This window comes from Somniosus microcephalus, chromosome 23 (genome assembly GCF_052327205.1).
Source record: "Somniosus microcephalus isolate GS21.2 chromosome 23, FLI_Smic_1.0, whole genome shotgun sequence".
In the NCBI taxonomy this organism is placed as follows: domain Eukaryota; kingdom Metazoa; phylum Chordata; class Chondrichthyes; order Squaliformes; family Somniosidae; genus Somniosus; species Somniosus microcephalus.
In genome coordinates, this window is record NC_141009.1 from 8,382,541 (window position 1) to 8,622,059 (window position 239,519).

General features: G+C 45.4%; 4 protein-coding genes and 1 long non-coding RNA gene across 6 annotated transcripts in view; 2 read left to right on the forward strand and 3 right to left on the reverse strand.

Moving 5' to 3' along the window:
* The window catches only part of pip5kl1 (phosphatidylinositol-4-phosphate 5-kinase-like 1), a 170,258-nt gene extending 164,575 nt beyond the window's left edge, over nt 1-5,683 (reverse strand). The window contains exon 1 of the mRNA XM_085965341.1: nt 5,139-5,683. Within this exon, the coding sequence (XP_085821467.1) occupies nt 5,139-5,150 (12 nt within the window). The 5' untranslated portion in view covers nt 5,151-5,683. The remainder of the gene's footprint in view (nt 1-5,138) is intronic.
* A 16,901-nt stretch (nt 5,684-22,584) lies between these two features.
* Nucleotides 22,585-41,386, reverse strand: dpm2 (dolichyl-phosphate mannosyltransferase subunit 2, regulatory). Its single transcript, XM_085965343.1, has 4 exons — nt 41,331-41,386; nt 35,608-35,697; nt 28,997-29,099; nt 22,585-22,785 (listed from the first exon to the last, which is right to left on the reverse strand). Exons 2-4 carry the CDS (start codon nt 35,668-35,670, stop codon nt 22,727-22,729), a joined length of 225 nt encoding a protein of 74 aa, XP_085821469.1. The 5' UTR covers nt 35,671-35,697; nt 41,331-41,386; the 3' UTR covers nt 22,585-22,726.
* Nucleotides 41,387-48,703: 7,317 nt separating this feature from the next.
* On the forward strand, nt 48,704-52,319 carry LOC147101626 (uncharacterized). The gene is made up of 3 exons (XM_085965342.1): nt 48,704-49,405; nt 50,094-50,309; nt 51,564-52,319. Exons 1-3 carry the CDS (start codon nt 48,985-48,987, stop codon nt 51,698-51,700), a joined length of 774 nt encoding a protein of 257 aa, XP_085821468.1. The 5' UTR covers nt 48,704-48,984; the 3' UTR covers nt 51,701-52,319.
* Nucleotides 52,320-54,000: 1,681 nt separating this feature from the next.
* Nucleotides 54,001-180,771, reverse strand: LOC147101627 (early estrogen-induced gene 1 protein-like). 2 transcript variants are annotated; one of them, XM_085965344.1, is made up of 12 exons: nt 180,197-180,771; nt 103,670-103,790; nt 101,823-101,852; nt 94,233-94,349; nt 93,122-93,168; nt 79,649-79,797; nt 77,276-77,380; nt 73,341-73,608; nt 71,230-71,351; nt 63,175-63,244; nt 61,390-61,651; nt 54,001-54,701 (listed from the first exon to the last, which is right to left on the reverse strand). In XM_085965344.1, the coding sequence occupies exons 1-11, from the start codon at nt 180,340-180,342 to the stop codon at nt 61,606-61,608; spliced, it is 1,221 nt and encodes a 406-aa protein (XP_085821470.1). In that variant the 5' UTR covers nt 180,343-180,771; the 3' UTR covers nt 54,001-54,701; nt 61,390-61,605. The 2 variants fall into 2 exon arrangements, with proteins under 2 accessions (XP_085821470.1, XP_085821471.1); XM_085965345.1 differs by having other exon boundaries at nt 73,419-73,608; nt 180,197-180,768.
* Nucleotides 180,772-183,576: 2,805 nt separating this feature from the next.
* LOC147101628 (uncharacterized) lies at nt 183,577-194,957 on the forward strand. The gene is made up of 2 exons (XR_015073325.1): nt 183,577-184,996; nt 194,739-194,957. It is a non-coding gene; the product is annotated as an uncharacterized LOC147101628 (long non-coding RNA).
* Nucleotides 194,958-239,519: the final 44,562 nt, after the last annotated feature.

Consider the following 239,519-nt stretch of genomic DNA (forward strand, 5'->3'; position numbering starts at 1 on the left):
ACAATGCATGCAGGGCAGAACTAGGCCAATATCCATTAATAATCACTATCCAAAAAAGAGCCACCAAATTTTGGAAACACCTAAAAATGAGCAACCCCCACTGCTATCATTACGAAGCCCTGAAATGCCAAGAGAGGACCATAAAGAAGAATACCCTCAGTCAACTAGTCCTGGGACTCAGTGAAGTAACTACTAACACTACTAACAATAACCAGCCCCAGGACAGTGACAGCGTAACACAAAGAATTCGACCCAACACAATCGTCACTAATCAAAAGGAAAAATATCTGTCATATTGGGCAGAAACAACAAAAACCCAAAACAAACTCAATTGCTACTTGGCCTTAAACAGACAATACAACATGGCTGATTACCTGACCATGGTAAAGGATAGCAAACTGAGAAAAACCTTGACAATGTACAGACTTAGTGAACATAGCCTGGCGATTGAAAAAGGTAGACACAGGCAGACCCAGCTACCAAGAGAGGACAGGATATGCTCTCACTGCAGTCAGGGAGTGATGGAGACAGAGATGCACTTCCTCACAGCTTGTAGAAAATATCAGGGCATAAGGGAGAATTTCTACCCAAAATTCACAAAAATATGCCCGGAGTTCAGAAATTTGAATGACGACCAAAAACTCCCATACCTACTACGGGAAGAGAGAAATTGTGTAACCTTAGCGGCACACTATGTTACAGCTTGCCATAAACAGAGGGACAACCACTAAATATAAGAAGAGTATATACAAATTATATGAATGTATATTTATACACTCAGGGATATATCTGTTTATACACTGTATGGATAGATCTGTATTTATGTGTTCAACCATGAATGTTTTTCGATGCTTTGGCAACATAAGATGTACCTTGTCATGCCAATAAAGCGATTTGAATTGAATTGAATTGAATTGATTCCCCAGGGGCCGGCACCCAGTTTCCACGTGCACAGTTCTGGTCTCCATATTACCAAATGGATATCGAGGCACTGGAAGAAGGTGCAAAGAAGAATTCACAAGGCTGATACCAGAACTGAGAGGTTAACTACAAGCAAAGACTAAACAGGCTGGGGCTCTTTACTCTGGAGAAGAGAAGGCTGAGGGGTGACCCAATAGAGGTCTTTAAGATCATGAAAGAGTTTGATAGGGTAGACGTAGAGAAGATGTTCCCACTTGGCTTTTAAAAGGGAATTGGATAAGTTCCTGAAGGAAAACAATTTGCAGGGCTACGGGGAAAGGACGGGAGAGTGGGGTGAGCTGAAGTACTCTTGGAGAGAGCCGGCACGGGCTCGAGGGGCTGAATGGCCTCCTTCTGTGCTGTAACCATTCTATGATTCTAGGATTGTGGGGGAGACTAAAACTAGGGCCCATAAGTAGTTACTATTAAATTCAATCGGGTATTCAGGAGACACTTCTTTACCCAAAGAGTGGTGAGAATGTGGAACTCGCTACCACAGGAAGTGGTTGAGGCAAATAGCATAGATAAACTTCTTCTTCTTCTTAGGCAGTCCCTCGGAACAGAGGATGACTTGCTTCCACATTAAAAATGACCGATGAGTCCAATGCGGGACCTACAGTCTCTGTCACAGGTGGGGCAGACGGTGGTTGAAGGGGCGGGTGGGTGGGGTGCTTGGGTTGACGTGCGCTCCTTCCGCTTTTTGTGCTTGGCTTCCGCTTGCTCCCAGCGAAGAGACTCGAGGTGTTCGGCGCCTTCTCGGATGCTTCTCCTCCACTTTGTGCGGCCTTGGGCCAGGGATTCCCAGGTGTCGATGGGGATGTTACACTTTTTCAAGGAGGCTTTGAGGGTGTCCTTGAAGTGTTTCCTCTGCCCACCTGAGGCTCTCTTGCCGTGCCGGAGCTCCGAGTAGAGCACTTGTTTTGGGAGTCTCGTATCGGGCATGCGGACAATGTGACCCGTCCATCAGAGCTGATTGAGCGTGGTCAGAGCTTCGATGCTGGGAATGTTAGCCTGAGCATTTAATACATTTAAGGGGAAGCTAGATAAGCACATGAGGGAGAAAGGAATAGAAGGATATGCTGATAGGGTGAGTTGAAGAGGGGTGGGAAGAGGCTCGTGTGGAGCATAAACACCGGCACGGACCTGTTGGGCCGAATGGCCTCTTTCTGTGCTGTACATTCTATGTAATTCCCCACAAAGGTACAGTTCAGTCACTCACAGTGCAAGGGACTGCAGACACAAACCCACGCCCTATCACTCCATTGCACATCCATATGCCCTTCTGTAGACTGACATATTTTATCTTTGAACATATTTTGACTCCCTTTTTTTGACCCTTCTTTCCTTCTCCAGCCAACAAGGGAAGGATGGATTTCTCTCTACCCACCATTATTGCCACATTGGGATCCCGTGAGATTCTGTGAGTTTTTTTGTGGATGGGAATGGATTTTTCTTCTTCCGAGTTTGTTCATTTACCAACCTGGCCAGGAAGTGTCCAACTTGAACATCAGTCGAGGCTGAGATTCAATCATGGCCATCAAGCTCTACTACTCAAGCCTCTGCTCATTGAAAACCTCTTGTTGTGATCTGGAATGCGCTGCCTGAAAGGGCGGTGGAAGCAGATTCAATAATAACTTTTAAAAGGGAATCTGATAAATACTTGAAGGGGGAAAGTTTGCAGGGCTACGGGGAAAGAGCGGGGAAGTGGGACTAATTGGAGAGCTCTTTCAAAGAGCCGGCGCAGGCACGATGGGCCGAATGGCCTCCTTCTGTGTGGTATGATTCTACGATTCTATGAACTTCCAATACAGAGCACAGTTCCTTCTGGTGCATGCACGAGTGACAGAGATCGGAGTTTATAGAGTGACGTAAACATTCTCTCCCTTTCCTCTGTTTGATGATGGCCTATTAGTTGAAGGGGGGAGGTCACTGCTACATTCTGTACATTTTTCAGCTTTTCTGGGCTTAGTGTGTTAAACAATCGCAGTACTGAAGTCCAATGATAGTATACACGACCTTACATGAACGGTCTTCCTGATGCAGGTGGGAATGGGGTGGAGATTGGGGCCAAGTTACTGCAAGGTGGGGGTTGAAGCCAACATCGAGAATACATACAGGCATTGTGCTTGAGCATGCCCTGGGAATACCTGTTCAATTTGGACAGAACGGGGCAATACAAGAAATCTCTTACTAGGAACCTTTGCGTTTTCTATGGGAACGACTGTTCTGTATCCACTGAATTGGGGGGGGAAGGTCCTCCCTTCTCCCCCCACCTCCCCCCCCACCCCCTCAATTTTCACCCCTTTTCTCCTGCACACATTGCTCTTTCTGGGGTACAGACGCTGATAGACCTCCAATATCTCACCCGAGTGGTTGTGACTGAGCCTGGACAACGAGCGTCAGCAGGCTAGTTGACCACAGACCCTGACCCAGTCCCACCCAGTGTCCACACACTCTGCACCTTCCAGGGCCAATCGCTGGATAGTGATCAAGAGCCCAGAGGCAATGAAGCCAAGTTTACAACAACAACTTGCATTTCTATAGTGCCCTTTAACCTAGGAATACGTTCCAAGGCCCTCCACAGGAGCATTATCAAACAGAAATTGACACCGAGCCATGCAAGGAGATATTAGGACAGGTGACCAAAAGCTTGGTCAAAGAGGTAGATTTTAAGCAGTATCTTAAAGGAGGAGGGAGAGGTAGAGAGGCAGAGAGCTTTAGGGAGAGAATTCCAGAGCTTAGGGCCAAGGCAACAGAAGGCACGGCCGCCAATGGTGGAGCGATTAAAATCGGGGATGCGCAGGAGGCCAGAATTGAAGGAGCGCAGAGATCTCGGAGGGTTGTAGGGCTGGAGGAGGTTACAGAGATAGGGAGGGATTTGAAAACAAGGATGAGAACTTTAAAACTCAGTGGGCTCAGATTCTCCTTCTGTTATCTGCGGCAGGGCTTTGAGATGAGGATGTTTGCACGACCCGTATTTGCACTGTTCCGGCACATGTTGGGGATGAGCGAGAAGGATTACCAGCAGAATTTTTAAATCGGGGTGTGGCCGGACCGGGAGCCAATGTAGGTCAGCGAGCACAGGCATTGGGGGGGTGGGGGGTGATGGGCGAACGGGACTTGGTGCGAGTTAGGACACGGGGGCAGCAGAGTTTTGGATGAGCTCACGTTTACCAGCTCAAATACTGCTGCCGCTGATTTCCGCTATCTCAGTGCACACAGGTGATCTAACCTGAGACCGCCCTGGTCTATATAGTTCAGTGGCACTTATCCACTCAGCCTTTGACGGGAGCTCAGCGAATGGATTGCAAAAAGAACCGCATAGCTCAACTCTTTAAATTATTTTATTTTTGAAAAATCCCTTCCCCCCCCTCCTTATAGTTCCTTACAGCAACCTCGGGAATTCAGGAGAAACTTCTTTACCCAGAGAGCGGTGAGAATGTGGAACTCGCTACCACAGGGAGTGGTTGAGGTGAATAGAATAGATGCATTTAAGGGGAAGCTGGATAAACACATGAGGGAGAAAGGAATAGAAGGATATGGTGATGGGGTGAGAGGAAGAGGGGTGGGAGGAGGCTGGTGTGGAGCATAAACACCAGCACGGACCTGATGGGCCGAATGGCCAGTTTCTGTGCTGTAAATTCGATGTAATTATACTAACATCCTACCTTAAATTCTGCACAAATTAAAATTTCAGAAGCTATAGGGTCATCAAAGTACCAGCAGAGACATCTTTTAATCAACAGCATTAACTCCCAATGTCACTGTTTGCCCCTGTGGACGCTGCTGTCGCTGATTGATGGATTACTGCTGAAATTTAGTCTATATTTTTTTGAACACAAAAAAGTTTTTTTTGCGGTTTTAACTGCGCATTGCAGCTTTGGCAATGGGAGACTGTTTCGATCGCCCGCAAATACAATTCCCAACATCTGCAAAGCGAGAGTTGGAGCAAAAAAAAATCCAGGAATCAATCGATCAGTTTCCTGGAATCTGCAAGTCAACAGATTCCTGCCCCGCCGCTCTCAAGTGAAAGGTGTGTGTAAGTTTTGGGGTTACAAAAATCCCATTCATTCTTATTGAATACTGAAAAATAAAGTTTTTAAAAATGAGATAAAGCACAGCAGTAATCCCTTCGAGCATGCCGAGATATTGGACAGATTGCCCTAGCTGTTACTCACCTCCTCGGCCATAATGCAAGGACGTTGACAGCAAGCACTCTGACTTCCCTGTGCTCTGATCGGATCTACCCAGCTATTGCTTTTTTTTGGGGGGGGGGGGGGAGGTTCCCTGGGGCTAGGTCGAGCTGATCACCACATTCACTCACTCACTCTCTCTCTCTCTGGCATCCTCCTCCTCGCTAGGCAGTCCCTCCCGAGGTTTGGATGTCCTCAACACACACAGAGCCTCCCCCCGGACAGACTGGGCGCTCAATGCAGCTCCAGGACACGGCGGAACCTCACAAACCCCAGCAAGTCCATCACTGGCTCGCCTGCTAGAGAGAGAGAGAGATAGAGATAGAGAGCCTGTGGGCTCAACCTTCCTGGCCAGGGAGGGGGTGGCCAGATTTCACAGCCTGCTTTGGATGCAGATGTCCACACAACCTCTAATTAAACCCTTCAAATGATGACCCTCCCCTTTTTCCCTCAATTACAAAACCTTTTCATATTATAAAAAAAATAACCATTGCTGCCACTTTCCAACAATGGGCTGGTGCAAAGCGGGGGCAGTGTTTTCAGACTGTACCAGAATTTTTTTTTAAAAAAGCTCCAAATCAGCAGGATTAATATTGACAGCATTGCAGCTGACTCCGGATCCGCCCCAGAATCACACACTGGCTCATAAACAATCAGTTGCCAGGTAACTTCAAACACCTCCTTCTTTCAGTGCTGCAGGTGTCTTTTAACAAAAACACCCGGCAGAAAAATACCCTTACAGCACAACAATTGACGCCAAAAGTGGCAGGTGTGCTTCTGACTGCAGGGTTTGGAAATCCTTTCTGCCAGTTCCTTGTTCCGCTCTGCAGCTGAGACTGTGAGACAGGGTTGGGGGGCAGTACATCTTGTGAAACAGGGTCAATAGAAAGAAAGAACTCGCATTTATATAGCGCTTTTCACAACCTCAGGGCGTCCCAAAGCGCTTTTACAGAATCATGCAATGACACAGCACGGAGGGAGGACGTTCGGCCCATCTCGCACCAAGTCCCGTTCACCCATCACCTCTGTGCTCGCTGACCTACATTGGCTCCTGGTTAAGCAGCGCCTCGATTTCAAAATTCTCATCCTTGTTTTCAAATCCCTCCGCGGCCTCGTCCCCTCCCTGCCTCTGTAATCTCCTTCAGCCCCACATCCCCCCCGAGATATCTGCGCTCCTCTAATTCTCAGCTCTTGAGCATCTCTGATTTTAATCGTTCAGCAATCGGTGACCAGGCCTTCTGTTGCCTGGGCCCCAAGCTCTGGAATTCCCTGCCCAAATCTTCATTTAGAAAGACACAGATTAATCAAGGATAGTCAGCACGGATTTGTTAAGGGAAGGTCGTGTTTGACAAACTTGATTGAATTTTTTGAAGAGGTAACAAGGAGGGTAGATGAGCGTTTGATGTAATGTATATGGACTTTGGCAAGGCTTTTGATAAGGTTCCACATGGCAGACTGGTCACAAAGTTAAAAGCCCATGGGATCCAGGGCAAAGTGTCAAGTTGGATTCAAAACTGGCTCGGAGACAGGAAGCAGAGGGTAATGGTTGATGGGTGTTTTTGTGACTGGAAGGCTGTTTCCAGTGGGGTTCCACAGGGCTCAGTACTAGGTCCCTTGCTTTTTGTGGTATATATCAATGATCTAAACTTGAATATAGGGGGTATGATTAAGAAATTTGCAGATGATACTAAAATCGGCTGTGTGGTTGATACTGAAGAAGGAAGCTGTAGACTGCAGGAAGATATCAATAAATTGGTCAGGTGGGCAGAACAGTGGCAAATGGAATTCAATCCGGAGAAGTGTGAGGTAATGCATTTGGGAAGGGCTAACAAGGAAAGGGAATACACATTAAATGGTAGGACACTGAGTAGTGTAGAGGAACAAAGGGACCTTGGAGTGCATGTCCACAGATCCCTGAAAGTAGCAGGCCAGGTAGATAAGGTGGTTAAGAAGGCATACGGAATGCTTGCCTTTATTAGCCGTGGCACAGAATACAAGAGCAGGGGGGGTTATGCTTCAACTGTATAAAACACTAGTTAGGCCTCAGCTAGAGTACTGCGTGCAGTTCTGGTCACCACATTACAGGAAAGATGTGATTGCACTAGAGAGGGTACAGAGGAGATTTACAAGGATGTTGCTGGGAGTAGAGAATCTTAGCTATGAGGAAAGACTGGATAGGCTGGGTCTTTTTTCCTTGGAACAGAGGAGGCTGAGGGGAGACCTTATTGAGGTATATAAAATTATGAGGGGCATAGATAAAGTGGATAGAAAGGACCTATTTTCCTTAGCAGAGGGGTCAAAAATCAGGGGGCACAGATTTAAAGTAATTGGTGGAAGGTTTAGAGGGGATTTGAGGGGAAATTTCTTCACCCAGAGGGTGGTGGGGGTCTGGAACTCACTGCCTGAAAGGGTGGTAGAGGCAGGAACCCTAACCACATTTAAAAAGTACTTGGATGTGCACTTGGGATGCTGTAACCTGCAGGGCTACGGACCAAGAGCTGGGAAGTGGGATCAGGCTGGATAGCTCTTTGTTGGCCGGCGCGGACACGATGGGCCGAAATGGCCTCCTTCCGTGCTGTAACTTTCTATGATTCTATGATTCTAAACCTCTCCGCCTCTCTACTTCTCTTTCCTCCTTTAAGATGCTCTTTAAAACCTACCTCTTTGACCAAGCTTTTGGTCACCTGCCCTAATTTCTCCTTATGTGGCTCGGTGTCTTATAATACTCCTGTGAAGCACCTTGGGACGTTTTATTAAGTTAAAGGCGCTATATAAATACCAGTTGTTGTTGTTGTTGTATCATGCCAGGGTCACTCCCCCCCTGCCCTTTCCCCAGAGCCCTGTAAATTTTTTCCCTTCAGGTATTTATCCAATTCCCTTTTGAAAGTTATTATTGAATCTGCTTCCACCGCCCTTTCAGGCAGCGCGTTCCAGATCACAACAACTCGCTGCGTAAAAACAATCCTCATCTCCCCCCTGGTTCTTTTGCACATTACCTTAAATCTGTGTCCTCTGGTTACTGATTCCAGTGGAAACAGTTTCTCCTTATTTACTCTATCAAAACCCTTCATGATTTTGAACGCCTCTAGTAAATCTCCCCTTAACCTTCTCTGCTCTAAGGAGAACAATCCCAGCTTCTGCAGTCTCTCCACATCACTGAAGTTCATTTACTGGGGTCTGTTCTGATGAAAGGTCATCAACCTGAAACGTTAACTCTGTTTCTCTCTCCACAGATGCTGCCTGGCCTGCCGAGTGTTTCCAGCATTTTCTGGTTTTATTTCAGATTTCCAGCATCCGCAGTATTTTGCTTTTGTTGAAGTGCAGTCACTGATTTAATGTAGGAAATACAGCAGCCAATTTGCACACAGCAAGCTCCCACAAACAGCAATGACCAGATAATCTGCTTTTAGGTGTTGGTTGAGGGATAAATATTGGCATGGACACTGGGGAGAACTCCCCTGCTCTTCTTCGAAATAGTGCCATGAGATCTTTTACACCCACCTGAGAAAGCAGTCGAGGCCTTGGTTTAACGTCTCATCTGAAAGACGGCACCTCCGACAGTGCGGCACTCCCTCAGCACTGCACTGGAGTGTCAGCCTGGATTTTTGTGCTCAAGTCTCTGAAGTGGGACTTGAACCCACAAACCTTCTGATTCAGAGGCGAGGGTGCCGCCCACTGAGCCACGGCTGACACTGAGCATTACTAAATCGTCGTGATTTCCTGAAGAAAAGATGATCATGGTGACGTACAAAGCAGAGATAACCCGGCCGCCCGGGAGGTGGGATTTCAACATGGCCGCCCGCCCTCACAATATTAGAGCAAAAAATCGGTTAATCAACTTCTTAAAAAAAAAATAACACCGTCGGTAAAAAACATTTACACAAGTACCTCACGCAGGTGAGCATCTGCAGGCTATTCAACTTCAATCACCAGCACAAAACAGGGAGTAAAACTAGAGGTTGCCAATTCTGGTTGGGCCTATTCCTGGAGGTCCCCTCACGTGGCCTCCCGCCCCACCTGGTCAAACAGCCTTTTGTTCACATCTCCGATATTTTTTATAACTAATAAACGGAAGGTTATCAACAAAAAAAAACCCACACACATTATTGTTCTTTATGCCTCGATGATTTTACTCCCGGGTGTCGCCAGCGGCCAGCGTCCTGGGGAATCAATCTTCAATTCCAGGAGACTCCAGGGCAGTCCTGGAGGGGTTGGTGACCACAAGTAAAACAAGTCCATCTTCCCTTCTAAACATTCAGCAGCAATTAAACTGGATTCAGCTCCGCTGCTCCCACACAAAGACACCGAAAGTTGTCAGGAAAAAAAAAATCTACTCAGTCTAAAAGCCCTGAGCTTCCTGACTTGAGGGAGTTAGCGCTGTGAGTCACATCGGCGGAGGGAATGTTGTCAGTGGCTGTAACTCAACCTGCTCTAACTCTCCTGCTCTGATGCAAAGTGGAATTTGGAAACCCAACCAGACGTCGCCTGGTTTCCCGGCACTGTCGATGGCAATTAGTTGGGAGGTCAGGTACGAAACCCAAAATTGAGAATCTTACAGCACAGGAGGAGGCCATTGGGCCCATCATGCCTCTGTCGGCTCTTTGAAAGAGCTATCCAATTATTCCTTTCAAGTATTTCTCCGATTCCCTTTCGAAAGTTACTATTGAATCTGCTTCCAGCGCCCTTTCAGGCAGCGCATTCCAGCTCTCGCTGCGTAAACAAAAAAATCCCCCTCATCTCCCCTCTGGTTCTTTTGTCAATTACCTTAAATCTGTGTCCTCTGGTATCCGACCCTCCAGCCACTGGAAACAGTTTCCATTGTCCCAAGGTTACTGCAAAACATTCAAACTCTGGTTTCTAAACTACAGCCAAACATTAAGCGGAAAGCTTGCTGCTCTTGTTACCCATCCAGCCCCCAACGCAAAGCTCCATGTTATAAAATCGTCCGACAGTCGCAATGCAAACCTTGCCCTTGCAGACCATTCTCATCACCTTTTTTCATACCTATTTCCAGACCGTACTCTGTTAACCTCTCTCACTAACGATCGCAGGCAAGAAACCTTAGTCACGTCCAGTGGAGAGCATAAAGCTGGCAGCATTAAGGCAGAGTGTTCTTTTTTTCTCTTGTCTCTTCAGAATCTGTCTTATATTTTACCTGTGGCGTGTTAAGACATTCAAATCCACCCGCATGTAAATCTGAATAATCAAATACGCTGTTCAAGCAAACGTGGAAGAAATGCGTGGAGTGCTCCTGGTTTAGTCGCAGCTGGCTTAACTCATCTGCTTGTCAGCAATCTTATTTTAACAATTTCCATTGCTACAAATCTTACAATCTGCTATATGTTTGTATTGGTTAAATGGAGAGATAAAGAAGGAGATACTTTTCAAACCCCATTGCTCTCCTGGCCGACCTCCCAGCCTGCAAACTCTGTAAACGTCAGTTCTTCAGTTATCCTGTCCCGCGTCAAGTCCCACTCACCCATCCATCACCCCTGTGCTCGCCGATCTACATTGGCTCCCGCTCCTTCCCCCCACCACCCCCCCCGCAACGCCGCCAATTTAAAATGATCATCCTCGTGTTTAAATCCCTTCATGGTCTCCCCCCCTTCCTATCTCGGTAACCATCTCGAGCTCCGCAGCCACTCCATAAACTTTCCGCTCCTCCGACTCCTCGCACCCCGCCCTCACTTTGCCCCGCCAATGGCGGCCGTGCCTTCACTGCCCTTGGCTCCACGCTCTGGAATTCTCTCCCTGAGCCTCTCCTCCTCTCTCACTGTCTCTCCACCATTAAGACCCTCAGAAAACCCGCCTCCACCCAGCTTAATACCACCTTCTTTGGCTCGGCATCCATTTTTCTCCGATATTTGCATCTGTATGAAGCTCCGTGGGAAGTTTTTCTACATTACAGGCGCTATACAAAGGTTAGTCGTTGTTGTTGCTGTTATTAATTGGAACAGCTGCAGGTGGCTTCATAGAAAAGCCACCATTGCCCCCGCTTCCATCTGCAGACCACATCCAAATGAACACTAGTTGACTTCCCGTAGCAGTGCTTGTGGTGTATGTAACCGTTCCACCTTTAAGAGAACTATTTTAAGAGTTGCACTACTTTATCTTGGCTGCTGTATACTGTAATACCGGTGGTGACCACACCGGTATATAAGTGCTGTGTAATGATTTATTGGGCAGTTCCGCCCTGACCTTCGACTAGTAAAGACCTGTTAAAGTTTACTCTTGTGGTCTGTGTAATAATTCTCATTATAACACACAGACTTAACAGTGCTCCCAGATAAAATTAAAATGTACGTTTATTATACGCACTGCACTACACATAGTTATGCATTCCCTGCTATTCCATTGTTCACTTGCCTGTACTATGTTGAACTCATCCCTCCCCATTTATATTCTATTTCTGGACCCGAGTTTTGATGGGAATTTCAGACCTGCCAACCATCCACTTTTGAGGCTGGCAGCAGTGTTTTGGGGGCCAGTCCCACAGGTCCACATTCATCGATGAAGCTCCTTCCACCCTCAGTACTGCCTCTATCGGAGCCGATCTGCTGCTGATTCAAGTGATTGCATACTCTGGGCAGGGAGGTCAGGTGAGATCAGGACTTCCCACCCATAGTTTTTATTTGTTCATAGGATGTGGGCATTGCTGGCAAGACCCGGCATTTATTGCCCATCCCTAATTGCCCTTGAGAAGGTGGCGGTGAGCCACCTTCTTGAACCGCTGCAGTCCGTGTGGTGAAGGTACTCCTACAGTGCTGTTAGGTAGGGAGTTCCAGGATTTTGACCCAGCGACGATGAAGGAGCGGTGATATATTTCCAAGTCAGGATTATGTATGACTTAGAGGTGTACTTGGAGGTGGTGGTGTTCCCATGTGCCTGCTGCCCTTGTCCTTCTAGGTGGTAGAGGTCGCAGGCTTGGGAGGTGCTGCCGAAGAAGCCTTGGCGAGTTGCTGCAGTGCATCTTGTAGACGGTACACACTGCAGCCACGGTGCACTGGTGGTGGGGGGAGTGAATGTTTAAGGTGGTGGATGGAAAGTATGCTGTGGAAATCACTTATTAGCAGCAGGGCTCAGGTAGGAGGTCTAGAGCCACACTGAGGGGATGGGGAAGAAGGGAAGAAGGGAGTTTTGGGTGTGTGGGGGGGGGGCGGGGGGCGGAGGGCGGTGGCGGGGGAAAGAGGAGCGAAGCCAGGAGCAGTGCTTCAAGGTGGGGGAAGGGATGAGAGCGCCAATGTTAACTGGGGTGAGTGGGGGATGAAGAATACCAGCTTAGAGGAGGGTGAAGAGGTGAAAAGTGTTCACATACATAATGATGGTGATGGCACTTCAACACTAATCTATTGGCTGTAAAGTGCTTTGGGACGTACTGAGGGCGTGAAAGGTACTATATAAATGCAAGTTCTTTCTTTGCTGCCCATACTTCTGACTAGAATGATCTCATGCTCATTTCTTTGAATTCTCTATTTGTTATTAGGCAATGAAAAAAATAATTAAAACTTTTCTATAAAAATATAAAGAAAAATAACTTGTTCGTTTTCAATAGAACTCAGCAAACATCCCTTTCTTTTTAAGATGAAAATATATCCAATGTCCATAGCAAAATACTGCAGATGTTGGAAATCCGAAATAACAACAGAAAATGCTGCAAAAACTCAGCAGGTCAGGCAACATCCGTGGAGAGAAATTTCATTTTTTCTTGTAATTTTTCCACTCCTTTCCCCCCCCCTTCCTTTTGTTTCTCTCTCACACCTGGCAGTTATCTCTTGCCCTGCCAGTACACTTTACACCTAATCTCAGCCTATTACCATCTCGTCTAGCTTCTAATCTCTTTTACTTCTTTTGTTTCTTTTATTCTTTTGTCCGATCGCAACCCTGCCTTCGATCTAGTTTCTTTTCTTTCCAGTTTTGAAGAAGGGTTCGACCCGAAACATCAACTCAAATTTCTCTCCACGGATGTTGCCTGACCTGCTGAGTTTTTCCAGCATTTTCTGTTGTTATATCCAATGTCCATGTTCAATGTCGATTCCAAAGGACTGGACATGAATTAAATAAAGTGTCCAAAATCATATATTTGTGTGTCGTCACTGGGGTGGGGTAGGTCTGTGTCAGTTTGTTTTAGTTTTCACGTTGCATGTATGGAATTTTTAGTAAACTGGGAAAAAAGCAGGAAAGATCAGTTGAAAGTACATAGAATTACATAGAATATACAGCACAGAAACAGGCCATTCGGTCCAACTAGTCTGGGCTGGTCTTTATACTCCACATGAATCTCTTCCCATTCCCTCTACCTTATCTCAACCTTTCAGCATATCTTTCTATTCCCTTTTATCTCATGTACTCGTCAAATTTCCCTTTGAAAGCATCTAAGCTATTTGCGTCAACCACCTCCTTTGATAGTGAGTTCCACATTCTAACCTCTCTTGAGCACAAAAATTTAGACTGACGCTCCCAGTGCAGTGCTGAGGGAGTGCCGCACTGTCAGAGGCACCGTCTTTCGGATGAGACGTTAAACCAAGGCCTCGTCTGCTCTCTCAGGTGGACGTAAAAGATCCTGCAGCACTATTTCGAAGAAGAGCAGGGGAGTTCTCCCCAGTGTCCTGGGGCCAATATTTATCCCTCAACCAACATCACTAAAAAACAGTTTATCTGGTCATTATCACATTGCAGTTTGTGGGAGCTTGCTGTGCACAAATTGGCTGCCACATTTCCTACATTACAACAGTGACACTTTAAATAGTACTTCATTGGCTGTAAAGTGCTTTGGGACGTCCTGAGGTTGTGAAAGGCGCTACAGAAATACAAGTCTTTCTTTTTATCTCATTGCTTCTTGCGCCCAAATGGTAACTGGAGACCAATCACAGTCAAGATTTTGTTTTTGTCACAATTTTCCTAAGGACCAATCACAGCACTCGACATCCCCAGGAGCGGCAGTTAGTTACCAGGGAAACAACGGCACGGTTACCAGGGACTAACGGGTCCTTCCTGTACAAAGTGAACTCGGAATCCCTGCTGTGGCCTTGGCTGGGACTGGACCAGAGCACCGTGAAGCAATCCAACCAATCACATGAATATTTTTTAAAAGGTGAGAAGCTAGTAAATGTTGGTGTTCAGAGGGATTTGGGGGCCCTTGTACACAAATCACGGAAAGTTAACATGCAGGTACAGCAAAGCAATTAGGAAAGCAAATGGCCTGTTGGCCTTTATTGCAAGTGGGTTGGAGTATAAGAGTAAGGAAGTCTTGCTGCAATTATACAGGGCTTTGGTGAGACCACACCTGGAGTACGGTGTGCACAGATCTCCTATATATCAGGCGCATAGAAATGACAGGCCATTTAAAATGGAAAATAGCACCTATACACCACCTTTAACACAGAAAGTAACGGAGTGCTTTATGGTCCCAGGTGGGGAGGGGTGTGTGGAACTTGGGACACCAAGCTCGATGGATGAAACGTTATGGTGGTAATCAAAGCTCTGGTTGATAAGAGTAATAGCACAAACAGGCGGAGGTTACCAGCAGAAACTAAAGTCACATCCACTGTCATTCTGATCAGATTAGGAGTTCCGTCAATAACATCTTACAATACAAAACTAGTCTTGAACAGAAACATTTAATCCTTCATGACTGATATGGCTTAGCCAGAATTTATCTTTTGAATATCTATCCTTTTTTTTGGTGTTACGTTGAAGGCAAGAATATTTCTCATCACCTCTCACTGCTCTTTGCCAGAGAACCTGTATCCAAACCTCTCATCGAGTGCAAGACCACCTCCCCACTTGCTTTGGCGCCATCTGATGTGGAATATCTTCCTCCCTCTTTGCTCGGTCCAATTCTCATTGTAGTGGTAATAAGAACATAAGAATTAGGAGCAGGAGTCGGCCATTCGGCCCCTCGAGCCTGCTCCGCCATTCAATAAGATCACGGCTGGTCTTCTACCTCAACTCCTTTTTCCCGCCAATCGCCATATCCCTTGATTCCCCTGGAGTTCAAAAATCTATCAACCTCAGCCTTGAATATACCCAATGACTCAGCATCCACGGCCCTCTGGGGTAGAGAATTCCAAAGATTCCCAACCCTCTGAGTGAAGAAATTCCTCCTCATCTCAGTCTTAAATGGCCGACCCATTTATTGATATTGATCCTCTTAGCGTCAACCATGACAGAAAGTTTGGCTTCTTTACCTCATTCTCCTTCTCATCACTAGTCTCCCAGTTGCTCCGTGTGAGCAGGAGTCTGTTTTCACCGAATGCAAAAGAAAATCTCTTTGCCTCTCCCAAGGCACACAGTGTGATAATCTCCTTAGTCCCAGTGAGGGAACCTCATTCCTTGGTACATCACTCTTAAGATCGAAGTCTCCTTCCTTCTCAACACCAATAAGCGTGCGAGAATATATCCTCTCCTGATCATTTTGAGCTGTTCAGTGTGTTCCACAAAGTGAAGCTGTAATAGTATCAGCATTACTATTAAATATTCATACCTCATAGAAGGTTGCTAGGAGATGACACAAGTACTTTGAAGATGGTATTCCATTTAAGTATTCCATTTATAGCCCTATATATTTCAGAACTGACAATTTAAGAAATATTACATTGTCTATCTCGAGTCTCTTCTGAAATTGTCAGCACTTTCACCGCAACAACATTCAAAAGGGGAAAATCAAATCATTGGTAATACGAGTCATTTTTCCTTTGAATTTCTCTCCTCTCGTTGAGAGGCACTCCCCCCTTCATTGCCAGCAGCTCCTCCAGGCGGCCATTCCCACAGGATCCTAGGCTATTCGACCTCGGGGTATGTGGCAGAGCCGAGATTGAACTCAACAATCACACGTGTGCGCTTTCCTGCAAGGATCACCAGATATCAGTCCGAAACAAGGTCTCTGGCCCAGGGCAGGTGTGGTGTCATTGGGCGAAAATCAGCAAACACAGCACCGAGAAAGGGTGATTTTGATTTAATGGTTTATATGAGCGATTGATTGCTTCTAAAACTAGACATAGGTAGATAAAAACATAAGAACATAAGAAATAGGAGCAGGAGTCAGCCATTTGGCCCCTCGAGCCTGCTCCGCCATTCAATAAGATCATGGCGGATCTTCGACCTCAACTCCACTTTCCTGCACTATCCCCATATCCCTTGATTCCCTTAATATCCAAAAATCTATCGATCTCTGTCTTGAATATACTCAATGACTGAGCCTCCACAGCCCTCTGGGATAGAGAATTCCAGAGATTCACCACCCTCTGAGTGAAGAAATTTCTCCTCATCTCAGTCCTAAATGGCCGACCCCTTATTCTGAGACTGTGACCCCTGGTTCTAGACTCCCCAGCCAGGGGAAACATCCTCCCTGCATCTACCCTGTCAAGCCCTGTAAGAATTTTATATGTTTCAATGAGATCACCTCTCATTCTTCTAAACTCCACAGAATATAGGCCTAGTCTACTCAATCTCTCCTCATTGGACAATCCCCCCATCCCAGGAATCAGTCTGGTGAACCTTCGTTGCACTCCCTCTATGGCAAGTATATCCTCCCTTAGGTAAGGAGACCAAAACTGTACACAATACTCCAGGTGTGGTCTCAGCAGGGCCCTATATAATTGCAGTAAGACGTCTTTACTCTTATACTCAAAGATGGGAAGGGGAGGATTTTCTGTCTGCACTTCCTCAATTTGCAGCTTTTTCCAGCATCTCTGGATAGCAATTATAAAAGAATATTGACTGGTTTGAATCAATTTGCAATGTAAACATTGCAACTCCCAAACCCGCGACCTCCACCACTTAGAAGGACTTGGGCAGCAGGCGCATGGCAACACCACCACCTCCAAGTTCCCCTCCAAGTCACACACCATCCTGACTTGGAAGTATATCGGCCGTTCCTTTATGGTCGCTGGGTCAAAATCCTGGAACTCCCTCCCTAACCACACTGTGGGGAGCACCCTCACCGCACGGACTGCAGCGGTTCAAGAATAAGGCCCACCAGCACCTTCTCAAGGGCAACGAGTGATGGGCCATAAATGCCGGGGCTTGCCAGCGACGCCTGAGAATTATTTTTTTTTTTAAAACACAGAGCTGGGGACTACCTATGATTCCCAGGTGAGTCTAATATGTAGCATCATCTTTTGGCTTTGGGTGCGTGTGGTAAACAAGCTGGCGGTAAACCAGGATCAGTGTGCAACAGGAGAAGCCTTGAGATTTATTTATTGCAGAATTGAAACCCTTTGTGCAAATCATACAAAATACACCAAATCTCGATCCAGTCCAAGATTAGTGACAACAGAAACGCAGTTTATGTGCTAATGCCAGAATTCCCATTATTCGGCAAATATATTTGGTGGAAAAATTATGGTGTTTATGATAGTGTTTCACACTTGAAGAGAGACAGGGATGGAACAATCACCTGGAAAAATAAGGGCAAAAGAAACTTCAAAAACAAAAGATTTTCCTTTACTATATTGCAAGGTGCCAATCCGTTTCAGGATCTTCAAAACCAGAATTAGAGCTGCAAGAATAAAGTGACTTCAGTAGAACAACCAGAGCTGAGGAAAATAGTCACTCTAACAAGCTGAAGATATTACACAGTATTTACAGCACAGAAACAGGCCATTCGACCCAACTGGTCCGTGCCGGTGTTTATGCTCCACACCAGCCTCCGTCCACGCCTCTTCATCTCGTCAACATATCCTTCTACTCCTTTCTCTCTCATGTACTTATCTAAATTCCCCTTAAATGCATCTATACTATTCGCCACAACCACTCCCTGTGGCAGCGAGTTCCACATTCTAAGCACTCTCTGGGTAAAGAAGTTTCTCCTGAATTCCTTATTGGATTTATTAGTGACTATCTTATATTTATGGCCCCTAGTTCTGGTCTCCCCCACAAGTGGAAACATCTTTTCTACGTCTACCCTATCGAACCCTTTCATAATCCTAAAGACTTCTATCAGGTCACCCCTCAGCCTTCTTTTTTCTAGAGAAAAGAGCCCCAGCCTGTTCAGTCTTTCCTGATAGTTATAACCTCTCAGTTCTGGTATCCTTGTAAATCGTTTTTGCACCTTTTCTAGTGCCTCTGTGTCCTTTACGTGCACGGTACTCCAAGTGTGGTCCAACCAAGGTTCGATACAAGTTAACATAACGTAAAATATAAGTTTTATGCAGTCTAGAACAATTTTTCCAGTAGTCACATGCCCCGTCCATGTCAATTAGCACATCATCCAGGAACTGTATAACACAAACAATCACTCTCAGATGGAACAACAGAACTCGGGCTATAATTAACTCTAAAGTTCCTAATTATAAATTTCTACGACATCCTCTGATCCCAACCAGACCACCTGCAGCGTGCTATAACTGAAGTAAATAAAACAGCTTCAACCACAACAGGTACGAACACTTTCCACAATTACGGTAAACATGTAGCAGTTTGCGAAAATACTCTCACATTCAGTTTCCAGAGAGAAAATAGATATAAACTTAAAAATAAACAAATGTTTAAAAAAGCTCGTGCAGGGAGCAGCCGAGCCACATAAACCAAGGAATCCCCAGTCTGGGCTGAGTTAACTTATCGCACCCAAGCTGGCAGCAGCAGTGCTGCATTTGGCCTCAGCACCAATTTGGGAAGGGGGTGGGTGGTTTTGGTAGAAAAATAAAATGAACCAGCATTTCAGTATCATCCACTTTGGACCTAAAAGGGATAGAACAGGGGACTTTCTAAATGGTGAAAGGCTAGAAACAGTGGAGGTCCAAAGAGACTTGGGGGTCCAGGTACATGGATCATTAAAATGTCATGAACAGGTACAGAAAATAATCAAAAAGGCTAATGGAATGCTGGCCTTTATATCTAGAGGACTAGAATATAAGGGGGTAGAAGTTATGCTGCAGCTGCACAAAGCCCTGGTTAGACCACACCTGGAGCACTGGGAGCAGTTCTGGGCACCACACCTTAGGAAGGATATATTGGCCTTGGAGGGAGTGTAGCGTAGGTTTACCAGAATGATACCCGGGCTCCAGGGGTTAAATTATGAAGAGAGATTACACAAACTAGGTTTGTATTCCCTAAAATTTAGAAGATTAAGGGGTGATTTGGTCAGTTTTCAAGATATTAAGGGGAACTGATAGGGTAGATAGAGAGAAACTATTTCCGCTGGTTGGGGATTCTAGGACTAGGGGGCAGAGTCTAAAAATTAGAGCCAGACCTTTCAGGAGTGAAGAAACACTTCTACACACAAAGGGTGGTAGAAGTTTGGAACGCTCTTCCGCAAATGATGCTGGATCAATTGTTGATTTTAAATCGGAGATTGATGGATTTCAGTTAACCAAAGGTATGAAGGGATACGGGGCAAAGGCGGGTGTATGAAGTTAGGTCACAGATCTGACATGATCTCATTGAATGGCGGAACAGGCTCGAGGGGCTGAATGGCCTCCTCCTGTTCCTATGTTCCCACTCTGGACTGCTAGCCAACTGCCTCTGCTGGGAATGGTCTTGTTGCGGGTGGATCTAAGAGGAGAGAGTCCGGTTCCATTGCAATGCACCCCTTGAATGAATAACCAGCTCACAGTTAAAGCTGGGAAATTAAAGGACACTTGCTCCGGCGAGGTATTGGAGCAACTCCCAGCCAAGAGTCCACCTTTTTAGAAGAGGGGAAAAGGGCAAGGCGGAAAAAATGTGTTGAGAATTTTAAAGGACGACATTTTGGGCTGCAGGAGCCGTTTAATCAAAATCCACTCACTTCTACTGACATGGTCCTAAGAAGATGGGTACTATCAGCATGCAGACATGGAAAAACTCAAGATTTCCTTTAGTTCAATAAAAATGTTCCATTTTGATCCAAATAAACAAAAATAAACTAATAGTGGAGGCAGAGGAAAAGAAATAGTAACAAAAAACCAGTTTCTGAACAGAATATTTTCCAGTTAAAATTTGGGCGTTTCAGTCAGTCTTCATAAAGTGATCCAGAGTCAAGAAATTCTCATTTTCTAATAGACAGAACATTCTCTTCCCTCACGTTGTCAGCCAGGGTTTAGTGGGTAGCACTCTAACCCGAGTCAGAAGGTTGACACTTGAGCACAAAACTCTAGGCTGACACTCCAGTGCAGTACTGAGGGAGCACCGCGCTGTTGGAGGGGCAGTGCTGAGGGAGCGCCGCGCTGTCGGAGGGGCAGTGCTGAGGGAGCGCCGCGCTGTCAGAGGGGCAGTGCTGAGGGAGCGCCACGCTGTCGGAGGGGCAGTGCTGAGGGAGCGCCGCGCTGTCGGAGGAGCAGTGCTGAGGGAGCGCCGCGCTGTCGGAGGGGCAGTGCTGAGGGAGCGCCGCGCTGTCGGAGGGGCAGTGCTGAGGGAGCGCCGCGCTGTCGGAGGGGCAGTGCTGAGGGAGCGCCGCGCTGTCGGAGGGGCAGTGCTGAGGGAGCACCGCACTGTCGGAGGGGCAGTACTAAGGGAGTGCTGCACCATCGGAGGTGCCATCTTTCAGATGAGACGTTAAACCGAGGCCCCGTCTACCCTCTCAGGTGGGCGTAAAAGATCCCATGGCACTATTTCAAGAAGAGCAGGGGAGTTTCTCCCTGGTGTCCTGGCCAATATTTATCCCTCAATCAACATCACAAAAACAGATGACAGTATCTGCTCATTATCACATTGCTGTTTGTGGGAGCTTGCTGTGTGCAATTGACTGCTGCGTTTCCTACATTACAACACTTCCAAAGTACTTCATTGGCTGTAAAGCGCTTTGCGACGTCCTGAGGTGCTGAAGGGCGCTATAGAAATGCAAGTCTTTTTTTAATGCTTTTATTGCTTGTGTTTAATAGGCATGTCAAGCACATAAATCTATTTACTTTTACAATGAGGGCTCCTCCTACACACAGTCAAACAGAATTTTTTAATATCTTAACAGGGATCCCTTTGTGTATGTTTCTATTATGTCAATTCGTGACAGGAAATGTGCTATACAATAAAAAAATTACACAAAATAATTCCCAGCATAGCTCGCCCACAATTCAAGTTGTTTTAAAAATACTGCAGCATTATACTGAGGGCCCAGTTACACACTCACTTTTCCATCAAGAGGCAATTTCCACCTTGCAGTGATGTAAGGATGACTTGTGTAACTGCAGTCAGGTCCTGATCGCACTTCAGGGAGAGATACACCAACCAGGACAAAGCAGTCCACTTGATCAGCAGCCCATCTGCCACCTTCAACATCCACTCCCTCCACCACCGGCGCACCGTGGCTGCAGTGCGCACTATCCAAGGGATGCACTGCAGCAACTCGCCAAGGCTTCTTGGACAGCACCTCTCAAACCCGCGACCTCCACCGCCTAGAAATACAAGGGCAGCGAGTGCTGGGAATGGGAACACCTTCACCTCCAAGTCAAACACACACCATCGTGATTTGGAAATGTATCAGTCGTTCCTTCATGGTCACAGCGTCAAAATCCTGGGACTCCCTCCCGCACAGCACTGTGGGAGCACCTTCGCCACACGCACTGCAGCGGTTCAAGGTGGTGGCTCACCACCACCTTCGCAAGGGGCAATTAGGGATGGGCAATAAATGCTGGCCTTGCCACATCCTGAAATTAAAAAATTTTTTTTTTTTTTAAAAAGCTCACCATTGTGTGAAAGAAAACCCAAGGGCAATGAGATGCTGGGTTTAATCAGAGCTTAAGTGTCCCACTTGGATCTTCTGGATTCTTTATAACCAGAGTCTTTTTAATACCGAGAGAACTGGACACTCCAAATAATGCTCTCAAAACATTTAAAACTTTGCCAGCCAGGAATGCAAATCTGCTCATGTGCGAGTGAAGGCACCACCCCACCCCCCGCCGGTTTAGGGTGAATTTTCCAGCCTGCGTCCTACCTCAGCTGCTGTTGGTTGTATCTGGCACTTGGCCCCTAGCGGCCTCAACACCTACTGTGTGTCACAACTGCAACATTATTCTCCAAAGTACTTTTCTAAAGATATGAGAAGTTGCCGTGTTTCTTGTACTGCAGGTTTGATTGTGGTAAATGTTCAAGGACTTAAGTTTCGCATCATGTTTAAAAGGATAATAGATTAGAAATTCTGACAAGTGATCTTCGGAATTGGTGAATGCAGTGCTCGTGTTAAACTCTTGCCCCAATGCTCTCTGAAGTTCCACCATAGTTGGGGTAGCTCAACTCCTCTTAAGATTTTTGTTAGCCTCTGCAATGTATGACAGTATTTCAGTTTCTCCTAATAAACAGGTATGTTGCACAAGTCCTAATTTTACTCAAACATTTTAGGAGGATTTTTTTTTGTATGCATGTGTTCTGACTGAGCACAGTGTTCAATTTTCACAGTGGAACGACAGGATTTATAGACTAACACAAGGGGGCACTGTGTCCCAATGGTGGAATCCTGTTACAGACAGGAATGAGGTAATAATATAATGCAGCAGACGGTCAAATAAAAAACAACAATGTGTGACGGCATCTCACAGCTCTCGGCAAAGCAGAAAAGTTTATTTTGTTAATCTGCTGTCTGTATTTTAATCCTCTGTTGAATCCACGTTCTGACCTGGACAAGTCGACATTGGGGTAATCAGCAGGTCTCGTTTCAATCCTGTTTAATCGGTTTTCTTTGCAGGTTTTCTGTTTTTCCACATCACCACGGCAATAAACGTTCCTGGGACGAGAAGAGAACAGGAAACCGTCAACACAAACCTGCCCTTATTATATAGAATGCACAGCACAGAAACAGGCCATTCGGCCCAACTGGTCCGTGCTCCACACGAGCCTCCTGCGCCCCCCCCCCCCCCACTTCATCTCATCCTATCAGCATATCCTTCCATTCCCTCATGTACTTATCTAGCTCCCCCTTAAAGGCACCTGTGCTATTCACATCAGCTACTCCTTGTGGTAGTGAGTTCCACATTCTCACAACTCTCTGGGTAGAGTATGAGAGTAAGCTTGCAGGGAACATAAAAACTGACTGTAAAAGCTTTTATGGATATGTGAAGAGAAAAAGATTGGTGAGGTCAAGCGTAGGTCCCTTGCAGTCAGAATCAGGGGAATTTATAATGGGGAACAAAGAAATGGCAGACCAATTAAATACCTACTTTGGTTCTGTCTTCACAAAGGAAGACACAAATAACCTCCCAGAGATGTCGGGGAACATAGGGTCTAATGAGAGGGAGGAACTGAAAGAAATCAGTATTTGTAGGGAAATGGTGTTAGGGAAATTGACGGGATTGAAGGCCGATAAATCCCCAGGGCCTGATAATCTACATCCTAGGGTACTTAAGGAAGTGGCCCTAGAAATAGTAGATGCATTGCTGGTCATCTTCCAAAATTCAATAGACTCTGGAACAGTTCCCATGGATTGGAGGGTAGCTAATGTTACCCCACTATTCAAAAAAGGTGGTAGAGAGAAAACGGGGAATTATAGACCGGTAAGCCTGACATCGGTAGTAGGGAAAATGCTAGAGTCCATTATAAAAGATGTAATAGCAGAGCACTTGGAAAACAGTGACAGGATCGGACAAAGTGGACATGGATTTACAAAAGGTAAATCGTGCTTAACTAATCTACTGGAATTTTTTGAGGATGTAACTGGTAGAATAGATAAGGGAGAACCAGTGGATGTGGTGTATTTGGACTTTCAGAAGGCTTTCGATAAGGTCCCGCATAAGAGATTAGCGTGTAAAGTTAAGGCACATGGGATTGGGGGCAAGGTACTGACTTGGATAAAGAACTGGTTGACAGACAGGAAGCAAAGAGTTGGAATAAACGGCTCTTTTTCCGAGTGGCGGGCAGTGACTAGTGGGGTACCGCAGGGATCGGTCCTGGGACCCCAGCTATTCATTATATATTATATATATATATATATATATATATATATAATATATAGATATATATATGATAGATATATATATATATCTATATCATATATATATATCTATATGATATAGATATATATATTATAGATATATATATAGATAATATATATATAGATATAATATATATATATAGATAATATAGTATATCTATCTGTCTGTCTGTCTGGTCTCGATGCGTTTGGAAGTTACAGAGCGTACCGATGCGCGCGTCGCCTCAAAAGAAAGCTTGCGATTCCGGACCGGTCATAGGCGTATTTACGTTTCGGCCGGACAAAAACCGTGCCCGCGGTATCCGAAAAACGTTCAGCCTTCCGCTCATTAGCGACTGTGTGACGTCGAGGTCGACCAATCGGACGGCGGGTTCCTTCCTACAGTTGAGTGTCGAGTGACTCGACGATTGACCAATCCTACGCTTCGGTGACCTGACCGGTCGACCAATCGGTGCGTGTGTGGGCGGGCCTTATCCTTCTGAACCGAGGTGAGTGGCCGCCATCTTGATTTTTCACAATTTTTTCCCCCACACATTCTGTGTGTTAGGGAACTAAGGTAAATATTTTAATGATGTGTTAGGGAATTAAATAACAATTTAATAGGGGGGGGGGGGGGGAGGAGAGCCTCGGGAAATCGCGGGGGGGGGGGGGGAGGGGGAGAGCCTCGGGAAATCGCGGGGGGTGGGGGGGGGGAGAGCCTCGGGAAATCGCTGGGTGGGGTGGGGGTGGAGAGAGCCTCGGGAAATCGCAGTGGGGGGGGTGTGGAGAGAGCCTCGGGAAATCGCGGGGGGGGGGGGGGTGGAGAGCTGATGAGTTTTAAAAAAAGAGGCCACCAGTTGCGCGGCCGCCTTGACGACGGCACGCATTCGCACGGCCCCCGTTACCCCGGCAATGGGGCACGCCGGCGGTCTTGAAACCACGCATGCGCACGGCCCGCCACCCCGTCACGCCAGTTGCGCAGCCGCCTTGACGCCGGCACGCATGCGCACGGCCCCCGTGACGCCAGCACACAGCCTCGGGAGATCGCGGGGGGGGGGGGGCGAGCCTCGGGAAATCGCGCGGGGGGGGGGGGGGGGGGGGAGAGAGCCTCGGGAAATCGCGGGGGGGGGCGCCTCGGGAAATTGCGGGGGGGGGGGGAGCCTCGGGAAATCGCGGGGGGGGGGGGTTGGTGGGGAGAGCCTCGGGAAATCGCGGGGGGGGGGGGGGGCGAGACTCGTGAAATCGCGGGGGGCTCGCGCCGCCCGCACTGACCGCGCATGCGCCGCCCGCGAGAGCCCGCTCCCGGCGCCAGCCGCCGCTCAGCATTCCCGCTATCGCAACGGCACCGGACCTCAGGCGCTAGGCAGGGGGAGGGGCCGGAGAGAGGGACAGAGGGGAGCGGGGGAGTGGAGGGAGGGAGGGGGGAGGGAGACAGGGGAGGGAGACAGGGGAGGGAGACAGGGGAGGGAGACAGGGGAGGGAGACAGGGGAGGGAGACAGGGGAGGGAGACAGGGGAGGGAGACAGGGGAGGGAGACAGGGGAGGGAGACAGGGGAGGGAGACAGGGGAGAGGAGGGGAGGGGAGGGAGAGGAGGAGAGGGGAGGGAGAGGAGGAGAGGGGAGGGAGGGATAGGACAGGGAGAGGACATGACAGGGAGAGGGGGGACACACAGGGGCAGGGAGACCAAGCGCCCCAAAATTGCCCTCGCAACGCGGGGCTCCCCAGCTAGTATATATATATATAGATAGATATAGAGATATATATAGATAGATAGATATAGATAGATAGATAGATATATAGAATGATAAATATATAGATATAATGATATATATGGTATATCATATATACACACATATATAAATGATCTAGACGAGGGAACTAGATGTAATATCTCCAAGTTTGCAGACGACACAAAGCTGGGTGGGCGTGTGTGCTGTGAGGAGGATGCCGAGAAACTCCAGTATGATTTGGACAGGTTGGGTGATTGGGCAGAAGCATGGCAGATGCTGTATAATGTGGATAAATGCGAGGTTATCCACTTTGATGGCAAAAACAGGAAGGCAGATTATTATCTGAACGGCAATAGATTGGGAGAAGGGGAAGTGCAACGAGACCTGGGTGTCCTTGTGCACCAGTTGCTGAAGGTAAGCATGCAGGTGCAGCAGGCGGTTAAGAAGGCAAATGGTATGTTGGCCTTCGTAGCGAGAGGGTTCGAGTACAGGAACAAGGATGTCTTGCTGCAGTTGTACAGGGCCTTGGTGAGACCACACCTTGAGTATTGTGTGCAGTTATGGTCGCCTTATCTGCGGAAGGATGTTCTTGCCAAGGAGGGAGTGCAGCGAAGATTCACCAGACTGATACTTGGAATGGCAGGAATGATGTATGAGGAGAGATTGGGTCGATTGGGCTTATACTCGCTGGAGTTTAGAAGAATGAGAGGGGATCTCATTGAAACTTATAAAATTCTAACAGGACTAGAAAGACTAGATGCAGGAAGGATGTTCCCGATGGCCGGGGAGTCCAGAACCAGGGGTCACATAAGGGGTAAGCCATTTAGGACAGAGATGAGGAGGAATTTCTTCACCCAGAGAGTGGTGAACCTGTGGAATTCTCTACCACAGAAGGCAATGGAGGCCAATTCATTAAATATATTCAAGAAGGAGTTAGATATATTTCTTAAGGCTAAAGGGATCAAGGGATGTGGGGAGAAAGCAGGGACAGGGTACTGAATTTGGATGATCAGCCATGATCTCATTGAATGGCGGAGCAGGCTCGAGGGGACGAATGGCCTACTCCTGCTCCGATCTTCTATGTTTCTATGTTAAATCATAGAATTTTACGGCACAGAAGGAGGCCATTTGGCCCATCATGTCTGTGCCGGCCGAAAAAGAGCGATGCAGCCTAATCCCACTTTCCAGCTCTTGGTCCATAGCCCTGTAGGTTACGGCACTTCAAGCGCATATCCAAGTACTTTTTAAATGTGATGAGGGTTTCTGCCTCTACCACCCTTTCAGGCAGTGAGTTCCAGACCCCCACCACCCTCTGGGTGAAGAAAGTTCTCAACTCCCCTCTAATCCTTCGACCAAGTACTTTAAATCTATGCCCCCTGGCTATTGACCTCTCTGCTAAGGGAATTAGGTCCTTCCTATCCACTCTATCCAGGCCCCTCATAATTTTATACTTTTTCTTAGGCAGTCCCTCGGAACCGAGGATGACTTGCTTCCACATTAAAAATGAGTTCTCAGGTGACTGATGAGTCCAATGCGGGACCGACAGTCTCTGTCACAGGTGGGGCAGACGGTGGTTGAAGGGGCGGGTGTGTGGGGTGCTTGGGTTGACGTGCGCTCCTTGCGCTTGGCTTCCGCTCGCTCCCGGTGAAGAGACTCGAGGTGTTCGGCGCCTTCCCGGATGCTTCTCCTCCACTTTGTGCGGTCTTGGGCCAGGGATTCCCAGGTGTCGGTGGGGATGTTACACTTTTTGAAGGAGGCTTTGAGGGTGTCCTTGAAACGTTTCTTAATTTTATACACCTCAATTAAGTCTCCCCTCAGCCGCCTCTGTTCTGGTAAAGACGTTTCTCCTGAATTCCCTACTGGATTTATTAGTGACTCTCTTATATTGATGGCCCCTAGCTCAGGTCTCCCCCACAAGTAGAAACATCTTCTCTACGTCTACCCCATCAAACCCCTTCATAATTTTGAAGACCTCGATCAGGTCACCCCTCAACCTTTTCCAGAGTAAAGAGCCCCAGCCTGTTCAATCTCAGTTCCCTCACAGCGATTGACTCTATTTTAATTCCTTCTATGGCTCTCGCGTTTTCCTGCCAGCTACAAACATCACCTTCTCCAACAGCAAGTGAACTCAAACTCTACTCTCACCAGTTTCTAACAGACACTGAAAGAAAGGACTTGCATTTATATAGCATCTTGCACATCCTCAGGATGTCCCAAAGTACTTAAGCCCCAATGAAGTGTAGTCACTGTTGTAATGTATGAAACGCGGCAGCCAATTTGCGCACAGCAAGGTCCCACAAACAGCAATGAGATACATGGTAATCTGTTTTAGTGATGTTGGTTGAGGGATAAATATTGGCCCAGGACACCGGGGAGAACTCCCCTGCTCTTCTTCAAATAGCGGCCACGAGATCTTTTACGTCGACCTGAGGGGGCAGACGGGGGCCTCGGTTTAACGTCTCATCCGAAACATGGTACTCCCTCAGCAATGCTCTGCGTGGCCCATTCAAACTTACGTGCATGCATGGTTTTTTGCATTGTGAAGCTGGCTCGCCGGCTGCGCGGGATCTCGAGACCGCTGTGCGGCCGCGCGGCTAAAGGGAACGTTGTCCCTCAGTACGGCACTGGTTTGTCATGATTGTCTTACAAAAGAAGACGGGGCAAAAATTTTTTTTTTTTTTAGGGTTGTGGTGTTGGGAGAGATCGCAAGCCTTTAAAATAAGAAAAAAATAAGTCCCAGCACGCCTCATAGCTCTGGGCTCAAGAACAGCATTAGCAGAGACCTTGGAGAAGGCGAGCTATCGGCCCTCTTAGTCAGAGGAAGGTGTGAGGCACTGGGGGGGGGGGGGGGTGGGGGAGGCAGGGAGGAAAGACACAAAGAAAACTGAAAGTGGAGATGAGAGAAATTTAAAAAGACAACACCGATCGTGTTTTAGAATCATCAGCGATACAATGGCCGGTCGATGGACTTCTCTAACTCTCAACAACAATAAAAATCCTCTGAATCCTGAGACAATGCAACTGGGAATCGAGAGGACAGACAGATCAAGATGAAATGCACCTTGCTCCTTTTTGCCAATCAGCGTTAATCTGAAGGTCTGTCCTATAACGTTATATAGTAGGTAACTGGGACCGAAAGTAAAACAAAAACCTGGACAGTAGTGTCCTCCCCTCCCACAGAGACCACCTCCCATCAATCAGCCGACTAAAGGGGTCGGGGAGCAGTATCTGACCGGCAGAAAGTGCGCCGAGTGTTTCGATTACTGGGCACCAAAGAGAGAAAAATCTGTGCACTCACCCACTAGTAAAACCAAGAGCAGGCCAGCGACAGCGGGCAGGATCACGGCGTACTCCCGGGGCAGGAAATAGTTGTGAAGAATATGACTACTGTCCACAAATGGCTGCAATCACAAGAATTGCTTTGGTCAGCAGATTTACTCACCATATTCAAGGCAGAATAAAGAGTGAAAAAGCCACTTTACTCTATCAGGAGGCCGCGAGATGGGAGAGGAGAAAAAAAGTACAGCAAACTTAAAAATGATTCTCAGGTCAGGGGGCTGCTAAACCTCAATGTCTGATACTGGGACTGTTTTCTGGTGATTAATATACAAGTAAATGGCCAACTAGGCTGCGATTTCTGCAACACACAGGCTGAAATGGGCACAGAAAATTGTATCTCACTGCAGCCAAAAGTGATTGTTGGAAGCATAAAGCACTAGCGTTACAGGCTTGCTTTAGGTGACAATATGGCCGGACAGACATTTTTGCTCCAGTTGTTTTTGTCATGTATAGAATCATGGAACACAGGTGGCGGCCATTCGGCCCATCATGCCTGTGCCGGCTCTTTGAAAGAGCTCTCCAATTAGTCCCACTCCCCCTTCTCTTTCCCCGCAGCCCGACAAATGTTTCCGTTTCAACTATAAATCCAATCCCCGGTTGAAGAAAGTTACTATTGAATCTGCTTCCACCGCCCTTTCAGGCAGCGCATTCTAGATCACAACAGCTCGCCGCGTAAAAACTATTCTCCTCATCTCCTCCCCCTGGCTTTTTTTTGCTGTGGAGATGCCGGTGTTGGACTGGGGTGGACAAATGTAAGAAGTCACACAACACCAGGTTATAGTCCAACAGCTTTATTTGAAATCACAAGCTTTCGGAGCGCCGCTCCTTCGTCGGGTGAAGTGGAGAGATGCATATAGACACAGCTTATATAGTCAGAGAATAATGCCAGATGATTACGTTGCGTTGTGTGTCTCGAGACACACGACAACACAAAATCGTCGAGCAGAAACTGATAGCCAAGTTCCGCACTCATGAGGACGGCCTCAACCGGGATCTTGGGTTCATGTCACGCTACATGTAACCCCACCTGACGTAGGGTCATCCAGACTCGAGTCGTCGTTGGCTTGTTCTCTCTACACAGATGCGGCCGGACCTGCTGTGATTTCCAGCAAAAAAATGTTTTTTGTCTTTTTTTTGTTTTTCATACAGACCCCAGCATCTGCAACATTTGACCCCTTGTGACCCCACCTCATTGTTCTTTGATGTAATGTTTTCCTGACTGACCTGTTTGGACACCATTCACACCTTTGATTGCTGTGATTATCTCTCTGCCGAGGTGTGATAAATGGCAGTTAGAAAGATTACCTGTAATCATCTGGCAGTTTTCTCTGACTATATAAGCTGTGTCTATATGCATCTCTTCACTTCACCTGACGAAGGAGCAGCGCTCCGAAAGCTTGTGATTTCAAATAAAGCTGTTGGACTATAACCTGGTGTTGGGTGACTTCTTACATTTGGCTTTTTTTTAACCAATTATTCTAAATCTGTGTCCTCTGGTTACCGACCCTCCTGCCAGTGAAAACAGTTTACTATTTTAATATTGTTTTAACTATTTTAATATAAAATGTTTAATTTTAAATTACAGGAAACTTTCGTTTAACCAGAGGTTAAATGTCCGGAAAGCTCTATCTACCGGCAAAATTCAGGAGCCGTTTCCTGTAAGTTTTTTTTACTTCTCGTTGCTTTTTTTCCCCCAGTTGTGGCTCCCAAGCGTCTAGCTGAAGCTGTTGCTTAGCTACAGAGACGCTTTTAAGCTGCGGCCGACTGTTTTGAAGCTGTTGCTAAGCAACAGGGTTTGTTGTTTCATACAGAGCGGAGAAGCTCCGTATGTTTTAACATTAGCGCTGGTTTATACGGCAGTTTTGATGGGACGGCACCAACTCGGTCCCGTCAGTGCCAGATACCAGAAAGTTTCCTGTATATAGATTACGTTGAGGCTCTTGGGAGAGGGGTATCAGCTTGAATGTGGCATTTAAATAAATGCTTACATTCGAACAAGAAACATTCTGAATAATTGAATGTACAAGGCAGTGATTGATGTTAGAAAAAGCACAGACTTGACAAGCTATTTGGGCCCATGTAGTGCATCCTGCAACAGACATCTATCACAGCATTTAACTGCCTAGCGAATGACTCCAGAGATTTTACCTCCATTATCCTACCCAGACGATATTCCAGGTACTAACCACTCTTTGGAGTACAGCAAAGATTTTTTTTTTAATCAATGCTGTTTGCTAAACTCCAGGTTTTCATCACTTTTTAAGATGTTAGCCACGGCTCAGTGGGTAGCACCTTCTCGAGGGCAATTAGGGGATGGGCAATAAATGCTGGCCAGGCCAGCGATGCCCACATCCCATGAACAAATAATTAAAAAAAAAAGCCAGGCTCTCCTCCGAGTCAGAAGGCTGTGCGTTCAAGTCCCCACTTCAGGGACTTGAGCGCAAAAATCTAGGCTGACACTCCAATGCAGTGCCGAGGGAGTGCTGCACTGTCGGAGGTGCCGTCTTTTGGAGGAGACCTAACAAAGGGGGGAACAATGGAAAATATATAGGAACAGGAGTAGGCCATTCAGCCCCTCGAGCCTGTTCCGCCATTCAATTAGACCATGGCTGATCTGCCTCTCATCTACCCGCCCTGGCTCTGGGACTCTTAACATCCTAACAAAAATAAAATAGCTTGCCCTCTCAGGTGGATCTTATAAGGTTCCCGTGGCACTCGTTGAATAAGACCAGGGGAATTCTGTGTCCTAGCTAATATTTATCCTTCAATTATTTTTAAAAAAACACAGATTATCGGGTAATTTCTCTCATTGCTTTTTGTGGGAGCTTGCTGTGCGCAAATTGGCTGCCGTGTTCCCCTACATTACAACAGTGACTACATTTCAGAAGTAGCTGAGAAACACGTGGGAATGACCTGAGGTTATGAAAAAAGGGTGTAAAAATGCAAGTTCTGTCTTTCTGCCTTGTGTGAAGAACAGTAATGTAACTAGAGAGAGTCAGGTTAAAAATCTGGACATAAAAAAGCTGGCATCAGTGAAAGTGAGGCTGTGGGATTGTCGTAAAAACCCAACCGGTTCACTAATGTCCTTTAGGGAAGGAAATCTGCCATCCTTACCCGGTCTGGGCCTATATGTGACTCCAGGTCAGAGGCTAGGTATTCTGCGGCGTGTGTCTCACCTCCTGACTTCCCAAAGGCTTACATTTGCTAGAGTTTAGAAGAATAAGAGGGGATCTCATTGAAACTTATAAAATTCTAACAGGACTAGAGTGTGCTGTGAGGAGGATGCCGAGAAACTCCAGTATGATTTGGACAGGTTGGGTGATTGGGCAGAAGCATGGCAAATGCAATATAATGTGGATAAATGCGAGGTTATCCACTTTGGTGTCAAAAACAGGAAGGCAGATTATTATCTGAATGGCAATAGATTGGGAGAAGGGGAAGTGCAACGAGACCTGGGTGTCCGTGTGCACCAGTCACTGAAGGTAAGCATGCAGGTGCAGCAGGCAGTTAAGGCAGCAAATGGTATGTTGGCCTTCATAGCAAGAGGGTTCGAGTACAGGAACAAGGATGTCTTGCTGCAGTTGTACAGGGCCTTGGTGAGACCACATCTTGAGTATTGTGTGCAGTTTTGGTCGCCTTATCTGAGGAAGGATGTTCTTGCCATGGAGGGAGTGCAGCGAAGATTCACCAGGCTGATACCTGGGATGGCAGGAATGACGTATGAGGAGAGATTGGGTCGATTGGGCTGATACACGCTGGAGTTTAGAAGAATGAGAGGGGATCTCATTGAAACTTATAAAATTCTAACAGGACTAGACAGACTAGATGCAGGAAGGATGTTCCCGATGGCGGGGGAGTCCAGAACCAGGGGTCACAGTCTAAGGATAAGGGGTAAGCCATTTAATAGAGATGAGGAGGAATTTCTTCACCCAGAGAGCGGTGAACCTGTGGAATTCTCTACCACAGAAGGCAGTGGAGGCCAATTCATTAAATATATTCAAGAAGGAGTTGGATATATTTCTTAAAGCTAAAGGGATCAAGTGATATGGGGAGAAAGCAGGGACAGGGTACTGAATTTGGATGATCAGCCATGATCTCATTAAAGGCGGAACAGGCTCGAGGGGCCGAATGGCCTACTCCTGCTCCTATCTTCTGTTTCTATGTAAAGCCTTTCACCATCTATAAGGCACAAGTCAGGAGTGTGATGGAATACTCTCCACTTGCCTGGATGAGTGCAGCTCCAACACCACTCAAGAAGCTCGACACCAGCCAGGATAAAGCAGCCGCTTGATTGGCACTCCATCCACCACCTTAAACATTCACTCCCTCCACCACCGGCGTACCGTGGCTGCAGTGTGTACCATCTACAAGATGCACTGCAGCAACTCGCCAAGGCTTCTTTGGCAGCACCTCCCAAACCCGCGACCTCTTCCACCTTGAAAGACAAGGGCAGCAGATGCATGGGAACACCACCACCTCCAAGTTCCCCTCCAAGTCACACACCATCCTGACTTAGAAGTATATCGCCGATCCTTCATCATCGTTGGGTCAAAATCATGGAACTCCCTCCCTAACAGCACTGTGGGAGCACCTAAAACAAGCACTCTACTCGGAGCTCCGGCACGGCAAGAGAGCCCCAGGTGGGCAGAGGAAACGCTTCAAGGACACCCTCAAAGCCTCCTTGAAAACGTGCAACATCCCCACCGACACCTGAGAATCCCTGGCCCAAGACCGCACAAAGTGGAGGAGAAGCATCCGGGAAGGCACCAAACACCTCGCGTCTCTTCGCCGGGAGCAAGTGGAAGCCAAGCGCAAGCAGCACACGTCAATCCAAGCACCCCACCCACCCGCCCCTTCAACCACCGTCTGCCTACCTGTGACAGAGACTGTAGGTCCCGCATTGGACTCATCAGTCACCTGAGAACTCATTTTTAATGTGGAAGCAAGTCATCCTCGGTTCCGAGGGACTGCCTAAGAAGGGAGCACCTTCACCACACGGACTGCTGCGGTTGAAGGCGGCCGCTCACCACCACCTTCTCGAGGGGCAATTAGGGATGGGCAATAAATGTTGGCCTGGCCAGCGACGCCCACATCCCACAAACGAATAATAAAAAAAATAAAAGTCCCACTCCTAACTGCCCTCTGAAGTGACCTAGTTTCTTAGTCATGGTAACTATGAATGGGCAATGAATGCCAGCCTTGCCAGCGACGCCCACACCCAGAGAATGAATATTTAAAAAGTCCCGGATCTGGCTCACATTTCAAAATGTTTACGGCTACAGAGTGGACCTCACTGAAATGTATAAAATTCTTACAGGGCTCTACAGGGCAGATGCTGAGGGGTTGTTTCCCCCTGGCTGGAGTGTCTAGAACTAGGGGGGCACAGTCTCAGGATAAGGGGTCGGCCATTTAGGACTGAGATGAGGAGGAATTTCTTCACTCGGAGGGTGGTGAATCTTTGGAATTCTCTACCCCAGAGGGCTGTGGAGACTCAGTCATTGAGTATATTCAAGGCTGAGATCGACAGATTTTTGGACTCTCGGGGAATGAAGGGATATGGGGATCGGGCGGGAAAGTGGAGTTGAGGTGGAAGATCAGCCATGATCTTATTGAATGGCGGAGCAGGCTCGAGGGGCCGAATGGATGTCTGAAAATGGGGAAATTTAAGACAATTCTGGAAATTAATCCAAATGCTCAGCATCTTCCTGATTGATGAGAAGTATTTAAATCCCCATGATCTAAATCTTATATACAGGCTGAGCGTCCCAAATCCGGAGTTCCGGAATCCGGGACAATTGGTGGCAGGGGTCCGGAATCCGTAAAATGTTCCGGAATCCGGACACCCCGAGGGAGGCTTACCAAAAACCGGAACCTGGGCCCGGGCATTTCCGGACTCAGCACGTGTTTCTGATGTTCCGAAGTCCGGAAATATCGCAACCCGGGGTCGGGCGTTTCAGGACATCAGAAACACATTCCGAAGTCCGGAAAAACCCGAAAACCGGCTCGGCCTGGGTCCCGAGGTTGCCGGATTCAGGACGTTCAAATCAAATCAAATCAAAATCAACCTTTATTGTCATTGTTAGTGCACAAGTGCAGTACAACGAAATGTAGGCTTGCGGCTCCCGAGAGTGTACATTTAGATTAAGACATTTAAACATTCAACATACATTTGGCTTGTAACACATTAACATAAACATAACCATAATAAAGTGCATTGGCAGATGTGCAGGCTTTAGAGTTTATTTGTGGAGTTCAGTAGGATGACAGCCCTGGGAAAGAAGCTGTTCCTAAATCTGGTCGTACGGGTGCGAATGCATCTGTAGCGTCTCCCAGATGGCAGGAGGGCGAACAGACTGTGGTTGGGGTGGGTAGGGTCTTTGATGATGGACCGTGACCTCCGTAAACAGCGTTTCTGGTATATGTGCTCTATGGTTGGTAGCCGGGTGCCGGTAATGCGTTGGGCAGTTTTGACTACCTGCTGCAGGGCTTTCCGGTCATAGTAGCTGCAGTTACAGCTACCTGTAGTTGTATTTAATACAGTTCGATCCCATCTTTAAAATCAGTACTCACCAGCACGATGACCCAAATAGTGTAGTATGTGAAAAGTGACAAGCTGAACGCCACGAGGCCCATCCCAACCACTTGGTCTACTCCTGTAGCCTGAGAGAAAAAAAAAGAGATGTTTAGCAAACAACATTGAAACACACGCGTCTGCCATCTCTGGTGCACTGGGTAGCAGTCAAACCATACATCTCCACAGACCGGACAAAACTTCAACCCCGTTACAGAGCTCCACGTAACTCCTGAGCAAAGTCACCGACTGCTCCAATACCGCCAACAACAACCTGCATTTATACAGCGCCTTCAAGGTAGTAAAAATATCCCAAGACACTTCACAGGAGTGCTAACAATACCACGCTACCCAAGGTATTCAAGCACAGGCCACAGGCAAAACTCAAACTTTAACGGGTGGGCTCACTCATGGGTGTGACATAGAATCAACGGCTTCAAATTTAATTTACAATTTGGGATTTTTTTTTGTGTGAGGCGAGGGATATTGGCGAATGGACATTTGCCACATTTTGCATTGAGCGTTCCTAGGTCCCGACTGGGTGCGGACAAAAGCTCTCCTACACTGTACTATCCCATTAATGTAAGCTCTAAAGGGTAGCCCATATTACACCAGTGTGATATTTAGACTTCCCTCAGCAGACACTCTGTAGGTTCAGAGATTTCTAATTCAGTTGCAGATTTATGTGCAATTTGTACTGTATGCACACCATTAATCACTGGATAGCGACTGATTTGAATGACTTTAGGAGGGTTAGGTTGTTTTTGATTGATGATAGTCTGGCATTTTTCTCCACTGCCTGGATTTTTGCAGCAATGACAACAACTTGTATTTATATAGCACCTTTAACATAATAAAACGTCCCAAGGTGCTTCACAGGAGCGTAATCAAACAACATTTGACACCGAGCCACGAGATATTAGGACAGGTGACCAAAAGCTTGGTCAACGAAGTAGGTTTTAAGAAGCGTCTTAAAAGGAGGAAAGAGAGGTTTAAGAAGGGAATTCCAGAGCTTATGATCTCGGCAGCTGAAGGCAGGTCCACCAATGGTTGAGCGGTTATAATCGGGGATGCTCAAGAGACCAGAATTAGAGGAACACAGAGATCTTGGAGGGTTGTAGGGCTGGAGGAGGTTACAGAGATAGGAAATAACCCAACTCCAATTGAGAGAGTTGACATCTTGCTCCTAGGGCCTTTATCAAAGTTGTCCTGAAGCTTACATAAGAAATAGGAGCAGGAGTCAGCCATACAGCCCTCGAGCCTGCTCCGCCATTCAATAAGATCACGGCTGATCTTCGACCTCAACTCCACTTTACCGCCCGATCCCCATATTCCTTGATTCCCCTGGAGTCCAAAAATCCATCGATCTCGGTCTTGATTATACTCAACGACTGAGCCTCCACAGCCCTCTGGGGTAGAGAATTCCAAAGATTCACAACCCACTGAGTGAAGAAATTCCTCCTCATCTCAGTCCTAAATGTCCGACCGCTTACCCTGAGACAATGCCCTCTCGTTCTAGACTCTCCAGCCAGGGGAAACAGCCTCTCAGCATCTACCCTGCCAAGCCATCTCACTGAAACGTATAAAATTCTTAATACCTCTGTAGCCCGTAAACATTTTGAAATGGGAGCCATTTGGAATGAGAGGCTTCAGTTGTCAACAGTGACTAGAGAAACTGGGGCTCATTTCATATAGAATAGAGACCAGATAGAGGTGTTCAAAATTATGAAAGAATTTGAGCCGGTAAATCCATCTCCACTGTTCAGTGAGTCGGCAACTAGAGGGGATCAATTTATGATCACCAAACGAATGGAGAGGGTAGGAGAATTTTTTATACAGACTTGCATTTCGACAGCACCTTTCACCTCAGGACGTGCCAAAGTGCTTCACAGCCAATGAGGTATTTTTGAAGTGAGGTCACTGTCGTAATGTGGGAAACATTTGTTTGATAACGTTCCCGTGAAGCACCTTGGGGTGTTTTACTTCGATAAAGACGCTGAATAAATGCAAGTTGATGATGTTGTTAAAACAGGGCAGCAAATACGTACAAAAGGTAAATCGTGCTCGACTAATCTACTGGAATTTTTTGAGGATGTAACTGGTAGAATAGATAAGGGAGAACCAGTGGATGTGGTGTATTTGGACTTTCAGAAGGCTTTCGATAAGGTCCCGCATAAGAGATTAGCGTGTAAAATTAAGGCACATGGGATTGGGAGCAAGGTACTGACTTGGATAGAGAACTGGTTGGCAGACAGAAAGCAAAGAGTTGGAATAAACGGGTCTTTTTCCGAGTGGCAGGCAGTGACTAGTGGGGTACCGCAGGGATCGGTCCTGGGACCCCAGCTATTCACAATATATATTAATGATCTAGACGAGGGAACTAGATGTAATATCTCCAAATTTGCAGATGACACAAAGCCGGGTGGGAGTGTGTGCTGTGCGGAGGGTGCCGAGAAACTCCAGTATGATTTGGACAGGTTGGGTGATTGGGCAGAAGCATGGCAGATGCAATATAACACAGATAAATGCGAGGTTATCCACTTTAGTGTCAAAAACAGGAAGGCAGATTATTGTCTAAATGGCAATAGATTGGGAGAAGGGGAAGTGCAACGAGACCTGGGTGTCCTTGTGCACCAGTCGCTGAAGGTAAGCATGCAGGTGCAGCAGGCGGCAAATGGTATGTTGGCCTTCGTAGCGAGAGGATTCGAGTACAAGAACAAGGATGTCTTGCTGCAGTTGTACAGGGCCTTGGTGAGGCCACATCTTGAGTATTGTGTGCAGTTTTGGTCGCCTTATCTGAGGAAGGATGTTCTTGCCATGGAGGGAGTGCAGCGAAGATTCACCAGGCTGATACCTGGGATGGCAGGAATGACGTATGAGGAGAGATTGGGTCGATTGGGCTTATACTCGCTGGAGTTTAGAAGAATGAGAGGGGATCTCATTGAAATTTATAAAATTCTAACAGGACTAGACAGACTAGATGCTGGAAGGATGTTCCCGATGGTCGGGGAGTCCAGAACCAGGGGTCACAGTCTAAAGATAAGGGGTCACAGTCTAAAGATAAGGGGTAAGCCATTTAGGACAGAGATGAGGAGGAATTTCTTCACCCAGAGAGTGGTGAAGCTGTGGAATTCTCTACCACAGAAGGCAGTAGAGGCCAATTCATTAAATATATTCAAGAAGGAGTTAGATATATTTCTTAATGCTAAAGGGATCAAGGGATATGGGGAGAAAGCAGGGACAGGGTACTGAGTTTGGATGATCAGCCATGATCACATTAAATGACGGAACAGGCTCGAGGGGCCGAATGGCCTACTCCTGCTCCTATCTTCTATCTTTCTACAGCAAGGTCCCACAAACGCCAGCATGACAGTGAGCATCATCTGTTTTTAGTAATGTTGGCCGTGGGATCTTATATGTCCACTGTCAGCTGTGGCTCAGTGGGTCGCACTCTCGCCTCGGAGTCAGAAAGTTGTGGGTTCGAGTCTCACTCCAGGGACTTGAGCACAAAAATCTAGGCTGACACTCCAGTGCAGTGCTGAGGGAGTGCCGCACTGTCGGAGTGCCGACTTTCTGGATGAGATGTTAAACCGAGGGCCTGTCTGCTCTCTCAGGTGGACATAAGAGATCCCATGGCACTATTTCGAGAAGAGCGGGGGAGTTCTCCCCGGTGTGCTGGGGCCAATATTTATCCCTCAATCAACATCACTAAAACAGATTATCCGGTCATTATCACATTGCTGTTTGTGGGAGCTTGCTGTGCGCAAATTGGTTGCCATGTTTCCTACATTACAACAGCGACCACACTTCAAAAAGTACTTCATTGGCTGTAAAGCGCTTTGGGACATCTTGGTGGTGAAAGGTACTGGGGAAATGTTTTACTATTAAGCAAAAAGGAAAAAAAAGGCTTGCATTTCTATAGCACCTTTCGCCACCTCAAGATGTCCCAAAGCGTTTTGCAACCAATGAAGTACTTTTTCAAGTGTAGTCACTGTTGTAATGTGGGAAATGTGGCAGCCAATTTGCGCACAGCAAGCTCCCACAAACAGCAATGTGATAATGAGCAGATACTCTGTTTTTGTTATTTTGGTTGAGGGATAAATATTGTGCAGCTCACCGGGGATAACTCCCCTGCTCTTCTTTGAAATAGTGGCCGTGGGATCATTTACATCCACCTGAGAGAGCAGACAGGACCTTGGTTTAACATCTCATCAGAAAGACTGCCCCTCCAACAGTGTGGCGCTCCCTCAGTACTGCCCCTCCGACAGTGCGGCACTTCCTCAGTACTGCCCCTCCGACAGTGCGGCGCTCCCTCAGTACTGCCCCTCCGACAGTTCGGCGCTCTCTCGGCACTGCCCCTCCGACAGTGCGGCGTTCCCTCAGTACTGCCCCTCCGACAGTGCGGCGCTCCCTCAGTACTGCGCCTCCGACAGTTCGGCGCTCTCTAGGCACTGCCCCTCCGACAGTGCGGCGTTCCCTCAGGACTGCCCCGCCGACAGTGCGGCACTTCCTCAGTACTGCCCCTCCGACAGTGCGGCGCTCCCTCAGTTCTGCCCCTCCGACAGTGCGGCGCTCCCTCAGTACCGCCCATCCGACAGTGCGGCGCTCCCTCAGTACCGCCCCTCCGACAGTGCGGCGCTCCCTCAGCACCGCCCCTCCGACAGTGCGGTCTCCCTCAGTACCGCCCCTCCGACAGTGCGGCGCTCCCTCAGCACCGCCCCTCCGACAGTGCGGTGCTCCCTCAGCACCGCCCCTCCGACAGTGCGGCGCTCCCTCAGTACCGCGCTCCCTCAGTACCGCCCCGCCGACAATGCGGCGCTCCCTCACTACCGCCCCTCCGGCAGTGCGGCGCTCCCTCACTACCGCCCCTCCGGCAGTGCGGCGCTCCCTCACTACCGCCCCTCCGGCAGTGCGGCGCTCCCTCACTACCGCCCCTCCGGCAGTGCGGCGCTCCCTCACTACCGCCCCTCCGGCAGTGCGGCGCTCCCTCACTACCGCCCCTCCGGCAGTGCGGCGCTCCCTCACTACCGCCCCTCCGGCAGTGCGGCGCTCCCTCACTACCGCCGCTCCGGCAGTGCGGCGCTCCCTCAGTACCGCCCCTCCGGCAGTGCGGCGCTCCCTCAGTACCCGCCCCTCCGGCAGTGCGGCGCTCCCTCAGTACCGCCCCTCCGGCAGTGCGGCGCTCCCTCAGTACCGCCCCTCCGGCAGTGCGGCGCTCCCTCAGTACCGCCCCTCCGGCAGTGCGGCGCTCCCTCAGTACCGCCCCTCCGGCAGTGCGGCGCTCCCTCAGTACCGCCCCTCCGGCAGTGCGGCGCTCCCTCAGTACCGTCCCTCCCTCAGTACCGCCCCTCCGGCAGTGCCGCGCTCCCTCAGTACCGCCCCTCCGGCAGTGCCGCGCTCCCTCAGTACCGCCCCTCCGGCAGTGCGGCGCTCCCTCAGTACCGCCCCTCCGGCAGTGCCGCGCTCCCTCAGTACCGCCCCTCCGGCAGTGCCGCGCTCCCTCAGTGCCGCGCTCCCTCAGTACCGCCCCTCCGGCAGTGCCGCGCTCCCTCAGTACCGCCCCTCCGGCAGTGCGGCGCTCCCTCAGTACCGCCCCTCCGGCAGTGCGGCGCTCCCTCAGTACCGCCCCTCCGGCAGTGCGGCGCTCCCTCAGTACCGCCCCTCCGGCAGTGCGGCGCTCCCTCAGTACCGCCCCTCCGGCAGTGCGGCGCTCCCTCAGTACCGTCCCTCCGGCAGTGCGGCGCTCCCTCAGTACTGCCCCTCCCTCAGTGCCGCCTCTTTCTCTCACTCACCATCCTCCGGCCACCCTGCCGTCCACTTCCGGGGTCACTGGCCAGGGTCAGTGACGCACGCTCGGCTTCCTCCCCGGCCCAGCCAATCAGCGCCCAGCTCCGGGTCACGGCAGCTCTTCAGCCCTCAAGCTCCCTCTTATTGTTCCTCACTCGGCCTTTCTTTGAGCTCAGTGTGTAAAAGTGTTTGGATTCCTGCAATTACAAAAACGCCCGCAGTATGTTTGCTTCGTCGCTGGTTTTTGATTGGTCCCCGGAGCTGTCAATCATCAGCTCCCGCCTCCTTCCCTCCGCACAGGCGCAGTGGCGTCGGTCTGGGAGTGCGCATGCGCTCTCCGCGCCTTCGGGGGACCGGTTTCCAATGACGTCAGCTCGCGCTGCGGCGTCCCCTCCCGCTGAGCTGCAGTACTTCCCACCAGACCTGATCTCCCAAGCCAGTTTGTGAGAAGGCTGATCTGGTGCAGCTGTTGAGCTGTTGTTGCAATGACCATTTCAGGACCTGATGTTCCTCTGCACTTAGTTGCCAGCCAATGATTCAGTCCAAGTCCCACTCCAGGGACTTGAGCACAAAAATCTTGGCTGACACTCTCAGTGCAGTACTGAAGGAGTGCTACACTGTCGGAGGTGCCGTCTTTTGGATGAGATGTTAAACCGAGTCTGCTGTCTCAGGTGGATTTATCCCTCAACCACATCACTAACCCAGTAATCCAGAGGTCTGGACTAATGATCCAGAGACGTGTGTTCAAATCCCACCATGGCAGCTGGGGAATTTAAATTCAGTTAATTAAATAAATCTGGAATAATTACTAGTATCATTAATGGTAACTGTAAAGCTATCAGATTGTCGTAAAAAACCAATCTGGTTCACTGATGTCCTTTAGGGAAGGAAATCTGCCGTCCTCACCTGGTCTGACCTATATATGACTCCAGACCCACAGCAATGTGGTTGACTCTTAACTGCCGTCTGAAATGGCCCAGCGAGCCACTCAGTTGTAACAAACCGCTACGAAACACAATAATAAGAATGAAACCGGACGGACCACCCGGCATCGACCTCGGCACCAACTATGGACACAGCAATGGCACACCCAGCCCAGTCGACCCTGCAAAGTCCTCTTCACCAACATCTGGGGACTTGTTCCAAAATTTGGAGAGCTGTCCCACAGACTAGTCAAGCAACAGCCTGACATAGTCATACTCACAGAATCATACCTTTCAGCCAATGTCCCAGACTCCTCCATCACCATCCCTGGGTATGTCCTCTCCCACCAGCAGGACAGACCCACCAGAGGTGGCGGCACAGTTGGAAAACAGTTGGGAAGGATTGGCCCTGGGAGTCCTCAACATTGACTCCGGACCCCATGAAGTCTCCTGGCTCCAGGTCAAGCATGGGCAAGGAACCCTCCTGCTGATTACCACCTACCGCCCTCCCTCAGCCGATGAATCAGTACTCCTCCATGTTGAACACCACTTGGAAGAAGCACTGAGAGTAGCAAGGGCACAGAATGTACTCTGGGTGGGGGACTTCAATGTCCATCACCAACAGTGGCTCGGTAGCACCACTACTGACCGAGCTGGCCGAGTCCTGAATGACGTAACTGTCAGTATGGGTCTGCGACAGGTGGCGAGTGAACCAACACGAGGGAAAAGTCTACTTGACCTCGTCCTCACCAAACTACCTGTTGCAGATGCATCTGTCCATGACAGTAATGGTAACAGTGACCACCGCACAGTCATTGTGGAGACAAAGTCCCATCTTCACACTGAGGACGCCCTCCATCGTGTTGTGTGGCACTACCACCATGCTAAATGGGATAGATTCAGAACAGATCTAGCAACTCAAAACTGGGCATCCATGAGACACTGTGGGCCATCAACAGCAGCAGAATTGTATTCCACCACAATCTGTAACCTCATGGCCCAGCATATCCCTCACTCTACCATTACCATCAAGCCAGGGGACGAACACCCTGGTTCAATAAGGAGTGTAGAAGAGCATGCCAGGAGCAGCACCAGGCGTACCTAAAAATGAGGTGCCAACCTGGGGAAGCTGCAATACAGGACTACATGCATGCTAAAAAGTGGAAGCAGAATGCTATAGACAGGGCTAAGCGATTCCACAATCAACGGATCAGATCAAAGCTCTGCAGTCCTGCCACATCCATTCGTGAATGGTGGTGGACCATTAAACAACTAACAGGAGGAGGAGGCTCCATGAATATCCCAATCCTCAATGATGGTGGAGTCCAGCACGTGAGTGCAAAAGTCAAGGCTGAAGCGTTTGCAACCAACTTCAGCCAGAAGTGCCAAGTGGATGATCCATATTGGCCACCTCCTGAGGTTCCCACCATCACAGAAGCCAGTCTTCAGCCAATTCGATTCATTCTACGTGATATCAAGAAACGGCTGAGCGCACTGGATACAGTAAAGACTATGGGCCCCCAACAACATCCCGGCTATCGTGCTGAAGACTTGTGCTCCAGAACTAGCCGCACCTCTAGCCAAGCTGTTGCAGTACAGCTACAACACTGGCATCTATCCGACAATGTGGAAAATGCCCAGGTATGTCCTGTCCACAAATAGCAGGACAAATCCAACCAGGACAATTACTGCCCCATCAGTCTGCTCAATCATCAGAAAAGTGATGGAAGGTGTCATTGACAGTGCTATCAAGCGGCACTTACTCACCAATAACCTGCTCACTGATGCCCAGTTTGGGTTCCGCCAGGACCACTCAGCTCCTGACCTCATTACAGCCTTGGTCCAAACATGGACAAAGGAGCTGAATTCCAGAGGTGAGGTGAAAGTGACTGCCCTTGACATCAAGGCAGCATTTGACCGAGTGTGGCATCAAGGAGCCCTAGTAAAATTGAAGTCAATGGGAATCAGGGGGAGTACTCTCCACTGGCTGGAGTCATACCTAGCACAAAGGAAGATGGTTGTGGTGATTGAAGGTCAATCATCACAGCCCCAGGACATCGCTGCAGGAGTTCCTCAGGGCAGTGTCCCAGGCCCAACCATCTTCAGCTGCTTCATCAATGACCTTCCCTCCAACATAAGGTCAGAAATGGGGATGTTCGCTGATGACTGCACAGTTTTCAGCGCCATTCACAACTCCTCAGATAATGAAGCAGTCCATGCCTGCATGCAACAAGACCTGGATGACATTCAGGCTTGGCCTGATAAGTGGCAGGTAACATTCGCGCCACAGAAGTGCCATGCAATGACTATCTCCAACAAGCGAGAGTCTAACCACCTCCCCTTGACATTCAACGACATTATCATCGCCGAATCCCCCACCATCAATATCCTGGGGGTCACCATTGACCAGAAACTTAACTGGACCAGCCACATAAATACTGTGGTAACAATAGCAGGTCAGAGGCTAGGTATTCTGCGGTGAGTGTCTCACCTGACTCCCCAAAGCCTTTCCAAGGCAAAAGTAAGGAGTGTGACGGAATAGTCTCCACTTGTCTGGATGAGTGCAGCTCCAACAACACTCAAGAAGCTCGACACCATCCAGGACAAAGCAGCCCGCTTGATTAGCACCCCATCCACCACCTTAAACATTCACTCTTTCCACCACCGGTGCACTGTGGCTGCAGTGTGTACCATCTACAAGATGCACTGCAGCAACTCGCCATGGCTTCTTCAGCAACACTTCCCAAACCCACGACCTCTTCCACCTTGAAGGACAAGGGCAGCAGGCGCATGGGAACATCACCACCTCCAAGTTCCCCTCCAAGTCACACACCATCCTGACTTAGAAGTATATCGGCCATTCCTTCATCGTCGCTGGGTCAAAATCCAGGAACTCCCTCCCTAACAGCACTGTGGGAGTACCTTCACCACACGGACTGCAGCGGTTCAAGAAGACGGCTCACCACCACCTTCTCAGGGGTAATGAGGGATGGGCAATAAATGCTGGCCCTGCCAGCGATGCCTACATCCCATAAAGGAATAAAAATAAGTTTATCTGCTCATTATCACACTGCTGTTTGTGGGAGCTTGCTGTGCGCAAATTGGCTACCGTGTTTCCTACATTACAACAGTGACTGCATTTCAAAAAGTACTTCATTGGCTGTAAAGCGTTTTGGGATGTCCGGTGGTCATGAAAGGCGCTACATAAATACAAGTCTTTGTATAGCTCCCCGCTCACCCAGTTCTCTAAAGCAATCAGCCATTCTGCAGAGGTAGCGAGTGAAACCACTTCAGCAAATAGAGGGCGGGGATATTACACAGTATTTACAGCACAGAAACAGGCCATTCGGCCCAACTGGTCCGTGCCAGTGTTTATGCTCCACACGAGCCTCCTCCCACCCCTCTTCATCTAACTCCATCCGCATAACCTTCTATTCTTTTCTCCCTCATGTGCTTATCTAACTTTCCCATCTATGCTCTTCGCCGCAACCACTCCCTGTGGTAGCGAATTCCACATTCTAACCAGGTGAAGACGTTTCTCCTGCATTCCTTACTGTTTGGCTTTGCATCTACAATCATTTTAACTAATTTAGGGAAATGATTTGTGTTCATCTTTGTATTTTTGTTTTGTCATTAACTTACAGCACAGAAGGAGGCCATTCAGCCCGTCGTGCCTGTGCCGGCTCTTTGAATGAGCAGTCGTGCTTCGCCCCATTCCCCTGCCTTTTGTCCGTAACCCTGTCAGTTCCTCATCCTCCGGTACCCGCCCCACTCCCTCTTACAATTAGTGATGGAATCAGCTTCCACCACCTGTTCAGGGCGAGCGTTCCCGATCCCCGACAACTCTCTGAGTGAAAACATTTCTCCTCCTCGCCCCTCTCGATCTTTTGCCTATGATTTTGAATCTCTGACCTCTGGTTATTGACCCACTCTCCAGGGGGAATAGTTTTTCTCCGTCTGCTCTAACAAAACACTCATCATCTGGAAAATCCTCTATGAGGTCACCTCTTCACCTTTTCAGTTCCAAGCAGAACAGTCCGAACTTTTCCAACCTCTCCAACTAACTGAGTCAGCCGTGGTTCAGTGAGTCGCACTCTCACCTCTGCGTCAGACGGGTCCAAGCCCCACGCCAGAGACTTGAGCCCACAAATCTAGGCTGACACTGTCTTTCGGAGGAGACGTTAAACCGAGGCCCCGTCTGCTCTCTCAGGTGGGTGTAAAAGATCCCATGGCCACTATTTTGAAGATGAGCAGGGGGAGTTCTCCCTGGTGTCCTGGCCAATATTTATCCCTCAATCAACATCACTAAAAAATAGATTAAATGGTCATTATCCAGAATTGTCCAAAATACTCCAGATGAAGCCTAACCAGTGATTTATAAAGTTTCAGCATGATCTCTTTGCTTTTACATTCTATTCCTCTATTTATAAACCTAAGTAACCCATGTGCTTTTTTAACCACCTTATCAACTTGCCCTGCCACCTTTAAGGATTTGTATATATAGACACCAAGGTCTCTCTGCTCATCTACACGTTTCAAAATCATGTAATTTATAGTTTACTGTCTTTCCATATTAGTCCTCCCAAAGTGTGTCACTTCACACTTCTCCACATTGAACTCCATCGGCCGTGCTTCTGCCCATTTCACCATCCTGTCTCTGTCATCCTGAAGTCTATAACTATCCTCATCACGATCTACTATGTTGCCAAGGTTCGTATCATCTGCAAACTTTATAATGCTGCTCCCTACACCCGAGTCTAGGTCGTCTATTAGAATTGAAAAGAGTAATGGACCCAAAACTGACCCATGGGGACACCACTGCAAACTAGCTCCCAGTCTGAGAAACACCCATCCACCACCACCCTCTGCTTCCCGTCACTGAGCCAATTCCGTATCCAGACCGCCACTTTCCCCTTGATTCCACAGGCTTCCATCTTCTTAACAAGTTTCCTGTGTGGTACTTTGTCGAATGCCTTCCGAAAGTCCATATATACAACATCTACTGCAGTACCTTGATCAACCTTCTCTGTCACCTCATCAAAGAATTCAATCAAGTTAGTCAGACACAATTTGCCTTTAACAAATCCATGCTGGCTCTCCTCGATTAACCCATGCCTTTCCAAATTAAAGTTTATTTTGTCCCTGATAATGGTTTCCAATAACTTCCTCACCACTGATGTTAGGCTGACTGGCCTGTAGTTTCCTGGTTTATCCCTCTCCCCTTTCTTGAATAGTGGTATAACATTAGCAACCCTCCAGTCCCCTGGCACTACTCCTGTATCCAATGAGGATTGAAAGATTGTGACCAATGCCTCTGCTATTTCTACCTTTGCTTCTTTCAATAACCTCGGATGCATTCCATCTGGACCAGGTGATTTACCAAATTTCAGCAATGCTAAGTTTTTTAGTACGTCTTCTCTATCTATTATTATCCTGTCCATAACTTCGCTCTCCTCTTTTAGTGTAGCATTGACTTCCTTTGTGAAGACAGATGCAAAGCACTCATTTAATACGATAGCAAAATACTGTGGATGCTGGAAATCCGAAATAACAACAGAAATCGCTGGAAAAACTCAGCAGGCCAGGGCAACGTCCGTGGAGAGAGAAACAGAGTCAACGTTTCAGGTCGAAACCCTTCTTCAGAACTGAGAAAAAAGCAGGAAATGAAACAGATTAAAAGCTGGTTTGGGGGCTGGGAAATGGGGGAGGGGATGAAAGAACAAAAGGGGAAGGTCAGTGAGAGGTGAAGAGACATTTAATACATTAGCCACGTCCTCTGCCTCTACATGAAGATTTCCCTTTGGGTCCTTGATAAGCCCAACTTTTGTCCGAGCAAACTGCTCACACTTTATATGTTTATAAAGTGTTTTAGGGTCAATTTAATGTTGCCTGCTAATCTTTTCTCATAACCTCTCTTTTCCTCCCGTATTAACTTTTTCAATTCCCTCCTGTACTTTTCATAATCTTCCTGGTTATTAACTGAATCTTGCTCCTGACATTTGTCAGAAGCCTCCTTTTTCTGTATTATTTTAACTTTTATTTCCTTTGCCATCCAGGGCTCCTGGGCTTTGGATGTTCGACCTCTTCCCTTCAAAGGAATGTGCCTAGTTTGTACCCGAACTATCACTTTCCTGAATGCCCTCCATGCGAGTCACATAAGGAGATATTAGGACAGGGCTTGGTCAAAGAAGTAGGTTTTAAAGAGCGTCTTAAAGGAGGAGAGAGGCGGAGAGGTTTAGGGAGGGAATTCCTGAGCTTAGGGCCCAAGGCAGCTGAAGGCACGGCCACCAATGGTGGAGCGATTAAAATCGGGGGATGCACAAGAGGCCGGAATTGGAGGAGCGCAGAGATCTCGGAGGATTGTGGGGCTGGAGGAGGTCACAGAGATAGGGAGGGGGCGAGGCCGTGGAGGGATTTGAAAGCAAGGATGAGAATATTAAAATTGAGGTGTTGCCTGACTGGGAGCCAACGTAAGGGACAGTAAAAGGGGGTTGTACCAATCAGCCAAGGGGGCTTGTGCTACCTCCCCATGAGTTAACTTAGCAACGGAGACTTCAGTACCAATGAGCAACTGCACACAGTTTCCCTTCAGTTGCCGACTCCAAGTACACTTCTCACTCTGGTGATACTCAAACGTGGCTTCAGTGTGAGGAATTCCTCTCCGAGATGCTGTGTGCTGGGACTCTGGGCTGGATGTGCCTGCTGCTGATATTATGGACGTCTGCTTCTTCTTCCCAGAAAACAGAATGCATTAAAATGAACCCCTGCAAATGTATAATGAAGGACGGATCAGGGGTGATTAATCTGGCGGCAATGGGGGACTCTGGTGGATTTCTGGAGAGGAATAAACCATTGAGTAGTTCAGACGGGGAATCTGATCCTGATATTCTCTACTCGTTTAGTCCTTGTCGCCCGTTTAGTGAACCTATCGAGTTTGCGCTGGAGTGTCTGGACGTGGCCGTTTGTCTGATTATCAGGTACCAGACCCCGGCAGGGGAGATCATGGATTTTCTCAACTTTGGAAGACACGAGGACAATGAGTTCAACTATGACAACAATTCGAAAGCACTCACCGTCACCTACCCTGGTAAGAATGCTCCTTCATTTGCTTTTAGAAACTTAAGTGAAGGGGCCAAGACTTCAATCAGCGTTGCAAAGACTGGGACAGGTGAAAGGGTGGAGGGGCTGAATGGCCTCTTCTTGTTCTGGATGTTCTTAAATGAGCAAGTACCGCTCAACATTTAAAGGGCTAGACCGTAAATTGGAGGAGGAATGGGGGGGACCTGAAGGAATTCAGGGGTTTTTGAGTTCCTGGGAAAGAAAGATTTATTGTGGGGAGATGGTCCAATGAGTAAGGAGAACAACAACAGCTTGCATTTATATAGCACCTTTAAAGTAGTAAAACATCCCAAAGCGCTTCACAGGAGAATGGATGTAGGAAAGGAGCGAAAGTAGTTTGAGGAACCCGAGAGAAAGGTTCAAAGTACCATCCTCCATAGTATTATTGATAAAATGTAAAGATAGAATGCTTCAACCCTAAACCTTTCCTCCTTCAAGACCCTCCTTAAAACCTCCCTCTTTGACCAAGCTTTTGGTCACCGGACCCAATATCTCCTTATGTGGCTTGGTGTCAAATTTTGTTTGATAATCGCTCCTGTGAAGCGCCTGGGGAAGTTTTTCTGTATTAAAGGCGCTGTATAAATGCAAGGTGTTGTTTTTATCCCCACCCACCAATCTAATACATTTTCATCCTTTCCTCCTCCTTTATGTTGCAGCATCACACAGCAGCCCGCTGCGGACAGTGGCGCGGTATAACTGCAGCTCCAGTCGCTCGGTGGTTCTATCGCGAGATCCAGAGAATCCCAACCTGTTACAAATTTTGGTCGACAGCCCCTGTGCCTGCCCCAACGGCTGCAAACCTCAGGACGTGGGCCCAGCAACCATCATCTTAATAGTGTTCAGCATAACGGTCACGGTCTACTTCATGTTTGGTGGGTTAACAACAACTGGAACTTAAATAGCACTGTTAAAGTAGAAAAAAAAATCTCAAGGTTCCCTCACAGGCAACATCAAAAAATATGGACACCAAACGAAAGGAGGTCATATTAGGAGTGACCAAAAGCTTGGTCAAAGAGGGTGGGTTTTACGGAGGGTCTTACAGAAGGAGAGGGAGAGAATTACAGAGCGTGGGCTTAGGTGGCTGAAGGTATGGCTGTAAATGGTGGAGCAAAGGAAGTGTGTGGGGGGCAGGGGGAGATGCAAAGGAAGTGTGTGGGGGGCAGGGGGAGATGCACAAGAGGTCAGAGTTAGAAGAATGGATAGTTTGGTGGGGGTTTGTCGGGCTGGAGCTGGTTAGAGAGATGGGGAGGAGCGATGCCATGCAGGGATTTAAACAGGAGGATGAGAATTTTAAATGAGGTGTTAGGAGACCAGGAGCCAATGCAGATCAGCGAGCACACTGTGATGTGACTGGGACTACCTACTGAACTTTAATGCATTAGCTTGGCTCAGTGGGTAGCACTCTTGCCTCAGCGGGTCAGGGCTTCAAGGCCCCACTCCAGAGACTTGAGCACTTAATCCAGGCTGACATTTCAGTGCAGTACTGGGGGAGTGCTGCACTGTCAGAAGTGCTGTCTTTCAGATGAAACGTGAAAGGAAAGGCCCCATTCAAATAAGAGCAGGTGAATTCTCTCACTGTCTCCTGCCCAACATTTATCCCTCAACCAACATCACAGATTATCTGCCCATTATCACATTGCTGTTTGTGGGATCTTGCTGTGTGTAAATTGGCTGCCGCGTTTCCTACATTACAACAGTGACTACACGTCAAAAATACTTTATTGGCTATAAAGCGCTTTAGGACGTCCTGAGGATGTGAAGTTATTTCTTTCTGTCTTAAAGTTGAGAGTATGAACAAACCCAGTCTATGTAAGGTTAAATGCTGGTAAACCTTGTTACTAAGATTACCAGAGTGCTCCTAACTATGGACAATTTGGGGGCTGTATTGTCTGCATTACAACAGTGACTACACTTCAAAAATTACTTAATTGGCTGTAGTGCCTTGGGATGTCTGGTTGTGCAAGGTGCTATAGAAATGCAAGTCTTTTATTTCTTCACAGGGCACATGGGACAATTTTTTTTTAAGTTGCTAGTAGAATCTCTAAGCCCCTCCCCCCACTACACAAGTGCTTGTTAATAGGAACATTGGCGCGAGGAATCTGAAACCTCTCTGATTATTTTCTCAGGCTTGTGCGCGCTCAATCCGGTCAGAACGCCAAACGGCATTGAAATCATTCCCAAGGAAAATATCTGGTGCAGTTTGTGCTACGCCTGCGCAGAGAGGAAAGGAAGAAAGCGGAGGAAACATCAACAGCACAGATGAAGCAAGATCCCAGACTATAGGTTATGCTGATCTACAATCCATGCTGGAAACCTACAGCAAGTATTTGCTGTAAAATGGTCAGATTTCATTTTTCACACTGTATTGAGATACGTTGTGTGTACGCAGTGTATTTGTACAAGTTTCATTTTAGTTAGCTTACTTTTCAAATCTGCTCTTCAATGTTTGCATTTTCACGCCCTCAAAACACAAACCAAAGCCCGTTCCAGGAAATGTCCCCCAGGGACCCCCTGTAAATACTGACACACTCCTGAGGACCCCCTGTAAATACTGACAGGCTCCCAGGGACCCCCTGTAACTACCGACAGGCTCCTGGGGAACCCACTGTAAATACTGACACTCCCAGGGACCCCCCTGTAAATACTGACACTCCCAGGTACCCCCCTGTAAATACTGACACACTCCTGGGGACCCCCCCCTGTAAATACTGACACTTTCAGAGGGGGATGCTAGTGTCGTGATTAAGTTACTGGGCTACTAATTTAGCAGAGAGCGAGTTCAAATCCCACGCTTGCAGTCTGAGAATTTTAATTCAGTTTTTGTAAAGAGCACGATGCTGCAATGACTAGTAATCCAGAGGCCTGGACGAATAATCCAGGGAATTAGTTCAAGCCCCACCATGGCAGCTTCAGAATTTCAATCTAAAAATTAAAAAAATCATTCTATGATTCTATAAAAATATGCTGGGCTATGGGGGGAAGAGAGCAGGGGAGTGGGACTAATTGGAGAGCTCGTTCAAAGAGCCGGCACAGGCACGATGGGCCAATTGGCCTCCTGTGCCATGTCATTCTGAGAGGACAGGACTGGATCTTTGCTGTGAAGATTTTGACGGCAACATAGCCTGCCAACACTCACTATCCAGGCAAGTTGTTTTTGTTGAGCACAGCCACCGGCTCATGTACAAGCTGGTGTGCTAAGCTATACAGACTAGGAAGGTCACAGGATCGAACCCACTCATCTGTGCTGAATTAGCCAATCTCAGACAACCTGAAGAGCTGATAATTATGTCCTGGGACAGAGAATTGAGGAAATCCACCCGGGTTCCCACTGCAGAATGCTATCCAGTGACCCCGGCTGGTAAGACGTGGACATTGCATTGAGGACAGGTTGTCTGTGGTGTCACCCTGCGGATGAACAGCCAGTCAAAAGGCACCGAGTAGCCTCGCACATAAAGAATGACCACTTGGGCAAGGAGTCGGGTGTCTCTGGAGCCGTAAGAGGCGAGAAAGTTGTAAAAGTACGAATGACGGCGGACAGGTAAAGACCAATGTTCTCGTTAGCTGCGCGGCTGTCTGAAGCTCCTGTGTAGGCCGCTTGCCAGTTCCTCAATGGAAAAAAACACACATGCACAGAAGTTAGAATGGGCCATGCAGCCCCCAAAAATTAGAGGGTACATTGGTAAAAACCCTCTGGTCCATCCAGCCTGTCCCACATAATTGTGATACCTTGGGCAGGATTTTCATTGGGCCGTGGAGGTGGGATTAGAGGCGTGTGGGGGGCTAAAATCCCAAAATCGGGGGGGCATGAACCCATCCCGCCCCCATGCCAGTTTCAAAGGAGGCGGATACCCGACCTGTGCTGGGACCCACCTCCCCGAGGCAGGAAGGGGATTAGTGCCAATTAACTGCCTGTTAACAGGTAGTTTTTAGCCTAATCCCCATTTTTATTCCTGAAGTGTGAGATTCCCGACGGCTCCAAACCACGCCAAGTTAGCAAGGCAGGCCATCGGGCTGAAGGACTTGGAGGGTTCGAGATGTCCATGTTCAGGTGAGTGATAGGTGCATGAGTGAAGAGGTAAGTGTGTTTGGTGTGTGTATATAAAGTGTTTAAAGAAGTTTTACTTACTTTTACAGCCTTCCTTCCTTCAGGTCTCGGGAGTCCCTCATCTCACCAGCACAGAAAGCAGAATGGCCACGAGCTGTCAAAAGTTGCAGCATTCTGCTTTCTGTTCTGGAGAGATCTCTAAATCAGCCTGAGGAAGGAATTAACTTAGTGTACAGATTGTCAGTGTTTGACAGCTTCAAAGAGCTGTCAAAAGCTCGACAGATGAAATGTCAATCTGTGACGTCACCTGTTGCCGGGTGGCCCTTAATTGGCCTGCTGGGCAGGCTCAACAAGGTCAATCAAGTGAAAATTGCATGGGTTGGCCACAACTCAATGGAGGCGGGACTACAACCCCAAAAGTTGTAGTCCCGCCTCCAGAATCAAAATCCAGCCCCTTACGTGTCACAATAAATACACTCCCCACCCCACCCGAAGCCATATGGTCTCCTGGGGAGAGGCGACGAACCAGATTAAAAACCCAGGCAACTGCATTTTTTTTAAAATAAAATTCTTTATGCTAAACACAAAATAACAGTTTTATTGTTAATACAGGTACCCAATATCATTTATTTCCCAGAAAACAGACAGTATTACATGATACTGCTCCGATAGTTACACTTTAAAATATGAAACAAATAACCTGAATACAAATATCTTTTAACCAATTACAGTACATTGTGCATTCTAAACAAATCTAAATGTTATACAATATTTCAACTGAAACATTTCTATAAATTCCACATCCTCTGGGCATTTTTTTTTAAAGAAACCTGTACACCCACCTCCATAGGATCACAAAAATAAGTGTGTCTAAATAGATCATTCGGAATACATTCTGTAACACCTTTTTTTAACAAAATCATAAAAATCTTTTGTCATCATTTAACTTCAGTTGAGAGTTAGGTCATTTCAGAAAATGTTAAATCCATCTATTGAAGGGCCTAGACTCCCAATGCATAGCTTCAAATCCCTTTCAGAAATATACAGATTTGCTTAAGACAAGTGGAGTGCCAGATAGCCACACGTCATTTGCCCGAATGCAGCTGGTTAAAGGAGTTGTTTAGGGTCATTAATAATAAATCTGCTGAATGTGCTGTCTGGTCAGGTATAGGTGCGTTGCCGCCTTCAGCAGTCCCATGTGCTGCTGACATTTAATGAGCTGTCGATTAAAAAAAAGATAAAAATGAGTATTAAATACTTGCAAAACAATCCAGATTTGAGGTGATGCTGCTTGCTAGTTGGAACGTCCAGAACCTACAAGGTTCCCAATTGTTTCCATATACAGTAGGGAAATCTCTCAAAAAAAGGAACTGCAGCCACAAGCAACAATTCAAAGAAGCAATTAAAAGTACGGTGATATTCAGTAATATATAAAGTAGTTCAATCGATAGCCAGGCATTGGAATAAACCACCTGTCGCAGAGTTTACACCTGACTGTGGCAGTGAACCTGCACCACTCCTTTAAACAACCATTGAGCCTCCAGAACACACGATCATTAGCAGTCATTCATGCAGCGGATTTCAATTATCCTCTTACTTCCTGCTCATTTTTGAAAGTGGAGTGTCCAGCACTGTCATTTTAAGATAACTAGCAAACTAGCTACTCGCATTACCCAGTTAACTGTTAGCTAGGACAGTTTTAGCAATATGCTTTCCCACAAGAAAAGCACAGGAAATTGCCTGCCTTTTTGCTTGGATTTAACTCGGGTCTCTTTCGGAATGATTTTTTTTCCAATCCAAGGTCACTTTCATTCTTTCTGTGCTAATGAAATTACAGAATCTCAACTCAAACATATCTGCTTTTCAGTTTAAACCAGGACACACACACACTCACTCACACACAGACCTGTAATTCCAGTTACATGAATTAGTTTGAAACAAATGACAATCAAATCTTTGGAATAGAGCACATGTTCACGTCTGGTTCTACGGCAGATTTTAGTCGCCTGTAAAAGATTTAAGTGCGAGATTCTGCAAATTCAGGCATTCACGACAGCAAACAGCTCTACGTCTCCTCTGTGCAATGGAAACACACCCTAACCTGGCTTTCTCCTGCTCATTAAATCGGCCTCTCCTGGAAGTGGGAGGAAACAGGGACAGGTACTGCAAAATTAAAGGACCAAAGGGATTAATGGCTTTAGGTTTGATTTGGTTTAAATATCATTTATAGTTTATATCGTTTGACCTTCCCATCCGTCCCCAATCCAAACAAGGATATACAACTAATGGATATACAACTAATGATTTTAGATGGATGACTGCACAGTGTCCTGTAGCTTTAATTGATTGACACATTACACTGTAGGCTTCATATAACTGGTTCAATTAACTGCAGTCATTCACCACCTATTTTAATATCCAGGAGTGACTGCATTCAACTGTTGCTGCAATATCCTGAGGTGGTGACCTAGAAAACCCTAGTCATGTTTATCAATATTTTCCTGTCTACCATGGGAACTAAAAACAGGGGCACCACAACATCTCAACTAATCATCTTTATCCTAACTGGGCAGAGACTGCCTTCGTCAGTGTGGCTAGACGGCACTCCATCACGCAAATGTCTTTAGTCAGAGGTTACAACAGTCCAGGATAAATTCTCATACACTAATACCAAAAAAACCAAAATGCTGCCGTTTACAAAAGAAAATCAGAAACACGATTGACACCAAAGTGTAATATTCTAAACGCATATTTTCTAATGTCACACTGGGAGGTGCCCATGCTTATGGGCTATCCTCTCACCATGGCAATAGAACAGCACACAACCAGCCTGCTGGTTGTAAGCACTGTGATACATTGCACAAAAAAAACGACTAAAAAAACACACAGCTCCTACAACAGTGGTCAATATTGGAGTTTTACAAATAAAAGCAATCACCAAATACTTAAAAAAAAATAAAAAAAAATCAGTGATCAATATTTGATTGGCAGAAGAAGCAATTAAATCCGAGTTGAAAAAAGCAGTACACCTGAGCTCTACAATGGATTAATGGCTAATACAGTATCTTTATAATGGATCGAGTAAAGCAAACTCACGGACCATGCCCAACAAGGTTCTTTCACTTCAATAGTGGTCTTTTAGGAACTCAAGTTTCTTGGCATGATGCAGTCTCATTATTAGCAAGAAGCCCCACAATACATTTTGTTGTAACTAAAATGTCCTGCCTTCCCCTTAAAGTTGCTGGTTTCACACGGTCTCGTGAGCAAGTGCCACCCGCAGTGCAGAGACCGTCTTTTAAGTCCGCTCCCTTCGATCCCCAGGTTGCAAGACCACTCTCCTACTTGGGAAAGGACATCGGAGGTGGCAATGGTGGGTTGGTACTCCAATGTTGCTCTGCCATGGAGTGGCAGTGCAGGAGTTCACACAGGGGAACGGTACAAAAGGTGAGGATAGAGGCTTGGCAGGTGGTCACCTACCAGCTTCTCAACCAGGGAATGACACAAAAGCAGGAGAAAATGAAACTGGGATGCGGAGGGGAAAGAAAAGAGGAATTAAAAGACTGCTGCACCAAGTCTCAGTTACCAACACCTTTTGCTTTGGTTGAATAAAATTGGCTCTTTCGATGGCCACAGCACAAGTGGAGCTGAGAGTTGGTGACAATTTAGTTTGCAATTCCCACATTTAAAGTACTGTACAAATTGAAGCGGTCAGTGAGATCTGCAGTAATGGGTCATCCTACCTCCTAAAACAGCAAGTAAAACTGGAAAAACTGCTAGAAAAAAGGGATCTCATTAGAAAACAGTTCAAAGGGAATTTGCTTTAAACTTTGAACACCTTGATCTCCAATAATCAAATGTTATTAAAATGCAATAAAACCAAGATAGTCGATGTTAACCCTTGATCTGCTGGTTTTGTAGATGCTGAAAACATCTGCTTTTCAACAACTCCTGAAAAGTTTATGAACTTCTCTTGGTAAAAGAATCAATACGGGAATGGGCTGCACACACACACACACGTGATCTCTTTGATGCGCATTGAGTTCAGCATACAGCAAAGGTTTTTTATGGAAATCCCTGCATGGTACGCTAACACGTGGCGCTGGCTGCCTGTAATGAATGTGTGCTGCGCTATGCCAATTCAACATTCAAAGGCTGTTTTATGTTGTTAAAAAAACAACCCAGAAATGGAAATCGGTTTTAGATCTATACAGTCAAGTGCCACAATGCAGAAAATTAAACAGAGCCTAGTGGTGGGAAGATCAATCAATCATTGGAACAATGGGGGGCCACGAGACTGTTGGCCATTTAGTTGATAAGCATCATTAAGTATACTGATCGATGATGTTGGTGATAATTTTTTTTTACAACTAAAATCTACAAAATCAAAACACAACTACATAAAGTATTTAACACTTTATTTTTCTTTGATTAAGTAGACTGGAAAATATTTTTTATTCACTATAATTTTCTGTCAATAGGGGCAGCATTCCACCTTGTGGTTTACTGTAGAAAAATCACTGGCTATCAAATCTAGAGTTTTTTTTTACTATATTGTATAACATTGGTGTGGAGTGTACTTGCATAACACGCTTCTGTGCTCGGATTAAACGCCTGTGCCCCACACACACTATCAGAATGTTACTACTTCGAAACAAGGGGGAAGTACACACAAGCGCCTCGCTTCACTGTACTTGACCTTACTGTGAGCATTTTAGACAGACACCAGCTGTAGCAGGGGACTAGCCCGAAGCTGGGGAGGATGCATGCTGAGAAAGTGTCCTCTCGGTAAAATATGCGATGGGGGGGGGGGGGGGGGGGTGTGTCACAAAGATGGAGAAACTAACTCTACACAAATTCAAAATGGGTGCAAGCATGTGCTTTAAGGATCCAATTAATACAGGTATTAAATAAGCCTCGGCACCAATACCAAAATCAGTTTCTTTTACCTACTAAAATTAACCCAAGAGTTTGAATTCAGCATAGTCTAGTGGAATGAAAATCTCCTGTTTGCTGGCTGTAAGGGTCTGGTCAGCAATGAGTTTGGTTAATCACAACACTGTTCCTAGTGGCCATGTGCCCACAGTACAAGAATGCTCTCATTTGGTGCCAGTTCTCAATCGGAGGGGGTCACAGAGTTGTGGGACAATGGAAAAAATGCCAACTGGTGCAGCACGGCGAGCTTTACTCTACAGCTAACCATGCTATACCTGATCCTGGGGGGGGGGGGGGGGGAAGGGGAAGGCACGACTGGGACACTGGGTTTCCACATCCCAGCGCCAACAATGGATTACAAAATTCATCATAATTAAAGAAAACGCCTTCCATTTATATATAGCTTGACCATATGGGTGTTCCTTTACTGCTTCAAGCACCTTGCACTTTAGTGCTGTGGCTATACAAATGCCCCAAAAAGATTTTTTTAAACAAATATGCAGACTTCTGGGGGCTTGAAGTAGGTGTGTTTAATCATTTGTGAACCTGTCTGTGCGACTGAAGTATGTCCCAGCAGGTAAAGTGTTAATTTTGACTCTGCATTCAAAATATAACTTAAGCAAGAGCTTTCCTTACACTAGTTGTCACAGAAGAGTTATTAAAACAGTACAAAAATCAGGAGATAAGATTCATCGCAGCCTTGTGTTTTAGGCCTCAATGTACCACAGATACAGATAGTGTACAAGTTAACCGTTCACAGTACGTCAAACTGAGCCACAATATTCACAGGTGGCATGCAATAGCTAGACGACGCGGATAGTGTAGGAAATGTAGAAGTCTTCAAAGTGCATAGCTAACCAATGCCAGGACATTCAGAAGACAGGAACAGGAAATCACATCACAAAAGAGCTACAGCTTCTAGGCATGAATGATTGGAGTCATTTGTTCCATCAGAAGCGTCAGATGCGGCTAGCAGCAAACTGGCTCAGGACCGGAAAGTCCAAGAGCTGGACAATCAGAATACACACTCGCAGTCTGGCAGACCAGCGAAAAGCAGTGGATGAAGTGCAGAGTACTGTATTACTGGAGCGCTCAACTCTCATCATTAGATGCTTCCACTGGCAAGAATTAAGTGTTGCAATAGTACAATACTGTACGAAAAACACACAGTTGTTAATGCTGTGTAGCAAAAATCCGTGGCACTTCTTTAACTTATCCCTCGGATCAATGGGGCAGTAAATTCTACGCTACTGTCCCAGAAACAATTCTGAAAAAATCATTTTCAACCCTGAAGGTTTGCAGGAACCATGTTTCGCAGGAACCATGTTTCAAAGCAGGAAAAGCCTGTACTAAAGGACACTTAACAATGGACTGTGAGGGTAATTCCAATTTTAGAATCAGCAGCCTGCACTTAGAATGTAATTCAGCTGTAAGGAAACATCAGAAATTCTGCAAGGGCCGGGCTTACCCACTATTGTTCCGGACAGTTGGGTACAATTAGAAGGTATTATTAGTCACCCAATGCCTGGTTTAGCGACGTGTCGTTAGTCTCTGCGGGTAGGTAGCAGAGCACACAGAATGCACTTCTTCCTTCGGATAATTTCGGACTCGGTTATTGTTACTGCAACAGCACGCCGCTTGCCTTTATTATTTTCCGTGAACATTTAAAGCCAGCCGTGGTCCTTTTAGTAAGTGTTCAGATAGTACAGGTTAAAACACACGTTTGATTTTTCTTCTGAAGCACAGATTAAAAAATATGATTTTTATGAAGATGAATGAGCTTGCTCCCTGCCTATAAAAGGAATGTGCTTCCCGTAGCGTACGTTATTAAAAGAACATTGATGTGCATGAAGTTGCCAAGTCCCTGACTTGTGTAGGAAGCATCAGAAAACATGAATAAAGTCACTAATGGACCAAAAAGAAAATCATCCTATTACTTCATTTCAGGAGAAATCCAACACCCAATAGGTACTCAAATACTCAGTGCAAAGACATCACCGTACTTGATGTGTCCTCTGATGGCGTCATTGTTGACTCATTGGTTTGGAATTGGAACGACCAGTTTTATTTGGCATCGGATCACCTTGCTTTATTGTTGCAACACAATGACCCCACCTTTTCTTGATGGCATATTCCGATATCAGAAATTATGGTATCGGAATTTAAAAATGAAATGAAAAATGTGTGCTTTACATGTGACCAAAATCACGATCAATTTCAGCCGTCTAAAAACAAACCAGTATCCCTGCACACGCAGGGCAAACTTCAATACAGGAAACTTTGGTTTATCCGGAGGTTAACTGTCCGGAATGCTCGATCCACCGGCAAAATTCAGGAGTCGGTTCAGTAAGTTTTTTTTCTTTTTGTTGCTTTTTTTTCCCCCACCAGTCAGGCTCTGCAAGGTCTAGCTAAAGCTGTTGCTTAGCTACAGAGATGCTTGCAAGCTACGGCCGACTGTTCAGAAGCTGTGCAACAGGGTTTGTTGCTAGATACGGAGCTCAAAAGCTCCGTATGTTTTAACATTAGCGCTGGTTTGTCCGGCAGTTTTGATGGGACGGCAACAGCTCGGTCCCGTCGGTGCCGGATAGCACAAAGTTTCCTGTATTTGGGGCCGAAACACAATAAAATCTTTAAAAGCATTTAAAAGTAAATTTTCCTTGACGCCATAGTCAAAGATTCATAGAGCAACGTGTAGTCTTCGACCCTGGTCTATAAATGGCTCAGGAATGGGGAGAGAGCATCTTTTATACATGCTCCGGTTTATCATGAAATAATGATGCCGCAACATCGCACTGAAAAACTGTCACCTTTTTAAACTGACTCAGAGCCAAATGGTTTTGGTATTTAAGTGTTGTGTTTCAAAAGGATTTATGAAACAAAATCTCAATGTCACAAAAATTATTTATCTAAAATTAAATCCCAGTATTTGTATTGGTTCAGTAGGTTTTGCAACAGAAAGAGATGGAGATCCTTACTTGGGACCTGTGTCCCACCCAGTTTCCTATTACTCCAATGCAGTCAGAATCAACGTCTGCCAATTCTCGGGGTTGTCGGATAGAAATAGCCGCCCTCCTCCTTCAGTCCAGCTGTGCAGGTGGGTGGCATGACCTGATGATAAGACTAGGTGTGTGCAGTAGGCAAGGAGCTTGAATGGAAAGTGGTTAGTAGGTGCAGAGTGGCTCACAAGCTTCTCAACGGCTCTCGATAACAACAGGCTCAAAGACACCTGCAGACACCCTGTGGAGAAAGGAACAGTATTTGTTACTCAACACACAATACTGACTGTGGAGATACTCAGGCCATTCCATTGCTTGAGCATAATCAAATAACATGAGAAAATGTACAATCACAAACAAACATTTGAATACAGCATGCAATGATATGATCTATAGCAAATCTCAGTTTGATTTGGTTTCTAAATTCATTTGCAGGGCTGGTGCAGCTGGTGCGCAGATGGCAAACAGCCTTGGTCGAGAGATTCACTCAACTTTTCTCTTTCCGCTTTCTGGGCCTTGTGCAATACGAAGTATATTTTGCTGCACATCTAGGGGGGAAAATTCCGTTGCTTTGTGCCTCCCGTTAGCGCGGGGGCGCAAAGCAACTAGCGCCTGGGTGCAGCACCGCTGACGCCTCCTGCGAAATTCAGCGGGAGGTTAGCGGCGGCGCTTCCTGCTTGGGGCGTCACCATTGAATTTCAGGCATGGGGTTGCTAACCTTTTCAGCGCCCCGTCGAAGTTATCGCCCCAAAGGGGGCGTGAGCCAATTTCCCCCCCCCCTAATGTTTTAGGTCCACGGGTACTAAATGGCATTTTCCCCAGATTGGATGGGAAAAGAAAGAAAACATTAAACAAGGATTGAACTTTGTATCGCTGTGGGAGATTAGTTGGTTGAATGAACAACAACATGCAATTATATAGCGCCTTTAACATAGAAACATAGAAGATAGGAGCAGGAGTAGGCCATTCGGCCCTTCGAGCCTGCTCCGCCATTCAACGAGATCATGGCTGATCATCCAAACCCTAGCACCCGGTCCCTACACCGACAGCCATCCCACCCAAGCCCTATCCCCGTAACCCCACGTATTTAATCCCCCCTAACACTAAGGGCCAATTTTTTTATCATGGCCAATCAACCTAACCCGCACATCTTTGGACTGTGGGAGGAAACCGGAGCACCCGGAGAAAACCCACGCAAACACGGGGAGAATGTGCAAACTCCACACAGACAGTCACCCGAGGCCGGATTTGAACCCGGGTCCCTGGCGCTGTGAGGCAACAGTGCTAACCACTATGCTAACGTAGTAAAACGTCCCAAGGCGCTTCACAGGAGTGTCAAACAAAATTTGACAGTGGAGGAGGGAGAATTTCTTCTGTGTAAAATCTTCAATGTTTTTAAAAGAATGTGTTTATAACACCTGGCACAGAGGAAATGCTTCCCTCAGGAGGTGCTGTTCACCTAGATACTGCTAAACAAAACCTCGATCAGAGGAGTGCCAGGTAGAGAAGTCGCTATATTGCATTAAAACACTTGTGGGTTTGAAGGGTCAAAAATGTTTCTCCTATTTGCACAGAGGAATGCTTTAGAGTAAGACAAGCCGAAGATTGGAAGGGCCCAACAGTACAATACAAGACAAATCTCAATAGAGTTATTAAAGTGCCAAAGGAGCATTTTAGGAGAAAATCCCACACTAAATAATCTGGAGTCTCGGATAAATGAGATGGCTGTACAGGACCACTGAGCATGCGATTTATGGAACCCACCTGTTTCCCAGCTGAATGCCACTGAGTGCTGTTGTTCCATCTCTGCTCACAAACAGCCTTAAATTACTGTCTGGAAATGAAGAGTACACGCAGCATTAGCATACTGTAGAAGAAAACTCAAAGCGCATTCCTGGCTCAAAACCTTTAACAGCAAAAGAGTTTATGCTCGATGACAGCTCTCGTTTTGAGAACACCGAGTCAAAGACTTGCATTTAGAGAACGCCTCATCGTGTCTCTCGGGAAAAACCCAAAGTACAATGAATCACATTGTGAAATGATTACTGTTCTGCAGGTAAAGAGAGCAGCCACTTTGTGCACAAGTTCTCACAAACAACAAGGAGATAAATGAGCAGTTAACTGTTGCTCGATAGAGCTTGTTGCAGAATGTTGGTCAGGACAGTGGGAGAACTCCTGATCTCCTTCGAATAATGGCATGGGATCTTTGACATTCACCCGAACCTTGGTTTAATGGCTCATCCAGAAGTCAGCAATTTTGATAATGCAGCACTCCATCAGTACTGCAATGAACTGATGCACTGAATTAATATAGATCAGTGAAAAGAAAATCTATTACATCAATTCTCTAACTAGAGTCTGTCAGTGATTATTTTTCCACAATAAGGCCAAGATCAAGGAGTTAAACAAAAATTGGGAGTCATACATGTGCACCTCCTTGTGGCTTGTTGATGAACTAGAGAGACCTGGGAATGGCTTGCACTTGGCTAGATATTAGTGGAGAGAAAGAGGAGAGGAGCCTAAAAAAGAACTGTTTTTAAACTGGAAAGTATTCTTTGGAGTTAAACAGAATCCTTAGATAGGAATTATGTAATTTTCAGAAATCTACCCAGATTAATATAGTATAAAGCGCAGGTCACAGAAATAAGGGATCAACTCTGCCCAACATTGCAAAAGTATATCTCCATTAAAAGAATGCTGATCACTTCCTGCTGAATGCTTACAGTGAAGTTATTGATTTGACATTGGTTGCAAGTTTTGTTCAGGGTATTTTTGGGCACAAGTGAAAAGTTTTTTTACGCAGCAAGTCACGATCTGGAATGCGCTGCCTGATAGGGCGGTGGGAGCAGATTCAATAGCAACTTTCAAAAGGGAATTGGATAAATACTTGAAAAGGAAAAGTTTGCAGGGTTGTGGGGAAAGAGTAGGGGGAGTGGGTTTAATTGGAGCTCTTTCACAGACACGATGGGCTCCATGGCCTCCATTCTGTGCTGTTTGATTTTCTCTCTTGCTATCTCTAGCTGGGGCCAAGAGCCCTCTGGTGGATACTGTCTTCTCACGTTATAAATATTGCGGCCAGGAGCACAGGTGAAAGTCACCCTGCCAAGAACAAGGCACACACTTCCTGCTCTTCAAACTGGCCAGTGCGAACATGGGGGATGGGAGGGTGCTCTTATTCACCTTTGTTATACCATGGACACATTACCAATCACATCCTCAATTACTGTCTCAGTCGCTGCGAACATTTAAAAATCTGCATCAGATTCAGAAATATATAAAAAATACTGTCCACTGCAGGCAACAAGCAGATTAATACTGGCATTTGAGTCTTTATTCCCTTAACCGATTCTGACTGGCTGATTATTTGCATTACTTTGGCTGTATTGAATTTCCATCAGGCTTTAGTGGAGTTGCAAGTACAACGCTGCATTTTCTTGCTTCTCCAGTTTGTGCCCCTGCGGACTGACACAAGCGGAAACGTTCTGGTTTCCCTTTGCTTCTAAATAAAGTAACACCGCTTCTTCGATTACATTGTCCATGTTTGTACAGAGTACCAATAGATCCGTAAAAGATTACATGGGAGTAAAACTACCACCAGAGGGCACTGCAAAATAGATAAACCAGGATTTCAGTGACACGCAATGGTTAGTGCGTGAGATGTGCTTGCTGACTGGATTCACGGTGAAAACACCCAGCAGTAAAATGATACAACTCTGGTTTAGAAGGGCAGAGTGTATCTGAAGACAACCTTTTGAGCTGGGAAGACTAGAGTGAAGTGCTGATGGTTGCAGATCTGTCATTGCTGTGGTAGCATCAGGAGAAATTTGAGCTGATCAATTATCACACATTAAAGCAAGTTGGCTGAAGTGAGTTTTTCACTACAGCATATTGGCACCATTTATTCAAAATAAGACTAATGGCAACAGTGGGTAACCCAAGAACCTGAACTCCCCATCACCAACACTCGTGCTCCCATTTACACCACAACTGCACAGTATTACTGGCAATTTTTTAGTTTTTAAACCAATAAAAACAGTGGAGAGGAGACACTTGTCATTCGCTATAACAACAGAAAATGCTGGAAAAACTCAGCAGGTCAGGCAACATCCGTGGAGAGAAATTTGAGTTGACGTTTCGGGTCGAACCCTTCTTCAAAACTGGAAAGAAAATCTGCGATCTGACAAAAGAAGTAAAAGAAACAAAAGCAGAGAGACAATAAAAGGTGTTCGAAGCTAGACGAGATGGTAATAGGCTGAGATTAGGTGTGAAGTGTACTGGCAGGGCAAGAGATAGCTGCCAGGTGTGAGAGAGAAACAAAAGGAAAAGGGGGGGGGAAGGAGTGGAAAAATTACAAGAAAAATGTAATAGGGGCCAAGGTTATGATCTGAAATTGTTGAACTCGATATTGAGTCCAGAAGGCTACAGCGTGCCTAATCGTAAGATGTGGTGCTGTTCCTTGAGTTTACGGTGAGCTTCCGTGGAACAGTACAAGAGGCCAAGGACGGTGAGGTCAGAGTGGGAATGGAGCGGTGAATTAAAATGACAGGCGACTGGAAGCTCAGGGTCACCCTTACGGACTGAACGGAGGTGTTCTCCAAAGCGGTCACCCAATCTGAGTTTGGTCTCCCCAATGTAGAGGAGACCGCATCGTGAGCAGCGAATACAGTATACTAGATTGCGAGAAGTACAAGTAAATCGCTGTTTCACCTGGAAGGGGTGTTTGGGGCCCTGGACAGTGGGAAGGTATAGGGGCACGTGTTACATCTCCTCCGCTTGCACAGGAAGGTGTGTTTTGTCCAGCATTTTCTGTTGTTATTTCGGATTTCCAACATCTGCAGTATTTTGCTATCGTACTCGTCATTCGCTGTCTACATCATAAGAAACTCACCATCAGTCTGGACTCCATACACAAATCATTGCATAAATGATGAGGCTCAAATGGCATACATCCCACTGAATACTTAATTGGAGGAAGGCAAATTTCAATGGGTTGAGAACAGATCTGGAATTGGAATCAAAGATTGGCAGGCAAAACTGTGATCCAACAATGGGCTGCCTTTAAAGAGGAGATGGTTCGGGGACAGTCAAGGTATATTCCCACAAGGGAGAAAGGTAGGGCAACTAAAGCCAGAGCTTCCTGGATGACGAAAGAGTTGAGAGCAGGATGAAGCAGAAAAAGGGCGCCTATGGCAGATGTCAGGTTGAGAATGCAAGTGAGAATCAGGCTGAATATAAAAAGTTCAGCGGGGAAGTGAAAAAGAAATTAAAGAGGGGCAAAGAGAGAGTATGAGAATAGGTTGACAGCTAACACAAAGGGAATTCAAAAGTCTTCTATAGGCATATAAATAATAAACGGGTAGTAAGAGGAGAGGTGGGGCCGATTAGGGACCAAAAAGGAGACCTCCGCATGGAGGCAGAGGGCATGGCTGAGGTACTAAAGGAGTACTTGGCATCGGTCTTCACCAAGGAAGATGCTGCTGCCAATGTCATAGTGAAAGGAGGCAGTGGAGATACTGGACGAGATAAAAATTGATAGAGGAGGTACTAGAAAGGCTGTCTGAACTTAAAGTTGATAAATCGCCAGGACTGGACACAGGATACTTCCTCGGATGCCGAGGGAGGTTAAGGAGGAAATTGCGGCGGTACTGGCCATAATCTTCCAATCCTCCTTAGATACGGGGATTATGCCAGAGGACTGGAGAATTGCAAATGTTACACCCTTGTGTAAAAAAGGGTGCAAGGATAAACCCAGCAAATACAGGCCAGTCAGTTTAACCTCGGTAGTGGGAAGCTTTTAGAAACAGTAATCAGGGACAAAATTAAAAGTCACTTGGACAAGTGTTGATTAATTAAGGAAAGCCAGCACAGATTTGTTAAAAGCAAATTGTGTTTAACTAACTTGATCAAGTTTTTTTGATGAGGTAACAGAGGGTTGATGAGGGCAATGCGGTTGACGTGGTGTATATGGACTTCTAAAAGGCGTTTGATAAAGTGCCACATAATAAGCTTGCCAGCAAAGTTGAAGCCCATGGAATAAAAGGGACAGTGGCAGCATGGATGTGAAATTGGCTAAGTGACAGGAAACAGAGAGTAGTGGTGAACGGTTGTTTTTCAGACTGGAGGAAGGTACACAGTGGTGTTCCCCAGGGGTCGGTACTAGGACCACTGCTTTTCTTGATATATATTAATGACTTGGACTTGGGTGTGCAGGGCACAATTTCAAAATTTGCACATGACACAAGACTTGGAAGTATAGTGAACAGTGAGGAGGATAGCGATAGACTGCAAGACGACGTGGACAGGCTGGTGAAATGGGCGGGCGTGTGGCAGATGAAATTTAATGCAGAAAAGTGCGAAGTGATACATTTTGGTAGGAAGAACGAGGAGAGGCAATATAAACACAAGGGTACAATCCTAAAGGGGGTGCAGGAAGAGAGAGACCTGGGGGTATGTGTGCACAAATCATTGAAGGCAGGAGGACAGGTTGAGAAAGTGGATACTGGGCTTCATAAATAGAGGCATAGAGTTCAAAAGCAAGGAAGTTATGATGAACCTTTATCAAACACTGGTTCGGCATCAACTGGAGTGTTGTGTCCAATTCTTTAGAGAGGGTGCAGAAAAGATTTACAAGAATGGTTCCAGGGATGAGGGACTTCAGTTACGTGGATAGACTGGAGAAGCTGGGGTTATTCTCATTAGAGCAGAGAAGGTCGAGAGGAGATTTGATCGAGGTGTTCAAAATCACGAGGGGTCTGGACAGAGTAGATAGAGAGAAACTGTTCCCATTGGCAGAAGGGTCGAGAACCAGGAGGACACAGATTTAAGGTGATTGGCAAAAGGGCCAAAGGCTGCATGAGGAAAAACTTTTTTTTTTTTTTTTTTTTTAACGCAGCGAGTGGTTAGGATCTGGAATGTACTGCCTGAAAGGGTGGTGGAGGGAGACTCAATTCTGGCTTTCAAAAGGGAATTGGATTAGTATCTGAAGGAAAAAAAATTGCAGGGCTACGGGGAAAGGGCGGGGGAGTGGGACGAGCTGAAGTGTTCTTGCAGAGAGCCGGCACGGGCTCAATGGCTGCCTACTGTGCTGTAACCATTCTATGATCCCAGAATACTAAAGGAGGTTGGGGAGGAGGTAGCAGAGACACAAACCATAATTTTCAAAAAATCTTGGGAATTGTGACAAAGGACTGCAGAGTGGCAAATATTGTTCAAGAAGGGGGGGCTAAGCCAGGAAATTAGTCTCATCTCTTGCGAGAGAACTTCCAGTCCATTTTGTGTGATGAAATTAATGAACATTTAGAGAGGCCATTCAGTGATAGTCAGAATGGATTTACATAAGAAATAGGAGCAGGAGTAGGCCAATCGGCCCCTCGAGCCTGCTCCGCCATTCAATAAGATCACGGCTGATCTGATCCTAACCGCCAATCTACTATCACAGAACCATCTCCTGAATCTAACAGAATTAGACACACGAAATAGGAGCAGGATCAGGCTACACGGCCCCTGGGCCCGCTCCGCTACCCTCAGGGCCATGACCGATCCGAACCTAGACTCATGTCCAAATTCCTGCCCGCTCCCCATAACCTTTAATTCCCTTTACTTCTAGGAAACTGTCTATTTCTGTTTTAAATTTATGTAATGATGTAGCTTCTACAGCTTTTTGGGGCAGCATATTCCATGGACCTACCACCCTCTGAGTGAAGTAGTTCCTCCTCATCTCAGTTTTGATAGAGCAGCCCCTTATTCTAAGACTGCCCCCTAGTTCTAGTTTCAACTATCATCGGGAACATCCTCCCCGCATCCACCCGATCCAACCCCTTCACAATCTTATATGTTTCAATAAGATCGCCTCTCATTCTTCTGAACTCCAATGAGTAGAGTCCCAATCTACTCAACCTCTCCTCATATGTCCATCCCCTTGTTAAGAGCAAGTCATTCTTAATTATGTAAATAAAGGGAATGGTGTGGACTTTGTACATATGGATTTTCAGAAGGCATTTGGGAAGGTGCCACATAAGACACTTGTTACAAATATTAAGGCACATCATTAAGGAAAATGTAGACCCTTGGATAGAGTGAAGGCAAGGAGTAGGGGTAAATGACTATTTTTCAGAATAGGGGATGTGGGTAGTGGGTGTCCCAGGGATCTGCGCTGGAGCTTATTTTGTTCTCCACTGATACAATGATTTGGACACAGGTACGAGAAGAATTTCATCAATGTTTGCTGATGATATCAAACTAAGGGTTCCAACAAACTTGGAGGAATTCAAGAGATTGTAGGAGGACATTGGCAAGTTAGTGGAGTGGGCAGATAACCTTCGATGCACAGAGATGTGAAGCGAAACATTTTAGGAAAAAGACTAGTGACAACAATGAATGCTGTAAGCTGCGTGGGTGCACGGCCGCACAGCAATCCGTGAAGGTACCACACAGGCCGCTCACAAGCTGTCTCGTTGAAGAGACCCCGCGTACAGCTGTAAATTTAAAGGTACCAATGCATGTAATTAAACAGGCTGTGCACCTATGGTAAATATTTAGAGGGGGCATTGAGTGACAGTAGAACCTAAATGATCAGATTTTTAACAGAGCAATGGAACAAAGAGTTCTAGGAATGCAGATACGTAAATCTTTAACAGTGCAAGTGCAGGTAGAAAAGGCCATTAAAAGACAAACGAGAGTCTGGGTTTTTTGTACTCATACAAGGCGTTATTAGGCTGCAATTGATTTTTTCTCTCCCTGGAACAGCAAAGGTTAAGAAACATCTACTAGAGGTTTTCAAAACTTATAAAAGATTTTGAGAGGGTGAATAGTGAAAGATTGTTTCCACTGATTGGCAAATGAGTAACTATGGGTCAGAGACTCAGGATTATCACCAGTTGAATGAAAGGGGAACCATAGAATGATACAGCAGAGAAGGAGGCCATTCGGCCCATCGTGCCTGTGCCGGCTCTTTGAAAGAGCTCTCCCATTAGTCCCACTCCCCTGTCCTTTCCCTGTAGCGCAACAAATGTTTTCCCCTTCCAAGTATTTATCCAATTCCCTTTTGAAAGTTATTATTGAATCTGCTTCCACCGCCCTTTCAGGCTTCCAGACCACAGCAATGCGCTGCGTAAAAAAAAAAATTCTCATCTCGCCTCTGGTTCTTTTGCCAATTGCCGTAAATCTGTGACCTCTGGTTACCGACGCTAGAAGATTTTTGCTGCTTTACCACAAGTTGAGACTGAGGCCGAGACTAATATGTGATTTAAAAGTGACTGGATAAGATTTTGAGAAGAAAGCAAATAAGAATATGGGAAGGGCAGGGAAGTGGGATTAGCTCTAATTGAAGAGCTAGATGTGAGGAGCTGAGCTGCCTCTGCTGTCATTTCTATAAGACTTGTGTGGTCCAATTGACAATAGTGGAATAAGATTTGGCAACTGTTGAAATCAACATATTTCCGCAGTTGTCTCATCAACAGACCACACACCATCGTGGTTTTCCCCACCAGTAACTGAGGCACGTGATAACTATTGTGCCAGAGCCAGACACCCTACAGCAGCATTAGTCACACTGCTGGACATAAATGGAGCAGAACAACAGGCAAATTTCAATGAAACTTTGCCTTTTCTTACAAACTTATAAGTCATACTAACCTCACAATACACTTGTAAAATAAGTTGCATTTTGGAAAGCCCCCGATTTGGGCGATTGTCAAGGTTTAACAGCGCTCTTGACCACTAAAGCACAGCCACTTGGACGAGGTGCCAGATGGTGCCCTGGGAATCGCACCCCAGAATTAGGAGGGGGGAAAAATGGGCAACAGAAAGTGGTGAGCTTACCTTCAGCGTTACTGACATCTGTGAAATCTTGACTCTGTACGATTTTTTCCACAATGTCATCTGCATCAATTCTGGTGTCATCGACCCAAGTGGGTTGACTCTCCACCGTTTCCTTCTTCCGCCTAAGGGATGGAGAATCTGTTAGAAACAATACAACTACAGTACACACTTCAAGATCATCAGATCAACGACTTGTACACGAGGACCCTGCAATACAGAAAGAAGTGGTCAGATTTATTTTCTTCCAATTCCCTCCTGAAAGTGCCGACTTTGACAGGCCTTGCCCAAGAGGTCATTAAATGGTACGAGTAGCTAGGAGGACATTCCACCTTGTGAACCAGCACAGTCAATCCCGTCGTCGCCCAACAATCCGCGTGTGCATTTTCCACCAGGGGGAGCGACATAATCAAGAGCAAGAATTCGGGCTAAATTTCCTCTCGTTAGCGGAGAGCCACAAAGGCCAACTGCAGCATCCACATAGCTGCCCTGGGGGAAACTGGCTAATTCAGCACACAGTACAGGGATAAAACTCAGCACCTTCATGGTCTATATTGCCTAGTACTACACCAAGCGCTTGCTCGCCAAGCCATTGGGGCAGCCACAATGAGGTTTTCTTAGTGGTTTCCACTGATCCTGTATCAAATTGGAATTTACAGTACTATTTCGTGCCAATAGGTTATGCAACACTCTGTGGCTCAGACACAAACTATATAAGCCAAGGTCACAGGTCAGCTAATGCACTAATGATGTTTTTTTTCTACTTCTACATCATCAATACACTGTTGTTGCACTAATGTGTCTCAATGTCTTTTAATCTCTCCTGCTTTCTATCCCATCACTGACCTTCCCCTTTGTTCTTTCATCCCCTCCCCTTTTTCCCAGTCCCCAAACTTGCTTTCCATTTCCTGCTTTTTTTCCAGTTCTGACCAAAAGGTCATCGACCTGAAACGTTAACTGTGTTTCTCTCTCTACCGATGCTGCCTGGCCTGCTGAGTGTTTCCCAGCGTTTCCCACTGTTGTTGCACTCCTGGTTTGAGATTGATTTCTCTAAATTTTGCAGAGTCAAATATAGCACAGGTCAGATAACGATTCAACTACTTTCTACTGCCCACATTCCTACAACAGCAATTCTCGGGGCTTTCCGAGGGAGGCGGAAAATTTAATACCAATTAGTAATGAATTATATGAAGGCTCAGGGCACAGATCATCATCTACTAGGACATCGATTGAGATTGCCCAAACTCATCTGTCGCAGCCAGCAGAGGTGAATTTGGTCAAATCCGTCGGGGATGGATTTGAACCCAGCTTGCAGTGGTGAAAGGACAGCTCACCTCCTCTCTCCCTGTATTGTCTATTTTGGACACGAGGTAATAAAATGCCTCGAAACACCTTAACTTGGTTATCAGATTTTGGATAGTCAGAGACAAATAGTCAGGAGCAAAACTGAAAACAGCCAGCTATTTGAATCCTGTTAATTCAAATAGGTTTTTTTGTTCGGGAACAAAAATGGAATTATCCAGTGGTACAAAATAAGCAATTTAATAGAAAAGCGCATCTTCAATTTGAATGAACAGATAATTCAAATGAAGCAACTCTAAAACCCAGGCCATTTGGAGCTATAAAATATCCACCCATTTAGTCGGGCAGAAAATCTAATTTGAAGTTTCACCACAGTCAGAGGCTACAGGGTGTGAAGATGCTGGGACCAATGTTCCTGCTAAATTTTTTTGGGTGCGCAGTCCCTTTAATGGGCTGTGCGGCCCATTCAAATTTCCGCACAAGCGTGGTTTTTCCCCCCATTGTAAAGCCAGTGAGTGGCCTACACGGGACCTCCAGACCGCCACGCCACTTAATGGGAACATTGGCTCGGACCAATTGTTGGCAGAGTAGAAAACCTTGAAATGGTACAAAGAATGCATTATTTCCAGTTTTTTTTTTTTTTTTTTTTAAAACGTCAGACTACAGACAAACATTTGTTGATCTGTAACAAAAATGTGCATCTCAGGACAGTATGGAGTTTGAAAAAAATGTAAAAACACAGAAAATATCACAAATTGGTAACAGTAACACCCTTCACATCAAACTGTACACATAATGTTCCGTGGTCTCACCTTCGATGGGTCCTGCTATCAGGATGTGCACTATCCAGAGATAGGGAACTACCTCTTTTAAACAGAACAGCTGTGTACCTGGATGGCCTGTCAGGTGGGAGTGCCGGCCTCGGGGGCCGTGGCGGTTTCTCCACTTTGTGTTCCTTCTCCCCTTCTGTGCTCTCAACGGTTATGCTGAGCCCTCCAGAGGCACTGCTGCTACTGGATGTGTTACGCCGGTGAGTTAGGTCCGAGAGACTAGAGGACCGGGAGTGCTCAGTGCTGTAACCTGAATTTTCAAACAATATTGAATTTTCAATAAACAATTGCCAGTTGCAAGTGTAAAGAATTTCCTCTATAGATAGAAACCATGCACCAACTTTTGGGATCCTTGTTCTTTTCGGTGCAATTTTAGTTAACAGCAATTAGCTAAAAAATGCTATTCGATTTGAACTATTAAGAACTAAACTATTCATGGACATGTACAACATGACTAATCTCAGTTGACAATTCAACTTAGCTTCAGGCCTTCTAAAGAACAAACCATCTCAAGGGGAGATGGGCGTCCTGTGCTGAATTACACCCTCCTGTGAATCACGCAACTGTATTCTTCTGCGCTCGAACACAATAGGCTTTCATTCTGGCACTAATTTTACTTCATCAGCACGATTTTCACATGAGAATGCAGTGTATAGTTAAAGAAAATAGCTGGGAGTGAACAAAATCTGGCATTTAATCTGTTTATGATATCATCCAAAGCACAAACAAACTGCAGCTTTAATATTCATTCCAGATGTGCAATATCCCATTACCCATCATGACGGACAGAAACACCAGTCAACACTGTTAATATTTCACTATTCTAGTGATGTCTTTAATGTCTTTTATTGTGCTTCTTCCCATAGTCTCACGTTAATATCACCAGCCATTTAACCATTTCCTGTTTCTCTTAACCGCCCATACTTATTCGCTCAGGTGTGTTCTTTTCCTTCCCTTACCCTTTTGTTCTTTTCCCATTTAAATGCTGATCATTTTCCCAGTTCTGACATAGGGTTGCTCCCAAAAGCTTAGCTTGTCTGTTCTCTCCAAAGATGCTGATTGACCTGCTGAGTGTTCCCAACATTTTCTGTTTCTGTTCCACTATTTGATGCAGTATTCACACCAAGGTTCCACACAAGAGATTAGCAAAAATATGGAATTGGGGGTAACCTTGGTAATTGATTGGGAAATAGGAGACACAGAGCAGGGATAAAGGGTTTGTTCTCTGATTGGCAGGATATGACAAGTGGTGTTCCCCAGGGATCGGCTTTTCATCATATATATTAATGACTTGGATGAAGGGAGAGTTGTATATCCAAGTTTGCAGATGACACCAAGCGGGGTGGGGGAGGGAAGAACAAAAGGGTAACTTTAGGATAGGGTGGAAGGCAGGAGTGATGTGTTAAAATTATGAGGACAGGTTGCATAAACTTTCCTCATAATTTAACAAACTTAGCCTGTATTCCCTTGAGTTTAGACGGTTGAGGGTGATCTAATCAAGGTGTTTAATATGAGAGAGATATTCAATAGGGTAGATACAGAGATGGGGGGAAATCAGAAGAAGTGGGCAATAAATGCCGGCCTCGTCAGCGACACCCATATCCACGATCACGGCAGCAGCGTCACGATCCACTGACTCGGTTTGGCAGGCCCAAGCCATCGGTGTCCACCAGGTGCGTACTGGTGCACTGTAGTAGAATAAATCTACTTCACGGACATCAGGGCTACGAGGTTGACCTGGTCCCCATCCCAGTATGGATCGGTATATAGAGGTATCGCTAAAGGTAGAATTCCTTTGAAATGCGCCTAGTTTTCTGCATCTATTTCCCTACAATGTGAATGATATTGGAACACAAGCTGTGACAGACTTTGATCCTGAAGGGGATCTTGGACTGTTCGGATTCCACTGCACTGCTTCTAACGCGAGTATGCAGATTAAAGAAAGATTTGTGGGATGAGGTTATGTGCTTCATGACCTTAATCCTAAACAGCTTTAGTTCTTCATCGATCTAAAGTTTTGACAGCTCAAACTACTGCAGCTTAAGATTGGCCTTGAAACAGTTAAAAGTTGTGATGTGTCTAAAAGGCACCATTTGTAACCACATGCAATCCAGAGTTATCTTCCTCTGGAGGATAGACATTTCAAAGTCAGCACCTAAAATGGTGTCTATTTTATTCCCCCCCCAAAAAAAGTGTACAAATTTGAATGAATTGCTTAAATGATGAAGCCTACAAGACTAAAAACAAATAGTGTATGGTTTAGGGATGAAAATGTTCATCACTTTGGGAGTGAACATGACCGATGCAAATAGGAGACAATTTACTGGGGACTGGATGGAACAGCGGGTTAACACATTGCCCCTTTTACTACTGGCACCCCAAGATTGAATCCAGTCCGAAGCACAGCTCCTCTCTCTGCTGGCTTTAAAGGGTCCAAAGGGAAATGATGGTGGGCAGGCTCAACTCAAGTTCCTAATGGGTGCACAGCATAAAGCTCTAGTCTGGTATTAACTGGCAGTCTCAGAGACACCAAGAGGACAACTGCTGTGGGAAATGGAAAAAAATCAACAGTGGTGCAGTGCAGTGGGGGGGGGGGTTCTCTTTGGTGGTTGGAATTTGCTGTTGTGCAGAATGAGAGGAGCTTTGCTCTGGAGCTGGCTATATTATAAATGCCCTGGGAGTGCTTGGTGATAACACTGGGGTGCTGAAATGAGAAAGTGTTCCATTCCTCAGCATTGACCTTCTTTATCTTACCACCTGGCTAAGCGCAAAAAAAATCTGTTTAAAGAAACAAATACTATAAACACTAAAGATGACAATCCAGGATACCACACAGGACATGGGAAGGTTATACCATGAAAACAAATTTCCAAAAAATACCAGCAACTGAATTGCACCTCACCCCCAAAATAGGATTGTGCTACTTTGATGAGAAGGAACAAAAGGCTACTGCAGTCGAATCTTTGGAAAGGTCACTGCAACAGAGAAAGCCATCGGGTGTTTTCAAATGAACGTCAGTTCTTTTCATTTGCTTCACCATGAAAGGCTGGACTGTAGTCACTTCTCGCATCTTGTTTCAATCCCTAAATTTCTTATTTCAACCCTCTGCCCACACTTAGCTAGTTCCTTTCATTATTGGAGCATTGAGCAAAATATACTCCCTTGCAGTATATCATTTTCTGGGTCAAGGACAGCGCCACCAGTGAGGACTCATTTGTCGCACACATCTTAAGTGTACAATTACAGGATAAAAGTGACTTTTAGAATGTGAAATTTTCAATGTATAAGACATTGCAAAAAGCAATCAATGTGTCTGTCCTGCAGTACAGGGAAAGCTGAATTCATCTCATCGGCCCATTCTTTACATATAGCCACAGTGACTAATACACTCAGATTGAAGGGTATGTGTGTAAAGAATGTACTTCGAGTAATTCCCCATTTTTACTTTCTCGAAGTTCCAAGACAAAATCTTTTGTTCAGCTTCTACTCACACACGCGTTTGCTTCTTTTAAAAACCAACCTCCCCCTCCTGCGTTACTTTCTCTGGACTTGGAATCCTGGCTTCGTATCCTTACGTCACCTTGTTCTGTTGATTTCTCTACTGTCCATTTTTACTGCCCTGCCGAGAAACGCAATTTCCCCCCGCCCCTCTTTCTGAAAAGATTCACCATCCCACCCAGGCCTGCTGTTCCAGTTGTTCTAACCTCAGGAATTGTCCCTCTTCCACTGAACTGTTGAGGCTAGATAAAGAAAATCACCCGAACAATGATGAAACGCACTGTGCTGTCATCAGATCTGCATCGTACTAGCCAACACTCCATAGTTTGGGCTCTTCTGAACATCTTCCAAGACTACAACGCCCCAGCCTACAACGAGCCTCCCCACGAGACACAAAAAGAACCATGGGAAATATCTACCTGACACTTTAGAATGCTGACTGGCGTAGCTGGAATTCCGAGAATGGCCAGTTTGAAACACTTCATCTGGGCTGGACGGGGTCTGATCCGCATCTTCAGTCAGGCCTAGCAGAAACGGTACAAACACAAGGCGCTAAATACGAAAAGCTGTTCATTTCCTTTATACACAAGATCAATTTAAGCATCACTCAAGACAAAAGCAAATTGCAACATAGTGGTTCAGAGAGGGGGAGGAACAACGTTTTTCCAGCGCGAAACTTGCAGAAGCACGTCCCTGCTCAGCTAGTTGAAGCACAGCTACTGGGCTGTGCTGTGTGACAATCTGCAAGTTCAGTCTGTTCCTCTTCCCCCGAGGACAGGAGTTTCAATGGCGAATAGCAATGGGGAGGGGTGGAAAAAAAACTATTTATATTTTATTTTTTAAAAACTATTGCAGTGGGGATGAGAATCCCCAGCAATGACTACTACACTTAAATGTGCTATGCATTCAATAAAATTCTAATCTTAAAATACACAATGCCCTTGAAATAGTCTCAGTTTGTACACTGATAACTTGGCATTTAAAAAAATATATACATTCTAGCAAATCTACCAAATCATCCAACTTGCCATCAGCGATGACCGAAGGTAATTGGCGAAAGAACCAGAGGTGAGATGAGGAGAAATGTCTTTACACAGTGAATTATGATCGGGAATGCGCTGCTGAAAGGGTGGTGGAAGCAGATTCAATAGCAACTTTCAAAAAGGGAATGTGATAAATACTTGAAGGTGAGAACATTGCAGGGCTATGGGGAAAGAGCGGGGGAGAGGAACTAATTGGATAGCTCTTTCAAACAGCCGGCATAGGTACGATGGTCTGAATGGCCTCCTGTGCCACAAGGTTCGATGATTTGTTGGTTATAATGACAGCAGTTTATAAGATATAATGCACAATTATTATGCTGCTAATGTGCAACTGTGTATAACTAGCCTGTCACTTTGAGGGCACAAAATGCAAGAGCTGTAAATAGCAATATCCTGATGACAATTGCTGCTGATGAGCCAAGTAATATTTTCTCACTTTAATTGTGACATTTATATTACCATTAGGCTCCAATGCTAACCAGGAAGCCCAAGTACTTGCACATAAAGTGTAGTGCATGGCAGCTGACCTTCATATAATGTAAAATAAGTTAATAGCGTTAGATCTGCTGGACATAAAAACTTTCACATAAATAAATCACAGACTGTTTGACTTTACATGTCAACAAGAAATTGAAGTTTTCTAATACTATCTGATGGCTCCTTGACATCTTTTCAAGTCACGAGTCCACCAATTGATATTCCTGCTGAGCGGACAATGGAAGGCCATCAAGAACACTAGGGAGATGCCATAAAGAAGTTGGCACACCATTTAGAGACTGCATGAACTCGAAGCTGAAAGTCTGATTTACAAGGCCAGGAAGCTGAGTGCAGTGAGTGACATGAGCTCAATCAACGACAGTACAATGGGAAGGGTCTGCGCAGACTTTTTTTAAAATATATTCATTCAAGGCCAGCATTTATTACCCATCCCTAAGGTGGCGATGAGCCGCTTTGTTGAACCACTATGGTCCGTGCGGTGAAGGTACTCCCATAGTACTGTTGGGGAGGGAGTTCCAGGATTTTGACCCAGCGACAATGAAGGATCGGCGATATATTTCTAAGTCAGGATGGTGTGTGACTTGGAGGGGAACTTGGAGGTGGCGGTGTTCCCAGGCGTCTGCTGCCTTTGTCCTTCTAGGTGGTAGAGGTGCTGCTGAAGAAGCCTTGGCAAGTTGCTGCAGTGCATCCTGTAGATGGCACACAATGCAGCCACGGTGCGCCGGTGGTGGAGGGAGTGACTACAAAGGGCGGTTATAAAATCAACAGAAGGAAATTAAGATTTGCTTGCATAGAAGACAGGATTTGCACAGACTGCTTCAGATCTACGTCCAATGCTTCCATTTAAAATAAAAACTCTCGTCTCTCAGGCTTTCCAGTTATGACAATCTCATATGGGTTGGATGTCGAATAGAACAGCAGGCTAAATCAGGGCTCTCTGGTGCAGATGAAGTCATTTCAGAAATCCCCAGGCGATGATGAGGAGTGAGTGAGTGATAAACAGTAATGTCTGCCCTGGCTAAGTAAATTAGATTTATGGATCTGTTGCATGAGATCATCTTGAATCTTTTCAGCGAATGTAATGACTATGAGTAGGACTGTCTTTTCCATCTGTAATAGGTGGGTGGAAATGGCTACATTAGCAGCTTGGTTTAATTAAAACCCATTATTTATTTTGCGGCAGGAATCTGATATTGCCCAAGTCTGACATACAGAGAAATGGGCCTTTAATACGACTGGAGTGTCTTTTACCTGAGCTGAGCGGAGGCCGAGGTTTTGGCTGCCTCACTGAATTCAAGCCACCGGAGGCAACGTTGTCTGTGGTCCCATCTCCCTTACAGTCCAGCTGCAAGGAGCCATCTTGGCCTGGGATGGAGATAGACTTGGCAGTACATGCGGGCCTGCAGAAATCAACACAAGAAGTTACTGCAACATTTCCACTCAGTAGTTTGGGTTGAAACACTTTCTGGCAGGAAATATGGTTTTACAGCTGGGCCGATGTTGTGTCATTTACACCTTTGGCCCCTATCCCCAGAACCCCAAGTTTCAATTCAGCTCATACAGCATCTCTACAGCTAAGAGAATGGGCTGCAGAGGAATAGGACGTTATCTCTTCATCTCCGAGACCTTATTCAAATCCCAGAAGTTACCTTCTCTCTGATGAGCAGTAATGTTTCCAAATTAAATCCCCAATTGCTCAGCTGGATGAAAACAACAGATAAGCCGGCCGGTCACCCCACTGCTGTTTGTGGGATGTTGGTGGCACAAAATGACGGCTAGTGCTGCCTACATAATAGTCGCTGCAATCAAGTTCATTTCACGGACATTTGGAGAAGTTTCTACAGCGAGATAAAATGCTATATATAAATCCAAATATTTACTTTATTTCTTATCCCTGGTCTCTGCTGAGTTAGCTTTTCTCAGATTAGGCAGTGATGTGGCATAATAACTGGCCTCAATGTCCTTGGCCAGAGGTGGTTGGCGGTGGGGGTGGGAGGAGGAGGAAGTCAGCCTGACTGCCATTTAGTAATGTATGTACGTGTGTTCGAGTTTAGTTGCAACATACACCCACAGACACACAGCCTGCCGACACACAGCCACACAGCCTGCCGAGACACAGCCAGACACACACCCACAGACACACAGCCTGCCGACACACACCCACAGACACACAGCCTGCTGAGACACAGCCACAGCCTGCCGACACACACCCAGACACACAGCCTGCCGAGACACAGCCACAGACACAGCCTGCCGAGACACAGCCTGCCGAGACACAGCCACAGACACAGCCTGCCGACACACACCCACAGACACACAGCCTGCCGAGACACAGCCACAGACACACAGCCTGCCGACACACACCCACAGACACACAGCCTGCCGAGACACAGCCTGCCGACACACACCCACAGACACACAGCCTGCCGAGACACAGCCTGCCGAGACACAGCCACAGACACACAGCCTGCCGACACACACCCACAGACACACAGCCTGCCGAGACACAGCCACAGAGACACAGCCTGCCGACACGCTTCAGGCTTGCACAGAGAATGGCCGCTTGGTTGAGGCACTGGGGGGCTGTTGGCACCTGTGGAACTGGCCCCCAGTTTGACTCATTGCTTTCTGTCTCCTCTCCTGAAAGTAGAGAAAATGGAAAGAACAAATTCCTAAGTGAATTAAATTTAAATCTCAGATTAAGTTCCCCGTTGACAACGGTTCACACCTTAAGCCTCCTACAAAAATCAGACCAACATTCTTCACTTTATCTCCGCTAATGCAGGCATGTAGAAAGATGCGTGCAGTAAGTAAATACAGGTGCCAGTAGCCCTCTGGTACCTCACTATAACACTCAGGGATGGGGTGGGGGAGCACTCAGCTACAGCTCGGATCTATGCCATCCCTAACCTGGGAATGCTCCTGCTGCCTCCGGATGCCAAGTAGACAGCAAGCATTGTATTTTAGGCTGCTCCTCAGCCTACAGTACCTGTCAAAGGTAAATCCTTTATAGCCTGTGAGCAGCCTCAAGTTTGACTTCCCTATTTGGGCATTTATGACAGGAGACCTTAGATAAATTAAAAAGGTAGTGAAGGACACAACTGGAAAACAAAAACGAGCCTCTACCAAAGAGAACCCACTTTTTTTTTTTAAACTCCTAAAATTCAAACTTTCTCACTTTATGGTGGGGGAAAAAACGGTGGAATTATTTAAAAAGAGCTGGATGCTATAATCCTAGAATAGTACAGCACAGAGGGAGGCCATGCGGCCCATTGAGTCTGCGCCGGCTCTTTATCAGAGCATCCAGTTAGTCCCACTTCCCTGCTCTTTCCCCATAGCCCTGGAATGTTTTCTCCTTTGCGTATTTATCCTTGAAGGCTACTATTGAATCTGTATCCACCACCCTATCAGGCAGTGCATTCCAGGTCCTAACCACTCGCTGTGTAAAAAAGATTTTCCTCATTGCACCTCTGGTTCTTTTGCCGATCACCTTAAATCTGTGCCCTCTGGTTATCGACCCTCAGCCATTGGAAGCAGTTTCTCTTTTATTTACTTTATCTAAATTCTTCATGATTGTAAACACCTCTATCAAATCACCTCTTAACCTTGGGGAGGGAACTGTAAGTTTTCTTCCCCCTGGAACGATGATCCAAATGGCTTTCCTCATTTGTATCGATCATATGACAAAAATAAATACAAGTTGTTGTTGAACATGGCCCAGATAGCCACAGTCACTAGAGGGCAGCAGACACAGAGCGAGAGAGACACACACACACACGCTCGATATTCTCAGAAACCCAGAAAACAATGAAACAAAATGGAGATTTTTGAACTGGTAAAGTAAGTGACTGCATTAGAAACATGTAAAGCAAATTAACCCCAACATCAAATCCGAATTCACTGCTGAGCTAATAAATTTCACGGTATTCATTGTACTGAGAGTGATGTTTTTCCAGAAGGATCGTGCACACACAAACAGGCAAAGAACTACTAAAAAGGTTGCCTTTGATAGATGGCGGTTTGTGGTCGGTTAGTATTGTGCCATGGTTGCAAACACAGCTGATTTGATCAAAGCGTTAAGACTACACTAACTGCTGTCAGTCTTGGCTCAGTGGTAGCACTCGTGCCCTTCAGTCAGAAGAGACTGTGGGTTCAAGCCACACTTCAGGGGCTCAGTGAGTTTATTCAGTGAGCAGCTGAGCCCCACTCGCCAGGAACACCCTGCACCGCCCACAAGTTCAAAGTGGACTAAATGGAGCCTGGATGTCAACGTTTAATTGCCTTAACAGACCAGAAAAAATACAGCCAAGAGATAGAGATTGCTGTTTCATGACACATGCTGGAGGCGTGCGTGGATTTCAGGTGAATCCAGACGTGGATGAGATGGTGATGTGGACTCAACACTTTCTCCCCCGCTCAGTTTTCTCCTCCTCTGAAGGTGGTTATTAATGGGGTACAGGGTTCCATTGAGGGGGGGGGGGGGGACCCCGCCAATACTTTGCCCAAGAAGTCATTCTTTATGCCTAAGCCTACATAAGCTATCTATGGCCCTGTCCTCATTCAATAGACAATACACTTTCCGTTGGACCCAGGGCTTCCCCGCTCTGCCTGGCTCAGTACCACACCCTAAACATTTTTGTTACACACAAAATTACATCGTTTGATGGGAGCGATTACAAGAAAATAAATCAAGGTCTCACATATCAATGATTTAGACTTCAATGTAGGGGTCATGATTGAAAAGTTTAGATGATACAAAAATTGGCCGTGTGGTTGATAGGGAGGAAGAAAGAAAGATGTAGACTGCAGGAAGATATCAATGGTCAGGTGGGCAGAAAAGTTGCAAATTAAATTTAATCCAGAGAAGTGTGAGGTAATGCATTTCGGGAGGGCTAACAAGGCAAGGGAAATTCTTCTTTCTTAGGCAGTCCCTCAGGACCGAGGATGACTTGCTTCCACACTAAAAATGAGTTCAGGTGACTGGAGTCCAATGCGGGACCTACAGTCTCCGTCACAGGTGGGGCAGACGGTGGTTGAAGGGACGGGTGGGTGGGGTGCTTGGGTTGACGTGCGCTCCTTGCGCTTGGCTTCCGCTTGCTCCCGGCGAACAGGCTCGAGGTGCTCGGCGCCTTCCCGGATGCTTCTCCTCCACTTTATGCGGTCTTGGGCCAGGGATTCCCAGGTGTCAGTGGGGATGTTACACTTTTTCAAGGAGGCTTTGAGGGTGCTCTTGAAGCGTTTCCTCTGCCCACCTGGGGCTCTCTTGCTGTGTCAGAGTTCCGAGTAGAGCGCTTGTTTTGGGAGTCTCGTATTGGGCATGCGGACAATGTGACCCGTCCATCGGAGCTGATCGAGCTTCGATGCTGGGGATGTTGGCCTGAGCAAGAACACTGACATCGGTGCGCCTATCCTGCCAATGGATTTGCAGGATCTTGCGGAGGCAGCTCCTGCAAGGGAAATACACAATACATGGATACTACGAAGTGCACAGGAATAGAGGGACCTTGGATTGCACGTTCACAGATCCCTGAAGGTAGCAGGACAGGTAGATAAGGTGATTAAGGCGGCATACGGGATACTTTCCTTTATTAGCCAAGGCTTAGAGTATAAAAGCAAGGAAGTTATGCTAGAACTGTATAAAAAAAACTAGTTAGACCACATCTAGAGAACTGCACACAGTTCTGGTCACATTAGAGGAAAGATGTGATTGCACTAGAGAGGGTACAGAGGAGATTTACGAGGATGTTGCCAGGACTGGAGAATTTTAGCTAGGAGGAAAGATTGGAGAGGCTGGGGTTGTTTGCTATGAAACAGAGGAGGCTGAGGCGAGATATAATTAAGCTGTATAAAATTATGAGGGGCCTAGAGAGAGTGGATAGGAAGGACCCATTTCCCTTAGCAGTGAGGTCAATAACCAGGGGGCATAGATTTAAAGTAATTGGTAGAAGGATTAGAGGGGAGTTGAGGGGAACTTCTTTCACCCAGAGGATGGTGGGGGTTCTGGAACACTCAAAGGGTGGTAGAGGCAGAAACCCTCATCGCATTTAAAAAGTACTTGGATATGCACTTGAAGTGCTGTAACCTACAGGGCTATGGACCAAGAGCTGGAAAGTGGGATTGGACTGGATGGAGCTTTTTGGCAGGCAGACACAATGGGCCGAATGGCCTCCTTCTGTGCCGTAAAGTTCTATGATTTATGATGCCAGGAGGCACTGTCTCCATCTGCTGCCCTAGTTCAGATTTTGAAATTTTCAAAAATAATTCTTTAATGTTGGCACCTATTTTGAAGCTTCCTTTAGGGTAGGACCCGAGCTCAACCTCCAAGTGTCCCACAACAGTTGCTCTTTCAAGGCCATTCTTTCTGCGGTTGTAAAGTACTGCTGGTATGCTTTTTAAAATATCTTTGGTAATACTGCACGCGCTTTTCAGATGATGGCACACTAAATTTCCTTAAGTTCGTCACAATAGAATGGAAAGAATAATTTTCACAGTCATCCGTCAGCAATGCAGTCTTGGCAAAGTTTTGCATTACGCCTGGTCCTGTAAAACTCGTGACTGTTGCCACAGTTACTACTTCAACAAAGAACAATTGTTTTAGTTTTGACTGTTGACGTTCAGAGCCCACAATAATTTTATGAATTATAAAGTATCGAGCCACTGCACTCATCCTCATGTGAACTCCCAATCTCAAACTTAACTGTCTGGGGAACGGAGGTGCTTCCAGAGTTCTTTTAGAAACAGAGGGTAGGGGGGCGGGAAAGAGGAAGGAAGATATCAAGGATGTGTCAACCGATTATCAGTTTCTTGCAACCAGTTAGACTGATGTTCACAGAGCACTGGATAATGTGTACTTCCTATGTGCTCTCAGTCAGGGAATGGTAGGTGACACATGGAGCTCCAATAAGCAGAGCAAAAATGGTACAAAGAGAGGAGTGGAGACCACTGTTTCCTCTAAGCTGCACGGCCATAATGGGAAAGGTCTCGCGCAGTCCCCTCACCGGCTTTTCCATTGTAAATACAGCGCAGGCACAGAAATTTAAAGTGACCGCGCATTAAAAGAAACAGGCTGTGCAAGGACCAGGCAGCTTACAGGGAACATTGGTGGAGGCTACCCAATGATTCAGGAGGGAAAATCTGCTGCTCAATGCAACACTGAACCAAAGAGAACAGCATCATCCCATGTTTCCATCGGTGGTCTGTGCAGGGCCAGCAAATACAGACCAGGGGCAATAGGCATGGCTGTCAAACTCACGGTCCAGGCTGACAGGAAGAGTGGCCATTTAGACAAGGTACTGTTGCCAATGGAACTGTATGCCAGCATAGGGCATTCATTTCATGAGAGGAGAACACAGGAAAAAAGGAAACAAGCCAATAAATTGGCCAGCGAGCAACCTGGGAGATTCTAATATTTAGTGGTGATATCTGATGGATTTTGATGCATTGCATAGTGTACATTACATGTCTTCTTGTGTAACTTTACAACCTGAGTAAAAGTCACACATGGATTATTTTTGTGATGTACGCTGGTCAGGGAGGAATAGTTCAGGGGAGGCTGGAATATAACTGGAACCTGCCAAGGAGAAGAGAAAATGGGAAAATTATTGGGAGGCGGTTGGGGGGGGGCGGAATGTTGTTCTAACGAATATGTTGATTATTTTTTTTTGTAAGTGCTTCATGAACAAAAACAGAGAAAGAGGAAAATATTCTTCAACCTCAAATGCTAATCACATTAGGAACCAGCCTCCTTCATGGAACTTGGTTCAGTTATTTGCAAATTTACTCTTTCCGAACTGAATGAGGATTTCAACATATACACATTTCAATTGGATCTCCAGAGACATTCTACACACCTTTAATGTCAAATGTTATGAAATAAGATTAAATGAGGATTTAGAACGACACTATAGTTAATTCTTAGTGCAAAAAAGTGTCAGAATTGAACCAGTTCTTTACAATATCCATTTTTAATTAGAACTTTGCCAATTAACTGAAGGGATTAATGGTTACAATTTTAATAAGCAAAAAGTTACATTTCCTAATACTCCTCTGATCAAACCAGCCAGCGTGTGCATGGTGCAGCACTAAACACACGTGATCCAGCTGAGCTGATCCTGCTCCACCGCATTTCATTGATGTCACTATGCCAACAGGACAAATACTGAAGTGTATTTTTAGTATATAGTTCATTATCGGGACAATTGACGTATATAACTTCATCTGAAAAATGTCACCCGACACCGTTGGCTAGATGTCAACCAGCTATTGTTCAATATACTGAGTGCACATTTAACAAGAGAGTGGTGCCAGGGGTTAATCCATCACAGTCGCTGCAGTAATAGATTGTTTGACAAACGCTGCTGGCAAAACCCTACCAAGAAATGTTTCCTACCCCATGCGATTGTTTTTTCTCTCTCCACAATCTGTGTGTGGAACCATCCTTTACATGGTCTCACCATCAGTGCCGCTTCATTTTTAAAAAAGGTATCAACCATCAAAAAAAAACAATTACATGAAACTGCCTTGAAAGGACAGACAAACTTGCATTTTATACAGCACCTCCAGACATCCTAAAGCGCTTTATAGCCAATGAAGTACTTGTGAAGTGTAGTTATTGTTGTAATGTAGGAAATGCAGCAGCCAATTTGCAAACAGGCTCTCACAAACAGCAGTGTGATAATGACCAGAGAATCTGTTTCAGTGATGTTGATTGAGGGATAAATATTGGCCCCAGGACACTGGGGAGAACTCCCCTGCTCTTCTTCCAAATAGTGCCATGGGATCTTTTACGTCCAACTGAGAGAGCAGGTTTAATGTCTCATTCGAAAGACGGCACCTCCGACAGTGCAGCACTCCCTCAGTATTGCACTCGAGCAACAACCGAGACTTTTTTTGTGTTCAAGTCTCTGGGGTGGGACTTGAACCCACAACCTTCTGACTCAGAGGCGAGGGTGCTACCCACTGAGCCACGGCTGACACAAAAGGAGTTATACAGCAAGAATAAGAATTAACACACAACTACAGGTTATGAAATCTTTGAAATGCCCTGTATTTGAGTTCAATCCTGCTCCCTCATTACAGACAAAGCAACTTTTACCAGTTAGCTCCCCTATGTCATCAATGCTCAATGCTTCAATAATATTCAATCAACAGAAAGAGATGTTTGCCACACTTAATAGCTCTTTTAAAAAGGAGGGACTGAGATTAAGATTTATTCTTTAAAAAGACAAGCTTCATTAGATATTGTGGCACTATAGAACTTCTAGACTTGGCATTCAGTGACACGCAACTCCACTGATGGTTATTTTTGGAAAGCAACTAATCCATACGGGAAGTTCCCCAGGTAGGAGAGTTTAAAACCAATTAACAGGATCCTGCAGATTGCAAAGCATGTCACATGCTGAAAGGTGCACCGTTGCTGAATCTCTCTGTCCACACAGTGCGACCCCCAACAGAATGGGTTACTCCTGCAGTTAATCTACTGCTGACGCACTGTACTCCTTGAAGAACTAAACGTGATTTCAGGTCGTCCCAATCTGCCATTTCAGACAGCGACAAATCAGTGAGACTTTTATTTCCAATTCACAACCCTATGGGACAGCCACTAAGATCGATGCAAATTAGGTCCTCTTACTACCTATGCCAACCTGGTAATAAAATAAAGTTTAATATAGATCCCAGAAGGAACAGACATTCCGTTTTTAGAAAACTCCAGTAACAAAGTACATAGAAAGGTTTCACGCTGGTTAAAACAGCCACTATCCAGTTTCAATTGCTCAGCAACTGACACAAATTGGATGCATCCACAACACATTCTATGATACTTGGATTACCATTTTTTCCTGCTTTGTTGAACTTGCACCATCAGGTAATGTTTCATGACTTTGCTCCGACAAAAAAATTCAACGTCAGCAATTTTAAGAGTTTAAGTGTAAGAAATTTAAAAAACTTTTAGTACCATTTTACCACCTCTTCAGTCAACAGCTTGCCAAACATCGCCAGCTGCTGACAGCACTGACTGAGAATCACGTTTTAGCCATTTTGCCACTTCATTTTTATATGGAGGGGAGTGGGCAGAGGATAAGAGATATGTTGTCAAACATAGAAGATAGGAGCAGGAGTAGGCCATTCGGCCCCTCGAGCCTGCTCCGCCATTCAATGAGATCATGGCTGATCATCCAAATTCAGTACCCTGTTCCTGCCTTCTCTCCATATCCCTTAATCCCTTTAGCCTTAAGAAATATATCTAACTCCTTCTTGAATATATTTAATGAATTGGCCTCCACTGCCTTCTGTGGTAGAGAATTCCACAGGTTCACCACTCTCTGGGTGAAGAAATTCCTCCTCATCTCAGTCCTAAATGACTTACCCCTTATCCTTAGAATGTGACCCCTGGTTCTGGAATCCCCCGCCATTGGGAACATCCTTCCTGCATCTAGTCTGTCCAGTCCTGTCAGAATTTTATAAGTTTCAATGAGATCACCTCTCATTCTTCTAAACTCCAGCGAGTATAAGTCTAATCGACCCAATCTTTCTTCATACGTCATTCCTGCCATCCCAGGTACCAGCCTGGTGAATCTTCGCTGAACTCCTTCCATGGCAAGAACATCCTTCCTCAGATAAGGCGACCAAAACTGCACACAATACTCAAGATGTGGTCTCACCAAGGCCCTGTACAACTGCAGCAAGACATCCTTGTTCCTGTACTCAAACCCTCTCGCTACAAAGGCCAACATACCATTTGCCTTCTTAACCGCCTGCTGCACCTGCATGCTTACCTTCAGCGACTGGTGCACAAGGACACCCAGGTCTCGTTGCACTTCCCCTTCTCCCAATCTACTGCCATTCAGATAATAATCTGCCTTCCTGTTTTTGCCACCAAAGTGGACCACCTCACATTTATCCTGGAGTTTCTCGACATCCTCCTCACAGCACACGCGCCCACCCAGCTTTGTGTCGTCTGCAAATTTGGAGATATTACATCTAGTTCCCTTGTCTAGATCATTAATATATATTGTGAATAGCTGGGGCCCAAGGACCGATCCCTGCGGCACCCCACTAGTCACTGCCTGCCACTCGGAAAAAGACCCGTTTATTCCAACTCTTTGCTTTCTGTCTGCCAACCAGTTCTCTATCCAAGTCAATATCTTGCCCCCAATCCCATGTGCCTTAACTTTACACGCTAATCTCTTATGCTGGACCTTATCGAAGGCCTTCTGAAAGTCCAGATACACCACATCCACTGGTTCTCCCTTATCTATTTCACCAGTTACATCCTCAAAAAATTCCAGTAGATTAGTCAAGCACGATTTACCTTTTGTGAATCCATGTTGACTTTGTCCGATCCTGTCACTGTTTTCCAAGTGCTCTGCTATTACATCTTTTATAATGGACTCTAGCATTTTCCCCACTACCGTTGTCAGGCTTACCGGTCTGTAATTCCCCGTTTTCTCTCTACCACCTTTTTTGAATAGTGGGGTAACATTAGCTACCCTCCAATCCATGGGTACTGTTCCAGATTCCATCGAATGTTGGAAGATAATCAGCAATGCATCTACTATTTCTAAGGCCACTTCCTTAAGTACCCTAGGATGTAGATTATCAGGCCCTGGGGATTTATCAGCCTTCAATCCCATCAATTTCCCTAACACCATTTCCCTACAAATACTGAGTTGTTTCAGTTCCTCCCTCTCATCAGACCCTATGTTCCCCGGCATCTCTGGGAGGTTATTTGTGTCCTCCTTTGTGAAGACAGAACCAAAATATGTATTTAGTTGGTCTGCCATTTCTTTGTTCCCCATTATAAATTCCCCCGATTCTGACTGCAAGGGAACTACGCTTGACTTCACCAATCTTTTTCTCTTCACATATCTATAAAAGCTTTTACAGTCAGTGTTTATGTTCCCTGCAAGCTTACTCTCATATTCTATTTTCCCCTTCTTAATTAATCCCTTTGTCCTCCTTTGTTGAATCCTAAATTGCTCCCAATCCTCAGGATTATTGCTTTTTCTGGCCAATTTATATGTCCTCGCCTTGGATCTTATGCTATCCCTAATTTCCCTTGTTAGCCACGGTTGAGTCACCTTTTTTGTTTTATTTTTATGCCAAACTGGGATGAACAAATTCTGTAGTTCATCCATGCAGTCTTTGAATGTTTGCCATTGCTCCACCGTCAACCCTTTGAGTGACATTCCCCAATCAATCCTACCCAACTCGTGCCTCAGACCATCGTAGTTTCCTTATTTAAATTTAGAACCCTAGTCTCTGAGTCAACTACTTCATTCTCCATCTTAACACTAGGGTATTTGTGCAAGTCTCTGAGTTGAAGGGAAGGTAGGCAAGCACACTCGTTTAAGAGAGCACTACCACTATTTAACTGCATTATTAATATATTTTTTTTAATGTATATTAGAGGGCTGACATAGAAAATAGAAAAAGATAGGAGCAGGAGGAGGCCATTCAGCCCCTCGAGCCTGCTCCGCCATTCAATGAATTATGGCTGATCATCCAAACTCAGTACCCTGTCCCTGCCTTCTCCCCATATCCCTTTAGCCTTAAGAAATATATCTAACTCCTTCTTGAATATATTTAATGAATTGGCCTCAACTGCCTTCTGTGGTAGAGAATTCCACAGGTTCACCACTCTCTGGGTGAAGAAATTCCTCCTCATCTCAGTCCTAAATGGCTTACCCCTTATCTTTAGACTGTGACCCCTGGTTCTGGACTCCCCTGCCATCGGGAACATCCTTCCTGCATCTAGTCTGTCTAGTCCCGATAGAATTTTATAAGTTTCAATGAGATCCCCTCTCATTCTTCTAAACTCCAGCGAGTATAAGCCCAATCGACCCAATCTCTCCTCATACGTCATTTCTGCCATCCCAGGTATCAGTCTGGTGAATCTTCGCTGCGCTCCCTCCATGGCAAGAACATCCTTCCTCAGATAAGGCGACCAAAACTGCACACAATACTCAAGGTGTGGTCTCACCAAGGCCCTGTACAACTGCAGCAAGACATCCTTGTTCCTGTATTTGAATCCTCTCGCTACGAAGGCCAACATACCATTTGCCTTCTTAACCGCCTGCTGCACCTGCATGCTTACCTTCAGCTAATATAATAGCAAAATACCGCGGATGCTGGAAATCTGAAATAACAGAAAATGCTGGAAATACTCAGCAGGCCAGGCAGCATCCGTGGAGAGAGAAACAGAGTTAACGTTTCAGTTCTGATAAAGGGTCCCAGAGTATTTCCAGCATTTTCTGTTGTTATTTCTGCTTACCTTCAGTGACTGGTGCACAAGGACACCCAGGTCTCGTTGCACTTCCCCTTCTCCCAATCTATTGCCGTTCAGATAATAATTTGCCTTCCCGTTTTTGCCACCAAAGTGGATAACCTCACATTTATCCAGATTATACTGCATCTGTCATACATCTGCCCAATCACCCAACCTGTCCAAATCATACTGGAGTTTCTCAGCATCCTCCTCACAGCACACATGCCCACCCAGCTTTGTGTCATCTGCAAACCTGGAGATATTATATCTAGTTCCCTCGTCTAGATCATTAATATATATATTGTAAATATATTCTTCTAAACTCCAGCGAGTATAAGCCCAATCGACCCAATCTCTCCTCATACATCATTCCTGCCATCCCAGGTATCAGTCTGGTGAATCTTCGCTGTTTAGAAGAAATAGCTGGGGTCCTAGCACCGATCCCTGCGGTACCCCACTAGTCACTGCCTGCCACTCGGAAAGAGAGCCGTTTATTCCAACTCTTTGCTTCCCGTCTGCCAGCCAGTTCTCTATCCAAGTCAGTACCTTGCCCCCAATCCCATGTGCCTTAACTTTACACGCTAATCTCTTATGCGGGACCTTATTGAAAGCCTTCTGAAAGTCCAAATACACCACATCCACTGGTTCTCCCTCATCTATTCTACCAGTTACATCCTCAAAAAATTCCAGTAGATTAGTCAAGCACGATTTACCTTTTGTAAATCCATGTTGACTTTGTCCGATCCTGTCACCGTTTTCCAACTGCTCTGCTATTACATCTTTTATAATGGACTCTAGCATTTTCCCCACTACCGATGTCAGGCTTACCAGTCTATAATTCCCTATTTTCTCTCTATCACCTTTTTTGAATAGTGGGGTAACATTAACTACCCTCCAATCCATGGGGACTGTTCCAGAATCTATAGAATTTTGGAAGATGACCATCAATGCATCTACTATTTCTAGTCTGAGTTCCTGTTTTCAATTTGTGTCAATGGTACACTAATGTAGAGGAGTCAATGTTCCTCCGCCACGTCCAGCACCTGGCTTTTTCTGCGGCCAGAGGAGCATGGCAGCTTCCTACTGACCTCCCATCATGTCCTGCTTCATGGTGGTAAATACAAAAAGAAGAATGTGATGCTTGGACCTGGATCTTCATGGAACCTTACTCTGCCAGTGACCCAGCATCAATATACAAGCGGCTCCAGGGAACACTAGAACCGGCCAAATAGGGCACGGCACCTCAAAATAAAAGTTTGAGCTGTAGCAATGAATTACTTTTTAAACAAGAAAAATAAAAAAAAGTATGGCGTGAGCATAATCACCTTTAAACTATACCAGCATCTAGAAAAACACACAAGTCAGGCTGAATTTTTTTTTTTTTGCAGCGAGAATCCAGCTGTAACTGTACTGAACTCATACCCAAAAGGGAGGGACATTGTTATTGAAACACTTACGTTTTGAAGCAAGGATCTCCTGACAACAGCTGCATACCTATGGTGACCTGCAAAGAGAACCAGTTTGTGTCAGAAGCTAGATTTAAAAAAAAATTTAAATGACTATTACTGCTTTTAAAGTAGCTGTGACTTTCTTGGATTTTAATTTTCATGTTGATTTGTGTGCAAACACATGGAGAAAGGGGATGGAGTGGCTTATTCTTGGTTGCAATGGAGCCGATTTACTTGGGTGCATACAAAATGCGCGTTTTTTTTAACTCCCGTATCCAAAATTATAGCAATTAGCGTTTTTGTTTACTTTTGTGGGAAATAGTTTTTGAACAAAATTAAATAACGGATAATTGAGTGATTAAAAGGCAGCAACTTCATCTAGGGATCAGATAACCTCAAACCAAAAGGTTAGAAGTCATCTAAACCCCAACACGAGATCAGAGCCCTGTAATTACTTCCAGCGCGCCACCCCCCCCCCCCCATCCCATTATTTTGATATAATCTGTATTGCAAGTTTGAGGGCATTTGGGTTTGCTTTTTGCTGGTGGCATGGTGATCTGCAGTTGACTACAGTGCAATATTTCTTCAGTGGATCTGCACTGTACAGTCCACACAGCAACCCACCTGCTAGCAAGTTTCATGCGATAAGATGGTGTTTCAGAAATAAGTGAGTTTAATCCTTCGCTTCTAAACTAGGTAAAGCAGCTTCTTGCGGATTACAGCAATGATCAACATTTATTAAGTAATTAGCCAAAAACGTGGCAGTAACTTCATTATCTATAAAAGAAAGACTTGCATTTATATCGTGCCTTTCACTGCCAGAAAATGATTTCTGAAGTGCAGTCACTTGTTATGTAGGGAAACACCCAGCAAAAATGCACAAAGTCTCACAAACAACAATGAAATAAATGACCTGTTTTTGGTGGTACTGATTGAAGGAGGAATATTGCTAGGACACCGGAAGAACTCTCCTGCTCCTCTTCAAATAGTGCCATGGGATTTAAAAAAGAATGTTTTTAACATCCGCTTGAGCAGGCAGATAAGACCTTGCTTGGTTTAAACATATCATTTTTTTAAATATTCCGTATTAAACCTCAGAATCCTCTCTCTCGAACAGTACCTTAAGGATGGAGTTGTCCTGTCGCGTATTCTTTGTGTCATACCCCTCCAATAAACAGCAGCGTGCAGTGGAGCCTGAACCGGCAAACTCCGCGAGATTGAGGTCAGCAAACCCAAGCTGGGAGGTGGGGAAAACGAGAGAATCAAATTTAAAAAAAAATACAAAACAAAATTACGACAGGAATCCTGGCCATCACCTGTGGGAAACAGAGCCCAATGAAATCAAATCTGATTTATCCTCATACTGATACACTAGTTCATTAAGATTTATTCAATCTGTCTAAAAAAAACTACTGGATCACCACCATTACTGCAGAACAAACACACAAACATACATAAACACACAAACAATCTTGTGCTGAAGTTCACCCCTGCAAACAAGTTTATAGGACTATTATTATTGTAGACAACTGGCTAGTTCCAATTTACTTCCTTAAATCTAAACATCACTTTTACTCCCCACAGCAAAAAGAAAATTGCATCGGCAGGGAAATCACATTGGACAGAGATATCTCTAGTCACTGTTGTTACGTAGGGAAACACCCAGCAAAAATGCACAAAGTCTCACAAACAACAATGAAATAAATGACCTCTATCATCTGGCACCAACGGGACCGGCGTGGTGCCGGTTTATCAAAAAGTCCGGATTACAGAGAGGTATAGTTTAAAAGGTACAAGAGCTCCGTACACAGCAACAAATCCAGGCTTCCCTGTTGCTTAGCAACATGCGCAGGAACTCCAGCCACAGACCAAGCGTCCCTGTTGCTGCACGAACCCCAGTTACACAGCCACAGATCCAGGAACTGCCACTAATATGAAGTAAAATTTACCTGAACCTACTCCTGAATTTTGCCGGTTAACAGGTTTCCGGTTATTTAGGAGCCGGTTAAAAGAGAGTTTCCTGTATGACTTTCCCAGAAAGTACAATGAAGCAATGCTCGTGTGCCATCAGCTATAAAACTACAAAGTACACTGGACATGTAGGATTGGGTAAGCATTGCAACAGAGAAAGATGATCTGTAATCAATGCCAGTTAAAACTTATAAACTAAACAACACTGTTGCAGTTAGCTAAGAATTTGAAAATTTAGACTTTAAACCTGCACTGTTAGTTTTCTAAGCTAACAAAAGTACCAACCAATTGTAAGTTTTCTGCACTGAACCAAAAACAGTTTAGAACAGTCATAAAGACAAGATAAGGCAAAACAGCCAGCTTCCAGTAACTGCTAGACTTTAGCTCACAGGAATGTGAAAATGGAGGTCAGGCCAAGTCCAAAATCTGACATTTGTTGATGAAAGAGGTAAAAAATTGATGGAAGCTTAAAAGAAACTGACGTCAAGAGGTTTATTTATGGCAGGGTAAATAGCTGGCGAGATTCACAGACACATCGTCTATTGCATCAGCACAATTCATCCGACTGCATATTCCTGCCACAGCTTCATTTTAATCAAAATTAAATAAAAGATTTATTATACTGCTTGTACATGTGCAAACAAATTGTGCAATTGCTAGTTTATGGCTATGGAGCTGAACCAAGAGTTATTACAGCCCAAAAAAACAAAACCGGGATGCACTAAATTCATCAGAGTGGCTTTGAATACTAAATATAGGTAAAGATGTTGGTAAAAAGACACCAACACATATTTAAGAAATGTGGTTTCACAAAATATTTTGGAAAAACCTCTGAATAAAAAATGTCAAAAGAAAGGACGCTGCTGTAAAAATATATTCAGTGAAGGTTCCCCCTTCGTGGGCTTAGCTGGTTAAAGCAGTGAGTAGCTCAGCCTGGGTGGTGTCCAACGTTCCCGCTAAGCTGTGCGGCGGTCTGGAGGCCCCGCGCAGGCCGCTCACCGGCTTTTATATGGGAGAAATCACGCCTGCGCGAAAATTTGAATGGACCGTGCAGCCAGTTAACGGGCCCGCGCACCCAAAGAAAGAAGAGGGAACGTTGGTGGTGTCTGGTACTATGGGCTTAAGTACTTCAGCTAGGTTTTTCAATAGAAAAAACAATTGTGTATTAAAAAACACTGCACCTCTTTTTTTTTAGGCTGCAGGTAGGTATGGAGTCAGGCCGTGTCACTGTCTTTATGATTGAGAGGACTTTACATACATTATATCTGTAAACATTATTTATTGTTAAATTAACCTACAAGTGCTGAATAACACAAGAAACTATCTATGTGGGTCAAGCAAGTCATTTTAAACCATCAATTCTTATCCAGCTGCTAATTATCTACTATAACAACAGAAAATGCTGGAAAAACTCAGCAGGCCAAGCAACATCCGTGGAGAGAAAATAGTCAACGTTTCGGGTGAAAACCCTTTGTCAAGACTAAAGAAGCACAGGAAATGAAATAGATTAAGAGGCCAGGCTGGGAGAGAACAAAAGAGAAGTGGAGAGACATTAAGAGGTATTCAAAACGAGACGAGATGGTGATAGGGCTAGTGGAGACAAAAGACGGTTCTAGATTAGGTGTGAAATGCGCTGGCAGAATGGGTGACAGCTGCCACGTGGGAGAGGCCAAAACAAAGGTGTGGATAAAAAATATAAGTAAAAATGTGATAGGGGCCAAGGTTATGATCTGAAATTGTTGAACTCGATATTGAGTCCGGAAGGCTGTAAAGTGCCTAATTGGAAGATGAGGTGCTGTTCCTTGAGTTATCTAATTATCTACTGTCTGATCATTCTTCCCCCAGACACATTAAAATCACATTATGGAAACTGTAGCAAGACAAGTGGAATTTGGTGCAACTCTAGATATTGAGATATATGCTCTACACACATACACACACACACACAAAGATACAGGATCATAAGCTAATTAAAGGGATGGTTTAATAAAATATTGTCACACAAGTAGCCCAGATTGTTAGTGTCTTAGTAACCCCCCCCCCCCACCTCTACGGTCAGGTATGAGGGGCATCGTAGCAAAGCTCCGCAGTCATGGTTATGGAAAATATGAACAGCAAAACTTGAAAACTAATATTCTTTACTTAGAAAGCAAAGATGATGTGTACAAAGCAACAATACCAGCTCCAGATTCAGAGGGCTTGGTGTTCAAGCTATCCAAAGTCAACCTTTTTTCTCAATATAACTAGGTTCCTCGATATGTACTTAGACATCAATGCAAGCAAGGCAAAAGTATTGTGGTGATTGGGCAATGTTCCTCCAATTTTTTTTTGGGTGCGCGACTCCTTTTAAGGGGCTGCATGGCCCATTCAAGCGTCCGCACATGCGTGGTTTTTCCATTGAGAAACCAGAAAGCAGCCTGCGTGGGAGCTTCGGACAGCTGTGTGGCTAAGCGTGAACATTGATGATGGGTCCCTACGACTGTGATGCACAACAAGGAGTTCCTTGGTCTGCATTATACATGCAGATGTTACTTTTTCGTAAGTAATAAAGTGTATCCACAGAAGAGATTCAGCTCTCATTACTTTTAAAAGCCTCACCATCTGTAAAATGTCTGACGGCAGCACATACCAGTTAACGGGTTGTCCCAGATGCAGGTGTTTTCCACTGAAGAGCTTTAATTGCATACCCTTGTTAACAGTGCTGATTAAACTGACAACATTTAGACTGTAATACTGTTTAGGGGGAGGTCATTTCAGATTGAAACAAGAGAGCCATTGTCCCAGTCTCTCCTGAACCTATTACAGCAGAGCAGCAAATACTGTTTTAAGAGGAAGTTTAATTTTCTAACTCACGATGTAAAGAACAATTTAAGCTTTCACAGATTTTCCCAAACTTGTACAAGATGTTAGCATTTTTCTTGGCACTTGTGAAAGCATTGATTTATCAACTGCAGAATGGACAATATAACTTTCGTACTCCCTCTAACAGATGCATGTCTAATAATTGGGGCAGGACAGAGACACATAGAAAACCAGCACGGCCACAAGAATGGCATGAGTTTCAGTTTCAGCATGCCTCAGAAGTTGCTCAATACTTTTGTCAATGTCCAGACATTAGCACGAACCTCCTAAAAGTCAAGTGGATTCTTGACATTTAAGCTTGTAAGGAGAGGGGCGCATTTTCACACACTGCACAATTATTTCCATCTTAGGCTGGGGACTCCTGGCAGCCTCGCATCATTCACGAAAAACAAGCACAATCTAATGGAGAAAGCCTCGCCAACTGGACAAGCTTGGCAAGTAAACGCTGGAAGAACTTGTAACTTTTATTTGTCAGATTATTTTAAGATGGAGGTTGAAGGCAAAAATATGCAATATATCGATAGTGGGCTTGACCCAGTCACAGTCGAGATGTCAGGTGAGCTTATTCCCAGGGTGGGATGTAGAGACATCGAAGCGACCCCCAGCAAAGTTCTGGCAGTGTGCAGCTGCTTAACGGAAGGTAACAGCAGAGACGCAAGCAGCTGAAATGATGGTGAGCAAGGGGAGGATCAAGATAATTGAGAACAGGGAGGGGAAAAAAATTTAAATGTTTTAACATTACTTGGGGAGAGGGGGGAGATTTGATTTTCTGCTGTTTAATACGTTTGATCTGGTACAGTCTAGAACTATGGTGAAGCAATGTAAAGCCCTCTTTCATAGATTAATGCAGGCTTGTAAAACAGAAGAAAAAGCAATGTTATCTTTACCAAAAATAATCCCGATTTTTATTGGAGGCATTTGCAAGACCAAACACTTCTTTCACTGTCCAACTTTTTGATTAGAGCGCAAACTAGTATTCAAAATGCTGCTCTGGCACCATTCACTATCTGGTGTTTAATCCAATTTTCAGTGTTCATGAAAATAAAAAGTGGGCAAGTGAGTCACTCTCACACAAGAGTGCTGGAGCCCAGGTAGATGATTCCTCGTTTAATTTCTAGCTTTATCGCATATTCAAATTTACCAACCCTCCAGATTTTGCCAACCACTGAGCCAAGGTATCGGATGCAGCGCATTTCCTCCTGCCCCACGTCTGGAAGAAGGAAAACTCATTGAATCAATTAGTGACATGAAGCAGTCAGTGTTCCGGACCAGCCGACCCTGAAAAGCCAGAGCAGGAAGAACAACGGCAAACAGGATTGTGCGTGTTTTAAAAAATATATTAAAAAGTGGGGGAAGGGAACATGCGAGAAGAGGAAAAAAAAAATTCAGCAAGACCATAAAAATCTCGGGTTAATGAAGATGCAGTCCAGACTGGCACAGAACATTGAACCATAGAACCTCTTAAAATACCAGACCAAATTTAAAATTCTTGCTCAGCATGGAAACCGTACAAAATATTATGTACCATAGAAACCCTTCTCGCCCTTGGCTACAGTACAAAATGCTATTACACAGCCCCTGCTATTTAACTTAACTGACCGGTTAGCACACCGCACGGGTCATTTTATTATTTTTCAAAAACAATTAGAAACATGCCAGCCAGCAATTACTGCCTTGGGAGAGACTTGTCTCTAGGTGAGTATTCACTATTTGTAGCAACACGGCCCTTAAAAATAGTCCAATGACAAATTTGGTGCACATCCAATAACCAATTGAGGTCACACTGAAAGTAAAATACGTATTCGCATCGACTGCTATCTTAGAGTTTCACCATGGCAACTGCAACTGGCAACATACTGTTGGCTGTTGGAAAAATTATGTCACTGTTAACGACGGCATTGATCAGGGAACCATTCAATTTACTCCTTTCAGAGACAACGGGGGATGTTCAACATATTACTGGAAAATGTTCATTTTAATAGATCACCCATATATCTGTATGCTTCTGTAAAGGGGTAGATTTTTTTTTGCAGTAGGCAGTGCAAAGGAGCAAAGTGCTAAGAGCTCTAATTCCTGGCACACATGGAGCGACAGCATGCATGTTCAATTTTCCCCAATCCACTGCATCTCTTAATCTCACCGAGTCAATATGGTGAGGAAACAAAAGAGTTGCATTTATATAAAAGTTTGTCATATTTCTCAAAGCGCTTCAGATAAGAACGTAAGAATTAGGAGCAGGAGTCGGCCATTCGGCCCCTCGAGCCTGCTCCGCCATTCAATAAGATCATGGCTGATCATCGACCTCAACTCCACCTTCCTACACTATCCTCATATCCCTTAATATTCAAAAATGTATCGACCTCCGTCTTGAATATACTCAACCACTGAGCCTCCACAGCCCTCTGGGGTAGAGAATTCCAAAGATTCACCACCCTCAGTGAAGAAATTCCTCCTCCTCTCAGTCCTAAATGGCCGACCCCTTATTCTGAGACTGTGACCCCTGGTTCTAGACTCCCCAGCCAGGGGAAACATCCTCCCTGCATCTACTCTGTCAAGCCCTGTAAGAATTTTGTATGTTTCAATGAGATCACCTCTCATTCTTCTAAACTCTAGAGAATATAGGCCTAGTCCACTCAATCTCTCCTCATAGGACAATCCCCCCCATCCCAGGAACCAGTCTGGTGAACCTTCGTTGCACTCCTATGGCAAGTATACCCTTCCTTAGGTAAGGAGACCAAAACTGTGCACAATACTCCAGGTGTGGGCTCACCAGGGCCCTATATAATTGCAGTAAGACGTCTTTACTCTTACTCAAATCCTCTTGTAATAAAGGCCAACATACCATTTGCTTTCCTAATTGCTTGCTGTACCTGCATGTTAACTTTCAGTGATTCATGTACAAGGACACCCAGGTTCCCCTGAACACCAACATTTCCCAATCTCACACCATTTAAAAAACTCTACTTTTTTATTTTTCCTACCAAAGTGGATAACTTCACATTTCTCCACATTATATTTCATTTGCCATGCTCTTGCCCACTCACTTAGCCTGTCTATATCCCCTTGAAACCTCCTTGCATCCACCTCACAACTTCCATTTCCACCCAGCTTTGTATCAGCAGCAAACTTGGATTTTTACAATATTACATTTGGTCCCCTCATCCAAATCATTGATGTAGATTGTGAATAGTGGAGTCCCAAGCACTGATCCTTGAGGCACCCCACTAGTTACAGCCTGCCAATCCGAACATACGCATGTACGTTCACAGTAATTGTATGTAAACATGCCCCAAACAGGAAGGGGGTGAATGACCAAATAACCTGGGGTTTTTTTGAAGGGTAAGTGAGGAATGCTGGCCAGGATAACTCTCAGCTATTCTTTGGTATCTTTAATGTCCACCTGAACCAGTGGAACAGGCAGATGAGCCTTGGTTGAACATCTCATCCAAAGGGCAGCGACTGCGATATTCACTCATTACTGCACTGTAGTATCAGTTGAGATTACGTGCTCCAGTTCTGGAGGGGATGGGGGGGCTTGAACCCACAAACGTCTGACCAGAAGCAAGAATTCTACCACCTGAATCAAGGATTTACTGTTTGCTCAGAGTCTGGGTAGAGTTGCAGGAAGGAGCATTTGCAGTTGAGTTGGAAAAGGAAGAAATTTGGACTGAAAACAGTTAACAAAAATTGTGGGGAGTAGGCTCGGTGAATTGACGCCCTACGCAAAGTGGTTTCCTGGCAAATGCCTATTGTATTACTCATGGATTTGAGTCACATACAATGCAAACATCCTGACCATGTGAATCCCGTAACTCTACATCACACCCTCAGTCTATGGCTTACACGTCACTATCTGCACAAAAATATATAATCTTACCTTAGAGAACGTCTTTCCGCCTTTCAGTTCCTGCAACATAACAGGAAGGAGCGACAATTAATCTTTACAAACTCTATTCTTAGCGCTTCGTATGGCTCTCAGAATGGACACGAAGATTTACTCTCGTGCACGGTCATATGTTTGAAAGAGCTCCTAAAGTGCCTTTCTCACAGAAATTTAGTTTTACATGAAGTACTTCAAACGGAAAAGTTAGAATATATTTCCAAACAAATTCAACAATATGCCTACCTGAAAAGCTTTGACTGGAAGGGAAGGACTGTTGTGACTATTAAATGTTATATGGATTACAGAAATGATCAATTATTAAGATATATGAACCGTCATGAATAGAAGTACAACTTTCTGGGGGCTGCAAGTGTTTAAAAGGGAATAGAAAAATATGGGCAAATACTTGGATGAATCATGAAAATCTTGTGAATCCACACACAATATCTACAACTGACATCAACGCTCCAAAATGTCCAATGGGATGCCCAGCTCCATTTACTTAAAAAGAGACTGTAGCAATGCTGGCATTTTATTTATTTATTTATTTGAGTAGAGCATTAAAAAAAATTACTACAGAAAATTCACTATATTTCACCATGAATTCCCACTAAGGAAACAGTTTTGGGGGAGGTGGAGGAGCAAGCTGTGTATTTAAAAATGAACTGACAGGGTGGAACAGAATATCATCCTTACAACTCTGGGACCTTAAATCCATCCCAGACACTCAAGACAACATCTCTCTTCACTGATGGACACAATGACCTGGATTTTCCTCTTGGCTGCGAAGGAACGGCTTTCGCTGTTCACCTCGCATACAGTTGCCCAGAGACTTTTCGCAGGCTTGTCAGCGGAGATTTCTACTAATCTAGTGCGGCACCCTCTACAGGGGATGTGTGGTGTCTGCGAGGTCAAGCAACAGGGAGGCTCTTCAACTAGATTGAGGAATCCTCAGCGAGACACGCAGACTGCAAACCAGGAAGTTAAAAAAAGCAGGAAATATAAATTACATTTAAATCATTGTACAGGAAGTGAAATAAAGATTGGGACATACAGATGGGATTAAGGGAGAGAGATAAAAGAAAATAATGTGTGTTTTTAAAAAAGCTGCAACATTAATTTTCATCTTGGGGAATGAGACTCCACACTTGTAAAATTAATTTTTTATGGGCCAGAGGGGTTTTCAGCAGTAATTATCACTTATTACACCGTTAAAACTCACTTACTCCTCAACTTTTCCAGCCATTTTTAGTGCAAGACTAATGACCCTAAAGTTCACACCATTACAGTGATTTCAGTGCCAAGTTGATTGGCGAGGACTGCAACAGAGTACCCCGTGGAGGAGCAGGGTATCCGACAGCAAATTCTGGATTTCCACGTTTAACTGCACATGTGCGGACGCCGAAAGTTGCTACCAGATTGACCCTGTAATAACAGCGAGCGCGGTTAGCCTCGCCGTTATTATTACAGCAAAATCCAGGCCACTGTGAAATCAAGTTCCTCATGAACACACGGCACAAAATTGTCCATATTTCAAGATGAACTGATCAATCTTTCTGCAGGAACACACAGGGTGCTCAAGGCGCTAGGCATTCTTCTGAAGTTTAGACAGAATCTTTCCTCTAACCAAAAGTGCAAAAAAAAAACCTGATCAGGTAAAGGAAGCTTTTCCTACATAGCACATCTCAGTTGACTGAAATCCACTGGTGTTGAACACTGCGCAACATGTGGTAATTGTGCCATTTCACAAAACAAACATGCATAAAATTCACCAAAGAATAAAATGTTTTATCGCAGTGCAAAGAATTATTGAGAGAAGTCCAGAGTTCCAAGATACCTACCTTACGTACAGATACTCTGCAGATACAAGGGTCCAGTACACCAGTTGCTGGATTTGCACTCATCTTGCAGATGAAACTGAATTTCTTCTTCCAACGAACACAATTCTCCTGAATCTCCTCTCTGTGAAAAGATGGCAAATTTGTTACTTACGGCTTGCACCGCATTTTCAAGCCTATATCGTTTTTAAATCAAGCATAATTTCAAATTGGAATGCTCCCTGTGGTTTTTCTGGGTATAAATCATCTGTCCCATTCTCCCCAGACAGATTCTCCTCCACAACCACCATCACACACCTCCTCCAGCCAGTGGTGAGTGTATGTGGCTAGCTCCAAAGTCCTCACACCACTGATGCGCTCAGCCAGCCAGGAGGCACACTAGACCAGTCTGGTGGGAGACACTTCATTTTGTTTCTTCTCAACAGCCTCTTCCCTCCACCCATCCCCAGTAGGAAGCCCGATGGCTCCACTTCACAGTTTGGCTAAGATTGGGAGTACAGTAGCAAGAGATTATAACTGAAGCCGTGCTTTAAGTGCACATGGCATGAATAGTTCAGGGGTGAATTTCAGAACTGGCCAAGTTCCGATTAGCATCACCTATTCACAAAGGAAAGTACCAATTTGAAAATTGAATACTGACTACCAGCTCAATTGTGTCAAACATCTCACACTGGTGTCAATTAATGATTTTCTTCAGACACACTATAACAACTTGCATTTATATAACACCTTTAATGTAGGAAAAACATCCCAAGGCGCTTCATGGTAGTGTAATCAAACAAAATTTGACACTGAGCCACACAAGAAATATTAAGACAGATGACCAAAAGCCTGGTCAGAGGCAGGTTTTAGGGAGTGTCTTAAAAAGGAGGAGAGTTAGAGAGTCGGAGAAGGTTAGCGTGGGAATTCCAGAGCTTCGGGTCCAGGCAGCTGAAGGCATGGCCGCCAATGATGGAGCGATGAAAATCGGGGATGCGCAAGAGGCTAGGATTGGAGCAGCAGAGCGATCTCGGAGAGTTGTAGGGCTGGAGGAGGTTACAGTGCAGGACATGGAAAGATCAAGTCAAAAGGAATGTCAACAATGTTGTCAGGACCAGGAGGTCATTTTATAACAAGTAGCAACATAATTTTGGCAATAAAATTTAAATAGCACGTAGGATCTTGAGCTTTGAGGCACAAATAATATTTTTTCTTCTCCCTTTTATATTCTCCCTACTGATATGCAGGGTCTTTTCTTCCTCCCTCTGCAAGCAGAAACATTTTTGCACCATGTCCCACAATAATGAAGTTACAATTTTCTATACGTTTACAGATATACAGGACTCAATTTGGAAGAGAAAATGGAGCTGAAACACAGATTGGCAGCAGCGCTAGTCGACTGTGGGTGGTTTAGATTGAAAGCTGAGAAATGTGATCAAACTCGGATTTAAATGCAATGCTCAAAAACAAAACAAAATCTAATTTCCTTGTGCAAACCTGCAGCCTGGTTTATGTTCTCAAACTCAAATACCAGACTGCATGAATCAGCAAAGATTTGGAAATTTGTAAACAGCTTACTTGAATTCGGACAAAAGACTTCATCAGGTTTATAATATGTTGCAAGAATAGTTCTGCTGCTGAAACCAGTCACAGTTATCATTCACAATCCAGTTTTCATAGAACACATTAAGTTTTCTTTTTAGATGTCAGTCTGTAGATTATTTCCCCTGGTTTTTTTTGGGGGGGGGGGGTGGGGGGGTGGTCAGGCTAGAAGGCAAATAAGCTAAATAGGTGCTGGGAGAGGAAGCACCCACCCACACCAGCAACGTACAGCTTGGAAAAGTGCTGAGCTATCTTTCTGAATATTAGAAAACAGATGTAACATTCAACAGGTTCCGGGTCGAGGATCTACAGGAGTGTCAGTCCGAAGCCAATGGACTTGTGGGGTAAATTTATATAATGCAGCTCCTAGTATTTTGTCACCAGAGGGAATGCTGCTATTCCCATAATTTACTGTGGATCGCTAACTGCTTAAACCCAATATGGCAACATGAGGAATGGGCTGAAAATGTTCAGCAGCAGATCCTGGACCAGTGCATCTACAAATAATGTTCTCCATACTGGTTAAAAAGGATATAAATGGTTCAATCTTGCAACGAAAATCATAAAAGCACTGGGTAACTTTCACAAACTGCGACGTCTCACATTACTTCTACACAGGGCGATGGTCTACATGCTTCTATTTACCAAAAATCTAGCCTCTACCTACAAGTTAAACTTCAAAAAACAAATCAAACTTCGAAAGAAAGGTACTAGTGATTCTTGTTAAATTACTGTAGTTTCAAAATTGTTGTCCATTAGGAAAGTCAGTGCAGACTCTGCAGTTAAACACTCCCAAATGAGACCATGACTGGTAGATTCATCCTGGCTGCATGAATAAATCTAACTACCAGAACAGCAAAATCTAACAATTGCAAAATACTGCGGATGCTGGAAATCTGAAACAACAGAAAACGGTGGAAACACTCAGCAGGCCAGGCAGCATCCGTGGAGAGAGAAACAGAGTTAATGTTTCAGGTCTGGGACCCTTCATCAGAACTGGAAAAAGCTGGAGATGTAACAGATATTAAGCAGGTGTAGAGACAGGGGCGGGGGGGGGGGGGGGGGGGTGGGGGGGAAGGTGAGGGGAGGAAGGAATTGAAGGAACATACTGTACTTTTGTAGGAGCAGCAGACTGTCCGGCTTTGACAAGCTGAGAAGTAATCACAGCAAAGACCAAAGTCATGAACAGATTTTTTACGATAGCAAAATACTGCGGATGCTGGAAATCCAAAATAACAACAGAAAATGCTGAAAAAACTCAGCAGGCCAGGCAACATCCGTGGAGAGAAAATAGAGTCAACGTTTCGGGTCAAACTGGCTTCTTAATCCATTTCATTTCCTGTGCTTTTCCAGTCTTGACAAAGGGTTTGACCCGAAACGTTGACTCGATTTTCTCTCCACGGATGTTGCCTGGCCTGCTGAGTTTTTCCAGCATTTTCTGTTATAACAGATTTTTTAAATTGCTTAGATCATCTATAACTAAAAGGAGGTTTAAAAAAAACAACAAGGACGTTCTCTCTAGAATAACCAACAGCTTGAAAAGAGAAAGAGTGTTCTGATAATCACAGCTCTCTCCCGGTCTCTCTATTGACAATGATGGTTGTAAATGCTTTTCAACAAGAGCACCATTTCCAGGTCTGAGAATGCTTTTAGGCAATAACTTCCACACCCAAAAGGGCTTTTAAGAGTACCAGAAAAAAGCGGATGGGAGTGGATAGGGACCTAGCCACTGCAGCTAGCCTCTCTTCAGTGGTCAGGTACACAGATTATAGAGCAAGATAAATGTCATAGAAATCATAGAAAGTTACAACACAGGAGGCCATTCGGCCCATCGTGTCTGCATCGGTTAATCTTTTCAGTACACAGCTAAAGATGTTTAATTCTGTTTTTAATAAATAATGTGTATTTTCACTTAATTTTAACACTTTTTTCCCCTTGGAGAATGATTCAGCTTTTTACTATCTAATTTTCTCATCTCCTTCCAAGAAAGAATGAGTGCGTTTCTGTTTCGCTTTCCTACATTATGGCACCTCAAATCCACAGCCTCTTTCCATATCCCTTAATAACCTAATTGCCAACTAAATCCCCCATCTCTGTAACCTCCTCCAGCCCTACAACCCTCGGAGATCTCAAGTGTTCCTCCAACACTGGTCTCTTGTGCAACCTCCATTCCCTGCACCCCACAATTGGTGGCTGTGCCTTTAGCTATCTAGGCCCCAAGTGCTGGCATGCCCTCCTTAAAACTCTCCGCCTCTCTCCTCCTTTAAGACACTGCTTAAAACCTACCTCTGACGGTCACCTATCATAACGTCTCCTTCTTTGACTCGGTGTCAATTTTTGTCTGATTACGCTCCTGTGAAGCGCCTTGGGATGTTTTACTTCTTTACCCAGAGAGTGGCAAGAACGTGGAACTCGCTACCACAAGGAGTAGTTGAGGCAAATATCGGCTGAATGCTCAGTCTCTGTCCAAATTACGGTGTGGGTACTAAATTACATTGTTAAAAAGGCCTGGGACCCACTACTGGGATGTGAATGTGTTTTGAAGAACAGGATATTTGTAAGAATAGGAAATACGTTGGATCAGAGATGGCAGACGCCTGCTCGTGATTGCACTGATGCTGGGTTAATCATCTTCAATGATTCCATAATAGCTCCAAATTTTCCATATAGCAGCATCGAGAATGTAAACAGCAAACTGCCTAAGGAATTTACATCGCAAATTATGCTCTTAACAGACATAATTTGAAACAGGGGCTTTCCCAAAGGAATAAAAATGTCAGGTCAATCCTACTAAGGACTTGGAAAATACACACAACAGTGCAAGTTTCTTCTTTCCTAACAGTATCATGGCACCGGGCAGCACAGCCCAAGACAGCCATGGCCAAGGTCGCTAAAGGGGAGAGTTATAGCAGAGGATAGGTTGCAATCTTGGAGTCGTCCCATGCAGTAAATTACAGTCAAGAGTTAGTAGGATGAAGGAAACCAGTCAAAAACCATCAGGCAATGTAGTAGTCACAGAGGGCACAGTACGAGACTGGTCCTTCAGCCATAGCACCCGAGTTTGAGTTTAACTTAGTCTGATGAGATGAAATACTTGTCTCCAAGAGCTATAAGGGTGTGTGAGAGAGAGCGAGCCTGAGAGTTGAGCTCTACTTCAGTTGGCACTGCTCAGTGCGAACAAGGAATGCAAAAAAAAGAAAAACAGTCTGCTTCACAGCATCAACACACCTCTCCTCGATTAGCACAAAATTCCCTTTCTGTTCTGAAAGAATAAAAAGATCCTGGTGCAATGACTCATGAGCTACAATCTTAACACAGCATATCTCAGAGTGTGACAGGATTGTGGTAGGTGTTCCTGTCTCCACAGTAGTACACATGTTTAGGATAAAACAAAGGGGTCTAAATTTGTTAGCGCCGCAAACCTTTCGCTATTCCGGTGGCGTGGATTGGCGACGCACTGGAACAGAGAGGCCCGAGGATGGTGGTGAATTCAATCTCGGGCCTCACCAGAATAAATCAGGTGAGTTGCGGGCACCAATAAGGCGCACCGATGCAGCTCGCCTGTCGGGGCCATACAACATTTGCTCTGCGCCGAGCCGAGGTAAGTTTGATGGGGAGGGAAGGGAGCAATCAGGGGGGGGGGCTGAGGACAGGCCGATAGCGACCCACAGTTGGCCTGTTCCTTCAAACTCCACAAAATAAGCACAAAAAACCCCCCCCACATTTTTGGGCCTTATTTTGAATAACCATAAAACGGGCACAACAATGTTAAAGTTTGACTGCAGAGTTTTGGCAGGACTGGAGCAAAATAGACAATTTTCAGTACTTTAAATAGAATAACTGAATGGATTTGATATAAAACTTCTGTAATTGGTGACCCCAGACAGAAACCTTGTACACAGTTCAGTCCCATCACAGATTGCAAACAAAACTGGTTTCACACCAAAATCTGTCGTTCATCCTGTGACGACTCCACAAATGACTTCGACTCCTTATTAGGCAGTATATAAGTGTAGCACTAGTCTGCTTCACACTGAGACTACAGTTGTAGAGGAAATGCAGCCTTAAATCCTCTGCAAAATGCAATGTTTATGCAATCAAATCTTTATTAATGTATTTTTTTAATTAACAAATTTGCACAATGTTCCCAGCAGCCTCGTGGATAGTTTGGCACTGCAAACAGATTGAGAGAAGTCAAATTTCAACAGTCAGAACTCAAGTCCCATTTATAAGGTTTGAGATAATGCAAGGCGATTTGAGAGTCCGCCCCCCTAAATCCCGGTTCACATTTGTGCGACAAAGCCAATCAAGAGGGATCAAAATATGCTTGGCTTCAAAGTTCTGCTCAGCGAATGCAGTCAGCATTTGCATCACATATGCCCCCTACATCTGCCACATCCACAGTGCTGTGGGAAAAATTCTTGCATCATTTGAACTTGTACAGGTTTATGCTTGTTGGAGATATAGATTCAGAGCAAATCTCCAAGTGCTTGCTTGCATTCATTTCAAATCAACACGGGAAATTAGTTATTTTTAAGTATCAATCTTTAAATTGATTAATTTTCAATTCAATTTGATTTTGAATACGAAGTTCTTTGACAAAGCTTTCATCAGCATTAGGTGCTACAGATAAACAAATAGCATTCCTAAATTACTGAAAGACAGGTTAAGAAGTAATTAAAGCATAGTTAATGAATCATTTGAGCCCGTCAAGTAACACATGGTATTAGTGCAGAGGTGGGAACGAAGTCCTCCTATAGTCAGCTGAACTAACTGTCCCGCTATTACAAACTGCACCAAGATCCTGGCAATGGAAAAATTCATTTTGCTTCATATCCCCAGTCTGTTAAAGGCCAGGAACTGACATTTTCCCTTACGTAATGAAAAATATGTGGAGCCTTAAGTCAAGGATACATCTGTGGGCAGTAGGTGTGCAAGAGCAAGGACACTGAAGAGTCAGAGAAAAGTTACAAAGAATCGTTCCCTTCCGCTCCACCTCCAAAACCAAATGTCATGCCAAAAATCTACGTAAAATGAGATCATTCGCAGCACTTCAAAATATTTCTGTTTAAGGGGGTCCCAAAGCACCTGAAATAATTTTATATATCTTACAGCTGCATGCACTTCCTGGCAACTTTTCCCCATTATAAATTCCTATGTCTCCTTTTCTAATGGAAGCTATATGTAAACTTGTCACATTGTAATTACGTCTCCCGCCAATGTTTCATTGTAATTACACCCTCGCACCTCCAACCTGCCAAGTTTACATAGGTAATTTCCATTGCATATGTGGACTCGAGCATTTAGAATGGAAATATAAAAAATACGAACCGAATGTGTGACTTTAAAATGGGGAATTAAGTCCTTGCAACTTGGTCCAATTATCCCCAGGCCTCTAACCCTGCTTCACCCAGAGACAGCATTTGGTCTTAACTCATGTGTAACAGCACGAAAGGTTGACTAGTATATATCCAGCTCCCTTTCTCCCTACAGGAAAGCACCAAGACCAATTATACAAAGCGTTCTCGTTCACTAGCTCGAACTCGAAACTCCAGCCTCTTACACTTGGCTCTCGGCTCCAGACTGGTCCTTTACTGAAACGTTCCTCTATAATTTAAAATATTTTCCAGTGTGCTGACACTAAATGTTTTCCTTCATTTTTAAAATATGTTTCAATTTTGCAAAATAATAAACACTAGTCAGCTTCATGACTGGTTGTTATTCACAGATATTTTATACCAACACTCAGACCATAAACAGCCCATTGCTCCCAAGTTATGGCAATCTCATCTACCGAGACAGGACTGACCCAGCCCAACATTTGTGAAGAGCAGCAGGGGAGGGTTTGGGGAACTGTCCTTTTCAAACACCCAGATTCCTTGGACACTGGATTCGCTGTGGTATCGGGAGTGGAGTCCTAAATTTATTTGATTATGGCTTCATGCAAAGAGAATTTGAAACTAGTACACTGTAAGAGAATTAACTGGGGCATTTCTGAAATCCAAATACACCTCCTGTTCAAACTTACTTATGTGACCCAAACATTTTTAATACTAACTGAACACAACTCCCAAACACAAGCTACTTCTTCACTCAAGGTTATGAGCCCTTGGGCTATGCAGCATTCTTGCAGAGTTAAGAACTAGGAATGGAAAGCAGCCAAAAAGTAATCAGTAGACAGACATGTGAATGACCTTGCACATTAAAAAAGGTCAGATTTTCAAAAATTCTGCAGAAGCAAAATAGGTTGTGCTATTTTTAAAAAGATCACCTTGGAAGTCGAGAACACCACGGGGCTAGATTGTGTTAACAGTGTCAGCCAGGGTAAATGCACCACACTGATCTATACAAACCAGAGAGGTCTCTATCTCTAGTCTGTGCTGCATTAGCTAATCTCCATCAAGTTGTTCTTGGAGTATGGAGAGAGAAAACAAAAACAGCCCAATTCCCCACTTCCCATTCTCAATTGCTATCAAATGATCCACAAGAACATCAATTGAGACCCAGGCCGTGTTCAATGGTGATAACAGCTCCCTTAAACAGCCTGTCCATTCTCGCTGATTAATCCATGAAGAATGGCCACTGGGGCAAGCCGCTAAGATGCCACGACTGCCCCATGTGGAACCACTGGACACCATTTTGAAAAGTGGCAGCAAAATCGGAGGAGAAAAAGTTGCAACGATGGAGTCTAGATCACAAATTCTGTGCAATCTTTAACAGGTTAGCCTAATCACAAAATATTGAATACGCAAACAAATTTGAAAGGTTATACACAATCTAATGCTCCATTTACTTTTCATCTATGCCGTCAACTGTGGTTCCAGCAGAAAAGTAGCAAACAAGGCAATGTACATCGAAACTGGTGGCGTACCACCGATGGCGATATTAACACTTGGCAGGGGGACAGCATGAGTTTGTCTTCAGAGGGCGACAACTGAAGAGCTCTCCCTCCTTCCTTCACCCTGCCACTAGACCACACAGATAAAACATTTATAGAATTCAGCGACTTTGAACAGAACAATTGTACACGTGCAGTTTTCATGTGGATCTGGCACTGTAGAAACAATCCCCGTCACTCCCCAACCCCCAACTCCAAGCACTAGATGCAATTACAGACCAAAATGAATCACCTGAAAGTGAAAGATCCTCCTCCACCCCCCAACACGTTTATTTAGTCCGTTACGCATAACAAAACATTCAAGCTCGGGTGATGAGTGGGGAGGGGGGCGGGGGGAGGTGGAAAAGAGAATAGTGGAGGTGGTTTAGGGGATATTGTAGAGGCTACACAAAGGATCCAAAAGGGTGGCAGAAATAGTTTACAAAATTGGAGACCAAAGTACAGACTCTTTGCAGACCTTTACTTATAGCAGGTGAGTATATTGAAAATTGAAAAGGTTTATTTAGTACACAAATGGTCAAATGGCTTGTTCTCATCTGCTGCTGCACTATCCCCAAGCTGGATGCATATTAAAGAACGCATTCAAACAGCGCTTTTCACATCCGGAGGATGTGCTAAAGTACTTTACAACCAGTTTCTGAAGTGCAGTCACTGATGTTATGCAGCCAAACGTGGAAGCCAATTTGCACCCAGCAAGATGTAGATATAAACACACAGCCCTGTGTGCCACCATTAGCATCATTAACTACAGGAAACTCTTTGGTATCCGGCACCGACGGGACCGGCGTGTTGCCGGTTGATCAAAAATTCCAGATGACGGGGAGGGTTATCTACCGAGGCTATTTTTAACAAAGAAAAATTTAAAAATCAAGAAATGTGCAGTATACAGTAATTGGGTACTCACCTACAGAATGTTGTGTTAAATGGATGGTGGAAGATGCTTGATTAAGTACAGTACTGCCAGTTGAGGGTAGTGCAATGCAATGACTACCAGCAGCGTGGGAGACACACAGTGCCCCTGTAAAATGGCGGATCAGAAGAGACTACCGGCAGCGCGGGAGAGTCAGACTCCTGTTACAGGGGTATTGCGATGTTCCGACTTCCGACAGCGCCAAGAAGCCGAGTAGTGGCAGTTTGGAGAACTACCCCCACTGACTAACTCGGCCACCGCGGGAGACTTGGACTCGGACACATTGACGATTATTGAGGTGCTGTTTTCGGAGTGAGAATTTTGCCGGTTAATAGAGAATTCCAGATATTTAGGTGCCGTTTAAACGAGAGTTTCCTGTATAAAGCTTTGGCCTGGATATCTGACTTAGATATTGACATTTGATTGGCTTTGCTACTACCAGATGAAAGAAGACGACCATAAAGATATCACGGGCCCTTCAAGTACGGCAGCTGTTTTGTGGCTTCCACTTCTGGGTCCATCTACATAATCTACCAGCAGTACAATAAAAAATGTACAGAAAATCTAGACTAGGAGTACTGTGTGAATAAACTTGTTTTATTGCAATACAAAAATGTGACAGCAGTCCCTCAGGGAATATTTGTGCAGGAAAAAAAAAGAGGAACTAAGAACTTGGAGGTTTCCAAAGCAGTTTAAACAAAATGTAGAAACTAGAGAGTTGAACATTTAAGAAAAAAAATTAATAAAATGCAACATATGGAGCTTACAATTGTTTCCTTCCAGCAAGCACATCTTTATACAAGGTCATAAAACATTACAGAATTACAAGCATCGAACACCGATTGATCTATCTAGTACTGAAGTTTGAGACCAGTTATACAATAAAAACAATGTGAGAGTTGGTCATGGGTAACGAGACCTTTGCTTAATATGATTCTGTCACAACAGCGTCCTTTGTTTTTAATCATGTTCTGCATTCATGGAGTTTAAATGAAAGAGGGAAAAAACAGATTAGCAAAACTTGCTGTGGCATTACAGAGCGACACGTAGAAACTACAGCACAGAAACAGGCCATTCGGCTCAACTGGTTCACGGTGTTTATACTCCACACCAGCCTCCTCCCACCCCAATTACATCTTCCCGCCCTAGCCCGTAATCAGTAACCAATAGTCAAGGAACCCTCACTGCTACCCTGGCTGAGATTGACTCACAGCACAGGCAAGGGACTGAAGCCAAGATCTTTTTGATGTGTATAATGCAGTGCTGCCCCAGAGACTTTGGGCTAGATTTCCTGGATAAAGCCCCTTTATTTATTTTTTGGTGGGGAGGGGGATGGAAAAGAGATGGAACCATGGCCATCACCAAGATGGATTTTTCCCAGATGAGAGGCGGGATGGTTTCAGCCCTATGTTCCTGCAAGTCAAACAATGAGCAGCATGATTCAAGTGAAGCATACCAGACAATATTCACTTTTCCAATGAAAACTATATTAACAAAAGGACTTTTGCCCTGCATGGATTTCGAAGCTATGACTACAAAAATACACTATTCTTTGTTGCTAAATCAATATTAAGCAAACCGATAGCTGTTCACCAGTATTAATGCCTGCACTATCTGCATGGTATCACATTATGACGCAAGTGAATTTTATTTTTGTCTTGAACTAATAAATTTTTCAGAAGCAATTCTGCTACAGATGCAAAGTGTAACAGTAGAAGATTTCTTTCAATGTCAGATAAAGTTTAAATTGTAGAAATTTAGTTTTGTCCTTAAACATACAAAGGAAAAAAATGAACAATAATCTTTTACGCAGGACATGAGACAGAAAACACAATCATACTCTAGAGGATTTCAACGCACGTATCAGTGCTGGAAGGTTATAAGAACAATCACTGTTTGCTTTTAACTTGGAACCACTGGTTGGGTACAGCTGTCTAAATGTTTAGTGTTCAGTGAGCATCAGACCCTTGGAAATAGCTGCAGGTAAATCTCATTCCACTTTACATGGAGAGGAATGTTAGGTCATGCACTAGTTTCAGAATGTGACCTCATGTAAAACAGCTGTTATTTCAGAAGATAATTACCCAAAACGCAGTTACAAATGCCAGCCTTGTTCACATAGCTCCTGGCTTTATGGCCTAAACAGACATTTTGGGAATAATGATCTATGTAGGTTTTCAAAATCACAGGGGGCAGCCAAGAACTTGAATCAGGATACACCCAGAAATACAGCTCAACAACTGTACATCACTTCCAACATCAGCGAGTAAGATCAAAATACATCACTGCTATGCCTAAACAAAGGAATAGCTACTAATAGTTGGACTGACAATATTCCCTTATTTTCACAGCATTCTGATGTATAATACACAACAAATGAACACTCCTTGCTTTTGATCCCTTGTTTAGTTCAATCCCTGCAAAAATGGATGCTTCTAAACAGACAATCCCAAACTACTCCAGACACACTTCATCCCCTCATCTGAAACCCAGATCAATTTAGAGTCCAGACAGGAAAATGACTGCACAGGGAAATTGGCCAGCATTGCTCCCAACCTCCCATGAGAGAACTCCCACATCCCCCTGCTGTCTGGGGACAAATGAAGCTGTAACAAAAAGAGAAGAGGTTTTCTTTTTTTTTTATAAAAGAAGTGTTCCCCCCTGCTCCGAGCTCAGTGAGTAGCTGAGACAGATACATCAGGGTGGTACCAGGGTCAATCCTCGGTCCATGTCAAGTTAGAAGCGATGTGCTGCCGAGGCAGCATTAGAGGGACTACAACTGGAGTCAGCACTCCTGGATTTAGAAAAGGGAGGTGGAATCAGCCAGGGCTCCCAGATCTTGATCGCTCGATGAGGATTCCTGCTGAAAGTACACGCAATGTCAAGATTGGGCTTGGTTGTTGCCTACAGTTGATAGGCACTCTCCTAGGTTCACGCATGAATAACGGTCACTTGGGGCAAGGTTCTGGGGAGCACTCGGTGTCGATGAAACCATTACTTCAGTGAGGAGTCAATGTCTCGGGAAGGGACAAAGTTGGCAAGAAATAAAGTAAGTGAAGCAGAGGAAAAAAATGCATTGTGGATTTACAAGCAGCTGTGTAAAAAGACTTAACTTTAGTCGCACTGCCTTCTGCAGTGGTCAAAGGAGGCAAGAAGAAAAGCAGTGTTGAAGGGAGATCTGGGTATAAATGGCTTATGTAACAAGAGTATGAGGAGCACAAGAACACAATGAGAAATAGTCCACAATTTACCAGAAAATGTCGCGTATACATTTCCCACCTCCATGTAGATTTTTTGTGGGATGGGTAAAGTGGAAATGAAATTTCGAGGTAGTTTGAAGCAGGTGAGTGGGAAGTCAGATGTCCCAATTATTACACACTGGATATTACAGTACATGGTTTTATTTTGCTTTGACTCTGTGCCACTCTACCCTGTTTGAAGGTGAGCAAAATTAGCCTGGAACAATTCACTCATTTTCTCTTCTAACAGCAGGACATTTGGTTAGCCCTCACTTGCTTCCAGGGAGGTCAGCTATGATTGGAAACCCACTGTCTAGTGAATTGCAGCAGCAAACCCACATCCTGGCACAGTGCAGCGACATACATGTGACAAGACACAAAATGTGTAGAAGCGTTTTTGCAGAAGCTGGGTAATGGAAAGAGACTTTAAAAGCTGCACAGGTCATGCCTTTGAAAAGGTTTCAGATGTCTTCACACAAGTAGGCACTTTCTTCTGAAATACGGATCTAAAATCATATTTCACACCTGTGTGTTTGGAAGTAACCTTGTATAAAAAGGTGCCAAATAACATACCAGCTGCCAGTGCAGAAAAGTGAAAGATAATCTGAAATTAACAGTCTGCCAACAGTCACTTCAGCTCTCGATACACTATCTCCAACTACTCTTTAAACAACAACAGCCCTTTGTATTAGCTTGAATAGTGCCATTTCAAAACTCCAGAAACTAAACTCAAACCTGAAGGGAGACACAATGGATGTCTTACTGGGTCTGGAAAATTATAGACCACTTTCTTTATTACCTTCCTTGGTTGCACTATTTAAAACTAACTCTGCAACTAACCCTAGAAATAAAGGAAGGAAAGCTGTAGGATTGTGAGCTATTTTTTGAAATTTGAGTGCGAACACAGTCTATGATGTGTTTGTGGTTTAGTCACTCAAAGAGAGGAGCACGAGTAAGGTTTCTGATGTCAAATGCGTTTGAATGCACATCTCAGATTAAGCATGAATTAGACTGGACAGTTCACAAAGTCCTTTCATCTGGTAAAAGGATCAAAACTGATCACACAGAATGTGGTCCCTGAATACATCAGTAAGTTTCTGTTCAGGCACAGGCAGACGGAGCAAGGACCCCACTAAACTGCATCACAAGAGCTCAATCCACATCAGCTGCCACAGGATCCAAACAGGTTGCCTAGGGTCAAATCACTCCTCTTGAGCAGGCTGCAGCATGACTGCCATCTGGTTCCTATCCAACTGTACACAAAAATACATCAAAGTAGGCAAGCAACCACTTCAAATAAGGCAGGCTGGATCCCGAGGTTGTAATGGGTGGTAAAAAAAAAGACTTGTAGTGATATTTCACGACCTCAAGACATACATCCCAAAGCGCTTTACAGCCAATGAAGTACTTTTGAAGTTTGGTCCTCGGATTAATGTCACATCAGAGAGCATAGAGCTTCGTTTCTGAAAAAAATTACATCAATTTGAATCAATAAAAAACAATGTTATGTTTAATCACCACAAACAAACTGGCCCTGTTCAAATGGATTCCTCTCAGTCAGAAGTTGACTAAGCACAGCCTGAATGATGATCATTCACTAAATTTGTCAAATCCAAGTGTCAGCTGTGGCTCAGTGGATAGCACTCTCGCCAGAGTCAGAAGGTCGTGGGTTCAAGCCTCACTCCAGAGACTTGACTGACACACCAGTGTAGTACTGAGGGAGTGCTGCACTGTTGGAGGTGCCGTCTTTCAGATGAGACGTTTAGATGGGGCCCCATCTACGCTCTCAGGTGAACGTAAAAGATCCTATGGCACCATCTTCGAAGAGGAGCAGGGAAGTTATCTCCGGTGTCCTGGTCAATGTTTATCCCTCAAACAACATCACTAAAACAGATTATCTGATCATTATCACATTGCTGTTTGTGGGAGCTTGCTGTGCGTAAACTGGCTGCCGCGTTTCCTACATTACAACAGTGACTACACTTCAAAAAGTACTTAATTGGCTATAAAGCGCTTTGGGACGTCTGGTGGCCGTGAAAGGCGCTATATAAATGCAAGTCTTTAATTGTTGTTGGTTTTCCCAGTTTGGGTTATTGAACAGTTTCCACTGGCAGAAGGAGCAGTAAGCGATGATCTGGAATGCACTGCCTGAAAGGATGATGCAAGCAGATTCAATAACTTTCAAAAGAGAATTGGATATATATTTGAAAAGGAAAAATACTGTATGGGGAAAGAGCAGGGGAGTGGGACTAACTGGATAGCTCTTCCGAAGAGCCGGCACAGGCACAACGGGCCGAATGGCCTCCTTTTGTGCTGTATGATTCTATATGGTACAAGGACTTTTTGATTAAAATCTGAATTTCCCCCAAGAGTTTAAGTAGCTGCTGCAAATTCATTTAAAATGAAAACTGAACGCTTCTATAATAGGAGAGTGTTGTATAAAAAGAGCGGTGCAGCGTCAACCCTGTTCAGTTATTTTTATATTTTCAATCTGATTGAGCCCTATTTAAGTTGACACTGGGCGCATGTCCACAAATGTACTACATAAAATCAAAAATCATACAATGGGTTGACAACTCTAGTTTTGCAACCAACTCTAGGAATCTTACCATCAAATAACTGCACTTGATCGTAGATGAGGATCTCCGTGCTGGCACTGGTCAATGTTCCATCACTGAAAATCTGTCACTATCTGTAACAGGCTCACCTTTGAGCTTTGGGCCACGATTCATGAAATCCTGGCTAATCTGATTTTTAAAATCAATCAAAGCTCAGAAGCGCTTCCCACTAGTTAATCAGCATAACGTACCATGTCCTAAGGTCAACTTTGTTTTATATCAATATAAGCAAAAGTTCAAATAGATAGCAAACACGTGGAATGTGATTCCATTGTGTAAACTCACTCAAAATGTAAACAATTTTTTTGGGGCAAGGGTGAGGGAATAAAAAAAGAGAGAGTTGTTTGTAAAACATCCTGTAACAGGAACAGGGCTGCAAGAGCTTTAAAAAAAGTCATCTAGATCACATCACATCACAGGAAAGGTCGACAACAACGGCATTTTTGTTCCATTTGGAACCAGTCTGTGCTATATACAGAATATATTTCTCAAGCAAAGCCAGTGACTTTAAGAAGAAATACTGACAGAACCGTCGAAAGAGCTTTTTTTCTGACCCTCCATGTGTGGTGCTAACAGGTTAAACTGCAACACCAAAATATATGGGAACTGAAAAGTTGATGGACACTGGGCAGGTTTAGTGTTTTTATAAAGTGCAGTTCCACCTTTAAAGTACTTTTTGATTAAAATCTGGTCCATTATTTATAGAAGGTGAAGAAAAGATTTGTCATATAGCTACTTGGAACATGGTAAACAGAACAATCAGAAGTGAGTGGCACTTGTGCAAGGAAGCTCAGCAACACCTCCCCTGCTATTAAGGCAAACACACGTCAAGCTTGGACACTCGGCAAGAAAACAGGAAGAGGTAGCAGCAACATGATATTTGCTCCGAGCCAACTCCAATAGCGTGCACAAGATAGAAGGGCTGGGTGCCAAATAAATTCTTTCCCCTCACCCCAAGGAATAAAAAGTCAAGTTATTGAACTGGAATATTCCAGTCTGAAAGGTCAATAATGCAGCTCCAAACAAGTTCCTCCTCATTTCCACACAGATTACCAGACCAACAGTAGAAAGACCTTGCATTTATACAGTGCCTTTCACGTCCTCAGGATGTCCCTGTGCACTTTACAGCCAACTAAGTACTATTTGAAATGTAGTCACTTTTGTGATGTAGGAAATGCAGTCAATTTGCACACAGCAAGTTCCCACAACCAGCAATGAGATAAATGACCAGATAATCTATTTTAGTGATGCTGGTTGAGGAATAAACGCTGGTGAGGACACAGGGGAGAATTCTCCTGCTCTTCTTCGAAATAGTGCCATGGGATCTTTTATGTCCACCCGAGGGGGCATGCGGGCAACGTTCCTTAGAAGCTGAGAGGCCGCGCAGCCCGGGACTGGCTTTTTCTATGTTAAAGTTTGTGCATGCATGAACCTGTGAATGGGCTGCGCAGTCCCTTAAAGGGGCCGCACATCAAAAAAAAATTACAGGGCACATTGCATGCGGAGCCTCGGTTTAACGTCTCATCTGAAAGACGGCACCTCCAACAATACCCTCAGTACTGCACTGGAGTATAAATATAAAAACATGAGTTATTAAACTAATTTTTTTTTGTTTTGATTTTCCAATTCAAGTGTTTAGTTGCAATTTTTTCTGTTACATTATATTATTTACACTAATGCGCTACTAAAATCCACTCCAGGAGATGCATGGGGAATGTGGAGATCACAGAAAATTTCTTCAGATTAATTTTGCCATTGTTGCTTGTTGAAGACAGAAGTTCACAAAATGTCAACAGCATCTTTCAGCTTCCCTTATGGCCAGTGAGTTTATCCGGTATAGAGCTGAACCAGAGTAGGAAAGTCGCAGAATCGAACAGGATCACTATACAGCACTGACATCCACACAGGCACCATTGTCATGCAAGGACAAAAATCAGACTTAGTGGTGATGCCCCCCACAGCCAAGTAGCATGCCAGCACTCAATAGCAAGGCTCCCACATAAATAACTGCCGCATGGTTGAGGTACCAAAGCACAGCTGGTAGCAGCGATCAACTGGTACCTATCCAATTGCACTGTAGTAAGGAATTGATAGCAGCAGGAGTAAAGGGAGGAGAGAGGGTAAAGGTGCCAGTCCAACCCAAAAAAAGACAAACTACACAGTGGTTACGATTCTGCAGAATCACAGCACAGAAGGAGGCCACTTGGCCCATCGCCTCGAGGCCTTTTCTGGTATGTTCAGCACTTAAACACACTGTTTTCTCTGTGGCTGCTGAACAATATGAACATGCAGGCGTCAACCTGCTTGGCATCAATGAACTTGTACAAATCCAATCTAGATAGTTGAACCATTCATTCCACATAAAATTCCTCAGTATGTGCTGCGGGCCTAAAAATCATATGTACTAACTAGCTGTAACAGACATCAATTAATCAGGTGCCCTGTGGTACTTTGCACTTATAACTTAACAGTTACCTACAGTGACGCATCAATTTCATGTTATGGCAAAACCACTGGATATATTTCACAAAGTACAGGATGCCAACTGTCTGGAATTTATCCTGTTTACATTACGGGACTGATTCAGTGCATTAGTGACACCACAAACAACTATCATGCACACGATTGCACATGTGTAATTATTCAAAAGTTGCAAGATGTCACAACAACAATTTGCATTTATAGAGCGCCTTTAATGTAGTAAAATGTCCCACGGCGCATCACAGGAACGATATCAGACAAAAATGGACACCGAGCCAAGGAGGAGACATTAGGACAGGTGACCAAAAGCTTGGTCAAAGAGGTAGATTTTAAGGAGCGTCTTAAAGTAGGAGAGAGAGGTAGAGAGGTTTAGGGAGGGAATCACAGAGCTTAGTGCCTAGACGGCTGCCAATGGTGGGGTGAAAGAAGTGGGGGATGCACAAGAGGCCAGAGTTGGAGGGACGCAGAGTTCAGAGGGCAGTAGAGTTGGAGGAGGTTAAGAATAGTTGAAAAAACAGCCAGGAGCAGAAGTCTATAAAAAAATTACTAGAGTATGTTTCGACAGGCACTGGCCACCCTCTGGTACCTCTTCCAAATGTCTATTGCTATGCAGGATGGGAACTTCACAGCCAAATCGGAGCCTAGCTTCACAAGTCCCACAGATACACACTGGCTGAGATTTCCCATTCCTAGTTCAAGAGTATCAAGGACAATTTTGGTGGCCCTATTTCTGCCCCAGTTTAGATCAGGCAACACAAAACAGAATGGAAATTGAACCTAAAACTTCCTGTTGTGGGCGGTTAAGTAACACACTCAACATGCAACTACCTCCACTGATGTGACCAACTTTGACGGCTAGTGGCAGAGCCACTTCAGTGATTCTATCAGCAGCAGCTGTCTGTGTTGAAATGCTAATATTGTCTTGATTTAGGAAATAAACATCTTTGTATACTGTTAAATAATTATTGATGTAAATGAAAAACGAATGAAAATCTTTGAAGCACCCAATATTTCTGTCAATTAAAATTGGTGTCCAGTCGTCACAGACAAAAGACAAGTACACAAAGTGGTGCAGTCTGGTTCGCAGATGGTACTTTGTTGGTGACAGACAAGTTGAGCCACACACTAGGGCCGGATGAGGAAAAGACTTGACAACTTGAAAGGAAGCCCCATACCACCATCTAAAACCATTGTAAGATTTAGGTTACATAACCTACCTGAACTATACTGACCACAATGGTGGGTTCTTCTGGGGAAGAGGAAGACCTGGTCTTCAGGGACCTGGGGGTGCATAGTCACAAAACTTTGAAGATGCCAGGGCAAGTTGATAAGGCAGTTAAGAAAGTGCATGGGATACTTGGCTTTGTAAAGAGGGGCATTGAATACAAAAACAAGGAAACCAAGGCAATTGGACATGTACATGAAGAGGACTAATTTGCAGGGTTATGGAGGAAAAAGCTGGGGTGTGGGACTGTGGTAAACCACGTTCACTATCGTATCACTGTTAGTAGTTAGCACTGTTCACCACTGTTCGTTATAACTGTATCACTGACCACTATTGTATCACGGTACGAGGTCGCCTCTTGCCACACTGCTATACCTGGGATGACCACTGCCGACTCCGCCTTGGCTCCACCCACCAGGCCAGGTATAAAGGTGAGCGACTGACTGGTATTCCTCCTGCTTGGATCGGATCACCCACGAGAGTGGGCTCTGTTATTTAGTCAATAAAAACCTTTAGTCACCTTCGTAACTCTTCGCCTTTTATTGGAGGAATTGATAGGTATATCAATTTTATTGACTAAATTTAATGATGTCCGACAACGAGTCACAACCGGCGGAGGAGCCACCAGCGCAGCTCCCAGGAGCACAGCCACACCAGCCAGCTTGGCTGCGAGCCCTCAGACCGCCGTACCTGGACCTGAACCCACGAGCAGCAAACTCAGCCGCAGACTTTAAACACTGGCTGGTCTGCTTCGAATCATACCTGAGAGAATCCAGCGTCCCTCAGGCATCCAAACTAAGTGTCCTGCAGGCGCAACTGAGCCCGAGAGTATACACTCTCATCGAGGACATGACTACCTACGAGACCGCCATCAACCTGCTGAAACAGAAGTACCGGACCCCGGTAAACTACATGTACGCTAGGCACCTCCTAAGATCACGGCCGCAACAGCCAGGAGAATCAGTAGCCGAATTCTCACAGGCGCTATATGCACTCGCCAGGAACTGTGACTTTAAATCGGTGTCGGCAGCCGAAAATACTGAAGATAATATCCGCGACGCATTCCTGAAAGGCCTACGGTCCGAGTACTCACGGCAAAGACTGCTGGAAGCTAAAGACCTCAGCATGGAAAAAGCTGAAGCCCTCGCTATCTCCCTGGAAGTGGCCCACCAAGATCAGGAAGCATTCACCAGGTACTGCTCGCGACCCTGGGACTCGGGCCCGACCCCTACCACAGCACCCTTCCCAGCACCGCCCCCGGGACCTACCTCTGCGTCGGCATCCCGGACCCGACCGGCCCCGCCACCCCCGGCACCGGCCCCGACATCGGGCATCCGCGATCGGGCCGCCGGCTGTTTTTTTTGTGGCCAGGAGAAGCACCCGAGGTCGCGCTGCCCAGCCAAGAACTCCATATGCAGAACCTGCCTGAAGAAAGGCCACTTCTCCAAGGCCTGCAGGAGCGGATCCTCAGAGGCCAGCAGTGCCGCATGCGAACTATGGGGGCGGCCATCTTCGTTTAGGGCAACTGAGGCCAGCATCCCCACACATGAGTCATGGGGGCGGCCATCTTTGTTTAGGGCAACTGAGGCCAGCATCCCCACACATGAGTCATGGGGGCGGCCATCTTTGATTAAGGCAACCGACCCCAATAGTGCCTCATGTGAGCTACGGGGGCAGCCATCTTCTCCGTCATTTTGCCCTACCTCGTGGGAGACGCCATTTTACTCACCACGCCCGACCGCCTCGCCCGCAGATGACAACGACTCGCTCAGCTACACACTAGCTTCCGTCACCCTGGACCAAGCCCGCCCGCACCATCTGTCCAAGTCAATGATGGACATCAAAGTGAACGGCCACGCCACGACCTGCCTGTTCGACAGCGGAAGCACGGAGAGCTTCATCCACCCAGACACGGTGAGCCACTACTCCCTCTCTGTCCTACCAACGCGCAGCCGAATCTCGATGGCATCGAGGTCCCATGCCACGGACATCAGCGGCTACTGTGTCGTGACCCTGTCGGTTAAGGGCACGGAGTATAAAAACTTTAAACTCCTCGTCCTCCCCCATCTCTGCGCTGCCGTCCTACTAGGGCTGGACTTCCAATCCCACCTCCAAAGCGTAACCCTAGCATACGGTGGACCCCTCCCCCCACTCACAGTCAACAACCAGCAAACGTTAAACCGCCCACCGCGTAACACCTGCAGCCTCTCCACCCTCAAGGTCCCGCCACCCTCTCTGTTTGCTAACCTTACCCCTGACTGCAAACCCGTCGCTACCAAGAGCAGGCGGTATAGCGCCGGGGACAGAGCCTTCATTAGCTCTGAGGTGCGGCGCCTCCTGAAAGAGGGCATTATCGAGGGGAGCAGCAGCCCCTGGCGTGCCCAGGTCGTAGTCGTAAAGACCGGCGATAAAAACCGCCTGGTCATCGACTACAGCCAGACCATAAACAGATATACCCAGCTGGACGCATACCCCCTCCCCCGCATATCTGACATGGTCAATCAGATTGCACAGTATAAAGTATTCTCGACCATCGACCTGAAGTCGGCCTACCACCAACTCCCTATCCACCCTGAGGACCGCCAGTATACCGCCTTCGAGGCGAATGGGCGCCTATACCACTTCCTTAGGGTCCCCTTCGGTGTCACTAATGGGGTCTCGGTCTTCCAAAGGGAGATGGACCAGATGGTTGACCAGAACGAACTGCAGGCTACATTCCCCTACCTAGATAACGTCACTATCTGCGGCCGCGACCGGCAGGAACATGACGCGAATCTGGAGAAATTCCTCCGTACGGCCCAACGGCTGAACCTCACCTACAATAAGGAGAAATGCGTGTTTAACACCACGCGCCTTGCCATCCTCGGCTGCGTAGTGGAGAACGGAATCATCGGCCCCGACCCAGAAAGAATGCGCCCCCTCATGGAGCTACCCCTCCCCCACTGCCCTAAAGCACTTAGGAGAACCCTGGGGCTTTTCGCCTACTATGCCCAATGGGTACCCAATTACGCGGACAAAGCCAGACCCCTCCTGAAAGCCACTTCCTTCCCCCTCACGGAGGAGGCGTGCACGGCCTTCTCCCTCATTAAGGGAGACATAGCCAAGGCCACGATGCACGCAGTGGACGAGTCCATCCCCTTCCAGGTGGAGAGCGACGCATCCGACTTCGCCTTAGCCGCCACCCTAAACCAGGAGGGGAGGCCAGTGGCCTTCTTCTCAAGGACCCTACAGGGCCCCGAGATCCGACATTCGTCGGTCGAGAAAGAGGCCCAGGCGATCGTGGAGGCAGTACGGCGCTGGAGGCACTACCTGGCAGGCAAACGATTTACCCTCCTCACCGACCAGCGTTCGGTGGCTTTCATGTTTAATAACAAGCTGAAGGGCAAAATCAAGAATGACAAGATTTTGAGATGGAGAATCGAGCTCTCCACCTACGATTATGAGATCTTGTACCGGCCAGGCAAGCTGAACGAATCCCCTGATGCCCTTTCACGAATGACATGCGCCAGCGCGCATATCGATAGGCTTCAGACCCTCCACGACCAGCTCTGCCACCCCGGAGTCACCAGACTCTACCATTTCATTAAGGCCCGCAACCTGACCTACTCCATCGAGGAGGTCAGGACCATGACCAGGAACTGCCAGACCTGTGCGGAGTGCAAACCGCACTTCTATAGGCCGGACCGAGCAAGCCTGATCAAGGCCACCCGCCCCTTCGAGCGCCTGAGCATCGACTTTAAGGGGCCCCTCCCGTCCTCTGACCGTAATGTGTACTTCCTCAACATCGTTGATGAGTACTCCCGTTTCCCCTTTGCCTTCCCCTGCCCCGACATGACCAGTAGCACGGTCATTAAGTGCCTGAATGCCCTCTTCGCCTTGTTCGGGTTCCCGAACTATATACACAGCGACCGGGGCTCCTCCTTCATGAGCGAGGAACTCCGGCAATTCCTCCTAGAGAGAGGTATTGCAGCAAGCAGGACCACCAGCTACAACCCCAGAGGTAACGGTCAGGTGGAAAGAGAGAACGCGACGGTATGGAAGGCCGTCCTCTTAGCCTTAAAGTCTAAGGGCCTCCCAACCTCCCGCTGGCAAGAAGTCCTCCCGACAGCGCTGCACTCCATCCGGTCATTACTTTGCACGGCCACTAACACCACCCCCCATGAACGAATGTTCGTTTTCCCCAGGAAGTCGACTACGGGAACCACTCTACCAACCTGGCTGACCGCCCCAGGGCCGGTCTGGCTGCGGAAACACGTGAGGGCCCATAAAACGGACCCCCTGGTCGAGAGGGTGAACCTCCTGCACGCCAACCCCCAGTACGCCTACGTGGCGTACCCAGACGGGCGGGAGGACACTGTCTCCCTACGAGACCTCGCACCCTCAGCCGATCCGGAAACACCGCCACCACCCCCCCCAACCCCAGCCCAGGTAGACGGCATGCCGGAACCCCACGAGCCCTCGCCGACCACGCAAACACCAGCATCAACACCGGATAAGGCACCAGCACCGGATAAGGCAACACCACCGCTGCGGCGATCGGAGAGGCTTACGAAGCCTCCGGACAGACTGACCTACCAGAATTGGTAGTACACTTCACCCTGCCGGACTTAATTCTAAACAAGGGGTGAATGTGGTAAACCACGTTCACTATCGTATCACTGTTAGTAGTTAGCACTGTTCACCACTGTTCGTTATAACTGTATCACTGACCACTATTGTATCACGGTACGAGGTCGCCTCTTGCCACACTGCTATACCTGGGATGACCACTGCCGACTCCGCCTTGGCTCCACCCACCAGGCCAGGTATAAAGGTGAGCGACTGACTGGTATTCCTCCTGCTTGGATCGGATCACCCACGAGAGTGGGCTCTGTTATTTAGTCAATAAAAACCTTTAGTCACCTTCGTAACTCTTCGCCTTTTATTGGAGGAATTGATAGGTATATCAGGGACTAAATGGGAGAGCTCTTTCAAAGAGCTGGCACAGGCACAACGGGCTGAATGACCTCCTTCTGTGCTGTAAGAGTCTAGGATTCTATGAATGACACCAGGGCTTAAAGGGTTAACTTGAAGATGGGTTGCATAAACTTGTTTTGTATTCCCTTGTGTTTAGAAGGTTGAACTAAACTGTTGGGCAAATTTAGCAACAGCTAAACAACTGCTCTTACGTAAAGCTGTTCAAGCGTCATGTTTGTGCCTTTCCAATTCTGGCTGTGGAACTTCCCCGATGTTGGATGAGGGTCTGACAGACCAATATGTAAATTCTGTTGCTGGCCTGAGGGTTCAGCCCTCCAGCAGCTAGAATAAAAAGTTGAATCCAGCCATAGCCATTTATAGGCCTATATGTTCCCTCGAATTTAGAAGAATGAGAGGTGATCTCATTGAAACATATAAAATTCTTACAAAGCTCGACAGGCTAGATGCTGGGATGATGTTCCCCCTGGCTTGAGAGTCTAGAACCAGGGGTCATAGTCTCAGAATAAGGGGTTGGCCATTTAGAACTGAGATGAGGAGAAATGTCTTCACTCAGAGGGTGGTGAATCTTTGGAATTCTCTACCCCAGGGAGCTGTGGAGGCTCAGTCGTTGAGTGTATTCGAGACAGAGATTGATAGATTTTTGGATATTAAGGGAATCGAGGGATATGAGGATAATGTGGGAAGGTGGAGTTGAGATGGAAGATCAGCCATGATCTTATTGAATGGCGGAGCAGGCTCGAGGGGCCGAATGGCCGACTCCTGCTCCTATTTCTTATGTTCTTACCTCTGCCACTGGTAATGCCTTCCTCCACAAGCACTTTGTGCGATGGTGTTCTCCACCACCATGTTATGGGGTATCAAGTACAAATTTAACTGAACCATTGGCTCCAAACCAGAGGGGTGGGGGGTCAAGAGCAATATTTTGTAATAAAAAGCTCACGGTGAAAACATGAACATGACCATATTTATTTCAAGAAAGAAAAACTATCAAATAATTTTTTCTTAAAATATTAGCCCTCTACCCAATACTTTTCCCCTTAATATAGACATTGAAACAATACACAGGTCAACAATGCAACCAATCAATACAATGAACTGTGTTTAAAAAATGAGTTACTCATTTTAAGAGAAGCTTTTTGTTAAATTGGCTTATGACCGATCAATAATCACACCTACCACAAAACAAACTCTCAAAACCAATACAAAACAGGTAATTTTAAGATTTAAACATATTTGTTTATGAACTTTCAGTGATACTGGAGAGACTGCCTTTATTTCCCATCCCGTGAGATAGACACACACTGGAGAGGGTTCAAAAAAGATTCACAAGGATGATACCAGAAATGCGAGGTTATACCCATCAAGAAAGAATGAACAGGTTGAGTGTCTTTTCACTTGAAAGAGAAGTCTGAGGGGTGGCCTAATAGAGGTCTTTAAAATGATGAAAGGTTTTGATAGAGTGGATACAGAGAGAGTGTTTCCACTTGTGGGGAAGAGCATAACTAGAGGCCATCAATATAAGATAGTCACCAAGAAATCCAATAGGGAATTCAGAAGAAACTTCTTTACCCAGAGAGTGGTGAGAATGTGGAACTCGCTACCACAGGGAGTGGTTGAGGCGAATAGTATAGATGCATTTAAGGGGAGGCTAGATAAACACATGAGGGAGAAGGGAATAGAGGGTAATGCTGATAGAGTTAGATGAGGAAAGGCGGGAGGAGGCGCAAGTGGAGCATAAACGCCGGCATGGGCTGGTTGGGCTGAATGGCCTGTTTCTGTGCCGTATATTCTATGTAATCCTATGTAACAATGGTAGGCTGCGGTCTTGAAGCACTGCAGACCATGGAATGATGGTGTTTCCACAACAGTGTTAGGTAGAGAGTTCCAGGATTTTGACCCAGCGATGAGGAGGAATGGCGATTATATCTCCAGGTCAGGGTGGTGTGTGACGTGGCGGTAATGGTGCCACAATGAGATTGCTGCTCTTATCTTTTTTGGTGGTTGAGATTGTAGAGCTGGCTGTGTTGCTGAAGTAGGCTCAGTGAATTGCTACAAGACGCCCTGTAGATAGTACATACTGCAGCGTCAATGGTTAAAGGTATTATAAGGAGACAATTCAATACCAAATGCCTCTTGTGCTTTGCAGGTAGTTAGATGATTTGTAGGGAATAAAACTGTGGCTTACTGAAACAAGCACTCTGCTATGACTACAAGTTCAATGTCTACTGCATTAATCACAAAGAGTTCTAACGTCCCCAGAGAGTTACATTCCTGACATACTGATTAAGGAAAGTGTGGCAGGCACAGGCTGACTAAACCCTAGTTAAACACAACACTGCATCAACTAGTGCAATGCATTTCTAAAAATTGCACAAGCAGGCAGCCACGGTTATTGTCTGCTTGCACTGCTGTTGAATGGAAAGGGCAGAATATATATACTCAAAATACGTGCAGAAAGCTCTGCTCACCAAGCACCGAGTTGCCGGTGAGATTTCTGAAAAGGAAAGTCAGTTCTTTTCAAATCATCAGAGATTGAACTGTGGGATTCCACTGATGACTCAGTGGATTAAATGCACTACAGATTTGATGTCTTGTCGATAGTGAATTAGTCAGGTCAGCAATGGTCACTACAGTATATATTTAGGACCTATTTCCCTTAGCAGAAGGGTCAACAACCAGGGGGAATAGATTTAAAGTAAATGGTAGAAGGTTTAGAGGGGAGTTGAGGGGAAATTTCTTCACTCACAGGGTGGTGGGGGTCTGGAACTCACTGCCTGAAAGGGTGGTAGAGGCAGAAACCCTCACCACATTTAAAAAGTACTTGGATGTGCACTTGAAGTGCCGTAACCTACAGGGCTACGGACCAAGAGCTGGAAAGTGGGATTAGGCTGGATCGCTCTTTGTCGGCCGGCACAGACACAATGGGCCGAATGGCCTCTTTCTGTGCTGTAAATTTCTATGATTCTATGATAATTGGCCTATGTTCCAAGGCAAAATGGGATGGGGGAGGTGTTCTGCAGCTGACCGCTATTTAGTAACCCTTCTGGAAAGTGCACATGTATAGATGCTGAGTGAGAAACAGGCTGAACCTGGCTGTGTCTTTCCCTACCCCTCTCCAAATAGCCTGCGTCATGCAGAGGCTAGGCAAGAGAAGGGAGGAAAGCGGAGGACTGTCTGTGCGGAGTTTGCACATTCTCCCCGTGTTTGCGTGGGTTTTCTCCGGGTGCTCCGGTTTCCTCCCACAGTCCAAAGATGTGCGGGTTAGGTTGATTGGCCATGATAAAAATTGACCCTTAGTGTTAGGGGGGATTAAATACGTGGGGTTACAGGGATAGGGCTTGGGTGGGATGGCTGTCGGTGTAGGGACCGGGTGCTAGGGTTTGGATGATCAGCCATGATCTCGTTGAATGGCGGAGCAGGCTCGAAGGGCCGAATGGCCTACTCCTGCTCCTATCTTCTATGTTTCTATGTAGGAGGGTGCAAAAAGGAAAATGAAAAGATGGTCAGTGGACAACGGAGATTTCCTGTTCTTTAAACTTAAAATGTTTAAATAAAACTAGTACAATTTATTAGCAGCACTAGACATCGATTGGAAAGGAGCCTTAAGCATTGCCAAACATCACTGTAATGTCAGATTGGCGCAGTTGTGCAGCACTGGAGTGGTGTTTTCAATCAGTCTGACACAAGACCGCTAATCTAAATAGGGATATAAATGCAAGTGACAAGGCTCCAGCACTCAGTTTCACTAGACGTAGAAAACAAAAAACTTTAAAAACGGTATTATTTTTTCTTTAACTAATTATTCACTGTTTCAATGGAAGGTTAGATTAGTTTCACTCTTTCCCCCTTTTAAATTAAATATGGATTTTGAAGTCTTGAACTCTCAGATTCCTACCAAGCCCACGACCATTTGACATTAGCCATGCTCAGATATTGTCAAATTTAACAGTGAGCCCATCACCACTGATTCTGTACCAAGTGTTGTGGAAATAAGACTCAGGAAGCAGGGCTAGTCAACACTGTACTGATGGCGTAGTTGCAAATTCCTCTCCTTATAAACTTCCTTTTCCCCATCCACCTTTTAACCCTATAGATCTAGGATAGCTTGGTGAAGGAAGCTGTACTCAAATATGATAAAATATTTATGCGTCATCTTGAACTCGTTCATTTGTTTTAGAAGTAGAATCGCTAAACTTCACAATATAACACCGACGCAAACACAGGCCAAGACTGGACCAATAGAAAGATGTGAATTTCTGTTTGTCGCCTCTAAGCCTACAATTAGATAGTAACTATTCAACTTCGTCTATCCTGCCTTACAGTAGATGAGAAATACAGACAACACTAGTGACAGTGGGTCAATCACCTACCGTCATCAGTTGAATTCCACTGCATTAACACTTCAGCAGAGGCATCAGGTTTCAGAAAAACTATTAACAAGTCTGACGGTGCTGATGGGGACTCGCGTTTCATAAGCACTAATTTAGTAACTAAATTTCTCAGATCGATTCAGTTACAATGATGAACAGCATCTTTTGGAGGTGGTCTTTACGGACAGAAATCCAGCTAAATTAATGGCATGGAGTATTGAGACAACCATACCAGGGTGATCCCCGAGTCAATCCCCAGTCGGTGCTGAGTTAATGAACTCAGCCAGGGTGGTAAGGGGCACTTCAAGTGGCCTCAACAGTCTGGTCACTTGGGCAAGATACCAGAGAGCAGCTGGTGCCCAGGGAACTGCACCCAAACGCAAGCCTACATTTCGTTGTACTGCACTTGTGCACTAACAATGACAATAAAAGTTGATTTGATTTTGATTTGATCAGATCAGCACTTTCAGAAGACAAAGAAAACACTTCCCACAGTCACAGCGCAATTGTACAATTTGAAGAACTGTTTTAGCCATGCTAGCTGAGGAATACAAAAGTCCATTAAAGATTACGTTTGGAAGAATTATAAAAGAGTTGCTCGATGTGTTAAACAGATTTTCCAGATCATTGTTCATCCCTTTGTGTAACCTTTCAGCATATACCTTGGCTGAGGGCCTTCTCAAAAATATCAGCCCAGTGTTACTCTAAGCAACAAGTTGGAGCTACATACAACAATAACTTGCATTAATATAGCGCCTTCAACGTCCCAAGGTGCTTCACAGGAGCGTTAACAAAATTTGACACCGAGCCACAAAAGGAGATATTAGGAAAGATGACCAAAAGCTTGGTCAAAGAGGTAGGTTTTAAGGAGTGTCTTAAACGTGGAGAGAGGGGTGGAGAGCAATGTTCCCTTCAAGCTGTGCAGCCGCACAGCACTCCAGGGGTCTCACCCAGCCAGTGAGCCAGCTTTTAAATTGGAAAAAAAAACACGCATGTGCGGACTTTTGAATGGGCCGCGCAGCTCGTTTAAAGGGGCCGCGTGACCCCTCAAAAAATTTGGGGAACATTGGTGGAGAGTCAGAGAGGTTTAGGGAGGAAATTCCAGAGCTTAGGGCCTAGGTAGCTGAAGGCACGGCTGCTAATGGTGGAGCAACTAAAATCGGCATTAGGTGACTGATCCTCCAGTTTCAGCTCCCCTTGATTATAGGGAGCTGTTAGATTAGCTCAGCATCTCCCTCACTGATAACACCATGTAGGGAACTATCCCAGGACTTCCCACTCCAGGGAGTAAAACATTAAGAGCTCCAATATACTGCACAGTTAAAAAAGATTTACAGGAAACTGTGTGTTATCCGGAGGCTAACTGTCCGGAATGCTCAAGCCACCGGCAAAAATCAGGAGCCGTTTTTGTCAAGGTCTGCTGAAGCTGTTGCTAAGCTAGAGAGACGCTACAGAGACGCTTGGACTGTTTAGTAAGCAACAGGGTTTATTGACAGATATGGAGCTCAAAAGCTTCCGTATCTTTCAACATTAGCGCTGGTTTGTCCAGCAGTTTTGAGGGAACGGCAACAGCTCGGTCCCGTCGGTGCCGGATAGCACAAAGTTTCCTGTAATTGTGAAATACTGACATAAATCACTGCTTTTTTTAGTACAACTTTTTTACAATTTGTTTCGAGTATTTAAAAGGTTAAATACATCAGCATCAGGAAGAGGAAATCAGGAGCCAGTCTTTCCATGTCTCCAACATTCCATTAGTGGAAAGGATCCAATCTGAAAGCATTCAGGAAGACTCCTTACTAACAATTGCCATCTGATGCAAATTCTTTCCAAACCTATTCAGTTACTTCTCTCTAGCCTACCCTCACAACGTAGACAGTATTTTTAAAAAAAAATTAATTCATGGGATGTGATTGTCACTGCCCAGGCCAACATTTAGTCCCAATCCTTAATTGCCCTCGAGAAAGTGGTGGTGAGCTGCCTTCTTGAACTGCTGCAGTCCGTGTGGTGAAGGTACTCCCACAGTGCTGTTAGGTAGGGAGTTCCGGGATTTTGACCGAGCGATGAAGGAACAGCGATATATTTCCAAGTCAGGATGGTGTGCAACTTGGAGGGGAACTTGGAGGCGGCGATGTTCCCGTGCGTCTGCTGCCTTTGTTTTTCTAGGTGGTAGAGGTCGCAGGTTTGCGAGGTGCTGTCGAAAAAGCCTTGGTGAGTTGCTGCAGTGCATCTTGTAGATGTTGCACACTGCAGCCACGGTGCGCCGGTGGTGGAGGGAGTGAAGGTTTAAGGTGGTGGGTGGGGTGCCAATCAAACAGACTGCTTTGTCCTGCATGGTGTCGAGCTTCTTGAGTAATGTTGGAGCTGCACTCATCCAGGCAAGTGGTGAGTATTCCCTCACACTTCAGACTTGTGTCTTGTATATGGTGGAAAGGATTTGGGGAGTCAGGATGCGAATCACTCATCGCAGAATACCCAGCCTCTGACCTGCTCTTGTAGCCTCAGTATTTATGTGGCTGGTCCAGTTAAGTTTCTAGTCAATGGTGACCCCCCCAGGATGTTGATAGTGGGGATTAGATGATGGTAATGTCATGAGGAGGTGGTTAGACTCTCTCTTGTAAGAGATGGTTATTGCCTGGCACTTGTGTGGTGCGAATGTTACTTACCACTTACCAACCCAAGCCTGGATATTGTCCAGGTCTTTCTGCATGCAGGCACAGACTGCTTCATTATCTGAGGAATTAAGAATGAAACTAAATACTGTGCAATTAGCGAACATCCCCACTTTGTCTACATAATAGGCACCAAACTTCAAATCAATGCATTTGAAACATCCGAGAGTTGATTAGACAATGTACAAGTGCACGTTATTCTTTCTTTCGACTAACCAAGCTCTCTATCTGCCCGTTTTCAGTTCACTTATTTTTCCTGCCCTTATGATTATTTTGCAATTATTGTACATTAATACCAAATACTTATCCTACTGAATGATTAAGCACATCAGCCTGTGGCAAAACTATGAAATCAATGCTTCGAAGGCAATGTGCTCTATTTTCACAAGCCATTCCAGTTAAGCTACAGCTCCAAATGATACCATGGCCATTCCTTTTTAAAACTGTACGTTAATTACAAGACTTAGCAAATATACCAGAGCTCTTTTGCACTGAAACTATTGCATAAAACTTCTTTACCCTCTGATGACAAAAGCAGTTCTGCATCAAATTGTTAGAACAAAAAACTATTTTGTTAACAGAATGATTTCACACATTCTATAGCACAATAGGAAGCAGTAAAATTATGTAGATATGTAGGATGTTATACCAATCCAGAACACATTTTCCAGAATAGCTGACTGAATGATAAACCAACTTAAACTACAAAATGGTCAGACACTATGGCCCAGGACAAATGCAACTCTAGCATTTTTGTTATAATCACAGAAAGTTACAACTATGTGCACCATGTGATAGAAGTGTTTATTTGGTAACTGGAGACATCAGAACTAAAGGGGTTAGTTAGACAGAACTCGAGTTCTTACATACAAAGGAGTTTCTGTATTGTGAGAGTGTGCGTTGAATAAGAATAAGATTAATACTGGCTGCGCAGTGCTGGGCATGTCTGGTGCCACATTAAGATAGGCACCTTTTTATATCCACTCTCGCACTGTTCAAAAGCTGCTGTTGACTAGACAAGAGCAAGATTCAATATTTTAGCTGAAACAATCCTCCCCATTGAAAACCGGACTGGCGAGTACAGCTGAATTTGGAAAAAATGCAGGACTAGCTTGCCAAGAAACTTTCTGCTTGGATCAGCATTTGTGCAATCTGCTTGTTAACAACAAATTTGTAATAATTGCACTGCAGTCCACTTAATCATTTATGCTGCAATCGAATGAAAATTCACAGTTATATAGCACATATTTCACAAGTGTATGTCCGAAAGAGGCAGCGTGCATTGACTGTAGCATCATTAAAAAAAATAATTGGGTAACAGTTTGTGCCAGAATCAGGAAGACACATTTAACCATTATGCTGGGCAAGGAATTCTTTACAAGAGAGTGAATGGAACATGATTTTGTGCAGGGGAAATTACTGCTTGAATTGGAAAAACACCGTATCAAATCAGCTGCCTACTTTTAAAAAAGAGATACATAAATTAGGTCTGCTAATATTGTGAAATACTGTATGATGCAACTTATCACAAAAGTAAAATATATTACTTTCACTGTACTCGGTACAGTATTAGCTGTACGAGACAAGGTTTGTCTAAGATTTAAGTAATATTCCAGCTAAAATTCAATATGAACAAACTTCAATAATATTAATTTTGCACAGGTGAGGCGAAGATCATCAAAGAGACTTCCACCCTGAAAACAATCCAAGGTTCAAAATACCCAGTCTCACGGAGAGGCACAACGCCTGGCCAGAGTATGGATTTCACATACCTTTGTACACACAAAAACACCACCTATATAAATCACAGTAAAAAGGTCTCCGAGGGCTCCTTGTTTAAACAGACCAAAATCAGTTCCACTTTGGGATAACGGTAACAGGACTGTGGTACCATGAACCTTTCTGGACAGGGACACATTTCCCATGCTGTCTTTTATGCATTTACCACAATGTCTTTCATCAATATGTTACACTTTCTGCAAATTTTATTTACAACTAAAGAACATAGGACCATCTTCTGCTTACTATGATTAATGTCATGTTATAGGATTAAATTTATGTTTTACAAGACCAAAATGAAAAGTATGAAAGGAGCTGAAGCTACAGCTAATTCACCAGATATGGAATTACCAGGTTTGCCTTATTCCATTAATAGATTTACTGTCACAATCTGTACAAAGTTATGCTTCACAGTGGATTAATCACAATATTAAAAAAATAGTTCAATTATATATTTTGTTCATACGACAGATTGCAATTATCAGATTCCGATTCCTGCTAGTCTCAGATATCCCTTCAATCAATGAGCACTCAAGCTTGATGCATCTATGTGCATTTCGTTCTCAATGTAATCTGCCTGAATAGAGCAGATGCAAACTAGATATAGGGCTAGGACCTGCCCCAGATAAGGCTGCTTTTCTCTATGGCAGGGTTACACGTGGCTCTTAAATTCAGTAAAGCCCAGGGAAGATCAGCTGCTTGAGATGTATGCAAACTAATTGAAATAACAAAGTTCCATGCCACAAAATGCAGCTCAGAGGCCAAAGAAAAGGCTGGACACTCCTACCCTACAGAATTGGTTACATCGCGGTAAGCAGGTGAAAACTTTTTCAAGTCTCCTTTCCACTCAAAATAGTTACATTATATCACATTATATCACAGGAATGTCAAACAATGATAAGACAAGCTGTGTGCAATTCTCACAGTGGCAAACAACAGGCCTTGATGGCGAGTTTGGGAGTAGTTCAACCTGCAACTCCAAAACGGTCCTGCAACAAAGGTTGACCTTCAATTTCCTTTTAAACTTTACCTGAACCCTCAGTGGAATATGAAACAATCCGGTGTACAAAACCTTATTGCATCACTATTAATCTGGAAGCTGTGTGTCTGGAAGCAGATTATCCAGTGAGGGTCAACTTAGAAATAGGATACAAGAAGCTCCTTGTGTCGGTACAGTTTGCAAATTAATTTGACATGATTGCGCAGAGCGAAATGAGGCTAAGGCACAAAAGAATACATCCTGCAAAGACACTGGTAATTTTATCTCAAAAGTACTGCATCAATGTACAGTAGTTAATAAAAGCATGGGTAACACAATCTCCTCAGCCCAGTCAGCAGAGTGCATGAGCAATTCACAAATCATCACCCATCACTGATGTACAAAGCAGCACTGCGGAGGTTAAAATCACCCCTGACTTGCACCTAGAACACCACAATATTCAAGTATAAACCTTCTGCTGTAAATTCACAGCACTTACTTTCTCAAAGTATTTTTTTTTTTTTAAGTATAAATATACAGCCATGATTTAAGAGCAATCGATAGAATATAAAACCTTCTCCACAGCTAAAAGCAGTGCTCCTGTATCCAACATCGTAATAAAAGAAACCTTGCCAAATACACACAAAGTTTTCAAAGCAGCTAAAAAAAAATTTGGGAGATGCCAGCACTAAAAAAACACAAATAGCAATCACCCTATTCAGTATGTGGGAACCAGAAATACAAGGCACACACTCATACCCTCTGCAAACATCCCAAATCTGAATAGGGGTGTGCGTGTGATCACTTCTTAGGCTAAAAGAGATGAATGTCTGTACATGATGGCGAGAGCAGAGTGAATGATCTGGTCAATGGATCCAAATGGGGTGAAAAGCAATTAACAGCTTCTTAACTGAAAAAGGGTCTCTTGACCAGGAGTGACCAATGAACATCACCTTTCCAGCACAATGTATAGCGTGTATGCCCCATACAGTAAAATAATGCAATGTGTGCTCAAATTGTATTGTACAAAACCAATGGTTGGTCCTGCAGCGAGCAGTTCTCGTGTCAATTGTTAGAGCAGTGATGCCAGCTTCACACCCATACCCAGTTGGAGGAGGCTAAAATGGTAGCAAGTGACTCCAATACAACAGTGCTGTCCAACAGAAATCACTGACTACCCCTGGGTGTGGCTACGGCAACACTGTCTTAGCCACATGCACTAACTTTAATAGAACACCTTACATACGCTCACACAATACAGGTAAATGTACTTCGCGTATTTATATAACAAACGTCTACCATCATTCTGCAACCAAAGAAGTAAAGCACTCGCAATGATCAAAAAACACTCGTATTCGATTTTACACCTTACCAAACACACAAAAATGTTAAAGTACACATGCTTACGCCATGCAAATAAGTATTAAGATCATATGCCCAGACAGTTTTTTATTTAATCAGAAATGCAATTCGCTACATCTGGATTCTCAATTTGCCACATGCGGCACATGCTAACGCAGTGAACAACACTGCTATAGAAGGAGGTTAAGTTGCAGCTCGCTCCTAAAAAAATCACTAGCTTTATTTTGTCCTTGTTTACGAGGGGAGATTAGTATCAAATTGTGCATGATTTGGCCCTGGTTACAGACAAGTACAGGCTGCTCTCTGAAATGACAATCTCTCGCTGTACAATGTGAGATTTTCTTTTTCACAATAGCTTTCAGATTATCAGAGGTCTAATCATAAAATAAGTCCCTGGAGCTCAGGGTCGACAAACACATTTCATGTGATTTGCTCAGCACCGCTCTCCTGCTGTGAACAGCACAAACACAGCAAGCGAAACGCCATTTTATACAAGTACTTGCTCCAACAGTGTTGTAGTCCCTTGGAGTAGAAATGCAAATGAGCTATAGGAGAATGAATGAAGTGGTTTTTCTAATAGGAGTAAGAAGCTTAGCTAGTACATCACCCAACCAAATCAATCAGATACTTTGTCAGTCACAAATCAAGCAGTTTGTACTCATTTGATTGGAAAAAGTACAAACCAAATAGTTTAAAAGGTAATTTCACATTTAACAGGAGGAAATGCAGTGTGCTGGATAGCAAGTGATCACAATTGTTAAAAAGTCCTTTTTGGCAGGAAATTGCAATACAAGCTCAGAATACATCTGGTTAAAGAAACTTTGCTGTTAGCAATGAATATGGATTACAATTAGGATATATTAAATTGAAGGCAATGTTTACATCCTTGCATGGCTCTGGATGACCCTTTGATTAGTAACAGAATTAGAAATCAGTGTTTGAAAGTTTTGGGTGCTTTCACACAAGTGCTTCAGTTGCCCACAATTCCGACCACCCCAAAACATGCTCACAGTGTAAGAACAGCTTTATAGACTCAGTGGAAACCTTGGCAGCCTCAAAAACCAAATAGTCTCCCCTTGCTCAAATGATTATTCCTTCACATCAACAGGCTTCAGTTATAGCGCAGCCACTAAAGTGCTTAGACTTACTGGTACAGTAATCTGCTATTCTACTCTGGGATACTAACTCCTACAGAGACTCGTCTTAAAGACACCATTATATTGATAATGTGTCATTAGTGCCATGAGCACAGTACAGGTACTTCTACCACTAACTGCACTAGACAATATGCAGAACGTGAGCTCCAAGCCTCCAGCAGGACCCAAGATCTGACTTTTTCTGGATTCTAAGAGTGGTCGAAGGCATGGAAAACCAGCAACCTTTTTCTCACTGGCCTTCAAAGGAGTGCCACAACCACCAGCACCACACTGCAAAATTAACAAAGGAGAACAATGGTGCTTGCAAGGTCTTGGGTCTCTGCCTCACCACCACTTCTTGCAACTACTGTATATAAAAATGTCTTTAGATTCAGTTTCCAGTGCTATTTCTCTTCATCCGATATTGCCATTAACTATTTTTAAACCCAAACTCTTGTCTTGCTCTGAAATGGAGAGCAAAGCAAGCTCAGAGCTGGCTTTGTACTTTCCTTGGAATCTCCATTACCTCAAAAGGAATAACAGATCAAAAGGATTCTTCTCACTGCAACAAACATGTGGCCACTACAAAACCAGAGAATTTTAAATTCAGCAACCTTTTCCTCTTTTCTCCCCTTTAGGTAGGAAATGCATCTGGCAGCACGTCCCACACTTCAAAGAACAAACGGCAATTTGATCAGAGCTTCACTTCAGCAATAATCTATGTCCATAATAAAATATCACTTGTTCACAGGCTCAGCCATACACACAAAGATGGACGTGGGCGGCACTTTGCAGTGGCTGCAGATGCTATCCAAGAATGAGTTCAAAGATTTTACTGGGCAAAAAAAGTTAGATTAAAGCAAATAGATAGAATATACAGTATTCTACAATCTCACCTATGCACACTCTAGTGCAATGAGAAAAATAATTGTCACAAAAAAGTAGTGGACTAGGATTTTTCACTTTAAAATAGATGGATTAACATGTTTTACAGAATGTGTTTCTCCCCCCCACCACTTTGTTTAATGACAAGCTAAAAACAGGTACTATATCTTCTACATGTCGAACACACCGTGCTTTAGCAGACGGTCCAAAGCTTTCCTTTCTGTTCTATACAAAGTGTACCACGTTTGGCACCGCACTGCCATGCAGACCATCGAGAAATGTGTAAAAACCGAGTAAAGGAATAAACGGCAGAGAAAGGAAAAACCACCATCGCCAATTTGTGCACTTTTCTGAAGCTCCAATCCACAAAGTACCTGGGAGAACTGCTCCCAATCATAGAATCATAGAATAGTGCAGCACAGAAGGAGGCCATTCGGCCCATCGAGTCTGCGCCGGCTCTTTCAAAAAGCAATCCAGTCAGTCCCACTCCCGGCTCGTTCTCCATATCCCTGCAATTTTTACTCCAAGTATTTATCCAATTCCTCTTTGAAAGCTACTAATGAAACTATTTCCACCGCCCTATCAGGCAGTGCAGTCCAAATCCTAACCACTCGTTGCACAAAATAGTTTTTCCTAATGTCACTTCTGGTTCTTTTGCCAATCACCTTAAATCTGTGTCCTCTGGTTATCGACCCTTCAGCCACTGGAAACAGTTTCTCTTTATTTACTCTATCTAAACCCTTCATGATTTTAAACACCTCCATCAAATCTCCTCTTACCCTTCTCTGCTCCAAGGAGAACAACCCCAGCTTCTCCAGTCTATCCACGTAACTGTAATCCCTCATCCCTGGAACCAATCCAGTAAATCTCTTCTGTACCCTCTCCAAAGCCTTTCCGGACTTCGGACATCAGAAACACGTTCCAAGACTGGAAATGCCTGGGCCCAGGTTGCGCTATTTCCAGTTTTTGGTAAGCCTCCCTCAGGGTCTCCGGGTTCCGGAACATTTTACGGATTCCAGGCGACCCTGCCACCAATCGTCCCGGAGTCCGGATTCCAGAACTCCGGATTTTGGAGGCTCAACCTGTATAACCATTAGCAGACAGTCCAAAATGGGAACTGGGTGGTTCAGTGGGTTAGACACTGACCTTTCACCTCTGGGACCGAGATTCAAATCCAGCCCAAACTAATGGGATGGAAGTCTCCTCTGTCTCATAGAATGGTTACAGCACAGAAGGAGGTCATTCAGCCAGTCAAGCCCATGCCGGCTCGCCAAGAGTATTTCAGCTAGTCCCACTCCCCCGCCCTTTCCCTGTAGCCCTGCAAATTTTTTTTCCTTCAGGTACTTATCCAATTCGCATTTTGAAAAGCACGATTGAGTCTGCCTCCAACACCCTTTCAAGAAGTGCATTCCAGATCCTAACCACTCACTGCATTAAAAAGTTTTTCTTCATGTCGCCTTTGGTTCTTTTGCCAATCACCTTAAATCTGTGTCCTCTGGTTCTCGATCCTTCCACCAATGGAAAGTTTCTCTACCTTCCTTGCTGTAAAAGGTCTTGTGAAATGAGTTAGATCAGTTTCAATCCAGTTCCTAGTGGACATGGCTTTACATCTAAGAAAAATGGTCCCCAATTGACAATCTCACTCAAAGGTCATTCCTCTTTTTTTGGCTGACCTGGGAGAGCTGGATGCTGACACCGGGAAAGTGTTTCAATCCCCAAACAGTAACATCCTTCATTTCAGAACAAAATTCACAAAAAACACTGCAAAGTTACAGTGAACTAGCTGGGGGGGCCCGGCGTTGCCAGGGCAGTTTAGAGGGCCGCACGGTTGACGGCCGACCGCTGCCGCTCCCCCGCTCTGTGTCTCGGGCCGAGCGGTTGTGAGGCCCGGCCCGAGTGACCCCAACTCACCACCCGCTCCGGCGGGCCGGCGCAGCTGCCCCGCTCGCTGTTGAGGAAAAGCAGGGGGAAAAATGGCGGCGACGTTTAGGGAGGCTACAGGATTAGGTCCCGCCCGTGACACACTGATTGGTCAACCATCGGGTCACTGAACTGTAGGATTGGTCAACCATCACGTCACTCAACGCTAATGAGCGGTAGGATTGGTCAACCGCTAATGAGCGGATTTTTGAACGTTTTTTGTATACTGTCCGAACAATTTTTGTCTGACCAAAAAGTAAATACGCCTATGACACTCCCCTGATCATCAGCTTTCTTTTGATATAACATATGTGTAGGTACGCTCTATAACTTTTGAGTGAGAGACAGAGACAGAGACAAATATATATAGATTATATAAAATGGGGTAAAAAAACTGATGCAATTGATGGCAAACACTTTAGTGGTCAAACAGTCTGTGAAAGGAATCACGTTATGGTACAACTCATCACGAATACCTGTGGGTATATTGCACCATTCCCGTGAAAGTCCTGCCAAAGAGTCCGTCAGTCTGCTAATCCAACTTGAGCCTCAGCTTTCAACAGGATAGAACTGCAGCAGATCAGAGTTCTAAAATCCTAAATACAGGATCTCACCTAAACATAACACTGAAGAGTTCCACAAAACTACTTAAAACAACACCTCAAGATGATTGAGGGTAAATGCACTGTATGGAGTCTGTGGTAAACCACTGTTTGTATTCCACTGTGTACATGCCTGGACATGCCTCGGCTGACTCCTCCCACAAGTCCTAGTATAAAGGTGACTGCTCCCCAGCCCTTTGTATTTCTGGACCGGTCGACCACTCGAGGCAGACCTTCATTCTTTTGTTAATAAAAGCCTTTAGTTACTCTCTTAACTCTCAGTCTTTTATGAGTAATTGATAGCGCATCAATTTTATTAACAAAATTTTTATAATGGAGAAGATCCTCACACCAGCATGCCTGGACTTAGATCATCGGGATCAGAGTCACAATGAGCCTTGGAGCCAAAGAAGGTTGGAGCTTTTATCCCAGTCTGCGCGGTTAGTTGATATCTGGGAGGACAATGGCAAGGACACAACTAGATCCAAAATCCCTGGGCTAATGTGGGGCAAATCAGGCAGGACTCTTATTCCTGATTACTAACTCGATCCCTGTTGAAAATAAGCATATATGAAAACCAGCTGACGACTAGAGCAGTCCCTCTACCAAGAGGTCAGATGGAAGCTGCCACTGGCCCCAATGGTGCACAAACTGTAAACTGAACTGTATGGCAGATTCACAGCACTGCGGTTTGTAACTGCCAGCATAAACTGGAAATCATACAACAGATTTTACAATACTATTCCATTACATTAGTTACTTCAGGCTGATAAAATGGCCATTTCAAAGCACTTGGGATGGGTAAAAATGAGCAACGTGGATGATGACCAGATATGAAAGTTGCAGATTTAAAAAAGAAACTTGAAGAAGGAATAAATGTATGTACTATAGCATGGATTATGAATGTCAGGACAAATGCATCCGTAGAGGACAGCTAACTATCTCAGCCATTAGCCCTTGGGAGCTAAATGTTCAAAACTATTTTCGAGTTGTATTAGCCACATGCGTGCACCTATTGAGAGATTTTTTTTTAAACTCTCAAAAGAGCCAAATAAAATTAGTTTTATAGATCATAATGAGGCTTACCATAATCAGATAAAATAAGCACTTGCCTAAGCAAATATCCAGGAGCAAGTGAAGATTGACGTTCACTGTTCAGAACAAGTACTTCAGGTTCGGTTACTTAGCTTGAGATCAACCCAGAAACAGCAGAATCAGTCTTAATGTTGTAGAGATATGCTTAACTGTAACTTGAGAAAGCAATAACTCAAACGGGTTGAGAAATGGTTTGTGATCTGTGCATCGGACATCATTTCATCAGCTTCCAAAACACAACATTTACTGAAATGTGAGAGAGCTTTCTCAGATGTGTCATGGCTTTTCATACTTTTGCCTTTATAATCGAATAGTATTGTAAAATCTGTTGTAGGATTTCCAGTTTATGCTAGCAGTTACAAACCGCAGTGCATGTTTTAACCGATGAACACGTGGATTCCTGAACTGTAATACACAGAATTCAGGCCGGCAGCAGGTGGGCTAAATACACTATATGGTGAGATACTGAGCCATACAGACCAGGAATATCACACATTCAATGCCTGGTCTGTGCCGAGTTAGATGCTCAGTGTTGTGGACACTGTAACTGACCTCATGGTTCTCATTAGAGAATGAGTGGGTAAAAAAAAGGGGGAAAAACAGCCAGAATTCCTACTCAATTGCTGTCCAGCAACAACCATAAGTCTCTTCATGGATCTCGCCTGCGTCAGGAGGTTATGAGTTTAAGCCCTGCTGTGAGACACGAGCATATAACGTACATTGACACTTCAGTGCAGTAGAGGGAGCCCTGCATTTCTGAAGGTGCCATCTTTCTGATGAGACGTTAAACCAAGGCTGTGTCTGTCTGTTCACATGGATGCAAAAAATCCCAAAGAAGAGCATGGGCATTCTCCTGGTGAACTGTCAAACATCTATTATTCAATCAACACCACCAAAACATATTCATTGGTCATTCACCTTAATGCGGTTTGTGGGGCTTTGCTGTGTGCAAATTGGCTGTTGTGTTTGCCTGCATAAACAACAGTGACTACTCTTGATGTGAAGCACTTTGGGATTTCAAGTGGGTGTGAGAGGAGATATACAAATGCAAGTATTTTCCTTCTTATTGGAAAAAAAGTGCATTCTTTTAGTCACTAGACGAGAACTTGGCAGTGATGCCCCCAGTCAAAAAGCCTGTTGACACCAAATGCCTCGTCTCGCATGTGAAGAGTGGCCCCTTGGGATCTATACTTGGGAGCTGCCAGCATCTGTTGAACCATACCCAGAATGAGTCACTGCCTTCAGGAGAGGAAAGAGAGGAAGAGGGAAAAGAAAAAAAAGGGAGAAATTTTGGTGCACAGTAATTTTAATAAAATACACATAAAACAGATCTCACATTTGGGCTTTGATATCTGGAGTTTAAAGCACTTCTAGCAAGGCTTCCCCAACCCCACTCAGTCACACAGTCAGCTGCAATCCATTCCTTTAGTACCACAGCAATCACTGAGCCAAACCACAAAAAACCTGTCAATGATCCAGTTAATGTCAGTGTTATGCATTGCGTTTCCCCATAAAGGTCCCCTTCAGTGTAACCTAATCCAATCATTCCCATCCCCCATGCTAGACTGCACTTTCATCTGACCCTCAACTGCAGCACATTCTCTCCTTTTCCCATACATTCCAGTGCAGAACATTAACCACTTCCGTGCAGCTTTCATTACTTTTTTGTTTTATAGAGAATCAAAAACATACGTGCTTTTTGCCTCTGGCTCAAAATATAAAAAAGCGCGGAAAACTGCACATTCCACATCTGGTATCGAAGGAACATGTGGCTTTGATGTAATTTTAATCTGGAACTTTATTGTGAAGGCTGCACAATCACTTCCCCACAATTCACCAATCTCACCTGCAGTAAAAACACCCTGAAGGCCACTTACCGATAGTGACCACTGACCATCAGATCTAACTATAAATTCATGCTTCAGACTTAAACTTATTAGGAAACCTCGTGCCCTCTATCCCGAAGGGAATCACAACAGGGACTGTTTAGGATTGTTAACACAAGACAAACCGCACTGTACAGATGGCTATAGCAGTATTCATTTAAATGCCCACAAGTGCATTCCACACGGATGTGAACCATGGCACTTTTGGTGGACTGGGGATATCGTAACAATTTATTTTGACAGCAAGTTAATAGTTAATGAGACAGTCGATGATGAGAATTAGAAATCATTTTTAATCCACGCAAAGGGAGATTTATTTTTAATCTTACCTTATTTTAACTGCATCACGCTAACAAGGCAGAGATGACCTATAAAGGGTTTTACCGATCACAACGCAAGGCTGCCATACCCTTAGCCCAGATTGGTCACTTTCATTTTTAAAGTAACAGAATAGAACTCCTCTAACAATGGGATTTAGAATACCAAACTTTTATAGAATACAGTGGACTTCTGATTAAAGAAAACACACTTCATCCAAATATAAAATCTCAAGCACTGATCATTCAAACTCTTCAGAGTTAGGAGGGTCCGAGCAAAGGGGAAACTGAAAAACAACAAAACTTTAATGTTAAGTGTCAGCTTGTCATAGTCAAGAGCTCCACTCCAGAAATTGAGCATATAATCTAGGCTGACAGTTCAGCACAGTACTAAAGGAGTGCTGCATTGTCAGAGGTGTTGTCTTTCTAAACTGAGGCCCCGTCTGCCCTCGCAGGTGGATGCAAAAAGATCCCATGCACTATTCAAAGAGCAAAGGAGGTTGCACCTAGTGTACTGGCCAACACAGCCATTAACCAACACCAAAACATTTGAACTGCTGTTTGTGGGGCCTTGCTGTGTGCAAACTGACTACTAGGTTTGTCTACACAACAACGATTGCATTTCAAAATCAATTCATTGGCTGCAAAGCACTTCAAGGATAGGCCCTATAGATGCATGTTCTTTCTATTCTTTCTTCAACAGTCTATATTTACGTAGGATCACTATTTTCATTTAAAAAGTACAAGTTTTAGAGAACACAGGCAGGGGAGTGTTTCTGTCACTAAAAGAGCACCATTTTAAACATTAGTAGAAAAAGTACTTGAGCTGATTTATTTCTTTTTAAAAAGGCGAGTGAAACTCCTGCCTCAAAACAAGATATCTCAGTAAATTCATTCACAATTTAAAGGGTCAAATATCTGGGTTAATCATCGGATCCTCGGCAAGATCTCCCAACAATCATGTGATGCATCATTTCTTCTCACTTTACTCTTCCAGGCTCATTCGAATTGTTTTTTTTAAAAACAAAGAACTTTCTGCCTATAGACTCCAGGTCATTAGACCCCTCAGTTAAACTGTCTATTTTACCATGAAAAAAACTATCAGCAAAAGGAAGCAACATTTTCAGTCTGTGCAATCTTACACTGTTTACTCATTGTCCCATGGCCCGCAGCTCATAGCAACATTCAAAATTCACTGCATCACTGGCAATAGAAAAAACATTCTTTTCATGACAGAAACACATGGGTGCCTTGTAAAAACAAAGAGGAACTGTATGCAATGTCATTGTGCATCACTCCTCCACCCTCCACTGGAACAATAGCCCAGTCTCAGCAGTCACCCTGTACAAAGCACTGCAGAGCACCAACTTTCAGTCCAATTCTAGGGCAGGCAGGGTGATGTATCTGTGCTTTGTCTGGACTTTCAAAGGAGATTTTCCAAAGACGGGCACTACCATCAGCTGCCTGGTACAGCTGAATCCTGATCAACGCATAGCTATCCTGACTGGTTTTCTTGCATCAGAATTTTAATGTAGTGGAAGTGAGCAGGACTGGGAATCCTTGGATGAGGTATGCATGTATCCACTAGCTATTCAATTGTTCTGCTAAACTGCAAGCGTCTTAACAGGACCCACAAGAACTCTTGCATCTGCTGACACTTGCCACCTTTGAACTATGACCTGAAGCAACACCTGCTCATCGTTAACAAAGAAACGGCAAGTACAAAACAAAACCTGCAGAATTACAAAGCTCGGTTACAATGAATCTCACTCGAAGCATCAGCCGAGAGTGTATCTGGGAAATCAGATTTTGACATAATTCGGGTTTTATGGGATCTCTAAAAATACCGTATAAGCATGCCTATTAATATTGAATTTGAAACTTTTTAATGCCCACATCAAATCATTTTGCAGTTTGTAAATCTGGGACAAATGTTATTAGCAGAATGCATTGCGCAACCGGCTTCACACATTTTAAAAGACGACATACAAGTGAATTAAACCGTACACGGAAGCTCCACTCTGTCCCCTTAGGCTACAACAAAATTACACATTTATTCTTTGTACTTTGTAAAAGAAAGTCAAATTTAGCTCAAGTATTACATTTTTATGTTTGCCGCATCAACTTTACAAGAACATTATCTTTCATGCAATGTCCCCTCCCCAGGCACAGTCTGGTAGGACAACCTGAAAACAATGCTGAGCTTGGGATGGCACAGTGTCTTGCTGCTTTTCAGCCATCCCATCTGGTTATGGTCACTGTGCAGACAGTGTTGAACAGAATGAGGCAGAGTAAGAAAGCATCTGCCACTGTTAGTTTACAAACATAGGGCAGAGAGGCAAGGTCACATCACTGCCAGTCCATGGAGTCTGTCAGCTCTCAAAGATTGCCCCCTCCCCAAAAACCCCATAGGGTCCCCACAGGCAGGGATTCTCACTGTCGGAGTCTGTCAAAGCAAATTACACCATTTAAGAGGCTTCAATTTAACGTTAATAGATTCTTAGTTTGCAAGGCATCGTTTCCAACAGTTTTACTAACCAAATTCCCAACTGGATATTTAATAGTAGAGTTCAGAAGCCTACCATGCAGCAAATAGTTTACCCTTGGGCACACCTTCCTCCTTTCAAGTTTTTGCTAAAGGAAAAGGCACAAAGCAAAAAATAAAATAAAAAAGAACAGCATTTAATGAAAGAATAACAGCTTAAAGACCTGTGCCATTTCTTCTAAATCACATGCAGTTCTAGGCAACTAAAGTTTTCTTGGACAATCACTGACATATTAAACAAAACCAGAGTGCTGGAAACAAATAACTGATCAGTCAGCATTTGCGGAGAAAACAGGCATTAGCATTCTGGGTGTAACCCTTCATTAGAACTGTTCTGATGAAGGCTCTCTACCAGAGTGTCAGCATGTGCGTTTTCTCCACAGATACTGACTGACTGACCTGCTGTGTGCTTCCAGCATTTTCTGTTTTTGGTTCAGATTTCCAGTACTTGCAGCCTTTTTGCTTTTTATTCACTTTGATATATTACTGCTTTAAGGAGAATGGGATGTAATTTTTCTGAAATCAGGAAATACCCACATTGAAATAAGCAAAAGTAATTGGAATAAACAATCACATACAGTACTGCATTATTTCAGCAGAGAAGCGGTTATAAAATGAAACAGCTGTGTGGAACATATATCAAAATAAATAGTTTCCCACTGCACTCTTAACATTTAGCAGCTCCCACCCGATACTTTGCAGGATCTGTGCTCAAATTCTTTGAGATGTCTCTGGGTGGAACAGTAAAAGGGGCTATGGGAATTCAGAATATTTCTGCCCTCCTAAATTTGTGTGGCTCACTGGATCAATGAAGCCAAATGAAAACATCTGTATTTCAAACTCACCACCTTATATCTAAATAAGTGCCACGTTTCATGCTACTTTCCTCCCTCCCCCCAGCTCCTCTTGAGAGTTCATGCTGGAAAGGGAAAGTCAGGATAACTAATTACTACCAGAGTTTCACCAGATTGTTTTGTCAAATGGCAGCGGCCCCCAAGTAGGAACTAGAGCCAGAAAGAGGTTAGCTAATAGAATACTGCTCAGGCAACAGCAAATAACATGTACATGATTTCCACTTTATACCAACATTAAACCTGTGTAGTGTAAATCTGGAGTCAGGACCCGACTTCATTCCAAAGCAGAGCTAGACTCTCTCCTTCACGGAATCTCACTCTGCTTCACTTCAGTGCCAGGCGGTGTCCTGGCTCAGGATTTAAGCTGCATTTATATACTATAAATGTAGCACTGGTACAAAGCAAAGACAAAGGTTCACTAGGTTGATTCCTGAGATGAAGAGGTTGTCTTATGAAGAAAGGTTGAGCCTATGTTCATTGGAGTTTAGAAGAATGAGAGGTGATCTTATTGAAATGTATAAGATTCTGAGGGAGCGTGACAGTGTAGATGCAGAGAGGAGGTTTTCCCCTCATGGGGGAATCTAGAACTAGGGGGGCATGCTTTCAGAATAAGGGGTCGCCCATTTAAAACGGAAATGGAGGAGGAATTTCTTCTCTCAGAGGGTCGTGAATCTGTGGAATTCTCTGCCCCAGAGAGCTGTGGAGGCTGGGTCATTGAATATATTTAAGGTGGAGATAGACAGATTTTTGAACGATAAGGGAGTCAAGGGTTATGGGGAGCGGGCGGGGAAGTGGAGCTGAGGCCAAGACCAGATCAGCCATGATCTCATTGAATGGCGGAGCAGGCTCGAGGGGCCAAATGGCCGACTCCTGCTCCTATTTCTTAGGTTCTTATCTCTTTACTTCAGCTTAGATGTAACTCGCACCAGTTTACTTCAAGTGTCTTACTACTGAACTATTTGGACCGCAGTCATGAGCGAGAACTCTGGCTGATTTTTCCCCCCTCCCTAGCCTTGGAGGGGGGCACCAAGGACTGTATTACCTCTCTGTGCACCAGAGATCAGCTACCTCTCTACAGACCATCGGTAAAGCTTCAGACCTCCTTTCTGATCTGCGTGGCTCAGTACCATACTATGCCATGTAGCATCTTCACCCACAAGATAATTGCAGAGTAGGAGGGCCATCCAGAAAGACACTTAATTCTGCCCATGGCAGAATTCAATGGTTTATTTAATGGCTCCGGGGTTTTTGCCTCCACTACTCTATCCAGATGTCCATTTCATGTGTTGGATCACCTTGTGAAGAACTAAATTCGTCTACCAGTTTAAACTTGTGCCCCCATGTCTGACTGGCAATTCAGTTGAAAGCAATTTTTCAGATTTTACCTTTCCCATGCTATTTACAAGAAAAAGAACAAAAGAAAGATAGAATTTGTCCTTCGCAGCCACAGCCAAGTACAGGAAACTTTGTTATCCGGCACGGACGGGACCGACGTGTTGCCGGTTCATCAACAATTCCGGATAACCGAACACTATAGTAAAAGATACGGAGCTCAGAGCTCCGTATAAAGCAACAAACCCTACAGCTTCAGAACAATGGGCACAAGTTGCAAGCGTCTCTGTAGCTTAGCAACAGCTGCAGCTACACCCTTGCACAGCAACAAATGGAGTAAAAAAAATAAAAGTTACCTGAACCTACTCCTGAATTTTGCTGGTTAACTGTCATTTCCGGTTATTTAGGGGCCGGTTAATCGAAAGTTTCCTGTACTTCTGAAGTTTATAGTCACTGTTGTAATGTAGGGAAATGCAGCAGCTAATATGTTCACAGCAAGGTCCCATAATCAGCAATGAGATAAGCGACCCGATAATCTGTTTTAATGATATTGATTGAGGGATATATGTTGGCATGGTCACTGGGAGAATTCCCCTGCTCCTCTTCAAATAGTGGCATGGAATATGTTAAGGTGGGGACTCGGTTTAACAGCTCACCCAAAAGACAGCCGCTCCAATAGTACAGCACTCTCTCAGTTCTGCAATGAAAGTGCTCAAGTCCTGGAGTGGAGCTTGAATCACATCCTTCTGTCTCAGAGGCAAGAGTGCTACCACTGAGCCAAGGCTAACATATACCTCTACAAAAATCACCTGTCAGATGCTTCCTTTCGAGGTTGAAGAGTGTTTATCCGGTCTTTCTTTCACCTCAGTATCATCCGTTTCCACCCCAACCTCCAAACCATCTGCCACTGAAACCCTTAACCATGCTTCAGTTACTTTGACTCGGCTAATCTAATGCTCTCCTGGCCAGCCTCCCATCTTCTACCCTCCATAATCTTCAGCTCATCCAAATCTCTGCTGCCCATACCCGTTCCTGCACCAAGCCCGGCATGCCCATCACCCCCGTCCTCACTGATGTACACTGGCTCCCTGCCCCTCCCCCAACGCCTCAAATTTAAAATTCTCATTTTCATGTTTAAATCTCTTCGTGGCTCTTTGGCTGTTGCTCTACATTGGTTAGACATGTTGAATCTACCATTTTACCAAGGCTTCTACGTCTCTTTCAACTTGGTGCTTTACTATTTCAAAACCATTTATGCAGTACGTGTGTCAACCACTTTTTGCTTATGTGCAGTTCTTTACACGTTGCATTAAATTTCATCTCCCATTGTTCTGCCCACATTCATATTTTGTCTAACTCTGTTTATTCAGCTGCCTTCTCCAATTCCACTGCACCTCCTGGTTTGGCATAAACTTCAAATTTGACTAATATATATTGAGTTTATTATGAATCTAAACCATCAATGTAATTTAGAAACATTGAGCCATTGCTGATGTACAACTTCATTGTTGAAATTTACTTTTAATTTGTTAGGCAGATTCTTGGATTTTTCCCTCGCCCCGCACCCCCACCCCCCCTTTAGATTCAATTCTACTCTTTTGCATTTTACTAGTTGTCCCTTTACAGTTTGTCAGCTCAGTTTTTGTTAAATTCACCATGTGGAGATATTGATCAAATAGTGATAAAAAGTTAATCCTAGTTGGACCAGAACACGGTACAAGGTTGCTGTGTCCATATCCTAGAGTAAAAATCATACATGATGCAAAACTTGTAGCATTGTAATTTCAAAATATAATGGACTTTCATTGAATTAATTGGTAGAAAATCTAAGACGTTTAGACAACACTCATCCCGTGGCATTCCAATATTTTTAGTCGGGAACTCTAATAACCAGGTCATTTCATTGCTAATGAGGTCAAAATTTACCAGCTAATATCACCCTCAACATCAAAGGCACGTTAGTTTTACAATTCCTTGGTCGGTGTCATCATTCAGTTCAAGTAACACTGTGCCTGTAGAATAAATGTGTATTCAGTCACTATTAGTGCAATGTTACCCAATTTGCTGCAATATTGACACAATTGCCAGTGTCAGCTGTGGCTCAGTGGGTAACACACTCGCCTCCGAGTCAGAAGGTTGTGGGTTCAAGTTCCACTCCAGGGACTTGAGCACATAAAAATCTAGGCTGACACTCCAGTGCAGTGCTGAGGGAGTGGTGCACTGTCAGAGGTGCCGTCTTTTGGATGAGACGTTAAACCGAGGCCCCGTCTGCGCTCTCAGGTGGACGTAAAGATTCCATGGCACTATTTCGAAGAGGAGCAGGGGAGTTCTCCCCGGTGTCCTGGCCAATATTTATCCCTCAATCAACATAACTGAAACAGATTATCTGGTCATTATCACATTGCTGTTTGTGGGATCTTGCTGTGTGCAAATTGGTTGCCACATTTCCTACATTACAACAGTGACTACACTTCAAAACTACTTCATTGACTGTAAAGCGCTTTGAGACATTCTTTATAAAAAAAAAAATCCTAGATTTTCTACCAATTAATTCAATGAAAGTCCATTATATTTTGAAATTACAATGCTACAAGTTTTGCATCATGTATGATTTTTACTCCAGGATACGGACACAACCTGGGAGATTTACATAGTGCTGTGCACTGGTCCACCAATGTCCCGCACTACAGGGCATGGGATCAAGGTTGGATCCCCACACTCATCTTGGATGAAAATGGAAATTAACAGTGGGGTAAAAATCTGGACTAAACGTTAGTAAAACAGAAACTAAGGGATAATAAATACATAACTAACAAGGGCAGCCTTATTTATAAAAGCTGTAGTAGAAATTCACTTAAACCTGTGGAGAAAATGACAAGAGTTGGAAGATGTTGTCCAAGCTAAACAGCTGAGAAACTGTGAATGTCAAAAAGCAACAGTTGAGTAACTAAGCTTTATAATACAATCAAAAGAATTAGGAACTGACCAAGGTCACCAAAAAATTTATTGGCCCAGAAATTTGGGTCGGAGGCTTCCCACAGGCGCAAGCCCCCGACCTGCACTTGCATAGCGCGCCTGCCCTTGTGCTGTGGGGCCACGTGGGATTCCGATCCTGGGCCTGCTCCATCAGCCGGTGTGCAGGGCCCGCGTATCCCAGCGGCAAAGTTAGTTCGCAGCGCCCCCTGGGATCACGTGGGCCATGGGGAGCCAATCAGAGCAGGGAATCTCCATTCATAGATTTGACAGGAAGACCTGTCAAATCTATGAATAGAGATCAGCCCCAAAACCTAAGTAAAACTTCAAATAAATTTTAAAAAACATCACATTTATATAAAATAACTATAAATTACATAAATTAACTATTTTAAACAAAAATTTAAATTTTTGAAAAAATTAAATTTTTTAACGGGGCTAAAAATAAACGTACGTTTCTTTAAAGTATTTTAAAATGATAATTTTACTTAATTAACCTCTTCCTTGTTAAAAGCAGGCCTTGCGACTGCTTTTTCCACACGCAGCTGCTAGGGACTTACTTGCACGGAGAAACATGTGAAAAAAAAAAAAAATCGGAAGTTCCAGGCGTACGACGCGTTTGACCTGTGAACCCCTTCCTTCAAGGGAACGGAAGTTCCGGTTTCCAGCGCATGCGCGAAACCGGCACTTTCGTTGGCCCTACGCGTGAGTACACAGCACGTACTCACCCGTGGGGACCCGAATTTCTGGCCCAATATGTTTGTACTTTGTTCTCAATTTTAAGAGGCATTAGCCCATTTAAAATGTCAGAAGTTAATGCCACCAATAAAGCAACAGATAAAGACATTTCATAGGAAAGCCTTTGGATGTTTATATCTCATACAATAATTTCATGGTGTTTTTCTCTCTCGCACACAATTCTGTGAACTTTATTTTAACAGTCACATCGAAGTATATCACTTGAACAGACTCCAGCATTTAAAAGGAATGGAATCATCACTGAGGGCAGGAACTTGCTGACATACAACAGCAATTCTGGGAGAGTGGTCAGGGGCCTCTAGATTCACACAAAATTTTGCATCATGTATGATTTTTACTCTAGGATATGGACACGACAACCTGGGAGATTTACAGAGTGCTGTGCACTGGTCCACCAATGTCCCGCACTACAGGGCATGGGATCAAGATTTGATCCCCACACTCTCCCAAGTGCCCAATCACTGCTGTACTGTTACACTAAAGAAAGAAAAAAGCTGCAGATAAACAGAGGCCAAACCTCTGTCGCCTACTTCCTAGTGCTCATCTGAAAAATATTAGCTGAGACCAAGGCACAGGTCAGCTACTGGGAAGACCTGCACATGAAGAATGGGTTTAGTGGGAAGAAAGCTTGGCATGTTCTATTCTTTACTGACACTTAGACAACTTTAAGAAGCTGGAAAGCCACAATTCATTTTTTCCCCCAATGTGATTCTATTTCAAGTATACCTTTCAAGGTAACATCAGCATGTTACTGTAACAGGATACATTTGCATTACAAAAAAGTATTATAAATACAAATGACTTATTTCTTGCAGATGCACCGGACATGCGTAAATGGTTTTGAAAATTGCGCTGCAAAATATTCTTAGTTTTTAGAATGTTTACAAATTAAGGTCAAATTACAGAAATTGACCCAAGTGTAGAATGTTTCACACATGACTGAAAAAACAGAACTTCACAAGCGAATTGTGTTCACTTTATGGGAAACAAACATATACTTCCCAAATGTATGGTACACTGTTCCAATTGCCAATTTTAATCCTGTAGAACCAAATACCATACCAGGGAACTAACTTTAAAATTACATTAGATTTTGTTTTGTGTTGGGATTTATTCACAGCTAGCGGTAGACACACCTTGTAAACTGTAAAAAGCAACTACAAGTAAAATGGTCCCAGCAACTTCCAAAATTCTTTCAAGAAGTAACAAAGGGTAGATAAAGGCAATGCAGTAGATGTTATATATTTGGATTCAAAAGGCCTTCGATAATCTGCAAATGCACCGGAAATGCACTCATGACTAAGGTCAGAACATGTGGAGTCAGGGGACAAATAGCAGAATGGATAGTAAGCTGGCTACAAAACAGGAGCGAGAGAGTTGGGGTTAAAGTTCTCACGATCTACGTGGCGAGAAGTTTGTCTTTCTCGACGTGCAATTAATAGTAGCGCTGCGTAATGGGGATCCCCAGTGAAGAGCTGCAGTGACGTCAACTGGCTGCCTAAGCAGCCAATCACATTGAAGGATTCTCACAGACAGCAAATCAGTTAATGAAAAGTTGCTTTTATCCCCAATTTAAAAAAAGTTAGTTAGAGAGAGCGAAGTAAAGACTAGAACTTTCACATGGGGATAAGGTAGAAGCTGAAATAATGGAGAAATTTGACACTTCATGTTAAGTCTGTGTGTTATAGTGAGAATTACTACACAGACCACAAGAGTAAATTCAACAGGTCTTTACTGGTTGGAGGTCGGACTATACTGAATACAATATTATTACACTGTGCTTATATACCGGTGTGGTCACCACCGGTATTACGTATACAGCAGCCAAAGAAAGTAGTACCTTTCTTAAGGTGGACCAGGCTTAAGTTCTCTTAAGGTAGAACAGGTTACATACACCACAATCCTCCCTTTTTAGCTTAACAGTCATATCCCCAAATAAACATAACATATATACATATATAACTTCAGGTATAACAGTTCAAAGGTTCAGTCTCTCAGGAGGCTTTCTGATTCGGCTTGGATAACGCCTTTCAGTGGTCTCTGATTCTTGTTGTTGAGGTGCCTCCTCTAGTTGGTTGCCAATGTATTGGGTGTCATCATCATCAAGTACATTCTCGGCCGAGGTAGATGCTTCAGGTTCATGAACGTCTTCCACAGCTGTCTCTGTCACAACCATGGGTTCGACCCTTGCTCTCGACTCTACCAGTTGATCCGCATGATGCCTTATCACATTATGACCAATATCTATGGTGTACATCAGAGGTCCTTGCCTGGCCCGGATTGTTCCGGACTGCCATTTTTCGTTTCCATAGCCCCTTGCCATCACTGGTTGTCCTACGTCGAAAGTTCGAGTGGTCTTGCTGTTAATATGCCGAAACTGTTTGTTTTCCACTTCCCTCCGCACATTTGGTTTTAACAAGTCCAACTTGGACCGCAACCTCCTGTTATAAAACATCATAGCAGGACTTTGGTTAGTCACGGCATGATCGGCGTTTCTATATGACATCAGGAACTTATCGACCTTGTGTTGCAGCGGAATCTGATCATCATTCATGGCCTTAATAGCCTTTTTGAATGTCTGGACAAATCTTTCAGCCAACCCGTTTGTCGCCGGATGATATGGGGCAGAGGTATAATGTTTAACTCCATTCTTCTTTAAGAATTGTTGGAATTCTTCCGATACAAACTGTGGTCCGTTGTCCGAACAGATCTGTTCTGGCAATCCGTTCCTTGCGAATATTGTTCTTAACACCGCAATTGTCTTTTCTGAAGTAGTGGTATTCATCTTGATGACTTCTGGCCATTTGGAATGTGCGTCCACCGCGATTAGGAACATGGAGTCCATGAATGGACCAGCAAAGTCAATGTGTACGCGTTGCCATGGGGCTGAAGGCCATTCCCATGGGTGTAGCGGTGCTATCGGAGGTGCAGTTTGCACTTTTTGACACCCAGCGCAGCTTTTCGTTAACTCCTCAATCTGTTGGTCAATACCCGGCCACCATACGTAAGCCCTAGCAAGACTTTTCATTTTAACTCCCCCCAGATGACCTTCATGTAGTTCTTTTAAAACTCTTTCCCTTAACTTGGGAGGAATAATCACTCTTGTCCCGTACATCAAAGTACCATGGCAGACGGACAGCTGGTCTCGCCTTGCCGAGAATGCCGGTAACAGAGGATCACCCCGTGTTGGCCATCCTTTCACTGTCACCTCATAGACTCTGGACAGTGTCGGGTCGTTCCTGGTTTCTCTTTCAATACTTGCATTGGTGACAGGTAAACACTCGATAATGGTTGAATGAAATAACTCAACAGGGTTAACTTTCGTCATGTCTTCATCTTCAGGTAGTGGCAGGCGCGACAGGCCATCAGCATTGCCATGCTGTTTCGTACCTTTGAATTCTATCTGATATTGATGTGCCCCTAAGAAAAGAGACCATCTCTGGAGACGCTGTGCTGTCATCACCGAAACACCCTTCTTAGGGTTAAAAATGGACACCAACGGTTGATGGTCCATCAGAAGTGTGAATTCTTGGCCCTGTAGGTAATGATTAAACTTCTTCACTCCCCGTACAAGGCTAAGGGCCTCCCTATCGATCTGCGCATAGTTGCGCTCAGCGGAGGTCAATGATCTGGATGCAAACGCGACTGGCCTTTCCGTGCCATTTGGCAATTTATGTGAGAGTACTGCCCCAATACCATATGGAGAAGCATCACAAGCCAACCGAATAGGCAGTGTCGGGTTGAAGTGAGCCAACACTTCCTCCGAGGTGATCAATTCTTTGCTTTTGCGAAATGCCTTCTTACAGTTTTCGCCCCAGTCCCATGGTACCCCTTTCTGTAAAAGAGCGTTCAACGGATGCAGTACCGTGGGTAGATTTGGCAGAAATTTATGGTAATAGTTAATTAATCCTAGAAACGACCTCAACTGAGAGACATTCTCCGGAGCGGTAGCCTTTACAACTGCCTCTATCTTGTCAGGTGACTTATGAAGCCCCTCCCGGTCAATGACATGACCACAGTACGAGATCCGCTTCTGGAAGAACTCACATTTCTGCCGATTTACTCTAAGTCCATACTCTTTCAGTCTGTTGAGCACCAGTTCCAAGTTAGCGAGATGTTGTTCATCACCATCACCTGTGATCAGAATGTCGTCCAGGTAACAATGTGTGCCTGGAATTCCCTGTAATACCTGCTCCATGGCCCTCTGCCAAATTGCTGGAGCCGATGCCACTCCAAAAACCAGCCTATTGTACCAGTACAACCCTCGATGCGTGTTGATCGTGAGGTATTGGCGTGACTCTTCTTCAACCTCCATCTGCAAGTACGCCTGCGCCAGGTCTATCTTGGTGAAGTGTTTCCCGCCAGACAGTGAAGCAAAAATATCCTCAATCCGTGGAAGCGGATACTGCACCGTGTGAAGCACCGGATTAACGGTGATTTTGAAATCTCCACAGATGCGAACCTTCCCTGGATCTCCTGGCTTATTGTTCGCAGGACGTTTCATAACGGGAACAATGGGCGTAGCCCATTCACTCTAATCTACTTTAGACAGTACACCTGAACGTTCTAGTGCTTCCAGCTCCGCTTCAACCGCAGGTCGTATTGCATAGGGTACCGGTTTGGCTTTAAAAAATTTTGGTTGTGCATGTTCATCAATCTTGATGTTTGCCGTAATTCCTCTCAGTGTTCCCAGTCCCGGCTGGAACACCTCTTTAGCCTCATCCAATATTCTGGACAATCATTTAGGTTTGACAGCTGTTTCCCCGGAATCTACCGTTAGTGCTTTCAAGGAGTGCCAGTCCATATTCATTTTCCTAATCCACTCCCGTCCTAGTAGTAGTGGACCTCCTTCTGGTAGCACATATAAGTCAATTACTTGGCTTCCTTCGCCCTTGTGGACCACTTCTACCTCTATTTTTCCGATGGGGTACACTCTTTGCCCCGTGTACGTTTTCAATATAATCTCCGTATCCTGTAAGGGAATATGTTGGAATAACCTTCTGTAATCTTTCTTATTCATGACCGTCAATGCCGATCCAGTGTCCAATTCCATTTTTACTTGGACTCCTGCTATCTGAAGAGTGACCCAAATTGTCTGGAGGTCTGTATCCTTACCAACGTTGTGTATTCTTAAACTATCCAGTTCATTACTGCTAGCGTCTGAATCTGACTTCTGTTCGGTCAAACTGTTCTTTGTCACCTTGTGTACCTTTGCATATTTTCCTTGCGGTGACTTTTTGTTGCTGGTCTTCTTTCCTGACCGGCATACTTTAGCTATGTGGCCAAGCCTGCCACACGTTCTGCATGCTTGGTTTTTAAACCAACACTGGTTCTGATCGTGCGTCGTCTTTCCACAACGATAACATTTGACAGAACTCAAACCCAATTTGTTTGTACCGAGTTCTGGTGGCCGTAGCTGCATTACTGCCGTGCCTCTCGCTGCGGCCTCGTGTGCTGCTGCCATAGTGACCGCCTTCTCGAGAGACAGCTCATTCTCCTCGAGCAGTCGCCTTTGCGTATCCTGTTTAAATAAACCACACACAAATCTATCTCGAAGTGCCTCTGTCAGTCCCGTTCCAAACTGACAATATTTTGCTAGCTTACGTAATTCCATCAAATATTCAGCATTGCTTTCATTTTGCAGCTGTCTTCTATCGTAAAATTTAAATCGTTCCGCTAGCATCAGCGGCATGGGGTTAAGATGATTTTTTAGGACAGTAACAATCTGTTCGAACGTCTTATCCGCCGGTTCATCTGGTGATAACAGGTGTTTCAATTGCCCGTATGTCTTCGCACCCATTAAGTTTAGTAATGTTAGTGCTTTATCTGCATCAGGAATTTTATTTGCCTTACAATAGTTTTGTATGCGTTCTACATACATAGCCCAGTCTTCTATATCACTGTCGAAGGCATTACTGTTCCCATGTTTAGGCATCGTAGCAATTTATTGTATTTTTAATGTTATCCAAGATGGCGGCTTCCCGCTCTTGTCGTCGTCCTCCGCCCACAAAATGGCGGTTTTCCCACGCTTGGCGGTCTTCACCCGTCCCCCGACGCTGTCTCCGCTTCACCGTGGCTCTCGCGCCTTCAGTTTCCCCAGACGCTGCGCCTTTAGCCCGAATGCGGCCCTTATCTCTGGTCGCGATCGATGTCCCGCGCTGCGCCTCTCGCTCGAAAGCGGCCCGGCCCTTATCTCCGGTCACGATCGACCTCACCGCCCTTATTCCTCCGTCTTCCCAGCCCCGTCTGTACAGCCAACGCGGTTGACTTTCTGTCGCGTCGCTGCCCGGCTTACCCACCACGGGGTAGTAGAAGAAGCTGACAGTCGCTGATGGAGGCTTCGAGGTCAGGATGTCTTCTGCACTCCGGTTGCTCGATGCCTGCCGCTCGACGTGTCTTCCAGTAGGTGATGAGGGTGGAAACCTCTCTTCGACGTCCTGTCTGTGGACGAAGTCGCTGTAGAAATTACTGCAGCAGGGTAAGAATCGGACTCGTCGCCACTGTTAAGTCTGTGTGTTATAGTGAGAATTACTACACAGACCACAAGAGTAAATTCAACAGGTCTTTACTGGTTGGAGGTCAGGACTATACTGAATACAATATTATTACACTGTGCTTATATACCGGTGTGGTCACCACCGGTATTACGTATACAGCAGCCAAAGAAAGTAGTACCTTTCTTAAGGTGGACCAGGCTTAAGTTCTCTTAAGGTAGAACAGGTTACATACACCACACTTCACAAATATAAAAATTAGTTTTTCAGGGCCATAACGTTTGTTTAGCAGTCCATACACTGTTAAAACCCCAGTTACACCTAATCCAACAAGGCATAACATGTAATGGGGTATTTAACAGCAATATTAGCGTGGAAAAGTCCAGGTTTGTGTCAGTTTCACTGGTTGCCAGCTGTTGGTTTGGGGGGGGGGGGGGGGGGGATTCCACAGCACAGCCAGTGTCAGAGCAGTGAATGACTGACCGCAACTTCAGGATTTCCGCATTTAGATGCGCATGTGCTAAATCCTGAAGTCGCAGTCAGTTTCAGAGGGGTAATGACGGCGAACATTGACGTTTACCGTCATTACCCAGCGCAAAATCTGCGCCATTGTAATATTGCATTGCACTTGTGCAGAAAAATGAGAGTTCATCAAACACTTTAATGAAAGCCATCCCATTACAGGAATTTTGGCTCCAGTTCTTGATCACGAATAAAAAAGGAAGAAAAACTAAAAACATCAGGGCAAACTCAAATAAATCTTGACCATGGTCTGATAACGGACTAGAAAATGCTGTAAGATTGGCAAATAGTTGTCTACATGGGCTACAGTTCGTTACTATATACAGTCAGTGCACCAGATGGTAAAATAACTTCAGCATTTTCTGGAAAAACTGATGGTCATTACATAAAACATCTATTATGAGAGGGAAGATTAGATAAACAGCAACCAACACCAAATGATCGTATGTATACTTCCAGTCATTTAAAAACAATTAAACATCAAAGCTGGTTTATGTGAACATCCAATCTAATGTGAATCTTAACCACATGAACAGCATAATCTGAACATTTCAACAGCAATGGCTGAGAAACTCACTGAAGAATGGCACAAGTTCAGATAAGGCAAAGTATGAGCACAATGCAGAAATCAAGTTGAAAAGGTTACGGCATTCTTTTAAACCCAGCTCTCAGCTCCTTCACAGCGCAAAAGTAGAGCATTACAAAACTGCAAGCGTAAAACCAGATTTCCCCCAGGCCCCATCGTTTACTCATGCCAAAAAGCGGGGGCAACATAAAAATACAAACTAATTTTAGAAACACAAATAAGAAAAACATTTAACTTGAAATTCAAGGCATTCTTAAATTCAGTTGAAAAGAAACAAATTTGGAGAAGCCTTTAAAAGGCCAACCGGTTCTGTCACCATTTCCTTCTGACATGTTATCTTTATTACACACCTGCTGTTCTGCAAGATTAGATAATCAATTCCGTGCTCTAGTGCTTCAATACCAACCCTGCTCGAATCCACTCACGTCCTGCTGGGCACTCCAAGTACAGAAATTACAAGTTACAGGACTGTTGAACACACCGTACCCCCCCCCCCCCACCACAAAGGACCACAACCAACAGCTATTTCTTACTGCAGATCTGAAAAAGTCCTAACAAAAGACAATGTGCTGCCTATAAAGGAGATGCTAGCAAACGGATTGTTGAAACAAATATCCTTCATGTAATTGCCATCATAAAAATTAAAAAAAACACTAAGTAACTCAATCTAATTAAAAGTAAATATAATGGTCATCTTTTGCCAGATTTGATAACACAATCTTTTTAGGAGAGGCAAGAGACGACTGATAATATCTTGCGTGCGAAAGGGGTGGCAAAACAGCTTAAAGTCTACTGCAACTGGCATTTTCTCTAAGTGTATTAACATCATAGTACCAGTCCAACTATATCAACATTCTTAACACACACATCCTTCGCCCTAAATCTCAATCCATTTGGCTCAGCTGCAATCTTAAACCAACAGGAAAACTTTTCTGGAGAAAAATATGTGCTCCCCATATCAGCGTTTAAATTCACACCCACAATCCCCTCTATGGCGAGTTCCCAATTTCAGCCATGCCATAGGAAGGAGCAGCCAAATGGAGGCCAGGAGTCTCTTCCCCCCCTCCCCCACCCCAGAAACAAGGGAAGAATTTCAGTTTTCAGAATAGAGACAGACTGCAAACCTCCAATCAGCTTGATCAAGCACATTAGCAGAAGTCTAGGAGCATGGTATGGTACATAACATGGGAATAAGAGGAAAAGACAGAACAGAAAAATCAAAGAAACAGCTTTAGAAATGAGCTTCCGACCACATATCCGTGGCATAACTAAGACCGCCTATTTCCACCTCCATAACATCGCCCGCTCCGCCCTTGCCGCAGCTCATCCACTGCTGAAACCCTCATCCATGCCTTTGTTACCTCTGGACTTGACTATTCCAACGCACTCCTGGCTGGCCTCCCACATTCTACCCTACATAAACTTGAGGTCATCCAAAACTTGGCTGCCCGTGTCCTAACTCGCACCAAGTCCCGTTCACCCATCACCCCCGTGCTCGCTGACCTACATTGGCTCCTGGTTAAGCAACAATTTGATTTCAAAATTCTCACCCTGGTTTTCAAATCCCTCCATGGCCTCGCCCCTCCCTATCTCTGTAATCTCCTTCAGCCCCACAACCCATCGCCCCCACCAGAGATATCTGCGCTCCTCCAATTCTGTCCTCTTGAGCATCCCTGATTATGATCACTCAACCTTTGGTGGCCGTGCCCTCTGCTGCCTAGGCCCCAAGCTCTGGAATTCCCTGCCTAAACCCCTCTCTCCTCCTTTAAGACGCTCCTTATAACCTACCTCTTTGACCAAGCTTTTGGTCACCTGCCCTAATTTCTCCTTATGCGGCTCAGTGTCAAATATTTTCGTCTTATAATAATCCCGTGAAGCGCCTTGGGACATTTTACTACGTTAAAAAGGTGCTATATAAATACAAGTTGTTGTTGGTGTTAGAAAATAATATTTTACATACAATAAGTCCCTCTCTGAGTCAAAAAATCTCAAGCTTCTAAAGGTTGTACTCCTGTAAGGATCCTGTGTGAATTCTTACTCGTAAAAGTGAGGGATAGTCATACTGAGAATTATTTTTTTTTTTTTTTTTAAATTTCAGGCACCCAATATCCCCATCACACCCAGGTTAGGCATAGCATGTTTAAATACAAAGCAAGAACTCAGTTCAAATTCCACCAAACTTCAAAAGTATCCTGTACTGCATCAGTTTGAAAATTTTCCATTTCCCACAGCTATGCTCCTCGGAGTAAAACTGCCAATTTAGTGCCAATTATTACCAAATTAAAGGATAATTTTGTGCCATGGGCTTATGTCCATTAGGAGGTGGATTAAGACTGTCCAAATGCATTTCACATAATACATACATGTACAGTCAGGAGATTTTTATCCTATCATTTCGGGCTAAATTCAAACTCAAAGTCCGAGGTGTAAAAGTGTCTAACGCACTGCACCACCCAATCTCCCTCCTCCCAAACTTGAATGCCTCTTTTAAATGTCCCATGGGTAAAAGACAACAATGGTTTAAAAATGATCTTCAAAAATAGATAATTAAAAAAGAGTAACAGTTTTGCCACTGAAACTGGAGGAGTATTCACAAATGTGTAACAAAACAATTTTACATGAAATTATACTTCCTACCAATTGGTGCAACAGAACCTCCATTATATGTGGTTACATTTGATTGCACAGTCAGCCAGCAGTTTGGAGATCAACTTATTACCTGAATTAAAACAAAGAGATGGACAATTTCTACATTTTTTGTGGCGCAGGCATGCGGGGGAAAGAGGTTCACCCTGAATATTGTTTCCAAATTGGGCAGGTGAGCTGCTTCAAGACATTGCCCATGCTCCTCTAGAAGCAGATCACAGTTCCAGATCAACAACAACTTATATTTATATAGCACCTTTAACACAGTAAAACATCTCATGGCCCTTCACAGGAGCGATCATCAAACAAAATTTGACACCGAGCCACGTAAAAGATATTAGGGCAGATGACCAAAAGTTTGGTCAAAGAGGTAGGTTTTAAGGAGCGTCTTAAAGGAGAGTGAGGGAGCGAGGCGGAGAGGTTTAGGGAGGGAATTCCAGAGCTTGGGGCCTCAGCAGCTGAAGGCACGGCCACCGATGGTGGAGCGACTAAAATCGGGGATGTTCAATATAAAACACAGTATGAGATCCAATCTGAATTTATACGTTTTAATGCAGGGACAAGCACCACAAATTATATAAACATCCACATTTTACAATGCAATCTTTCCAGTTCAATTTGACAAACTTGGTTCCCTTTTTTGATTCAAACATTTTTCATCGTACCTACACATGCACTTCATTTGAATTGCTTTATTTTGGGTTTAAATGATTTATGTTATTCAAATAAAAAGCTATGAGCTTGTGGACAAAAGGTCACTGGAGGTCAACTGAACACAAATTAAATAGCATATTTTACAAAAAGAAAACTTTTTTTTTAGGAATATTGCATAATGTTTAGAAGTTAGAAGATTTTACCCATTGCTTAACCCTCAGTGCAATAAAAACTTCAGGAATGTATATTTGTATTTTACTCCCTGATCCCCATTTCGGAACTTCACCTCAATTACCCAAAAGTAAACAATCCTACCTCCCTAGCGCAGAAAACTACATTGGAAGCCAGTTTGTGACCGCGGGGGGGGGGGGGGGGATTTTTAAATGTGGAAAGAAAATATTTGATTTTGATACAAGTTGTAATCATCTGGGACTGACATTTGTAATTGTAATGTTGGATTCTGTCCAGAATAATTTTCCTGTTAACAGCGTAAATTGTTCCACTCCAGTCACAATGCTCTCAAAAACATCGGTTTGCTGAGACGTATTATTCCCTCCGCTGCTGACTAAGATTTTTTTTGACAAACTACTTGGGGACATATTCTAAAGTAAACCAAAAAGGTAATCATCCCCAAAGAACTTTCAGGCACACAAGATTTTTCCATAGTTCTCTGAGCAATTAGATTGAGATAATCTAGCCATTTGAGTCACTCCGATTTAACTCCTGCGTGAATATAAGTTGGACCTCAATTTTTAAATTTACCATTACATAACAGTGGATGAAATACTAGCATTGCCAATTTCACTGCACTTGAACTGCACCTTCAATTAGCTAATCGTGAAGCAATATTTATGAAAGTTGTGATGTAGTGTAGGTGGTCCACACCATTCCACCCTCCCTATGGAAGGAGAACAACAGAAGCTTGCAAAGGGGTGAAGAAAGGGAGTGCAACATATAAAATAAATTGTACTTGATTAGAATTTGATTGAACCATCACCTGCCCTCACCCCCACCACTGACTCCACGCAAGCAATTGTCTCAAAACAATACCATGATTTGGGGGGGGGGGGGGGGGGGGGGGGGGAGGGAGAAGAGAAAGGAGCAACTCTGGTTTTGCAGCTGTATACTCTGCTGCAGAAGGGGGTAAAATCGTGTTCTGCAGATGGCCATCTCCCACTGACTAGTCACAGAACAGTACTGACTACAATTACTGTAATGTATGTACCTTTAAGAGGAACTATGTTTTTGAAGCCCCTGTATACTGTAGTACCAGTAGTGACCACTCGGGTATATAAGCCTGTGTAGCGTGTTGTTAGTTCACCTCCAGACTTTGTTCAGTAAACACTTGTTAAATCAACTCCTGCATTCCGTGTCTCCATTAACACACGGATCTAACAGTGGCGACGAGTTAGAAACGAACTTACCTGCAATTCGGCAGCACCTCAAGGGGATCGATTCCTCAGACGAAGGTCGAAGCCAGAAAAAAAAATAATAACTCGAAGAAACTCGAAAACGAGGGCCAGGCTTGGTCTCCCCAGCTAAACGGGCTGGTGGCAGGTAGTGCACTGATCCTTCCTGGGCTGCGGCGGGCGAGAGCTCGATCGGGTGGCTCTGCAACGGGGCCGGGCAGCGAGCCGGGAAGCAGAAGCAAAGAGAGAGGGTGGAGCACTCAGGGCGCGGTCGGCGTTCGGACCGAGCAGAGGGAGGGGAAAGTCCCAGAGGGTCCGCTCCACGACGGGAACGGTTCTCCAAGTAACGGAGAAACTATTGAAGCGATATAATAAAAAAAAGTCGCAGAGGGTCCGCTCCACGAAGGGAACGGTTCTTCAATTACGGAATGAATATTGAAGCGATATGTAAAAAAAAATAGAAATACCGCGAAAAGCTGCAGGTCGCAACGGGAACCGCGGAGAACAGCGTTGGCAGCAGCGGCAGCAAAGCGCGGGAGGCGCCATTTTGATCCATCGGGGACGGAGGAAAAGCGCGGGAAGCGCCATTTTAGATTTTCAAGATGCCGAAGACTGGCAATATTACTGCTTTCGATAGTGATATAGAAGATTGGACCACATATGTGGAAAGAGCGGAGGTATATTGCAAGGCAAATGAAGTAGCGGATGATAAAAAGGCATCGGTACTTCTAAATCTGATGGGCGCAAGGACATACGGGCTGTTACGAAACTTGATCACTCCAGTCAAACCGATGGACAAGAATTTTAATGAGATTGTTGATACCTTACAGGAGCACTTAAACCCAACACCGCTGCTGATAGCGGAACGATTTAAATTCTTCAGGAGGAATCAGCACAAGAATGAAAGTAACGCTGATTACCTCACCGAATTACGAAAGCTGTCAAAGCACTGCCAATTCGGGGCAGGACTGCCAGATTCTCTACGAGACAAATTCGTCTGCGGTCTCCTAAGCGAAGGAACATAGAAAAGACTACTTTCTGAGAAAGATTTGACACTGGACAAGGCTTTCAGTGTGGCTGTATCATACGAAGCAGCAGCAAGAGGAGCTGCAGAGATACAGCAAAAGCCACAGGACTTCAGCACCCATGAAATGACACGGGGTTTCGAGAGATGTTATCGCTGCGGCAGATCCACCCATGACCAGAAGGACTGCTGGTTCAAGGACAAAGCATGCAGGCAATGCGGAAAGATGGGACACATTGCACGTGTATGCAGATCTGGAAAGAAATCCGCTGACAGTAAAAAGGTCAATAAGGAAAAGTACAGAAAGGTACAAATGATGACGGACAGTAGCTCCGAAGACCAGAAGAGCGATAGCGACTCCGGAAACAAGAGACTAAGCTGTCTCAAATTACATAATGTAATTGCCAAAGAAGATTACCAGGCCATTTGGGTTACCCTCACAATAGCGGGGTCCCCAGTCAAAATGGAGCTAGATACAGGATCAGCTCTGACCGTCATGAGTCGACGGGATTACGAGCGGCTATTTCCGCATATACCTTTGAAAGACACATCCATTATCTTGAAGACATATACGGGGCAGAAAGTATACCCCAGAAGGAAAATAAGGGTGCCTGTTGTATACAACGGCAAGGAAATACAGAAGTTGTATTTATACGTTCTGCAAGATGGTGGTCCACCGTTGTTGGGACGTGAATGGATCAGAAAGATACGTTTAGACTGGCACTCCATTCAGACACTGACGGTGACCAGTAAGAAAAAAAACGATGAGGACGTCATACCTGGACGATTAAAAGAAATCTTGGCTAACGCCAAAGTAGTGTTTCAACAGGAACTAGGAACCCTGAAAGGCGCCACCGCCTCAATAAAAGTGGAAGATGCGGCAATTCCCAAGTTTTTTAAGGCAAGGCTGGTGCCATACGCAATTCGTCCAGCCGTCGAGGCAGAGCTGGAGAATTTGGAAAAAGCAGGCGTGTTATCCAAGGTAGATTGGAGCGAGTGGGCAACACCCATCGTCCCGGTCATGAAGAAAACGTTGAATAATGATAAATCTGAAGAACAGAGAAAAGTTCGCATCTGTGGGGACTTCAAGGTGACTGTAAACCCGGTTCTTCACACGGTACAGTAGAAGATATTTTCGCCTCACTATCCGGAGGGAAACGTTTCACCAAAATTGACTTAGCACAGGCATATCTACAGATGGAGGTTGAGGAGGCCTCTAAAAAGTATCTCACGATAAACACACACAAAGGCCTGTACCAGTACAATCGACTGGTTTTCGGAGTGGCATCAGCTCCGGCTATCTGGCAAAGAGCTATGGAGCAAGTCCTGCAAGGGATTCCGGGGACTCAATGCTACCTAGACGACATCCTTGTAACAGGAGAAAACGACAACGAGCACCTTGCCAACTTGGAGCAGGTGCTCACGAGGCTGAGAGAACGGGGCCTACGAGCAAATCGCCCCAAGTGCGAATTTTTCCAGAAACAAATATCATATTGTGGCCATGGCATTAACGAAGAAGGGTTGCATAAGTCACCTGAAAAAATTGAAGCGGTCGTAAAGGCCCCAGCGCCTGAAAATGTCTCACAATTAAGGTCGTTCCTGGGATTAGTAAATTACTATCATAAATTTTTACCAAACTTGTCGACGGTTCTGCACCCGCTTAACGCACTGCTACAAACGGGAGTAGTTTGGAAATGGAGCGAAGACTGTAAACGTGCCTTCCATAAATGCAAAGGCTTGATCACGTCCAGGGAAGTGTTGGCTCATTACAACCCATCACTGCCAATCAGACTGGCGTGCGATGCATCCCCTTACGGCGTGGGAGCGGTATTATCGCATAGATTCCCTGACGGCTCAGAGCGGCCGATAGCTTTTGCGTCACGCTCATTGAACTCAGCTGAGCGTAACTATGCCCAGATCGACAGGGAGGCACTCAGCCTGGTGTGGGGGGGTGAAGAAATCCAACCATTACCTACACGGACAAAAATTTACCTTGTTGACTGACCATCAACCCTTCGTCTCCATATTCAACCCTAAAAAGGGCGTTCCCATTATGACAGCGCAAAGGCTACAGAGGTGGTCCCTTTTCCTAGGGGCACACCAATATGACATAGAATACAAAGGATCAACAGCATGGGAATGCTGACGGGTTATCGCGCCTACCGTTGCCAACGGTGGAAGAGGCGCCTACAGTGGACCCAGTGGAGATATTCCACTCGACCATAGTGGAATGTCTACCGGTGACAAATTCTACCATTGAAAAGGAAACGCGAAATGACCCGGCTCTCTCATGAGTCTACGATTTAACGGTGAAGGGATGGCCAGCACATGGCGAACCACTGTTGCCAGCATTCTCGCAAAGAGGAGAACAGCTGTCAGTGTGCCGAGGAACCTTGATGTGTGGATCCAGAGTGGTGATTCCACCCAAACTCCAGGATAAAGTGCTAAAGGAGCTTCACGAGGGGCATCTGGGTGGAGTGAAAATGAAGAACTTAGCCAGAGCGTTTGTGTGGTGGCCAGGTATCGATGGAGACATCGAAGAAATGACCAAGAGCTGTCTAGGATGCCAGAAGGTCCAAGACGCCCCACCACAAGCCCCTCTACATCCATGGGAGTGGCCCTCATCTCCATGACAAAGGGTACATATCGACTTTGCTGGTCCATTTATGGACTCAATGTTCTTAATCGCGGTTGATGCACACTCCAAGTGGCCGGAGGTAATAAAGATGTCCTCCACCACCACGGAAAAGACCATCACAGTATTAAGGACCATATTCGCCAGGAATGGGCTGCCTGAACAGATCTGTTCTGATAATGGACCGCAATTTGTATCCGAAGAATTCAGGAAGTTCTTAAAAAACAATGGGGTTAAGCACTACACGTCCGCCCCATACCATCCCGCCACCAATGGATTGGCTGAAAGGTTTGTCCAGATCTTCAAGGCCATAAAGGCCATGGGTAATGAAGACATAAATCTACAACATAAGGTAGATAACTTCTTGTTTGCGTACAGGAATGCAACACGTGGTTACAAACCAAACCCCCGCCATGATGTTTTTCAATAGAAGACTAAGATGCCGGCTGGATTTGGTCAAGCCAAACGTCAGAAGGGACGTAGAGAACCGGCAATTTCAAAGCATGAATGAAAGGCCAACTAGAACCTTCCAGATAGGTCAACCAGTTTTGGCCCGGGACTACCGTACCGAGAAATGGCAGCCTGGAACTATTTGCACACGACTAGGACCGCTGATGTATACCGTGGACATTGGAGAAAGCATAATAAGGCGCCATGCTGACCAGATCATAGAGTCATCCAAAAAAGGACAACCTACACCACAACTCTATACGCCTAGTGATGAAGCAGAGATACCCATAGTATCTACCTCCGATCCGGTGATACTGGAACCAGATGAACCCGACACTGGCATTGAAGCCGAATTGACCTTGCCAAAAGAACCTATTACACCACCAAGGCGTTATCCGGACCGAGTCAGGAAGCCTCCAGAGAGACTGAATTTGTAATTGATTAACTTCAGCAAATGTGTATATTATTGTTCTTGTAATAATGTTATTTAATGATTACTTAAAATGTTATGTACTATTTATCTAAAAGGGGAGGAATTGTAGTGTATGTACCTTTAAGAGGAACTATGTTTTTGAAGCCCCTGTATACTGTCGTACCAGTAGTGACCACTTGGGTATATAAGCCTGTGTAGCATCTTGTGTTGTTAGTTCACCTCCAGACTTTGTTCAGTAAACACTTGTTAAATCAACTCCTGCATTCCGTGTCTCCATTAACACACGGATCTAACAATTACAAGGAAGCCTGCCCCACAAATTGGAATATCTTTGTAGCAATGGGATGATGACTGTGGAAGGAACAGGGGGAGTGCGATCTATCCATCAACACAGGAAAATTCAAAGTTAGTTCATCTCCAATAGAAAAGATGATTTTTTTTAGTACAGAGTATTAATATTCCGTTTAGAAGGAAGCAGCCAGCGGTCAGCAGTGTAATTTTTTACCTGAATTATGTGCCATCACAATAAAATGCAAACGGAGTACTGCACTACCTAGAAACATAGCTGGCCTCTTTCTGTGTTAACACAATTGACAGACAGGATAGCTCGTTCATCATTTGGTGCTGGCTGGGAAACCAGGTCAGGCTGCAAATGGGCTGAAGACGCAGTGTACTCGGCTCATTCACCCACATTCAAAATGCTACCTCAGTTTAAAAAAAAGCAAGACTCCTCCTCCAATTAAAGTTAAACTACATAATTAGAATTGTATGTACAGGTGGCAAATATTGCCACCAATGCCAACAACTGTACCATTTCTTGAAGGAGGAATCAGGCACTCATTACTCAAAACATCTCGGAGGCAAACTGCGTCAGAGAATTAAAAATGACACAAAGTTTCCAATTTCACTTATAAACAAATTGAAGCAAAGAAACGACAGCTTCTTTAACAGAGCAGCACTAACTTAGGATGGGCTCAGTCAGTCTCCTTAGTAACAGTTACTTATTGGAAGCACCCTTATTCATCTTTACGAACATATGTAAGTTATTAATACAAGTGGTAAAACACATACTGGTATGTTACACTCCACCATCTTTCTTTGCAACAGATGGCTGCCTATTCCAATTTCTGCATATTTCATCAATTAAAAAGCAAAACCCTAAATGAGCAGTACCCTGAAGAAAGCTCAGTGAAAACAGGGGGGAAAAAAAGCTAACCTTTATGCATGTTTGAACAAAGCACAATTAACATAATCAGGCATGCAGCTTTTTCCTATTTTGCACCATGGATGAAACCTCACATTGGTCTAACCTTTTGAGAATGGACACAACACAATTCAAACACTACAACGGTTTGCAATGTAACACAGCAAATATCAGTGAATTGAAGTTGTAGAGCTTGGTGCTCAGAAAACACTTTATGGTGCAGTTATTTCTAAATCCAAGGTGCCAATGCAAATGAATGAACAGAGCAGACCGATAAGTTGGATTAAATAGTTTAACACCATTTAATAACTCTCAATAATTCTTAATCTTACATCCCAGATGGATCATGTCTGAATGGGATTGTGCTCTTGTATTAACCGTTTCAGCACTACTTTATAGCTTTTATAAATCGCAAACATGCTTTTCATTGAAGACTACAAAAGTTACTCAAAATTTCCATGAGTAAACTCTGACGAAATAGAAGCTATGGCTAATCCTCAGAAGGTTCAAGTCTTCAGTTCTTAGCTAATTAATCAGTGTACTGTGCTGAGATAATGTTGGAGCAGTGCTGCATCCACCTCCCCCCACTACAACCACTTTGCATCAACTGGAATGTTTCAAACAGGCAGATTAGACAAAATGTCTGCTCAACATCTGATCAGGGACAATCAGTAGCAGTATTCAGAAAAACATTTGAGGTATCCTGTCTGGGTTTAAGTACATAAACTGACCCGTAGACTAGATTCAGTGACACATCCATTAACCGCAGTTCATCCAACTGGTTTGAACTTAAAAACAAAATTAAAGATACTGTATCAACAGAATACAATAATTGTTTAGTGTGTGTTATTTTGGATCTGGATTTTGACAGATGGAACAGTGGTGGCATATTGCAATTCCTTATTTGTATCCTTCAAAATTCACTTGCATGAGTATGTACAAAACACAGCTAAAGTTCTAAAATGGAGTCATTGCACAAACTGTACTTGCATGCAAAGTAGTGCAAGAAGCTATGTCACCCACAATTAATTTGTCCAACATCTCAACAGATGGGAAAGTTTGCATGACAACCCACTAAAAACCACAGAACTAAGATCACCTTTTCCTACAATGCTCATGGGCTCAGTGGTTCCAGAAATAACTGCAGCACCAAGGAATGTGCAATGACTCAGAACATGGACACTTGATAACCAAGTACTTTCAAGCAGTTATACATGAAAGTAAAACTCTATTTTAGAAAATAAATATTTATGTACCTCATTGGATGTAAAGCATTGAGGTCGTGGAAGGCGCTATGGTTTTTTATGGTTTGAAATGAGAGCTACTACTAGCAATATTTGTATCTGTGGGTAAATGCCCTCCCTTCTGTGGTACAGAATCACAGACCAGGATGGTCGTTTGATTGGCTCACTCTTCCCAAGTGAAAGATCAATGTCAGTAGCAACAGTGGCGAGGATGCTACAACTGCTCGCCGTATCCTTGGGCTCGGGACAGGAAATTAAATCAGCCTCGCCACGTTTCCTATTCTGATGGCTATTCATTGCCTCCTGCTGGAATATTGCCCCAGCCCAATTGAGTAGCCTACCAGTACTCATTCATGAAGAATGACAATTTGAGCAAGGCAACATTAGACTAGAGGCACATGTGGAATGACAGCCCAGTGGCACATGTGGAACGACAGCCCAGTATGAGTCAGCACCAGGGAGGGAAAACGGAGAAAGTAAAAATTACGTTTAATAGACTTGTTACTCATGAAGTGGTTCTACAAGTACAACTGGCTAGATAAAGGTAATTGCAGACCGGATAGGTTTATCTGCCTGGTTTGTCACGTCTAATGAAAAGCAAGTTCATGTTTTTAAATCGGTATACATTACAATAAATGCAAGAAACAGCAAAAGTGTACACAATGATGGGATACGATTTTGGAACGGGCTCAATAATTAGGATCGGGCAAAGCCCCGTCCATTGAAACACAGCAACAAGGGTTTGGCCACACAGAAAGGGACCCCACTAATAATGCTTTTACAAAAACAACAGCACGAGCACAACAAGAAAAGTGCGCTTCATCCAAACTGATATTTTAAAACAGATATTATAATTTGTATATAATAATCAGGAAAAATGAAATAAAAACCAACCAGTAAAGCAACAGCTACTGCATATCAGTAATCATCCATTAGCAAAGGGAAGGGTAAGTGACATTCACAAGGTCTGTAATCAACATGAAGCTGTTATCGACAAAGCTAATCTAACACATGGATAAATCAATAATATACAAAAATAGATCAAGGACATTTGACTACAAGTCCAAATAAGTTATTCAACTTTTCATATATTACTGGTAACACCAAATGAGACAGCGAGAGAAAATGAGCACCCTGTCAAAAGGTCATTTACTTTTTTTGAATTGTTCTCAAGATGTGGCCAACACTGGCAAGGCCACATTTATTGCCTCGTCCTAGTTGCCCCGAGAAGGCAGTGGTGGCCCAGAATGATTGTACAACTAAGTGGCTCGGTAGGCCACTTCAGAGGGTATTAGGCTTCAAGCAAGCAGTGTGGACTGCAGCCACGTGTAGGCCAGGCTGGGTCGGGGTGGCACGTTTCCTTCCTTGAAGGAAAGCGGTGAACCAGTTGGGTTTTTAGTGATAATGTGGCAGCTTTCATGGTCATTTTGAATGGAATTTAGACTCAGGATTTTCATGTTTGATAGTAGGTGCTATAGTACTGGACTATGTGTTGAACAGGATTCAGGAAAGAACAAAACAAATTCTAGAAACTAAGACTCAAAATAAAAACAAAACAAAAGGCACGGTACAGATTTTTAAAATGCTAAAAACCTTAAATTATGTAAATATAAACAGGTTGGGAGCACGGAAGTAGAGGACGAGTGTTTAACGATCAAGCAAGACTGGGGATTACAAAAGAAAGACTTGCATTTATCGATCTCAGGACGCCCCAAAGCGCTTTACAACTAATGAAGTACTTTTGAAATGTAGACACTGTTGTAATGTAGGAAACATTTAGAAGAAATATTACCTCACAGAGCAATTCATATATGGAACAGACTCCCAGCAAAAGCAGTGAAGTTCTAAGAATAGGTATAACCCAAGATCAAATCCTCCACAGGCCACAATGATTCCTGACCTGCTGGAGCCGGACAGGGGAGGCGATGGCTGTGGTTGTCTATGGGAAAGGGGACAGGAGGCTAGAGCTGAACAGTAGAGGTGTGAGGGTGGATGTATTTTCTACAGTTTTGCCCAATTACCTTTGGGGATCAAGAGTTACTTGAGCAGATAATTTCCTCAGGTGACTAAATACGTGGGGTAGAGACCATGATAAACCTTTCCTATGTGTCTGTGGAAGGAGTGGGTTTTGGTGATCTGAACATTTCTCATTTTATAGTTTCTTGTATCCTTATTCTGTTTCACCTACACCAATAAAAGACATTAGAATACAAGATTCACCACTATATATTCCCAGAACAACCAATACTGCCCGAAAATAGGGGGGGGGGGGGGGGGGGGGGAAAGAGAAGAGTCAACGGCTCTGGAAGAATATATAGTCCAAAAACAGAGAGTAATGTTATTTTACTGTAACTTTTAGCCTAGCTGATTCAACAGTGAATTTAGTGGGGCAAAAGCCATTACAAAATATTAAAATACAAGATGACAGATCACTTCCCCAACAGTTTCTTAGTATTTGCTCAGTTATGCAACAATCAAATGCAAAAAGTTTAAGATTGCCAAAACTCTTGCTTCCCCAATCTGCCCAATGATCAGTTTTGCACACTGACCACTCATACCAAAAATTCTCATATACTCTGCAGAACTTCCTCAGAGCCTCACAAATGGGAAGTAGCGCAGTAGAGGAGAACGAATAATGTCTTCAGGCATGAGTAATGCAAGCAGTAACTATTACACCTTGTGTTTTATATTAAAATGCATCCTTTTATCACTCAGCAATTGTTTGAAAAACCTAACAAAACCAACTGGAATCAAAAGCAACATACGGCCCACAAAATTAAAAAAGACTAAATCCAGATGTCAGGGCTTGAAAAATGTTATCAGTGTTACAATGGAGCAGTGTGTTGTACTAACATGCTGTGGTAAGAGATAGATCACAGGTGAACACACCTAATCCCCCACCCCACAAGTGGTAATTCCAAAGCTATTGGGATGGCCCAGGTACTTTCTGCTAAAAGGATGGATCAAAAAAGAATTAAAATCTTATTAGGGCCATCCACCCTTCTGTTCCTATCTGCCTCCAAACAGTTGATTTAACAGCAAGCATCAGCAGAGGAAGCAGCTGTCTATCCTGTCAAGCAAGAGAATGTTCAAGAGCGAGACCATTAAACAAATTTACAAAATATATGCAAGGGAGAAGAAAAAGTGACAACACAGCTCCAGAGTAAAGGCACAATATAAAGGACATAAATACAGCAGCAGCAAATACCAGAGGTCAGTGCAGGGAAGTAACATCACCAGATAACTCCACAGCTTCAACTCCAGGTAAAAGCTCTGCTGCTGTAAGCTTTGACCGGATTTTAGCACAAGGCGAATTCAATCACTGCCACTGTAATGCAGCTCAGTGCAGTAGTGTGGGAGCACTGCATTGTCCGAGGTACCGTCTTTCAGCCGAGACGTTAAACCGCAGCCCTGTCTGCTATGTCAAGTGGACGTAAAAGGTCCCGTGGCACTAATTCAAAGAGGAGCTGGGGAGTTCTCCCCAGTGTCCTGGCCAATATTTATCCCTCAACCAACATCACAAACAGATTATCTGGTTGTCATCATATTGCTGTTTGTGGGAGCTTGCTGTGCGCAAATTGGCTGCCGCGTTTCCTACATTACAACAGTGACTACACTTCAAAAAGTACTTCATTGGCTGTAAAGCAGTTTGGAACGTCCTGAGGTTGTGAAAGGCGCTATATAAATGCAAGTCTTTCTTTTTACTGTACGGAACTCTATAACTGTATTCACAATAGTGTCCTTGCAAACTTCTTTGTTCCAAGCTATGCGAAAGGCGAGAAATCCCTCAGGAAACCTTTCTGCAGGACTGAACAAGTGATCCCGCAGCTTCAATGTTACAACTTGTTGGATTACTTTTAAGAGTACTTGTTTTGCTGCTAATGGGTTTGGTGTACAAGGTGAAATCATTATGAACAGCACCACTCCTTTCATGGGTCACGTTGAACATTGTGCTAGTTGCCAATGAAAACCACTTCATGTAATTTTTTCATTATGGAAATTCAAACAAATGGTAAAACCGTCACAAATTGGACCCAAAAACCAAACTCGGGTATCCTAGGATGGTCTGCGGATACTGCAATTAGATCGGAGAAGCAGCAAGAGCAAAATCTTATGAAACTGCTTCATAAACACCGTTCATACTATTAAAAATGCAAAGCAATATATAAAACAGTTGTACATTCCATACATTTAGGCTGAAAACAGTACGACATAACAGTCTACAACCACAGTGAAAATGGAGAGCATTTCAACGTTCTTAATATGGGGAGTTTTTCCTGTACTTTGACTGTAGAAGCTGACCACAAATGGTGACTTGTTGACACTTTGAACATGCAACATCACTTTTCCGGTTCCACTAGAGCTTTGTTTCACATCAGGAACTACATCTGCACCACATCCTTAACTACTATTCGAACATCATGCGTCCAATGAAAACCAACAATGCCAGTACAGGTAGACTATCCTTTATCCGAAAACCTCGGGACCAGCCGTGTTTCGGTTTTCGGAAAATTTCGGATTTCAGAAGGTATTTTATAAGACTGGGAAATTTGTCGGGGGTTGGGGTCGGCGAGAAAAGAATATCGGACGGGCCGCTGCAGCTATCGGACGGTCCGCTGTATTGTTGGGTTCACTCTCCCAGTACCTCCTTCACACTGCCCGGCTCGGCCTGCAATCTCCTACCCAGGAGGGAACTCTGTGACCCTCTGCCCTGCTCAGCGTAAGTCGTGCGCCACTCTGGTCATGTCGTGCACACGACTTACCCCCACCACCCTCTGGTGAGAAAAGTCCTCAACTCCCCTCTAATCCTTCTACCAATTACTTTAAATCTATGCCCCCTGGTTATTGACCTCACTGCTAAGGGAAATAGGTGCTTCCTATCCACTCTATCCAGGCCCCTCATAATTTTATACACCTTAATTATATCTCGCCTCAGCCTCCTCTGTTTCATAGAAAACAACCCCAGCCTCTCCAATCTTTCCTCATAGCTAAAATTCTCCAGTCCTGGCAACATCCTCGTAAATCTCCTCTGTGCCCTCTCTAGTGCGATCACATCTTTATGCTCGCAATGTCACTCAAATCTTCCACAACTTACAATCGAGGATACTGCTATGACAAGAAGTATTTTGTGCCCCAAACTAGAGATCAAGTGGGACACACAGACAATTACACCTGTACATCTTTCGTCAAAACAAACACTTGTCTCTCCCAAGAAACTATTTTCTTGACTTGCAATAGTTTTAAACAAAGATATAAATGCCTGGTCTGTTGTAAGGTACAACTTTCCCCACTAGAGCATTGACAAGCCAGCCTCAGACATCTTTCTCCCTGCCCGGCTGCAGCTGGTGTTGGGGGGTCCTCGCAGTGTCAGCTGTGGCTTGGTAGCACTCTCGCCTCAGAGTCAGGGGCTGTGGGTTCAAGTCCAGCCGCACTGTCGCAGGGGCAGCGCCGAGGGGGCGCCGCACTGTCGCAGGGGCAGCCGCACTGTCGCAGGGGCAGCGCCGAGGGGGCGCCGCACTGTCGGAGGTGCCGTCTTTCGGATGAGACGTTAAACTGAGGCCCCGTCTGTTCCCTCAGGTGGACGTAAAAGATCCCATGGCACTATTGCGAAGAAGAGCTATCCGCAGTGTCCTGGGGACAATATTTATCCCTCAACCAACATCACAAACAGATTATCTGGGTCGTTATCACATTGCTGTTTGTGGGAGCTTGCTGTGCGCAAATTGCTCACATTTCCCTACATTACAACAGTGACACTTGAAAATAAAACTACTTCTTGGGCTGTGAAGCGCTTTGGGACGTCCTGAGAAATGCAAGTCCCGCCTTTGTGTCCTTACCTGGAGGAGAGTTGGGTGAAATCCCCGCCATCCAGAAGGCGGATCTTGCAGAAGAGCACGCCGTTGACGAAGGGGACGGCGGCCAACTCCTCCAAGCTGAAGACGGTCTGGAACTTGAATTTCTTCTTCTTCATGATGAAAGCCATCTCGCCGGGTGGAGTCCGCGAGCGGTAGCTTATTTTTTGATAAATATTTCACCCCCACCAACCCACCGACCGGCCGGCCGGCAGTCACAGCCCGAAGGGGACCGGGTGATCAACAAGCGCTGCGGGAGAGGCTGCGAAGCTGGGAGGAGAGTCAGGTGCGGCTCGGGCACTGGGCTCGGCGCTCGGCCCACGTCCGTCTCCCTGGAAGCCGGGCATCGGCGCGGAGCGGCCTCATCGCCGGCGGGGACCCCGGCGCTCCACCCAGGCCGCTGCCAAAATGGGACCACCGGCTGAGGAGGATTTTATTTTTTTTAAAACCTTCCCTCGCGGAATTTTTCCCCCCCACCGACCACCCCGGGAGTAACTTTGATTCCTTCGCCCCCTCTCCCTCTCTCACACCACCGCCGCCGTCGTCTCCTGTCAGCGCCGCCTCGACAGCCGCACTTCGCCAGCTCGCGCCTGCCTCGCCCCGCCTCCCTCCAATCAAAGCCCGGCGCCCATTGGGCCCCCGCGTGGGCGGCGCTCACTAACGCCGTCCCTGATTGGTGCCGGCCAGCCCCCCCCCCCGTCAAAAACAATCAACAAACAGCGGCGCTGATTGGCCAGACGAGCCAGGCGCAATATACAACAAAACGCCCGATTGGTCCGCACGCCGATCGAAGGTACAAGGCCAACCCCGATTGGCGGGTATGCCAACGTGTTGTGATACAGGATCGCTGATTGGTTAAAATCGATAGATATCACCGCCGAATGGCTGTCGTGTCTGATTAGTGTTAGGTTTAGATTCTTATCTGATTGGTTACCTTAGGTTCGTATCTGATTGGTTAGCTGAGGTTCGTACCTGATTGGTTAGCTTAGGTTCGTATCTGATTGGTTAGCATAGGTTCGTATCTGATTGGTTAGCTTAGGTTCGTATTTCATTGGCTTATTTGTTTACTTTTGTAGCAGTTGGATCAGTTATTGGTTACTTGTTGGGACAATTGGATGTCAAGGAATGTAATTGGCATAAGAACAGAAAACACTGAAAATACTCAGCAGGCCAGGCAGCATCCGTGGAGAGAGAAACGGAGTTAACGTTTCAGGTCTGGGACCCTTCATCAGAACTGGAAAAAGCTGGAGATGTAACAGATTTTAAACAGGTGCAGAGACAGGGCGGCGGAGGAAGGAATTGAAAGAATATACTGTGCTTATGTAAGAGGCAGGGAAGATAAAATGTTGCAAATGGGAATGGCAAAATAAAAGCAGCATGAAAAATGGGGGCAGGGGTTATTGTCTGCAATTGTTGAACTCGATGTTGAGTCCGGAAGGCTGTAAAGTGCCTAATGGAAAGATGAGGTGCTGTTCCTCAAGCTTACGTTGAGCTTCATTGGAACAGTGTAAGAGGCCGAGGACAGAGAGATCAGAGTGGGAGTGAAGCGGAGAATTAAAGTGACAGGCGACCGGAAGCTCAGGGTCAACCTTACGGACTGAACGGAGGTGTTCCGCAAAGCGGTCGCCCAATCTGCGTTTGGTCTCCCCAATGTAGAGGAGACCGCATTGTGAGCAGCGAATACAGTATTTGCAAGAAGTACAAGTAAATCACTGTTTCACCTGGAAGGGGTGTTTGGGGCCCTGGATAGTGGGAAGGGAGGAGGTAAAAGGGCATGTGTTGCATCTCCTGCACTTGCACAGGAAGGTGTCAGGCGAAGGAGAAGGGTTGTTAGGGGTGATTGAGGAGTAGACCAGGGTGTCGCGGAGGGAGCGGTCCGTTCGGAATGCTGAAAGGGAGGCAAGGGGAAGATGTGTTTGGTGGTGGGATCACGTTGGAGGTGGTGGAAATGGCGGAGGATGATCCGTTGGATGTGGAGGCTGGTGGGGCGAAAGGTGAGGACAAGGGGAACCCTATCGTGGGTTCTGGGAGGGAGGGGAAGGGGTGAGAGCAGAAGTGCGAGAAATGGAACGGACACGGTTAAGGGCCGTGTCAACCACAGTAGAGGGGAATCCTTGGTTGAGGAAAAAGGAAGACATGTCGGAAGCAGTGGTGTGGAAGGTGGCATCGTCAGAACAGACGCGGCGGAAACGGAGAAACTGGGAGAATGGAATAGAGTCCTTACAGGAAGCGGGGTGGGAGGAAGTGTAGTCCAGGTAGCTGTGGGAGCCAGTGGGCTTGTAGTGAATATTGGTCGAAAGCCGATCGCCAGAAATGGAGATGGAGAAGTCAAGGAAGGGAAGAGTCAGAGATGGACCATGTGAAGGTGAGGGAAGGGTGGAAATTGGAAGTAAAGTGAATTAACTTATCTAGTTCAGGGCGAGAGCAGGAAACGGCACTGATATAATTATCGATGTACCGGAAAGAGGTGAGGGAGGGGTCCTGAGTAGGACTGGAACAAAGAATGTTCCACATATCCCATGAACAAGCAGGCATAGCTAGGGCCCATGCAGGTTCCCATAGCAACACCTTTAATTTGGAGGAAGTGAGTGGAGTCAGAGGAGAAGTTGTTCAATGTGAGAACAAGTTCAGCCAGGCGGAGGAGGGTGGTGGTGGATGGGGACTGGTTGGGAAACAATGGCTTGATGTTTGCTAGTGGGGTCATGGTCCAGGCAGAGGTAGGAGGAGGTGTTGGAGAGTTGGCGTTCTGTTTATTGTTTACAATCAACATCACTAAAACAGATTATCTGGTCATTATCACATTGTTGTTTGTGGGAGCTTGCTGTGCACAAATTGGCTGCCGCGTTTCCTACATTACAACAGTGACTACACTTCAAAAGTACTTCATTGGCTGTAAAGCGCTTTGAGATGTCCAGTGGTTGTAAAAGGCACTATAGAAATGCAAGTCTTTTTTTTCTTTACCATTTGTAATGCTTAAGTGCAGGTGATAGGCCAGTGCCCAACCCACCCTGTAGAGTTCATTAGCATCAAGTCCACATGTTGCATGACAGATGTTTGTGATCATCAAAAGCTGACCAAACATGTGAACCAAAGCAAAATACTACAGCTGCTGGAAATCTAACAAAAAATGCTGGAAATACTCAACATCTGTGGAGAGAGAAACACAATTAATGTTTCAGGTGATTGGCAAAAGAACCAAAGGCGACGTAAGAAAAAACTTTTTTACGCAGCAAGTGGTTAGGATCTGGAATGCGTTGCCTGAAAGGGTGGTGGAGGCAGACTCAATCACCGCTTTCAAAAGGAAGTTGGATAAGTACCTGAAGGAAAGAAATTTTCAGGGTTACTGGGAAAGGGCGGGGGAGCAGGACTAGCTGAAGTGCTCTTGCAGAGAGCCGGCACGGGCTCGACAACACTCGAGAAGCTTGACACCAGGAAGGAAGACATATCAGAAGCACTAATATAGAAGACGGCATCATCAGAACAGATGCGACGGAGATAGAGAAACTAGGAGAACGGAATAGAATCCTTTCAGGAAGCGGGATGGGAGGAGGTGTAATCAAGGTACCTGTGGGAGTTAGTCGGCTTATAGTAGATATTGGTTGACAGCCTATCCTGTGAAATGGAGATAGAGAAGTCGAGGAAGGGAAGCGAGAAGTCAAGGAAGGGAAGGGAAGAGTCGGAGATGGACCATGTGAAAGTGAGGGAAGGGTAGAAATTGGAAGCAAAGCTGATGACATTTTCCAGTTCCGGGCAAGAGCAGGAAACGGCTCCGATACAGTCATCAATGTACCGGAAAAAGAGGTGAGAGAGGTGACCCGAGTAGGACAGGAACAAAGAATGTCCCACGTATCCTACGAAAAGGCAGGCATAGCTAGGACCCATACGGGTTCACATAGCGACACCTTTTATTTGGAGGAAGTGAGTGGAGTCAAAGGAGAAGTTGTTCAATGTGAGAACAAGTTCAGCCAGGCGGAGGAGGGGCTGGTGGTGGATGGGGACCGGTTGGGCCTCCGTTCAAGGAAGAAGCGCAGCGCCCTCAGGCCGTCCTGGTGGAGGATGGAGGTGAAGGTGTGTTTATTTTCTTTTGAGTGTATTGCATCAAACTGGGTGACATGTTTTAAACCAAAAAATAAGTGATTGTCATTCTGAGTGAGTGACATTTTGAGAGGCCTGACGCTGTGCACAAAGAATACACACAATACTGCGAGGTTTGAGGAACAATGATCTACCGTGAAGTAAAGGCTCATTCGACGTCAGTGCAGTAAAGTCAGGAGCTCGCACAGTCAGTGAGTTATGCGGGCCCGATTCCGTGATATTTCTATTCACACTGCCCCCTTCAGTATTCTCCCATCGCGTTTAAAAGTCATGACTAATCCTTTGATACTTTGCCAAGCAACCACTCCATGTGACGCCAGACAAGAGGTTTTTAGTTCAGAGTCCTTTGATACTTTGCCAAGCATCCGGGAAGGCGCCGAACACCTCGAGTCTCTTCGCCGGGAGCAAGCGGAAGCCGAGTGCAGGCAGCGCAAGGAGCGCACGTCGACCCAAGCACCCCACCCACCCGCCCCTTCAACCACCGTCTGCTCCACCTGTGACAGAGACTGTCGGTCCCGCATTGGACTCATCAGGCACCCGAGAACTCATTTTTAATGTGGAAGCAAGTCACCCTCGGTTCCGAGGGACCGCCTAAGAAGAAGAAGTTCAGAGTCCATGGATTCGAACATGTCTATGAGGTCATCGGAATTCTGTATTCTGTAATTTGCTTGAATTTCTTTGCTCCCTCAGGTGAGTGGTATTTTCTGTAACGTTGGCACTGCCTCCCTTTGGGTGGCTAACTCTTTGTTTTGGAGGTTGGGACAGGGGGCCCTAGGTGTCTATTAATATTGTTAGGGGTCGCCCACCGGAGAAGTTGGACAATCACTGGCCTAGATGACAGAAACCCCCCTAATCTTTCCAGTGTCTGAAGCAGATGTCACTGGATGATGATCGGGAGTTGGATTCCTGAGTTTATTTTGCCTCTTTTCAGTCCAGGCATACCCGGAACACAAAACAGTCCCGCGATAGAACCTGGGAATTTCCTGGTTTTATGGCTCATTCCCTCACCGTGCATTGGAACTGCTATAACTTGCTTATTCGCCCATGAATTACCAAGTCTCAGCATGCGTTAGTGTGACTCAGTGGGCAGCACCCTCGCCTCTGAGTCACAAGGTTGTGCGTTCAAGTCCCGCTCCAGAGACTTGAGCACAAAAATCCAGGCTGACACTCCCAGTGCAGTGCTGAGGGAGTGCCGCACTGTCAGAGGTGCCGTTCTATGGATGAGATGCTGAACTGAGGCCCCGTCTGCTCTCTTAGGTGGATGTAAAAGATCTTTGAAGAACAGCAAAGGAGTTCTCTCTGCTGTCCCTCAACCAACATCACTAAAAAAAACAGATGATCTCGTCATTATCTCATTGCTGTTTGTGGGAGCTTACTGTGTGTAAATTGGCTGCCGTGTTTTCTACATTGCAACAGTGACAACGCTTCAAAAAGTCCTTTAATTTAGTGTAAAGCGCTTTGGGAAGTCCTGATGTTATGAAAGACGCTATAGAAATGCAAGTTCTTTTTCTTCTATGTGTTTTTACACTTATTTTAGAAGTTAAATCAAGTCTTGAGCACAGAAACAGGCCATTCGGCCCAACTGGTCTATGCTGGTGTTTATGCTCCACACCAGCCTCCTCCCAGCCGCCTTCATCTCATCCTATCAGCATATTTCTTTCTCCCTCATGTGCTTATCGAGCTTCCCCTTAAATGCATCTATGCTATTCTCCTCAACCACTCCCTGTGGTAGCGAGTTCCACATTCTCACCACTCTCTGGGTAAAGAAGTTTCTCCTGAATTCCCTATTGGATTTATTAGTAACTATCTTATATTTATGGCCCCTAGTTCTGGTCTCCCCCACAAGTGGAAACAATTTTTCTACTTCTACCCTATGAAACCGCTTTCATAATTTTAAAGACCTCTATTCTAGAGAAAAGAGCCCCAGCCTGTTCAGTCTTTCCTGATAGTTAACCTCAGTTCTGGTATCACCCTTGTAAAAAAAGAATTGCACCTTCTCCAGTGCCTCGATATCCTTTTCAGAACCCTGCACAGTACTCCAAGTGTTAAGTTATGTTTTATTTTCCAAGGTAGAGACGTCACTAAGGAACTCCCCAATGACTAGATGTAGCTCATGACGTGGTGTTGGGGAAAGTCTTGCATTCGATCACTGGGCGTGTGCTGAGTTAGTGGAGCTCAGCCAGGCCGCTGATTGGAAGCTACAACTTCCACAGGCTCTTAAGGCTAGGGAGAAGATAAAGCACCCAGTTCCCCAGCTGCTGATCACCGTCCAATGTTGATGGCTAGAAAGTGTACATAGAATCATAGAAATTTACGGCACAGAAGGAGGCCATTCGGCCCATCGTGTCTGCGCCGGCTGAAAAAGAGCGATCCAGCCGAATCCCACCTTCCAGCACTTGGTCCGTAGCCCTGTAGGTTACGGCACTTCAAGCGCATATCCAAGTACTTTTAAAATGTGATGAGGGTTTCTGCCTCTACCACCCTTTCAAGCAGTGAGTTCCAGACCCCCACCACCCGCTGGGTGAAAATATTTCTCCTCAACTCCCCTCTAATCCTTCTACCAATTACTTTAAATCTATGCCTCCTGGTTATTGACCCCTCTGTTAAGGGTAATAGGTTCTTCCTATCCACTCTATCTAGGCCCCTCATAATTTTATACACCTCAATTAAATCTCCCCTCAGCCTCCTCTGTTCCAAAGAAAACAGCCCCAGCCTATCCAATCTTTCCTCATAGCTAAAATTCTCCTGTCCTGGCAACATCCTTGTAAATCCCCTCTGTACCCTCTCCAGTGCAATCACACCTTTCCTGCAATGTGGTGACCACACCATGTATGGACATTGGACGAGACTCTTTGCGTTCTCCTCACAGCTTATAGTCCCACCTAGTTTTGTATCGTCAGCAAACTTGGATACATTACACTCGGTCCCTTCATCCAGGTCATTAATATAGATTGTAAATAGTTGGGGCCTCAGAGACTCAGAGGGTTGTGAATCTTTGGAATTCTCCACCCCAAAGGGCTGTGGATGCTGAGTCGTTGAGTATATTCAAGGCTGAGATAGATAGATTTTTGGACTTTGGGGGAATCGAGGGATATGGAGATAGAAACAGAGAAGATAGGAGCAGGAGTAGGCCATTCGGCCCCTCGAGCCTGTTCCACCATTCAATGAGATCATGGCTAATCATCCAAATTCAGTACCCTGTCCCTGCCTTCTCCCCATATCCCTTGATCCCTTTAGCCTTAAGAAATATATCCAACTCTTTCTTGAATATATTTAATGAACTGGCCTCCACCGCCCTCTGTGGCAGAGAATTCCACAGGTTCACCACTCTCTGGGTGAAGAAATTCCTCCTCATTTCAGTCCTAAATGGCTTACCCCTTATCCTTAGACTATGACCCCTGGTTCTGGACTCCCCCACCATTGGGAACATCCTTCCTGCATCTAGTCTGTCCAGGCCTGACAGAATTTTATAGGTTTCGATGAGATCCCCTCTCAATCTTCTAAACTCCAGTGAGTATAAGCCCAATCGACACAATCTCTCCTCGTACGTCATTCCTGCCATCCCAGGTATCAGCCTGGTGAATCTTCGCTGAACTCCTTCCATGGCAAGAACATCCTTCCTCAGATAAGGCGACCAAAACTGCACACAATACTCAAGATGTGGTCTCACCAAGGCCCTGTACAACTGTAGCAAGACATCCTTGTTCCTGTACTCGAACCCTCTTGCTACGAAGGAACAAGGATGTCTTGCTACAGTTGTACAGGGCCTTGGTGAGACCGCACCTTGAGTGTTGTGTGCAGTTTTGGTCGCCTTATCTGAGGAAGGACGTTCTTGCCATGGAAGGAGTGCAGCGAAGATTCACCAGGTTGATACCTGGGATAGCAAGAATGACGTATGAGGAGAGATTGTGTCGATTGGGCTTATACTCACTGGAGTTTAGAAGAATAAGAGGGATCGCATCGAAACCTATAAAATTCTGACAGGCCTGGACAGACTAGATGCAGGAAGGATGTTTCTGATGGCTGGGGAGTCCAGAACCAAGATCGGGTGGGAAAGTGGAGTTGAGGTCGAAGATCAGCCATGATCTTATTGAATGGCGGAGCAGGCTCGAGGGGCCATATGGTCGACTGCTGCTCCTAATGCTTATGTTCTTATGAGATCCGGATCAGGCTCTGCTATGATAGCACCTGTGGTTGTGATGCCACATGTTGCTCAGGTTTGTAGGTGTAGACGGGGTATTTGGAGATGGTAGTGATAAGTCTCCACCACCCATAGAACAAGTACCCCAGCACGAATCACTGCCTTTAAGTGTCAGCCGGGGCTCAGTGGGTAGCACTCTCTCTCTCGTCTCTGAGTCAGAAGGTTGTGGGTTCAAGTCCCCACTCCAGGGACTTGAGCACAAAAATCTAGGCTGACACTCCGGTATTGAGGGAGTGCTGCACTGTCGGAGGTGCCGTCTTTCAGATGAGACGTTAAACCGAGGTCCCATCTGCTCTCTCGGGTGGACGTAAAAGATCCCACGGCCACTATTTCGAAGAAGAGCAGGGGAGTTCTCCCCGGTGTCCTGGCCAATATTTATCCCTCAATCAGCATCACCAAAACAGATTATCTGATCATTATCACATTGCTGTTGTGGGAGCTTGCTGTGTGCAAATTGGCTGCCGCGTTTCCTGCATTACAACAGTGACTACACTTCAAAAAGTACTTCATTGGCTGTAAGGCGCTTTGGGGATGTCCTGCATTTGTGAAAGGCGCTATATAAATGCAAGTCTTTTTCTTCCAGACAGGAAGGGGTAAATTGGAAATAAAAGGATCAAAAATAACACTCCCTCCCACCCAAAAAAAAATGTTCCAAGTGTTCTCTCCATATGAGAGAAACAGTGATCTGTAACAAATGCGTATTGTGGCAATGATTACATAATTGCAGCTGATGTAAAGCATTGCAGTGAGCGAGGCCTCCGCCATCTGGTTGGTTTGCATGTTTGTGTCACGTGCACGACATCAGGAGACAAAAATGTGCCCATTTCCCCCCCAAAAAATCTACCTACAAATAAATGATTAATGTTCACGAGCTGTTAGAGTCGATTCCCGGCAGAGTTCTGCAGAGTGCAAATAGACCAAGGCCCATTGTCACACTGCCCCTCTGGAACAGGCATGGTTAGGTCAAGTCAAGGCTGGTTCCATCGGTCCTGATTTATCGCACAGAATAGGGTTCCACTGTGTTTATTTTACCGAAACATATATTTATACAAATAATTGAGCAATTATCATGACCTCAATTTAAAAAAAAATCCAGCAGAGGGAATAATAGCTCGATGTGCATCACACCAGGGCCCCCTAGAGGGAATAAGAAGATATCAGAATATTTTATAGATTTGAAAAATACGTTGGTCAATTTGCAAATGTAATTTAAATGCAAAAAAACGAGAAGCTATCTGTGGCCACAAATAGCTGTGCTTTGTTATTTTAAGATGAACCAGTCTTATTATTAAACTAATTTGTATGTGTTATTTTACCCAAGAGAGGGAGAAGGATACACAAAAGCACATGTTTCTTTGGTGCATTAATGATAGAATTGAAAAGCAACAACCTTCAGTCTTCAGTGCTGGCTTCAAGTTGATCAGTACCAGGCTTGGGGCAGCTTTCCATTTCTCAGTTCATGTGTTTAGCCAGTGGCCACCTGGCACTCACTGTGATAGGAGAGGCTTCCTCAATTTATGGAATAATTCATCCCACAGGGAATGGATCACCATGGCCTCCTCCCAGCCAGGATTCTCCACAAACCTCACCAAGATGTGACGGGGCTCTCAACTCTTCACAAAGTCACAACCGCAAGACCAGCAGCAGCAGCAGATCCATTTAAGTCAGTGAGTCACTCCTAGACTGTTTACAGTCAGAAGGTTGTGGATTCAAGTCCCACTCCAGGGACTGGAGCACAAAAATCGAGGCTGACACTCCCAGTGCAGTGCTGAGGGAGTGCTGCACTGTCGGAGGTGCCGTCTTTCAGATGAGACGTTAAACTGAGGCCCTGCCTGCCCTCTCAGGCGGACGTAAAAGATCCCACGGCAATATTTTGAAGAACAGCAGGGGAGTTATCCCTGGTGCCCTGGCCAATATTTATCCCTCAATCAACTCACCTGGCTGTTTATGGGATCTTGCTGTGCGCAAATTGGGTGCCACAGTGACTGCACTTCAAAAGTATTTCATTGGCTGTAAAGCGCTTTGGGTCGTGAATGGCGCTATATTCCTTCCTCTCCTTCATTCCCCTCCTCCCTTCCCTCTCTCCTTTCTTCCTTCCCTCTCTCCTTCCTTCCTTCCTTCCCTCTCTCCTTCCTTCCTTCCCTCTCTCCTTCCTTCCTTCCCTCTCTCCTTCCTTCCTTCCCTCTCTCCTTTCTTCCTTCCCTCTCTCCTTCCTTCCTTCCCTCTCTCCTTCCTTCCTTTCTTCCCTCCCTCCTTCTTTCCTTCCTTCCTTCCCTCTCTCCTTCCTTCCTTCCCTCTCTCCTTTCTTCCTTCCCTCTCTCCTTCCTTCCTTTACTCTCTCCTTCCTTCCTTTCTTCCCTCCCTCCTTCCTTCCCTCTACTCCTTCCCTCCTTTTCTCTCCTTCCTTCTCTCCTCTCTTCCCTCCTCTCCTTCTCTCCTTCCTTCTCTTCTTCCTTCCCTTCACTCCTTCCTTCCTTCCTCCTTTCCTCCTCCTTTCCCCTTCCTTCACTGAAGCTATCACAGCTACAGGTCAACAGTCCGTATCAGTCCAAATAGTCTGTGCAGAATTATCGGCAGCAAAGCTTTGCACAGGGATTCCCCTTCTTATCGAAGACTCTCTCAGCTAACACCATTGTCTGGAACATGCAGATGCTCAAAGACTTGCTGAACCAGGGTTGTTGAAGCACGCAGCAGGTCAAAAAAAAAGTGTTGAATTCATTGTTGGCAGCCCAGCACAACCCTTGTGCATCACTGTCAGCCGTGGCTCAGTGGGCAGCACTCTCGTTTCTGAGTCAGAAAGTTGTGGGTTCAAGTCCCACTCCAGAGACCGGAGCGCACAATCCAGGCTGACACTCCCAGTGCAGTGCTGAGGGAGCGCTGTACCCTACATAAACTTGAGCTCATCCAAAGCTCTGTTTCCTGTATCTCTAACTCGCACCAAGTCCTGTTCACCCATCACCCCTGTGCTCGCTGACCTACAATGGCTCCCGGTCCAGCAATAATTTAAAAATTCTCATCTACGTGTTCAAATCCCTCCATCGATCCACTCCTCCCCATCTCTGTAACTCCCTACAACTCTCCGAAATCTCTGTGCTCCTCCAATTCTGGCCTCTTGCACATCCCCGATTTCCTTTGCCCCACCATTGGCGGCCGTGCCTTCAGCTGCCTGGGCCCTAAGCTCTGGAATTCCCTCCCTAAACCTCTCCACTTCTCTCTCCTCCTTTAAGACGCTCCTTAAATCCCCCTCCCTGGCCACTGTCTGAGGCATCTGTCCTAAGACCTCCTTATGTGACTCGGTGTCAAATTTTGTCTCGTAACATAGGGACAGGAGGAGGCCATTCAGCCCTTCGAGCCTGTTCCGCCATTCAGTGAGATCATGTCAGATCTGTGACCGAACTCTATATACCTACCTTTGGTTAATAGAAATCTATCAGTCTCAGATTTAAAATTAACAATTGATCCAGCATCAATTGCCGTTTGCGGAAGAGAGTTCCAAACTTCTACCACCCTTTGTGTGTAGAAGTGTTTCCTAATTTCACTCCTGAAAGGTCTGGCTCTAATTTTTAGACTCTGCCCCCAAGTCCTAGAATCCCCAACCAGCGGAAATAGTTTCTCTCTATCTACCCTATCTGTTCCCCTTAATATCTTGAAAACTTCGATCAGATCACCCCTTCTAACCCTAGTTTGTGTAATCTCTCCGCGTAATTTACCCAGAGTCTGGGTATCATTCTGGTAAACCTACGCTACACTCCCTCCAAGGCCAATATATCCTTCCTACGGTGTGGTGCCCAGAACTGCTCCCAGTGCTCCAGGTGTGGTCTAACCAGGGCTTTGTGCAGCTGCAGCATAACCTCTGACGCTCCTGTGAAACGCCTTGGGACATGTTACTAGGTTAAAGGTTAGGGTATATAAATGAAAGTCGTTGTTGCCTTTCACCACCTCAGGACGTCCCAAAGCGCTTTACAGCCAATGAAGTACTTTTGAAGTGTTGTCACTGTTGTAATGTAGGGAAACGCAGCAGCCAATTTGCGCACAGCAAGATCCCCGAGATAGAAGATAGGAGCAGGAGTAGGCCATTCGGCCCCTCGAGCCTGCTCCGCCAATCAATGAGATCATGGCTGATCATCCAAATTCAGTACCCTGTCCCTGCCTTCTCCCCATATCCCTTGATCCCTTTAGCCTTAAGAAATATATCTAACTCCTTCTTGAATATATTTAATGAAATGGCCTCAACTGCCATTGTGGTAGAGAATTCCACAGGTTCACCACTCTCTGGGTGAAGAAATTCCTTCTCATCTCAGTCCTAAATGACTTACCCCTTAGACTGTGACCCCTGGTTCTGGACTCCCTGGCCATCGGGAACATCCTTCCTGCATCTAGTCTGTCTAGTCCTGTTAGAATTTTATAAGTTTCAATGAGATCCCCTCTCATTCTTCTAAACTCCAGCGAGTATAAGCCCAATCGCCCCAATCTCTCCTCATACATCATTCCTGCCATCCCAGGTATCAGCCTGGTGAATCTTCGCTGAACTCCCTCCATGGCAAGAGACAATGACCAGATCATCTGTTTTTATTTTTAGTGGTGTTGGTTGAGGGATAAGTATTGACCAGGATACTGGGGAGTCTCTTTGAATAGTGCCACGAGATATCTTACATCCACCTGAGGGGTGGCAGACGGGGCCTCGGTTTAACGTCCGATCCGAAAGACGGCACCTCCGACAGTGCCGCACTCCCTCAGTGCTGCACTGGGAGTGTCGGCCTAGATTTTGTGCTCAAGTCTCTGGAGTGGGGACTTGAAACCCACCGACCTTCTGACTCAGAGGCGAGGGTGCGACCCACTGAGTCACGGCTGACATTACAGAAAGTAATTAATATAATTACAGTACTTTGTAAAGACAGTTGCGGTTTGCCAGAGGAGGGAGTCACAGTACGGTTTGAATTTAAAGGGAGAGAAACTTGACTGTGATGGGAGCGCTGGGCTAAAAATAACAAAGTAAGTACAGCTTGTAACTCGGCCATTCTTACTAGTGACATTCATGTCCTGAGAAAATGAGATTGCCGCCACCTAGTGGTGATCAGGAAAACTGTTCCTTTGAAATAAAAGCAAACACTGCGGATGCTGGAAATCTGACCTCAACATAAGATAATGCTGGAAAACAGTCAGCAGGTCAGGCAGCATCTGTGGAGCGAGAGAAAGAGTTAACGTTTCAGGACGATGACCCTTGGTCAGAACTGCCAGTTGCTGAGTGTTTCCAGGATTTTCCTGTTTTTATTTAAAACTTTTCTTTGTCAGGTTGACGAACACCGTTCCAGTTAATTTTCTGTCAGTCCGGGACAGGTAAAATACGGTTCACACGTTAAGATGCAGTTTCCTTTCTGCAACAGACCCACAAACAGTGTCACAGAAGTTCTCCTGTCCAACAGACCCAAGCCGGAGAGTAACAGTGGCTAGTGCACATGATGATACCAGAACTGAGAGGTTATACGACCTATCAGGAAAGATTGAACAGGCTGAGGCTCTTTTCTCTTGAAAAGAGAAGGCTGAGGGGTGGCCTGATAGAGGTCTTTAAAATTATGAAAGGGTTTGATAGAGTAGACAGAGAGAATATGTGGAACTCTCCTCAGCAAACGGCTGAATTATGCTGGGTCAATTCTTAATTTTAAATCGGAGATTGATAGATTTCTGTTAACCAAAGGTATTAAGGGATATGGGGCAAAGGCAGGGATATGGAGTTAGGTCACAGATCAGCCATGATCTCATTGAATGGCGGAACAGGCTCGAGGGGCTAAATGGCCTCCTCCTGTTCCTATGTTCCTATTTTTCCACATGTAGGGAGACCATAAGATAGTCACTAATAAATCCAATAGGGAATTCAGGAGAAACTTTTTTACCCAGGGAGTGGTGAGAATGTGGAACTCGCTACCACAGGGAGTGGTTGAGGCGAATAGCAGAGATGCATTCAAGGGGAAGCTGGATAAACACATGAGGGAGAAAGGAATAGAAGGATATGCTGATGGGGTGAGATGAAGATGGGTGGGAGGAGGCTCGTGTGGAGCATAAACACCGTCACGGACCAGTTGGGCTGAATGGCCTAGTTCTGTGCTGTAAATACTTTGTAACTCTGCTGGTGTCGTAGACCAGTTGGGCCGAATGTTTCTGTGTTGTGCATTCTATGTAATTCTATGAAATACTCGAATAACAACTTCGTTATACCCCGCCTTTCACTTAAAGAAACATCCCAAGGCAGTTCACAGGAGGAACTGAAGGACACCGAAATGAAATAGCGAAGATGAGGGATGTAACCTAAAGTACGGCCATAATGAAGAAGCCTTTAAAAGGTGGAGACAGAGGTAGAGTACAGTGCTTATTCCACAGATGTTGCAACTCACAAACAACAAAGATACAACGGAGACATGCTTTACGAGCGGAATAAACAACTTCATACATTCAGTTGGCACTAATACTATTTATAGTGACCGTGATTGAAAGGGGCATGTGTGGGCATCGGCTGAGGGGAGATGTGGTCTTGGCTACGATGTCTCACACCTTTCAGTCATTTGCCAGCAGCTCCTACCTAGGCCACTTCGGCAAAGTATCAAATGTACAAAAATAAAAAGGGACAGGACAAAGAACAAGGTTAGAGATGGCAGGGCAGGTGGTGCGTCGTAACTGCAGCATGTGGGAGTCTGTGGCGAGCATCGCGATCCCGAGCAACCACATCTGCAGTAAGTGTCTGCAACTCGAGGAACTTCGGCTCAGAGTTGCTGAGCTGGAGTCCGAGCTGCAGACATTGCGATGCATCAGGGAGGGGGAGAGTTACCTGGACACTTTGTTCCAGGAGGCAGTCAGACCCTTTAGGTGAAGCAGTACTTTAGAGTTTGTCAGTGGTCAGGGACGGGAGGGTGTGACCGCAAGTCAGGAAGTTTATGGGGACCCAGGATGTAGTCATGGAGGAGCCTCAGCCCTTGACCTTGTCCAACAGGTACCAGGTACTTGCTGCCTGTCTGGATGAGGAAAAGGACTACAGGGAGGATGGGCAACCTGACCACAGCACCGTGGTACAGGGGGGGCCATCCAAGTGGGGGAAGAAGGAAGAAATGTGGTAGTGGTAGGGGACAGTATAGTCAGGGGGATAGATACTGTTCTCTGCAGCCACGGAAGAGAGTCCCGAAGGCTGTGTTGCCTGCCCGGTGCCAAGGCTAAGGATATCTCCTTGAGGCTGGAGAAGAACTTGGAGTGGGAGGGGGGAGGATCCAGTTGTTGTGGTCCATGTAGGAACCAATGACATAGGTCAAACTAAGAATGAGGTTCTGCTGAGGGAGTTTGAGGAGCTAGGGTCTAAATTAATAAGCAGAACTTTAAAGGTAATAATCTCTGGATTACTACCTGAGCCACACACAAATTGGCATTGGGTCAAGCAGATCAGAGAGTTAGGTGCGTGGCTCAAAGAGTGGTGTGAGAAGAAGGGGTTTCAATTCATGGGGCACTGGCACCAGTACTGGGGAAAGAGGGAGCTGTTCCAATGGGACGGGCTCCACTTAAACCAGGCTGGGACCAGTGTCCTGACGAATCAAATAACTAGGGCTGCAGATAGGGCTTTAAACTAAAAGAGGTGGGGGGAGGGGTCAGGTGAGGGGAAATTTAGAAATCTAAAAAGAAATGTCAAGGCAATAGAGCAGTGTAGTGATTCGGGTAAAAATAAGCAGAGTGTGACAGGAAGCAGACGGAGAGTTTAACGGTAGCGATGCAGCAGAGAATAAGGTCAAAACAGCGAATAATGGTAAAAACTTTAAATTAAAGGCCCTTTATCTGAATGCACGAAGCATTCATAACAAGATAGACGAATTAGTGGCACAAATAGAGATAAATGTGTTTGATCTAATAGCCATTACAGAGACATGGTTGCAAGGTGACCAAGGTTGGGAACTAAATGTTCCAGGGTACTTGACGTTTTGAAAAGACAGGCAGATTGGAAAAGGAGCCGGGGTAGCCCTGATAATAAAGGATGGCAAAAGGACAGTAGAGAGGAAAGATCTCGGCTCGGAAGATCAGGAAGTAGAATCAGTATGGGTGGAGATAAGGAATAACAAGGGGCAGAAAACACTGGTGGGAGTAGTATATAGGCCCCCTAACAGTAACTATACCGTTGGACAGAATATTAATCAAGAAATAATAGGAGCTTGTAACAAAGGTAATGCAATAATCGTGGGAGACTTTAATCTTCATATAGACTGGACAAATCAAATTGGCAAAGCTAGTCTGAGGACGAGTTCATGGAATGCATTCGGAACAGTTTCTTAGAACAATATGTCATGGAACCAACCAGAGAACAGGCTATTTTAGATCTTGTATTGTGTAATGAGACAGGGTTAATTAGAAATCTCATAGTAAAGGATCCTCTGGGGCAGAGTGATCATAATATGATAGAATTTCACGTTACGTTTGAGAGTGACTTGCCTAAGTACGAAACGAGAGCCTTAAATTTAAATAAAGCCAATTACATAGATATGAGGGGCAAGTTGGCTAAGGTAGATTGGAAAAATAGATTAAAAGTTATGGTGGTAGATAAGCAGTGGCTAGCATTAAAAGAAAAATTTCATAATTCTCAACAAAAATACATTCCACTGAGAAACAAAAACTCCATGGGAAAGTGATCCATCCGTGGCTAACTAAAGAAGTTAAGGATAGCATTAGAATGAAAGAAGAAGCTTATAATGTTGTGAAGAATAGTACTAAGCCTGAGGATTGGGAGAGTTTCAGAAACCAGCAAAGGATGACCAAAAAATTGACAAAAAGGAAAAAATAGAATAGGAGAGATAACTAGCAAGAAATATAAAAACAGATTGTAAGAGCTTCCACAAGTATGTAAAAAGGAAGAGAGTAGCAAAAGTAAATGTTGGTCCCTTAGAGGCTGAGACAGGAGAAATTATGGGGAATAAGGAAATGGCAGAAACGTTAAACAACTATTTTGTGTCTGTCTTCATAGTAAAAGACCCAAAAAGCATACCAAAAATGGTGGGGATCCAAGGGTCTAATGAGGGTGAGGAACTTAACGTAATTAATATAAGTAGAGAAAAAGTACTAGAGAAACTAATGGGACTAAAATCCGACAAATCCCCTGAACCTGACGGCCTACATCCTAGGGTTCGAGATAGTGGATACATTGGTTTTGATCTTCCAAAATTCCCTAGATTCTAGAACCGTCCCAGCGGATTGGAAGGTAGCAAATGTATTTGCGATAATAATAATAACTTCCGGGAAGTTATGTCATCACTTCCTGTGAACTGTGAACTATGAACTGTGTACATACCTCACTTCCTGTTGGACTGGTATAAATACTGGACTGTTCAGTATTGTAAGAGGCTTCTACCAGAGGCATGGTAAAGACCTCTCTTGTATATAGTGTGTTTATAAGTTACTTAAAGCTTACTTTAAAGTTACTTGATGGTAAGACTCCTTTTTCTTACATCAATTTAAGTAACTTAATATTTACACTCACAAATACTAGACCTTCGGACAAACTCGGAGTTAAGGATCCAGGGAACCACCCATCATGGAGAGAATCCTTAGACCTATTCGTCTGGACTTGGACCCGAATACACCAGCAGCTGGCAGGGTATGGAAGCATTGGTACCGTACTTTTGAGAATTTTCTGGATGAATGTAAAGCGGATGCTCCTGCTAGATTAAGGATACTTATCAACTATGTGACCCCAAAAGTGTTCGAATATGTTGATGAATGGGATAATTACGATGAGGTGATTCGGGCACTTAAGAAACTGTATGCCAAGACCCCAAATGAGGTCTATGCTAGACATCTACTGGCCACAGCCCAACAAGGGCCAGGGGAATCAATTAACGAATTCCTGCAAGAACTTCGCAGGCTCAGCATAGATTGTAACTTTCAGGCAGCCTCAGCTGAGCTGTACCGCAAAGAAATGATTCGTGATGCTTTCATCTGCGGGATTGCCTCTCCATTTATACGCCAGCGTCTACTAGAAAGTAAAACACTTGAGCTACAATAAGCTTTTGACCTAGCTTGTTCTCTGGATTTGGCAAAGAGAAATGCAGACCTCTATCAGCTGCCCAGATCTCGATCTGCTGCTGTAGCTGCAACCAGACAATTCAAGCGGTCTCAGGTGAACCCTATCATGGGGGAATCTAATTCTGATAATTCTGATGAAGAAGAGGAGGATGACCCCACTTTAGCAGCCTCTTGGCAATCTAGGAAGGAATGCTTCTTTTGTGGAGATGCTTTTCACCCTAGGAAAACCTGCCCTGCTCGCAATGCAATCTGCAGTTATTGCAAAAAAAAAGGACACTTTACTAAAGTTTGCCTATCAAGGGCCTCTACGAGGGCCAATCCAGCTAAGGCCTACCGAACTGCCCCAATTAGGGCCTATCAAGATGCTCCAGCTAGGACCTATCAAGCTTCCTCTCGAGCTCTCTCCCGAAGAAGCACACCGAGAGTTTTAGCCACTCTCTGTGCAACGACACCAATTACAGCTGCTTGCCCACAGAACCTGTCTCATGCAGCCACAAAAATTTCAATTAAAGGGCATACCTTAGATGCCTTAATTGACTCAGGAAGTACTGATAGTTTCATTAAGGAACAGATTGTTGCAAAATTGAAACTACATGTCTTCCCATCGGACCAGGCAATTGCGATGGCTCAGTCATCACTTAATACCAGAATCTCCGGCTTTTGTGTTGTTGATATGACACTTCATGGTCGTATGTATCCCTCCACCCAACTTTCGGTGCTCAAGGACTTATGTAGTGATCTCCTCTTAGGGCTGGACTTCCAAAAACAGCATAAGAAACTCACCATTGAGTTTGGTGGATCCAAACCCGGACTTACTATTTCTAATATACCGTCTAAATTACCGTTTTGTGCATTGTCAGCAGCTTCACTTGATGAACCCTCATTATTTGCCAGTATTCCGCCTCGATGCAAACCAATAATAACGAAATCGCGGCGCTTTAATCAGGAAGACCAATCTTTTATTGCGGCTGAAATCTCTCGACTTCTAGCAGAGGATATCATCGAACCATGTTCGTCGCCCTGGCGGGCTCAAGTCGTCATTGTCAAGAACCCTCTAAAACCTCACAAACAGCGACTATGCATCGATTATTCGCAAACCATCAATCAATATACCGACTTGGACGCCTACCCATTGCCACGCATTGATGATATGGTTAATAAACTGGCCGAATACAAAGTGTTCTCAACTTACGATTTAAAAAGTGCCTATCATCAGGTACCCTTGAAGGTCTCAGATAAGCAGTACACGGCCTTTGAGGCTAATGGACAGCTGTACCAATTTCATCGCCTCCCATTCGGGGTTACTAATGGAGTGGCTGTCTTCTAACGGGCAATGGATGGCCTAGTTAAGCAGGAAAACCTAAGGGACACTTTTCCCTATCTTGATAACATTACCATTGCAGGTCACGATCAACAGGAACACGACGCCAACCTCCAAAAATTTCGGGATGCCCTCCATCGCCGTAATTTGACCCTGAATGAATCCAAATCTGTTGAGTCGCAACCGACCATCAACATCCTTGGCTACTGCGTAGGCAATGGTATCATTAAGCCAGACCCAGAAAGACTTCGCCCGCTCCAAGAGCTCCCGTCACCTAAGAATCCGGCTTCTTTACGTCGGGCTCTCGGTCTGTTTGCATACTACGCTAAATGGATTCCTCATTTTTCGGACAAAATCCAACCCTTGCTGCATGCTAGATCATTTCCACTGGGAACAGCGGCTGTTGCAGCCTTTAACCTTCTCAAAAAACAGTTGGAGAAAGCGGCTCTTCACTCCATCGAAGAGAATCACCCTTTTGTGGTTGAATGTGATGCCTCGGAGGTGGCGATCTCGGCTACTCTGAATCAGGAAGGTCGTCCTGTAGCATTTATGTCCAGGACCTTACAAGATGCCGAGCTACATTATCCTCCGGTTGAGAAAGAAGCCACAGCCATCATAGAGGCAGTACGGAAGTGGAACCATTTTCTAGCTCGCCAGCACTTTACATTGATCACGGACCAACGATCAGTCGCCTTCATGCTCGATAATCGAAAACGAACCAAAATTAATAATAATAAAATACAACTTTGGAGGATGGAACTGGCCTCTTTTGGTTATACCATTCTCTATCGGCCTGGCAAGGAGAATGTGGCCCCGGACACCCTCACACAGGCATTCTGCTCCACTATGTCATCCTCTACTCTCATGGATGTCCACAATGGATTGTGTCATCCTGGCGTTACGCGCATGCTACGTTTCGTACGATCACGGAATCTCCCTTTTTCCACTGGAGATGTAAAGAAGATATGCTCAGAATGCCGGCTTTGTGCGGAATTAAAACCTCAGTTCTTCCGCCCCTCAGATGGTATACTCATACATGCAACCCAACCGATGCAACGACTTAGCATCGATTTTAAGGGTCCAGTGCCCTCTTCAACTCGGAACACATATTTGCTCACCATGATCGACGAATATTCACGTTTTCCGTTTGCCTTCCCCTGCTCCAATATGCTGGCGTCCACAGTAATCTGCTGCCTTGAGCAGGTATTTTCTCTCTGTGGCATGCCGGCTTATATTCACTCAGATCGGGGTCCATCCTTTATGTCAAGGGAACTCAAGGACTACCTCTCAGAACGGGGAATTGCTACAAGCAAAACAACACCATACCACCCCATCGGAAATGGGCAGGTAGAGAGGTATAACGGTATCATCTGGAATTCCGTACGTCTCGCTTTAAGATCTCGGGGCCTACCAGACCAGCAATGGGAAACAGTGCTTCCGGATGCATTGCACTCTATACGGTCCCTGCTTTCTACAGCCACAAATACTACACCTCATGAGCGGTTCTTTGGATTCCAGCGTCGCTCATCTCATGGGACATCACTCCCATCATGGCTAACTACTCCTGGACCTGTATTACTCCGAAGATACGTTCGGACGTCTAAAAATGACCCTCTCGTAGACGAGGTCGAACTAACCGATGCCAACCCCACCTATGCAAACATACGATATTCCGACGGCCGAGAATCTACCGTATCATTACGGGATCTGGCTCCCTGCCCACCAGGACCTAGTGGGACATCGGGTGATGGCATTTCACCAGGAAACTCTTGGGACCTATCGGGTACCCCTCTCCAGGATCCTGATCAGACACCAACTAGCTTGGTGCCGGTAGAACCCCGTACTCAAGGTTGCGACCCTCCCAGTACCGCGCATGAAAGTACTGATCCGCCACAGACCAGCTCTGCACCTCCCTCTGAACAGAGGCAGTCCGCCTTTGAACCTATTGGGGCTCGTACTCGAAGCCATGATCTCCCCGACCCTTCACAGGGCAATCCAGGCCACACAGACTCTGACCAATGGTCAACCGCATGTAAGCGGACCAGCGACCCTCTACGACGGGAATCCAAACGGGTGCGACTCTTCCTTGTTCGGCGGCTGCGGACCAAAAGGTAGACCACAGCCTCCTAATCCTGCAGGAGGGAAGAATGTGATAATAATAATAACTTCCGGGAAGTTATGTCATCACTTCCTGTGAACTGTGAACTATGAACTGTGTACATACCTCACTTCCTGTCATATGTCACTTCCTGTTGGACTGGTATAATTACTGGACTGTTCAGTATTGTAAGAGGCTTCTACCAGAGGCATGGTAAAGACCTCTCTTGTATATAGTGTGTTTATAAGTTACTTAAAGCTTACTTTAAAGTTACTTGATGGTAAGACTCCTTTTTCTTACATCAGTATTCAAGAAAGGAGGGAGAGAGAAAACAGTGAACTACAGGCCAGTTAGCCTGACATCAGTCGTCGGGAAAATGCTGGAATCCATTATTAAGGAAGTGGTATCAGGGAACTTGGAAAATCATAACATGATTAGGCAGAATCAACATGGTTTTATGAAAGAGAAATCGTGTTTGACAAATTTATTAGAGCTTTTTGTGGATGTAACTAGCATGGTAGATAAAGGGGAACCAGTGGATGTAGTATATTTGGATTTCCAAAAGGCATTTGATAAGGTGCCATATCAAAGGTTATTACACAAGATAAGGGCTCATGGGGTTGGGGATAATATAGTAGCATGGATAGAGGATTGGTTAATGGACAGAAAACAGAGAGTAGGAATAAACGGGCCTTTTTCAGGTTGGCAGGCTGTAACTAGTGGGGTGCCGCAAGGATCAGTGCTGGGGCCTCAGCTATTTACAATCTATATTAATGACCTAGATGAAGGGACCGAGTGTAATGGTTCCAAGATTGCTGATGATACAAAGCTAGGTGGGACAGTAAGCTGTGAGGAGAACACAAAGGGGTTGATTTTCAGTGTGCCGTGAGGCGGGCTTTTAGGCGTGCGGGGGGCAGAAATCCTGAATTCGGGGGTCCCGACACCCGCCCAAAACCCGCCTCCACGTAAGTTTCAAAGGAGGCGGGCACCCGCCCCACACTAGGACCCGCCGACCCAAGGCGGGAAGGGATTTAGTGCCAATGAACTGCCTGTTAACAGGTAGTTAACAGGCAATTTTTAGCCTAATCCCTATTTTGAGGGGTGTCGTGTGGGATTCCCGATGGCTCCAAACCACGCCAGGTTAGAGCAGGCGGGCCGTCGGGTTGAAGGACTTGGAGGGGTCGAGATGTCGGTGTTCAGGTGAGTGATGGGTGCATGAGTGCAAAGGTAAGTGTGTTTGGTGTGTCTAAAGTGTGTAAAGAAGTTTTAAATTACCTGTACTTACCTTTAAAGCCTTCCTTCCTCTAGGCTTCGGGAGTCCATCATTCAGCCGGCACAGAAAGCAGAATGGATGCAAGCTGTCAAAAGTGACAGCCTGCAGCTTTCAGTGCCGGCGAGATTTCTAACTGAGTCTGCGTAGAAGGACTCAGGTTAGAAGTCAGACTGTCAGTGTTTGACAGCTTCAAACAGCTGTGAAACACGGATATTTCATCTGTCAACACCTCTTGACAGATGAAATTTCAGCCTGTGACGTCACCTGTTGCCGGGTGGCCCTCAATTGGCCTGCTGAGCCCGCTGGGTGGACTCAACAAGGTCAATCAAGGGAAAATCGCGTGGATTGGCCGCATCTCGATGGAGGCGGGACTAAAACCCGAAAGTTGTAGTCCCGCCTCCTTCCCGACTTCTGAATGAAAATCCAGCCCAAAGAGTCTGCAAAGGGGTATCGACAGGTTAAGTGAGTGGGCAGTGAGGTGGCAGATGGAGTTTAATGTGGGGAAAGGTGAGGTTATTCACTTTGGTAGGAAGAATAGAAAAACAGAATATTTTTTAAATGGTGAGAAACTTTTAAATGTTGGTGTTGAGAGAGATTTGGGTGTCCCCGTGCAAGAAACACAGAGAGCTAGCATGCAGGTACAGCAAGCAATAAGGAAGGCAAATGGCCTGTTGGCCTTTATTGTAAGGGGGTTGGAGTATAAGAGTAAGGAAGTCTTGCTACAATTGTACAGGGCGCTGGTGAGACCACACCTGGAGTACTGGGCACAGTTTTGGTCTCCTTATCTAAGGAAGGATATACTTGCCTTGGAGGAGGTGCAACGAAGGTTCACTAGATTGATTCCTGGGATTATTTAAAATCTGAGATTGATAGCTTTTTGTTAACCAAAAGTATTAAGGGATATGGGCCAAAGGCGGGTATATGGAGTTAGATCACAGATCAGCCATGATCTCATTGAATGGTGGAACAGGCTCGAGGGGCTCCTCCTGCACCTAAGCTTTGACCTTAAAAGGAACATAGAAACATAGACGATAGGAGCAGGAGTAGGCCATTCGGCCCCTCGAGCCCGCTCCGCCATTTAATGAGATCATGGCTGATCATCCAAATTCAGTACCCTGTCCCTGCTTTCTCCCCATATCCCTTGATCCCTTTAACCTCAAGAAATATATCCAACTCCTTCTTGAATATATTTAATGAATTGGCCTCAACTGCCTTCTGTGGTAGAGAATTCCACAGCTTCACCACTCTGGGTGAAGAAATTCCTCCTCATCTCAGTCCTAAATGGCTTATCCCTTATCCTTAGACTGTGACCCCTCGTTCTGGACTCCCCCACCATTGGGAACATCCTTCCTGCATGTAGTCTGTCTAGTCCTGTTAGAATTTTATACGTTTCAATGAGATCCCCTCTCATTCTTCTAAACTCTAGCGAATATAAGCCTAATCGACCCAATCTCTCCTCATACGTCATTCCTGCCATGTCAGGTCCCACCTTAGACAGAGCAGCTGAAACATCACAGTCATGCTCCAGAGGATATTACCTAGCATACATAAAAAAGTCAGTCTATTACAGCTTACTACAGTAATGGGACAATTACAGAACCACGTTTAGTATTCAAGATCAGATTGATGATCAGATTCAGTGAAATTCACTTTCAGACCCCATGCCTGGTTACTGCCGGCATGACAGACTACCCAGTTAAATTGATGGGCGGTTTTAGAAGAGGTCAATGAGGGCAAACTGTGGTGGCTTGTCCTGCGAGCATTTCCCTCCCTCCCAGTTACATTTGCATCGAGAGTTTCCTCCCGCACTCCCCCCTCCCACATTGGCCACTGTGTAGAAAGCAGCTGATGCTCAGTGAGAAAAGATGATGAAGAAAGTAACTCCTGCGCATCCAGGAGCATTTAGTACGCACGAGCTTTGTATCGGACGTCACTGCAGTGATTTATGAAGCTTGTATAATATAACACTGTACTCGTTAATATTTTTAAATGGGACAAAGTACCAGGGGGACTGGATTTTCCTCCTGGGAAATCAGGGTATGGCTGTTCACAGTGTATTTGTTTAATTTAATCATGTCACTGTAGCTGTAGTACTCATTCCTTGCCATAGAGCACTAAAAAACAGCAAGTGTCAGCACGACTGAATAACTCAATCAGTGTCAGCCGGGGCTCAGTGGGTCACATCTTGTGCCTCTGAGTCAGAAGGTTGTGGGTTCGAGTCCCACTGCCGAGACTTGAGTACAAAAATCTAGGCTGACACTCCCAGTGCAGTACTGAGGGAGCGCTGCACTGTCGGAGGGGCAGTACCGAGGGAGCGCTGCACTGTTATATGGGGCGATACTGAGGGAGCACCGCACTGTCGGAGGGGCAGTACTGAGGGAGCACCACATTGTCGGAGGGGCAGTACTGAGGGAGCGCTGCACTGTCGGAGGGGCAGTACTAAGGGAGCGCCGCACTGTCGGAAGGGCAGTACTGAGGGAGCACTGCACTGTCGGAGGGGCAGTACTAAGGGAGCGCCGCACTGTCGGAAGGGCAGTACTGAGGGAGCGCTGCACTGTCGGAGGGACAGTACTGAGGGAGCACCGCACAGTGGGAGGGGCAGTACTGAGGGAGCACCGCTCTGTTGGAGGGTCAGTACTGAGGGAGCGCCGCACTGTCGGAGGGGCAATGCTGAGGGAGCGCCGCACTGTCGGCGGGGCAATACTGAGGGAGCGCCGCACTGTTGGAGGGTCAGTACTGAGGGAGTGCCACACTGTGGGAGGGACAGTACTGAGGGAGCGCCGCACTGTGGGAGGGGCAGTACTGAGGGAGCACCGCACTGTCGGAGGGGCAGTACTGAGGGAGCGCCGCACTGTCGGAGGGGCAGTACTGAGGGAGTGCCGCACTGTGGGAGGGGCAGTACTGAGGGAGTGCCGCACTGTGGGAGGGGCAGTACTGAGGGTGCACCGCACTGTCGGAGGTGCCGTCTTTCGGATGAGACGTTAAGCCGAGGCCCCGTCTGCTCTCTCAGGTGGACGTAAAAGATCCCACGGCACTATTTCGAAGAAGAGCAGGGGAGTTATCCCCGGTGTCTTGGGGCCAATATTTATCCTTCAATCAACAGCACTAAAAACAAATAGATTATCTGGCCATTATCACATTGCTGTTTGTGGGATCTTGCTGTGTACAAGTGCCACACAAGAGGTTATTAAACAAAATTAAGGCTCATGGGATTGGGGGTAATATACTAGCATGGATTGAGGATTGGTTAACGGACAGAAAACCGAGAGTAGTAATAAACGGGTCATTTTCGGGTTGGCAGGCTGTAACTGGTGGGGTACCGCAAGGATCAGTGCTTGGGCCTCAGCTATTCACAATCTATATCAATGATTTGGATGAGGGGACCAAATGTAATATATCAAAGTTTGCTGATGATACAAAGCTGGCTGGGAATGTAAGTTGTGAGGAGGATGCAAAGAGGCTTCAAGGGGATATAGACAGGCTAAGTGGGTGGGCAAGAACATGGCAAATAGAATATAATGTGGAGAAATGTGAAGTTATCCACTTTGGTAGGAAAAATAGAAAAGTAGAGTATTTTTTAAATGGTGAGAGATTGGGAAATGTTAGTGTTCAGAGGGACCTGGGTGTCCTTGTACACGAATCACTGAAAGTTAACCTGCAGGTACAGCAAGCAATTAGGAAAGCAAATGGTATGTTGGCCTTTATTACAAGAGGATTTGAGTATAAGAGTAAAGACGTCTTATTTCAATTATATAGGGCCCTGGTGAGACCACACCTGGAGTATTGTGTACAGTTTTGGTCTCCTTACCTAAGGAAGGATATACCTGCCATAGAGGGAGTGCAACGAAGGTTCACCAGACTGGTTCCTGGGATGGGGGGATTGTCCTATGAGGAAAGATTGAGTAGACTAGGCCTATATTCTCTGGGGTTTAGAAGAATGAGAGGTGATCTCATTGAAACATACTAAATTCCTACAGGGCTTGACAGGGTAGATGCAGGGAGGATGTTTCCCCTGGCTGGGGAGTCTAGGACCAGGGGTCACAGTCTCAGAATAAGGGGTCGGCCATTTAGGACTGAGATGAGGAGAAATTTCTTCACTCAGAGGGCGGTGAATCTTTGGAATTCTCTACCCCAGAGGGCTGTGGAGGCTCAGTCGTTGAGTATATTCAAGACTGAGATCAATAGATTTTTGGACTCTAGGGGAATCAAGGGATATGGGGATAGGGCAGGAAAGTGGAGTTGAGGTCGAAGATCAGCCATGATCTTATTGAATGGCGGAGCAGGCTCGAGGGGCCGAATGGCCGTCTCCTGCTCCTATTTCCTATGTTCTTATGTGCGCAAATTGGTTGCCATGTTTCCTACATTACAGCAGTGACTATACTTCAAAAGCTGTAAAGCGCTTTGGTCGTGAAAGGCGCTATAGAAATGCAAGTCTTTCTTTATTTCTTTCAATTGCTGGGGTTTCCAGTCCCCTGCCCCAGTCACATACTGACTTTATGATGACCTCTGCAGTGCTCTGAACGTGCCCGGTGCAGAGTTTTGGCTGAGTAAATACCCACAGGATATGAAAGGAGTCTGGGTGAATTTTAAGTGTCCAGAGTGGATTGAACTGGATTTTAAATTGGCCCACAACTGGATCTTCACCATGACCGTTTTATGTAAAATGGAGCAAGTGGAGGTGCTAACGTGCTCAGTGTGTGTGGGACACAGGACGAGACTCTGCCCCATTTACTGGTCTTACGTCCACAGTCAAAGGATTGCAAGCACTATGTTTGCCAGTTTTGTGAGGTTTTCTTGCTGGGTGGGGTCCGAAGAGCGGGAATGGGAATCCCACGGGACTCTATTTTGATATGGGGATTGCAGGAACGTCTGCCCGAGACTGGCGGAGCGGCGATTAACTTAATGTTCAGTGTGGCCAGATTCGTGACTGTGCATCAAAGGAATGCTCTGTTTTATAATGGGAGGAGAATAAACCTGAAAGAGTATTTCAAATATAGACTACAAGAACATTATACAGTTTTGTGAATTTATTATTTGGAAAAGAATTTAAGGATGGCATTTTTTGACCAGTTTTTGAAGTTCAACAGATTAATATATGTCATGGGTGACAAATTGATTTTTAATTTCTGAAGCTAATAAATGGTAAAGGAAAGACTGTGCAGTACAACAGAATAATAACAATGTTGTTAATGTCTTTAATAGTTAATTTAATTTCTGCAGTTAAAAACTGGTATCGGAACAATTGTATGGTACAAAGGAATGATCACCATGTTGTAAATGTAGTGAGCGGAGAAGCTTGGTTAGCATTCAGCTGGGAGACGGCCTGGGAATACCAGGTGCAATGGGCTTTACCTGCCTCTGTTCCGCAGGTCTTGTCCACGCCCCAGTGGCCCTGGAGAGGGAGCACGCCGTGTCTGCTGGTATGCTCGAGGTCTTCCGTGACCGGTGGGCACCGCAGGGACTAGATTGTGTTGTGGACAATAATATTATTATTTGGTTTAAAAACAGAAAATATTCAGCATCTGTGTAGAGAAAAACAGAATTGACGTTTCAGGTTGATGACCTTTCGTCAGAACCCAATGTCTGACGCAAGGTTTCAGATTTCCAGCATCCGCAGTATTTTGCTTTTGTAATATTATTTAGTTTGATAAGTTTCAGCTTTCCTTTTGTTTAAGTTCAGTTATTAGTGGTGCCCCTGTTTTTAAAAAAAAAAAAAAAAAAAAAAAAAATGGGGGGTACATTTATTATTTGGTTTTTGGTTGCTGTCACTGGGGCAACCCAGAGCAAACTTATTGGTTAAATTATAAAAAGGCATACTGAAGCTCGGGGAACAGCAGCTCATCTTTCGATTAGGCACTTTACAGCCTTCTGGACTCGACATCGAGTTCAACAATTTCAGACCAGAACCTCTGCTCCTATTTTTTCACATGGCAGCTGTTGATGATTCAGCCATTCCCATTTACACTTCATCTAGACTCATCTTTTGTTTCTTTACTTGTCCCATTCCCATCTCCTCTCGCCTCGCACCATCATCCCTTTTGTCTTTTAATCTTTCCTGCCTTCCACCCTATCACAGGCCTTCCCTTTGGTTCTTTCCTCCCCTCCCCTCTTTCCCGGCCCCTGCACTTGCTTAAAACCTTGTTACAGCTTGAACTTTTTCCACTTCTGAGAAAAGGTCACCGACCTGAAACGTTGACTCTTGTTTCTCTCTTCCCGCGGATGCTGCCCGACCTGCGGAGTGTTTCCAGCATTTTCTGTTTCTATTTCGGATTTCCAACACCCGCAGGATTTTGAATTTGTTCTGATGATGCTGCTTTGGTAGCCGCTGGCTCCCTCTCATCCACCAGATGGCAGCGTATCCTCCCTTACTGAAGCCCCTGTTGAAGGGGTGACAGAATGTGCCCTGTGTTTTAGTGCAGCAGGAACGTGCAGCCAGCTTGAAAGAACGCCTTCAGGAGCAGAGTGGGCTCATTTGTGTCAAATTATGCTCGTCCGGGCCAAAGTGTGGCCAGTGTGAAATTGGAGTGTCTATTTTGTACACAGTCTCGAGAATTGGACTATTCCAATCAATGATCCCTTTAATTTTTTGGGGGGTCAGCGCAGCCCGTTTAACAGACTGCGCGGCTCATTCAAAACTCCGCGTATGTGCGGGTTTTGCAATTTAAAAGCCGGCTCACTGGATGCGTGGGACCTCCAGAGCGCCGCGCTGCCGTGTGGCTTAAATGAAGCACTGATTCCAATGCCTTCCTGGACAGCCTCCCACTCTCCATAATACAACGTCCCACGGCGCTTCACAGGAGCGATTAGCAAATGTAAATTTGACACCGAGCCACATCAGGAGATATTAGGGCAGGTGACCAAAGGCTGGGTCAAAGAGGGAGGTTTTAAGGAGCGTCTTAAAGGAGGAGAGAGAGGCGGAGAGGTTTAGGGAGGGAATTCCAGAGCTCAGGGCACAGGCAGCTGAAGGCACGGCCGCCAATGGTGGAGCGACGGAAATTGGGGATGTGCAAGAGGCCAGAATTGGAGGAGCGCAGAGATCTCGGGAGGGTTGTAGGGCTGGAGGGGGTACAGGGATAGGGAGGGGTGTGGGGCTGGAGGGGGGTACAGGGATAGGGAGGGGTGTGGGGCTGGAGGTGGGTACAGGGATAGGGTGGGGAATATCCAAAACAAGCTAATGGATATAGCTAATGGACAGCTCAATTAACTTGAGGTTTCTCAGAATTCTATAAATTATGAGACACGCTGTTAACTGGCAAGATGTCAGCAATTCTGATAGTCTTAGTCCACAAGAGCAAAGTTGAAGGAAGCCACACACATTACCTGAGCTCACTGAATCATGTAACTGTCTCCAACATCTTTTAACCCATTTTTATTCTGGAATGGAAGAGGAGGGAGCTAACACGGTACGTGTGATCTGATACTTCCAGCCTTTTAAACTCACTTGTACCGAGATGTGTCACCCACTCAGCAAATTGCCAAATGGCCAGGTATTAGGTGGCTTAAAATATTCACAAGTTGGTCTGAAACTCAGCCTTGTAAAATGAATCCTTCCTCCCTCAACACCCCCCCCCCCCCACCCACATCCCCACTCCGACTCCCCCCACCCCGACTCCCCCACCTCGATATCTCCCCGACCATCCCCACTCCGACTCCCCCCACCCCAACTCCCCACCCTGACTCCCCCCACCCGACCCCCCCACATCCCCACTCCGACTCCCCCCACCCCGACTCCACCTCGATATCTCCCCGACCTCCCCACATCCCCACTCCGACTCCCCACCCCGACTCCCCCCCCCGACTCCCCCACCTCAATATCCCACCGCCCCCACCCACATCCCCACTCTGACCCCCCCACCGCCGCCCCTGACCCTCTCTCACCCTGCTCCCCACCCCAAATTTTGCAGGTTGCCTCCGTGAGTTTAATTAGTTGGCAAAGCTGCTTTTAATCGTTTAAAAGGAAAATGTAGCCAAAAATGTGGTTAATATGGAAGCTGCTGCCGATCCCCAAGTGGTCTGCAGACACAAAAGGCCATTTGTCCTAACTTAGTGCATCCAGCCAGAAAAGAGCCCACGGTAGCCTCTCCATCGCACCATCCAAATGATTCCAGGATTTGCCTCCATGCTCTAACTAGAAACCCATTCCATACGATTAACACTGCATAAAAATCTAAGTCTTCGACTTATCCTAAACTTGCTTTTCACCAATTGGTATCTATGCCGTCTTCTATTGTCATGGTTTAATTTGAAGTAGTTTCCCAGAGGAGCTCCTCTATACCGTTAACCATCGGTGGTCAGCTCTCAATCACCTAAATTTGGCTTTGCTCGTGTCACCCACATCCCGAGAACAGGAACAAACCTCCTTCGACCCAGTGACCATCACATTGTTCTCAACTTGAAGCCACTGTCTTCGGTCCCTACCACAAACACCGTTCCTTAGCCACCGACTCCATACCTCTCCTTGGCAAATGTCTGAGGCTTAAACAGACCGTTCGCAACCTTGGTGTCGAATTTGACCCCGAGATGAGCTTCCGACCCCATATCTGCTCCATCGCCAAGATCGCCTACTTCCACCTCTGTAACATCGCCTGACTCTGCCCCTGCCTCAGCTCATTTGCTTTTGAAACCCTCATCCATGCTTTTGTTACCTCTAGACTCGACTATTCCAACGCACTCCTGGTCGGCTTTCCATCTTCCACCCTCCATAAACTTGAACTTATTTAAAACTCTGCTGCCCCGTGTCCTAATTCTCACCAAGTCCTGTTTACCCATCACCCCCTGTGCTCGCTGACCTACATTGGCTTCCGGTCCGGCAACGCCTCAATTTTATAATTCTCACCCCAGTTTTCAAATCCTTCCATGGCTTTGCCCCTCCCTATCTCTAAGCTACTCCAGCTCTACAACCCCCTCTGTTCTCTGCACTCCTCCAATTCTGACCTCTTGCGCATCCCCGATTTTCATCGCTCCACCATTGGCGACCGTGCCTTCAGCTGCCTCAGCCCCAAGCTCAGGAATTCCCTCCCTAAACCTCTCCGCCTCTCGACCTCTCTTTCCTCCTTTAAGACGTTCTTTAAAACCTAACTCTTGAGCCAAGCTTTTGGTCACCTGTCCTAATATCTCCTTAAGTGGCTCTGTGTTAAATTTTGGTTGATAATCGCTCCTGTGCCGCGCCTTGGGACGTTTTACTACATTAAAGGTGCTGCATAAATACAAGTTGTTGTTTTTGTTGTTGAAACAAGAGCACTTTTCTTTCCCACAGTTTGGGTGAAACTCGACTAATTTCACCCAATTTCAAAGCCCACAGACTTCCTTGGCTTGAGATCAGCTGCCTCAGTGCAGGACCTGGGTCCAACCCAGTTGAACGACTTGGTACCATATCAGGCAGCGCATTTACCTACTGAGCCACCAGGAGAATTATTATACAAGCGCTCGAGTTTATGATTTGCAACATCCTTGATTGCAGGAATTGTTAGATTAGGTTTTACAAAGTATTTACAGCACAGAAACAGGCCATTCGGCCCAACTGGTCCGTGCCAGTGTTTATGCTCCACACGAGCCTCCTCCCGCCCTCTTCATCTCACCCCATCAACATATCCTTCTATTCCTTTCTCCCTCATTTATTTATCGAACTTCCTCTTAAATGCATCTATGCTATTCGCCTCTACTGGAGGAAGGTGTAGAGTGGTGTTCCCTGGGGTCGGTACTGGGACCACTGCTTTTCTTGATATATATTAATGATTTGGACTTGGGTGTACAGGGCACAATTACAAAATTTGCAGATGACATAAAACTTGGAAGTATAGTGAACAGTGAGGAGGAGAGTGAGAGACTTCAAGAAGACATAGACAGGCTGGTGGAATGGGCGGACACGTGGCAGATGAAATTTAACGAAGAAAAGTGTGAAGGGATACATTTTGGTAGGAAGAACGAGGAGAGGCAATATAAACTAAATTGTACAATCCTAAAGGGGGTCCATGAACAGAGAGACGGGGGTGTATGTGCACAAATCATTGAAGGCAGCAGGGCAGGTTGAGAAAGCGGTTAAAAAAGCAGACAGGATCCTGGGCTTCATAAATAGAGGCATAGAGTACACAAGCAAGGGAGTTATGATGAACCTTTGTAAAACACTGGTTCGGCCACAATTGGAGTATTGTGTCCAATTCTGGGCACCACATTTTAGGAAGGATGTGAAGGCTTTAGAAAGGGTGCAGAAAAGATTTACAAGAATGGTTCGAGGGATGAGGGACTTCAGTTACGTGGCTAGACTGGAGAAGCTGGGGTTGTTCTCCTTAGAGCAGAGAAGATTGAGAGGAGATTTGAAAGAGGTGTTCAAAATCATGAGGGGTCCGGACAGAGGAGATAGAGAGAAACTGTTCCCATTCGTGGAAGGGTCGACAACCAGAGGACACAGATTTAAGCTGATTGGCTGAAGAACCAAAGGCGACATGAGGAAAAACTTTTTTACGCAGCAAGTGGTTATGATCTGAAATGCACTGCCTGAAAGGGTGGTGGAGGCAGATTCAATCGTGGCTTTCAAAAGGGAATTGGATAAGTACCTGAAGGAAAAATATTTGCAGGGCTACGGGGAAAGGGCGGGGGAGTGGGACTAGCTGAAGTGCTCTTGCAGAGAGCCGGCACAGACTCGATAGGCCGAATGGCCTCCTACTGTGCTGTAACCATTCTATGATTTTAACCACTCCCTGTGGTAGTGAGTTTCACATTCTAACCACTCTTGAGTGAAGAAGTTTCTCCTGAATTCCCTACCGGATTTATTAGTGACTGCGTATCTTATATTTATGGCCCCTAGTTCTGGTCTCCTCACAAGTGGAAACATCTTCTCTACGTCTACCCTATCAAACCCTTTCATAATCTTAAAGGTCACCCCTCAGCCTTCTCTTTTCTAGGGAGCCCCAGCTTGTTCAATCTTTCCCAATAGGTATAACCTCGCAGTTCTGGTATCATCCTTGTAAAGCTTTACGCTGGTGTCTGTGTGCATGACACTGGGGGGATAGCACGATTGATAAAATGGCTGTTCCCACTCCGCATGAATGCGCTCATGAGGCAGGGGAAAAAAACAGCCACGTCTCCCGAGGATTGCACAGGGACAAACAACACACGGGGCATTTCCATGGGGGCACAAACCACGTTCGACAGTGTTTGCATATTGCACACACGGGCATGATTCGCAATGTTTTTTTTACCAAAGACCAATATATTTGTAAACAAGCTGATTAGGACCAAGCCTGATAGTACTGGAATGTAGCAAGACTCGGTGAATTGTTACATTCTGGAGGCAAAGGTTACAAAGACACACAAAAAAAACCCAAACCGGTCTAAATACTTAAATGATTTTTTTCTGCAGGTTGTACCAAAGCCTTGGCCATCAACAGGTACTCGATTTAACTGTGGAAAGAAAGGGGGGAAGCTGCAAGGAGCACCTGTTTGCCGAGTGACCTCTCCCCCAATTTGTGTGGTTTCAAGAGCACGATTAAAACATAAACAGAAGTGTGTTTGTTCCCCCCTTTAAAAGAAATCCAAGTTATATGAAAGACAGAATTCCATTTTTATAGCTCCTTTCACGACCTCAGGACGCCACAAAGCACTTTACAGCCAATGAAGCACTTTTTGAAGTGTAGTCACTGTTGTAATGTAGGAAACGTGGCAGCCAATTTGCGCACAGCAAGATCCCACAGACAGCAATGAGATAAATGACCAGATAATTTGTTTTTAGGTGATAAATGATCCCATGGCACTATTTTGAAGAAGAGCAGGGGAGTTCTCCCCGGTGTCCTGGGGGCAAGATTTATCCCTCAATCAACATCACTAAAAACAGATTATCTGGTCATTATCACATTGCTGTTTGTGGGAGCTTGCTGTGCGCAAATTGGCTGCCGCGTTTCCTACATTACAAAAGTGACTCCACTTCAAAAGCACTTAATTGGCTGTAAAGTGCTTTGGGATGTCCGGTGGTCGTGAAAGGCGCTATAGAAATGCAAATCTTTCTTTCTTTATGAACCTCGACAGCAAGTGCTGACATGCTATTTAACCATTGCGGGGGCAGTGGGGCGGTGGGAGGGTGGTACCAGCACCGTATATGTGCTTCCAACAAGGGTCAGTAGATAGCATTTAAGAATGGGGGTGGGGAACTTTAGCTGACCTTTCCTCTCTCTAACCCAGGGATCTGCAACTACCACTGGAACATAGGAACAGGAGGAGGCCATTCAGCCCCTTGAGACTGTTCCGCCATTCAATTAGAGCATGGCTGATCTGTATCTTATCTTCATCTTTCCGTAACCCCTAATACCCTTGCTTGACAAAAATCTATCAATCTCAGTTTTGAAATGTTCCATTGACCCCCAGCTTCACAGCATTTTGGGGAGAGTTCCAGATTTCCACTACCCTTTGTTTGAAGAAGTGCTTCCTGACATCACCCCTGAACGGCCTGGCTCTAATTTTAAAGGTTATGCCCCCTTGTTCTGGACTCCCCCACGTAACGCACACACCAGGACTGGCCTGAACTTTCTCATCTACACACATCTCAGCTCCTCACTTGAGAAATTTGCTGATCCATCAAGGAAGCACTTTACAACATTTTATGATAACAAATTGTCCTTCATGGATGGTTCTGCCTGCCAGAATTTCTCTTCAATGAAGGCTGGCAGGTGACCTGCTCCCTGACCTCTGGCAGTTCTAGTCAAGAGACAACCGATAGCAGATGCAAGAGAGGAATCAGTGGAAACACATTTTTTTTGCTATTTGAAGATAGCTTGATCAGTTCCACTCTGCATCTCCTTCTCTGACAGTCAGGCACCAATTTCAACATCTGTGGCAGATCAGGAATGCATTGCTGGCTGGTGCGGTGGGTGCTGATTCTCCGCACGCCTTCAAGAGGGAGCTGGACCGGCAGAGAGCGCATCATATAGAAGGTGAGGGCTAAAAATTGAGTCGTGCCCCCCCTTGGGGCGCTAACTTCGCCGGGGCGCTACTTTTAGCACCCCGGAAAAATTAGCGCCCCTGCAACGGAAATTGAGTGGTAGCGCCCCAAGAGGGAAGCGGGACACTACTGGAAGCGCCCCGCGTCCCTCTTGGGGTGCTCTGAGGGAATGTCGTGCCGCGGTATTGCAGGCCTTCCTCCCCTTCTTAAAGGGGAGGGGCCTTGCGCAGCGCAACCCGGGGCCCAGCTGGGCCCCCAGGGATCGGGAGTGCCGGCAAAAGAGCCCGGCACTCGAGACGTGCCAGGCTTTTTGAGCGCAGCCGGCACTCCGCGGAGGGGCGGGTCAGGAGGCCGGGGACGGGAGCGGAGGCAGGTGCTGGCAGGCGGCCAGCAACAAAAATGGCCGCCTGGCACCTTGCCTTTAAATTGCGCCTCCCCGGCCGCAGGTAAGCCCCCCTGACCCCGTTGGACATAGCATCTGGCGGTAAGTCAGGGGGCGCTACTGGTTACCGCGGCCGGGGCGCTGCACATGGCGGTGACGGCGCAGTACCGCAGGGCGCTACCGGTTACCGCCACCGCTAACCTCCTGCTGAATTTTGCGGGAGGCGTTGGCAGCGCCGTGCCCGGGAGCTAGTTGCTTTGCGTCCCGTTAGCGCGGAAGGCGCAAAGCAACCAAATTTTTCTCCGAGTGTCTTTCTAGTCAACAATTGGTCCGTGTGATCTCCCGCACTGGTTTTGATCAGCTGAGGGGGTCGGAGAGGAATTTTCTAGAGTATATTTTCCCTTATTGGCCCTGGGTTTTTCTCTTTTTTTTTACCTCTCCCAGGAGATTCCATGGCTGCAGGGGCGGGGGAGGAAGGATCTGGTCATGATGCTCCGTCCAGCATGCGTATGGGGCAGGCTTGATGGACCGGCTGGTCTTTTCCTGCCCATCATTTTTGTATGTTCCTAGCAATGTAATATGCCAGTGGGGTACTCAATTTGCTCTTAAAACTTGCTATACTCAATGGCTTAGTTAGTGTTGATAATTATGGTTGAATGTATTCCTGGAGTTTAGAAGACAAATTCTTCGTTTCCCTATGTTACAACAGTGACTACACTTTGAAAATACTTCATTGGTTGTAAAATTGGCTGCAAGGATGATCCCAGAACTGAGAGACTGAGAACCATCAGGAAAGACTGAACAGGCGGGGGCTCTTTTCTCTAGAAAGGGGAAGGCTGAGGGGTGACCTGATCGAGGTCTTTAAAATGATGAAAGGTTTGATAGGGTAGACGTAGAGAAGATGTTTCCACTTGTGGAGGATTCAAAAACTAGGGGCCATAACTATAAGATAGTCACTAATAAATCCAATAGGAAATTCAGGAGAAACTTCTTTACCCAGAGAGTGGTGAGAATGTGGAACTCGCTGCCACAGGGAGTGGTTGAGGCGAATAGTGTAGATGCATTTAAGGGGAGGTTAGATAAGCACATGAGGGAGAAAGGAATAGAAAGTTATGCTGATAGAGTTAGACAAAGGGGGTAAGAGGAGGCTCGTGTGGAACATAGATGCTGGCATGGACCAGTTGGGCCAAATGGCCTGTTTCTGTGATGTAGACTCGATGTAACTCGATATAAAGCACTTTGGAATGCCCGGAGTTCATGAAAGGTGCTATAGAAATATAAGTCTTTCTTTCTTTTAGCTAAAGGAAACTGCAACATTTCCCACCAGCATCCCAGTACATTATGGGATTTTGTCTATTTTCTCCAAAGCTCTGGGCTCTCAGCAATCTGTAAGACTCTTTCTTGTTCCTGTTAGTTGCCTCTGGCTATAGTCTTAGTTTCCCCATCAATAATGCACTTGTATTTTTCCAATGCAACTTATTTGCTCCATTGTACCAACTTGGCCACATTATTGTTGAGATGTCGTGAGCAGAGGCTAGACACTAGCCCACAATTGGGTGCGGGGGGGAAGAGAACGGAAGGCAGCAGAGCTGTTTCTGGGCCAGTGCTGTGCATTGGTTCACGGACCATTGTTAAGAGTGTAGTTCTGACGAAGGGTCACCGACCTGAAGCATTAACTCTCTTTCTCACTCCACAAATGCCGCCTGACCTGCTGTTTTCCAGCATTTTCTGTTTTTATGATGACAGAACGTGGGTATTGTGCAGCCTGAGAGCCGACCTCAGAACCCAGTACTGGCCTAGAACTTGGAGTGTCGACAAGAGGATTAATTCAGCAGTGAATCCATTTGTGTTATTCTATTTTTGAATTAGTCCCAACAAAAGCAATGCCCACAGCAGTTTACTTTATCCTTTCGCAGATTAAGGGCACCAAATACTAGAGGGGAGATTACAACATTCAATGAGCATGTTCAACCACAGAAGTTGAACGTCATTGCGCTTCGACCAGTTGGATTGTGCCACTTGAATTGATGCTTTTCAAAGGTTATACTTCAAAAGAAACCTCCAGGCTAGTAAAATGCTGTCCAAGACATTTCACTCCTTGAAAAAGTGTAACATCCCCACCGACACCTGGGAATCCCTGGCCCAAGACCACACAAAGTGGAGGAGAAGCATCCGGGAAGGCGCCAAACACCTCGAGTCTCTTCGCTGGGAGCAAGCGGAAGCCAAGCGCAAGGAGCGCACGTCAACCCAAGCACCCCACCCTCCCGCCCCTTCAACCACCGTCTGCCCCGCCTATGACAGAGGCTGTAGGTCCCACACTGGACTAATCAGTCACCTGCGAGCTCATTTTTAATGTGGAAGCAAGTCATCCTCGGTTCCAAGGGACTGCCTAAGAAGAAGAACTAGAGTAACATAGAAACATAGAAGATAGGAGCATGAGTAGGCCATTCGGCCCCTCGAGCCTGCTCTGCCATTCAATGCAATCATGGCTGATCATCCAAACTCAGTACCCTGTCCCTGCTTTCTCCCCATATCCCTTGATCCCTTTAGCCTCAAGAAATATATCCAACTCCTTCTTGAATATATTTAATGAATTGGCCTCAACTGCCCTGTGTGGCAGAGAATTCCACAGGTGAAGAAATTCCTCCTCATCTCAGTCCTAAATGGCTTACCCCTTATCCTTAGACTGTGACCCCTGGTTCTGGACTCCCCCGCCATCGGGAACATCCTTCCTGCATCTAGTCTGTCTAGACCTGTTAGAATTTTATAAGTTTCAATGAGATCCCCTCTCATTTTTCTAAACTCTAGCGAATATAAGCCCAATCGACCCAATGTCTCCTCATACGTCATTCCTGCCATCCCAGGTATCAGTCTGGAAATAGGATAAAGTGCAATAAAGCAACTTATAGCCAACACCATATCAGCTATTGAATTTTACAACACCATCGCCTCAGCTAACTAAATGTTACATTAAAATACCAAACTAAAACTGCATTCTGAAAGCTTGCAAGCAGCAACTACAGCCTCCTTAACGCAAAGCAATCGTGCTTGTTTTTGAAACACTTTACTGAAGGTTCTCAGCACATTGCAAAAAAAAAACTCCTTTAAATGGGAATGGCATAAAAACAATGATAATGATCACTGACCTTTGTGGTTTGAAACAGATTTGTCTTTAGCTTAACTTGCAGTAAAAGTGCACAAAACAAAAAAATTGCGCTTTTGACCAATGTTCTTCCACTACAGTCGGGAGGTCGCGAAGCGGTCGGTGGGGGCGCGAGGCGGTCAGGGGGCCGCCAGTGGATCCAGTGATGGGACACCCACGTGATGGCAATAGCAGAACCCTGATCATTTTATCATCTATTTTTATGTTGCCTATTGTCAGCACGTCTTTCCACAATTGTACGAGTACAGAATTGACAACAGATTAGGTCGGTACTATTCAGTTGTCAGTCTGTGGCTCAGTGGGCAGCACACTCGCCTTTGAGTCAGAAGGTTGTGGGTTCAAGTCCCACTCCAGGGACTGTGCACATAAAGCTAGGTTGACACTCCCAGTGCAGTGCTGAGGGAGTGCTGCACTGTCGGAGGTGCCATCTTTCGGATGAGCTGTTAATCCAAGGCCCCATCTGCTCTCTCAGGTGGATGTAAACGATCCCATGGCACTATTTCGAAGAAGAGCAGGGGAGTTATCCCCGCTGTCCTGGTCAATATTTATCCCTCAATCAACATAACAAAAACAGATTATCTGGTCATTATCACATTGCTGGCTGTGGGAGCTTGCTGTGCGCAAATTGGCTGCCGCGTTTCCCACATTACAACAGTGACTGCACTTCAAAAGCGCTTTGAGACGTCTGGTGGTCGTGAAAGGCGCTATAGAAATGCAAGTCTTTTTCTTTCTATCATCGTCTAGTAAAATGTAGGTGGCCCCCAAACCGAACCCGTGCACGGGGACCCCCCTGCCAGGCAATCCCCGCTCCTGCCACCACATGTTTACTTCTATTCATGGCCCATGTAGCCAAAGTACATAATGTCAAACAAAGACCAGAGAATTCCCCAGCCAGTAAGCAGTGGAGGGCAGCTGGGCTCTTGAGTAGACTTGATTTAATTTAGCAGATTAATTGGCTCTCTCTCACCTCCTATCAGCAACCCAGATAAAAATTGGAGCGTGGATGTTTTGGATGTTGTGTCTGATTTAATACAATGGAAGTACATCATAGCACCATGTGTGTTCTATTTTGCTTTGCTGCATTTGTGAGACGAATGATGGTTCGGTACATCAACAACAACTTGCATTTATATAGCGCCTGTAACATAGTAAAACGTCCCAAGGCACTTCACAGGAGCGATTATCAAACAAAATTTGACACCGAGCCACAAAGGGAGACATTAGGACAGGTGACCTAAAGCTTGGTCAAAGAGGTAGGTTTTATGGAGCGTCTTAAAGGAGGCGAGCGAGACAGAGAGCAACCTTCCCTTTAAGCAGTGCGGCCGCGCAGTTGTTTCGAGGTCCCGCGCAGCCAGTGAACCAGCTCTACAATGTAAAAAAAAAACGCGCATGTGCGGAAGTTTGAATGGGCCGTTAAAGTGGCCGCGTGGCCCCCAAAAAATTAGGGGGATCATTGCTGGATGGGCGGAGAGGTTTAGGGAGGGAATTCCAGAGCTTAGGGCCTGACATGAATCAGTCATTCGTGAAAGAAAGACTCATGAAATAATACTGAGCGGCCTACGGGTGGCGCTGTCCAGGGAGAGTATAAATACTCGGACATGGGCCTCAGCTTGCGCAGGACATTCTTAACAGGAACTAGTGAAGGACATAACTAGACCTCCATGTTGTAAAACAGTTGATTGAAGCTTTGTTTAACGCTTAGACCAAGTGCCTAGTAGTTTTCTTACATCAGGGCCCAGGCAGCTGAAGGCACGGCCGCCAATGGTGGAGTGATTAAAATCGGGGATGCACAAGAATTGGAGGAGTGCAGAGATCTCGGAGGGAGGAAGTTATAGAGATAGGGACATCAACACACCAATCACTCAGGTTGACATTATATGCCACAGGATTGCCAACAACTAGATTGTACTGCTACCCTGACTCATGAGCTAACTCAGACCATGGGTTTATGGCTTAGTACCGTAACTAGGGAACATTTACCCAGTGTCACTGGTTATTAATACTTATGCTTTCTAGAGGCATTTTTTAAACATCTTCATTGATCACAATACATTTCAAATCAGATCCATCAGTTAGCAAATGGCAAGGACACATATGTGCAACATTTAGCATGTCTACATCATCACGACAGTGATGGATAGGAGCAGCTGGGCAACCTACAGTTCACTCCTTAATTCTTCCCATTGACAAAGGGAAAGAAGATTTTGTGTGAGCAGTCAAGAGTACATAAGAATTAGGAGCAGGAGTCGGCCATTCGGCCCCTCGAGCCTGCTCCACCATTTAATAAGATCATGGCTGATCTTCGACCTCAACTCCACTTTCCTGCCCGATCCCCATACCCCTTCATTCCCTTAGTGTCCAAAAATCTATCTACCTCAGTCTTGAATATACTCAACGACTGAGCCTCCACAGCCCTCTGGAGTAGAGAATTCCAAAGATTCACAACCCTCTGAGTGAAGAAATTTCTCCTCATCTCAGTCCTAAATGGCCGACCCCTTATCCTGAGACTGTGACCCCTGGTTCTAGACTCCCCAGCCAGGGGAATCAACCTCTCAGCATTTACCCTGTCACTCCCCCTCAGAATCCTATATGTTTTAATGTGATCACCTCTCATTCTTCTAAACTCCAGACAGTATAGGCCCAATCTACTCAATATATCGGCCCATTCCAGTGAAGAGACAAGAGAACACAAGGACATAAGAAATAAGAGCAGGAGTCGGCCATACGGACCCTCGAGCCTGCTCCGCCATTCAATAAGATCATGGCTGATCATCAAGCTCAACTCCACTTTCCCGCCCAATAAGATCTTTATTCCCAATACTTTTCATTGATTAGGAACTAGGAGGAGACAAAGCAGGGGTTCAAGTGGTTCAAAGGTAAGTAATTGCATTACAAAGTTCAATCACCTGCCAAAAAAACATTTGATAGGCTCTAAAGATTTGCAGGCCTCAGGCATTTTACAGCATTTTAGGAAGAGACACCAGTCTGGGCAAATCATCCCCCAGTTTAACTGTAGTAAATCCAGACTTCAGATTAGGCTACTTCTCCATGAGCAGCTGGGCTCAGACATAATGGCCCCGATTTTAACTGTCCTCACCTGGTGGAAACTGGGTGGCCGCTGCAGCGGGGGGAAAGTAGCAGTTAAAATAAGGCCAGTCACATACCCTCTCTGATCCCACTGCCATCCCATCGTGTCTCGATCTTAGCCTGCTCGTTTGAGCAGTGAGCAGGACACCTACTTTATAGGCCCCGATCGCGGCCTGACACACCGCACCCCCCACCCGGTTGTGACAAACCCCCTCCACCTCCACCCGATTGCATCCTGACCCCCCTACCCTCGATAGTGCCCAGACCCCCCCATCGCAGTCTGACCCCCACTGATAGTGGCCAGAGCCCCCGATCGTGCCCAGAACCCCCTGCTGTGGCCAGAACCCCTCCAATCATGGTCAGACCACCCCCCACCCCCCTCCCCCACCAATCGCGGCCAGACCACTCACTCTAACCTACTTCCCTCTAAATTTGCAGCACTCCGTTCTCTCAGGTTCAACCCTGTCATTAAACCTGCTGATAAGGGCGGTGCTGTTGTTGTTTGGTGAACCGACCTCTACCGTGCGGAGGCTGAATGGCAACTCTCTGACTCCTCCTCCTACCTCCCCCTGGACCATGACCCCACTATCGAACATCAAGCCATTGTTTCCCACGCTGTCACTGACCTCATCTCCTCTGGATATCGTCCCTCCATGGCCTCCAACTTCACAGTCCCCCAATCCCACACAGCCAGCTTCTACCTCCTTCCCAAGATCCACGAACAGGACTGCCCTGGTCTTCTTCTTCTTCTTAGGCAGTCCCGCGGAACCGAGAATGACTTGCTTCCACATTAAAAATGAGTTCTCAGGTGACTGATGAGTCCAATGCGGGACCTACAGTCTCTGTCACAGGTGGGGCAGACGGTGGTTGAAGGGGCGGGTGGGTGGCGTGCTTGGGTTGACGTGCACTCCTTGCGCTGCCTGCGCTTGGCTTCTGCTTGCTCCCGGCGAAGAAACTCGAGGTGTTCGGCGCCTTCCTGGGTGCTTCTCCTCCACTTTGTGGCGTTTTGGGCCAGGGATTCCCAGGTGTCGGTGAGGATGTTACACTTTTTCAAGGAGGCTTTGAGGGTGTCCTTGGAGCGTTTCCTCTGCCCACCTGGGGCTTTCTTGCCGTGCCGGAGCTCCAAGTAGAGCGCTTGTTTTGGGAGTCTTGGCCTGGTAGATCCATCATTCAAGCCCATTCCTGCCCCACGGAACTTATTTCTTCCTATCTCAATTACTTTTTCACCCCTTGTCCAGCCTCTTCTGACCTGCATCCACAACTTTTCCGACACCCTCCGCCACTTTAATAGTTTCCAGTTACCTGGCCCTAACTGTCTCATTTTCACCATGGATGTCCAGTTCCTCTATACCTCCATCCCACACCAGGACAGCCTGAGGACCCTCCACTTCTTCCTTGAACAGAGGCCCCAACAATCCCCATCCACCACCACCCTCCCCCGCCTGGCTGAACTTGTACTTACATTGACCAACTTCTCCTTTGACTCCACTCACTTCCTCCAAATAAAAGGAGTCACAAACAACGGAACCTATATGGGTCCCAGCTATGCCTGCCTTTTCGTAGGATTTTTTGTTCCAGTCCTACTTGGGTCCTCTCCCTCACCTCTTTTTCAGGTACATAGAATCGTAGAATGGTTACATCACGGAAGAAGGCCATTCAGCCTGTTCTGAAGGGGGAGGGTGAACAGGCAGAAGTCGTGGTTCACATTGGGACCAACGACATAGGTAGGAAGAGGGATGAGGTCCTGCAGCAAGAATTTAGGGAGCTAGGTAGCAGATTAAAGAGTAGAACCTCAAAGGCTGTAATCTCTGGATTACTCCCGGTGCCACGTGCTAGTGAGTATAGGAATAGGAGGATAGAGCAGATGAATGCGTGGCTTAAGAGTTGGTGCAGGAGGGAGGGCTTTAGTTTCCTGGATCACTGGGCCTGTTTCTGGGGAAGGTGGGACTTGTACAAGTCGGACGGGTTGCACCTGAACCAGAGCGGGACAAATATCCTTGCGGGGAGGTTTGCTAGCACTGTTCGGGGGGTTTAAACTAAAATGGCAGGGGGTTGGGAACCTGAGCAGGGAGACAGAGGAAAGGAAAACAGGGATAAAAGCAAAAGATAGGAAGGTGAAAAACAAAAGTGGCAGTCAGAGAAATCAATGGTTTAAATCAAACGTGGCCACAGTAAATAATAATTCTAATAGGTCTAAGAGCGTTAAAAAAACAAGCCTGAAGGCTTTGTGTCTTAATGCGAGGAGCATTTGTAATAAGGTGGATGAATTGGCTGCGCAAATAGAGGTAAACGAATATGATTTGGTTGGGATTACGGAAACGTGGCTCAAGGATGGCCAAGACTGGGAACTCAACATCCAGGAGTATTCGATATTCAGGAAAGATAGGCAAAAAGGAAAGGGAGGTGGGGTAGCATTACTGGTTAAAGAAGGGATTAATACAATTGTAATGAAGGATATTAGCTCTGATGATGTGGAATCTGTATGGGTAGAATTGAGAAATACTAAGGGGAAAAAAACATTAGTTTGAGTGGTATATAGACCTCCAAACAGTAAGGCGGAGGTTGGGGATGGCATTAAAAGGGAAATTAAAGAAGCGTGCAATAAGGGCACAGCAGTCATCATGGGTGACTTTAATCTACATATAGATTGGGCCAACCAAATTAGTAACAATACTGTGGAGGAGGAATTCCTGGAGTGTTTACGGGATGGTTTCCTGGACCAATATGTCGAGGAACCAACCAGAGATCAGGCCATCTTAGACTGGGTATTATGTAACGAGAAAGGATTAATTAGCAATCTTGTTGTACGAGGCCCCTTGGGTCGGAGCGATCATAATATGATCGAATTCTTCATTAAGATGGAGAATGAAGTAGTTGACTCAGAGACAAGGGTCCTCAATTTAAATAAAGGAAACTACGATGGTCTGAGGAGCGAGTTGGGTAGGATTGATTGGGGAATGGCACTCAAAGGGTTGACGGTGGATAGGCAATGGCAAACATTCAAAGACCGAATGGATGAGCTACAGAAATTGTTCATCCCAGTTTGGCATAAAAAAAACCCAAAAAAGGTGACTCAACCGTGGCTAACAAGGGAAATTAGGGATAGCATAAGATCCAAGGAGAGGACATATAAATTGGCTAGAAAAAGCAATAATCCTGAGGATTGGGAGCAGTTTAGGAGTCAACAAAGGAGGACAAAGGGATTAATTAAGAAAGGGAAAATAGAATATGAGAGTAAGCTTGCAGGGAACATAAAAACTGACTATAAAAGCTTTTATAGATATGTGAAGAGAAAAAGATTGGTGAAGTCAAGCATAGGTCCCTTACAGTCAGAATCAGGGGAATTTATAATGGGAAACAAGGAAATGGCAGACCAACTAAATACATACTTTGGTTCTGTCTTCACAAAGGAGGACACAAATAACCTCCCAGAGATGCCGGGGAACATAGGATCTAATGAGAGGGAGGAACTGAAAGAAATCAGTATTTGTAGGGAAATGGTGTTAGGAAAATTGATGGGTCTGAAGGCCGATAAATCCCCAGGGCCTGATGGTCTACATCCCAGGGTACTTAAGGAAGTGGCCCTAGAGATAGTAGATGCATTGCTGGTCATCTTCCAGAACTCGATAGACTCTGGAACGGTACCCATGGATTGGAGGGTAGCTAATGTTACCCCACTATTCAAAAAAGGTGGTAGAGAAAAAGCGGGGCATGATAGACCGGTAAGCCTGACATCGGTAGTGGGGAAAATGCTAGAGTCTATTATAAAAGATGTAATAGCAGAGCACTTGGAAAGCAGTGACAGGATCGGACAAAGTCAACATGGATTTACAAAAGGTAAATCATGCTTGACTAATCTACTGGAATGTTTTGAGAATGTAACTGGTAAAATAGATAAGGGAGAACCAGTGGATGTGGTGTATTTGGACTTTCAGAAGGCTTTCGATAAGGTCCCACATAAGAGATTAGCGCGCAAAATTAAGGCACATGGGATTGGGGGCAAGGTATTGACTTGGATAGAGAACTGGTTGGCGGACAGAAAGCAAAGAGTTGGAATAAACGGGTCGTTTTCCGAGTGGCAGGCAGTGACTAGTGGGGTACCACAAGGATTGGTCCTAGGACCCCAGCTGTTCACAATATATATTAATTATCTGGACGAGGGAATTGGATGTAATATCTCCAAATTTGCAGACGACACAAAGCTGGGTGGGAGGGTAAGCTGTGAGGAGGATGTCGTGAAACTCCAGTACGATTTGGACAGGTTGGGTGATTGGGCAGAAACATGGCAAATGCACTATAATGTGGATAAATGTGAGGTTATCCACTTTGGTGGCAAAAACAGGAAGGCAGATTATTATTTGAATGGCAATAGATTGGGAGAAGGGGAAGTGCAAAGAAACCTGGGTGTTATTGTGCACCAGTTGCTGAAGGTAAGCATGCAGGTGCAGCAGGCGGTTAAGAAGGCAAATGGTATGTTGGCCTTCGTAGCGAGAGGGTTCGAGTACAGGAACAAGGATGTCTTGCTACAGTTGTACAGGGCCTTGGTGAGACCGCACCTTGAGTATTGTGTGCAGTTTTGGTCACCTTACCTGAGGAAGGACATTCTTGCCATGGAGGGAGTGCAGCGAAGATTCACCAGGCTGATACCTGGGATGGCAGGAATGACGTATGAGGAGAGATTGTGTCGATTGGGCTTATATTCACTGGAGTTTAGAAGATTGAGAGGGGATCTCATCGAAACCTATAAAATTCTGTCAGGTCTGGACAGACTAGATGCAGGAAGGATGTTTCGGATGGCCGGGGAGTCCAGAACCAGGGGTCATAGTCTAAGGATAAGGGGTAAGCCATTTAGGACTGAAATGAGGAGGAATTTCTTCACCCAGAGAGTGGTGAACCTGTGGAATTCTCTGCCACAGAGGGCGGTGGAGGCCAGTTAATTAAATATATTCAAGAAAGAGTTGGATATATTTCTTGAGGCTAAAGGGATCAAGGGATATGGGGAGAAGGCAGGGACAGGGTACTGAATTTGAATGATCAGCCATGATCTCATTGAATGGCGGAGCAGACTCGAGGGGCCGAATGGCCTACTCCTGCTCCTAGTTTCTATGTTTCTATGAGCCCGTGCCGGCTCTCTGCAAGAGCACTTCAGCTTGTCCCACTCCCCACCCTTTCACCGTGGCCCTGCAAATTTCTTTCCTTCAGCTACTTATCCAATTCCTTTTTGAAAGCCGTGATTGAATCTGCCTCCACCACCCTATAAGAACATAAGAAATAGGAGCAAGAGTCGGCCATTCGGCCCTTCGAGCCTGCTCCACCATTCAATAAGATCATGGCTGATCTTCTACCTCAACTCCCCCTTCCCACACTATCCTCATATCCCTTGATTCCCAATGATACAAGCAGGTCACATTCCCAAAATAAGATTAAAAGTTCTGCAAAACATACCCAGCTAAATTCAATGGGCCGTATTTTCTGATAAGAGGCTTCCTGCGTGCGGAAGCCTCCGATCTGAAAAAAATCTATGCACTTACCTGAGGGCTCCCGAGGTGCGTATAGTTCCAATGCTGGGCTTCTCGAACTCCAAGTGTGCAGGGCCCACATATCCCAGAGGCGCAGGCGGTTCGCAAGCGTCCCTGGGATCACGTGGGCCATGGGGAACCAATCAAAGAAGGGAATCTCCCTTCATACACTTGACAGATCGACCTGTCCAATATATGAAAGGCGATCACCCCAAAAACACATCAAAACATTAAATAAGTTTTTAAAAAAATTACATTTTTAAAATTAGTTGAAATTACAATAAATTAAATATTTTAAACAAAAATTTTATTGTTTGAAAAAAATAATTAAAGTTTTTTACAGGGCTAAAAATAAACTTACCTTTTTTTTGAAGTATTTTAAAATGATAAATGACTGAAATTAAAAAAACAAAACTTTTTTCAACTCTTATTCTGGTAAAAGCCGGCCTTACGCTGCTTTTACCAGGCGTAAGAATTCTAAAAAATTTCTGCGGGCGGAGGGGCTCCAGAAAGCGGAACTCTGCACCCGCTGAGGCCCTTCTCCAGGGCAGGTGTCCGATCAGTCAAGAGCATTCTCGACAGATCGGAAATGCCGGTTTTCAGCGCATGCACTGTGCATGCCTGAAACCGGCATTTCCGATGTCCCTATGGGTGGGTACCCAGCCCGTACACACCCATAGTGATCGGAATATCCAGGACATGGTTTTGAAACCTGGGAATTATGACCCACAGTGAGGGAGACATGACTGCTGAGGGAAGGCTTGATCACAACTGCACAAAGATACATTGAGGCAAATAAAATTCAAATGGAAAGCAGTGCACTGCAGATGCTGGAAATCTGAAATAAAAACAGAAAATGCTGAAAACACAGCAGGCCAAAATTAAAATGGAAATGGAGCCGAGAATAGGCGCAGTTGCACAAGGTGGTTTAGATGGTGGCTTTTCACCTCTGTAACCTGCGTCAAATCCAGCTCGGAGTGATGGATTAGTCCCTTCTCTCTGCTGGCTGCAAGAGTCCTCTTAATCCAGACCCCGATGGCCATGAGATTTTCACACAGCACCAACACTAACTGGCACTTTTATTCCAAGTGGCGACAGGTGAGTGAAATGGGAAAAATTTGGTCAGGTACAGTTGGGGGCTCTCTACTGAGGTAAGGGAGACTTGCATTACTACAGTGCCCCTCACGACCTCAGGACGTCCCAAAGCGCCCCACAGCCAGCGAAGCACTCCTGAAGCGTAGTCACCGCTGCAATGCAGGAAACGCATTCAGGCGGAGCATTCCAGATCTTAACCACTCGCTGCGTAAAAAAGTTCTTTCTTACCTTGCCTTTGGTTCTTCTGCCAATCACCTTAAATCTGTGTCCTCTGGTTCTCGACCCTTCCGCCAATGGGAACAGTTTCTCTCTATCTACTCTGTCCAGACCCCTCATGATTTTGAACACCCCTATCAAATCTCCTCTCAACCTTCTCTGCTCTAAGGAGAACAACCCCAGCTTCTCCAGTCTATCAACATAACTGAAGTCCCTCATTCCTGGAATCATTCTTGTAAATCTTTTCTGCACCCTCTCTAAGGCCTTCACATCCTTTCTAAAGTGTGGTGCCCAGAATTGGACACAGTACTCCAGTTGGGACTGAACCAGCGTTTTATACAGGTTCATCATAATTTCCACACTTTTGTACTCTATATCTCTATTCATGAAGCCCAGGATCCCGTAAGTCTTTTTAACTGCTCTCTCAACCTGCCCTGCCACCTTCAACGATTTGTGCACACATACCCCCAGGTCTCTCTGTTCGTGCGCCATTTAGTTTATTGATGACTCATTGGTGCCGTTTCCTGCACTCACCCCGAACTGGAAAATTTCATCAACTTTGCTTCCAATTTCCACCCTTCCCTTACCTTCACATGATCCATTCCTTTCCTTGACTTCTCTATTTCCATTTCTGAGGATAGGCTGTCTACTAATGTCTACTACAAGCTCACCGGCTACCTTGATTATACTTCGTCCCACACCGCTTCCTGTAAGGAGTCTATTCCAATCTCCCAGTTTCTCTGTCTCCATCGCATCTGTTCTGACGATGCCACCTTCCACACCAGTGCTTCCGTTAAGTCTTTCATTCCCCTTACTGTGGTTGACTGCAACCTTGACCATGTCTGTCCCAGTTCCTGTGCTTACGCCCCCAAATCTTTCCCTCCCTCCCAGAATCACAATGGGGTTTCCTTGTCCTCACCTTTCACCCCACTAGCCTCCACATCATCCTCCGCCATTTCCGTCACCTCCAAACACATCTTCCCCTCCCCTTTCAGTATTCTGAAGTGATCATTCCCTGGTCCACTCTTCCATCCACCCCAACACCCCTTCCCCTTCCCCTTCCCACGACACCTTCCCGTGCATGCGCAGGAGATGCAACATCTGGCCTTTCACCTCCTCCCTTCCCACCGTCCAGGGCCCCAAACACTCCTTCCAGGTGAAACAGCCATTTATTTGTACTTCTTTCCATTTAGTATACTGTTTTCGCTGCTCACGATGCGGTCTCCTCTACACTGAGGAGCCCAAATGCAGATTGGGTGATTGCTTTGCTTAACACCTCCGTTCAGTCCGCAAGTGTGACTCTGAGCTTCTGAGTTGCTTGTCACTTTAATTCTCCGTTCCACTTCCACTCTGACCTCTCTGTCATCAGGTCCTACACGGTTCCAATGAAGCTCAACGCAAGCTCGAGGAACAACACTTTATCGTTCTATTAGGCACTATACAGCCTTCCAGCCATAACGTTGAGTTGAACAACCTTCGATCTTTCCCACCGTTCCCATTTTCTCTTGGACAGCAGGTGCTGGTAATGGAGGATGGCTGGGGTGGGGTCCTCCATCAGTACACGGCCGGCGGGGTTCCCCCACCCCTGGGGTCTATCTGCCTTTTTTCCGCCTCTTTCCCAGGCCATGGGAGCCTTTCCCTCCTTGCCAGATTTTCTACGCTTCCCTCCCCCTCTGCTATTCTGCTGTTACCATTTACACCTCCTCTGCATTCATCTTTTGTTTCTATACTTCTCCCATTATCACCCCCTTTTGCCTTGCTCCATCATCCCTTTTGTCTTTTAATCACTCCTGCCTTCCACCCTATCACAGACTTCTCCCTTTTGTACTTTTCCTGCCCCACTTTCCCAGGCTCTCTATTCATCTCGAACACCTCCCAGTTCTGACGAAAGGTCATCCACCTGAAAATTCACTCGGTTTCTCTCTCCGCAGAAGCTGCCTGACCCGCTGACCGGAGCATTTTCTGTTCACTCTGTTTTGCTTTTGCCTTTAAACTTCTGCTTAAAATATATTGATCCAATTTTCCCCTTAAACAGATGCAAGCACTCCACATTCTCGGACCCCTCAGCATGAAGAAAATTCTCCTTAACTCCCCCCTCACTCCCGGGGACAAATCTTAAATCGATGACTCCCTAGTTACCGACTCCATAAGCAAAGGAATTAGTCTTACCTTAATCACCATCAAAACAATTCATTTCAAAACATTTCACAAAGCCACACAATTATGTACAATAGCAAAATACTGCGGATGCTGGAAATCTGAAATAACAACAGAAAGTGCTGGAAATACTCAGCAGGCCAGGCAGCATCGAGGAGAGAGAAACGGAGTCAAAGTTTCGGGTCGAGCCCTCAGTTCTGATGAAGGGTTCGACCCGAAACGTTAACTCAGTTTCTCTCTCCTCGATGCTGCCTGACCTGCTGGGTATGTCCAGCATGTTCTGTTGTTATTTCACACAGTTATGTAGCCTAGTTGGACAAAAGCCAACCAAGGTTCTTCCAGGCATTTAACAGAAACTTGATAGAAAATGTTGGAAACACTCAGCAAGCCAGGCACAGCCATCTGTGGAGGGAAGTGACAAATCCATATTTCAGGCATTACCCTTCACTAGAACCAGAAAAAGTCTGAAACGCTCACTTGTTTCCTGATTTTGTTCCAGATTATATTTTATTTTCAACAGTATTTTTATTTATTTAACAGAAACAGGTTTAATGTTTTGCATATCAACTCCTAACGCCTAAAGACACAAACTCCACAGTAGGAAAGTGCACCTAATGCAAAACAAGAGAGTAGAGAATCTCATATGAACATAAGAAATAGGAGCAGGAATAGGCCACTTGGCCCCTCGAGCCTGCTCCGCCATTCAATAAGATCATGGCTGATCTTGGGCTCAAAGCCGCTTCCCCGCCCGCTCCCCATAACCCTTCACTCCCTTATCTTGCAAAAATCTGTCTATCTCCACCTTAAATGTATTTAATGACCCAGCCTCCACAGCTCTCTGGGGCAGAGAATTCCACAGATTTACAACCCTCAGAGAAGAAATTCCACCTCATCTCAGTTCTAAAAGGGCAACCCTTTATTCTGAAACTGTGCCCGAGTTCTAGATTTCCCCATGAGGGGAAACATCCTCTCTGCATCTACCTTGTCGAGCCGCCTCAGTATCATATGTTTCAATAAGATCACCTCTCATTCTTCTAAATTCCAATGAGTATAGGCCCAACCTGCTCAACCTTTCCTCATAAGTCAACCCCCTCATCTCTGGAATTAACCTAGTGAATCGTCTCTGAACTGCCTCCAATGCAATTTTTGGGCCCACATCTGATTTGAAGAGCGTTGCACAGAGCAGTCATGTGTAATAGTTTTTTTTTAAAGTACCTTCACGGACTCCCAGGCCATATGCAGGAAGAGTCGCTGTCCCATTATTATGTTCAGTGTGAGAAGTTGCAAGCCGTTTGGTTAGTTGAAGAGTCTGCTCTTCTGATTCTGATTTGAATTTTAGCCGCACGCCCCTAATCTTTGGCCACCCAGTACGGGGAGGGGGACAAGTCGAAGGACCTTCTCGTGGGCCTGCTCCTGGGCCTTGCTAAGACAGCAATCTATAGAATCATAGAATGGTTACAGCACAGAAGGAGGCCATTCAGCCCGTCGAGCCCGTGCCGGCTCTCTGCAAGAGCACTTCAGCTAGCCCCACTCCCCCGCCCTTTCCCCGTAGCCCTGCAAAATTTCAGGTACTTATCCAATTCCATTTTTGAAAGCCACGATTGAGTCTGCCTCCACCACCCTTTCAGGCGGTACATTCCAGATTATAACCACTCGCTGTGTAAAAAAGTTTTTCCTCATGTCACCTTTGGTTCTCCTCTCAACCTTCTCTGCTCTAAGGAGAACTCCAGCTTCTCCAGTCTATCCACGTAACTGAAGTCCCTCATCCCTGGAATCATTCTCGTAAATCTTTTCTGCATCCTCTCTAAGGCCTTCACATCCTTCCTAAAGTGCGGTGCCCAGAATTGGACACAATACTCCAGTTGAGGCCGAACCAGTGTTTTATAAAGGTTCATCATAACTTCCTTGCTTTTGTACTCTATGCCTCTATGAATAGAGAATGGAGAGAGAAACAGAGTTAACGTTTCAGGTCAATGACCCTTCATCAGAACTGGAAGAAGTTCAAGATGTAACAGAATTTTAAGCAAGTGCAGGGGCAGGAAAAGGGGGGAGGGGAGGAAAGAACAAAAGGGAAGGTCTGTGATAGGGTGGAAGGCAGGAGAGATTAAAAGACAAAAGGGATGATGGTGCAAGGCGAAAGGAGATGGTAATGGGACAAGTAAACAAACAAAAGATGAGTCTAGATGAGGTGTAAATGGGAATGGCTGAATCATCATCAACAGCTGCCATGTGAAAAAAAAAATAGGGGCCGAGGTTATAGTCTGAAATTGTTGAACTCAATGTTGAGGCCAGAAGGCTGTAAAGTGCCTAATCGAAAGATGAGGTGCTGTTCCTCGAGTTTACGCTGAGCTTCGTTGGAACAGTGCAAGAGGCCGAGGACGGAGAGATCAGAGTGGGAGTGGAGCGGAGAATTAAAGTGACAGGCGACCGGAAGCTCGGGGTCACCCTTACAGACTGAACGGAGGTGTTCTGCAAAGCGGTCACCCAATCTGCATTTGGTCTCCCCAATGTAGAGGAGACCACATCGTGAGCAGCGAATACAGTATACTAGATTGCAAGAAGTACAAGTCTTCTTCTTTCGTATGGTAGTAGCAAAGCAAATCAAATGTCAATATCTAAGTTGGATATCCAAGCCAAAGCTTCCGGTGTAACAGTGTTGATATCTTGTAGGCTGCCTGTGAATTTCCTCTGAGGGCAGTGCTCAATGATGTGCTCCAGGGACTGATCAGGAGCTCCACAGTCGCGTGATGGAGATGCTTTAATCTTCCAACTATGGAGAGGGTGACAGCATCTATCATGACCGGTTCTGAGATGGTTGATGGTTGTCCACTGTTTGTGAGGAAGGTTTGATCCTTCAGGTTGCACTGTGGGGTCCTCTATAATCCATTCGGTAGGTCGCAGTTCTTCCAAGCATTTCGTCATCAGTCATCAAGGCTGCGTGGAGATCGCTGAAGGGCTTCGGCGACGGTCCAAAATGGCCTTCTAGATTTGAGACGGGTTGGTGGGAGGTTGTTCAAGTCGGCCTGGGTCGACATGTCTTTGTTGGTGTAGCGGTTGTATTCTATGGAGCCTGCATATTCGCAGTGTAGGTGTGGTGGTGCGATGTTTGCAAGCTCGGGCAGCCGAAGTGTTGTTGTCGATAAAAGCGTACCGGTGATAATTCTCATAGTAGAATTCAGCTGGACATCAACGGATTTGACATGTGGACTCGATAAAGAAAGAAAAGAAAGACTTGCATTTATACAGTGCCTTTCATGACAACCGGACGTCTCAAAGCGCTTTACAGCCAATTATATACTGTTTGAAGTGGAGTCACTGGTGTAATGCGATAGCTATGCCGGAGAGCAGTACTCCGCTGTAGAGTACACCAGGGCGAGTGCTGCCATACGGAGGGTTTGAGCTTCTGCTCCCTGACATGAATCAGTCATTCATGAAAGAAAGACTTATGAAATAACACTGAGCGGCCTGCGGGTGGCGCTGTCCAGGGAGAGTATAAATACTCGGGCACGGGCCCAGCTTGCGCAGGACATTCTTAACAGGAACTAGTGAAGGACACAACTAGACCTCCATGTTGTAAAACAGTTGATTAAAGCTTTGTTTAACGCTTAGACCAAGTGCCTAGTAGTTTTCTTACGTCACTCCCCATGTGGATCCGGTGAGTTTCTGGCTCAAGTTGACCCTACTCTTTAGTTTCTTCCCAAGGTTCTGGAGATGTGACTATATGACAGGGTGCGATCAAGTGTGACTCCTAAATAGGAGGCTTTTTTTGGCATGGTTTACTTCTGCGTTGCTGCGAAGGAGACTTTTAAAGCTTGGTTTGCTTGATGGGTGTTGAGGTGGAATGTCGAGGTGATGGTCTTTTGCGGGTTTGGCCAAAGACGCCATCGGCGGAAGTAGGCCTCGATCCTCTGTAAATCACTCATTAGGATCTCTTTGGTGATGGACAGATTCATGTCTTGCGTGGCCAAGGCAATGTCATCAGCGTATACGAACTTGTGGGACTCTGTTTCGCAGGTCACTGGTGTAAACGTTGAACAACACGGGTGCCAGGACAGAACCCTGTGGGAGTCCGTTGTTCAATGTCCTATATCTGCTCTTCTGGGTGCCAGTGTACACACGGAAGCGTCGATTGCTAAGCATAGAGTTGAGAAAATGGATCGTTGTTCTGCAGGGTGAAATGGCGGAGAGTTTGAAAAGCAGTCCATGCTTCCATACTGTGCCATACACCGCTGACAGGTCCACGAGTGCTACGGCGGTCTGGAGCTGGAAGCCTGCTTCGATGTGCATTGTTAAAGCTACCACTTGGTCGCAGCAGTTACGGCCGCTCCGGAAGCCCGCTTGCTCCTTAGGGACGGTTGGCTCGATGATGGGGGCTAGTCTGTGGAGTAGTCGCCTCTCCGGCACTTTATAACAAATGCAAAGTAAGGAGATCGGGCGGTAGCTGGAGGCTTCACAAGCATTCTTCCCCTGCTTCAGGGGGCAATTATTTTAGTCTCCCTCCAAATGGGTGGAATTTTACTGGCTGCCAGTACCTCAGAGAAGGAGGTCAACCATCTCTTTGCTTTGGGTCCCAGTGCTTTTAGGAATTCTGGGTAAACACCATCTGGATCAGCAGCTTTTCCAGATTTGGTTGTCGACAGTGCTGCGTTTATCCAAGGTAAATGGATAAACGCAGGGACATAGCTGACGATCTTGGTGCCGCCATCAAGTTTGTCGAAAGCTGCCACTTCACCTGCCATCGAAATTCTTTGTCCACCGGAGCCTTTGATGGTTGTATCAAGTGGGATGCGATGGTGTCCGCTCTGATGGTCGTCCTGTGTTTATAGGCAGGGTTAGCCCCGCCAGGTTGACGGAGCAGGGCCCATGCTTTCCTGCTGGAGTGAGTGAAGTTAGTCTTCTCCACAAGGCTCCTCCACCTTTCACGTCTTGCTGAGTTCAAGGACTTCAGTATTGCGGTGATTATGGCTGGGTTCTTGTTCAGCGCATACTCCTGGTAGATAGCCTCGCTTTCTTCCGTCCAGCAAGGAATATGTGTCTTTCTACACCCCCGAGGTATACTGCGTTTGGCGGCAGCTTTAATCATTCCTATAAATCTGTTGAAGGCATTGGTGGTTGGTGGAATCCACCTGATGTTGGTGTCAACTGAGCTTTGGGGTGGATGGTGGCAGCCTTCTCGCGGCCCACCTTGTTACGTGATCTTAGCTCTTAGATCACAACTAATGTCATCTCACAGGACACCGAACTTGTTGTTAAATCGACCTCCCGGTGAGAGTAGCAAACCAAGCAAATCGAACGGTCCTCTCCAGGACAAAAGAAAACTACACATAGGCCCACCCATCCGAATATGCCAACTTAACATCGAAGGCATCTCTCGTTTTAAATGCAAATACCTCAAAAGGTTACTGAAGAAACACAGCGTCGATGTCCTGGCGCTTCAAGAAACACACATCGAACACATCCACCAGTTCGACACAAGAGGACGTATCAGAGGTTTTGACCTAGTCGCTTGCAATAACCATCCTAAACATGGCCTGGCGTGCTATGTTAAACAAGACATTGAAGGCTGCACTGAACTCGAGCATACCAGTACAGCCGGAGTTTTCACTACAGCAATACACGTAGGAGAGTGAACAATCTCCAACGTCTACAAACCAGCACTCGTACAGTGGCCTGACCCACCGCTCCCTCCTAGTCAATATCCATCCCGGAGACTTTAATAGCCATCACACAATGTGGAGCTATGCAGACGCCGACTATAATGGAGAAGCGATTGTACAGTGGGATTCACTGGAGAATAAATTCCTCCTTTTTGACGCCAAAGGTCGAGGTACGTTTCATTCGTCAAGGCGGGGGAGAGAATCTAACCCAGACCTATGTTTCCTCTCAAGACAGCAAAGGAAACACAACCATCGCATCCAGAAACATTCTTGACAATTTCCCTGCAGTGGGGAAAGAGTTAAAATGACATCACTGGCAGTTTCACTGAATAGTGTAAAAAGACAGGGGCTAACATGAAAGGCAGTTAAGTGGAGACAGAGGGCAGGATTTTCATTGGGCTGTGGAGGCGGGATTGGAGGCGTGTGGGGGTTTAAAATCCCAAAATCAGGGGGGCATGAACCCATCCCACCCACAACCTGCCTCCATGCCAGTTTCAAAGGAGGCGGGTACCCACCCCGCACTGGGACCCGCCTCCCCGAGGCGGAAAGGGGATTAGTGCCAATTAACTGCCTGTTAACAGGTAGTTAACAGGCAGTTTTTAGCCTAATCCTTATTTTCATTGGTGAAATGTAGGATTCCCGATGGCTCCAAACCACGCCAAGTTAGCGAGGCGGGCCGTTGGGATGAAGGGCTTGGAGGGTTCGAGATGTCCGGTGTTCAGGTGAGTGATGGGTGCATGAGTGCAGAGGTAAGTGTGTTTGGTGTGTGTAAAGTGTTTAAAGAAGTTTTACTTACATTTACTTACCTTTACAGCATTCCTTCCTTCAGGTCTCGGGAGTCCCTCATCTCACCAGCACAGAAAGCAGAATGGCCGCGAGCTGTCAAAAGTTCCAGCATTCAGCTTTCTGTTCCGGGGAGATCTCTAAATCATCCTGAGAGGAAGGAATTAACCTGGAGTACAGATTTTCAGTGTTTGACAGCTTCAAACAGCTGTCAAACGCTGATATTTCATCTGTCAAAAGGTCTTGACAGATGAAATATCAATCTGTGATGTCACCTGCTGCCGGATGGCCCTTAATTGGCCTGCTGAGCTCGCTGGGCGGGCTCAACAAGGTCAATCAAGTCAAAATCGCGTGGGTTGGCTAGAACGCCTCCTCAATGAAAATCCAGCCCTCAGTGTCTGGAGTTTCAACTGCCCGTAAGAACTTTGTTGCCTAGGTTGCATCCCAAGGTATCTTTTAATCAGCATTCAGCAGTTTGAGTGATTGATTGAGGAGGCAGCTTACACATGTTTATGTTAAGATTCGTAACCAATCCGTGAGGGTGCATGTAGGCCGGGATCCAATCGGGTGGCAGGAATGAATTGTGCATGAGATGGCCATGTGTATTGTAATGTATAAAAATGTAGTTGCTGTACCAATTTGGAAAGGTCTGGCTAAGACAGAGCAGACGGTTTCCCCACCAGTGCAATAAAGACAACTTGACTATCGATCTAAAACGATAGCAAAATACTGCAGATGTTGGAAATCCGAAATAACAACAGAAAATGCTGGAAAAACTCAGCAGGTCAGGCAACAACCGTGGAGAGAAATTTGAGTTGACGTTTCGGGTTTGACCCTTCTTCAAAACTGGAGAGAAAAGGAACTAGATCGAAGGCAGGGCTGCGATCGGACAAAAGAATAAAAGAACCAAAAGAAGTAAAAGAGATTAGAAGCTAGACGAGATGGTAATAGGCTGGGATTAGGTGTAAAGTGTACTGGCAGGGCAAAAGATAGCTGCCAGGTGTGAGAGAAAAACAAAAGGAAAGGGGGGGGAGGAAAGGAGTGGAAAAATATAAGTAAAAATGAAATAGGGGCCGAGGTTATGATCTGAAATTGTTGAACTCGATATTGAGACCGGAAGGCTGCAGAGTGCCTAATCGGAAGATGAGGTGCTGTTCCTCGAGTTTACGTTGAGCTTCCGTGGAACAGTACAAGAGGCCAAGGACGGTGAGGTCCGAGTGGGAATGGAGCGGTGAATTGAAATGACCTTGTGTCGAGTGCTGGTTTAAAATACTCCACATCATCCC

What these genes read in the sequence shown, in the direction of transcription:
- dpm2 (XM_085965343.1), bottom strand. Translation starts at nt 35,670, where the DNA reads ATGGGCCTCGTGGCGTTCAGCTTGTCACTTTTCACATACTACACTATT. An exon ending in CTATTTGGGTCATCGTGCTG is followed by an intron (nt 29,100 to 35,607) that starts GTGAGTACTGAT and finishes TTGTGATTGCAG; the next exon opens with CCATTTGTGGACAGTAGTCA. An exon ending in GCTCTTGGTTTTACTAGTGG is followed by an intron (nt 22,786 to 28,996) that starts GTGAGTGCACAG and finishes TTCTCGTCCCAG; the next exon opens with GAACGTTTATTGCCGTGGTG.
- LOC147101626 (XM_085965342.1), top strand. Translation starts at nt 48,985, where the DNA reads ATGCTGTGTGCTGGGACTCTGGGCTGGATGTGCCTGCTGCTGATATTA. An exon ending in ACTCACCGTCACCTACCCTG is followed by an intron (nt 49,406 to 50,093) that starts GTAAGAATGCTC and finishes TTTATGTTGCAG; the next exon opens with CATCACACAGCAGCCCGCTG. An exon ending in CACGGTCTACTTCATGTTTG is followed by an intron (nt 50,310 to 51,563) that starts GTGGGTTAACAA and finishes TTATTTTCTCAG; the next exon opens with GCTTGTGCGCGCTCAATCCG.
- LOC147101627 (XM_085965344.1), bottom strand. Translation starts at nt 180,342, where the DNA reads ATGGCTTTCATCATGAAGAAGAAGAAATTCAAGTTCCAGACCGTCTTC. An exon ending in GCGGAAAGACGTTCTCTAAG is followed by an intron (nt 94,350 to 101,822) that starts GTAAGATTATAT and finishes CCCACCTCCCAG; the next exon opens with CTTGGGTTTGCTGACCTCAA. An exon ending in GGCATTCAGCTGGGAAACAG is followed by an intron (nt 61,652 to 63,174) that starts GTGGGTTCCATA and finishes CTTTCTCCACAG; the next exon opens with GGTGTCTGCAGGTGTCTTTG.